General features: G+C 46.4%; 1 protein-coding gene across 1 annotated transcript; it reads right to left on the bottom strand.

The window, feature by feature from the left end:
• Positions 1–316: 316 nt before the first annotated feature.
• Positions 317–140,424, bottom strand: TOX2 (TOX high mobility group box family member 2). Its single transcript, XM_034067013.1, has 9 exons — positions 140,323–140,424; positions 82,164–82,229; positions 57,030–57,275; positions 24,837–25,076; positions 20,115–20,342; positions 11,019–11,099; positions 9,416–9,823; positions 7,244–7,374; positions 317–1,459 (listed from the first exon to the last, which is right to left on the bottom strand). Exons 1-9 carry the CDS (start codon positions 140,422–140,424, stop codon positions 1,423–1,425), a joined length of 1,539 nt encoding a protein of 512 aa, XP_033922904.1. The 3' UTR covers positions 317–1,422.
• Between the last annotated feature and the right edge of the window lie 103,369 nt (positions 140,425–243,793).

The raw sequence follows: 243,793 nt of genomic DNA, 5'->3' as shown, positions 1-243,793 counted from the left end.
GAAGGAAGAAAGCTTGTTTATCTGCCACTGCTCAGTGACAGCTTTCAATGCTGGGAGTGGTCACAGATCACAGAATCATAGAATGGTTTGGGGTGGAAAGCTCAAAGCTCACCTAGTCCAACCCTTGCAATGAGCAGGAACATTTTCAACTAGACCATGTTGCCCGGAATATTTTGTTAAGTAGTATTGGCCCAGAGCAAAGGGGGAGAAAGAGAAAGCAAGTGGGAATGTGATGGGAAAGGAGTGAGGGATGGGGAAGCTAAGGAGGGCAAGGACATGGCAGGGACATTTCCAAAATAAGGAGAGACTGGTCCAGTTCTACTTTTCATACGTTTTATTATAAAGAAAGGTGAGAGAAGCCTTGTGAACTGAATGTGTCAGCGCTGCGAAGGCAGCACCATCCAACAAAATAAAAAGTAAAAAAAAACAACCCCAAAATGCACCTGATGAGAAACTGCGATTATGCTCTAATCCTTCATAAATAGACAAAAATCATTGTCAGCAATTTTTAAATAGATGGACAGATGGCAGAAAAAAATAGAATAATGCCATACGACATGGATATAAATTGTCCATTTCTTGCTGTACAAATAATAGAAACAAGTTTGGCAGGCCTTTTTTTTGTTGGTTTTTTCTTTTATACACATCTCCCTTCTATGTATAACTAAAAAAATGTGCTACAATTAATATAAAATGCTTTTACTAGAAAGGAAACTACTAATTCTTTTCACAAAAAAATCTTAAAGATGTCTTTAGCACAGCTCTAAAACACTTAGTAAACTACTTACAACTATCCAACAAATTATATTTTCATGATCTTTTTCACATCTCTCTCTTATTTTGCCTTCTCCTCTCTGCCCCACCTACCTAGCAATAGTTTTTATTTAATTTTTGTATTTTTTATTTTGCCAGACATCCAAGGCCTTTGCATGTACAATATTCACACAAACTTCACATTTTCTTGCACAAAGTTTAGTGCTGTTAGCAAGTCAAAAGTGTGCATCCTCCTACTGAGCTGGCCTAATGCTGCAGGACACCACACCTGGGCCTATGCTGCGTCTAAAAGCAGTTCACTAGGAAAATAGTCTGTAGCTAAGCTGATGGCAAGCAGAAAAAGGGTGTCCTTAGCTTATTTTTTTTGTGTTGGTTTTATGTCTATTTATTTTATTTTTTTTAAATTATTTTTTCTTTTTTGTTCTCCATGATTTATGAGGTTCTGGGCTTCCACAGAAAGTAGAGTTTAGAGTTCAAAAGTAAGAAAGAGAAGAAAACTGCTCTTAGAGCCTGGGAATGAAGCCAGCAACGAGGTGCAGTGGGAGCTCTCTGGTCCGTACGACTTGCTCAATGCCACTCCAGGTAGTCTGTAGGATAGACCCTCTCAAGTGTCCTTCGTCTGAGCCGCCTCGAAAGGGATGTTGAGTTTTAGGTGAGGTAGAGTGCCTTGTCCCTTGGCAGCATGCTGTAAGAGAAACCAGAGGGAAAAGGTGAGATGTGCAGGGAAACAGCTGGGAAGTCACCCAGGGAAGCTGAGATTAGTGTTTCATGGCACTCCACGATACCATACACAAAGTGGTCTGCACCAAGGGACGGACCAAGCAGAAGCCACTTGAATCACAGAATCCCAGACTGGTTTGGAAGGGACCTTAAAGCTCATCCAGTCCCAAGACCATATATTAAGTTTAAAGCCTTTATTCTGCAGCCTAGCCAGAGTTCAGGTGCAGAGGCGACAGTCTGGTCAGCACTCACTGTCCCATGAGCAGCCTTCCCTTGGTGTGAAGAGATGCTCCAGGAGGGTGCTCCGTGACACCACAAGTTTCGCCTCCCAGAGCATCCTGCCTTTGGGTTGGGATTAACTTACTCTTGAAATTTCATGGAATGGTTTGTGTTGGAAGGGAGCTTAAAGCTCACCCAGCTCCAACCCCTGCCACAGGCAGGGACACCTTCCACTGGAGCAGCTTGCTCCAAGCCCCTGTGTCCAACCTGGCCTTGAACACTGCCAGGGATGGGGCAGCCACAGCTTCTCTGGGCACCCTGTGCCAGCGCCTCAGCACCCTCACAGGGAAGAGCTTCTGCCTAAGAGCTCATCTCAGTCTCCCCTGTTCTGGCAGGTTAAAGCCATTCCCTTTGGCCTGTCCCTACAGGCCCTTGTCCAAAGGCAGGAATATGAGCCTCAAGCAGTTTTAGTTCTTCCTGAATTTCAACAGTAAGGGCTAAGACATAGATTCCTTCCTGTAGTTTAATTTTTGCTCTTGCTGGGGCTGCAGGGGAGGGCCAAGCCTGGATTTCCCTACAGAGCACTCTGATGTGATGCTGATACCATCTCCACCATCATGCCGTGGAGCACTGTGCGTGGTATCAGCCCCTTGGCCACCAGCCCCCTTCTTAATGACACACTGTCCTTATTCTAAGCCATGGGGATTTTGAAAACAGACACTTGTTTTTGGATAAAAGTGTAAGGGATCTCAAAAATACAATTGAGAGCCTTATGCCTGAAAATGCTTGTGGATGTCCAGGCAGGTGAAACATGAGTTTCATGGCTGAAGAGCATGGCAATAGGAGACACCATCTGCTCGATGCCTCTCTCCTCCTCTCCCAGAATAGGAAAGTTAATAATCAGGAAGTAAGGGGAAGAAATACCTTTGAGACAGCAGGAGTAGCTGGTCTTTCCTATGGGCCTGATGAAGCCAGCAAGAGGTACAAGGGACCCAAGCAAGACTTGGTGCTGCCTTACACACAGGAAGCTACAGAGGAGGGCTGGTGAGACAGCAGCCAGGCTGTGTGCTCTGCATATCCCTGGCCATCTGATCTTGAATTGATCATGTTTTTGAAGCAATTATTTTGATGATTTGAAGAGCTCTATGTGTGTGCTGAGGGGGAAGCCAGCTTACAGCACTGAGACAACCCTTGGCTTTACAGAGAGGTATCACCTCTCCCTTCCTGCCTATAGTACCCCGTGCTTCAGCCCTCCATGGGGGCTGGCTGGTGTGTTTAACTTACCATCAGCAGGGTCTCACAGGGGAGACCAGATGCTCTTTTATTCAGGATATAGTAGGGAGAGTAGTGGCTGAAGTTCCTCCCCCCGTCTGATATCCTATAGAGGTTTTGCTCTGAAATCCAGTGATTTTAATGGGTTTTATCATCTACACAGACCTGATGGAAACACCATTGGCTCCATAAACATCTTGGTGTGGTGAAGAACATCATAAAGCTTTGGGAGATTCCTGTGTGAGTTTGTTTATGGGTGGAATAATAGGGGAATATCAGGCAGGAAGGTAACGCTGTTGTTGATAGAGCTGCCTTCTGATAGAGAGCAGAAGAGTCTGCATTTTGCTAATCTCCACATTTTATAATCTGCATTTAAAATGCAGAGTCTCCCGTACTGCACTCAGCAAAGATTTAATGCCATTGAGCAGCAGTGAGGAATTCCAGCACTAAAACTTCATTAATTTTACAAAATAGGCTATAGAACATTTCCCAGTTCATTACAAAGTCTTATCATAAATAATTGAATCCAAACGAAGTGCATTGCTGACGGTTTATCTTTGCCTTTCTACAGTGTTTGCTCATTTAGGTTCTGATTTAGAAAATGCCCCCAGTTGGAGAGGATCACTTCATTGTCAGCAGGAATTAGCGAGGCTGAAGGGGCTGTGCATGGTCTTGTTTGTCTGGACATGATGTAACTGATACTTTCCCATCTTTTAGCCCAAAGGAGAGTGGGAAGAGGGCAGAAAAGGAACGACACCTTGCAAATGAGAGGAAGGATACAGATTAATCCAGTTTAGTGTTATCACCAAAATGCTTCAATTCTAGGAGACAAATCTAAATGAAACCCTGAAGTTTGGTATGGAAAGAACCATAATCACGAAACAGGGCAGAAAAAAGTAACGAGGTGCCTTGTGGAATTAAGAAAGATTTACAAGTGACTGTAAACCAAGCTGCACCCTTGATGCAGGTGGGTTCCCATGGAGGAAGTCACTGGGATTCAGTAGGTGCCTGGGAAAGAGCAAGTGTGAGAACAAGGCTGTCAGGTGAGGGAGACAAGGAACTACAGAAGCAGTTTGTGATATGATGCAAAAAGCAATAAGACTCTATGCTGCAGCTGCTTGTGGGAAGTGGTAGTCATATACTAAGCAGGAACTGAGAAATGCTGCCCGGGTCTTTGCTAGCAATCTAGGACGGCTTGGGCTTAAGCCCAGAAAGAGCTAGGAAAATTGGATGGAAGTCAATAAGCACAAAATCATTAAAAATGGGGAGAGCATGAGCTAAAAAACATTTAAAACTCTCTCTCTAACATGGCTGATTTATGAGTTAAGGCGTGCCTGCTTGCAGGATCCTAGGATTTCAGAGGCATAATGGAAGAAGTGTCATTTAATGGCATTTTAACTAGCACTGATAGATTGGCAGAAAAATCCCTACAGCAGTTCCCTTGTTAGATGGAGAAAGACAACTCCAGCTTTTCAGGTGTTGTCTGGATGGCAAACACCAGAGAAAATGTGGGACTGGAAGGTTTTACCCCACGTAACTCAGTGCCAACACGTGTTGGAAGCTAAAGAAATATCAAGGTGAGACATGAAACAAAAATCCTAACTGAGAGAGCACGGCAGGACTGTGTGCTGGGGAGTCTGCTATCATCCTCCCGCACAGGGACTCTACAGCTGAGTCACATCACAACAGAAAATAACCCTTTTTCTTTGCAGACAGTTGCTGATTCTTCTCCTCAGAGCACTGCTTTAATTGCAATTAAGCTGAATGCAGTTTTGAGGTTGAAATGGGCAATTACATGATCCAGAGACTTCCCGATTATACCTCAAACTGCATTGATGAATCAAACCCAACAAGATCTCCCTTCCCTTTATCACTGCTTTGCCTAAGTGCTGCTGATGGCTGTGGCTGTTCAGGCACACAGCTCACCCTGCATTGCCTGGCTCATACTAAGGTGCTGCCGAGGAGCCCAACGGGAACACCGAATATCACTTGGAAATCAGTGCACAGTACATGGGAGAAAGCAGCCAGGAAGATGGTGAGAACCAGATCATCTGATGGCTTTAACCTGCCAGAGAGGAGACTGAGATGAGCTCTTAGGCAGAAGCTCTTCCCTGTGAGGGTGCTGAGGCGCTGGCACAGGGTACCCAGAGAAGCTGTGGCTGCCCCATCCCTGGCAGTGTTCAAGGCCAGGTTGGACACAGGGGCTTGGAGCAAGCTGCTCTAGTGGAAGGTGTCCCTGCCCGTGGCAGGGGTTGGGACTGGATGAGCTTTAAGGTTCCTTCCAACACAAACTAGGCTGGGATTTGATGATCTCTTTTCCTGACATGAGTCTAACCTTGAGGCACCCCAGGGCTGCAGTCCTACAGAGGTGTGTGGATGCTGTGAGCAAGCACTTGGGCAGCAAACACCAGGACACCAGGAGCAGGAGATGGTGGCACTGCTGGTGCACCAGGCTTTGCAACAGAATGAGAACAGGGCTGCTTTGGGAGCTGGCCTGGCAGCAGCTCCTGTGTCTCTCATCACAGGAGATGGCTCCTTCCTTAACAGAGACAATGACAGTTTTTGGTGCGCTAAGCACTCTGCAGTACTGATCTATATCCATCTGAGTTCATTGCTATAATCTACTTTAATAATTATCTGGAAGTCTCTACATAATCTGTCTGGGTTTAGAATGATTTTTTTTTCCAGGAAGCTGCGATAAGCCCATGAAATTCAATAGTTCTGCTGTGACAAAGGCATGAAATGCATGAGCTTTGATCATGAATTGCATGGGCCCTCGGCTCACAATGTGGTACTCCAGCCACATGGCACCCACCTTGTTTTAGCAACACAAACCTTCATCCTGGCTACTACAGGAGAGTTTCACCCATCTCTGGAGTACCCTGAGTTTACTGCATGGGGCCCAGGCAGTGGGATTTGCAGAGGGAATCAAGTTTTTTCCCAGCTGATCCCCTAAGAAGTGATGCTTATTACTGGGGAGAATAGTTTCTGTGGGAGCTGCCTCTGCTCAGCACCTCTGGAAACTGGGATCATAGAATAGAACCATGGAATAGTTTGGGTCGGAAGGAACCTTCAAAGGTCATGTAGTCCAACCCCCTGCAATGAGCAGGGACGTGTGCCATGACCTTCCAAGCATCTTTAACAACCTGCCCACAGCATCTAAAGTGACTTTTATCATCACGTCCCAAACAGGTTCCTTTTTTTGGGTTATCTACAGAAAATCCAGGCAGGCTCTGGGAGCGCAGACGTAGCTGAGCCCCCTCGGGCAGGCAGATGGCAGCGACATCCTAATGGCTCAGCAAGTTATTTATTTCCCTGAAAGAAATAAATGTCTGTACAGTCTGTGCCCAGCCCAGCGATTGTGAGTGCGCTGCTGGCACCGGTGGGAGCTGTGCTCTGAAAAGCCTGGGAGCTTGCTATTATCTCCACTGAAAGCACCGTGTTCCAGGACTTGAAGCAATCAAACAATACTCAGAAGCTACTGAGCTTCCTTCCCTACCTGCTCTCCCAGCAAACCACGTGCCTGTGTTACAGAGCACAATAGCAGTTTCCAAACCAGTACTGCTGAGACAAGAGCAGTGGATTAGGCAGAGACTGGGGATGGCTCTCACACCCTCTCCATTCCCCAGCTTTGAGTCTATCCTGATGTTTTTATTTACTGAAGAATTGAAGGAGCACTGAAGGGACCTTCATGCTGACACATTCATGCCAGAGCTTGTAGGGCATAAGGGGGAGAATCTGTGCAGATTCTGTGGCCTTTTTGTGCGAGGTGCAGGGGGCTAGAGCATCGTGTGGCTCTTGGGAGGATGAGGCTTTGTGCACTGTCATGGGGAACTGGTAAGGGTTAGACATAGCTATGGGAAGCTGTGGCTGCAGTGATAGGAGCAATCACTCTGGGAACATTACTGATAGACATGGCCACCTTCAAACCTCCAGTGATTCTGCTTGGAAGCCTGGGCCTCCCTGTCCTGCTCTAGAAGGAAATTGTCCAACTCTGTTGCTAACAGGATGGAAACACACAAAAAAGGAAACCTCTTCATGCCCAGTGAAGAATTTCTCCATGATTTTTAAGCTACCTGCTTCCATAGCATCACTTCAGTGAGCCTATAGAGAAGAGGAAACCTTAAACTTCACTGACCATGATTAGCCTACCAGCTTGCTGTACACTTTGTACATTTTAGGGCAGATTCAGTGTTGTACAGTGTTCCAGTTCACATAACAGAAAGTGCATCAGCAATGTGCCATTCTGTGTACTGGCCTGCAGTGGTTAATCCCACACTCTCTGCTGGGGTAGTCGTTGTCCCACTCAGTGCTCCCGGGAGGGTTTGATGCACCAGGTGAACGGGGTCCAACACTATTTTGAAACTCAGATGAAATATGTGAGAAGTCCTGCAGGGTGGAAAGGAAAGGGATGGTTACAGCAGCTCAGACAGCAGGAGAAGCAGCAGATCTCTTCCTATCACATGAAATCATTTACATGTGTTGCCTCCACACTGCACAGCCGCAGGGGCAGCAGCAGGGCCAAGGCCAGGACCCGACACCACCGTGGTGGGACCTTGCAGAACATGAGTTGTTGCATGCAGGTGTCAACACAGCAACATCTGGTTTGCATCCCTCTTTCCTCCTCTTGTTTCTCAGCACCTCCCTCCTCGGGGCTGGTGAATGGCTGTGGGTGACACGCAGCCCATGACAGCCTTTGCATCAGCAGCCTGGCCAGCAGAACTGGTTTCCACTTCAAGTGCAGTTCCCTTTGCAGTAATACGTCAGCCCATCATAATGTACAGTAACACGGTAAGGAACATCCACAGCAGCAGCTCTCTCCATCAGCTGTCACTGCCAACAAATGAACAAATATGCTGTGGGGCTGTTCTAGCTGAAAGCTGATCAGCTTCTCTGGTTTTGGGGGTTGGCTTAACTAGGTAACATTAGGCAATGTGTATAAACAAGAGTCATGGTAGTTACTTGATCAAGAACATGATTTTCTCCAAAATATCCAAATTTAGGCAGTGTGGGGTATTTTCTTTTTTGCTTTTTAGTTTTACTCACAAATTTACACAGAAAGAAGCTTCACAAACTGCTGCCTTGAGCCACAACACCCCAATTACAGTGATTATGTGAATCCTGGACATAGGCTATCACTGAATAAGAGAAACCACCTTTGCTTATGTACAGCTAAAGCCCAGTCGCTGTGCTGGAGGTTACTTGGAGTGCTCTGAGCAGGCTGGGATTTAAATCTGATTAAGGCTCTGACCTTCCCTCATGTGCTTTTTATTATGGTCAGATATGACTGTGCTTCCACATCTCTGCTCTCCTTTGGTTTTCTTCCACTGTCCCTAAATTGACAATGTCTCTTTTCTCAAAGTTAGCCCCAAACTGAATAGGCCACATTATAGGAAAGAAAGCTTTGCTCATTGCTAAAGAACTATATGAATTTTGTGATACATAGCTAGCAAGCATGTGAAACACAGATTGTGCAGCCAGCTGGGTGAATACTGCAGTTTAAAGTATCATCAAGTAAATGGTAGCAGCTGTGAATTCAGAGCATATGTCCTCCACTGTGAGTAGTTTGTCCAGGTCATGTTTTATGTGGAAAAACTCTGGAAGCTATTCACCTTTTCCTTTGAATACTGGCAAGTTCTCTATAAGGTATAGAGAAGGCGTTTTGCTATGGCCAGTTCTCTCTCCAGGTGCATTTTCTTAACAGCAGTTTAAAGAGAAGAGGTTGGACCCTGCAGGCTGGTCCCAGGGCTGAGCAGGGCATGGCTGAGGAGGTCTGACATGTTCACAGCATCAGTCTGTAGGATCTGCTTTGCTACTGCATGTATAAGCATACATGCAAGCACACATCACATGCTCTCAGCTCTCTGCCCCCAAAGTGAGTTTCTCCTATTGCCAGGCAGTTTCTGGAAATAATGATGTTATATTTGTTTGTGACATTCCCTCTATCCCTTTTGTCCTCCTCCTGGCAACCCCCCTGGATCCCTGCTATTATCCCATGGTCTTTCAGACATGGGATAAGAGCAGAGCTCCTCTCAGCATTATCATGAGAGGGGTTTCTCACTGACTATCCAACCCACAGCTCCAGATTACCACCAGTGAAACTCCCCAAGACAGGGCGCTGGGGGACCATGTGCACAAAGAGATTTGGTCTGGGATATTCCCAGTTCCAGCAGCTTTCCCTACAGAAGGAGCCTTCACTGATTGAATTCTATGACTCTAGTGCTCTGGTTGAGCAAATCTGCCCCATTTGTAGGGGTGCTCATCGTCCCAGCTCAGCACTCTTGAAAACATCACCCCAGTTGGTGAGATTTGCAAGCTGATGAAGCCAGAAGACTCTTTGGGGACGACATCAACACCCAACATCCCCAAACCATCCAGGAACCACCAGATCCAATGGGAAGAGGGAAATGGTGTGGTTCTGAGCACCTACCTGCTGCCCGGGAGGTGAGGCGTTCATGGGGGGCTGTACCTGTAGTGCCATGGGGGGGGACAGGAGGGGCTGCTGGGGGACCTGCTGCATGCTGAGGGGCTGGCTGAGGAGGGAGCTCTGCGGGTGGTGCAAGGAGAGCTGCTGGTGGAGCGGGGGGCTGATCTGGAAGGAGGGCGGTGGGGAGGCACTGATGCTGGGCAGCATGGGCTTGGAGGTTAGGGGCCGGGAGAGGCCGGGGTGCGGGTGGCCACGGTAGTTCTGCAGGTCCGATGGGGACAGGAATGAACCCAGGCCAGGGTAGGGTGAGGAAGCCTGCGGGGGCATCGGATACATGGGCTGCTTGGGGGGGATCATTTTGGAAGGTGGATTGCTCTGGGCACTTTTCGTCTCCCCCTGGTCAGCAGAGCTCTGTGGGAAAGCAGAACAGAGGGTGATGAGGTAGGAAGGGAGGAAACATTGTTATGTGTCATGGGCATGCATTCCTCCATCCATGCATCCATGCATCCATCCATGCATGCATGCATCCATCCATCCATCCACACATCCATCCATTCATCCTTCCAAGATTCTCAGAGATTTCCAAAGGGACAAAGAAGAGCTTTTAAACCCTCAGTCCTTTCCATTCCACTTTTGTGTCCTTGCTGCTGTTTTCTTCACAAGTGAAGACCACTAATGGTACTTGTGTCTGTACAGGGCTTTGAGCCTTCCCAGCCCACTACCACAATCACATGGATCCTGTAGGTGATGGTTGATTTGGGACATCACATTCTTTCCCATGGCAGCTAACTAGGATGATTAAATACTGAGAGTATGGTAATGGTACCAAAGAAAAGCTTTGAAAGGAAAAGCACCTGATAGACATGCTCACAACCCAAGGGCAGCATATCTGCCTGAGCCAGCAAGCCTATGAGCTCTGCAGGAGCCATCCCAAATTCACAGGCAGCAAATGCCCATGTCCACTCTCTGAAGGCACAGAGGAGGGCACAGTGTGTAGTCCCCTGGGATGATGCCCACCTTTGAAGCATTGGGATGGGCAGGCCCTTAGTCCATCATCACTGCTCCAGATGCAGCCTTGCAGCACCAGGAGTTCCTGTAGGCACCTGAACCCCCCTGAACATTCATTGTTAGGTACCAAAATAGGCTCTCTGGGTTTAACAGCAGTGTGTTAAACACACACATGCTCACATGCTCATCAACCTGCAGTTATGGGTCTTACTTCCTAAACCCCTGCACTTGACTGAGCATGTGTAGGAGAAGCAGGACCCAGGGTTCTAAAGCCTGGACCAGGGAGCAGGCAGGCTGCTGGCACCTTGATGCTGCCCAGGACTGGTGTGTCACCTTCACCTGGGCCAGTCCTTTGGTGTCACCCACTATGAGCCTCATCCTCCTGCCTTTTCATCGCTCGTTTGTTCCCTGCACTCCCATCCTGAGAGTACAGTGGGTGGTGGGGACAGGCAGCAGGGACACCCCATTGCTGGCACCTGCTGATGAAGACAACCCAAACCAGGGTCTCATTTCAGGGTGCTAAAGGCAGAAAGCAGCCTGGCACCCACCCTAGCCACACTGAGAGCATTTCTTTAGCTCCTCAGGAAGCTGGCTGTACCTTGGAGACGAGGCTGGCCCGATATGCTGCCAGTGCTTTCAGGTACTCCTTCTTGGCGGCTTCTGTTTTCCTCTTGTATGCCTGAAAGGAGCAAATGATGGGTAAGAATTAATAATGAATAAAGTAGAATAAAATGCTGCTGGATCCTGCCTGTTCAGTGGGATCCCGCTCTGCTGAGGCCATTCCTGCATGCACATGTGCATGGAAAACAACTTTCTGCTGGGGAGGAATTTGTCCCAAACCAAGCAAATAAAGCAAATAAATAGCTTTAAGGTCCCTTCCAACCCAAACCAAACCATGATTCTATGAAAACCTCTTTGCTAAAATTACTGCTTGTGAGAACCCAGCAAGGAGCTCCCAGAAGCAGATTATCTGGTGACTTGAATTTAGCAGTTTAAAAACTGTTTATAAACTGCTCCCTGAAGTTTAAAATCAATACAGATAAACCCTATTAAAAATGGGTTGAAAACCTTATTTTCATTGCAAAATCGGAGAGACTCCCACAATGAAACATTTTGATTTGACACACTGGAGGTCTCAGATGGTTATTTTCTGAAACAGAGTATTTGCCTAAGTTTGTCTTTGGCTTTTTCCTACATAGGAAGTATATTTGCTCCGTTCAGAACAAAATTACATTTCAAAATGTCAGCCTGAAGAAGAGTTTGCCTGTGAAAAGCAACTATTTCTTCACACTGTACCACTTCCCCTAATGAAAGCTGTTCCCTTTCTCTACATTCCCCACCTCACTTGTGTCCATAGCTCATCGCAGCACCTGCTGTGACACAGCAATGTGGGGTGTCCCCCAGCCCTGCTGCTAAGAGATGCTTTTAACATGGTACCTGATGCCTGCACAACTGTGAAATATGAATTCCTGTGTCTCAGGGCATAGCTGGGTGCTGATATACTGAAAACATACTTTTCCCTCTGTAACAGAAAACACCAAAAGCATTTTTGCTTTTTTGTCTAAATCTGGGGCAGTGAGAAATCAAAGCATTCACAGCTACACAGAGACAGAATCAATTGTTAGGAAGATTTGGCTGGAGAAAAACCCTGAAATTTATGGACAATGAGAGGGCAGGTAAATGAAACTTCCTTAACCTCAATGCAGATGAATGAGTAACCAATAAATTCTGTGCCTATCTGCATCCCCATCACCTGCTTTTTTCTGTTACGCCCTTTTCTTTCCCCACTCCTCATCTGTCCTTGTCTTCTCCATTCAGCAAGCGGGTACTGTGCCTCTTGTGTCTGGAACACGCTGCTGGGTGGTGTCTGATGAAGCAGGACTGGGAAGGGGCAGCTGAATCCTGTGTCCTCCTGAAGGGAGAGGGGGATTGCTCCCAGCAGGAGCCTTCTGCCCTTGGGCCAGTCCCTGCTCCAGCCCTGGCCATGATCAGGGTGACAGAGAACGTTAAGAGGGTGATACCCAGCGGTGTTTCCTGTGATGCTCTTGTGATGCTCTCTCCAGCTATGGATGGCTCCTGGTGGATTATCTGGTTTGTGAACATAGACTCAGCCTGGTTTGTATTGGAAGGTACCTTAAAGCTCATCCAGCTCCAACCCCAGCCACGGGCAGGGACACCTTCCACTGGAGCACCTTGCTCCAAGCCCCTGTGTCCAACCTGGCCTTGAACACTATCAGGGATGGGGCAACCACAGCTTCTCTGAGCACCCTGTGCCAGCGCCTCAGCACCCTCATGGTATGAAAACATCCCTAAGGTTCTCCTGCTGAGATTCCTGCAGCCCAGCCCTGCACTGGGGGCTTTCTGTACCCACACAGTGTCCATGGAGGACCCTGAGCAGCTAAACCTCAGCCTGCAGCTGGGAAAAGACTGCTCTGATGTGGGATGAGCAGATCCAACAAAACTTCTCAGGAATCCTCTGTGTAAAGGCAGCTCTAGTGCAGTATTTATAACCTTTAAAATTTTAATTTAAACATTGACAAAACCATGTTACTTTCTAATTAACTCCCATTTTCTCCCAGGGATTTTAATTTCAAAGTAATTTATCAGATTTAAGGATCCTCAAAACATTTTGCATGTTTTTCTTTCTAACCTGCCGTGCCCACTGATTTATTTTCCTTATTCATTAGCAGGAGGATTCATTAGTCATTAAGCGAGTGGGTGGGTTGGGGAAGGGGGGGAGAGAAGCAAAAATGGTTTAGTGCTTATGAAAACAAAAAATCAGAGCTGTAAGAAGCATATGTTGGGATCGTACCGCTGACACCTCTGTGTCTCAGCAAAGCAGCCAGTAATTGTACTGTAATGAAATGTTCTTGTTTGATAACCAGTTAATTAGAGAAGACAATTATTCCAAACCCTGCTGACGCCCACGAGTGGCTCCGTGTCGTGCAGGCACTGAATGGCAGCCAGAGCTGTTAGCCGTAACCTCAGAATCCGGCTTTAGCAGAAACTCTGCTTCCCAAGCCTGGGAATGATGAAACTCTCCCCCAGAAAATCAAGGCTTCCACAGAGCCCAAATGACAAGGTCCCTCCTGCAATCCTAGATGGAGTTTGGGGCGTTTTGTTTCAAAAAGGAGATAGACCATCAGGAGAGATGAAAAGTGCAGTAAAGGTCTCCAGGGGGAGTTGAAGGACTCTATTTCGATAGGAGAGGAGACCAGGAGGAGCCACAGCCTCCAAACGTGATGCAGCAAAGGAGGCACTGAACGATGCTCTACGTCTGTCTCAGGTAGGAAAAGAGGCAATGGGCTTAAATTGGAACAAGGGGAATGTTGGCTAAGCAAGAGAGAAGTGTTCCTAACAGTGAGGATAATTAAGCATGGGAAGAGATTGCCTGGGGAGATGTGTAATCTCCACCACTGAGAATTTAAGAACAGATTAGGCACACATCCACCAAGAATGGCTTAAGTAGAGATGATCCTGACTTCGGGCAGCAGTATGGTCTGGTTGACCTCTTAAGTCTCTCCTTGCCCTCCTTTCTATGATTCCATGACTAGTTTCCCCTTTTTCTCCCCCTCCCATGTGTAAATTTGGATTGCATTCTGCTTGTCAATCTGGAGGGTTTTTCTTATAACTGTTATACACTTTCCTGCAAGACAGCTCTTGGGATCACCTTAACTTAGGGCTTATTCATATGCTGACTAAAAGTACTCCCTTCCTGCACAGTGCTGTCTGCTACACCACCCTTCTCTTTGCAGACAGCCTCCACACAGCTATTGGAAGTGCACATAGCTCACACAACCATGTCATCCTTATTCCTTCCCAGCTCTTCCTCACCTCCTTGCACCCTCCTCTCTAACCTTCCTCCTCCCTTCTTGAGAAGGCTTACTCTGTTCCTCCCCCTATTAAAACCAACTAACCCAAGCTACATTTAAAACATGGCACTTCTTCAAACTAATACCTACAGTCTTGACTGGTAAGTCCTGAGGTCAACAGTCTTGGACATGGAAGGTAACTGTCAATGATGCCCATCATGAGGTGGCTGGTTAAGTGGTGTTCCAGTTCTCCCAGGCTCTCCCAGCTATGGCATGGGGGCTGTTGAGCATCTAACATCCCTGAGGACACCTACATGAAAGGCCCTGGCTATGGGAACTATCTGCAGGGTTTCAGGACAGCTCCTCCCTTACCCTGGTAGAGACACAATGTTGTGAAGCAGTCCTTTGGAGAATGAAAGGATAAACCCATGATCAAGTACCATTTGATTAAAGCATCCTGAAAGATTCCTGTGCCTTGACTTCATGGTGACACCTGGGTGTAAGTCATCCATCACTCCAGTGTGTTCCCAGGACAACTCACAGAAGACTCCAAATGAAACATAGGAGGAGGGTGACAAATCCAACCGCTAACCTCCAGTGAAAAGCACACAACCTTCATCTCCCACAGTTCCGATCTTGATCTCCAGGACCAGAAGTCACACTCTTGGAGCTGCTTTTAAGAGCAATTATGACCCTTCACATATTCCCTATCATTATCCTGATCTCCACCAGACCTGTCTTGAAACGTTGCTTGGGATTGGTGCATCTGCCATGGAGTTATTTAGCATTACTGAACTGGTCCTGCAGGGCTATCATGAGCAAGGACTCATCTCTGGTACCTTTGTGCTCTCAGTGAGTCCCCAACCTTGTCAACTTAATTGTAAATCTTGGTTTTGTAGGACTTCTCCTCACTGAGGACGGGAAGCCCTGGGTTAGATCAAGCTTCACTCATCAAGATTGCTCAGGAATTTCTTGATGCTTCTGCTCTGAGTTTCTAGAATCTAGGGAAACACCAACCAATCTATTACTGGACTTTCCTAATGAAAAGCAGGTTCCAGAGACACCTACAACTATCAGCTTGGCAGTGTTCCCTGTGCTCCACCACCACCAGGCTCCAAGCCAACATTCTCTTCCCCCAAAATACGGTGGACAACGTGAAGGTGCTCAGAGAAGGAAAGACAGAATATAGCAGAGAAAAGAAAATCCCATTGGTGACTTAATATGCTCCAGGGAGTTTACAGGCTTATCTCCCACATGAGATGCCCTTGACAGAAGACTGGGTGTCCCCTGCTCCTGAGCAGAGATGGCTGTTGGCAGGGCTGGTGACCAGGCTGGGAGCACTATGTCCATGCCAGGTAAGAAGCCTATCCAGAGAATCAGAATCACAGAAATCAGAATCAGGCAGATTGGAAAAGACCTTTAAGATCATCAGGTCCCACTGTTGCCCAGCACTGCAAGGCCACCACTAACCCATGGCATTGAGGCCCTCCTCTACATGGTGTGTGAGCACTTGCAGGGATGGTGACTCCAGCCCTGCCTTGGGCAGCCTGTTCCAATGCCTGAGCACCCTTCGGGGAAGCAATTGCTCCTCATCTCCATCTAAACCTCCCTTGGCACAGCTTGAGGCTGCAATTAGCAGAGTTTGCTCCAATCTAGTGCTCAAATGCTTCTAATTTCTATCAAATCAAGCAGCTCTCACTGGGTAACACTGTAAAGGCTGGGCTGGATCTGCTCTTGAGGAAAAACAACATCGAGGATTCTGTGAGCTTGGAGCAGAGACCTGGAACTGCAGGCAGATCACTACAACAGGTCCCCCGTTTGATGCTAACGGCTCCATTAGCATCTCACTCTCCACCAAAGCCTAAGTTATCTCTACAGGAACAGCTGCTAAACTATTTGCAAAGTTCAAAGAGTACATATTCATATTCACCCCCCTACCCCAGTCACATTCTTCAGCTTCCCATGTAAGCTTCTTAGAAAGGGCCATGCCAGCTGTTGAAGAATGAAGATTACAACGTCCTGCTAATGCAGCGCTGGGGATATATAAAGGTATTGTTATTTACTGCTGTTCTGCATGCGCGGCCACACTGGAAGGGGTTAAAATGGGGAAGAAAACGGCTCTTTGCAGAACAGGTGTCCTTGAGCAGTACCCAAGGACACGGAGATTGCTAATCCTGTATTCCACAGCATGATCAAATCACCAGGCAACAGATATAAATAAAAAAAGGCAGGAAATAAGGAAATTTAGATACAAGTGTGTCAGAGGGAAAATGAAGATTCATTGTGAAGAGGCTGAGAAGAGAAGAAGAAGAAGGAACAAAATGACAAAGGCACAAATGATAAACCAGTAAGAACAAAAGGAAGGGGGGGGGGAGAAGCCTCTCTGAAATACATGTCTGTGACAGCAGCAGCAAAATCAAAGATGCTCCTCGATTATTTGGTTTCTTGCATAATACGCATTCTGGTTCCCGCTCTCTGTTTGTCTTTGCACAGGGAAAAAACCTATCTGAAATGGGACGTGAGCAACCTTTATTTTGCTTGTTTCATCAGGAAGAGAAAGCAAATTTGCTTTGTGGGAGCAGCAGCACCTGCTCAATGGCAAATAAATAGCTACAGCTTTGATATTACAGCACATATAATCATTAGCAGCACAATGGCAGAGGATTAACCCTCCACGTGCTGGCCTGAGCTACCTCTCCTTTCTGCCTGCTGAATGCTCCGTGTAGCATCTATGGGGATGGTGATGTTTGGTGGGGGATCACAAGTCCACAGTGCCCTGCCTGAGGTTGGGTTTATTGCTCTGAACCCTCTTCCTGGTTGCTCCCTGCCTGTTCTGCCACCTTTTCTCCAAGGCTGGAATCAAAACACACCCAGGACTGGGGAAACACTGTGCCCTTTGGGAGGTGAAAAATAAAGTTTACAAAACCTCGTCTGAAGCTGGAACTACAGTGATGTAAATGACTGCTTAATAACTGCATGATGGGGCTGAGGTCTGCACATCAGCCCTCTGGAGATGTGATGCCCCAGGACCACCCTGAAGATCTTGGGGGTTTTGAGAGATTTAAGTATAGGACCACAGCACAGCCCCAAATCAGATCCTACAGCCTCAAATCCACCCACTATTCTAATGCCATGTAGAAGGGAAGCTTTCTTTAATAAACTTGGTCATAATTGATCAAGAACATCCATATTTGGCTCTTGGTTGTCTACTTTGTCATCACTGTGCTGGCTTTTCCTTGGCTTTCCTTCTGCACTGCTTTCTGCAGTGAGGATATGAAGATACTCAAAACCACTGTGTCAATAGAGCCAGGAGCAGCACAGATGGTGAAACACTTCTCTTTTCCACCTTTCCACTCCTCCCCAGAGCACAATGCTCCTGTCCAGTGATGGGCCCAATCACAGCCTGGTGCAGCCATGGGGCAGTCTGGACCCCTAAGTCCCAGCAGAATTTTAGCAGAGATGTGTCTGTCCTGCTTGGTCACTGTCCCCTCCCGAGGTGTGCCAAGAGAGCACTTGGCATGGGCTGCTTGCTTTCATTGTGAAAGCGTGCATCATGTCCTGTAGTCCTTGGGAGAAGGGATCTGCAGGACAGCCTAAGCATGAGTATTCACAGAATCCCAGACTGGTTTGTGCTGGAAGGGACCTTTTAAGCTTTAGCTCACCCAGCTCCAACCCCTGCCACGGGCAGGGACACCTTCCACTGGAGCAGCTTGCTCCAAGCCCCTGTGTCCAACCTGGCCTTGAACACTGCCAGGGATGGGGCAGCCACAGCTTCTCTGGGCACCCTGTGCCAGCACCTCAGCACCCTCCCAGGGAAGAGCTTCTACCTAAGAGCTCATCTCAGTCTCCCCTGTTCTGGCAGGTTCAAGCCATTCCCCTTGGCCTGTCCCTACAGGCCCTTGTCCCAAGCCCCTCTCCAGGTTTCCTGCAGCCCCTTTAGGCACTGGAGCTGCTCTCAGGTCTCCCCTTCAGGAGCCTTCTCTTGTCCAGGCTGCCCCAGCCCAGCTCTCTCAGCCTGGTTCTAAAGCAGAGCTGCCTTTAAGACATTTTGTTACTACTTTTTTCTCTTTCCTTTTCCTTTTCTCCTTTCCATTGCACTCCCTTATGGCTCTAAGAAAACCTGACTGGGGATGCTGGCAGAGGAAAGCAAACGAGGACTAAATAAACTCTCTTCCAGCCAAACACTTCAAGAGTGAACGTGCCACATTGCACAAAACAGCAATACAGTCCTGAAGCCCAAGATAAATAGCTGCCTGCAGCCGGAGTCCCGGGCAGGGAGGTAGCTGTCGTGGGAGAGAAGTATAGAGCTGGAGACAAAGCCAGGAAGTTAATATTTAAGCATTCAGACAAGGAACAAATGACTTAATTAAATCAATTACAGAAGGAGAAATGGAGCCACTTAGAAAGCCTGTGTAAAGAGGCTGCTGCTATCTCATAAAGGAGAAGAAGGGAGAGTTAGCAGGGAAGATAAACGGGCTGGTTTAATCCCTGCTGTTAATTAAGAGCATTTGCACTGCACGGAGTCAGGTCACACCAGCCCTTCTATTATATAAACCACATTTGCAGCCGAGCTCAGTCCCCAGTCTACAGAGGTATTTGTAACCAGATGGAGTAAGGGAGAATCAGACAGAGATGTTGGGAGGGATGAACGCAGGAGAAAGAGGTGATGTGGAAGCTTTTACATGCTCCTGAACCTCCCACACCTTACACTAATGGCCCAAACCCAGCACCAGCCCTCCAGCTCCCCAGGCAAAGGAAAGGATACTCCTTCCTTCTTCAGCCTGAGAAATTCCTGCACAACACCCCAGTGATCCATCCAAAGAGTAGAAAATGGAGGATCAGAGGAGGTTGGAACTAGATGATCGTAAGGTCCTTTCCAACCCTAACCATTCTATGATTCTATGATCATGAAAACATCAAAGTAACACTTTGCACAATATGGAGAACCCAAATGGGTCAACAAAGGGCTTCCATCCCAGAAGATGGCTTGCCTTGATTCCTATTATGGGGCTTGGAGCAACCTGCCCTAGTGGAAACTATTCCTGCCCATGGCAGGGGGTTGAAACTGGATGAGCTTTAAGGTCCTTTCCAACCCAAACAATTCCATGATTCTATTCCTGACTTGGTGCAGGGCAGAAAGCAAGGCTATTCCCTAGCATGACTTCCATTTAAATGACTTTTCCTCCCATCTGCTCCCTCCTTAAATGTGGCTGCTTCAATCACTGGCCATGGACATCCAAGAGGAGGTGGAGCCAGTGTTGGCTGCCAGGACTCAAATCTTAAGGGGGAGCATCAGTTTGGGGTCACACACACCACCTGCAGTGCCAGACATCTCTCTGCATGATGAAGACATCCTTGTGATGGAAACTGTTCCTGGGGTTTTCTCAACAGGCAACATGCAATTACAGGCTTTTGTAACTCACTCAGCACCAGCAAAACAGTGAAAGCAGGACCTAGAAGCCTCTGTGCGAGGCAGACTGAAAGTGGTTGACAGCTTTGGGGCAGGAGGGTTTCCTCTGCAGGGTCACTTCAGGCATCTCCTTCCTAAGCTTTTAAAGCCTTAACATTAGATTTGAGACCAGTGATGTAGAGAATTAGTTTTCAGCCGGTCTGCCATCACTCCTTGTAAGTAAAGAAGTAAATGCAAACCCATCTCCTACCTGGAGCTGTAGAAAGCCCATGTCAGGGCAGGGCCACTGAGAGTCTGCAAAGTGCGACCTTCTCAAGAATCATCAGTTGTCATAAAAGCTCTTCTCTATGTAAGAGCAGAGATTTTTTCTCAAAAGGGGCACTCTCCTAATGTGCTGGGGGGACTCGGAGGCTCTGCACCAGGGAAACCCACACTGCAACAGCTGAAAGGAAAACAAGAAAGATGAACTCACTTGTTTTTGTTCTTCTCCCAGACTGTCCCACATCGACGCAACGATTTTTGATACATCTCCGAAGGTGGCATTGGGGTTTTGCCCTTTGATGGCTGCTTGTGTGTCTCTGAAAAACAGGGCATAGGCTGACACAGGCTTCTGGGGCTCGTTGGGGTCCTTCTTTTTCTTCTTCTTTTGGCTTTTGGGCTTTTTGCCCAGGTCTGTTGATGGTCTTTTCTCCCCAGTAACCTGCAAAACCGAGAGATGAACCTTAGCAGTCATCTTGGAGCAGTCAGGTGTGAGTCCCTGCTACAGCTTCTTAGCAAAGGGGATGAGAAAGAGACTGGGCAGAGAAAGGCTCCCAGTGTAATGAGGAGGGCACCAGCCCTGGGTGTCTCTTTGGCTCCCAAGAGCCCATAGGATCATTACACAAACCGCTGCTGGGTCCCTGAGGCAGGTTGGGTGCCTCCTCCCAGCCCCGTTCACAGCTTGGGCTTGCCCCTTGCTGCTCCAGTGCTCCTTGCTCCAAATCTGGGGGTTTCCACATTCATCTTCAGTCACCCCCTTCACCCTCCTCCTCCCTAGCAGCACAAACTCACTCACTCCTTGATCCTCCTCAGGGTCCTCTCTAAACATCTTGCTTCCCAGCCAGATCCCTTTAGCAGTCCATGAGTTTTTCCAGAATTGGTTTCTGATTTCCAGCCCAATAATCCCCCTTTGCAAGCTGCTTCTGGCTACCCCCACCTTTGCATGTGCCACTGCCTCAGCATCCCCTCTCCCTAGGCAGGAGGGCTGTGAGAGCCAGCACCACATCAGCCATCACACTGGGGCCATCAGAAACCCATTTCACCTTGTTAACAGGTTTGTACCCCTATTTTACTCTTATGTATTAAACACTTTGCATACACTGCTCACACCTTACAACCAGCCTGCATGCAGGCTTGGTCTGACTGTATCCATGCTTGGTGCTCTGTGGGTGGTTGAACCAAGGGCAGAAGGGCAGAGGGAACTGAAGCTGGACTTTGTGGCTGCTCAGCATGAGACCAAGCTGGGAGGTAGAACAGCAATGCTGGAAACAGGGATGCTTCCGATGAAGGCAGCACTGAAAGAAGATCCTACAGCTGAGCTTTTTCTAGGATGCCCTGGGCAGTGTGTTGAATGTGTGGGACCGCAGATGCCTCTGTGTGATGGTGCACAAGGGAAAAGACCCCAGGAAAACACTTGGACATACATCAAAGCTCTCAAAGCATTGACTGCAGTCAGTGAAAGCTCACACTACAGGGAAGCACCATTATCCTTATTTTATAGCAGAGGAAAAACTCAATACACCAGAGGTTAAACACGGCTGAGAATAAAAACATTTTCTCCCAGTTGCTTCTGCCTGGATCTCTGCATCCTGGAGGGCAGACGGGGCTCCGGCACCTCTGCCTGCACACCCACCACACTCTGGTATCAAGTGCTCAGCTACCACCAGCAGTGCCTGTCCTAGCAGGGGCACAGGCTAACGGTATTACTTAAGAAGTCACCTAGTCTGTTGCTTTGAGGTCTAAACCAAATTTTAACAAATCAGTCAGCACAGATCAAACCACCAAACGAGTGTAAAACCTGGGCCTTCCAGTGAATGCCGGGAGAAAGAGGCCTATTCTCCTGATGGATTTGATTGTGTGCTTGGAAGCACTGGGATTTAAGAGGCTTCCCTTCAGCTGGTACAGGCCAGGCATGGGCAGGAAAGGGCAGCAGTACTCCTGCTCTCCACCAAGCAGCTCTTGACTGGTCATTAAGTTGAGTATCAGTGTAGTGACATTTGTCAAACAGACAGTGACCATTAGTGAATGAGCAGAGAGACCAAAAAAAATGCATTTAATTTCAAATTGCCCAATTGGGCTTGAATGGGAGGCCTGGGGTTGAAAGGGCAGCTTATTAGGATCAAAAACCTCCATGACAGGGCTTCAGCCCATTAGCAAGCGAGATGCTATTTTAACTAACTGTAGTGCTTTGATTCACTGAAGAGCCATGGGGTGACTTGCTCTCCTCGAGCCATTCACCAAGTGATGGAGTGGAAACAATCACAGTGCAACCTACTGTGCATGGAGATGGGTTTACAGTTGGTCCTGCTTAGGCAGCACCAAAGAGCAAATGTCTGTATGGAAAACATATGCTGCCTGCAAGGCTGCCTGGAGCCACCAGCTCCCAAGAGAGAGCAGAACAAATCAGGGCTTTGCCTGGTTCTCCCGGGGTTTGCTGTGTGTTGCAGCACAGGCTGAGACAACTGCCTAGCCCTAGCCTGCAGAAGGTGCTTCAAAAACCTCAGCCATGTTCATGGCTAAAGGCAAGACCTGGCAAGCCCGCATCTTGCTGCCCCAAAGCAACTGCATCCCCCAAGGGGTGAGCCACAATCAAAGCAACTGTGAAGGCTCATGCAGTGGGATAAGGTGTGTGGCACCCAGCCCCTGCATGGACCTGCTCTTGAGAGGCAGCAGAAGGGAAGTGTAACACCAGATGTGGACTGGGGCAATTCACTGGTGAGAGATGTGATCCCATAAACGGGTAGATGTTGAACCAGAGCAGGAACCCCATGGATGTTGTGATTTTAGTAATTATGGAGAGACATCGGTACTCCAGTTGGAAGATGGGCTGTAGCTACCTCTCCCTCCTATGCATGTGTACACCCCCTGAAGCAATGAAGCAGGTAAATGCATCGGTGTGGCTGTCATACCTAAAATCATAAGCTTCCTGGTTCAGAGGACCTGCTGGACCTGAGCTACCTGCTGGCATCAGACCCATTTCTTCTATGTGTGAGATTCTTGGTCATAAGATTAATTTCTGCTTATTAGGTATTGCTTTGATGACTTGTTGCAGAAAGGTTCTGAATGGCCATATGAAATATGACCATTGGGTGAATACAGCAGCTGTGTTGATAGAGAAAGCAAACAGAAACCTGTAGGCCATAATGTGCTTCTGCTTTCTTTGCACTTATGGTCTCCTTCCTCCACCAAATCCATCACTCTTGTTTCACCCTTCTTGCTGGACATAAAAATGAGGGGAGCATGCCTTTAGGATTAGGAAGAATTCTTGTCTCTGCGAGTTGTCATAATTTGGACATGTCCAAATTCTTCCTACCCCCACAGCCATCACTGGCTCAACAGGAACAGAAGATCCGACCCCAAAGCCATGTCCTCCTCAGTGACTCCTGCATCTCTGCCTGGCCGGGATGAAAGCTGGGTGATGCTGAAGAGGCAGAGAACCTCGTGTGTAACTAAGCTGAAACTCCTTTGCTGCTGACATGACAGACTCCAGCTCCCAGGTACCTGCTGGAGCTGTGTGATGTGACCCTGGGAGGTGGCAGACCATGGGGTCCCACAGCAGAACTCATTCCGCAGTGTCCCCCAGATGTGAAACCGCAGAGTCTGAGAAATTGCATCTGGTTTCAATCACCTGTATCCTTTCTTTGTGCACTTTTAGTCCACTGAAGCTGTTTTGCATCTGCGTGTGCACTCTGCTTTGTAATACCCTGATCTGAAGTGAAAGCTGCCAACGGATGAAAAGCTGCAGGAATGATGGGAATACATTTGCCTGGATTTCCATTGGAAGGGAAAGGGGTTTGCTCAGTCCTAGTGCTTTTCTAGTCTCCTCACTGCTTGCTGCTGGGGTTATACATTCAAATCCTGTCACAACCATCTATCTCTGCAGGACAAGATCCAGTTCTGATGTTGTCCTTGGATCAGCACCTTCCAGGAGAAGGTTTTCCATGGGATGCTTTAGTCAAAGTCCCCCAGGGAGTCCAGTGATTGACCTTGGTAAATAACAGACTCATGGCACACAGCAAGCGCCGTTTGTTTTGCTGGTGCATTTTGAGAAAGACGAGCAACAACCAAGATGTCCCCAAAACCACGGGAAAAACTTGAGCTTCTTGATGCCATATTCAGCAGCAGATGTGCTGGCTCTAGAGGCAGACTCTATGCCACTAAGACATTGTTGACCATCTAAACCACTGCCTGGATGAACTAAAAGGCAGAAGATTCTTCCTCTTTTAATTCCTGAGGTTTTTTCCTTAACAAGCCATGTCTGATGAGCTCAGTTTAACCCACCCTCTGTTATTTTCCATCCCTGTTCAAGCCTCCTCAACCTGCCACCAGCAATCTAATTTTGCAGCCAAGCATTTGCAGAATCTTAGCCCTGAACCTGCTTTGCTCAATAAAACCCTCACTGGAGGAAACTCTGCAGTTTGATGGACCTGGTAAGCCATGGAGAGAAAAGCTCAACTCTCATTGCCAAACTTGCTGCATGCACAAACCAGTCATGTGTTAGGTTAGATATTTGATATTAGATGAGCTCTTAGGCAGAAGCTCTTCCCTGGGAGGGTGCTGAGGTGCTGGCACAGGGTGCCCAGAGAAGCTGTGGCTGCCCCATCCCTGGCAGTGTTCAAGGTCAGGTTGGACACAAGGGCTTGGAGCAAGCTGCTCCAGTGGAAGGTGTCCCTGCCTGTGGCAGGGGTTGGAAATGGATGAGTTTTAACACAACACAAACCAGTCTGTGATTCTATGTGTGCTAGCCTGCTATGCTGTACCTCAACCGAGGCTGGAAATAATCCCCCAATCCTTGTGAAAGTCTCCCACTAGATATATATATTTAAAAAGAAAACACCAAAAGTCTGTGTTCTTATTTAGCTCAATTTATCCCTCACTGAAAAACATCATCTGCTGTTTTCTCACTGTCTGTTAAAACAGGCATGACTGCACGTACCTTATAATGTGACTCTGTCTCCTCTTCCTGAGTAGAACTGGAGGGAGATGGTGTAGCAGACTTACTTCCCGGGGGTGATGGGGACCCATGGGTTACCCCGCTCCGTATCCCCATCTGAGAAATGAGCTGGGACTGGCTGAGAGCGCTCATGGGGCCGGCCAACATCCCAGGCCGATTGATCAGGGGCACTTGACGGTTGGACTCATAGGATGTGGCATCCGAGTGGACCATCTCCTGGATCTGAGTTAGGAGAATATCACTTTGTCATCAAAAAATGTATTTATTTGTTTATTATACTGACAAATCACTTTAAGACAAACTCTTATTGACTGATTAAAAATCAATTCTACACAGCTGGTAAAGTCTTCCTTGTGCCTCCTTCCAAATAAGCCAAGAGCAAGCGCTGAGTACCATGTGCCCAGGGCTCTGCTCCTGCCATCACCCTGCCCAAAACAACTACAAGAGAGGTGATCAATTGTCTTTGTACACAGGTCTGGGTATCCAGCCCTGGTACTTCAGCAATGCAGTGTCAGAGGCCATGGAGCCAAACACGCTCTTTTTGAGCAACACTTTGGTTGACATTTAATAACTACATAAGTGGAAAAATAGATGCTTGCATGAACTTATAAAGATATCACAACCTTTCTGCATCTTTTGTACGACTATCAAGTTGCCAGTGCTGCTGCGGTTACACCCAGGAGCAGGAAGCACAGAAGCACTCAGTGGAAGCCACAGGTCCCAGCTCCCAACACAATGGCCTGCTCAAAGCCAGGACACCAACAGCAAGCCAGAGGTCCGATGTCCCTGATCCCCAACAACATGCCCTGAGATGGACCACAATGCCTGGGAGCAAGCTCTGATGGTGGCCACCACCCCATTACAGTTCCTCCTGGGGATGGCTTTTCCAATTTAAAATATTGAGATCAGTTCCAACCCTATTTGAAATGAATGGAGCAGAAATCCAGACAACGGCCAATAAAATTATGTTTGTGTGCGCACACACGTAGGTAAGAGAAAGAGGAGGCCAAGTGATAGAGTTGTCCCCAGAAATGAAGTTTCCTAATACATGTTTATTTATCCTCACAATATGAGAGTGAGGGGATGGCTGATGGGACTAATTACACACAGAGCTGCTGGAACACATGGACACAACACAGGCCACCAACACCCATGCTGCTCCCTGAGGCTGCTGATCCCAACAGTCTGGAAAAATAAAAGTAAAAATGAAATTTATATATATATCTATCTATCTAATAAGAAATCTCAAATCATAGAGTCACAGAATGGTTTGGAAGGGACCTTAAAGCTCATCCAGTTCCAACTCCCTGCCACAGACAGGGACACCTTCCACTAGAGCAGCTTGCTCCAAGCCCCATCCAATGCATCCCTGCCCAGCCAAGTTTAATGCTAACAGAATTAATGTTAACATGAGTTTAAAGACCCAGGCTTTCTTTATTAGCAATCTTCATTTCCAATCAGCCCACTGAACTGTGATCTCTCCTTACCAGGGGAGGCTTGCCAACTCCATTAGCAGCACATACAGAAAGAAAGAAAGGGAAGACCTGCAAGGGCTTGGAAGGCTTCAGAAGAAATAAGTCTAATGCGAAACCAGATTTACTGCTGCAGGTCAGGAATCATGAGCTTTACACAACAGCCAACAGCATGTTCTGCTCTCCTTCAGCTTCTCCATCATTGGAGTGTGAGTCAGGGGAACAGATTTTCCTAGATCTGCCCTTTTTCTGTATTAATTATGAACTACAGGATTTAACTTGCAGGAAGAATCCCAAACTGGTTTATGTTAGAAGGAACCTTAAAGCTCATCCAGTTCCAAACCCTGCCACAGGCAGGGACACCTTCCACTGGAGCAGCTTGCTCCAAGCCCCTGTGTCCAACCTGGCCTTGAACACTGCCAGGGATGGGGCAGCCACAGCTTCTCTGGGCACCCTGTGCCAGCGCCTCAGCACCCTCACAGGGAAGAGCTTCTTCCTTATATCTAACCTGAACTTCCCCTGTTTCAGTTTGAACCCATCACCCCTTGTATTATCACTGCAGTTCCTCATGAGGAGTCTGTCTCAAGCATCCTTGTAGCCCCTTCAGACACTGGAAGCTGCTCTAAGGTCTTGCACTTGGGGCCACGCTGAATTGTTGTCCTTGGCCTTGGTGTTTGCAAGGAAACACCAGCTCATGGAGGCATCAGGGCTGACTTTGCTCCATTGTGGCAATGAGGAAACCCGCTGCTGCATGAATTAGAACAAGTTTTATGTGCCCTGCTAACCTGCCTTATTGCAGAGGTCTGGCCTCTTCTTGCCACGTGCTGCTGCCTAGGAAACCCTGGCCAAAAAGACCTCGAGGATGTATGTGCTGCAGCCAAGCAAGATGGGGATGGATAAACAGGCTTGGGCAGCACAGGAGGCATCAGAGAGGCAATATTTGTAATAGGAATTGAATTTGCAAATATCATGGGAATGGCCAAGGGTGGGACAGGCAGAGATAGGGACCCGGGTCTGCACCCACCCACCATGCAAGCACCAGGCTCCTTCCCAAATTCCAGTGAAAAAGGTGCTTTTGTCTTGGATTTTGTCAGTTTAACCCAGATCTTTCATGTTGGAGAAGATCTGGCAGCTGCTAAGGCAAAGAATAATTTATTGCCCTTATTTTAAATTTAAATCAAGAAAAAGTTTAGAAGAATGGGTATTTTAGAGACAGGGAAGGCTATGAAATGTGCCTTAAAAATCACGGAATTTAAAGTAGCTCATTCCCATTTGCAGTCTCTTGGGTAAACACTGGATTAAGAGAATTTTTTGGGGGAAACTTTTATTATGTGGCCAATAGACCACAACGGCTCCATTTATCCATTAAATATGTAATCATACACTTTTCCCTTTACAGTGCGTGTTATTTATGCATCAGAGCAGAACAAGTCCAGGAGTAGCAATTATGGGTATGGGACACATGCTGCAAATGTTGCTGAATATTCCTGTTAGGAAAATCCAGAAACCTGAGCTCTGGCTTGGAGAATCCACACAGAAGCCTCCTGCTGATAGCAACCCAAGCACAGCCCTCTCTTGAAAAGCAGAGACCTTTCTCCTGGGACATCTTAGCCCTGAGGCCTCCTCTCAAGCAGCTGCCTATTTCTTGACACCATTTAAACATGGTGGTTTTACTTACAACCTTTGCTGAGCGTTGCTGGTTCTGAAACCCTCTCTCATTCTTCCACATCTCCACCTCTTCTCCTCATGGGCAGGAGGTTTTGCAGAAGGACATATACAATTGTAACTATGCTCCTTGCATCCAACCCTGCTAACCACTGTGTGGAGGGGCAGGACCAGGAGGTGTCCTCAGGATGAGAGAGCAGTGGTGGAAAAGCCACTTGTGTCCTCCAGTTATAAGACGTTTTGGGGTGGAAGTGAAGGCAAGCAGCTTGTGCACAGCTCCAGTGCTGCTGCCATGGGCTTTAGGATGCTGATGGCCTTTGCTCAAGCAGAGGAAAGGGTTTATCTTGATTCCTGCTGTGAGAGCCTGAAGGCACTGAGCTATATCAGGGGCCTTAGTTGTGCACTCAAAGTACATCCCCTCAAGAAAGACTCCAGGAAAGAGAGACCCAGGAGCAGGATTCAGAGATGCTTCCCTGCAGCAAATGCCCCTAATTAGGAAAGCAAATAATAGAACCATAAGATCAGAGTGGTTTGTGTTGGAGGCACATTAAAGCTCATCCAGCTTCAACCCCTGCCACGGGCAGGGACACCTTCCACTGGAGCAGCTTGCTCCAAACCCCTGTGTCCAACCCGGCCTTGAGCACTGCCAGGGATGGGGCAGCCACAGCTTCTCTGGGCACCCTGTGCCAGTGCCTCAGCATAATGAATGAAATCGTGATGAAGGCAGAGCAAAAAAAACAAGGTAAGAAAAGCAACATTCCCCATGCAAGGGGAAACAACCTCTTCAACCTGTGGGATGCATCTAGCTCACCAGGGCTGCACTTGCTCCTTTCCTCTCCACAAAGCGCCCAGCATCCCTGCAAAACCTATGGAAGCACACACAATTAAATAACCACCCTACAAATGCAATTAGCTCCATCGCCAGGAGCGCTGGCTCCAAGATCCAGGTCAGATCCTGTCTCCATCCCAGGCATTCAGCACAACAAACTCACTGTGAGCTGCTGCAAAAGGCTCGGGACGTGTTTGCAGCCTCTTCTGAAAAGATGTTTTGCATCTCAGAGGGAACATGAGTGAAATGTGATGTAGTCACAGCTAAAGTAATTAAGTGCATCTTACTTAGCAGATTCCCAAAGGCTGCGCTAGCTCAAAGACAGCTTTTTTTCCTTCTCCCCACAATATTTCAATTTTTTAATGAATATGCATATCAGGCCTATAAATGCTCAAGCTAATCCTAAGAAAGAGAGAAAAATAGGCTGACAAACAGCAGATGCTGGCCAAGACCATCAGGAGTGGGCAGATGGCACAGACCCAGACAAAGGCAGAACCTCATGTGCCGGGAGACCAGACATGTAGACTACCAGGTTTCCTGCCAGGCTTCCCTGTGAAGGACTTGGGGTGTTGGGTGAGGAGAAGCTCCCCATGACCCAGCTTCAGTAAGCGCTTGAGCCCAGAACCCCCCCGTGTGCGGGGCTGCACCCCCCGAGTGTGAGCAGCAGCTCAGGGAGGGGATCCTGCCCCTCTGCTGTGCTCTGGGGAGACCCCCCCCTGCAGTCCTGATCCAGCTCTGGGGCAGCAGCACAAGAGGGACCTGGAGCTGCTGGAGAGAGTCCAGAGGAGGCCATGGAGATGCTGAGAGGGCTGGAGCAGCTCTGCTCTGGAGCCAGGCTGAGAGAGCTGGGCTGGGGCAGCCTGGACAAGAGAAGGCTCCTGAAGGGGAGACCTGAGAGCAGCTCCAGTGCCTAAAGGGGCTGCAGGAAACCTGGAGAGGGGCTTGGGACAAGGGCCTGTAGGGACAGGCCAAGGGGAATGGCTTTAACCTGCCAGAACAGGGGAGACTGAGATGAGCTCTTAGGCAGAAGCTCTTCCCTGTGAGGGTGCTGAGGTGCTGGCACAGGGTACACAGAGAAGCTGTGGCTGCCCCATCCCTGGCAGTGTTCAAGGCCAGGTTGGACACAGGGGCTTGGAGCAAGCTGCTCCAGTGGAAGGTGTCCCTGCCTGTGGCAGGGGTTGGAGCTGGATGAGCTTTAAGGTCCCTTCCAATACAAATCATTCTATGACCCCACTTTAATCCTGCCTGGGGCAAGTTCACATGGATGGGCTGAGCAGCTATTCCAGGGGCAGGTACAAGGCACAACTTACGCCTCCTTAGGTTTGTTCCTGAGAACAAGCCATTACAATCACAATCAACCAGGGGGAGAAATGATCTGCTGAACAGCTTGGAAGAAAATTTTTCCCAGCAGGCTTTTTCCACATTGAAGTTGCAATGTAAACGCATCTCCATAGCTGAAATGCTTAGAGATGGTTTACTTTAAAGAGAGAGAGCAGGAGAGAGAGGAGCTGATAAGAAAATATATCCCCAATTACCACCCCTCCTCTTCCCGATTTGTAACTGCTCCTAATAAACTTTCATGGTCTATGTAAAATGCTTTAGTGCAGTGACAAATTTCTGCTGGAATTCGAGATGTCTTGTTCAGAGTAATAGCTATCTCACACAGGTGCCCAGCTGCTATTGTAAAATCAGTAAGCATTTAATTGAAACAAATGACTATAATAATAGTACATTATCCCTGCAGGCTCATAGCCATAACAGTTTTAATTATTGAGTTAAGAGTCAAACTAATTTATCCTTTAAAGTAACAGCCACATCTTTGGTTCCACCGATCATCCTATTATGAATACGAGGGGAACAGGAGGGAAGGGTTTAAAAAGGAATGAAGTTATTTTTGTATGGGTGAGGGACATTTATCATATGGCAGAGGCTTTCTATGTGCCCTGGGGTTTCCAGCCATGGTTGTCACTCCCTGTGCTCCTGGCCCCAGCGTGACCAAGCACCCAATACCAGCTCCTGGGGTTCCCCCCATCAGGTTGCTATGGGGGCTTTGCTGGCCTTGCAGCAGCAGCAGCACAGAGGTCCATGGGAACTGATGGTGTCAGCTTTGGTATTTGGGCATATGGGGATTTTTTGGAACTATACTGAAATTGAAGCATTTCCTCATCAAACACAAGGGGCTCTCACCATGCTGCCCTTCACCAAAGTCAGTGCAGATCTTAAGCCAATCCCTTCTGCGTTGGTCAAAGACAAGGAGCGGTCCTCTGCACTCTCTCCCAGTTTCCCACCCTGCTCATTGCTATAGATGGTTTTTGGACTTCTCCATCAGCCAGCACTCACTCTTCCCTGCATAGAATCATGGAATGGTTTGTGTTGGAAGGGACCTTAAGGCTCATCCAGCTCCAACCCCTGCCACCGGCAGGGACATCTTCCACTGGAGCATCTTGCTCCAAGCCCTTGTGTCCAACCTAGCCTTGAAAACTGCCAGGGATGGGGCAGCCACAACAGTCTTACCTCCCTTTACCAGAACCACCATCTCTAAGCAGAAGAGTCCCCATCTTGAAAGATGGGTGGTACAATATTAGTACTCCAAACACATATTCATTATTGGTGATGAATTTATCAGGCCATTCTAGAAGCTCTGCATCTCTGTCTTCTGCAGCTTGCCTACTCACTGCATCATCTATAAACTTCACTGGCAATTATTGAATGCTTTCTTTGGCAAAAATATGACAAACTCCAGGCAGGCAGAGTGACAGGCGCAGGCACCAAACCTGTGTAACACTGATCTTGTATTGTTCAACTTGCTCAATATACTTTTGTGCTTCCAAGTCAAATGTCTTGCAGATGTCTAAGGATATTATGTTAGCACTGTTACCTTTATCACCCAAACCTGTAATCTCATCAAAAAAGATATCAAGTTAGTTTGACAGGATTTGTTTTCCATCAGCCCCTGTTGATTGGCATTAATTATATTACCTTCCCTTAATTCTTTATTAATTGAGGCCTGGATCTGCCACTCCATTATTTTGCTGAGGATTGATGACAGACTGACAGGGCTGTAATTACCTGGGTTGTTCTCTTTCCCTTTTTAAATATTTGCACATTAGCTCTTTCCTAGTTCTCCAGAGCTTCCCCGATATTCCAAGAATCACTAAATACCAGCATTAGCAGCACCAAGAGCTCCTCAGTCAGTCATTTCAAGCCCCATGCAGACAAGCTAGCTCAGCCTGATGACTTAAATACTATTTGAGCAGACATGTGTGAGAGAAGAAAGTTTTACAGTCTGCTTTAAATGCTGCATAATTTGAAATCCCACTGTTTCTAACCAATACTAGCAGTTTCAAATGAAATGGTTTGGAACATGAAGCTTTGCTGTAAAGCCACACTGCTGACCCCAGAGAAGGTTCTTTGGGCTTCTCCCAGTTCAGCTGTGTTCACCTCTGTCTCCTCACCCATGTTTGTTACTTTGCTTCTGTTACTACATGCCTTGCTCCATGTCTTCTCCAGCCTTGACCACCTGTGCATGTTTCCCTCCCCTCCCAGAAGAGGAGTTCCCTGCAGCCCCCACAGCAGGCAGGACTGATGCTGTTTTTGGAAAGCACCTGCCTGACAAGCTGAATCCAGCTCTTTGATAGGCTGTGATCTGGTGCTGCAATATCCTGGGATCATCCAAACATTATCACTTCATCACCAAGACAAAGTACTGTAGCTTCTGGGTGAGAACAGTGGTATGGAACAGGATAGAGTCTGTGCTCACAAACAGGAAACATTCCCTGTTAATATTCTCCTTGCTGCTGGTGCTGGAATGGCCCAGCCAAAAGGAGCAGACAACTCAGTACAGCACGAACTGAATCTTCTTATTTTCCTATGATACAACCCTCCCCCATGGTCATCTGCCAATGAGAGCATTGTTGTGGACCCATACAGTAGAGATGACTATGAAGGTCCCAAATCCAGTAACTCCAACCCCCATTGAGTAACAACCAGGTGGGAGCCCTGCTTCAATGTGTGCTTTCCTCTCTCCTGGGCTAGCGGAGTTATACAGATTGCTGTCGGGGTGCTGAGGTGCTGGCCTAGGGTGCCCAGAGAAGCTGTGGCTGCCCCATCCCTGGCAGTGTTCAAGGCCAGGCTGGATGGGGCTTGGAGCAAGCTGCTCAAGTGGAAGGTGTCCCTTTGACTTGAAGGAAGGACAAATCCTGCTGCTTGTGTTGGAGGTGTTTGGGAATAACTCAGCGGGATGGACAGTGCAGGAGAACTGCAGAAGCAACCAAGACCGATGGCAGGACTGTTCCAGGACATGAGGAGCTCAGACTTCTGCCCTCCTGTAAGACACAGTTTCTCTGAGGTGAATCGAACTTGTCCCACTCCCTTCACGGCAGGGCTGTGAGGGGAAGTCCTGCCATGGCAACCCACAAGCACCAGGTCGAAATCATCCGTCCCTAAATGATCCCTCACATCATCTATAGCTAAATGATCCACAGCTGAACACCACAGTGGACAACATTACACGAAACACCTGAATTCCCCTCCACTGACCTTCTGACCTGTATTTTGCCTCTTCACCAGGAGCAGTGCTGAGTCTTAGAAGGCAGCACTGCACAAGGCAAAGCAACCATTGTGACTATGGCCATGGGAGCAGGGGAGGGCCAGCACACATCCCTCTCCAAACTCACTTTTTCTGAGGTCAGGGATAAGGAAAATGGTCCAGGAAAGTGCAGACAAAGTCCTGGAGCATGCGTGTGTGTGAGGAGGAATAACTGCCCCCGGCACTGTGAAGCAGCCAGGCTGTGTGTGTGCTTCGTGGTGCTCCTGCAGCTCTCAGCTGGAGCACAGCCTGTAAATAACGTATTCAATAAACTTCTCCTTTCTTTAAGTACATTATTTTATGGATAAAGAACAAGGCTGATAATTCAGTGAACATGTTTGCAAATAATCTATTCCATTAATTTCCAGCATGTTTTCTGAATACATTATTTAGTGATTTTGTAAAACCCATTTGTAGATTAAGGCAATTGCTGCCCACCCAGGCATAACAGCATCACGTCCCAAAAGCTGGGGCCAGAATTCCCTGTAACAGACAGTGGGAGGCAATTAAATAGCATCAGACACTGAGTTCCCTGCCAACACATGGGGGGTATGATACTTAATAAAATTGTCACATCCCCTTCATGTGTGTTGGCAAGAGGAGGAAAGCCAAGCCAGCGGGAACCAGCTCTGAAGGGGAAAAAGGCAAGAGAAGATGACAAATACCTGTAGGTGTGTAACTGTAGGGACCAAGGGGGCTGAGGTGGTCCTGGGAGTGGAGCAGGGTCTGCACCAGCCCTGAAGGCCACACAGAACTATTTTCTACTCCAGATATCTGTCTACATCTGAGTTCTTGTAGCTGATTGAAGCCCCTGTGCTCAGGCCGGTTCACTCTGGTTTATGTCTCTCCTGGCTCTTTTCAGGCATTTTAGATATTGCATTCACATAAAGCAATAGGCTCAAAAGTAATGACAGACCTCCCCGTTTTATTGCATGGAGCATTAAAAAAGAAGAAGAAGAAGGAAAAAAAAAGAAGTAATTTTAGAACACAACAGGAAAATGAGAAGACTCCATAGAAAAATCATCCCTGTGGGATTAAACTGTGAATGAATTTTAAAAGCTTTTAGTTTTTAGATTGCAAAGTTTAACAGCCCACTTCTCAAGTAATGCCTGCAGTATTAGAAAGAGCTAGGTTCCCCAGTGGTGATACCACATCTGCACACAAACCATGTCACTTCTCTTACACATCTGCAGCAACCTGTCCCCTTTTTGCCCCACACCTGGGTATCCCTCTGTGGCCAGGTATTGCTGGGATTGTTTGTTAGCTTGTAATAAGTGGCTCATAAGAGTCTCTTATTACCAGGAACCTATTACCTTCATCCAAGGGACAAGGGTGGTTCTGTGGTCAAATATTCATTGGGAAACTATCTAGAGTTTCTAAAGCCACCTCTGCAGAGCAATCTCAGACAGGGATCTGAATCTCCACACACCAGTTTCCCACCAGCAAAATGACAATCACAGCACTTACCCACTCTGAAGAGGGGAACCTCTGAGAGCTGCAAATGTGAAGACCTTGCTGCATCATGTGAAGTGAATGCAGAGTCTATTGTTTTCTTGTCTTTAATTATAGCAAATGCTGAAGACTTTTAAAATAGGTGCAAAAAGCCTAAATGACTCTGCATGTACAAACCTTATTGCAGGAGGGAACAGAGAAGAGAAACACCATCTCCTGCCCCAAGATCCATAACTTCTGTTCTGACTCCTAACAATGACAAACCCTTCTCACCTTTGAACTAGCTAATATAACTGCAGCTGCTATTCCAATACAAATTACAGACTTGCAAAAGCCTCCATAAGTGCCGAATTAAAGCCATACAACCTTAGGAAGTGCTTACTTAGATTTCAGCAGCAATATCAACCTGAGCTGCCGCACTGCCTGCACTGTGCAACAGTTTATTAGATTAGCTGTGGTGTATTAAGGAGGACTGGTGAAAGAATATTCAGTCCAGCAGCATCTGTGTCCTCTTTGGCTTCCTCATGATGGGTAACAGACACCTCAGAGATTCATTTGTTTCCTTCTAACATCAAGACGCTCAGTTTCAGGAGGTGAAATATGCCATGTTAAATGAGGCATGGGTCTGCCCAAGACTGGATTGCCACAATAACAAGTGTTCCCACTGCCAGTATTTATTTAATCCAGGTAACGCTGGAGATTCAGGCCATCAAAACCAATTCCTTCCCTCCCAAAACATATAACCCCAAGTGGAAACCCAAGAAATGCATAACCCCATTAAAGGCTTGATTTTTTTTTCCACTGAGATTACTTGCTGGCACTGGGGAGTTTGATCAATTGAGTCTTGAGCTTCAATCAATAAGCATCAATGACAACAGAGTGCATCACAGTGCTGCCCTCCATTTATCAACTTAAATAACTCCAGTCACCCAAACAATCGAGGCACTAACCCAGCAATCGAGGTCTTAGGGGAAGTCTGAACGCTGCCTCTCTTGCACCCAGAGACAGCCCTGGGTTTTTAGTGCTCCCCAGGAACCTGAAGGAGCTCCCACCTCAGTAGCAGGCACATTACCCTCAGTGCTGAGGTGTTGATTTGATAGATACAGCAGGACTCAAAGCCAAGGGAAAACATTTCAATGAACCTCTTGAACAAAGTGATCGCTATTTTGTCTTACACATTGTGTCACCAAAACATTTTGGACGGCGTGCCACACTCAGCGCTGCATTTGCATTTCCATCTGAGCAGACATCAAGGACACATGCCAAGTGAATGTTTACATTCCAGATCAAATCCCATATCCCAGAGATCTCATTAACCTGCTGACCTGGAATTAAACAAAACCACCTGAAAAGGAAGTGCTTTCCTCCCCAATGCACACCAAAAGACACCTTCTGAGGTTCCCAGCCAAGCTTTGGGCATGGGCGGCTTCACGTAGGTGTAAGGATTTATGTTCCTTGGAACATTTCCCAGTTTTTTCCTCTCCAGCACAAGTGTTCAGGTTCTTCAAGAGCTATGGCAGCCTCTGTACATATGGATGTGATTTATAGCTGAACATCATGGCAAAGGCAACAGAGAAAACAGGTGGAGGGAGAAGCACAAACAATATTCACCCTTTTCAAGGCCTGAGCATCTCTGCGGGGGCTCAGAAGTGATGAGGACCTCCACTGTTCCTGCTGTAGAGGACACTGCTGTCCTCTGTTACCACCAGAAGGTAAAGTCGTACCAAGAGCACATCCATCAGCCCCATGGCATAGGGCTACTGCCCTCCTCACCCTGGAGAGGGGTGGGCAGGAGGGACTGTGCAAAGGGACCTATGTCCCACAGAAAAAACACTTTATAAACATGTCTAATAGAAAAAAAAATCCTGTTCTGCTTAAAAAAGAAAAAAAGAAGCAGCAATCTCAGCTTGAACTTTGGGGTTTGGGGCTGTTATTTACACACATCCTCGTTTCCTAAACAAAACCTCAAAGCTGCTTATAGGAGATGATTGCCAAAAACTTTTATCACTTGCACAGACTTGTTTTCTAGGAACAGACAGTATTTCCCAAGTAGCCATAAGTGAATCAAAGAGGATGCACTGTAGCAGAGAGACTTGGGAGAAGCTACAGCAGGATTCTGGAATCCTGATCTGTAGGAAGGGATTTGATCTCAATTTGTATTAGCTGTCCCAGCTGGGAATGCAAAAAAGGAATCACTCCATACAGAAATGGGCAGATACAAATGCTGTGTCATAACGGATGAGATTTGCGAAGATCGGACCATTCCATGCTTGCAATTCCCTGTTCCCGAGATGCAAAAGACGAAGAGAAGACCAATATATTATCTGGGAAGAAAGGGTTACTTTTCAACTGAAAATTAATGCACTGAATTCTGAATTAACATGTGGGATAATTAAAACCATCTTTCCAATGCATTTATTATAGGATATACAAAGCTAATTATAAATTCTCTGTTGCTTAATCCCTTGCAGTTTGCTAATGCAGCGTTGAAATCTCTTTGGCCACACTTGTTTAAATTATTCATTAGACAGAGCAACAGTTGTGAACTGTAATTTAAATTGGCATTTCATGAATATTCAATTAATACAATAAACATGGGAATGTTTTCCTGCACACTGCTCGACAGTTTGTGCTCGAGCTTGTGTTGACACATTTTTATTAACTCTTTATAAAGGTGTTACCTATTTATGTCACTGATTACAATGAGAATAAAAAGTCCCACTCATAAATATTTGTGTCGTTGTCTGAAGAGAGACAATGTAATTAGGCAAAGCTTCAGAAGTCATAATTAATACTGGGCGGGTATCTTTTTCCTCCTGGTTGCCTCAGAACACGTGGACTGGCATGCTCTCAAACCCTGGCACACCTCTCCCTGGTGCAGCTTTGCCACTGTGGTTTTCCAAACTGCCCTGGCAAATTCTGGGGTGATACCAGTGGGGTGCTCCCATGGGATGCTCCACCTGGCACCCTGCAGAGCTGGCTCCCAGCCTGCCACCCGCGCTGTGCTCTGCTCCCGCCACACAGAAGATACAGAGATGAATAAAGATAGATGTAAATATTTACCCTGTGGTCTCAAGACTTTGGCTTGCCACAGTAAGGAAATAGAGTGCAGCTGGAAGTGAAGTCCCTGTGTGTGGTAGCCTGACAGCACTCTGCAGTGACTTACAGCCTTTTAATGGGGCATTTTTAGAAGCAGCACTAAAAAATAACTATCAAGTGGCTGTATAATCCACTGTGGTTTTCTATTTTAAGGCTGAACGTTTTCATTTAAAAGCAAAGTCTTGCTCTGACACGAGGCTGTAAAACTGACACCGTGGGACTCAGCATCTGTGGCTTCTCAGCAGCACCACGTAACACTGGTTTAGTTTAGAAACTCACATCTTTCCACCTCAACTGCCATCCTTGCAAACAGGGTTGGTGATGTGAGACGGAAGGCAGCAGAGATTCAGCATCGCACAGGGCTGGGAAGTGTTCTCAGCAATGTGATAAGGCCCAGGGAAACCCATTGTACTCAAACACACACACTCAGGTGCACTGGCTGTCACGAACGCAGGTTGGAGTCCTAGGTGAGATGTAACAGGTTTTGCAGCCATTGCCTTATTGACAGAAAAATAAAGACTTTGTTTTGGAGCAAACAAATGTTGGCCTGGCCAGGACATTCTCACATAGCCACGAAGCCTGCCTGCTCGCACTGAGGATACTATCGCTGTCCCTCTGTTGTATGGGGTAATCTTATTAGCAAGAGGATAAATGAAAAGACCAAAGGCCAAGCAATTTATCCCAGCAGGAGATTTTGATGATTGCTGATGGGCCCACAAGCTGCTCTGTGTCTCCTGTGTCCCGAGGTGAGCGACACAGCACAAGGAGAGCTGGGCTGAGGGTCCCCATCTGCTTGCAGGTCACGCCTGAGATGTCCCCCCTGGGAAGCACCATGACCCCTCGGGACTTTCTGGGTACCCAGAGTGATTTTTCTTGGCAAGGAAGGGTGGCAAAGCTAATGAATATTCACACAGTGCTTAAAAGCTAATTGCAAATGGATCAGCTGAGTGAACAGCTTCAAAAATGCAGGAGTTTAACCTAAAAAACATTATTGTTAGTTATTACCATATCTATGGGTTGCCCAAAGAAGCTGTGGCTGCCCCATCGCTGGCAGTGTTGAAGGCCAGGTTGGGCACAGGGGCTTGGAGCAAGCTGCTCCAGTGGAAGGTGTCCCTGCCCATGGCAGGGATTGGAGCTGGATGAGCTTTAAGTTCCTTTCCAAGCCAAACTGCTCTATGATCAACACGTTTTAGTTGGCTTGGGATCATTCACAAGATTTTAGACTCAGTTTCAAGAAAGGTGACTTCCATATGTGCTTCTCCTACAGCAACCTACTCAGATTTTCATAACCCCAAAAGACATTCACAGCACCTCCAGCAGACACATACAAGTATTTTATACATGCTTGCTTTCTTCTGTCACTTGAGAAAGTGATTACTGCAAACCTACCATTGCTTCATAGGCAACATTCACCTTGCCAAACACTCAACATGGAACAGATCCTGGTAAAAGATTTTGGACATGAAGTTAATTTTGTGTCTGCTTTTTTTTAAGGATCTGTTTCCACCACAGGACTCAATGCTTGTTGGCATCTGAATTTGATTCCTATTCCTCTATTCCCCTGTGCTCATGGCAGGAACCACAATCTCTTCTGTGAACCTTGTATTCTTTTTTCTGCCCCTCTAGGACAAAAAGCTGCTTTGTCATCTCTTAATTATGGCCTTGTCATTGGCAGTTCATCTGTTCACCTCAGCCTTTATTTCTAATGACATAAAGCATGTAACTGTTACTCTCTCCTGTTGCAAAGCATCGTGCTCCAGATCAGCCGCCTATGAGTCAGCGGAGGGCTGTGCACCCGCTGTACTTCCCCTTAAATTAGTAAGTGATACCTTGGTTTGAATTACAAGGGTCTTTCAAGAATAATCAGTGCATTTTTGTTGGTGTTTCTTCAAGCTATTTCTCATGTACTGCAGCTGGCATCTTGTTTCAACCTTGCAGCAGAACAGAGACAATCATGACACTTTGTACTGCTAATGCCTTGCTGGTTTTGATCCATGAATAATTCTCTCTGCCACTGTAGCAGCTCTCCCCGAATACTAAAAGCCACAGAGTCTCCTGTAACCACATCAATTCAGCTCTGACGTGAGTCGGAGAGCTGCAGCGCTCCTGGTGATGTCAATGCATGATTCAGACACATTTTCCTTTATGCTCCCTGATCCAGGGCCCGTTCCACTTCACTGGGAAGGGGGTAGTTGGCTGAGCTCCTACAGACTCTGTTTCAGTTCATCCAGCCTTGCAATTTGCATTCATGTAAACTGAGAGCTGCCACTTTACTCTGTTCGGGTTGAAGCCTCTTCTCCCTGAAGCCTGGAGGAGCCACAGTATCCACCATGGTATCCAGCACCCAAACTGGGATGGATTGTTACTGGTGTCCCCTGTTGCTCCTGCAGGGAGCTGTGGGCCTTGTGACACTGATGGCTCCCAGGGCTGCCTCCACCCCAGAGCAGAGGCCGTATGGACGGTACACTTATACCGTTGACTCAACACTGACACTGCCCTGCACTTGTCAGCCTTATCCTTGGCTTGTGCTGGGAAACCTGTTCTTTCCTAAACAGATTATTTTTTCCTAAGGATTCTGCAAGCTACTAGCTCTTAAAGACCTTTCATAACTCCCTTGCCAGACCCTCCAGCAAGAAGGGCATTGTACGTACTCAGTGCTTCTGGCCTGATCTCCATCAGGGCAGAGGGATTCTCCTTCTTTCCTCTGTCTCCATTTGGCTCTGAAGAAGTTACCTAAATGTCTGTTTGTACTAGGGCTGGGTGCCCCCACCTTCCCCCTTGGTGGGCTATTTGGGTATTGCAGTATCCAGGCTCGGAGCAGTCACCTCAAAGGCAATGTCCTTTTTCAACAAACCCAACTCTGCCAACCTCAAAACCACCTGCTGCTCTATGGTGTCCTGGACTTCTGATATCACGTAGTGTTTCTTTGCTGCTCAAAAGACCATCCTGCAGGGCCAGCTTCCCATTCCCACTAAAACAGGTAACTGTCCCCAAAGGACAGGGCTCATGGAGCCAAGCCTTACAATACCATAGGAGAGATGTGTGCTCAAGTCTTATCTACTTAGCAGCACTATTGAGTACACTAATTTCATGATGAATTCCAAGGAGGTGAGAAGTCCACTCTGCTCATGTTAAATAGTTGCATTTCTATTCAGTGAAAAATACAGGGAAAAAGTGATCTAAGAAAAAGTTTCTCAGAGGAAATAGCAAGCCCAACCTTCCTTGAGCTAACGCTGTTTTCCATGACTTTGGCTCTCAGCCCTTGACAAGACTGACACGTCTTTGTGTAAGGGAGACTCAAGCTCATAGTCTGGTTGCAATATGTATTGATTGTAATGATCCATGTTTTTTAAATTACAGTAGATTATGTACTACAAAGGAGCCATCTTGCTACAGCCATAATTGTAGTTATATGTCTAATTTGTCCCCAGTGAACCCTCATAGTGAGCTATAACTGAAGTCCAGTTATTATTATTCATGGTGTGTACGGTCTCAGAGTGTGCCAAGTGATTGATTGGGTGTTAAAAATGTTACTGGCTGCTTCCTCATACCTATTTATTGTAATCATATGGCCAACTTCCCACGCAACACAAAGACTGCAAGAATGTAAATACCGTGGAATAGGATTTAAAATCATTGCAAGAACCTTGCTCCTAACCGTTGCAGTGACCTCCAGATGGAGATCCAGCTCCGCTTCCATGCATGCATCCTCCATGGACAGCGGAATAACAGAGTTCAGCATCACCCAGAGGACATGAGAGCAGAAAATCCGATTGTAACAGCTAAGAACCTTTGACCATTCATGGGAAACAATAAAAGTCAACATGAAATCCATGGGCACGAGCACTTCCAGAGAAGTGCAGTGCTTCTCGGTGAATGGCTCAAATAAATCAGCATGGCTGAATTGTTGCTGACTGCACTAAATTCCTTGTACTGTATGGGACTTTTCTACTTCAGTGAGCAAGCGATGCAAAATGGAATGAAGCAAACTGTCACTCAGGAGAATTCCAACTCCGATCAACCATTATGAATCAGGAAATCCAAATTTTCAAAAGAGGCCTCAATTTAGTCCTGGATTTTTGAGGCGTAAAACCTGAAGCATAAAATCAAAAGGCAGGATTGTCACACACAGAAGTTTCCCTGTGCAGACCAGAAGTTAGTACACAACAGCAGTGTACACAGACATGTACAGACTGAAATGCAGCTCTGTGTGATCCCAGCAGATTCAGGTTTTTCCCCCTCAAATTCTTTGGAAATTCGAATCCCAGCCTGGTTTGTGTTGGAAGGGACCTTAAAGCTCATCCAGCTCCAACCCCTGCCACAGGCAGGGACACCTTCCACTGGAGCAGCTTGCTCCAAGCCCCTGTGTCCAACCTGGCCTTGAGCACTGCCAGGGATGGGGCAGCCACAGCTTCTCTGGGCACCCTGTGCCAGCGCCTCAGCACCCTCACAGGGAAGAGCTTCTGCCTAAGAGCTCATCTCAGTCTCATCTATGCTCTGTGAAAGTGAGAAGCTAGAGAAAAACACCTTTTAAAAGTTCCCCTTGGTGGACCTTTGTACTGTTCCACACAAGAGTCCCTTCCACAGCCACCTGAATGTTACAGACCTTTACTGCGAAACAAACATCTACTGGGTCAGCAGAGGAAATGTTTACAGATGCTACTGCTTAGCCACACATCGCACATGCCATGAATCAGCAGGGGTGTTGCTCTTTCACTTGGCATCAATACAACACCCTCACCTAGGCATAATACTCAGTGCTGAACTTCGGCTTCCATCCCTTCAGGATTCCTGTGTTTCAGAAACTGGATTTCTGCCATGTAAAACAGAATGACAGAACCACAGCTGCTGAATTATTAAAGAAGGATGTTCAAAATCAGCTGTAACCTGGGATCTCTAATCCACCTTACAAACTCCCCGACAGTTTGCATAGGTCTGTTGCACAAGCAGGACTCCACCAATTCAGTCTTTGCTTTTGTAGAAGGATTAAAAACCCTTTTTCTTTCTGTCTTGGCCTCTATTGTTTGGATTTAGCTCTTAGGGCAACTTTTGCTTAGCTGATCTGTAGATGCTGTAGAGTTCCACTGGCCACCATGGAGGGTCTGAAGTTCTGCCAAGAATAAGCAACCATGGAACAAGCAATGACTCCCTCCAAGAAGGACAAAACAGAGGAAGAAGTTCTTGGTCCTCTCGGTGAGGTGATGGGATGGAGGCAATAGGAGGACCTGTAAGTACAGATCTTTCTTTTGTTCAGTCTACAATGTGGATGCATTAAAGAGCTTCATCAGTTCTGGCATCTAAGACACCTCAGTGAGAGCCCTGTAGTCACTTCTAGGGCCATGAAGACAATTCTGTCTCCAGCAAGTACCTGCTCAATATGCAGAATATCCCTCAGCTTCACAGTGTTGTTCATTTCTGCACATTTCTCATGGACCTCCAGACCTACCATGTCCTGCAGAGAGACTTGATTATACCCTTAGCTCTGATATAGGAAAAATTAACTCAAATCTATGTTCTTATGGACAGTTGCAAGGGGAGCTAGGCTGTGGTACTCACAAATCCTATCATGAAATGTAAGCTTAAAAAGGAATGGATTTCCCAAAAGAGAAAACTTGGCCAACACTACCAACCAAAATAAACCCAGCTGTCAGTGGAGGCTGAGCGGTGGCCTGCCTTGTCATGCTGGGTGAGAAGGCAGGTGCTTTCCACCTCATCATGCTTGCCAAGATGTAGAAATCAAAGCAAAAACTCAACTTCAGTTGCTAGTACCAGCTTTGGATTTTGTGAGGGACAGTGGGGCAGGGAATGTGTCCAAGCTACCCCATTTTCACCTCTTCTGCCCTCTTCCCAGAACTGGATGTTCTCAGTTCAGCTCAACATGAACATGAACATTAACAGACTCTTCTTGAAAGGAAAGTTATTTCACTGCAGGTAAGCGTGCTGCCTCCTCCTTCAGATTAATGCTAACCAGATGGCCAACTGTCTGTAGACTGCTGCTAAAAAACACAGGCTGAAATAATCAAGAATCCCTAGGACAGACACAGAAAGCTGATCAGAACTGGAAACATGCCATAAAAAAACCCAGCTAGAGAGGAACTTGCAGCTGATGCAGGGTTGTCTCCAGGACTGGGCAGAAACCTTCTGCAATGAAGCAGGTTGGTTGGTGATGGCAGAGGGACATTTTGCACTAAGAAGATGAAACCTGTGCTGTGTTAACAACTGGAGTTTGGCTCTTCCAGAGACCATTTCTACATATGCAAATTAGGTACACAGGAAAAATGCACCTTCAAAGAGGTTGCTTGCAAAGGATGGTCTATCCCAATGGGTTGGCAGCAGTACACACTGGAAAAGAGCAATGGGACACACCTTCTCTTGGCACTAGAAAAAATGATGTTGATGAGATACAGCAAAAATGTTTCAAGTAGTAAGAAGTTAGTAACACTACAAGGTTCAGTTTGGGTTCAGATCTCCATCTCCACCCTGTCAAGGTAAAGAGGATCCAGGCTTTGGATGACGAGGGAAACTACACAGATCTGGCTCACGTTGCTACATAGCAAGGACAACAGATTCTGTTTGATTCATCAGTTGCATTAACAATGGTCTATAGCAAAATCAGATAGTGCAAGGTGTCACCAGGAGCAAAAGGAGACATGGACTGATTCCACTTCTGAATGAGACCTGATACAGGTGAGATGGGAGCTGGTGCTCCCCAGCTTCAGATTAATCCCAGTCAGAAATCAGCTTTGGATTTATGACATATAACAGCTACCTCCTCCTTTCCAACAACGTTCATTTTAACACCTACTGCAGCAACTCCCCAGGGTCTTGGCCTATCCATAAGCATTTAAGAAATATCATTTTGGCGTTTTTGTTCTCACCCTCACTCTCAGTGAGTCCCAGAGTGTGTCACTGCTCAAAGCAGTGAAGAAATATTTGAATACAGGTGTCTGAGCTGCCTCTAGAAATGTTAAGCAAACTTTCTATGAAGACGAGAAGACAGTAACACAGGGAGGGGGTTGGAGCTAGATAATCTATAAGGTCACTTCCAACTCAAATCATTCTGTGATTCTATGATATTGGCCTGTGTGGAAAAAAGTATTCACTGTTTTTGCTCTGAACTTCTAAATCTCAATTCCCATGAAGTTTCCCATTAAGGGACATTCCTGATCTAGATGTTCTTGCTTGTTTGTTCTATCTGTTCTATCTGTTATAATTTCAATTATTTTATTCTCCTCCTTTGTAAACTTAGCATGGGAGGATGCTAAGCATCATAGCACCTTAGAGGAGCTTTCCAGGCCCATGACAATTTCTGTTTCTATTCTTTGAGCTTCTTTTTTTCTCTTCTTTTGCCTGAGGTGGGCTGACCAACACAGTACACAGTATACAGCTTTCCAACCTCCCAAGAACTTCTCCTGTCCTCTAACACCTTGCTCCTGTGCAGGGTGTTTTGGGAAGCAGTTCATTCAGAGCACTGCAGGCTTTATGAGCAGTGAATTTTTTTTCTCCTCAACATGCATTAATTCAATATTTATCAACACTGAACAAACTGCCTTAGCAATCTTGTAGTCCTTTTACCTCCTATGCCTAAATCTCTCTGAATTCCCTTTCACCTGTCCCAAATATGTCCAATTTCTTTGTGTCACCCTCAAATTTTATTCCTTGCTGCCTACATCCAGCATCTTTAATAAAAAAGCATAAACAACAGAGCATCCAGGCAACAACAAAACCTTGAGAGACCCTCATAAATCATGGTGTGCATGGGTCTTTAATCTCTGCTTTTTCTAATGTTGGCCAAACAGCATAATACAGAGTAGGGCTGCAAATAGTGCTTCTCCTGCACAGCAAGTGTCCTGGGTCAGGACAGGCACTCCCTGATTGACCTTGGTCTTTGCTATTCCATTTTCTTGCTGCTACATCTCGAAACACCTCAAATTCATCCACCTCTGTGTCTGTCACTGCAAGTAGAAGGCCTGCTCTTCCCAGTTCTTGCCACTCACCCCATGATCTTCACTTGCCCTGCAGAAACCAGATGGGAGCTGTATCCGTCCATAGGGGGAAACCATGTACCACACAGCCCTGAGTTGCAAAGGCATGATGCCCATCATGGAGCTGCTCATGCTTGCTGCTATGTACCTGTCTTTGATCTCCAACTCCAAAGCAATAACCAACACAAAAGCAGCAGGCTTCAAGTTAAATAACATCAGTGCTGGTGACTGGAGTGGAAAGGGAGCAGATTCTGCTCCCTCTAACAGCACCATGGTGTTGAACAGCTGCCTACTGCTAGTTACAGGACATCTCGTTCCATAATGAGAAATGCCTACGACAAGAGAGCTAAGTGAGAAGTATAATGCTGGCAGTTTCTCTAGATGTTGAAGAATTGCAGCAATACACTTTTCCCCCCCTTGTGCGGCCATTTGGAGACCAAACAATTTCCATGGTGTAAACGGAAGGTTCCTAATGGGATTCTGCAGAGCTGGGAGACAAATCTAACAGCCACACAGAGCATTAAGGAATGCTTTCCAGCCAGCAGAGCTGAAGTAAAACACTCGGACATATAACATTACCAACTGGCTCGCTGCCATGCATCAGATGCAGAAACATTTTTCTCTTCCTTGTGACAAGCTGCATCTGTAGCAATCATTATAATTTCTCTTGACATTGCATCCCACACCTCTCCACAGAGGCAGGACTCAAGTAGCATTCTTCATTTAAATGGTAACTTCAACTTTTCTGGGCTATAGTGAAGCACTATAGTGAAGTATGTGAAGTACTTCATCCTGTACCACTGAGGCAGAAGGGAGAGCTGCTGGAGATGTGATTTTCAGGGTGTGCTTCATAGGTTTCACATTCTTGGTCTTTTGGTGGGGTCTGAATTTGGCACTGGACTTACTCAGAATCACACCCACCCCATTTGGACAATGCAGATAGATTGCTGAAGAGAGGGAAATCAAACTCAAGATTCATGTTTGTGTTGTCCCTTGGGCTCCACTACCCTTCACGCTTAACAGCAAACCCCACTGAGTCCACAAGCAGGAGAAAACACCTACAAAAAGGCTAGGTTTACCATTTGTATATACCAGCTGAGGAAATCTTACCTGCCAATTAGAACCCCCCCTGCCTTGAGTGGCTGCTGTAGCTCTTTGATCTTCTCATTGCATAACAAAGCCTGTTACAGCCTATTATTTTTATTGTAAGCACTTTCTGTTATTTGCCTCTAAAAAAGTCTCCCCTTTAAATCATAAGAAAAGGCTTACTCAACGGCACACACCTACAGCAGTGAACAGTCCTCATAACACACAGCTGAAACAAAAGCCATGGAAATTTCCATCCTTTTGTGCTGTCCTGCCCTGGGCATCTGCTGGTGACTCTGCTCCAACACCAGCCACTGCAGGGCTACTGGGCTATGGAACATCTGGAAAGGTTCTGCTCAGAAACAAGCCTCAAAGTTGCACAGACCGTCCCTGTCGGCAAGGAAAATCTGGGGCAATGAGTGATGCTGGTGCAGGTTAATGCGACCTGGAAACATGCAAAGAAGAGGTGAATGACAGCTAAGAGAGAAATGTGATTGATCTAAGAGATAAGGGCAATTAAAGATGGGCTGCAACATTGATCAAAACATGCAAGGTGGATGGCAAAGGGTTGTCAGATGTGCTGTTCTCCTGGAGTAATTGACAGCACACAGGTTTTCCTGCATCAAGTTAGCAAAACCTATGCTATTTACAGGTGCCTGATGCACTTCAAAGAAGACATTATGATATGGGGTGTTAAACACATGAGGGAGCACAAAGACTTGGTGGTGAGGCAGAGATTATGACACAAAAGAGGTTATGAGCATGAAGACTTGGTGGCAAGGCAGAGGTTCCATGTGGCAGAGATCCACCACATCTCCTCGCTATTGCCACAGAAACAAGCACACATAGCAGAGAGGAGTGTGCCATGAGACAGAGAGGACATCAAATGAAGTGAATGAATGGTGCAAGCATGCAGGGTGATGGACGGAGCTCCGTCTCTTTGTCAAAACCGCCTTCCCCTCCCTGCATTAGACTGTTACTGTCAGTCCAGACAGGTGGCAATGAAAGCTCAGCTTTGTTTTGCATCCCCACAGTGACAGAAGTGACAGGCAGTGAGCAGGAATGGGATGCAGGAGAAGGCACAGACATGTGCCTGAGGGATTACTCTTTCCCTGTATGTAACCCAAACATAACAGAAGTACCCAGATAACCTGCACCATTGACTCACTTACACAAACTAAGGCACAAAGGCAACATTCTGGGGAGGGTGGAAGTAGATTTTTGTTGCTTCAAAAGGGTTGAGCACATTCAGTAAGAGGGGAAGGAAGAAGTAAGATACTGCAGGTCTCACATGAACTTTTTCAGTGCTCAAGCATACATACAGCCCAGGTTCCTGGTGAAGAGCAGGTCTTGGTTAGTAGAAAGCCCCTGGAAACATATTAGTGTTAATTTTATTTACTGGTCCCAAAGGGACTGGGTCCAAAAATGACCTAGAACTGTCATGCCAAAGATGAGCAACCTGTAAGCAAAGAGGGTCAGACATGGTTTATCCCCAGAGCCACAACCCAGACTCCAATGAAACACTCTTCCAAATTTCTGCTTCGTTTTTCAAAGCCTGCTCTCATTTGCAGGGTATTTTTTGATGTGGGCAAAAATGAGCCTCATCCAGAAAAATAAGTGGGAATGTTGGTTAGGAGGGGAAAATACATCAACATACACAAGTGCAAACCTAAATCTAAAGGGTTAAACCTAGGCTAAGTGGCTTCCATCTGCATGTCTGTATACTAGAGACAAATACATTTTAAGATCAGAATGAGTTATTAAAGAAGATTCAGCCCATACCTTGAACATATTTACTCCAGCTATTTGATACTGTTCTGGAAACCTCCTTCGTGCCATATTCATCTTATCTGCTTCTGTAACCCACAGATTTTACTTCCCACTGTATTTTTAATTTATATGATGTTTTATTTATACCACTGTCTTTTATGAAACCCCAAATTTCAAAACTGACATAAGCATTACACACATAAAGTAGACTTCTTACTATCAACATGGCAGAGCAGACAAAAAATGACAGGAATAAATCTTAGGTTTTCTTCTGGTGAGACATTCTGCAAAGTAAGTGACATTTCTCAGCAATACAAATTGTACATTAAAAGATAATTTTCAGAACATGATACTAGCTACGGAGTGCAGCACCATTACGCAGAGTAATATCGGAGCCGTGCTTTAGCAAACGCTGCTTTTATGTTGTGCTAGTTTGGCATCAAGATTGCATCAGGTCCTGTGAGCAGACTTCGGAGTGATTAAGTTTACTGTGCACAAAAGCCTGTTATTTTGCAGCCTGTCAACACGCCGTAATTGATATTTTAATTACACTACTAATACATACATGCTGTTCACAACGAGCCTCCTCAGCGGTGGTACACAAACCATGTATTTATGGGGCTGATTATTGTTCCAAAGAAGTTTGCTTTAATGCAGACTTACATGCAATTGGTGATATTTTAAATTGCTTCAAGCAGGAGGGACAGGCTCACTTGACATATGTTCAAGGGATAACACATGCACCCTCCCTGCAGCTACGGCATGGTTATTTTATAGCTGATAAGGTGACTCTTTAACCACTGGGACTGCGGTGGAGGCACCAGCTTATCTGAAAGATAGTGACCAACTCAAGGAGAGGAAAGATTAGGAGGATGGATTTCTATGCAATAGTTAAAAGGTGCAGGACAACTGGATCGCCACGTGGCGCAGAGATGCTGCTTCATAGAAAGCAGCAGTTACACCACCTCTGGATAGGACACGCTTTCAGGCCAAGAATTGAGTAGGGGGAGATAAAGGCCCAGTTTGCAGCACAAAACCGAAAAAGACACAGACAAGGAGACAATTCCACAGCCAGACCTACATACCTGCATTGGCTCCTGCAGCGCAAGACCCTTCCAGCATGGTACGATGTGGTGCCGTGAGTAAGAGCACATTTTAGTCATGGAATCGTGGAATGGTTTGGGTTGGAAGCAGCCTTAAAGCTCATCCAGTTCCAAACCCTGTCAAGGTGTTGGCAAAACCTGTGGCTGCCCCATCCCTGGCAGTGTTCAAGGCCAGGTTGGACACAGGGGCTTGGAGCAAGCTGCTCTAGTGGAAGGTGTCCCTGCCTGTGGCAGGGGTTTCCAACCCAAACCATTTTAGGATTCTATGGTGACCTGAGTGTGACTCCCATCACTCCAGTTCTCTCCTGGCAGCACCTGGCAGGGATCACTCTGAAGCTATGGCATCAGCTACTGGAAAAAGGGGACTTCTGCTCTGTGGGAGCGCATTCTGATGTCCAGGATGAGCAGGAAGCACAGGTAAGACCTCTCCCACAGAAAAGGACCTGTATTCCCAGAGGGACCTGCACTTTTGCCTGCAGGGCCCAGCTCTCCATCTGCACCTCCAGTGCCTGCAGTTGCTGGGAGAGCACAGGCAGGAGCAGCAGTGTTCGTGCTCTCCCTGAACACAGAGCTCAGCCACGACAGCCGAAACTTCAGAGAGCAAACTCTCCATGCACACCCCTTCCTCTGAGAAGCTGTGTTCTTAAATACATACAAGAACAATTTACTCTTTGATTGTGAATCTTGTCTGCCAGTTTCCAACCTGGAGGGAAGTTTTATGACCGAGCGATAAAGCTTGGGGGCAGGCATGGAGGGAAGGGGCTTTCACATGAAAATGCCAACAGATCCTTAAAGCCAGAAGCATGTGTGGGTGCTGCTAAATTAAGCTCACAAGTAGGTGGGGCAAATGCCTTAAATGAGTTTGTGAAGGTAAAATAATGTTCATTAAAAATAGAAAACAACAGAAAAAATATCCTTTGTATTCAACTTCACACTCGTACATCATAATGTTCCAGTAAAAGCCCATTTTCCCTTGAGATAATAAAAGAATTGAATTTTTCCTTATCGGTCATCTATTTTTCTAGCTAAAGCTATTACTCCCTCTCTGCGGTTGCTAGGCAACAAGAAATATTAATAGCAGCTTTTATTAGCTTAGCTTTAGCAGTGGAGTACCAGAATGAGAAAATGGAAAACATAAATGTGTTACATAAATCTTTCAACCTTTCAGGGTTTGTGTTAGTCTCTGTTTTCATAATGATTTATTGAAGTGATGGTTCATTTATGAGAAAAAGGAGTGTGAAATAAGAAAACGGAACATTACCCTGAAGGACTGTTTGAAAATAAATAATTATAGGAGGTGAAGAAAAGCTGTTTAAAACCATTTTTCTGAGTTTTATAAAATTTAAAAAGACATATTTCTTTCATTTATTGCCTCTGAGAAAAACACTAGCAGGGAATTGCAAACAGGGCTCTGTTTAATACAAAGAACACTTCATGTATGGTTGTATTATTACTATTTTCCACCAAGGGCTCGTGTTCAGGAGTTTAGTTTTTAAATACTGAACCATTAATAAGCAGAAAGCCAAATTAGTCAAAACTTAAAGCACACAACACAAAATTGCCAGTGCAAACTCATCCAGGACTGACTGAAGCAGGGAAGATGTGCTAAGTTTTGTACTGATGCTGTGCTGCCAGCCTGAGACTTGATGGAGCCAACCAAGCATTGCCTGCCCACTGCTCTTGCTTTGTGCTTATTTATTAAGGCTCTTCAATGAGCATGAGCTTGCTGTAAAGGGCACTGCTGCACTGGGATATGGGTTATTTGAAATAACTTAGAATCATAGAATCCTTTGGGCCAAGATGGACCTTAAAGATCATCCAATTCCAACCCCTGCCACAGGCAGGGACACCTTCCACTGGAGCAGCTTGCTCCAAGCCCCTGTGTCCAACCTGGCCTTGAACACTGCCAGGGATGGGGCAGCCACAGCTTCTCTGGGCACCCTGTGCCAGCGCCTCAGCACCCTCACAGGGAAGAGCTTCTGCCTAAGAGCTCATCTCAGTCTCCTCTCTGGCAGGTTAAAGCCATTGCCTTGGCCTGTCCCTACAGGCCCTTATCAGAAGCCTTCTTCAACAGCTCCATGTCCCTCCTGTGCTGGGGGCCACAGACCTGCATGCAAAACTGCAAGGTGAGGTATTAAAAAACTTATTTAACAGGCAGTGATTCAAAATGATTGAAATATTTATGTATTGGCAGTATTTACCAACAACACGTACATTGTGTTGTCTACCACGGTCAGGTATTTCCAATGACAGAAGACTGGCATATCCTACTTGTATTTTTTGTGTCACCATCTTTGTCTTTTGTGTCACCAAACCTTCTCACAACCTTCCAATGCTCACTGGCTCTGTACAGCCACATCCAACTGTGTTGCCCACCACCAAGTACTTTGAGCACTCTTTTAGGGCTGCACCAAGTGAGGGCTATGCAGAGAAAACGACTGTAATTCCCACTGATTCTGGCTTAGGCTGTCAGTAAGAAATGCTGCTGTGTTTGACAGGGAGCAGCTGTCTCAGGAAGGATGGGAGCTGGGGAGAGACCCATGGAGCCAAGAGATCATGGTCCTGCAGGACAACCTTGCTTGAGGTCTTCTGGTGGGCACCACAGAGGATTCTTCTCCTTGGAGCCCCTTGGAGCCCTACACCATCCCCACAGCCTAGGCACACACAGCCCAGCTCTGGGAAGGGGCTATTTCTCCTGTCCATGTCTCATCTGGGAGAGGGGCAGGTGGGTTATTGCTGAATTGCTTTACTGTGGTTCTCTCTGTTCCACAGCAAAGTCTTGCAGCATTAGGAAACGGGTATTAAGGTTGCAAAATCAGCCAACTAATTCTTATTTCAGGGCTTCACTCATCCTTGCTACTACAATCCACCCCCATTGACCCATTACTCTCTCACCTTTACATAAACAGGTTCCACAGGTAACCGGAAATCTGACATTTTTACACCATGAACTCGCTTTTCACCAATGAAGCTTTTTAATATTCTTCAAATAATCTGTTTCCACTCAACAAACTGAAATGAAGAACTTCCAGGCTGTGGCTGCAGCCTTTTTATACTTGTCTGAGACAGCTTGCTGAGAGCAGAAAAACGTTACCCCACTGTGCTCAAGGAAATGTTAGTGCCTTTAACACAGACACAAAGATCTCTCATGATGAGAACCACCAAGAAGATGCAGACACAAGTTGCCAGTCTCCTCAATCAAACTCTATACACATGCTACAAAGAAAATATTTGCTCATAACAGCTTCATGTGTCCAAAACAATGTCCAAAAATACACCTGGCCACTGCAGGAGAGAGCAGGAAAGGAGCAGGGCACAACACGCGCCATGGGAAACCGGGCTGGGTTTTCAGCATGCCCCAACGTCCTTTGGCCAGGCTTGGAGGAGCACAACGCTTTAGGGTTTCTGAGCAGTGGTGATGGGCTCCAGGCAGTGTTGTCCCCCCCACCTCAGCAACAGGCACTGTCCCACCATCAGAGGTGGGATGGTCATCAGCAGAGATAGCCACAGCCTGCTCAGACACTATCTCATGTGTATACGTTGGCTCTGCGTTGGAGGTTCTTGGGCTCTGGCCTTGGTCGCCCTTGGTTTCTGTCAAACATGTTCTGCCAAATCCCCTCTGAAATCTCATTTATTCACAGGAGCTCCTTAACCCAGTGGGCACCCACCTCACCGCCGATTCACAGCCTTTCTCTGCACCCTCCTCTGCTTTCCCACAGTCCCTGGAGGTCTCTGGAGGGCTCAGGGGCTGCTTGTCCATGCTGTAACACTACTGGGATGTTCACAGTGGGCAAAGCCATTCTTTTTCCAAGGAAAAGAACTTTTCTCTTAAATATTCGCATTCTCAATGGCAATCACATCTCTCCTATTTTCTTTCCCTTCTGACCCAAGCCATTCTATGATGATTCTATGATTCGGATTTTATGATTCCACCCCTTTCCTCCCTCTTTTCCCATAGCAAAAGACAGGACCAAACCAGCCAGCCCTGTCTCCTCCTCAACCTCCCTGCACCCTGCTCCATCAGTCTTCCATGGTCTTTTGTCTTTTGTCCATCTCTTTGTCTAATCCTGTCCATTCATCCCTGCTTTTCCCCTCTCCAGCCCCCTGCACCCCACCTTCAGGTTTGAAACTCCCTTAACTTCTAAAAACTGATGGGAAAATAAAACCCCAAAGGAAATAAAGTGACAGGAAGAGCAACAAAGAACCATGTTATCTAAATACAGACCTAGTCTATGGGACAGAGCATAGTGTGCAGAGGCCAGTGACATGGGGGCTGCTCTGGATGATGATGCTGAAGGGATAAGGAAATGCAGAGGTGATGGTGGCTTTGTATTTTCTCCATTAGGGCACAGCTGATTTGCTCAAATGAGGGGCTCCAGCTCCTGACACCCCACAGTGGGCTGGAGCCAGGAGCAGGATCTGGCAGGCAACAAATCCACCTTCACTCTCTAGCTCTCATTTTGCCATAAGAATTTCTGCCCTGACTTAAGCTCACTCAGACTTGGTGTTCATCTGCATAATGGGAGCAGCAGCCTCCTCGCCTGCAGAGGCACCAGGAGGCTTAATTCAATCTAAGGATAACATTGGAACATCCTGGGACAAGAGACACACCAAAGAGAAGAGCAACCTGCACCTGTATTTTCCTTATTCCCTCCTGATCCTAACTCCCACTGCTCTCAGTGAAATCCAGCTCATGCCTTTTCAGCAGCATAAGCTTTCTGATGAGGATGCCTTAAAAGATTCCCAAGCTGGGAATGTTGGTGGATGTTTTGCAACACTTGCCAAGCTCTGTAAAGGGCTCAACCCACTTCTTTGGAGGAAAAAGTCTGACCAGCATCTAAACACGTTACCTTGAAATGCTAGTCATTTGTCACTGTATTCAAACCAAAAAACACAGCAGCCAAGGCAGGAAATAGCTGTGTTTGCAAAACCTGGTATGAGGTACAGCAAAGAGCAGCAGCAAGGACTGAGGTTCCTGGGTCCAGCATTTGCATGAGCAATGTTGGTCCTGGAACAAAGACAAAATCTCCGCATGCTTGCCCTGCAGTGCTCAGTCAAGGCTCTCAGACTGGCTTCCCATCACCACCCCTGCAGTAATAGAGCCTCTCTTATGAAGGTGCTTGCAAACCAGCCCCTTTCTTGGCCTGGAGGTGTCCTGCTGCAAACAGTCACCAAAGGCAGTTGATGTTTGGGTAGGGCTGTAGCACATAGAATCATAGAATCATAGAATAGTTAAGGTTGGAAAGGACCTTAAGATCATCTAGCTCCATCGGCAGGGGCACCTCACAGTAAACCATGTCCCCCAAGGCTCTGTCCAATCTGATCTTGAACACTGACAGGGATGGAGCATTCGCAGCTTCCCTGGGCAACCCATTCCAGTGCCTCACCACTCTTACAGTAAAGAACTTCTTCCTTATGTCCAATCTGAACTTCCCCTGTTTAAGTTTTAACCCATTACCCCATTGCAGCACAGTTCATTCCCTGCTCTACTTCCTTTGGTGCTGGGACCTCTGGAGATATATCACAGCTCCAAGTGTTTTCCCTCAAAACTGAACAGTTCCAATTGGAACTGTCTGTGAAATTCAGGGTTCACTGGATTTTTTATTTTCATGGTAAGGGGCAAACAAATCTTAATCTCTCCACTCTACATTTACAGCCTGCTAAGCCCCCTTCTTATCTTCTCTGGCTAAGTCCTGATTTATTGTCACCATGCTGCATTTGTAAAACAGTACCATAAAGTAAGAAAGAGAACATTTCCCAAGGACTACTCCAAAATAAATTATTTCAGACCTCCAGAAGCTGCTTAATAAATCCCACTATTCTTGTTTCTTTAGGTATTTTAGAAAGTGATTTATAAGTGCAATATCACCTCTCAAAAATGAGACAATCAACACAGGATAAAATTATCATGTTAAGAAAATAGGGGTCAGGCAAGGGGGCTGTGCTTTAAATTAAACCAAGGGAAAATATTTCATCTGAAATTGACTCTTTTTGTCTCAGAAATGAATGTTTTAATCACCTAAGAACCTAAATGCTAACACAGAGGCCTAAGTAATATTTAATCCCATTGAAATATGCTGGTATTTAATATTGATGGGCAGAACATGATATTTTTCTTAATACACTAACGATGAAACTTGGAGATGCATGAAGAGTTGAGAAAGCCTTGGGATTTTCCTAGACTAAGCTATCATATCCCATCTAAATATTTAAATGTCACTATCTTTCAGACTGTTATCTATTCAAGCAATCAACACCAAATGTTCTCCAGGTAATGCAGTGGCAGACTCCCAGCCATGCCATTGAAGTAAAATTAGCTTTTGATAGTGAAGCTGTCCAACAGCACCCATGAGAATCAAGGATCTTAGACAGAAACAATGTAGAAAACTAGTCATAAATCTGCTAAACAGGGAAGTATTCTTAATCACCAACAGTATTAACTCAATACCACTGTCAAAATCAAGTCACAACCCTTCCTTGGTGCTGCCGATACAGAAGCATCATAAGGTCTAATTAGCCCTGAAGTTCCTTCCCAGATCTGCACTTTACTTCATTATCCCTGCTTTATTTATTCCTACAGAAGTCATTTGATATTTCACAAGGTATCCCCTTGCCACAGTGAGAGCCAAGAGGCAATGTGAGTTTGCAAGTGCAGGGAAGGATCTTGTTCCCTTTGAAATCAATAGGACACCTTTCCCTTTATGGCGCATCAGTACTTCTCTTGCTGATTGCACCGAGGCCACCCTGGCAATAGGAGAAAGGTTGTAGGGGCTATGGACTAGGGACTTTGGCTGGTCACCTTCATGTGAGGTATGGAGCATGCAGACTTAGCTCAGTTCAGTGATGATGTTAGGTACATAGAGGAAAACAACCTTTCCTCTGCTCCTAAGGGATTAATAAGGCTTAGGAAGACACCAAACTGGAAACAAAATCACCACCGTGAGCACAGCCACACAAGTGACTGCAGCATCTGCCACTGCACCCTGCCCTTGGTGGGCAGCGGTGCAGCAATTCCCAACCCCAGGGCAAACATCTCATCATTAACATCCTTCTATGTTCAATCAACTGATAACCCAAAATACAGAGCGGCTTTTGTGAAATATAGCAAAAGGGCAAAGTCACTGACCGTGGGCAGCTGGCTGGAGAGAAGATGTCCATCCTGACTCAACATGTTGGAGACCATGATGGCTGGCAGGTCCATGTTCTGGTAGGGGTACGCTGGTATCAGGCTGTTCGAAGGGAGGCTGTGGCACAGGGAGTGATACCCAGTTTCATGGTCCACCAAGTGCAGGAGAGAAGGGTCAGGGAGATTGGGAGGCGTTATAGGAGGGATCTCGTAGTCTTCATTATTCTCATTCTGACTGTTATATGTCTAAAATGTGAAAAAGACATTTTGCAACATGTCACTGCCTCATTGCTTTAGCAATATGATTATTTGTGTAAGAAACACAAAACCACATTCCAGTGAAAATGGTTTGGTTTTAATAAGAAAGACATCTCTAGCCCTGGACACTAGCAGGTTGTAACCAGGTAAGAGCCAGCAGGGAGTGTGGCAGGACTGCACCTTCTATCAGGAACACCACAGGTCCTTGCAGACCTCAGATTTGCCTGGGCATCCACACCATTCCCCTCTCCCATGCTGCATTCCTCTAGCACACCTTTAGCTCAACAAAACCTCAGTAGAAACTTCCATGCAGTCAGGCAAGCTCTGCTCACAGAGCCCACAGCCATGGAAAGAGTGCGGCCATTTCCCAACCACCTGATGCATTTTGAAGTCCAGGTGTCTCTTTGGGCACCCAGCTCAGCTCTTACAGTATCTACAGTTTGTATTTTCAAGAGTGTTCATAAGAATTAGCTCCGTAGAAATAACTGGTACTTGAGAACAAAAATCCCATGGATTCCTCACAAATTCCAGCACAGAAGCTACAACCAGGGAGGGAAATATGGAAACACGGGAATCAGTTCTTAAAAATCCATTAAAGAAAGCCTGTATGACTCCACCATACATGGAGATTTTACCTTCCTTATATCCACATCCATATGGGTATATCCATACCCTCACCTCCCCAGTCCTGCTCCCTTGGGGTGACCACAGACACTCAGAGATGTTGGGACTCCTGGAGTTTCACAGAATCACAGAATCCCGAGGGTTGGAAGGGACCTCGAAAGATCATCTAGTCCAACCCCCCTGCAAGAGCAGGGTAACCTAGAGTACATCACACAGGAACTTGTCCAGGCAGGCCTTGAATATCTCCAACGTAGGAGACTCCACAACCTCCCCGGGCAACCTGTTCCAGTGCTCTGTCACTCTTACAGTAAGGAAGTTCTTCCTGATGTTAACGTGGAACCTCCTATGCTCCAGTTTACACCCATTGCCCCTCGTCCTACCACTGGATATCACTGAAAAAAGCCTAGCTCCATCATCCTGACACCCACCCTTTACTTATTTGTAAACACATGTCTGCTGGTGATTTGTTTACTTCTAAGTGTTCCAGTTGATATGGAGGAAGACTATCTTATTGGACTCGTGCAATTGTTTTCACTTCACACAAAATCATATTTGTTTCATAATGTAAGTGTAAATCTATCAAAAATTATTAATTATCAACACAGAATAGAATCAGTCTCTGCAGAGGAGAAAATATAATCAAAGAAACATCTACTTTTTCACATGTTATTATAGCATATGAAATTCTGATTAGCCATAGTATTATACACATGGATTTTAAGCTAAATTTCCCAGATCACCTAGTTTCATGGTTGGATTTTAACTTAATACATGATTGAAGAGCAAAACCCCAGATGTGTGCAAAACCAGTTAAGCACTGTAGGCTTTATTAATCCATTGCCCTAAGCTCACACACTCTTCATCACCCCAGACTGCAGAGAGAAAACCCTTAATAAAAGAAAATAAACCCCATGTTTAACCCGAATAGAGAAGAAGTCAGTGGGGAGCAAGGAAGTGTCTGTGGAAGGGCTTCCAGTGGGATGGGAGAGATGTGTCCCTGTGGGGTATCAGAGCAGGGAGTTGCTCCTGAGTCACCCCAAAACTGTGTCTGGAAGTGGCTCGTCCCCTCCTGAGCTGAGCCCCTACCTCTTGCCTCTCCTCATCCTGCTGCAAAAGAGAAATGGAAAAGAGCAGGCCCTGCACATCCCACCCAGCCCTCCACATTCACCCGAGATTCCCACTGGTTGTGGGGAAATACAAATAGGAGAGAAATATAAGACGGATCCAGGCTGTGACAGCTCTGTACCTACTGTCATTGTCCTGGGGAAATTCAAGCCAAGCTTTTTTCCAGCCAGCTTCTGTCTAGCAGAGGCATTATACAGGGAAGGCAGGGGGCTGAGAGGATATACACAGCAGCAGACAGATAGATCCCATTTAATACATCTAGTAGTTAGGTTTCCATGTGGGCTACATTCTTTGAGGTACACCAATTCTTTCACAGTTATTTAAGAGGATTTCACTCCATGATTTATGGAAAGGGACTTAAATTAATCATTGCAGAGCAAACTTGTTTCTCCAACTGGTTTATTTTGGCATCAGGTCTATAAGCAAGTGGCTTTGCTGTACTTAACTAAATTATGTAAAACCCACTCAAAGTTTCCTAAAGCTCTCTTCAAATCTACAAGGTCCTTGTGTTGCTGCAGAGCAGCTCACTGAAGGGCTTTGAGGTGGTTTTGGAAGCCCCGCTCCCCCCTGCACATTTCTGCTTCAGCTATATTCAGCCCAAGGGAAAAAAAACTACCCCAGCATAAGAATACCTGTTTAAATCACAAAGCTTTCCCAAGAGCTACAGTATTGTGCAGACATATCAAAATTACAATCAAAGTTGTACACAATCAAAATCAGATTAGACAATATCCAATCACTGTAACCAGACCCAGCGCCTGCCCATTTTCCAAAGCAAACTGTATTTATTCTATATGTGTTTTAAATAGATCACTAGGGTGATAAGGAAGGGAGATGAGACAGATAGACACTCAAGGCTGGGAAAGAGGGTCGATTTACTGTCACACACCATGCCTACTGATATGTCTGAGGTGTCGTCTCCGTCCCCACGAAGGGCTGTCTCACACTACGTGCTGTCTCAGTCCCTTTGCCAGTAACACTCCATGCTTCTTTCCACCCCCATATGGGCTACGCTGCAGATTATATTTTCTATTCTTATGTTAATTTGAATTATATTAAACAGCCAATTATATGTCATAAGGATACATTACAAATTAGATTTGTGAGCTGGTCTGAACCCATTCATCCCACTAGGACTCCAAATGTGAGTGCAGAGAAGCTTGCTTTGCTAAAAGGCTGCCCATTATGGTAACACAAAAAGGCACAGAAGATCTAGGATTTTCCACTGTCAAACTGATGACAGTTGTTGTGATTACACATTATTCCTCTTCAGATGAAAACACTGAAATCAGCTGAAACAAGTCTATTGCAAGCCCTCTCTTGGCTTGCGATCTGCCTGCAGTGGGATGGAGCGAAAGAGAGGGGACAGTGCCTCTGCTCTGACACCCTCTTTATCCCCAGGTCCCCGTGCATCTGTGATCCAGGGCTGGCACCAACATGGACCAAACTGCCCTGAGCAGAGTACAAGGGCCATGCCTGCACAGTGATGCCAGAGGATGGCACTGCAGCAGGTACAGCCAACCTCCAACAGCAGAAAAATCATATTTAAGAAATACTTTTTCTCCCTGAAATCCATGTTTGAACAGGGGTCTCTGGACTGCCTCTGTCCACCATTCAGTCTCCAGTGTCCCAGGCTTGGGAAACCTGAATTTTAATAGCAAAATTGGATCTTCTTTTATATAGCTTGGTAAATACCTGAATTATAAATACAACAAGATGTGGACATCATCTCTGCAGGCCCTTAAGCTGCATCTGTGAGTTACTGTGGGTCAAGGAGAGAAGAGAGGAGCTCTCGCTCCGAACTGTAAGCATCCAACAATGAGTAAGCCGGAAATAGTAGGGACTGGTCTGTTGATGTCTGTTAACATCTCCATTGCAAACATGGAGCACATCTGTGGTTATCAACACGCCTGGATGTCCTTCACTTCTGCACTGTGAGATGGCCAGATGGGCATGGCAACCCTGCACACCCATGGAGGTGATTCAGGAGGGAGCTACAAGTGTTGAGCATGTCTACAAACCAAGCCTTCAGCCTTCTTCTGCCTTTCCCCTCTTAGAAGTAAATCATAGAATCACGGAATGGTTTGGGTTGGAAATGACCTTAAGATCATCCAGTTCCAACCCTCTATTTTGGGCAGGGACACCACACACTAGACCGCATGGAAGTGCTGTCCATCTTTGCAACCCACAGCTGGTCAGCACCATCTCACCACTGCACATTGGTATTCATCACAGAGGATGTGACTTCACAAAGGACCTCAGAAACCGTTTTCCTCAGCAGCATGGCAAATGCCCAGTGACCCCAATTCTCCACTGAGTCATGTTCTGTGTGATTATCTGTAAGGATCCAGGAGCTGAAGCCAAGCATTGATTTGGGATATTACTCACAGTGAGAACAACAGAGATTTGCAGTATTACTGCAGGTAAATATTTGTCCTGTCAAATAACATTCAACAGTAAATATGAGCCTAAGAAAGAACATTTATTCTTGGTAAGGTACAAGGAAATACATAGGCTGGCCTGTTCCATCCCACCCTAATCATCCAGATGACACAAACCACCACAGACTCTGTACCACCCCTCATCTACTAACTAGGTTTTTCCTACAGTTAATACAAGAGCTTACTGCAGCAGGAATGTGGCCCTCTAGACTCTTCATTGATGAGATGGGTCTAAAAAGACCAAAACCAGCCTGGAAAGTCTGCAAAGTGAGAAGAACATTGTTATTTGTAAGGCTGAAAAGCATGACCAAGGACTCTGCCAGCACAGACTGGGGAAAGGGCAACAGAACAACCAGGTGGTTTGTGGGGTATCTATCTCAATGATGCACCAGATTGGATCAGAAACCAGGTAAGCACCCTGCAATGTCATACAGAGGCTTTCCCTGTTGCTCTTACACAGACATAAAAGGACCCACCATGTGTGAGTGTTCACACAAGCTGAACAGCACACCAGCTTGAGAGAAAATCTTGGGACGTATAAAGAGGAAGAGTCCAAAGACAATGAAAAAGCGAACATCGAAGCTTAATGAAGGCAAACTACCTCACATTTCCTTAGAAGCCCCCAGACTGGTCTCTCACCGCACACATTGCTTGGCACAGTCATGATCATATTTGAGGAAGGGGATTTTGATGTGTTTCTCCGGAAGCCCTGACACAAGAGGGACGTGGAGCTGTGGGAGTGAGTCCAGAGGAAGCCACAGAGATGCTGCGAGGGCTGGAGCAGCTCTGCTCTGGAGCCAGGCTGAGAGAGCTGGGCTGGGGCAGCCTGGACAAGAGAAGGCTCCTGAAGGGGAGACCTCAGAGCAGCTCCAGTGCCTAAAGGGGCTGCAGGAAAGCTGGAGAGGGGCTTGGGACAAGGGCCTGTAGGGACAGGCCAAGGGGAATGGCTTTAACCTGCCAGAACAGGGGAGACTGAGGTGAGCTCTTAGGCAGAAGCTCTTCCCTGTGAGGATGCTGAGGCGCTGGCACAGGGTGCCCAGAGAAGCTGTGGCTGCCCCATCCCTGGCAGTGTTCAAGGCCAGGTTGGACACAGGGGCTTGGAGCAAGCTGCTCCAGTGGAAGGTGTTCCTTGACACAGGGTTGGAACTGGATGAGCTTTGAGGTCCCTTCCAACACAAACCATTCGAGGATTGTATGATCCTCCAGCACATGAATCCCAGGGTTTTCTGGTTGGCACAAAGCACTATGGCTGCAGAGACAGAAACATTCATTCAGGTGGCAAGAAAAAGTGGAAGTCACTTGGATGTTGCAGACTCCAATGCTCTGGGGCCAGGAAGGGCTGATGCTTGTTGTGGGGTGACCATGGGCTGCGTGCAGGGTAAAGACCCTCTGGGCACTATTCCTTGTGAAGGGGGGATGCTGCAGGGCTGTGCTCACACCTGAGATTTGCAAAGCCCTGTGCCAAGATTTCTTGCACTGATTTTCCACATCAGCAGCTCTGGGTCTTAGGAATGGAAATTGATTTGCCTCATCTTCACACTCTGTGATCCAGCGTGTGAATAGCAGGGCCAATGAATTACTGGGGCAGAGTTGGATAAATACTGTAAAGAAGTATTTATCAACAGTCAGTCACATACAATCCACAAATTGTCTTTGAAGTGTTCCCAGCCTCTTCTACACTAATTTTCACATGCTCAGGTTTTTAACTATGAGAGCATGGTTGAAAAGGGAAAAATGAATTCTTGCAAGAACATGAATGTGCATTGGAAAGATCAGCACAATATTCAGTAACAGACAGCCCCACAAGGAGGCTGGGATCACAGCAGAGCAGCAAGCAACCTGTGGGAAAGCTGGGATCTGTCCACCTCTGTGCACCTGCGTTTCCATCTCTGTAGTAGTGGGGTTTTAAATCCCAATCAGATGTTGGTTCATCCAAAGGGTAAGCACACACCTCCACGTCCTGGTTTCTCACCTTTTCCTCCTATCATGCAGATCTTGCTCTGATGCAGACTCTGCATGCTATTACAAACTCCAGAGCTACTGAGCCTTAATCTTTGAATGGAGCTGGGTGTTCACCCTTTAATTTTATGTGGGTTAACTTTGTCCCATCTCCTACAGACACCAATCCCATGCAGAATCATGAGTCTTTCAAAAGCCAAGCCTACCAGATGGCTCCAACCAAATTTAACAGCACAAAAAAATAGTCTCTTTTCCACAGGTTTCATAAAACCCCATGTGCAGGGAAGGGAGATACCAGGGTCCTAAACATCCTTCAGGATGGGGACTGTGAAGAGAACCAGACAGTAATATTCAGAAGGAACATAAAATCTCAACTCACTCAGAAAGATACAGCTTTCTGGGGGGACATGCATCCAATTCTGCTACTCACTGGAAAAGGGTTTTGTTCTATTATTTTACATGAAAACAGAAACAACATTTTTGGGATACTCTGGCCTCCCTCAATCCATCCATTGGTACCCTGTTTATGTGGGTGAAAAATGAAGAACAGGATACCAATTACCAATAACTATCTGTATTGTCAACATATGTCATTAGGGATGGATAGTCCCTGAGGTTCAATCTGGGTAGAGACTTGCCTGTGGCTGAACAGAGGGAGCAGCAGTGACAGCCCCTACCCTGTGCCCTCAGGTACAGCCCAACTAGGCTTCTTGGGATTCGTGTTGTGAAACACGTGCATGCCATTCTTCTGCATCCCTTTCAATGTAAATAAAAGCTTTCAGTCAGTTTTTATGTTGTCCAAGCTGTGCTTGACCTGCATCACCACTTCACCAAAAAAAAGCTAAAGCTAATGGAGTTCTATCAACAATTTATAGCAAGGGAAATCAGTCCTATTGTAGGCTCTGAAAAAAGCTCTCAACTCCCTCTCTCCCTCCACTTCCATTTTTTTTAATCAGTATCTTATCCAGAACTGGAATCCTGTCAAGAATAGTGGATAGCAGAGAACTATAACTTCTTATTATGTGTATAGTGATTTTATGAATTCAGTGGGGAATGAAATGCAATTTTGCCAGACTTGTCTGTGTTCATAATGACCAAGTCAAATTAATCATTGTGGATAATACTCCTGTGTCAGCCATTCAAGAGATTTTTTAATAGAATTTTTCTGATTCATGTCTTGCAGTACATCAGATCTGCAGTAATGCAGGCACTTGTAAAAATCAGTGCAATTATGGCTTCTTGTTGGCCTGTCATTTCCCTGGAATAAAAATGTCTCTGCAAAAGTCATACACTGTACATAAACCAAAATGGAAAACAAATATATAGTTACAATTAGGCTTGATTTTTTCCTAAAGATTTAATATCTTTTGGAAGCCATTATTTTACAGGCAATATATAAAGCTGGAGTGCATGATGCTGAATATGGACTGGTTTATCATAACACATACCAATTTTGTCCTGGTTGTCATTTTTCCTTTGATTGCCCTGTGAGTTACTGGTTTTTTGCAGGCATGGAAATAGAACTTAGAATAAACACGGGATAGGTAATGGGCTTGCAGTCAAATTATTGTGTTTATTAAAAATGTATCCAGGAAAGCCCATACAGATCCCAAAGGGCTCTCGTTCAGGAAAATCTCTGGTTCAGGAAGAGGTTACAGTTACCATAAAGGCAGACATACCCTCATGGATGCATCAGCGCAGCATGCAGTGGTATATAAAGGATTTCTAATGCTGTGGTTATCCTTCTCGTGGAAGAGGGAGGGACAGACCTTTAATTTACCAGTGACACACACAAAAACGAGTCTTGGAAGAAGTTATCCCAGGAATAAAGAGGAAGAAAAACATAATCAGCCTCAGGTATCTCCGTCTTCCATCCTCTCATTGCAAGGCAGCAATTGCCTTGTGTGAGAGTGCTAGGAAATACTGTCATAGCCATAGAACGTTCCAAAGGAGAGCTCCATTTGATGCTGCTGGAACAACCAGCCCTTCAGATCCACCGTCTCATGCCACTAAGTACATCCTGGAGAGAAAAGTTCTCTAAATCACTTTTAGCAAGGAATGGAAGCCCACAACCACATATTGTCCTCACGAGAACTCAAAACACACTTAAGCAGTCAGACCAGTAGTTTGTCAACATGCTGACCTAAAAATTGGCCAATACTAACCAGAATTTTGGGGGAGATACAAAAAGCCCTAATGAACAATCATGGAAGCTTCTCAGAGAACAGAACAATTCATCCCTCCCTTTCACCTGCTCCACCTAGTTTTATTGTTCTTCCCCTTTCTTGTATCTCCATTATGCTCCTGACATCAACATCTAGCAGCAGGGAGTACCCCAGGTTCCTTACAAAACATGTCCATAACTACTGCTTTAGAGTTTTGTTGTCACTTCTCCAAAATGCCATTTTCATGGGACAGAGCATGTCCAGGCATCAACCTCCTGTGCCCCACAGTGGCCTAATCCATGCTGGGACATTCACATTGTGATATATGGGGAAGTACTACATCTGGACGTCCCACCTCCAGCTCCAGAACCTGACCTCTGGCAGCACTATGTCCCTATAACAAAGATCTTCAACTTCCAAACCAGCAGATGGGATATGAAGGTCCAAAGTTTGCTGACAGCGTTCTCAGAAGCATTCAATATTGGCTTAAGCAAACCTCAGCAATAACCAGAGCTCCTGAAAACCCTTTGTTACATCTTCATAAGCAGGGCCAGGACTGTAAGGCATGTCTGATGCAGAGCTGCTCCTGGATCACCAGGAGTAATATCTAGCTTCACCTACATCTTAGTTACCTACCCACTCCGACAGAGAACTGTTTCCTTTCACTGTGTGTTTCAGTGGCTGCTCTTCCCTAGGCTTTCAAAGCAAACATGGCAGTGCTCCAGGGAAAGCCAGGACATGGGCAAAGTGCAGCCTCTGACGTCTGTCTCACAATCAGCCTCCTTAAAATTGTTTGCAATGATCTTTTGCCTGTTTTGAAAATGTACTGAAGGGACTGTTCACCCATTGAGGTAGGAGCCAGTGGAGATCTCAAATTAGACCGACTGGGCCAGACAAATAGAAATCCTTTTCTTTCCTTTCCTAGTGTCTCGCCTGGAAGCAAATCCAAGGAATACGGTAATATTCTACTCCAGAATATCATGCATTTCTGGGAATTATTTGTGGATTTTACATAATTGCCTTTTTTGTCTCATGCCATACTGAACTTGCATAATAAGATCAGTGCACTTCACAGACATTCATTGTTGGACTGTACGGATTTGGTGTTTCACGTTGAGCCAAGGGTACATTATATAATGATGGATAATGCACTGTAAGCAGGTCAAGAGATAAGGAGGCCTGAAAACAGTAATGGAGTGTATGCAAGGAGGAATTAGTAAAAAGCACTCTAAGAAATTAATTCAACCTGGCTTCAGTGGAGTCAGAATAACCCAGAGCAGGAAGGAAACTGTATTCTGTGCCATGCTTGTTCCCTTTTGATTTTCATCTTAGAGAGTGTTTCCTTTATGCTCAAAACTGAAGCTGTGGGGTTAGAGGTTTATAAAAGCTTTTGTGCCATACTTTTTGGATGCTTTTAGGGAAGATTTTCAGTCTTGTCTCAAAGGATATGTCCTATGCTAGCGCGTGGCCAGCACAACCATACTCTGCCATACACTACTTTACCTAGAGATCTGCAGCAAGATCCTTCAGCAAAGCCATAGTGGCAACACACCCAGCTTGGATCAAGACTTTCTTCTTCCAGATATGCCCTGATTTTGTTTTTTCTCTTATCAGCAAACACAGATTTCCTAAGGAGCCCTGCATGGTCCTTGCACACCAGGACACACCTGCAGCCAACCAGGACTGGTGTTCATAAGGTATGAGAAACACACAGGTACAACTGAGAGTACACCACTGGCACACTTGCAGGAGCAAACACTGCAAACCCCTTGCTGGGACTAAAAGGGTAATCTGTAGTTTTTCCCTAGTTGGCCCTATACTCCACCTCATTTGCTCTCATCACTAGACATGTGCATCATCTTCTCACATGCAACCAAAACACCTAACTGTGCTTCTAGTACCCAAACCAAACCTCCCCACACTGGCAGTGTCAGTTCTACTCACAGTCCCCATCCAAACCTACCAAAGCAGAACAAAGCTGCTGTTCAACCATAACAGCTCTTGGCACACAAGCCTGCACAGTGATGGTATCAGCCAGATGAAATCACAAACTTGGGCAGCCCCAGTCCATTTCCTATATTTCTAGCTATTTAGTGGTATGAACCAGGCCAGCATGGCCAGTAGCAGCAGGAAGCAGGGTGCTGAGGCGCTGGCACAGGGTGCCCAGAGAAGCTGTGGCTGCCCCATCCCTGGCAGTGTTCAAGGCCAGGTTGGACACAGGGGCTTGGAGCAAGCTGCTCCAGTGGAAGGTGTCCCTGCCTGTGGCAGGGTTTGGAACTGGATGAGCTTTAAGGTCCCTTCCAACCAAAGCGCCTCTGTGATTCTATGATCCTATGTGTCAGGCCAGAACCTTCAAAGATAAGCATTGCTCACCACAAATGCAGTCAGATTTGAGCCCCGAGGCTTTCAAAACAAGACTTTGGACCCCAAAGAACAGTGACAGAAAACCGACATATATTTAATTAAGAAAAGTACTAAAACCCACAGAAGCAGTGGCACATCCTCTCTATTGCCCAGATTTGACGTGTCTGATTAGCATGAGGAAGGCAGAGATGTGGGGAGAGCTTGCATAATGTGGTGCAATCTAGCACCTCCCCCAGGGTGCCCAGCTGCTGCAGAAGCAATTTCACAGCTCATCATCCATTATGAGATTAAAATAATTTTTTTTTCCTCCCGTGAAGTATTAATAAATTGTGCAGGCAGAGCAGCGCTGGTGCCATTTACACACATGGTAGTGAATCACCCACCTAGTTATTTCTTAATGGATTGAGTATCTGTGCTCCTCTTTAGCCTGTAATTTAAAAAATAAATACAGAAAACTGTTTATTTGTCTCATCAGGCCCCAAGCCAGCTTTTGTTAAGCTTGGGGATACCATAGCAGAGCTGCTGCTTCCCACGGACCTGCCCCAGCACTTTACAAGGGAGCAATACCAAAAGATCCACACTGATCAATACAGGAAAGCTCTAGCCCATGTTAAAATCCCTCCCACAGTTCAGTTACTATCCCTTCTGGGGGCAAAACCCACTGAGGCATTGCTGGTATAATGCAGTTTCCTTGGTACATATAGTGAAGATGTAAGGCTGTATTCAGAGCACCACTAATGGCTCTTTGAACATCCCTGCTTTATTAAGGTATCAGATGAAGCAGGCATGTTTAATGTTTAAACTTCCAACAACAAATGCCTTCAGCAAATATGTTTTATGTATTTATTCAGTGCTTCTTAAGTGCCTGTCACCTTAACAGCTAAGGTGCTGCTTACCTATTTGTTAGTATTTTATTAGAATTAAGAACATGTCAATGCTCTATAAAATGCCACCTTCTGCCCTCCCCTCTCTCCTCTTTATCCCTATGTGAAGCTTGAAATCTGTTACTCACTCATCCACTATAAAACATTTCGGACTGCCAAGGAGTTGCCAAAATGGGAAAAGAAAATTAAGTGAAATCACCAGTGCAATAAATCAGTTTCCCACATTATCCCAAAGACCCTCAGCCCCAGAATCTGGCTCCGGCACATGGGAGAAGTGCTGAAGCCAGATATCTCTGAGTCAACTTTGCCAAAGTCAACTCTGAGATCATAGAATCATAGAATGAACTAGGTTGGAAAAGATCATCAAGTCCAACCATTCCCCAGCACTGCCAAGGTCACCACTAAACCATGTCGTTAAGGGCCTCGTCTACTATATGGTTTGTGATGTAGTCGAACAGTGACTCCAGCAATGTTCCAGTGCTTGAGCACCCTCTGGGGAAGGAATTGTTCCTCAGCTCCATCTAAACCTGCCCTGGTGCAGCTTGAGGCCATTTCCTCTTGTCCCATCCCTTGTTCCTTGGGAGCAGAGCCCAGCCCCTCCTGGCTCCATCCTCCTGTCAGGCACTTGTAGGGAGCCATGAAGTCCCCCCTGACCTTTCTCTTCTCCAGACTGAACTCCCCAGGTCCCTCAGCCGTTCCCCATCTCTCTTGAGCTCCAGGCCCTGCACCAGCTCCATTGCCCTTCTCTGGCCCTGCTCCAGCACCTCAAGGTCTCTCCTGTAGTGAGGAGCCCAGAGCTGAGCACAGGATTTGAGGTGCAGCTTCACCAGTGCCCAGTGCAGGGGGTCAGTCACCAGATGCTATGGTAAAGACATCTACCCAATGTCAATCTCAATACCTGGGCTTTCATGGGTGCTGCCTCCAAAGCAAAAGCAGGCAATGCCAGTCTGCAGCTAAGTGTGACCTGGATGGGGGTGGTCAAAGGAGTTATTCAGATTACCTATGGGATAGGGATGCCTCACTCCTTGCAGGTGTCAAATATGCAAAACTCATCAAGGTACTAATTCTCCCAGTCCATAAGATGTCAACATAATCACCTGGGATCTCTCTCTATCTCCTTTGCGTTTACTGAGCTTCTCAATTACAAACCTCTCTTCACAACCACAACTGCAAGGGTCTGAGTCTTTTACTCACTGAAAGCAGAAGCTGTCGTGTCACAAAAGCACAAAGGTGTTGGGCTGTTAGGGAAAGCATGAAGCACCAAGAGACTCCTGACAAATCTGTGAGAACTGTAACATGGTTTATGGCCAAGCCTCCAAAACCCCAGCATAGGTGTGAAAAACTCAGCCTTAAGCCACCAATATGTGAATTTTGGGAAACAAACAGATTTTATCTTTTACAATTTTATCACTTTTTTTTTCTTTAATAAAAACAGGCTTATGTATGGTATCTAAAAAAAGACAGGCACACACACATTGCTGTGAGTAGCTCATCTCTGTCCTAAATCACCAAGACTCATCAAATACCTTCTGAAGCATTGAGCAAGCTGGACAAAAGGAATAGGTAGAGTATGTACCATCCTTTCAAGAGGAAGAAAAGAATGAAAACTGTTAAATTAATAATAAAAATAGCGATGTTTCCCTAAAGTAATGACAGCTTTCCATCTAGAAGGAGCCTGTATCAGTGATCACCTCCAATGCTGGCAGTGAGAAAGGACCCTTGTAGGCACTGGCAGCTTTAGAGGCAATGGACAGCATTTGTTGACAGAGCAAAGAGCTTTGCAGAGGAGAGGAAGGTGCAAGGGGGCTCACATCAATAGCAAAACAACCTTCACTGCATGACCACAAGGACCCAAACTAACACACAAAGCCTGAGGGAGGGAGGCATTCCATGAGCTACTGCATCCAAAGAAAACCAACCCCAGCTATCCAGAGGTCAAACCAAGTGAAAAACTTCATTTGTTAAGCTGCAGGAGAAGTTTCACTACTATTTTTACTAGTTCACAACATTCCAGGTAGAACCTGAATTGCTCCAAGAGAAACAGGCAGAAGTGGGAGAGCTGAAATGAAAGAAAGATGCAAATGGAGAATCAGGGAATGCTTTGGGTACAGCAGGGCTGCAGGTAATGCCAAAACATCAACCCCATGATAAAAATGTACTTTTGCCCAGTGTACTCAAGGGCTTCAGCTGTCATCTTTCAAATCCAAGTCCACACAAAGCCTACATATTTCCACAAACCTGTGATGACTCAGTGCTCCTATTGTTAATGCTGGTACCACACCAGGCACCTCAAGAGTCCTACTTGGTATTACCAAAAACATCATGCAAGTCTAGCTCCAAATATGACCAAAGTGGGACAAATCTGCTTGAGAAAGAGCACTACAGAAGCTTTGCTGCAAGCTAAGCTGTGTCAGCTTTCACCATGTATCCTCCCATCCCTATTCTCAATATCAAACAACAGGAATCTCTTTCTAGGCTGGACAGGGTGAGGCAGAAGTTGACAATCAAAGATCTCACCGACAAAAGAAAAACCCAAGTAGGATTGAGTAGGTGTCTCTAACACGGACAGTGTAGCAGAAGCCTGGAAACCAGGGCAAGGAGAAGAACTACACTGCTTGTTCAAATCACAGTGCTTCAAAAACTAAACACCATGGCATGAACTGCTCAAAGAGCTTCAAAGTATTCTGTGCATCACAGAGTGCTTTCCCTTTTTGATCCTCAGCAGCTCTGTGTGAGCAGGATAATTCCTTCCTGAAGTTGCACTCAAGTGCCCAATAATTCCCATCTTTTCCCTGCAGCTCCTCTCTTGACATTTCATGACCAATTTTCTTGGGAAAAAACCCAAAGGCCCAAGCTCACTGTGTTTTGCTACGTTGCTTTTCATACATGGAAACCCACACGTGACTGCACTTGTGCAGGGGATAGATGAAACATCACATTTGCAGAAGAGCTGTGGCTGCCCCATCCCTGGCAGTGTTCAAGGCCAGGTTGAACACAGGGGCTTGGAGCAAGCTGCTCTAGTGGAAGGTGTCTCTGCCCATGGCAGGGGTTGGAACTGGATGAGCTTTAAGGTCCCTTCCAACACAAACCAGTCTGCGATTCTATGGTTTCCCAGCTTTGCTAGTTTTAATGCATATAATGACATTTCCCTTCCTGCACTTAGTGCAGGGAAACCCCCTTAGGATGAAGGGTGGGCAGACGAGAACCTCACATCCCCCTTTGCTACCAGTGCAGGCTCCCAGGCCTGTAGCATCCTGACCTGCATGCAAAAGAGCATAACCTTGTTCCTCCTCTGCTTGCAGAAGTGATGGGAATCCTCCTCCAGATGGGTACAGGGTGTAAACAAGCACCTTTTGGGTATTTGCTTCCAAAAGGCACTAGAAATTACTGAACCTTAGGGAAAAAAGCTTTTCCACAGAAAACCAGCCCCAACTTCAAGCTGGGTGTGGGGAGCACGAGCCCTCAGCACCATGTAGGTGTCTGCTTTTGTTTTTGTTTCCAGTCATCTGGAATTCTTAAAATAAATTTACTAAATTGTCTTCCAGAGACTCCTGCCTTTTGTTGTGTATTGGTTTGTTTTTTTTTCCCTTCCCTCCTTAATAAACTTTCAGGGGTATCTTTATTGTTATGTCTAATTTTAGAGAAAACGAGCATTTCCTGAGATTCAATTTCTCTCATAATTGTTGGAAGGAAACTAAATTGTCTGCTGTAAACATTCACTGTATTGTGTGAAAAGTATCTTTATTACAGCCCACCGGGAATACTAATAAAATTCCCAATCCTAGCCCTTCCTCACTTACTTAGCTTTTTTAAAGCTTGCTCTTTTCTCTTATATATCCATTAATGTCAGTTCAAACATTCTGCAGTCGAGAGATGGGAACTGAAAATATATTATTTAACAATCAAGGGTAGAATAAAGACCTGTGAGCAGTAAGATCCTTTCTTGCCTCTTCTTTCAGTGCTTTCCATTACAGAAAATGAGAATGGCTATTCCATTTGTCTGTGTGCGTGCTCAGAGTTGATGAAAAAAATCTCATTAGTTTAGTCTGACATATACTCAATACACTCTATGTACATATATTTTTTTTTCATTTTATTCTACAGCTGCAAAATGATACTAAATTTCATCAGATTGGAATGAAAACTGTGGTCTTGGAACATTTCCCTTTAAGGGTCTTCTATTTATTCAGAATTCATGAATCACTTTCCAGTAATACAACTATAATTATTCTTAAAGTGTTATGTTTGAAGGTTTAATATGAAATACTTGCAAAAAGCTCTTTTTCACTTTGATAGTTTGTAATCTTCATGGTAATCAGATCAGTTAGCTCCTTCACACAGCAGCCAGGAAAATACAATTTAATACGAATCTCATACTCTTCACTCATGTTTTAATTAAAGTAATAAAAGCCAAGTCATATTTTGCCCTTTACAGTGTACACAGATGTATAGACCTGAGCTACACAGCAGCAGCTCCGACACTTTTGATGGCAGCTGATGGATTTCCTAGTTTGAGATAAATTTAATTCAGGCTTGCTCAGAGACTGCTGATCATGAAAATGGTGTCACGGAGAAGCGAGACCCAGCACGGTCCTCAGCAGGACCACAGCGAGGGTGATGGATGCACAGGCCAAACGCAGAGCTCTGGGTCAGCCTTGCCACCTTTCACCCTGCCAACAGGAGCTAAGCCTGTGGTCCTTCAGCTGGGTCCAGTGCTAGAGCACACCTGCCTGTGACAGGCAAGTGCATCCCTAACTGTGTTTGATTTTGGTTCCCATCATAGCTCTGAGCAGCCTGGCCTGGTACATCACCTGACAGGGAAAGAGCTAAGCCTTCCCCAGAGGAACAGGATCACATAGGACTGGGGACACACATGCCATGGTACCCACACCACACACTTGCCATCTTCTCCCTGGTTACCTGCAGCCACACAGTCCCCCCTCCTGAGCATCCATGATGCATGCTCCCCACCTGGGGACCCACAACACAGGCTCCCCTGCCCAGGTTACCGAGGACGCCCATGTTACCTGCCCAGGTACATGCAAACTTCACCCACTCTGAGCTGCTCAGGCTTCCATAAGGGGGATGCCCAGGGGTCTGCTGACCAAATTCTGGAGCAGAAGCTGAAGAGCTAACACAAACCAGCCTGCTGGGGGCAGGCACCAAGCCAGCCCATTCTCATGGGTGCACTCCCGGTGAGGTCCCACCACTTTGTTAGAGCTGTGATGAGTTGGGTACCACTTCATGCTCACAGTCAAGCTGCAGAGCACTGCTGGACACCAGTGCAGGTCCACTGCTCTGCGTAACTACATGAGTAAGTAGAGGTTGGAGTAAACGCCTGACTGTGAGCTGGATGGCCACACTAGGGATGCATAACCCTCATCATCCTCCATGACCTGCAGAGCCCCATGATGCTCCACTGAGAGGATTAGGCCATTGTGAAGCTAGAGTGGAGCTCAACCCTGTATTACAAAGGGCAGCTCCAAAGCCAATAAAGAGAGAAGAGCTCATTCTGAAGCTGGCTGAAGGTATGGAGGAGTCTCTCTTTCTGCACAGGCCATCATCTGAACTCTGAAATGGAAAATAACACTTTCCTGCTGGAAGTAAGTGGCTTCCCAGTTAATCACTGTGTTGTGACAGCAGACCCAAACACTGGCTCAGGCTGGGACTGCAATGAGAAGTAATCAATCAGCTGGGAAAGGAAATCTCAAGAGCAACAGGCTGGTTTTGTTTCATATTTCTGCGGCCCAGTGCTACATTTCCACAAATAAACACCATTTTCCAGAGCCACTCCCCAGGGATCCATTACAGAAGCAAACCAACCTCTGCAGCAGCCAAAACCAAGCCCCCAACAGGACACAGTAGAAAACTGTGCTCGTCACAGCTAACCAGTAGGGATATTATTGCATTATCAGAACTCAGCATCAGTTGTTATCATGTAAAGACCTGGCTCCCAATCACACTGTGTCACAGTGGGTAATTCAGGAGACAAGCAGTGAAGAATTAGCACAGTGTGAGGAGCTGGAGGATCTGAAGGCAGAAACAGCTTGTGCATAAAAGCTCCAGGTTTGCCTTTGTCTGGTGACAACCCAGCACCCTCACAGGAGCAGTGGTAGCCAGAGCAGCACTGTCAGGAGATTTAGAGTGCACATAAAAACCATATTAATGTGATACCTATGCTTTGAAGGTGACCTACTCCCTCCAGAGCTGCCCCAGGTTCCTCCATGTCTAGGTCTCCACCTAGCCCTGGGCTGTGATGACCATCAAAGGCAACAGCCTGGCGTACACCAAGTGTGGTCCCTTTACAATGGTGTTGAGCACAGTGGGAAACCTGGGATAAAGTGACCCTTTGCTGGCTAACAGATACTTCTTACCACCTTTCTCTATGTTTTGTTGCTATTTTATAAGCCGTCGGCTTTACAAGCTCATCAGTGCTGCTGGAAGCCAGGCCATGTGTCCTCATGCCACCAGAGCCACAGTGCACACAAGCAGATCCTCTTTGGTGTTACTTAGTTGGGCTGGACTATCAGCTGTGCCCCATGGTGCTCTGAAGCAGTCCCAGTTACTCCATCTCCTTCACCCTCCAGCACACGGGGAGCATTTTTGGAATCCCAGGTCCACATTACCTTCAGCTCCACTGCTGCACATCACAGAATGTTGGTGCCAAGAAACCCCCATGGCCAACACTATCACCTCTCAGACTGAGCTGATTAATACAGATGCTTTTTACCATTGGCTCTAAAACAACCTCTGAGCTGATTCAGATCCCAGAAAACCTGTGACAGACTTGTGAAAAAGAAGGGAAAAGTGCTGCTTGGACTGCCCCAAGGGCATATAGCTGGCTGCAGTAGCCTGGAAGACCTTGGAGAAGCAGCGGACACTAGGCTGAGCCCTCGGGCTGCCAGCCATGGGGTGTGCTGTTAACCACTACTCTGATGGCCCGAGGATCTTCTCCTCCCTCCTGCCTTTGCTCCTAAACCTAAATCTATCCAGGAACTTCAGTTCCTTGATGAAATGTCTACGCATGAGATTCAACCACCATGACAACTTCATAGTTTTCTGTCCATACAAGGTGTTCTGTCTTACCTGACAGATACCTTCAACTGTATAAGATGCTATTTGTTCCCCCCTCTGCCCCAAGTAAATGCAATGGAAGCAGACTATCCATTTTGGTCTAGGAACTGCTCAGTTATATTAGCTTTTCACTCTGTGATGCTTGATGGCTGTTTCTCAAACACCCTGTTGTTAACAACTTAGGAGTCCTTTGAGACCAAGGGTTGAAAATGATGCACATTCTGCTTGTAATACCAAGGGATGTTCTTATTAGTTCATTTAATCGCTAGAGCCAGCCCTCCACTAGCAACAGCAGCTCCTCTGACTGTGACTAAGTTACAGGAATCGCTTCCCAACTGCACCTTTCACTATCACATAGGAGCTCATGCAAAATTCACAAGCCTGGATCATCAGCTGTAGTTGTGCTCACCTCCAAAGCCCCACCTGGAAGAGTTTCCATTAGCTGCTGATTATAATAAATGACATGTAACAATCTATTGTTCATTCTAAAATAGTACATGAGATTCTTCCTGAATCATCTGCCGAGAAAGGCAGTTGATATCTATCAATGTCTTCCCTCTGTTCCTTATTCTGATATGAAATCATACAGTATTACTCAAAGGAGATGCAGGGGAAGAGCAAAACCTGTATCTTAGCATAGGTGCCTGCTGCAGCGCACATTCCCAGCTTCCACTGCACTGTCAACCTCTGATTAATCCCCTCTTTCAACTCTGAGTCCGTGTAAAGCTCTGACTTCTTTTCACTCGGGGCCTTCTATATGTACATGTGTTCTGTGAGCTTCAGGGACAAACTGCAGGAAACTCCTTCAAATTCAATGTCCTAGGTCAGGGACTAACCAACATGAAGACACATTATACCCCAACAACTGCATGCTATTGCTTCACTACCAAAGGTGCTGATGGAGGGAAAACCAAAGTCCATAGTGGTCCTGGTTTACAGCTTTCTACTACAGAGGAAGGAGCAAGAACAAGGGGATGATGACCCATGTATTCATCAGCAGCACTGAATTGCCCCCACACTGCCTGGGCTCCATGGCCACTTCATGCAGTAATCACTACATTTGGCCAGGAAAGGGAAGGGGACTCCCCACACTCTCACAGCATGGATCTGCCCCAGCCCCAGCTTTATTTTATCAACCACTGCCATTCTGCTGCAATTCAGTGGAGACTGGTGGGAGGCCCAGGAGGTGGGAGCACAACACGTCTGCCAGTGTTATGACAATGTTTGATGCCATATTTTGTAGCAGAGGCTGCCAAGATGAGCTCCGTCTAGTCTGGAGTGCTAGCAGCATGCGAGGAAGGTATCCATAGCTTCCCACACTGTCATTAATTTCTAATTATGCTATTGCTTGCTTTCTACATGATTGCTTATTTACCAAACACATCTTTATTGTGCCGTCCAGTTCCTCATAACTAGCAAACCCATTGTTATGCTAAAATGAATGTTCTAAATGTTATTTATTATTTGATAAACCTTGTGTAACCCTGAATGGGGACATTAAATGGCAAGAACACTACTTCAAAATCCCATTTTAAATAAGTCACTGAGACAGCTGTGCCTTTATAAAACACATTAGAGTGGCACTCAGAGCACATATGGCTCAGGGATATATACAAATTATACAATTTCTGTCATTCGATCAAATAAGAAGGACGTTTTGACCCCAGAAATGAGTCAAATGTAAGTTGTAATTCAAGCCCCACCGGAGGCCCTGGTGGTAATGTATCCTGACGGCTGATCAAAGAGCCCTGACCATTTGACCCACCAGATCAGCGACTTACTGTATCTATTATGGCTAATACAGACCCGAGCTTGAAGATGCATGGAGATAAACAGATAAAGGGCAATAGATACAGTAGACAAATGTTGATTTATACCCATCCAAGCACACTGCTACATACGCAGATGGATTTCCTGTGTGCGGAAAGGGGCAGGCGCATATAACACGTATAGGAACACATCTGAAGACAGATGCTTTATACATGTATGCACATGACAAATACAATGTTAACTCCATTTCCACTGGTGCACTGGTATAAACCCCACACTCAGCTGAGCTCTTGCTGATTTGCACACAGCAGAGAATACCCCACCTTCTATTTTATTATGCACGTGCTGCCATGTACAAACATGTCTATGCTCACAGATCTGCTTCCTCTGTGATATAAATGTGAGCAGCTCCATCCACGAGTTACCCAGCCTTGCCCTGAGGCACACAGCCAGAACTAAAGCCCTCTTGGCTGCTCTGCAGGGTCATGGACATGGGGTGTCTCACCAGAGCTGCGTGAAATCAAGCTCTGCCAATGCTGCTGGGCAAACCTGCAGCCCCTACGCATGTCCACAGGCAGATGTGGCAGCCAAGACATGATGGCTTTGATACACAGATGAGCAGCATGAGTGTGCCAGCAAAAGAATGGTAGAACAGCAGCATTAGGAGGAGAAAATGATGTGCAAATAACTTTGTCTATTTAACTTTCATATTTCCAACACTCACAGTTAAAGCAGTGAGGTCCTATCTGTGCTCTCCTTCACAAAAGCAAAGAGCTGCATATCCCAGTGTATCTATCTCCCTGGCCTGAATAAACGATACTGATGTGTAACAGCATTTGCATGAGGAGTCACACAAATTAACTTGTTGGTACAGAAACAGGCATGTTGCTCAGCTGGAATAAACCGTGCACTGAATGCTCCTGGGATTAGGCAGAGCGTGGGATTACAAATGCCCAGCAGTAAGTAATGATCTCTTTCCCCCCTGGAAGCTGCCTGTTGCTCTGCCAGCAGCCTGGGACATACCACGGAGAGAGGAAAACATGGCAAACATTCCCCTAAGGCTTTGCTTAATGTCTCTCCATGAACCAGCAGTCACACCCCTGCTCCAAACAAGCCAAGGGACAGTCATTCCCATACGTGGCATCACATCATTCCCAGCTCCCTTGGTAAGGCATTTCCTGCATTAATTCATGCACCATGCAGGATAATGAGACCTTCTTGCAGGGTATTCCCAGATGTAGTTAATTCATGTTTATAAAGCACCTGTGGACTCTTCCTGCAAGTGCAAGTCTCGATGCCAAACAAAACCAACTCATTCCTGCCCAGCTACATGTGGAATTTCCCAACTTCTGCCTTTCCTGGGGTTATTTTCGCTATCACAAAGGCCCTAATAAATGCTTTTTCTTACTGATTTTGCAGCTGTTTTTATTTCTTTTAACAGCACCACCGCATTTTCACTCATCTTTCAGAGTCCATCATGTGGCTGCTAATCTGTCCATGCCTCAGGATTTTTGCACTACTTAATTCCTTGTCCCTGTTTGAGGAGGCAAGGAAAGATACAAAGAAAATTGACAGGGGTGAGGAATGATGCTCTGCTGACTTCATGAGACACAACAGACACCTCACTCATCTCAGGGGTCAAATGTCCACGATGGTTTGATCAGATGTCAAGTTGCATTTATACTCTGGCCCCTGTTGGGGGTTGAATTACATTTTACATTTGACTCACTTCTGGGGTCAAATGTCCTTCCTATTTGGTGGAACAAGAAGAATTATTCTCCCCAGGCAGGCTGTGCTATGTGAGGTTGGATCTGTCAGCGCTCTCTTTATGTTTTAGGCTCCTGTATTTCTGCATTTCATTCTCCGCTGAGACCAGCCCCTTTTGGGATGACAACAAGAAATGCAGGCGGTGGCACATAAGCAATCCCATCGAGTAGGATGAGGGGAAGAAGTTAGCAGCTTTACAGGGCCAGGAATGATGAAACAAACACTGGTCCTGGCTTTACCATGAGATACTGCAGAAGCTCCTTAGGATCAAAAATGGCACAAAGGGCTGAGATAAAGCTGATGTCAGGGTGCTGCAGGATCACGATGCTGCCCTAGGACTGCTCTACCCACAGAATCCCTATAGCTCCAGCTGTAAAATGAGAATAATCTTATCTCTGTGATGGGAAAGGAGACTCAAGATCTTAAGCAGTTGCAGGTGTAAAGCATTGCACTGACAGGCAGGAGCCATTTAAACTCCCTTGGGTTTAAACTAGGGGAGGAGGGAGGGAGGAGGTGATAAACTGAATTCTGCTTTCTGCCTGCCTTCTTCTAGGTATTTTAAAAGAGAAATCACAAGGCAATACAGAATTCCCTATAACAAATGTTATCAAACTTCCTCAATCTGTGGACCTCTAATATTTTCCAGCTTCAATGAAGCCACACACAGAGATTAATTTCTAGCTTTCTTGGCCCTTCCCACCGACCTTGAAGCATGGAGGGGCTGGACTGGGGATTTCATAGTGACAGGCTCACCCCAGGCCATCACAAGCATGCTGGTACCAGCAGAGTTTACCCTGTAGTGCAAAGCTGGGGTAAATACGCAAGTGTGCCCTAAACCAGGCAATGTGAAGCCAAGATTTCCCACTGTTAATGCTGGACATCCCAGCCCCTGCGCCTGAGCTGGGCTCAGTGTAAACTGCATCTGCTGCCGAGAGCTGTGAGTGCCTGACAGTGCCCAGTGCAACCAGTTTAAGACTAAAACCCCCAACTCAATAGGCCCATCTATTACAGTATTATGGCTTCAGTAATTAGTATGTACGATTTGCCTTTGTCCCCAAGGATCCCGAAGGCTGAGCCATATCCCGCGTGTGCCGGTGATTTAGCAGCCTCTTGAGCAAGATTGTGAAACCATGCTCCTGCTGTTTAATGTACTCGTTCAGGTTACAACAGGTTTAGCAAACAATAAAAAACATCTGGAACCCCCATTTAAATAGAAGAGTTGTGTTATTAGTAATAAAGTCATAACTGGTGCTATAAAATGCTCTCTGGTAAACACATGCTGATGTACAGGTAAATAAAGGGAGATTCATGAGGGTGGGGAAGGAAGGCTGCTCCGTCCTCCTCGTCCAAAGCTCATGCTGGGTGGGAACTGTGACAAATAACCTTGCAGGGCATGGCTGGGATCCTCATCCCTTTCCCTCCTCCCCTCCTGCTGCCCCATGTGAGGCTAGGGTGGGTCGCTGCAGCATTCCATGGGGCACCCACCCTGGCAGAGCCCTGGTGCCATCTGCACCCCTTGGTCACACTCCCAGCTCCTCTCTGACTGTCCCAGACATAGCTGCACAAGGAGGGTAAGTGGAGATGCAAGATGAGACAAAGCCAGAGCAGTAAAAACTCTCGAAAGCAAGAAGCCAATGCACTGACATGTTCTAAGGTGGCAAATAAGAGGTTTTCATCCTGTTTTCAGTTTAGGGTGCATATATTTTAATCACTGCTGGTATCTGAGTTGGATACATCGTGGGTGGCTCACTAGCCTTGTAATTCATAGTGATGCTTCAGTAAGTGCCAAACCCCAGCATCAGGAGCACACCAAAACCTTGCCACAGGCCACACACATCAGGTCCAGGGCAAGAGGAATCCGTCATCATTTTGGGCTAGATGGAAATACAACACATGTGTTTGTGGTCAGCAGGGCCCTACATCAAAACGGCCCAACACAGCCCAAAATCAGGATGCTGAGAAAATAGCAATGAACTTGTACTTTCCCTCACAAGACAGCTAGATGTGATGAGATGCATTGCCCCAGGGTACCTCAGAAATGCACTGAGTCCCCAGCATGTTCTAGTAGGGTTGAACTACTGGGGGATGCAGATGGGATCATCTCTTGTCAGGAGGACAGATAAGCATGTGCTTAGGTCCCATCAGGACCTAAGGATGGACTTAAGGTATTTTTAGGGCTCCAGTGAATGGACATGCCTGTTTCATGTTTATCCAAGCCCAGAGAGAGCCCTGATGCCTCAGGCACCTGCGAGACATGAGCACTTCTATTCTGGTCCTCCACGTGTGGGCTTATAGCTCCAAAACAGGAAACCTTCGATTCCTTTTTCTCCCATGCTGGCTGTCAATCTATTTAGCTACAGGAAGCAGTCTGCATGAGGGAAGGAGACACCTGAAGTACCCACAATACTTGGAAACCTCAATGCATCCAGAAACACCAATTGCATGTTCATTTTGAGTGAAGGATGCTGAAGCAAAGCTTTTCAGTCTCAACGGAGAGGCAGCACCCCGCACATGGCTCACCCCTCACTGAGGGCATCCATTGATGCTCCTTGGCAGAAGCTGGTTGGCAACCCCCAAATCCAGTGAACCTCCTGATGTTCAGGAATGCAGATTCACAGAGAGCCCCTAGAATTTGTTCCTGGGGACAGATTAAGTTCCCTATAAAATCTCTTCACCCTGCCCACCCCAGCAAACTGCACTTACCTGATTTGCCGATAGAAACTCCTGCGTGTTGTCGTTCATTCCCATGTACATGTTCTCCCCATCAAACTAGAAAGAGACAAGAAAGTGAGACTTAGTGAAATGCCATCTGCACCCCAGGGTCCTGTGAACCCTAAAAGCTTTCCTGGCTCTTCATGTAAAGAGCTAAAATTCCCAGAAGAAAATCCTGAGCTGCTCCTTTCAAGCTTTTGAGTGTTTGAGCACACGTACACCACATTATTGCAATGGGACATGGTAACATAGCACATTCATGCTAGTTTTTCAGTGAAATAATGAATTAATTGCTCCAACTCAAATAAATAAGCCAAAGATGTGCAAAACTACAGATGCACCCAGCAGCAAAGATCACCCAAATGAAGTTCTTTCTGAATCCCTACCAGGCCATTCATCAGCTTTAAAAAGCCAACTTCTATTAATGGAAATTTCCAAGACAGGCAAGTCCCATTCAATCCTCTTCCTGACAGCTACATACTCCTTAACCACCAAAGCAAACCTACAGCAGCAATGCAGAAAGCCAGTCAGGACTGGACACAAGGGGGTCTCTGTGCAAAGCCTGATTCCCAACAGTTTGATGCTGTTTGCAAACTATGGCTGCAAGGAGGCGCAATTCCCAAATCTCCTGCTCCCCTGCCTGGGTGAGAGGCAGAGCCAGCTTAGCACAGAGCATGCACCTGTCCCCCTCACCTGTTTCTGAGCTGCTAATCCATGTATTAGGCTACCAAACCCCCATGGAGCACAGCAAAACTCTTCTCATTAATTAGCTACAACAGAAGCTTTTCACTTGTTCCTGTTCCAAATGAAGGAATAAAGCCCCCCCAGGACTGGCTCCAGCTTGAAGTATGGCTGGGGCAGTTCTCAAGGCTAAGTTCACAAATTAATTATGGCAATAAAATGGGCTATGCCATAAAACACTCCCGAGACAAGGATGAAGGTACCAGCTGTGAATGACACCATGTACTTAACAAGAAGAGCCAACTCTTTTGCCCTTACAAGCTGGATGATTAATTGAGGATCATTCACCCCTTGCGTATCCTCTTGCTCTCTAATACGAGGCTGATAGCAGTTATGCCTTAAGAGAAATGGGTCATATTAAGAACAATAAAAGAGAAATCTAAATAAAACCAGGTGAAGATTTTCAGTGTAGACTATTAATTACACTTAAATTTCTCAGAGTGTTACAGGATTAGCTATTAAAGTCCACAGAGTTAGCAAAGCCAAGTGTGGGTAACAGCTCTGCTCAGCATCAGACACCTTCTAATTGCCAAACCATCCTCTGGGACAGCAGAGAAAACCAATTAAAGGTAGCAGAATTAGAGCAGATATTGTGCCACTCATTACCCCATCCTGACAGCAGCTGCAGCAGGGGGAAGGGGATTCCTGAGAAAATGCAGGATTTGGCTAAACCCATCTATGGCAGGAGCCACAGGATGCAGGGAACATCCGCAGTGCATGGATGATAACTTCTTGCTGGGACAAGCAGTTACCACAGAAGCAAAGCCAGGTTGGACAGAGCCTTGGGTGACATGGTCTGGTGTGAGGTGTCTCTGCCCGTGGTGGGGGGTTGGAAATGGATGATCTTAAGGTCCTTTCCAACCCAAACCATTCTGTGATTCTATAAGCCAGCTGAGTCCTCTACACTTTAAACTGAATTTCCCTCCACCCGTAAACCAATTGCCAGCACAGCCAGCTCCTGCTAACAGGGTTCCAATTGGAGCTGTGGTGCTTCCAGGCATGGAGACCCAGTCAGCTCCACACCCCAAATACCCTCTGCCAACCCCTCAGAGAAGGCTGAATGTGCAGAATAGAGGACACAGTTCAGTGGAGATGCTCAGCCCTCCAGCAGCAGGACCCAGGCTCTGCAGGAGGAGCCGGTCTCTGATTTGGCATGGGCAGCAGCAGAGGTTTCAGGAGCCACTCTTTTTGGAACAGGCAAAATTGTGGTTCTGAGGTCCTGTTCCCTAGATCTTTTTGGAACAACATCACCAATAACACATTAGGTGGATCCTGCAGCCTGAACAAGACACCCCAAGGACCTGCACTACATGAATGTAGGGCCCTGGCCAGTGGTCTGAAGTGGCAGTGAATCATAGAATGGTTTGGGTTGGAAGAGATCTTACAGCTCATCCAGCTCCAGCCCCTTGCCATGGGCAGGGACATCTATTAGACCAGAGCTTTGTGTCAGGTCAGCTGCACAGATGAGTTATGTGGTACTGTGGGATGCTTAAAAGCAATTGCATCTTGAGAATGCACACCAAGATGCTTCAGCAAGCAGCCCTAAAAATATTCCAGTGGGGAGATAGTTCTGTCCATCCCTGGAAGCAGTCAGGAATTTGTACTCTGGAAATATTTACTTCCACTTCAGCAAAGGAAGAGTTCTTTCCCAAGTGAAAGCTTTGCCCTTCTGAGATATTTAAATACTCAGACGATGCACATCCATCCAGCCTGCTTCCTTGCAAACATGCACTCCACTTATGTCTTCCTCCTCCTTTGCCTATGTAGCCTAAGACCAGTTTGCAACAGATCTTCTAATATCTTCATTAGATCTTAGGCAGAAGCTCTTCCTTGTAAGGGTGCTGAGGCGCTGGCACAGGGTGCCCAGAGAAGCTGTGGCTGCCCCATCCCTGGCAGTGTTCAAGGCCAGGTTGGACACAGGGGCTTGGAGCAAGCTGCTCCAGTGGAAGGTGTTCCTTGACACAGGGTTGAAACTGGATGATCTTAAAGTCCTTTCTAACAAAAACAGCCTGGAATTCTGTGATTCAAGTCATTTGGGAAAAAATACCCAAAATCCTGACCTCCAGCAGAAAGAGATTCCTGATTTTTCAGAAATTGAAAGTCACCTGCAAATCTACATTAAGGAAGGACACAGTGTCTTTCAGTGGGTTAGTCCAGGGCAGGACAAGCACTCGGCTTTCTCTGTATCACCCTGTTTGTCAGAATGTATTTTTTATGGCTTTCTACTATTCCCCTATCTCCATTCCACACTTCCTTCTGCCCTTGATGCTTCCATAATAACTGTAATGAACCCTGCCTTCAAAATTACTGTGCCTCTGATTGCCAGCCTGAGCAGCCAGCCTGAAAATCAAGACTCAAAATGCAATGGAAACTTTGGAACTTCCCCACTGCTGATTGGATTTTTCCTCCCTCTCCTCCAGGCTATGAGGGTGCAAACAAATTTATTAGAAATTCTCCCATCAGGGTATTTTTTCAATTAAATGTTTGCCACTTATACATGAGCCAGGTAGAGCAGATAAGTAATGTGCTCTCCCTCTGCTCATTACAGCTTCGCTACCGAATGCACTTCGAAACAATCAGTCCCATCATTCCAGGTAGATTTAGGGCAGAAAGAGACATTTTAATATTTCCCCTTGGTTACAAATGCTTCCTCTCTTTTCACTTTGGTCTAACTCCCAGTGCATGTCAAGCCTCCCAGGCAGTTCCAGACCTCGGTGCATCCATTCATCACCCTTTACACACCTCAAAATTGATCAAGCCTATATTGGATGATGTGCAAATGTGAGTAGCAGGTATCATTTTCATGTCCTAATTCGAAAGGAATATACTCTCATGCAATTATCTTTAGCATCCTTTTGCTCTTTGGTAATTATTCAATGTTTGTTATTCTTTGGTTAATAGAAGAGCCTATTAAGCAAATCAGTGGCTGTAGCTAATTCTCACCCTCTCCTGCATGAAATGAGCACAAAGCCAAGGTGAGACCCCTCTCAGCTTGTAGTGCTTTGCATCCACAGCATGGTGTTCGCTTGAAAATCTGGGAATGCAAACCCTGTGTAGCCAAACTGGGGAACCATGAGAGGAAGGAAGATGTGATTAAGTGCTTTTCTTCACCCCATCTTTATCTAATTTACATTAGCAATGGTTACCTACAGGTATAACCAGAATCAAAGACCTCTGCTTCAAAAAGGACCCATAAAGCCCCACTTTGCCAAGTCCCAGCTCAAACTTGCCTCAGGCAACAAGTTCAGGATGGAAACAACTCTACTGGACAGACTAAAACCAAACCAAAACACCCTCAGAAGGAACTCGCCAAACTCCCACCAGCTCTGGCAACAAAGGCATTGCTGTCAAATCATCATCATCAGATGGTTTGTGTTGGAAGGGACCTTAAAGCTCATCCAGCTCCAGCCCCTACCATGGGCAGGGACACCTTCCACTGGAGCAGCTTGCTCCAAGCCCCTGTGTCCAACCTGGCCTTGAACATTGCCAGGGATGGGGCAGCCACAGCTTCCCTGGGCACCCTGTGCCAGCACCATCTCATGCCACAGGAGGTGTCTTCACCTGACACCAGTGGATCAACACACAGATGCTGTCAATCCCATTCCAACTGAGAGTCCCAAAGAAATCAGGGTGATGGACACAGAGCCATGCCTCCACTAGAGCACATCTCTATGGCACATAGCACCATGTATATGGCAGCTAAGCAAGAGATAGAAAGAGAGTTCTATTCTGTGAGAAAACACCCTCTGAAATTTAGTTTTTCATTACTCCAAAATACAGTTTTTTACTAGGGCTCTTGCAGGGGAGCTGCAGCTGGCACCATAGCTCCAGAGGCTGCTGAGCATCTACCAGCCCATACCAGGACCTGAGCACAGGCTTCATTCAGATCATGTTCTACAAAGCACTTTTAATTATTGCTTTTCTACACTCACTTTGGTTTGTTACTTTTGCAATGTGATGTTATGTTCAAACCTGCAAATGTGCCCAGAGGTCAAACGGGTCCCATGGTGGTAAGGTGAAAACAAATGGGAAAACTAAATGCACGCTGCAAGCTGGGACAGACCTCAGAGCAAGGCAGCTGGGTGATCTCCAGCTCTGCAAACATGGAGAATAGATATTTGTGAACTGGGAAGGACCCAATGGAAAGAAACACACCTCCTGCCAACAGTCAGAGGTGTTACTTTCTCATGGATGGCACTGCCAGCTTGTACAATTCAATTATGAATCTCATCACATCCTTTTATTTCCTGAGAGTCATGAGCTGAGATGAAAACCTCCACTCTGTAAGAATTATGTTGGCAGCCTCATACCTGGAATGGCTTCAATGACACCTGCAAGACCTCAGAAATCTTCCAAATTTCCTATGGGGTCTGGATGGGGTGTGATGTGGTTTGGATTTGGGGTGTTGGTTTTTTTTGAGGGTCTGATCTAAATCTTAATAGTTGTTGTTGGCAATACAAGACCAGAGCACCTTAATTGCAAGTCCACTGAGGATCTGGAGCTTTTAAAAAGTGGCCTATTAATGCAAATCCAGCAGTAAGTAAAAGCTGTCATCATTAAGGAGCTATTAAATGCCCAGTGAAGAATGAATCGGATGCTTCCAGTGATTCCTACCGCTCAGAGCTATAAGCACTTGCTACTCTGTTCTGCCTCTTTGTACCAGGACACAGGAGATAGGCAGCAGGTCCCATCTCATGACAACCTCATTTCCAAAGTGGGTGCACTGGAGATATCACCTCTCACCAGAGATGCTTGTGAGTGAGCTGGTTTTGGTGTCCAGTACTCTACACCTCAGCCACCACTAACATCAAGACACAGAGTGACCCACAATGATGCCATGCAACAAATGCCTTTAAGTTTTTGGTGAATAAAAGTTAAGATACAAGAAAACTTGCATTACACAGTAATTGCCATATTTAACATGCCCCATTAGAAACACTTAAGAAATTACTGCAGCCCATGTGCTGCTGGGCTTTGTTTAGCTGCCTCCATTGTCACCCCATCCACCATGTGAAAATACAGCTCTTCTATAGAAAGTTTTACAGAAGTAGTTTTTCCCACTACTAATTTTTATCAGGGAAGCATTATTTTGGTGGCAGAACCCTATTCTGCTGTAACTGCACTTTAGCCATGGTGCTTGCAGCCCCTCATGCCCACTATGCTGCTCCTATCCAACGTGGGGCACCCCTGCATACCAGGCTCAGCCCTATGGGCACCAAACCCAAAGACTTTAATGCTGGCAAGGATGACCTCTGCCAGCACACATCTCTGCCACATCTCTGGGATGTGAAATACTCAGTTCAGCCCTGCCCTTGTCAGAGCTGCTGCCTGCAGAGCTGCTGCTGTGATTTCCTATAGGAGTAATTTAGCATCACGCTTCTTCAGGGAATACATCACTGAGGTTAGCTTAATCTCTTTAACTGCAGTTTCCCCATTAAGGTCTTTACACAACCTCTGGCCCAAAGTGATCTACTTAGCATTATTTATCTGTCTGCTGAAACGCTTGGATAGCCTCTCGGTTGAACCTGTCAAAGAAGGTCAGAAGTTCAGCAATAGATTTATGACTCCCTCAGTTTTCCTCAAAGGAAAGCTCTGCATCTCCATCCTGGCCACCACCCGGGCTGGCCACACGCTGCAATTTGCTTCAGGATAAATGTAATTAAAAGAGAGCATGACACCACAGCAGGTGTCAGTGGCAGCCCATCCTCTAACAGGCTGCACAGCTGAGCATCTGCAAGAGCTACTGGCGTGTTATGGGGCTGGCTTTTCTGCACGCACTCGACATTCTCATGTATTACTTTACCCTAGGGTAAAGTCAGAATCATAGAATGGTTTGTGTTGGAAGGGACCTTAAAACTCATCCAGTTCCAACCCCTGCCACGGGCAGGGACACCTTCCACTGGACCAGCTTGCTCCAAGCCCCTGTGTTCAACCTGGTCTTGAGCACTGCCAGGGATGGGGCAGCCACAGCTTCTCTGGGCACCCTGTGCCAGCACCTCAGCACCCTCATAGGGAAGAGCTTCTTCCTTATATTCAACCTAAATCTGAACCCATCACCCTTTGTCCTATCACTACAGTCCCTGATGAAGAGTCCCTCTCCACCACCCTTGTAGCACCCCTTCAGATACTGGAAGTTGCTCTGAGATCTCCATGCATCTTCTTTTCTCCAGGCTGAACAGAGTGATGCAGATGAAGTATTAAGACTTAAAACCTTATAGCAAAGAGTCCTTTACTCCAGAACGAACAGCGGTGGCACGGGAAAGGTGCCACACCAGAAGGTCTCACTTCTTAGGGTGAGACTATCCAGAGCTGCAACACACAACCAAGGCAGCAGGGAGATCTGAGACCAGGGATGTTGGGCATCACAGCCCACTTCTGTGTTTGCTGGAGGGTACCTACAAAAGGTGAGATGATCTTTTTGGCTGGAATTCTCATAAGGTTCCTCAAAAAACCCTCTAAAATCCAAACCAAACTTGTCACAGGATGAAAGAGAAGGCTGTCGTGCTCATAGTCAGTGAAAGATACTCATTGGGTTTCAGCAAGAGGAAAATCCTGGTCCAGGATCTGTCTGCACTAAAATCTGTCTAGTTCATAATAGAAGTGATCTACAAGGATTCAAATTTATTAATGAGACAAAAATTATTCATGTCAGCCAAAACTAAAAGTGACTTTGAATGGCTTTGCATTAAGACTCTTGCAGTAATAAGTGGCAGTGAGGAAATGGAAGATTAAACTTAATGTCAATAAATGCAAAGTAATGCACTGGAGAAAAGCAATCCTAACAATAAAGGCATGACAATGGGTCTTAAAATAGCTGTTACTGTCCAGAAGAGAAACTATGCCTTCATTCTGGAAGGTTTACTTCCAGCTTCTGCTCAGGCCTCAGCAGCTGCCAGAAAGGCCATTCAAGTTTTAGAAGCCATTAGGAAAAAAGCAAAGAATAAAAGATCAAACATTGTTTTACCATCTGTACAGCTAGGAGAAGGAGAGAGGGCAATCACAGGGAGGATCCAAGGTGTGGCATGGCATATACGGACAAACACAAGAGGTGACAGATGTAGAGAGACTCAATATAGATGTACAGTCATGAGGTGAGAACAGAGAATGGCTTTTCTCTGCTTCTTGTAGTCTAAAACCAAGGAGGCAGGCACTGAAATCATTAGCTAGTGGAATTCACCACCTTACAGAGAAGTTCTTCATACAGGGCCCAACAGCAAAACCTTTGGTCTGCTGGAAGCCACCTGGGTAGATGCAATGTCATTAGATTAGAATGTGAGCAGTCAAATATTAGCCCATGAGGCTGTGGTATCTCCATCCCTGGAGATACTCAGAACTCAGGTGGACCAGCTGCTGAGCTGGTTGGCCCAGCTTGGCTCCAGGGATTGGGAAGTGCAGATGTCCCTCCCAGCCAGCAGTACGTGGTGTTTGGTGCTTTTGTGCTCTGCAACCACGTAATGCCTCCCCAGGCAGCTGCAGGGACCTCCACCCCAACAGCATCTCCAGCACCATCTTTTATTCTCCTGTACTTGAGGCTGGAGAGATCTTGAATGCCACCATTATTCAAGTGACAGCATTCATTTATCTAAGAGACTGGCTGGTTTGCTGTGAATGCTGCACACAAAATTATTGTTATTACATTATCTGGGGGGAATAAGGACTTAAACTCATTTACTTGGACCTTTCAGAGCCTGTAAAGGAGTTCAAGTTCTTCGCATACACACACACAAAAATCTACCCTCTGAAAGCTACAGGGAGCAGCAGAATTTAGTCTTAAGACTGACATGGAAATAGATTAATTTTTTTTTCCATTTCATATTCTAATTACAATTCTTCTCCCCCTACTATTTTCTGTTCTCATTACAGTCTTAAAATTGCTCTGCAAATTCTGTACCTTATTCTGCTCTTCCTACCATCTTTGTCATGGAAATGAGAAACAGAATGTATAAGCATGAAAATATTGCCGAGATCAAAATTCTGCTTAACCCTTTCACATGCCACTGAAAAGAAGCAAATGCAGCACAGACCCGCTAAGCTTCCATCCAGCCTCCCCTCCTTCTCCCAACCACAGCAAGGGACAAGAACGATGCTCAGAGAAATGTGCTATTAATTTAAAGGCCAAAGTTGCTCACCCTTACACCTCCACTGGTGCAACTTAGCAGGTTTTGCCCCTGAGGGCACATCTTGAGCTAATACACTGTGAACATATTCAGATGATTGTGTTCAGTTTATAGCTGTCAGTCTGCTGAGCACCCTGATGTAAGGCTGTCTGGGAGAGTGTTTTGTGGTGCTTCAAGCAGTCCCGGTGCACCACGAGATCTCCATCCTCCTCCTCTCCTGTGGTGCCACACCAAACCTTTCCCAGTTTTCCCCAAATCTGGCCATAGATAAGGAGAACAGGCCCCCAACGCACCCCTGCTTTCACCTGGGGCCTCTCCAGCCCATCACTGACCACGCTCAACAATGATTAGTTTGTAAGATAGGATGGGGCTGATGTATCTGTGAGGCTTGGGCATGTGCATCACTTCCTTTTCAAAACCAAACAACAAGCACATCCTGCACTGTTTATCATCCTTACACAGGTGCTTGAGGAGTTTATCTGCACGAGAAATAAATACCAGCCCTTGCTAAGCTGGTTCTTCTCCCAACAGCAGCTGAACAACCAGAAGATCTGAAGGCACCAACTCACGCTGCGGAAGCCTGATGCCAAGTATGTTGCTGGGAGGGAGGTAAATGAATGCAGCACATTTCCTGGCACAGGGCTGGTGTGTAGACAGCCTGAAACAAATACAGTAAATGATAATGAGACTTAACTGCAGTGCCTGCTTCACTGGTAACACTTGTAAGTCACAGGAAACTAAGAGAGGCAGAAAACATACAAAGATCTAAAAGAAGCCGCAGAGGCTGTGTGCAAGAGCTGTGCCAGCATCGAAGGCACCTAGAAACATTGAGTTTTGAGAGATAAAACCTCAGGGTTGAGACAAAAATAGAGCTTATACCTGTCTGCCTCAGAAGCAGCTACCAGCATGGCTCTGCTCTGGAAGTGTTTTATGGAGATGCTGATTTCTGCAGCAGAACAACAGCCCTTGCTGCAAACAGAGGTACCGCTGAAGAGGGGCTACATGTGGCCACCAGCACCAAAGTAGGTGAGGAAGCAAGGGAGCAGCCTGAGAGAAAGAGCCCTAAAGTGAGAAAGTTTTGCCATCCTCTGGTTTCATCCCCCTGCCCAGGGAGCGAGCAGGGACCCAGCAGGGGCAGTGATGTCTGGACGTGCACCCAAGGCTAAAAGCAAAGCCCCAGGTTCAATAAAAGCAGTTTACTGGGAAGAAGTGCAGCAAAGGAAGGAGCTGCATCCCAGCAGCCCCCATGTGAGCAGCCGTTGTGGCTACACTGGATTTGACGTGCACACACTGTGGGAATGATGCTGGAAAGATCTATGTTATTTTTCTCCGCTGCAAAGTAAATAAATAAGCACACTACAGCAGAGAGGAGGAGAACCATCAGAGAAGCCCTGCAAGCATTGCTTAAAGTAACTTCTTAAGACCATGTATTATGCTTCCGATCCTGACACCTCATTGACAGCTGTACAGGTTAATACCCAGGCTCCCAAATACCTCCTCACTCACTCCAATAATTCACAAAATCACCGGTGCTACTCAGTTGCCATTCAAGAAGAAAAATAGTGGCTTCAATTCCCTCTCCAGTCACTGCTCCTTCAGCAAAGCCAGTCTGAAGTGCCCAGAGCACATGCACTGTTCACCCACGAGCACAGTCACTAAACACTTCAGTCATCCTTAACTTTGCCCTACTGGTGAGAGCAAAACATCTCTCCCCCCCCAGGATTAAGGACCATGGTTTAGTCTTTCTGCTGAGAAGCATGAGGGGAAGAGTAATGGATTTTCAAGAGAACTCTGGTGAGGATGGGATCATTATGCAAAACCAGCTAGTCAGGAGGGGAAAAACAAAACTCGGAGAGCTTCCGCACGAGTCATTTAGAGAACAGTTTCCAACACACAGATATTAGGCACTGGTGGAGACCTGCCTTCTGTGGTTCGGCACTCAACTCTGTATGCAAATAACCCTCGCAACAGTACAGAGCATGACTTGCAAAAAATGGGCTGACAAAGTACAAAGCAGTTCATAATCTTACCTTAGATGTTTGGACGTTCTCATTATTAAAAGAAAAAAAAACCACCGAAGTATGATCTCCTTTAAAGATTAAAAAATCCCAATCCAAACCTCAAGGATGACAGGAGTGTAGTATCTGCAATTAGATCCTGGAAGTTTGGGAGTATCTTCACTGCCCAGTTCCCATGTGGCATTTTTCCCTCTCTTACCTAATTTATTCCCCTCTCCCATCTTATTTAAATCATAGACTCCATGTGCAACTTCTGTAAGTGTTTTTGCATCCGTTCAAGGGATCCTAATCCTGCAAGAGGTCTAATGTAAACAAAATAATCACAGAACCCTATAATGGTTTGTGTTGGAAGGGACCTTAAAGCTCATCCAGTTCCAACCCCTGCCATGGGCAGGGACACCTTCCACTGGAGCAGCTTGCTCCAAGCCCCGTCCAATCTGGCCTCGAGCACTGCCAGGGAAAACACCCCAAAAGCCTCAAAATCCTGACCTCTAGCAGAAAAAGCAATTGTACTGGATGCTTGCTGCAAGGAGCAGCTGAAAGTTGCCCCTAAGCAGCTATGGGTAGCTGTAGGGCTGGAGGAGAGACCCGATATAACCCAGGCCCTGGGGCTGCCTTGCATCTGTGAGAGCAGCAAAACCCCACGAAACAGCACTTGCAGTAGGGTCATGAACGTGCAGATGTGCTCAGGACGGGCTCTCATCGCTGCTCTGAAGTCAGAGGCTGGAGTCAAAACCTGAGCTGAAAGGTCACAGAGAGACAACCCAGAGCTGTGCAGATGCTGAAGCTGCAGACACAGCCCTGGCGTTGCAGCTTCACACGCTGGGGACTCAAGCCGGGTAGAGCCACGGTTTTACAGAATGGAGCTCAGCAACATTTCACACAGGCAGTGTTACCACATCCTTCTGCGTCCTGTTTTATGAAGTGCTGAGTTAGGGTTGTCAAACAAAGCTGTTGGGCTGCATTTCCAGGGGGTTGTGCACGTCACCTCATTTCAGGCATTCAAACAGGCTGCCCAGGGCAGTGCCACCATCCCTGGAAGTGTTCACAAACTGCGTGGATGAGGCCCTCAATGACACCATTTGGTGTTAGGGTAAAGGTTGGATTTGATGATCGTAAAGGTCTTTTCCAGCCTAGTTCATTCTACGATTCTATTGTGCTGGCCTTGTTTCTGCACTGGGTTCACATGTTGTACCCAGAGCTAGTACCACTTCATTCCCTTCCTTAGCTTCTGGTTATTAAGCAAGCAACCAACCAACCAACAAACCATCCCTCCCGAGCACTTCTGATTTCAGCTTTTCTCTTTTTAGAGACATCTCTCTGTTCACCTTCTTAATCTTCCCAGCAAATTTCAGTGCTGTGTAACTTGATTTCAGTAGGGCAAGAAACTGAATCCTGCTCACTGCAGCCTCAGGTTTTACTTGTTAAACATACAGCTTAGTGCTGAAAATTCTCAATGTCTTAAAAAGATGGCAGAAAACTCATTAAAATTAATATACTAATCAGAAAGAAGCACCCCTGATTACTATTATGCCCCTGCTTCACTGTAAATAATTGAATAGAGATATGATTATTACTATTATTATTATATTATTAACCCTAACAAGAAGTTTAAAGCATGTTGATTAGAAAAGAGAAAAAAGCAGCTTTTCCTGACTAATTAATGACTTAAATAAAAATAAACAAAGGGAGGCTTCCTGATTTTAGCAAAGTCCTGCCTTCTTCCAAGCAGTTAAAAGCAAGACTGACAGCTTTATAGATAGGGAAATGGGCAGATAAGATAAACATGCACAATACAAACTTGTCCAAAGCTTTTCCAGTCTTTCTCTGCACCACTTCCAGCTCATTAAATTACAGTATTACTATAGATTTGCAGCAAAATTATCTTTTATCTCAGCTTCTTTTAAAGCTATTTGGCATTTGCTAGTATTTTCTATTATAAATCTAATTGCAGATTCCAAACAGACAAGGGCTCATTAAGCCTTAATTATGCACATGTTGTTTTCAACAAACATTTTCATTTGGACTGCTGTGAGCTGTAATTGTTCAGAAGACACTGCCGCCTCCCATTACCCGCTTTCCTGGGATGGCAAAAGCTACTTTCAAGTAGGTCATAGCTGGGCTGAACAGATGATTTGCAACCTGCGGAGTTTGTGATGTGCCGCTCCTGTAGGAACACCAGCAGGGCAGCAGCACTGGGCACTGGGGGGTGGGAGAAGGAGTCAGGATGCTCCCCATGCTGAGCCCTGTTTGTGGAGTTAATCATGGCTTGGGCAGGAAAAGGAGAGCTGCGGCACAGAATGGGAAGCAGGGCACAGCTGCCCTTCCTGGGGAGCAAAGCCAGCAGGTACAATGTGCAAATAGGACATGAAAGTGCTGCTCGCTTTCAGCTATGGTGGGGAAACGGGATTCCTGCTTGGGTACCTCAGAGGATGCTGTCAGCCCAGTACCCATGCGTGTCCTGCCTAACTACTGGTCTCTAGCCCAAACCCAGCCCAAGGTTCTCTCCCGGCTACATCACGCAGTATCACCACAGGCACCACGGAACAGAAATGTTTCAGTCACCCAAAATGATATGAGAGCAGAGGGGAGCCCTTTTCACTGCTTGGAGCCACAGTGCCATGATTTAACTGCAGCCAGTAACTAACTCACTACCCCCTCCTTCATGGGATGAGAAGGAGAACGGGAAAAGAGTAAATGCATGGGTCGAGATAAGAACAGTTTAATAATTGAAATAAAGTAAAATATAGTAAGAATAACAATAATGTAGGGAAAAGAGAGAGGGGAACAAAACGAGTTATGCACAATACAGTTGCTCACTATTCACTGACCAGTGCCCACCCTGACCCGAGCAGGGATTGGTGGCTCCTGATCAACTGCCCTCAGTTTCTACCCTGAGCATGATGTGCTATGGTATGGAATATCCCTTTGGTTAGTTGGGGTCAGGTGTCCTGTCTCTGCATCCTCCTGGCTTCTTGTGCCCCTCCTCATTGGCAGAGCATTAGACTGAAACGCTCTTGATCAGGGTAGGTGCTACTGAGCAACAACTAAAACATCGGTGTGTTACCAGCATTGATCTCAGATGAAAGCCAATGGACAGCACTGCAGCAGCTACTGAGAAAACAATTAACTCTATCCTAGCCAAACCCAGGACATTCAGGCATGTCCAGACTCTGAAATAAGAAGTAACCCACATGAACACTTGAGCTTTTATTATAAGTTCAGGCTCCTTTCTAACAGCATGAAAGCTGCATCTGCTCAGACTGCAGCAGCGTTAACAGAGCAGCATAAGCTGCATGACAACATCATCAAGGTCCTGGGTCCCTCCAGCCTTGGTCCTTCCAACTTTACCTACTGCCATAACTCCCCAGGTCAGCAGAGCGCAGCTGTGCCCCATCCCATCACCTTGGTGAGGAGAGTCATTCTATGCAGACCTCACCAGCCTCCCCTGAGCCTCTTCAGGGGACAAAAAACTCCTTCTAACAAATACTTTGCACCAACTAAGGATTAGGGCTCCAAAGGTAGGCTGGAGGTGCTGGTTGCTGCCAGCCCCAGAACTTGGCAGGGTTTAGCAGAGCTAGAAACAGCAAGGTGCTAATACAACTGGTGTTGCAACATCTAGCCTAAGATTCTGCTTGCCAAGTATCCAAAACACTAACTCAGGACAAGAGAGGTGGCTAGAAAAGTCCTCATGACATTAAGAAGTTAGTATTCCACTTCTTCACACTTTTTTCTCTCCTCACAATACAGGTGACAAATTCCCTGCCATGTCCCAAAGGTTCATGTTGCACTGGGAGAAGGAAAATGTGTCAGAGTAAGCACGAAATCTCATGGCCTTACCTTTAAAAAAGCCAACTTTTAAAGCAATAGTTTGACCTAGAAAGGCTTTCTAGGTCATTTGGCTTGGCATGTATATGTCTGACCTAAATCTAACACAATACAATTACAGAGTTGGTTTCAACCTGTCACTGTCAGATCATTCATAAGTTCAGATGCCTATTTACAAAACTGTTATTCATATATTCACCAAGAAGGTCTTGCCAGGCTCCTTCTTTGCCCTGTTCAACATTAACTCACGCTGACAAAGGGAAAATGTAAAACTCCCTTGCCAAATTGAGCTCACATTTTACCATCAAACCACACAGGATTTATGGCTTCACAAACCCTTCCACTGCTGTTGAAATTCCCCAAAACCAACATCCTGCTGCCTTTGCCATGGGTTGGGAAGCCCGAACGTCTGTACTTCCTCATGTGTATGGGTGCTAATCAGCACAGTTGCACTAATGAAGCATAGGGATATGTCAGCCACTATCAAGATACTTATGCTCCAGCACGCTGCATCCCTCCAGCTAAACCATGGGCATGGTGGTGACACCAGAGCTCCACCAGAAAGGCCTTGAAGAGTCCGAAATGGGCTTTGCTAAAGGAGGAACAGCATGTGTCCAGGCTGGGATGCACGGAGGATATGCACCTTGGTGCTATAGCTGCAGTCACCTGCTCTGGCTGGCAGTCACAATTCCTGACACTGAAGGCTTTTCTTAAATCCACTTTAATATTTATTAATCCTCATACATAATCCAGGCAATGTCTGTGAAAGAAATGATTGTGAGAAGTATTATGGAGTATCGCTCTCCATGTTCACATTGTCAGAGCAGCTGCCTGCATGGGCTTTATCCTCAGCCTCCTGCATGGAGCAAACATCATCTGAAGAACCAAAGGGACTCTGGGGCTGGGTCTTTGCAGACAGCCCTCCTTGTCATGGTGCCCTTCCTGCCAGCACACTCAAGGGATGCTGGGAACTGATCCATGGGTGGATCAGTACCTGCAGCCATCAGCTTCAAAGGGAGGCTGTAAGGTCAGGTACCATGCAAAGCCTGAGGAGCAGTTACTGTCCCATAACTGGTATGTTCACAGCACTGCACCACCCCAGCTAGGCACCAGAAAGACTTTACCAGGCACATTCTTAGCTGCTGATCAAAGCCAGGACAGCCAGGGTGACTTGGTACACTAGCACAGGGCACAAACAGCAGCATTTCCCTCTTCCTTGGCTGCAACTTCTTCCTGAGCTACAGCATCAGGAGTATATCTGCAAAGGCACATCCAGCTCAGAAAGGCTGGACCCACAGACCGAAGAGTTCACAACACAGCAGTTATCAGCACAGTGCTGCCATGGAGTATAGCCTTGGGCAAGAAGTTGTCCACAAGGTCAAGGTATGGGTAGGAGAAGCCATTTTTCCTTCCTTGCCATAACAATGTGGGAGGAGAGGGACCTCCTTACACGGGTTTTAATGAGATGATACCCAAGCTCAGCTTCAGCATCTCATGAGATCTTTTTGAACCACATGTTTCCAGAGACTGGAAACTCAATCCTCCCAGTGCCCAAGTCAGATACCTAAACAATCACATTTACCAGCTAGTAAGATTATTCTCTCCTGATTTCTCCAAAAGCAGTTAATGGGGGAAAGTTACTCTCAACAAACATTCTGCATCCCAATTCTGGAAGTCCTGCCATGATTCCAGCTCCTCCAATGGCTATGCTTCATCTATATTTCAGGTACAGGGCTCTTTTCTATGTTCAAATTTCTCATAACTGTGAAGGAGAAAGAATCCTCCTTGTTCTGAACCCACCGGGAGCAGGAGAAATTGTACCAGTGCCACATGCTACATGGTACAACAGCCACAGACTCTGCTTTGGTTAAACTCCACCACACAGTGAAGGTCTTTCTCTATTTGAATCTGTGTTATAAAGCTTTAAGCACCCTGGAGAGATAAAAACACTTAATTTTTTTACTGCCTGGCCCATAATCTCTTGTTTCCCCCGGTTGCCCTGCAACATGTCCCTCTGCAATCCTCTAACGCTACATGTGCAGCACCTTCCTCACTTGTTAATTATAGGCTCAGTTGTGCCAGATAATTCAGCTCAAGAAAGGCTGTGGGGTGGTTCTGTATCACCAAACCCTGTTTTGCTGTTCACTACAAGAACAGAACAGTTAATCACATTATCTAGTCACTAAGTGAGACTGGACACTGGTGTGCTCATTGGAAAGGGAAACAAGTTTGGCTGTCTTAAGCAAAGCACAATGAATCTGTCTAAGAGCAGAAAGCTCATAGCTTGTATTTCTGAAAAAATAGTGCATTAACATATTAAGCATATAAAAATACATACAAATCTTTGCAAGTCATGGCAGAAGCAAGAAACTGGTTGGATCTTAAGGATGCTGCAAGTGCTGACAAAAACATCCCCAAGCAAACACTTTATGTGCAAATGAAGTTAAGCTTTGCTGCCCACTGGGGCTGTAGTTTCAGTCTGGAGATAAAAATATCAGTGGAGATATTTACTGCAGGCACCACAAAAACTAGCATTCTGCTACATCCATGCCATCCATCCATCCCTTGGGTCTAAGAGCAGCCTGGCACATGCTGCTCATCAACCCTGTCAGCACCCACCAGCCCCCAAGCTCAGTACAACACCTCATTGTAATTATTGTCCTCTGAATTCAGAGATCAGGCTCACTGTCTCACCCCGGAGGAGTTTCTGGTCTCCCACTAACACTAAGCCATGGTCCGATCAGCCAGTGAAGTAGTATCAGTTGTGTCACTCTGCCCTTCTCCAAGGCTTCCCAGATGGGGTCATAGAATGAGGTAGGTTGGGAAAAACCTTTAAGGTGATCATTAGGTCCAACCATTCCCCAGCACTGCCAAGGCCACCCCTAACATATGGCACTGAGGCCTCATCTCCACGGTGTGTGAACACTTGCAGGGACGGTGACTGCAGCCCTGCCCTGGGCAGCCTGTTCCAATGCCTGAGCACCCTTTGGGGAAGGAATTGTTCCTCAGCTCCATCTAAACCTGCCCTGGTGCAGCTTGAGGCCGTTTCCTCTTGTCCTAATATAGTTCTGTGGGGAACTGACTTTAAGCTTACACTAATATAAGCCTGATCTCAATCATGTGAAGAGTTCCCATACTGAGCCGTGCTTCAGTTTAACCAAACTCAGGTTTAGATATGGGTGATGCTGTATTAAGACCTGACACTGCTGAGGGCCATGACAAGACTAAGCCTGCAGCTTGTTTGTTAAGATGGAAATAATTAACAGCACTCCAACCAAAGTATGTAACCAGGACTCCTGTTGCTTAATATCTTTACTAATGACCTGGAAACTAGGCTGCACAGTGAAACAAAGTTTACAGATGAAAAGGACATTATTTAGGTTAATTACAAATGAGGGAATTTCAGAGCCACCTAACCAAGCAGAAGGGAACATCAGAGCAGGAGAAACCCTATGCTGACAGATGCAGAACATGCAGGAAGGAGCAGCTTGAAATCCTTCTAGACTTTAGCAGGGATTAAATTAACTGAACATTAAGTGATAAGACCAAATGTCACGTCAACCACCCCTTGCAAACCTCTCTGGAAAGCACAGCAATATCAAAATGATAGAGTGCAAAAATAACAGCTCAGAAAATAATAGAGAAAACACTGCAAAGTTGTTATCCAAACTGTCAGCACACACTTGCTCCAGGTGCTGAATTCAGCTCCTCTCACTCCCTTTGCAGAGGAGAGAGATGGGAAAACAAGGGTAGAAAGATGGGAAATCAAAGACAGGGGAAAGAGAAGACATTTGAAACATGGGGATATCGGAGAAAAATGGAAAAGACCATGTTTTGTCAAAAAAAGGAGGTGGAAGAGACCTGATGACGACGCAGAAAAATCATTAATATTGGCAAATCACTTGATGCAGGGGTGAGTCCCCAGCAGAGGGGCTGTTCTTGTGTTCCCTGGGAAAGCACAGCCATAGGCACTGGCCAAGACCCCGGTTTGCAGGGAAAAACTGCCCCAAATGGGCTCATACAGAGGCTATGGGTTTCCACGCATGTAAAATACAGATAATCACACTCGTGTCCAGCACAGCAAGGAGAGGTTTCACGATGCTCCTGCAAGGAGCAAAGCACATGCACCTGCTGGAAGGAGAAACCCTCCACAAGCAAAGCCAAGCCCTGCCATTTCAGTTTCCTATCTCCATATAACAAGTTTTGTAAAGCAGATGCAGCTCCCACTTGGGACTGGGTCAGAGGCACAATTCATAGTGAAACAAATCAGGGCTTTGATCACTGAAAGCAGAATTTCATAGCATACCAGGCTAAAAAAATACCTACAGATCTCAAAGCAGAAGATAAATACTTATGGGAAAAGAAAAGGGGACAAATTCACCCCTGGCTTTAGATTTATAACTATAAGAAGTTTCATTCCTCCACCTAAACAACCAAAAAAAAACCCACAGTGTTTTCAAGATGGTTCATTTCAGGGCACTAAAATCACATTCTGAGCCAAGAAGCATGAGAAACTCATAAGCACTCTAAACCCATCCCTGCTTCGGGTTGTTTTGGGGGCTTTGTTTCCACAGCTGTTTCCTGAGCTTCAAGAAGACAAAGCTCTTCCTTTCCACCAAGCAATGGTGCACTTCAACTGCCTCAACCGGAGGAACAAACCCTGGCTGGGACTGAGCGAGGGAGAGGAGCAAATCCAGGTGCCCAGCAAGGAGACATGGAATCCCAGGAGACGAGACCCAGCCTCCTGGTGCTCCCCTGGCCCATGTGCTGTGACAGGCTATGGGGCAGCACAATGGTCCTTGAGCACCAGGGAGCTGCTGTGTATCAGCCTGGTGTTTGTAGTCAGGACAATGCAACTGTGGGAGTACCAACAATGCACAAAATCTGTGCAGAAATCTGGGTGTACTGTGTCTGCTGTCTCTTTGCCCTGTTTCTTTCCATGAAGTAATGAGCAGCAGGAATGTATTCCTTCTAAAGGAATGGCACAGGTCATACCACTGCCAAAGCTGTTTGCCAAAATATCACTTCCACTGCTGCCCTGGCCTGGTCTGGACAGACTGACGTCAAGGGACCAAGGGCTGTTAACTGCTGCTCCCATGTCTAGCATCAGCACTGAGGGCTGCAGGGCTGGGCCATGCTCACCTAGGTTCGTGCAAGCCCCCATGCTGAGGAGCAAGGGCTGAGCCACAGCAAAGAGAACACAAGGCAAAACCCCAGGGTTTGACCATTTTGCCTGGGTTTCCTTCCTCCCCTCCTCATTTCCCCAAACAGGACAGCTCTTCCAGCATCACCCCACACCTTGCACCAATCCCAGCCATCACAACAGGGCTTCATGCACATGACAACAGCAAAACCAAGGGGCAGGAGGAAATGAGCTGCACGATGCAACTCCACAGAGCTACTGGCTGCTGTTATTAATGGTTGATGCTCTGCAGGCAAACCCTCTCACTGCATACGCTGCTGCAGTCCTTGCAGACTCCTGCCAGTTTTGGGTCCCACTTTCCCTTAAGCAGGGACTTGAGTATTTCAAACAGCCTCTGGTGTTTGAAGATGCAATTTGCAGAAACAACAAAAATAAGGGCAACCACAGAAAAAACAGCACAGCACCAACAGCCCCAAGGAAGGAGCCTCAGGCTCAGGGACTGTTCTGTTCCACAACAGGAGAAAGCAAAGCTCATGTATCAGAAAAAAAAACCCCAACAAAACAAACCAACCAACAACCCAAATCCTCCTGTCATTCAAATGGTATTTGAAAGTGAATGAGCATGCCAACCAATCAACTCCCCTGCAGGATTCAAAGAACAATATATCCAAACCTCAGTGCTGTGGCCAAGAATGTGTTTGCAATGCAGGAACACTACAGCAGCAGCAACAGAAGCCGTTTGCAAGAGTAAATGAGGTTCTTTTGGCAGCAGAGCGGATGTAGCAAGCAAGCCACTTTAACTGAATATGGTAAACAGAGATGGAGTGATTATAGCAAGAATGAATGTAATAGGGTTCCGAAGTGCTTTGAATTGCCTTGACTGACCACAATATCTGATAAAACCAATGGAAAAAGTTATGGTTTCCTCTTGCATGTAATTGATTATCTTGCTGAGATCTACTGTTGTATATACACATACACACACTCACAGCCCACTGAAATTCAGTTACTTGGTGATGCTGCCAGAAATAACCCTGAGCAGGAGCACTAAGATGTATTTATTTTTGTCTGGGGTCACAGACCCAGAAGTGAGAAAGGATGTAAAGTCCTCTCCCAAAATAAGCACCTGGGAGGTTTGCTTAGAGTAGCTGAGGTGTAACTGTTCTGATCCATGCCACAACCAACACAGCTCCTTACTTGCTTTTAAGACAGAGAGGGAATAATCCCTAGTGGGGGGCAGCATGCTGCATGCCATTAATAGATTTACCTCAGGGCTCTCTTCCTTGACAAAGAAATATGGGGTTTGATTTATAAAGAGATGGAAATGTGCCACTGGAATTTCCTCAGTGCCAAGAGCTGGCAAACGAAGACAACAGTCCACAGAAGTAAATGGCCCTGGTGCAGCCCTGTGCCTGGTGATGGGCCTTGGGATGCAGTGACTGGAGAGAATTATAAAATCGTAGAATCCCAGACTGGTTTGGGTTGGAAGGGACCTTAAAGCTCATCCAGTTCCAACCCCTGCCATGGGCAGAGACACCTTCCACTGGAGCAGCTTGGGCTTGGAGCCACTGGGCTCCAACCTGGTCTTGAGCACTGCCAGGACATCGGGCAGCCACAGCTGCTCTGGGCAGCTTGTACAGCGACGATTTAGGAATGAAAGGATGAAGACAGGGTGCAGGAGTAATGGGTCCATGCTCTCTTGCTGTTGGATTCCTCTCACAGATCTGCACAGGGGCCAGAAATGTTTTGCACAGGCCAGTTTGGATCTGCGCAGCATCCCATGGCTGCCAGCACCTCAGCCACAAATGGCAGCTCTTGGGCTTTTTTTGTCAGAAGTTATTAAAGAGCAAAAAGAAAACAAGAACAAGCAAAAGAAAACCCAATGGGACCTGCAAACTCTGCTCACTGCGGTGACAGCGAATGCTTCAACCGAGATGTGCCAAAAAGCCCATGGGGGGGATGGCCAGGGGCTCTGTGAAGTGCCGGGAACCACGGGGAGCTCGCCTGCCGACAGCAGGAACCAGCCAAACATCCACACAACAAGTTTCCTGACTGAAATTCATTTACTTACTGAAACAGCACTCAGCAAACCCTGTGATTAATATTTTCCTCCCCAGGCTCCCAAGATGACAAAACAATAATTAATGAAATCGGAATCTGAGTTACAGTAAGTGTAAAAATATTATTGTTTCTTTCATCTTCCTTTCTCTTTATCCCTTCCAGTGGTGGGAAACACGGAGCGCCATCCATGCAGCATGCGGTGCGCTCACTCCCTGTCCTGCTCCTTCTGCAGGCTCTGCACCACGAGCCTGGTCCTTTGGCACCGGCCCCTGGTTGCCTGTCACCCTGCTTGACAGAGGAAAACCAGCATGGGGTTGAGGAGCAGGGTGATGGTGGGGAATTGGTGCTGTAGACAGTGGGGATCAAGCCTGTGCTTTTTGGTAGTGTCCACCACTGTGGCATAGCAATTAAACGTGATAAACTGCAAGGCAGCTGGAAGATTCAGTTCTAAATCCCATGTGTTGTGTTATTTTGCCCAATGCTTTCATTACCCACCTTCCTTTTATCCATTTGCCTCTACAGCTCATCACTCCCTGGCCCGTGCTCAGGTCTCCCGCTGCCTTCATCCCAAAAGCACTCACAAGCAAATAGCACACCGGATTTCTAAGGGACTGCTCACAGCTGGAATAAACCAGCAGAAGAGGGTTTTAAATAACAGCTTTAGAAGCACATAAACTCCCTCTGGAAAGCTGAGAGAGGACATGCTGGGAGAGGGTGCCAGCCCCAGGAGGGGGTGTGGGAGAACCTGGCCTAGTAGAAGGTAATGCTGCCCATGGCAGGGGATTGAACTGGATGAGCTTTAAGGTCCCTTCCAACACAAATCTCTAAAGCACAAATTTCTTGTGTCTCTACAGTAAGCTAGGTTGACCAGAGCTGAAGTATTGCAGAAGTTATACATGCATACACATACACACATACTTAGTATTAAGTACCTATACATTTATGGCCACATATATGTAAAAACCACCACACTCCCTGTACACACCTATGTATGGGAGTCAGCTGCAAAAAACTAAGGGATAGTTTTCTATCAGGGGAAACAAACAAAATTCATAAGTCTTCCAGCTCCTCTCTTTTTTTCTTTTCCTTACAGTTAACATGGTCTGGGAACAAGCACAATTCATTTGACTCACGTGAATAGAAGCATCCGCTGATGCATGTTCTCCTCTGTGAGGATTGTGTGAGGCAGGGGGGCATGTCACCAACAGCTTGTACTTTCACTAATGACTCCAAGATCAATGGCACAGAAGATGAAGAAGTGATTTAATTCTCAGATCAACAGATTACACAAGTACACAAAGTATTCCCTGTCAAATAAGCATGTTACCTTGATTCCTTCCATCCTTCAGCTGAGGTAGTAGCAAAATGCTATCACATTGCCCATTTTTTATTCCTTCATCCCCCCTGAGAGCCTGACTACATGAGAGGCCCCACAACATTTTTATTCCTATGTAGAAAATATACAGAGCTGATGGAATATCTCCCTTGCTAGTTGGGAACTTTGGTTGCCCTGATAATTGCCCAGAATAATAAAACACATGGGGGAGGAGCACAAGAAAAGAGGAAGACTAAAATCTTTAACACAATCCTCCTTCCCCACAAAAAAAAAACAAACCACAACCACCCCAAAAATCTCCATAGTAGCTAGATATTGACATACGGGTCCTGGGGAGCATGAGGATATAACCTAATAATCACATAGAATCATAGAATAGTTAGGGTTAGAAAGGACCCCAAGATTATCCAGTTCCAACCTCCCTGTCATGAGCAGGGACACCTCACACAAAATCATGTCATCCACGGCTTCATCCAACCTGGCCTTAAACACTGCCAGGGATGGAACAGTCACAACCTCCTTGAGCAACCCATTCCAGTACCTCACTACCCTAACAGGAAAGAATTTCTTCCTTAGATCCAATCTAAACTTCCCTGTTTAAGTTTAAACCCGTTACCCCTTGTCCTGTCACTACAGACCCTAATGAAGAGTCCCTCACCAGCATCCCTATAGGCCCCCTTCAGATACTGGAAGCTGCTCTGAGGTCTCCACGCAGCTTTCTCTTCTCCAGGCTGAACAGCCCCAACTTTCTCAGCCTGTCTCCATATGGGAGGTGCTCCAGTCCCCTGATCATCCTCGTGGCCTCCTCTGGACTTGTTCTAACAGTTCCATGTCCTTTTTATGCTGAGGACACCAGAACTGCACACAATACTCTAGGTGAGCTCTCACAAGAGCAGAGTAGAGGGGCAGGATCACCCCCTTTGACCTCCTGGTCACACTCCTTTTGATGCAGCCCAGGATACAGTTGGCTTTCTGGGCTGCGAGGGCACACTGAAGCTGGCTCATGTTCATTTTCTCATCAATCAACACCCCCAAGTCCTTCTCTGCAGGGCTGCTCTGAATCTCTTCTCTGCTCAACCTGTAGCTGTGCCTGGGATTGCTCTGATCCAGGTGCAGAACCTTGCACTTGGCATCGTTAGACTTCATAAGGTGGGCATCAGCCCACCTCACAAGTGTGTCAAGTCCCTCTGGATGTCATGCCCCATCCGTGGCAGTGTTCAAGGCCAGGATGGATGGAGCTTCAAACAACCTGCGCTAGTGGAAGGTGTCCTTGACCATGGCAGGGGCTGGAACTGGAGGAGCTTTAAGGTCCCTTCCAACACAAACCAGTCTGGGATTCTGTGATTTTGTGCACATATAAAAAAGTAGAACTATCAGGGCTAGACTGCACCAGAGAGCCCAGTAGAAAGCAGGGCAATGAGTCAGATGAGGGTGTCGCTCCCTGCCTTTCATGGGACCTTTTGTTGTTGCTCTAACTCACCTGCAGTCCAGGATGGGGAGCAGTGAGGTTAAGAACAGTTTCCCACCACTCTGAGCTTCTGCTTACCACCTGACAGCTTTCTGGAGGCCTCATCCAGGAACCAGTTCAGCTGAAATCATCAGCTTCAGCACCCAACCCTTCCAGTCAGCACCGATTTCTACTCAGCATTGGGTTAGGAGACTTCTCGAGCTTGGTAATTAAAGCCCACTTAAAAGAGTTTCCTCCATCCTCAGGAGTCTCATGATTTACTGTATCTCTCACTTGAACTCATATATGTCTTCTATTTCCAGACATTATGTAATGAGGTTTTTGCGGTCCAAGAGCTTTCTTACTTGTTGAGGCAGCCAACAGCAGCAACTCCATGCACAAACAGTTATAGAAAAGTTTTCAATACTTCACACCAGATACTCCAGAACCCATCATATCACATGTAAAAAAAACCCAACCAAGACACACCCCAATCTATCTTAGCATTTAATGGCAAGCCAAGGTTAAAATGATCCACACACAACAGGTTTAAGTTCTGGTGGACCCAAACTGTATGAACTGCGTCGGCATCATTTCTCATACCCCTTGAACTGCACTAAGACTGATGAAGAACATGTGGCAGATGACACCAAACCCAGGAAGGTGATGGGTTACCCAAAGAGTCCTGTGACTGCTTAAGGTCACAAGGAGGTAGGAAGAAGCGTTTTACAGCCAGCTCACTCCAGCAGCACAGTCCCCATGCCTGGCAGGACCATTGTTTCCACGTGCACTCACAAGGAAGAGCAGAAACTCGTCTACCCCACCTTTAGCAACAGCAGCTTTTCCTCAGAGAGCATCTAAGACATGAGAAAATCATGTCAAACTCAAAACTTCCCTCAAGCCCACAAGGTCACAGAAAGAGGAGAATACAGATACAAAAATAGAGGGTGACAATTGCAAGTATCTATTGATACCAAAGGATGGGATTCAGTTTGGCCAATCCTTCCGTGTACAACGGACACATGTCTCCCACAGATTTTCACATGGTCCCCTGGAAACTAGCATCTGACGTATACAGATAACTGAGCTGATTTGGTGATGCTTTAATGGCACTGGACCTTCTGCATCAAACCCAATGACACTGGTAGCCAGCAAGGAATGAGCCAGTTTCATCTACACCGCAATGCACAGTTTGTGTGAGGATCCTCACCTTTTTGTTAGCAAGAAGGATCTGGTTTTCAGTAGTAATGAAAGCTTAAGCTCCACTGAGGCCAACAAGCAAAGCTCCTCAGATCTAAGAATGAGCTTGTAATTATAGGGGTTTCCTAAAATGTGGTCTCAGCAAACCCTCTTAAACCTCCAGGCACCCAGGAGTTACATCAACTGCGCATCGATGACCATCTGCAGATCTGATTAGCTGTCACTGAGCCCTATTAAGGCCTCAACACTACTGCAAATCAGACACTCAGGCAAAGACCATGAACTGTAAACATGGAAAGGGTGGCCAGTGTGGCCTTTGTGGCCAACATCAGCAGTGGAGCCCTGTAGCAAAACGGGAAGGGCTCTCACCCACCAACACACTTGAGGATCCACCAGGCTCATCATACCTTGTGCTCGCCAAACTGGCTGCTCCAGACCTCCCTTTCCACTGAGGAAACGCAGCTCCTCCTATCACTTTGTTTCAACAAATATATAAATAAAGGAAAGTCCTTCACACATCTCTCTGCTGGAGGAATAACCAAGCAAATAGCTATTTGGTGGAAACAAGACACAGCGTCTCTGCTGTCCCAGCCGTGAAGGCTCTAACCAGTATGGCTGGTGTCAGGTGATAAATCAGATGCCCTTTAACTCCACAGCTGAGCTATGCGCACACTACAGTACTGAAAGCATAAGCTATAACCAACATTTTTACTGACAGGTGATAAATCACATGCCCTTTAAGTTGCATGCACCAGTTGCAGATTTAGTTAATTAGAAATTCATGTTCACTTCTTCTCATGTATTATTTCCTGCTTGATTTACATGAGCTGTTGTTGTTTGAATGCTTGCTGGGATTAAGCTCTTGGATGCTGAGTGAGCACGAAGCACAGAACTTCACTGCAGAGCACCACGACCTCTAGTGCTTGGCAGCCTGGAGAAATTATTGGCAAAGAGTAGCAGCAATGAAGAGCGACCAAAATGTTTTAGGGACATACAATGGGAAAGTGGTTCCCTGCCAGCAAACCCAGGAGATATGGCCTGCACATGTACAGTCAGTGCTACCACTGGGAGCCTTCTCTGAAAATACAGAGAAGAACAGAAAACTTGTCCTCCAGCCTGGAGAAACACAGCTTTTGCATTTCCACATTGTAAATAGCTTCCAAAAGCTCCTTTCTAGTGGCTTCTGGAGGTCTTTTGATAAGCCATGGGCAACCTCAGACTCTGGGAGCATCACTGCCATGTCCCCTGCAAGCCCAAATCCCTCTACTATGGGATGGGTGAAGAAGAACACATCAGTGCCCTTCTGCAGTCTCCAGCATCCACCATGCTGGGTGCTGGTCATCCCATCCAGTCACCCTGTTGTACAAAGTCCACACCAGAACCTGTTATTCTCATGCTGGCAAATGATAACATCTCCCATTTCCAACTATTCTGTGCGTATTTTTCTATGGACACTTTTGTGCTACCAATAGTATTTTCAGCTACAAAAGGGTATTTGTTAATATATTGCACAACTGCAGAAGATTCATAGATTCAGAAACCCAGTGATAACTGTCATAATTTTTAGCACTTGTCTGCCAGACAGAATTACCAGCAAAAGCAGGGCCCTGTTATCTGCAGGAAGGGTATATGATATGTTCATTTCCCCCCCCCCCCCTCTATAAACTTCAATTATTAATGATGGAATTTTTCCCTGCCTATTCTTCCCTTGGTGGGAAAAACAGCCATTACTGACATGTGCCGATTTAAATCTAATCCTTCTCATCTGCATGTAGATGAGGCTCTCTTTGACTGTACCCATTGATCCAGCCAGGAAAAGGGACTCTATAACTTAATCTGATGTCAAACTGTGATGTGTCCTGTAGGAAATCGGTGCTGTAGATCTCCCAAGCTATAAATATGTCACCAGAATTAACTGAAAGCACTAATAGGTCCTCAATGAGCTCTGTGGTGCACAAAGGGCACCGTGAGGCTTCTGTCTTGCTACTTGTGATTGATGACACTAAAAATTAGTGAGAACAGAGGGTTATCAGACAGCCTGACGACAAGAGACTCACTGACATGCATTGTTCTTTGCATGTGCTATGTCCCATCCCAGCCCTGGTAATTCTAAAACATTTAACATGCTTTACATTTAAATATATATATACATACCTATTCCTGCTACTAGCATAAAATAACAGAAAAGAGGTAGGATCTCTTCCAACTCTCTCTTCCTGCAGGTTTGTCCTGTTGCGCTTTTGGCGAGAAACTAGAGCCAAGACAGAAAGCTGCAGGCAAAAACCCCCATGGAGGGTGGCATGCATGCTCTGCCTGCACAGGGGTGGTCAGGCCCTGAAAACACAGCCTACACTGCACCAGGGATCAAAGTGACCACCCCTTGCTCACTCTGAACCAGTCTGTGCCCACCATGTTCCAGCTAAAATACCCCTATCTGTCATAGCATAGCATGGTTGAGCTCCATGACCATTGCTCATCATGGCCAAAATGGCCAGGCTGGACTGCCCCAGAGCTCTCCAAGGGATCCTACAGTGTGTCACCATGCCAGGGATGTTGGGCTCACTCACGGCCATAGGGATACCCCGACCCCTGCAGAAATGGCAAATATTTTGTGGAGAACAGTTGCTGTTTTCAGGGTGCTGGTCAGAGCAGGACCAGCCAAGCTGTCACTCAGAAGATGCTCCAGCAAGCAGAGGCAAAGGGATGGCTGCATTTGGGTGTTTGACTCGTGCACTGTGCTTCCAGTACAAGGCTGTTTTCCTTTACACATGAATGGAGCTTACACATGAATAAAGCTCTGGAAAAGCACCCAATTCAGCCCTGAATAACTGTCCAACCTGTGCACACAGATCAGCCTGTAACATTCTCTCTGCCCAGTTATAGCCATGCACTCACTTTGTTCTCTGGCTGAGAGGTAACTCGGACCACATTGTCATCATTTTCCTGTACTCAAGCAGCCAAGACAGTGCCACTTGGTGTATCACCAGGGATGCAAGAGGCAAGGCTGTAAGCTTGTCCTCCAAAGGCATGCAAGCTCACACATGTCGCTGGAGGAGTCTGATCCTCCTCCAGTTATCTTCACAAAAGTCAAAGCCAACCAGAAGACCTCACAAAGTCAAGAGGACTGTCTGAAGCCAGCCTAACCATCCCAGCTCACCTGGATGACCATGGCTCCTTCTCAGGTTTAATTCTGGGGCTCTAAATTGTTTGTGCTGGATGCCTATAAAATGAAGATGTTGAACCAGTGCCTCTAGTCAACTGTGTGAAATCAAAGCCATCTTCAGATAGAGCCTTTGAGGTCTTTTTCAGCTCACAAGCTTGGCCTCCTCCTCAAAGCCAAACAAACCCAAAACAGTTTCAAGAAATATCAGAGAACTGAGAATTGACTGGGTTTAAACCCAACCAGAAACAGACGGATGGAGCAGTGAGAAAATTAGAACAGAATCCAGACTTGAATTTACTGGAATCTCGCCCATTTCAGAGGGCTCATAAACACCACAACTCTTCAGCAATCTATCATCCTTAAAGCCAAGAATGTGGGTTATCCTCAGAGCTGCTGTTGCGGGAGCAGTTGTGGTGCCACACTGCAGTTAATGCCGGGAGCCAGGTGTTCCATAATCCCTGACCACAGAGAATATGGTAATTGTTAGTACTGTAATGATAGCGAGCTGTTTTAACAGGCAGCTTGTATTAACAGGCTCACCTCAAGCAGAAGGAGCAGGCAGCATTTTCAAACAGCAACTGGATTCACCCTCATTATTTACCTGAACAGATGTTCGCTGTGATACTTCCCGAATCCTGGGGCTGGATATTTGTCAGTATTAATGGGATTTCCAGGAGTTTGTTTGCTTTAGGAACTCGATTCTTATTCAAATTGTAACCATCACCATTTTCTGGTGTGTGTTGCCTCTTTCACTCATGATTATCTTCCCGGGTTTTCCCTTTTCCCTGGGTCACTGAGTGCAGATCCGTTCTAATTACTGTCATTTTAGCTTTTGTGCTGCGCTTTGTCACACCAGGATCTGGGAGCATAAATAAGTAATACATCTGCTCTTTGTATTCTTTGCTAACTAAGACAGAGCCCTGCTCATCTCATTTCATCTCATCCAATGCTGCCTTCCCGCTGGCCGGCTGTGCCAGGATCTCACCTGAAACGCAGCCCTGGGATGAGCCTGCTGAACTCACCATCATTTCATTTGTCTCTGGGTGCCCTAATTCCACTAAAACTCCCTGGTGTGGATGTTGGTCTGTCTGCCGGAGAGTATGAAGTTGTACTAATACAGATCACAGGGCAGTAGCCACTCCAAAGGTTTTCTAAATTAACAGTATCATTGCAAACACATCATCCGTTAGGAAAGGCTTAAATCAACACCAAAACTCTGCCCAGCTAGGTTTGGGGCTGCCCTCAAAGTCCTGTGCTGATCCAGAGACATGAGCCACAGACAGAAGCATAAGAGCTAATTGTTTTTAAACCCTCAAATCCACTCTATTTGGGAATTCATAGCCCTCCACCTATCAGATCTTTCGAGGTCCCTTCCAACCCTTGGGATTCTGTGATTTTATTCGTTCTCTTGCAGTTGCTATTAGAAGAGGAAGGTGGTGGTTATGGGATGCGATAGAAGTGCAGGATAATGATCTCTGAATGATGACTTAAAGTGTTTTGTGTGCGTGATAGCCAAAATAATGAGGGTGCTGCTGCCCTGGTCCCCCTAACACAGTGCATCCTTCCAGCTTTGAGAGACAGTGCACAAGAAAATGACTGCAATGTAAAGACATGCTTCTGCAACACAAGCTGGAGGGGCACAGAGCTCATATTGGAGTTAATATCTTAACACCAATACCAGCACTACACTAAATACATACACTATATTATATATTTGGTACTAAATACTTAACACTATATCAGCAGGGTATAGGTAATTGAGATGAGCTCTTAGGCAGAAGCTCTTCCCTGTGAGGGTGCTGAGGCTGTGGCACAGGGTGCCCAGAGAAGCTGTGGCTGCCCCATCCCTGGCAGTGTTCAAGGGCAGGTTGGACACAGGGGCTTGGAGCAAGCTGCTCCAGTGGAAGGTGTCCCTGCCTGTGGCAGTGGTTGGAGCTGGATGAGCTTTAATGTCCCTTCCAACCCAAAGCATTCATGACCAGCTTCTCTGGGCAATCTGTTTCAGTGTCTCTCCACCCACTCCATCTCTTTGCTATTAGTAAGGAATTTCTTCCTCATGTCTAATTTAAATTTATCCTCTCCCTTTAAAGCCATTCCCTGTTGCTCTGTCACTACCTGCCCTTGTACAAAGTCCCTCTCCAGATTCCTTATAGACCCTATAGGTATAAAAACCCCCATAACATTGCCAACAAGACTCATTAACAGCACAATTGTTTTCTTCCTCACTGCTTTCCAGGAAGTGACTTTGCTTTCACCTCTCATGCAGCTCAGGACAGCTGTTGGGATGCAGAGCAGTGCTTGAGGCTGCACATTCAAGCTGGCTCCAAGCTGCTTCTTGCAAACACTCCTAGTAAGGAGCATTCGTTTATTCAGCTGCACACCGGCCACATGAAAATCAATAAATACCACACCAAACTGCTTGCAAACACCCAACAGGTTGGAATTCAGTCACACAAAGCTACTCCTTAAACAATCCCTCCAGGCAAATGCATTCAGTAAAATACAACGGGCGTCAACACCCAACCTGTGAACAGAGAGAAGAACCCCAGTCTCACAGGAACCTCATTCATAGTGACAAACTTGGCCCTTCCTCCTGGCACCCAGACTGACTGTAATTCAGCTGTCCTTTACTTGACATCTGCTACTGGTCTGACGCACAAGGACTCTCTCTTGCAGTACACAAGGGGTGGTTGAGAACCTATCAGAATAAGCAGTTTTCAGAGGGGCCTCACACTTCAAGAGAATCTTATCTACGGACTTTGTAGCTTTATCAGAAACATTCTCCCGTTTATCTGATAACACATAGATACCTTTCTTAACAAGATGCCAATGACAGCAAGCCTTGGGTGAGAACAAACCAACAAGCAGCTTCCCTCTGAGCCTGCTTTAATGCCAGCCATGAGCAATGATTAACAATAACCATGTCAGTATCAGGTCAGTGTAAAAAACCACAACCATGCATTAGAAGTATTAAGCTAAGAAGTTGCTGGCAATACCAGAGTCAAAGGTTTAGACAGGACTTGGGTATTTTTAATCCATGTTTTATTATACTGGTAGTTTGGCACTGCACTGTGCAAGGCTGCAGAGAGTGGTTATCTCTGTAAGGACAACCCCAGCTAGAATATAACTTCCCTGAAGCATCAAAAGCTGCTGAACCCCTTTCTCAACAAGATCTTCACAAAGGCCAGGCTGGACAGGGCTTGGAGCAGCCTGCGCTAGTGGAAGTTGTCCTTGCCTGTGGTAGGGGGTTGGAAATGGATGAGCTTTAAGGACCCTTCCAATACAAACCATACTATGATTCTATGATCTTGTAACAAGGTAAATGCTTGTTGCACTTCATTTTCTTCTAGTGAAGGGTATCATCTTTTACCACTGTTTAACAGCCAAGTATAGAAGAGACAATGTATCTCCCATTTTCCAGCTACAGCAGATCTTGAACTTCACCTTCCTTTCTGCTCTAGGATTTACTCTCAATGCCAAAGTGCCAACTTAGTGAAGCAGTCACCTCATTCTAGTTTCAAGCAATCCTGCACTGTGGGATTTGCTACAGACCAATTAGTTCAATGTCTCTTCTTTGGAAATAGACATTGAGTAGTGAAGCTGCAAGAAAAAGCTCAGAACACCCTGCAGAGAAACAGGGATGTCTGGATAATGACACAAATTAAATCACACACTGCCTGCTACTGCAAATGTGGGGATTAGCTCTGACAGTGGCTCTTGCTGGGTGTTAGAAGTCCCTGGGCAGGACAGCACATGAGCAATGGTGAACAGGAACAGCAAGTCCAAAGGTCCACAGTAATGAGCTAAAAAAGTACAAAGCAAAAGTGTTCATCATAATAACACCCAAACCCATGTGTCACTTACTGGTTTGTTCCTTTGGGTTGAGCACAGGTACCTCTCCCTTCAGTATTATGTGTAACTGAATGTTTAACTTTTAATGGATATTTAGCTCTTAGCAGTAGATTGGACAGTTCCTTAAGTCCATACAGGAGGTACCTGAATCCCACTGGCACTTGGAAGTCCCAACTGAGCTCACCAGCCACCTGCAATCCTCATCCTGCAGCGTCAGTCAATACTAATGCCAAACCCATGGTGTGTTACACATGTACTACTGCAGAGAGGCTTTTAAAGTCATTTAATATCCTCTCTGGAGGTCACATTCAGGCCTGGCATGTGGATGGGGGTTTGGAGCACACTCTCTTACACCAAGTATGAACACGCTGCTAATGGCTAGAGCTGGGAACAGCAGTTACCAACCAGCCAGGAAAAGTTTCTGGCTTCCTTCATGCAGGTAAAACAGAAAAAAAGTTAAAAATAGAATAGAAGATAAATAGACAAGAAAAACCCAACAGAAACAGTTCGTCAGACAGTTATAGCTAGACAGAAACAAAAACCACAGCCACACAGAGCTTCTGCACAGTGCAGTTTCTGGGGCAATCACCTCCTGGTTTTGTTTCTATTAAGTGGGGCTTTTTTCAGTTTGTGTATTAGAAAAAGAATTCTAGATTACCAAAGGGCCCTGAGCCCTGCACAGGGTGGGCAGCCTGCAGCACACAGCTTACCTGAAGGCACAGCCTCCCAGACAGCTTTGCTGGTCCCACTGGAGGTCACCTGGACTTGTGCAACCCAGTGATCCCCTTCCACAGCTCTCCTCAAACCCACTCAGTCTCACATCTGGTGCAGTTCCTCCTTCATTCCTCCTCCTTCCTCCTTCATTCCCTGCCAGGGAAGAGACTCCACACTGCACTTGTCCTACATGATTTTCCCCTCTTTATCCCTGATTTCCCCATGGGCATATGGATGTTGCTGAACACCCCACAGTAGGTCCAGGTGAGTTTATTATTCTCCAGGAAGGGGAAAGAAGCATCCTACATACTTCTCTGCAGAAAGAATAGGGGAGTAATGTGATTAAGCAAGATCCTGGCTTCCCAACCTGCCACCTGCAATGTTAGGGAAGAAGATCTCTTGCAGGATACAGGTTGGTATTAAATGTTCAGCATCTCTGTTAAATACAAAATCACCTTATACTCCATTTATCACAGGAGCATAAAACAAAATCACCTTCTCCTCACTATGCTCCATCTTTAGTTACACCTGGGACAGCCTCAGCCTGCCGGGCAGAAAGTCAGAACTGGGAGGAAGACCAGGCAGGAAGAAAAGGCAAGAGACGGCTGGGTAAAAGCACCACAGTAGCAATGCAGAGTCTAAAACACAAATAAGTGCAGCTCATTGTCCCTGCCCCCCTCAGGTCTCCTTTCACCATCCTCCCTCCTCAAGGCTCCTCTCACCTCCAATCCTGCTGTGCAATAGCCTTTCAGGGAGCATGTGCTGCAGGGCTGCAAACCAGCTCAAGCACCAAACGGGGCTCTGACCCCCACAGAGCCACCAGCCCTTCCCTCACATGCCAGGCGAAGGCTCGGGGCTCAGCCTGTGCCACTGCACACTAGGGGCAGGGAGCGTGCTGAGCTCTCATCCTGTGCTGGAAGGATCCAGGCAGTCAGTGGGCAGCTCTGCCCATCAAGGAGTCCAGCGGTTTGTGTCCATAGGTTATGAGGCCTTTCCAGTTTTCCTTCCAGTTTGGTGACATCAACAAAGACACCATGAGCAGGAACGTGCTGTGTTTGGGGTGTTGGAAAACCAGCAATGCTGGCAGGGCAGCACAAGACGGCAGCACAGACAGGCACACAGTGCTGAATGCCCAACGTGCATCCTGGGACACCTCACTGCCCACCACACCTTCTGCCCTGCTCCTCTATCCATAGAATCACAGAATGGTTAGGGTTGGAAATGACCTTAAGATCATCCTGTTCCAACCCCTCTGCCCAGCCTGGCCTTGAACACTGCTGGGGATGGAGCACTTGCCCAAACAGCATCCAGCTCCAACTTGTAGCAAAGGCAGGGATTTAACAGAGTTATTCCAATCTGCTCCAAATCCCAGATATATCAAAATTCTACAAATTCTCCAGATATCTTGACCTTGGTTTTAAAATCAACCAAGGTTTTAAAATCAACCACTTCTGTACCTCCCACCTGAAAAACAACAAGAGATAGGGACAGCCAGAGAACAAAACCTTCCTTCCTCCTCCTCCCCATCAATATTTTATCACAGCAAACACCTGCCATGCAAACAACCCTGGGAGAAACAGGAGGTTTGTGGAACTGCCTCAACAGCAACACAGACACCACAGGAAACAAAACAACCTGCACCAAGAGAAGAGCTGCTGCAGCGCAGCCCACAGAGCAAATGTTTGTGTGCACCCCAGACGAGACAGATTCTGCTTTGCCTACAAAGGGGCCGACTGCTCTGTCCCCACCAGTTTCAGCTACAGCTTCTGCCAAGGGCCCTGCAAGCAGTGTAAAGCCTTTCCCAAATATGCTCAGCTTTGGGACTTTAAGTCAAAGGCACAAAAGTCACTCCCTGCACTGAGTCACTGGTGTGTAGGTTTGGCTCTAGCAGTGTTCAAGGCCAGGTTGGACTCAGGGGCTTGGATCAAGCTGCTCCAGTGGAAGGTGTCCCTGCCTGTAGCAGGGGTTGGAGCTGGATGAGCTTTACGGTCCCTTCCAGCACAAACCATTTGATCATTCTGTGCAGAGTGGCAAGGGACATCAAAGAACAAGAAACATGGTTTCCCCTGAAGGATTCAGATTTGGCTTCCATGAGCTGATCAGTGCCTCCTGCCCAGGTACACAGTATTCATCACATTTTCATTTTTAATATTCTACTCCTCAGAAAACTGAGCCAAGAGCAAAATAAAACAAAACTCCCAAACCAACAAAACCAACTTTTACAGAGTCATTAGAGGTGTGAGAAACATCCCAATTCCTGCATCTCATCCGTGAGACAAACATTTCTTGGTGCCAGAGCTCCTGGGAAGCAGTTGTGCTGCTGCTGGGATGACACCTTTGGGGAAGTCACCATTTCTTTATTATAGAGCAGGCAGGGACTGCAGAGATTGGAGGTTATTATTTCTATTTGAGATGTGATTTCAGGCTGTGAGACAATTTTACACTGTACAAGCCTGAAATAACTCCTTAGGCCAAATGTATAACTTGCAGCAGTCAGAACTATCATACCCATTTGTCATGTTATTACAGACCCAAAAGACCCTCTGACTTACATATGCACTGGAGGTGTCAGCTTGGGAACTGAAGGCATCAGTGTCAGAGAGGCCAGGCCCCCTTCTCACAACATTGCTTTTGCCTTGGTATGGTTTTTAAGTCATTAACTGCCATGGGATGGCTCTTCCCCATGGCCACATTCCCCTGGCTGCCTGGTGGAGCAGTGCTGGGTCATGCCAGGAACAGGACATCACCACAAAATCCAAAGCACTTCCAGATAGTGGTGGGCAGGAGGGGAGGCAGCATTCCCTCTGGGGCACATTCAGGATGCTCCAAGACCTGAATCTCCAACTGCAGAGGGCATGATGCAATGCACATCGCCTAACCTTATCATGGGTGGGATGCTGCTCAGTGCCTCATTTACTAGTAACTATCTGTTACCCATCTCTTTGGCTTCCCCATTGCAACTCCCCACCCTGATGGTTTCCCCCCGCCTACTGCTGTATCTGGTGTATGCCATAAAAAACCCTAAAATACCCACTTTAAATGAAGTTTATATAGACAGGCTTGACAAATACCAGATCATGTTCTGCTGATACACTACACACTCAGCAGTGCTGATAGGAGGCTGTAAAACCATAGTGTGTTTTGGGCAGAAACGTGCCTGTCCCTGGAAACTGGGATTTTACATCTCCCAGCACACAGACCTGGTTCTGTGCAGGCTGCAAGCAAGGACCAACACACATGGATACCCATGGCACTGGTTCCCATTGAAGGATCTTTTGGGTCCACCATGGATATATAAAAACTATTTATTTTACCTTCTCTATAAAATTAAACTGCAGTTGTGGTCATCGACTGCATTAAGCTCATCTGCAGCAGGAACTGACACCGTATCTGTGACACAATCCCCCTCCTTGCTTGTGAGGACAGACCCTTCACTGTGAGAATGTCTCTCTCCAGGCCATGCAGTGTGGGGACAAGACTGAATTCTACTCTACAGGAAATATTGAGAAATACAGTCTCCTTGGTGAAGTGATCCTCGCTAAGCATGGAAACCACACACCCATGATTGATGGAGTGGCGACGCTTTCAAACAGTTAGTGCATGCAGACAATCCCAAAAGCCAGAAGCAGAGCCCATAAATGAGCACATACAACTGTCTGCAGAGCCAAGGGTTAACAATCTTATCTAGGGTCACCAGAAGGAATTCCAAGTAAAACCCACAGCACGCAGATTTCCTGCTTTCTAACCCAATGCCCTATTTATACCTCTCTTTCTTCACAATGCCAGTGACAGCTTTTTCCTCGCTTACAGGCATGTTTCCTGCTTTCTGAGTTGTGACTTTCATTTGTAGCTCATTTCCATAACCTCAGAAATAGAGTTCCAATGGAAGTGTTAAATGTACTGATAAATTCTGAATCTTAAAGTTACTGGCAGAGAGAATGGTGGCAATTTACCCTGTATCAGCCAATTGAGAACTATGTATTTCAAAAGCCTTTAACAAAATGCAGCAAGTTTTATCTGTGACTGATAAGGTAACGTCTTCCTGACTCCTGCCGGTGAGACAAATAACAGAGCCTATTTCCAAAATATAAAGCCCCCAACATGATGGCAAATAGGCTCATGTGTGCATAGTGACCTTCACAGTCTTCAGTCTTTATCACAGAGAGACTTAACTCTGTTATCACGTGTGGGTGCTGCCCTGGATCAGCACCCAAACAGCCTCGGTGTTAACTTTTCCATCTCTCCACCTGATCAGGCTGCACTGTGATTAACAAAGCATTTTTCTGTGTGCTGCTTGCCAGGATAGCAGAGTCCTCCTCTTATTTCTCTATTTTTAAAAGCAAGAGAGAGAAAGAAAGGGGAAAAAAGGAGAAAGAGAGAAAAGACAGTCTAATCTGATCTTTCTCCCTGCCAGAGAATGAGCATCTTCAAAAACTCTGGCTGAATGAGTTGCACTAAATAATTAGGACACATGGGGGGACTAAAAGTAAAGAAAGACTAAAGCACAGATTTGCTGAAACGTTTCCACTTCACTGGAGTTAGAAACAAGACACAAGTTGCCTATTCTGGAACCAGACGTGGCTGTAACTGAACAAAGCTGTATGGACAACAGGCAACTGTGGGAAAAGAAAGTCCACAAAAGTCATAATGACTTATGTTAGAATCTGAAGGTCAGACAGAAAGAGAGAAAAGAGGGATAGGGACTGCCAGCAGGAGCACACGGGATGTTGCCTGCATGCGGCAGGACCAGCTTGAACTATGGATGAAGTTAAGGAAATCTGGGTTTGGATTCACCAGCAGGAAAAGCATCCATCTGGGAAACTTCACCAGAGGAGTGCCTGCCTTCCCTGGACGGGGTGCAGGGAGGGAGAAACCAAGGACTGAGGCATTCAAAATGGGATTAAGTACCAGAAGCATCCTCCAGCAGCTGCTTGCAGCAGCCCAGGCCAGACTGAGGGATCCCAGAGGACTTGTGCTATCTCCTCCTCCTCCATCCCTCTAACACTGGATGCAACTCTTTCAGAATTGCATCACCATGTATCCTCCTGATGCAGCAAGTCCTGAGCGAGGGGCACAAGCCCTGTAGCAAGGCAGTCACCTACCCTCACCCTGCTTCAGCCACATCTCCCCAAGACCCAGATAGTGTCACTTCAAAAATCAAGCTGACAATGTTACCATGAACCAAAGGAGTGAGGGGACAGCACTGGACAAAAAGCAGCCATCTGATCCAGCAGAGCTGCTCCCAGCTCCGGTCTCCTACAGCAACATACAGCTCTGTGTCCCACCTAAAATATTTGTGCACCCTTCCTAATTTAGAATCTTATTAAATAACCTGACTCCCCTATTTTTCCATAGCAGCAAATTCCATGAATTTTGCTTTGAATAAGAATTCAGCAATCATAGCAGTTGCTAATTTCTGTGCTGTGTTCAGAGCAGCCTTTCACTTCTCCATAATGATTTTAAAACATTATCCTGCTGTTTCCTTTTTTCTGTGCCTGGCATTGAAGAGCTCTGCAGCCTATTTGAATAGCACTGCTCGGGAAAAAAAAAACCTGGAAGGGAGAAAAAATTAACTTCAATCATCACTCTCCCCTCTGTGAACTGTGAAAGTCTTTGGGAACATGAAAAGGTGCTTTCTGAAGGATGTTAAGCATTCAAAAGATTACACTGCAATGTGCAATTAAATATGTTCCACAAACCTTTCTCAGAGTACCCAAAACCTTACTTCTGCATGAACTTAAAATCCTCCCACTGGGAGCTTGTTCAAGTGGTTTACTTTAAACCTGTACTTTAGATATTCCATACCTTTCACTTTTGTAATTCTTGAACATATGCTAACACTGGCAGAGTTAATAGTAACTGACTAATTTTAAACCCTGTGATTACTGGAGCTGATTTATATAGTAGCTTCACTTCACAATACTGCGAATCATGCACGCAGTAATTGCCAAGTTCAATTTTAGCTCTGTCATACTGAAGCATTAGTTTTTATGCCTCAGCTGTTGCCTCCTCCATGCTATAGAGGTAAGTTGATAATGCAGTAGGTTTTGCTGTTAAATATCATAATATTATGATAGCCCGTGTCAGATTCTTGCAAGCTTTGTGAGCTATGCATCATCTATTAACTAAATACTTTATTAAAAGGAACGGTTGGAAAAGGTTTCTATTCTAATTTAGCTCAGAACACTGAACACTGGAGGCGAAAAAATGCAGTGATTTAACTCACCACTCAAAGTGACTTGGTGGAGAGAAGCATTCACCATCATCAAGGCTCTGTGGTAGGAGCTGCAAAGGGATCAAACTAAAGTCTGTAAACAAATACTTCCCAGGTGAGGCCCCTCATCCTGGCCTCAGGCCGCAGCCCCATGACACTTGTAGGAGCAGCACTAGGAGCTGTTGTACCTCAAACACCAGGAGTTTTGGGGCTGTAGGGCTCTGATCAGTCCAACAGCTTCACCAAAGCATGGATATCTCAGGGCAACTTTCCCTCTTGTCTGCATGGTTGCAGCTGGCAGGCCTCATGAAGCAAAGGTGGGACAAGCAAAGAGGAAAGGGTAGAGGAGATGGAAGAAACCAGATACCACTCATTACAAAGACACAGGGCTTCTCAGACTGCGGAACTGAATCAATAGACACAGCCAATAACCCCTTAATAGCACTTAAATTTACCCATCTCTTGGGCTTCATGTTTTAAGGTTTTCTTTCTTTTTTGTCTTTTCAAATGAAGTCAGCTCATACCAAATTTAACAAGTGTTAAATATAGGTGATGCCCAAGATCAGTGAAGATACTAATGCGAGCTAAAGTCCCAAAGTATCGGAGAAGGCTTCAGACATCAAGGAATGCCAGGACACAACCCCTTGGATGGAGACTGAGCACCTCTCTCATGGCAGGGAGGAACTCCCCATCGTGTGTGGACAGGGAAGAGAAGTGAGGATCCTGCAATCTTTTGTACAAAAGCAGCACAATGCAACAGAGAAGACAGTCTTCATACATGTATGCTTATGCCCATTGAACAGTCTGCATTCATTTTAACCCCTCCCTCTCCTCCACAGCTCCCCCTTCAGTGGGCAGAGGCAGAGACCCCAACCCAAGTCAACATCTGTGTGTTGGCCCCTGTCGGGGACCATCTCCTGATGGCACTGCTCAGCAGGGCCTTGGCCATTCACTGGATTGGGGAATTTGCCTCTGTCAGCACTATCCTTCCCACATAGACCATAGCTTGTATGTACTCAGTACAGACATGCAATTCATGATCTTCACCAACATGGACCTTCCTCCTTCTGAAGTTCATTGCTTAGGAGCTCAGCAAAAGCCATGCAATCAGTGGTTACCAGTTCAGTGGTTAGCTTTCCTATCAACCCTCTCATAGAACCACAGACTGGTTTGTGTTGGAAGGGACCTCAAAGCTCACCCAGCCCCAACCCCTGCCACGGGCAGGGACATCTTCCACTGGATCAGCTTGCTCCAAGCCCTTGTGTCCAAACTGGCCTTGAACACTGCCAGGGATGGGGCAGCCACAGCTTCTCTGGGCACCCTGTGCCAGCGCCTCAGCACCCTCACAGGGAAGAGCTTCTGCCTAAGAGCTCATCTCAGTCTCCCCTGTTCTGGCAGGTTCAAGCCATTCCCCTTGTCCTGTCCCTACAGGCCCTTGTCCCAAGCCCCTCTCCAGGTTTCCTGCACCCCCTTTAGCACTGGAGCTGCTCTGAGGTCTCCCCTGAAGAAGCCTTCTGTTCTCAGTGCTGAACAAGCCCAGCACTCGCAGCCTGTCCTCTCATCATTGTAGCAAGGTGATGAGCACAAAAGTAGATGAGCTCCTCCTTTAAAAAGCTTTTCCCCAGTTTTCCAAAAGGAAAAGGAACAAGATGATGTGCTAAACAGGGAACATTCTGCAAACCTGAAAAGCTGCCGCTCCACCTCCCAGAGCAGCACCAGGGGCTCCCATACCACAGGCAACCACATGCTCCCTGCAGTGCTCCATACAAGAAGGTGGGACATTTCACACAGAGAGAAAGAGGAAGGAAGAATGTGAACATTTCACCAAGTGTGTGGTCACTGGGAGGAAGGAATAGGATTGATGAAATCTGTCAGCTTTGATGATTCTGGTAAAACCATAAACCATGTGTCTTCAGGAGACTGCATCACAAGGTAATTGACCATAGTGCTCAGGGAATTCAGAGGTGGGATTGATTCTTTGATGTCTAAAGTCCAAGTTTTGCAACCCACCAGGGATGTCTGACCAATTCTATGTATTTTACAGCCCCTTCTGAAGTCAGTGCTGCTGAAACACAACAGCCTGATGCAAAACACTGGTGTCTGCATCAAACCCTGCATAGCATAGTTCTAGGATACTGATGGCATCTATGTCTCCAGAGGTCTTCTGGAACTAAAGATGAGATTAAACCAGAGTTTCTCACTTGCACAGTAACTGTACTTTCTTATGATCATAGAATCTCAGACTGGTTTGGGTTGGAAGGGACCTTAAAGCTCATCCAGTTCCAACTTCTGCCATGGGCAGGGACACCCTCTACTAAACCAGGTTGCTCAAGACTCCATCCAGCTGCAGTGAACTGCTCAAGGCCCTCGCAGTTTGGGAGGTTTGCATCCTATGGGCACACCATGACACACAGCAGGGCTGGAGCTTGCACAGCACTTTTACCATGTCTGCTCTCATGGCTTCACACCAGCTATGAGTGCTTTCAGACAGAGGAGAGGCACTGCCACTTCCACCCCTGGAAACCACCATCCTGGGGCGAGGGGCTGCAGAACAGGAGCTCCAGAGCCCAGATCTGCATGAGCAACCCTTTACAAGAAACACCTCCTCTCCACAGCCAGGAACTGACCCCTCCAGCAGGACAGCCGAGTCCTCCTTGCCTGTGTCTTACAATGTGGAGGTAATGAACTAACTGCAACATTAAGCTTAAAATGTTGACACCTCTGCAATAAGAGATCCTGACTTCTCTTCCTCATGCATTTAGCTGCTTTTAAAGTGTCACTTATTGCACTGGAAACAAAACAGAACACGAAACACCATCCTCATTATTTTATGTGAAAGAAAAAGAGGCAAGCAGGTGGCCTGGACCGCGTGAGCCTCTTCCCACACAGTTATGTGACTAAGCTGAACGTTTACACAGGTCTGAAGAATTGTTTGCAGTGGGCATGTAGACAGCAGAGCTACCAGATGTTGTTCTCCTAATGCTTGCCATATGACATCATTGGATGCTGCCTGAAAACCAACCTGTGCCAAGCTTTCAGAAGCCTCAGCTCACATTCTGTGTGTGCATCTGCAGCTCTGCTGAGCTAGCTTCTGGATGAGGCTCAGACATGGATGTGCAAGCACCTTTAGGTGCCTTAGGACAAGAGGAAACAGCTTCAAGCTGCATCAAGGGAGGTTTAGATGGAGCTGAGGAACAATTCCTTCCCCAGAGGGTGCTCAGGCATTGGAACAGGCTGCCCAGGGCAGGGCTGCAGTCACTGTCCCTGCAAGTGTTCACACACCGTGGAGACGAGGCCTCAGTGCCATAGGTTAGTGGTGGCTTTGGCAGTGCTGGGGAATGGTTGGACTGGATGAGCTGAAAGGGCTTTTCCAACCAAGCTGGTTCTATGATTCTTTTACACTCAGGATGAGGATCCAGGTACCCCCCCTCATGCCACACAGTGCCTCCCAGTTTGATGTCAGTGCCGTAACCCATGTGCTGGGGTGAGATGCTGCTTCACTGAGGTGAGTGAAGGAGGAGGGAAGAGAAGGAGCGTGATGAATTCCATCTAGAACCAGCCCCTGGAGACCTGCCTGTGAGCACATCCCCACATCAAGCTGTCAGCTCCCAGTATTCAGCCCCACTGGGGTTTATTTACTCCAGAGCAGGAATTCATTTTGCACTCGACTAATGTAACCCCAAAGTGCCTTAAAACAATATTCCTCTAATAGAGACATTACAACTGCCATGATTTTCCTGGTTAAACTAAGCAAATACAATTTTAAACAAACTACCGTCATCACACAAAAAATGGATACCAAACATCCTCCTCCACCATATGGTGAATTTAACTTCATATTTTGCCCCTCTTGAAGGAGACACACTCCTTGGCAAACACCTGGTTGTGCAGCAACATGATAAAGAAACTGGAAAACACTTCCCTCAAAACCCTCTTGCTTAATGACAGAGCTTAAGAAAGCTCAGTTTAATAATATATTTAGTTTCAAGCTCTCTTTCTCCCTCCTTTTAGAAAAATCATATTCCAGTGGCACACTGAAAAACAAAAGAAGGTTACTTTCTAAAGTATTCCCAAGTATTACGTTCCTCAAAGTATTCAGAATTGCCTGTGACTTACCATTGAGCTTCATTTTGCCTACCCATCCCACCAACATCTATAGGGATCAGCAGGGGTCTGTATGTGCTGCTATAACTGTATAAATCCAAATCAACTCAGAGAAAGCAAAGAGACCATCAGATGTTCAGATCATCTCAGACTTTAGTCCTATTGTAGAGAGCCTGGAACTTCAGATCACAGTGGGGATAAGTGCTCCTCCTGGCCCGCAGTACATTGACAGTGCTCTCTTTCATGAGAGATACAAGTCACCAAATTACAGACAGCAAAGAGCTCCATGGCAGCAGCCAGACTTCACTGGGCTCCCTTTGCAACTGCAGCCCAAGGGGCTTTGAAGCGAGCAGACACACAGGGACTGGTACCTCCAGAGGCACCACAGCTTCACTGAGTGGTTGCTGTGAATTTGTGTTCACAGGACATTCATGGGAAGCTGCTCATGGAAAAGGACCTGGGGGTGCTCATTGGTGGAGCTGAACATGAACAGGCAAGAAGCCATCAGCATCCTGGCCTGTACCAACACCAGTGTGGCAGCAGGACCAGGGCAGTGATTGTGCCCCTTCACTGGGCACTCATGAAGCCGCACCTCAAATCCTGTGCTCAGCTCTGGCCCCTCACTACAAGAGAGACCTTGAGATGCTGGAGCAGGGCCAGAGAAGAGCAATGGAGCTGGAGAAGAGCCTGGAGCACAAGAGAGATGGGGAACGTTTGAGGGACCTGGGGGGTTCAGGCTGGAGAAGAGAAGGCTCAGGGGGGACCTGATGGCTCCCTACAAGAGCCTGACAGGAGGATGAAGCCAGGAGGGGCTGGGCTCTGCTCCCAAGGAACAAGTGGTAAGAGAAGAGGAAACAGCCTCAAGCTGTGAAAGAGGAGGTTTAGCCTGGAGATTAGGAACAATTCCTTCACTGTAAGAGTGGTCAGGCATCACTGTAGGTCTCAGCACTCCTCTGAAAACCTTTTTGATGCTGGAGCACAGTGTAGCAGCACACTGTGGAGTCCTACCACACCTGTGCTGCTGCTGTAGGATGCATGCAGAGATACTGAAGGGTCCAGTAGTTGCTGGAGGCTGCCAAGAACATCCTCTTTAACCTCTAGTCCCACTGCAATGCCACCGCAGAGGAGAAACAGCAGCCGAGATACCAACACAGCTGTGGCTGGATCTAGTCCCTGAACACATTCCACTTTATCCCTAGTTTGAGAGATGGCATGTTTTGGCTGAAACTGAAGTGACATGTGAACAGGCCATCCTGCACACACAGGTCGGTTGTTGCAGAGCATCTCACAGCCATACTGCAGTGCAGCAGGAGTATCAGGCCAGGTTCCTCCAGCCAAGGAGCCAGCCCAGGCACCCTTTCATTCTGTGGCAGCATGTGTTAATTGTACACTACAACAGGAATAGATGTACAGTGGTCTTAAACATTCATGAACCTTATAAAGGTTAATTCATTGGCCTTTCTGCTCCAGAAACTAGTTCTGCCTTCATTTACACCCCTGCAGATTCACTGCCTTGGAGCAGGTTTCAGAGATGTAACCTGAGCAAATTTTATCAATTAATTCAAATCTTGAGCTAAATCAGAAGGGGGAATGGATTTACCCTAATCCCCTCCAAACATTCATCAGCATCACCTGCCAGCTCAGCAGGATTTAATCTCTTTTTAATCTCTCAGAAAGAGTGGCATGTGTGGGGAAGAGGCTGGGCACAAAGCAATGGTGGAGCTCTCTCTTTTCTTTTAAATAATTCTGGCTGCTAAGTCGTATTAAGCATTGCTCGGAAAATCATTAAGATTTTTGTTAATATCACTTTCCAGGTAAAAACTGGTTTCCACCAGGAGAGTGTGCACACTTCAGAAGAGGGGCCATGCTATTTGGCATAGGAGAAGAGATGCCCATCCAGCAGCCTCTGCAGGAACACAGTATCCCCATGAAGATGCTCCAGGAGCTCAAATCCATCAGCCGGAGCATGGGGACCACACAAGCAAGCTTTGTCCTGGACCAGGGACCGTGACAGGGCAAGCTGCTGTTTGGTGCTCGCACAGAACCACACACGCAGCATCCGCCACACTGCTACAAACCCAACAGCAAAAACACAAGCACCCCGCTGCCAAAACCAAGCTTTATTGCACAGGTACCAGGCTCTGCAAACAGCTTAAATCCCAGTCCTGAGTGACTTATAGGGTCATGCTCCCACTAAAGCCACCAGTGACCACAGTGATGCTGGCTGTGGATGTTGTGGCTGGTGGCATCCCGCCACCAGTGACTGCTGAGCTGAGGGGACTCCAGTGCAATGTGCCTGATGGGGTGAATCCCATCCAGCGCATTTTGGAGCACCAGGATTAGAGTGTTAGTGTGTGATTCTAGGTTTACATAACACCACCAAATGATTTTGGCAGGAACAATTGGTATTAGCAAGGAAAACGAAGCATCAGGAACAGCCGGCAGAGCAAAGAGACACCTCTCACAGCAGCCCCCAGGCTAGAAAGCAAATAAATAGCAAACACAACAGGAACAACACTTGGACAGCAGGGAGGAAGAGGGGAAACCTCCACATGGGAAACGAAACCTGAGTCATGGCTCAGATGAGCAGGGAATTAAGCTTTCCTTTTTCACCTCCTTCCCACACCCGTCAGACTGAGCTCTCTGCTTTATCAAGGCTCTCCAGTCAAGCCTCTGCCACTTAAACACAGTGAGGGAAAGCTGTCACGCACAGGGCTCTGAGCTGGGAGGGCTGAGCAGCTCCTGCTGAGCCACCCCTGGCCTCACAGACACTCATTGTGGAGCTCAGCAATGCCCAGGCATGGACCAAGGTGCTGATCCCGCTGGATAACGAGCTCTGCAGAGCCTCAGCACCCTCACAGGGAAGAGCTTCTGCCTAAGAGCTCATCTCAGTCTCCCCTGTTCTGGCAGGTTCAAGCCATTCCCACTTGTCCTGTCCCTACAGGCCCTTGCCCAAAGCCCCTCTCCAGGTTTCCTGCACCCCTTTTAGGGTCCGGAGCTGCTCTAAGGTCTCCCTCTCAGCATCAAAACACAGGTTAAAAAACACAGGGAAAAATAAAAGCAGGACATCAACCACCAGCCCCGTTTCACAGCACCTGAGGATGCTGTACCCCTGGCACTCTGGCCCGGTGACCTAGTACTGGGAAGAGGCACAGAGCTCTTCAGAAACCTCTGGGTCCTGCAGCCTTCCTGCTAATTTGCTAAGGAAGTAGCCTGCTCTCCAGACCTGTTTTTTGCCAAGCAGAGGAACCCTTCCCAGCTGGCACCATCCTTGTGCTCATGGCACGATGACAACGACACAAGCTAAAGCCCCATATCCAGCAGCGTACTCTTCCTGCCTCCAAGCTACCCAAGGCTTCCAACACAGGGGGCAAATGAGAAGCCTCACTTGAGCTTCAGAACAGAAGACAATTCCACAAGAGAAGAGGATGTTGATATCCCCACTTCCCAGACAATTAACTGCAAATGGGAAAGGAATCTATGGCTTCACATGCAGCTCCTGGAGAGCAGCTCTGGATAACAGGACTTAATCAGACTCAAATCAGAAAAGATTCCATTATAATGCTGGATTTGCCTGTGATACAAGGATCCTGTTTTGCTAACGACTGCCTCATCTTTACATTTACATTCTGCCTCTATCCCCCGAAATTCAATACCCAGCCTCTGCTCTGGGAGTTTACAGAAGTTATACCTGAATTGGGGTATGTTCTTCTCTATCACACAGGTTTATTGTGGAACACCTCTCATTTGGGAAGTAAGCCCTTAGATATCACCAACACCAGAACGAAAATAGGTTTTCAGTGCAGATGGACATGGCAGGAATATTACAAAGGGACTTTGTGTGACTCCAGCCCAGTCCACAGCCTGGGAGCAGGGAAGATGCATGTATGTGACATCCCAGTGCAGGAGTGGGAGAAGTGGCTGATGATTTTGGATGACGCTGCCCTTGTTCCCAGCTCTTCACTGTTTTCATCTCCAGTTTCACACTGTGACCCTTCCAGGCAAAAAATGAAATAAATGAAACCCTGCACTCTAACAGGAATAGTAACACATGCAGGGAAAGGATGCCAGAGCCAGCAATCTGGATCCTTGCTCCTACAGGATGTGTTTCTAAATCTCAGTCAATACTGCATGTTTTCCAAGGAAGGAGGCATTTCACATCTTACTAATTCTAACTAAAACCCTTTTTATTACAACTTCCTATTTAGCATCTGATTGCAGCCGTCACCACTGAGACTCTCACTGGACCAGAGCAGAAAATCTATGGCCCACAGTTGGTGCAGAGTGGATATTGGCATTCTTCTCTCCTGCCATCTCAGTCCCAGAAGGTACAATTGGAATTACCTTAAATACACTTCCAGAGGACCCTTCCAGCCTCAGCTATGATTTTAAACACGTATTTGTTTCTTTTGTGCTCTCATGCAAATGTGGTCCCCAGCTTCCACTGATGCCTCAAGTTACATGTTGTTATTCTGACCAGAGTTTGGCCTCCCTCAGATGAAGGCCACTACATGCCAACCACCTTGTTTTAAAGGGCTGGTAGTTTATGAAACTAAAAAGACCATTTCAGTCATATTTACCCCCTTTCCAAGCCCAGCCCGTAGTGGAAAACATGATTCAACATTGTTTTCAAAACACTTATGCTTTGGTCTGATTTAAATCAAAGAGTTGAATATTCCACATATACCGTTTGGTAAAGCCAGGACAGAACAACATAGTTTGCAAGCAGAAGGTCACCCACAATTGACACAGTGATACAGGTTGTCAGTTAGTTAAAGAACACATGCCACTGGTCTTCAGTTCACTTTATGACCCACAGCCTTTCCAGCCTTTCCTCCTGGGCAAGCTTTTTATCTAAAGGAGGGGGAAAAAGCCCCCAACAAAACTACAACCTAATAATGAAAACATGACTCTGGTTTTCTTGGCATCTCATAAGTGTTGTTCTCAGCTCTAACAGATTTATCAGGTTTAAACCCACTGTGTCACCAACAGCTGCCTGCAGTGGGGGAGCCCAAACTGTAATTCCAACACAGGTTCTTAAATATACCCAGATTGAATCCTGCCTGACCTCACTGTCTGGCTGCAGGGTTAGCTCCATGGCGCTTGCTGGAAGGTTTTTCCTTCAAGGGCTGTTTGATCTTCAGTCAACAATGCTTATCAGCAGTCAAGCCTGGCAGCCGTTCCCCAAAGTTTGATATTTCTAAAAGCACATTCTTCTCCTTTGAATGCTATTGCGAGACAAGATAACACATCAGGGGAAAAGTTGCCTCCCTGGCTTTAACACGGACAAACAGAGCAGGATCCTATCGGGGAAACACAGATTTCCCAATGCTACAGCAAGCCCCAGTTTCTGCGGTTTGTGTTTCCCCCTCCAGTATTTCTGCTTTTTCCTCTTCCAGACGCAGTCTATGCCCATTGCATCAGCTGGGACAAACCAAGATCATTCAGTTAAGTGTTTCCATAGGAAACTTCCTCTAAAGTTTTCCTAAATTGAATTTCTACCCTGTCCAAGTTTCTTTCCTTTTCACTAAGGGCTCTGGGGCACACTGCCCCTCTTCTGACACTAGAAACTCAATTCCCTACAAATACATCATTCTTCCACAGTGAACAAAACCCACTCTTCAAAGAAGCACCCGTGGAAAATAAGAGATATGGAATGGATCTAAACTGTTATTTTTTTGACAGAGAAAAACAATTACCTTTATTTTAGGGTTCAGTAACTGTAAGTGATCAAATAAATAAACTTTTAATTCAGAGCTAGAAAGCAGCATCAGCCAAGGAGACCTGCAGCTCCCAAACACCCCTGCCCTGAAGGCCCGTGGCAGCATCTTCCCCATGGGGTAGAGGCAAGGTGATGGTGGACATGGAGCAAAACAGCTCACCACTGGCCAGCTTTTGGGGGAGAAAGATGCTCAGCCTGCACGCTGCTAGGAGCAGGACTGGGGTGCACCAGCTCCACACAGGGACAAGCTGCAGTGAAATCAAGCTCTCTGTCTCACCGCCTGCCCCATCTCCTCTCCTGCACAGGGTCCTTCTTCACACTGAAACCATTGCACTTCAGGGTTTCCAATCAGCTTAATAAGTACTGATGAGCTGCACACCTCTACCACCTTCCCAGGGAGAGAAGGGAGATGCTCAGGGAAGAAACTACTCCATAAATCAGGCTGGAAAGGTGAAACTTTCATAGATATAAATGTGGATGTCCACGTCTTTGGAAGAGAGAAGCCTTCCAGGGTGCACCTTTCCAAGGACCCAGGTCTTCTGCAATGGTTGCTCAGCACTCAGGATGGCTCAAATTATTCCTAAAAATAGCTCCCAAATGCCTGGGTATCCTGACATGACCTACTGGAGACAGAGACCTAGCCCAGTTTACACAGAGAATAAATAGCAGAGACACAAGACAATCCTTATCTCCCAACCCCTGAGCACAGGCAAGCACAGGCTATTCCCTGGAAGCAAAAAGAGATAAAGAGGAAGATGATGGCTTTCTCTAAAACCAAGAAGAGGAGTATAGTGTGCAGGCAGGCAGATAGGAGAAAGGGGATGGAGTCTCCCTTAGTCCAGATGGGAATGGAAACTCTGAGTCATTGGTAGGTTTTGCAGGAAGAAAAACCTGCTGATGGGATCCAGTTAATCCCATAGGAAAAAAAAAAAACCCACCCCTTGCCACTGCTGAGGTGGAACAGGATCCACAGGGCATGCACAGCACAATCCTGGGGAAACACAACTTGGATGAAAGGGAGGACAGCGGCTGGAGGCTTCAGTTGTGTGCAAATGAATTTGGGCATCAGGAGGAGGGAGGAGAGACTCAGGGCAGAGCTGCAGCACATTTTACCATCCACCCCTCCTTTTCTCGCTCCTGCTAAATTATGAGATCCTTATCATAGAACGGTTTGTGTTGAAAGGGACCTTAAAGCTCACCCAGCCCCAACCCCTGCCACAGGCAGGGACACCTTCCACTGGAGCAGCTTGCTCCAAGCCCCCGTGTCCAACCTGGCCTTGAACACTGCCAGGGATGGGGCAGCCACAGCTTCTCTGGGCACCCTGTGCCAGTGCCTCAGCATCCTCACAGGGAAGAGCTTCTGCCTAAGAGCCCATCTCAGTCTCCCCTGTTCTGGCAGGTTAAAGCCATTCCCCTTGGCCTGTCCCTACAGGCCCTTGTCCCAAGCCCCTCTCCAGGTTTCCTGCAGCCTCTTTAGGCACTGGAGCTGCTCTCAGGTCTCCCCTTCAGGAGCCTTCTCTTGTCCAGGCTGCCCCAGCCCAGCTCTCTCAGCCTGGCTCCAGAGCAGAGCTGCTCCAGCCCTCACAGCATCAAAACACAGGTTAAAGGGAACAGGGAAACAATAAAAACACCATGAGAGCAAGAGGCTGGTCCTTAAACCAACAGAAAACACAAAATAATGTCCCCATTTTCAACACCTGTGTGAACCAGCCTCCTGTGTAAAGGTTGTAATTAGAGGTCAAGAAACTGCCTCAGACCAAGACCACCCCATTTCTGCAGGGAAGGCTCCTCAGAAGCCACGCACAGCTCCAACCAGCATAAACCAGTGCTCAAATGATCTTTCCGTAATAACAGTGACTGGTCCAGGGCCCTAACTTAACACTTCTCTACCAGTTACTTTGGCCTCAGAGCTGAACTGAAATCACACAGTCCTCCAGAAGAGATTTAATTATATCTGCAGAGGTCACCCAATCAACACAAGAGATTACAGCAGAGGAGAGAGATTCTGTGGCATAATGCAAAGATTTTTGCCTGCAGGCAATGCAGCAGCCAATGCCATTTTTCAAAGAAGAAACGGCATCCATCAGAACAAAACCACCAGAAGGAAACAATAGAAAGAGGAGGGGGGGATGCAGATTATTAAAATATTGAAATCTGGTCATACAAGTGAAAACCCAGGCAATTTAGCACCATTTTCAAGCACTTTGGGCCTTTTTGAGTGGCTTGATCAGATGTTTCAGTAAGTTTTGTTGCACATTTTGTCCCCCTTGCAGCTGAACCGTGCATCCCCCAGTCTAGGTTTAGTTACATGAAAACGTGTGTGTAAAATCACAAAGGTGGAACATTAGAGCTCAAACCTCCAATTAGGAATTAATGGGATCAAAGCTGGAATCACGCTAACACTTTACCCTGACTTGAGAGACGTAGAGTAACATAGAAAGAAAAGGCAGAGAAGGTGGTGCACAACAGCTTCAGACAGAAGCCTTGCACTCACTGGATGGAAAACTGTCAAGGAAAACACATTAGCAGCACAATAACTTATTTTAAATGTAGAGCTGTTAGGAAAACACAATTATATGCTTCATTTGTACTGAAAGATATAACCCAACTTATGGTAAAAGCATTTAGAGTTCATTTTGTTAAAAAAAACCCAACAGATGAGCACAAAGGTAATAGGGAACAATTGTGCACCTACAGGAATAACTTCCCCAGCACAGCATGCTCCAGCTCAGGCAGGAGCAGTCCTCACCTCCTGCTACTGGTATCCAGCAGCAGAGAGATGCAGAGGGAAGGCAGAAGGAACATAGGAGGTTTTCTGCAATTGCTGCAGAAATCTGATGACAACGAGGTGACAACAACCAGCAGGAAAGGAGCCAGCAGCACCCATTCTTACAGCTAGCAAAAGCAGGGCCCTGGAGGAGCTCTGCCAGGGTTAGAAATGCTCTCTCCACCACCCTGAGCAAGCAGCAGCCACACACCATACAAGCTATAGGATGCTCTGATCTGTTTTAAGCAAAATACAATTTATCAGCAGAATGTTTTCTCCATTATGGATGTACAGCCTGATCCTGGTGCATGTTGCAAGCTCAGAGGGTAAGTCCAAAGATGTACGTGGATTTGCCCCACGGTAATAATGCAATAGGCTTTGGACCACTGATTTAGGAGATAATGTTTATAACAGATTCAAAGCATCATAAATGAGTCAGAGAAACCTGCAAGCTTGTGATCCTGAGTGTTTGGTCTCGTGATGACTCCTCTGCTACGAGGACTTCTAGGATCAGGCCCTCGACAAGGTTATTTGGAACTGGCCTCAACAAACATGTTCTTACACGAGTCAGATCGGCCTTCAAAATATCTCCCGTTGTTCCAAAAACATCCAGATGAAAGCCTTCTCTCTGCCTACACAGAGAGAGCAACAATTTCTATGAATGGATGGGCATTCATTATTTAGCTCCCAATCTCTGATTTAAAGCCTAAGGCAAAATGGAGCTTCAAACGCTTTCTGCTGTGCAACCCACCAAAGATAGTTCTGGAGAAAGCAGGGTTGCCCCAGTGAGTGGCTCAAACACCTGTCAGAGGAAGCCCTTGCCCATATTCAGGGCCTAAAAAGTTAAAAATCCACATTTGCAAATCCACAGGAGCTGCCAAATGAGAATAAAATAGGGCCCAAAATTAGAAGTTTGCTGGACTTTGTTCCCCATCCAAAATCCTCCATCTCCAAAGAAGGATTTATGCTCCCTCAGAATCAAGCTGGCTTAGAAAGTAGAAAGGAAAAGAATATATTTTATCTTCCAGAATAGCAAAGCAGCTCTGGAGCAGTGAAAAAGGGAGCCTGTTTGCCCCTGCGATGTACAATTGATGGTAAAAGTCAAAACAAAACAGAATGCTCCACAGAAATACATTCACTACAGCAAGCCCGGCTCATTCCAGCAGCTCAGATCCTGTTTCTGAAGTGTTCTTAAGAGAGCAGTGGTTGCAGATTAATACTCATCTCATGACCAGCAGATTTTAATTATCCACGATTTATGACAGTGCATTGGCAAAACAGGGTTTTTTATCAATTTATCAGCCTAAAAGGCAAGCCACAGGGGGTGTACAGAGATGTAAAGCCACAGAGCCCTATTAGAAAGATCTGGGACAAGTTTTGATGGTGCTGACGAATCCTACAGGAAGGTACAGGGTTAACAGCCCTCCCCAGCACATCTCTCCCATTAGCTGCTGGAGGTGCCTGTGGGTACTCCCAGTGTCACAACAGTGCACTTGCTCCACAAGGATTAGGTATTCCCAGGCTGGGTCCTTCTCCTCCCATCAATCATTGTCCTAAGTGGATATCAAGTACTGTGCTAACCAAGCCTGAGCATCGAAACACCAGAAGCAACTAAGAAGAATGTATATTGAAATTTGTCTCTGCAGAAGGAACACAGAGACATTAATTCACTCCCCCAGAGATTCCCCTGGGGAGCAGGATCACTCCTCTTGCATCGCAGCACACACTGTGTGAAAGAGGACGCGGTGCTGTGCTCAGGCAGCATTGCTGCCATATGCATCCCTTGCAAAAGTGAAAGCTGAAAAGGGAAAATTCCCTCTCTTACTTCCTGGACCTAAACAATTTAAGATCTAGAAAATCCTCGGTAGTGTATCAGCTGCACACCAGATCTGCCACTAAAGCTCTGCTGAGAGCAGAACAAACCCTGTGTTCTAAAACTGTGTGCATTTTTCCATGGTTCACTTATTGTGAAATAAAGATGTAAATAGTCTCCTTTGAGTTGAAGTGGGGAAAAAAAAGTCCAGATTTTCACAAAGCAACTGGAGGGATATGAAAATACCACAGGCCAGAGCAACAACCCCATTATGGGGTGCAGGGCTGCGCTGCTTCTGCTGTAACACCATCACAGCACCCAGCAGCAACGAGACACTGAAAGCTCCACATCACCAGCAATGGAGCAGGTGGGGGGTCTGCAGCAGGTGCCAACACCCCAGGAGAAAAGCCAGAGCACAAAGGGGCTTTAGGCCCATATTTAAGAGGAATCCTAAAGGGAGTTATGCGCTTTCTTCAGTGGGGCTTGGGTGGTCAGTGGCAGACATGGGTGTCACAGTGTAGACAAGGGCTCCCTGCAGAGATGGTACCACTTTCAGCTGAACCTCCCCAGTCCCCTGTGGCTGACAACACATGCAAGGTGTTTCTTCTGTGCAGTCCCAGTGGTGGAGCAGGTCCTGGATTTAGCTCATGGGGAGGAGGTGAGAGGCATGGGAATGCTGGTTGCATCATGTCCTAGGGAGGATTTTGGGTGGCTCTGGGAAGGTGCTCCATGTCACCCCTGTACCTTGGGCTGAGCCCAGTGCAACCATACAACCCAGTTGCACCAGTCACAGGAGCACCAGTCCTGCAGGCTGTGAGCAGCAGCTCACCAGGTACAGGGAAGTTTGGGGTCAGCCCCACTTCCCAGCTTCCATGGCAAGCTGCTCCACATGGGATCACGTGCACTGGGGACCTATTTGTCCCTGCTTTGATGCCACCAGCATGCCCAATGCATAACCCTCCCCCCCCCCAACACCACCACTACCAAACACACTCAGCAGAGGGGAAGGCTCCTTCTTGCCCTGCCTGGGGCATTAGGGACCATCATGTCCACCCATGGGTGGCCAGCCCCTTTCTCCCCCATTCCATTCCCTCCCAGTGGCCAACCCTTCTAGAAAGCTCAAGAAAGCAGTTAAAGAAAGGGTGCAAATACCCTCCTTGTAAGGACGCCTTGGCTGAACGCATGCTCCCATTTCATTATCCCTCTAAACATCCCTTGTCCTTTTAAAAATGGAAATGCTGATACGCAATAGGCACCTCTGTAGCTGCAAAGAGAAACTGTGGCTTGCTCCAGCATGCAGGCAAGCTCACAGACCTCACGGTAACAGTATAATGTTCAGCAAGTGCACAAAACAATCGCATTAACATTTCAGGATGCTTTGAGCTAAAGCACATCTACCCGGTGAGCTCGCTGGTGAGGGGTGTGCAGGCAGAGCTTTGCCCTGCTCTCAGACAGTTATTTATACCCAGTGACACCGCGCAGCCTCTCCCAGCCTCTCTGCCTCCACCCCCAATAAATAAAGACATAAACAAAGCAGCTCTTAGGAAAAAATCAAGCTGAACCTGCACAAAATAAGCCCTTTAAACCGAAGGGCTTTAAAGCACCTTTGGTGAAGTGGGAGGACAGTGAAGAGCCTGTAAGTGCTTCTTGGCCAGGTCTTTCATAAAGATGGATTTCATCCGGGTTACCTGCATGCAGTAGCAGGAGAGCCGATTTTTCCAGCCCACCCTCCCCTCCTCTGTAGCTTTTTAAAGTGGAAACATGTTGAGGTGGACACTGGCTGAACCCAGCTCTGGGATGAGCCACCAGCACTGGATGGGAGTCATGGGGTTGGGACCAGCATGAGTTTCTGGAGTTTCCCACAGGGTCCTATGCAGCTCCGAGAAGCATGAGGCAGCACTCTCCATAGTGAGCACAAGGTAATGATGTGCTGATGGTGATCCTCAGCCATACAGCACCCTGCACTGGATGGAGAAGCTCCCTGAAGTGAAAGCAGCAAGCGATAGGTTTAGACTACGCTGTGATGCAGAAGGTACAACTGCATTCGGCCAGGAAAACAAAGTCGACCCATTTAGTCTCTGGCTTCTTTCCAGCAGCCTCATCCCACAGAGAAACGTGCACAAGCAAATGACATTTGATAACTCAGAAAAGAAAAGAAGAGTCCTGCACATCAGAAAAGGGTAAGTCACTTCCTTCCTCCCGCTGCCTCAAGATCCTCTGTAGCAGTGGCAACAGCAGCATCTGGTGGCAGTGGTCAGTACCGGGGTGCTCCTCTCGAGTGTCCCGTCCACCCTGGAGAAACGCACTCCTCATTCTCCAGGGCTGTGCTCGCTGCAGACCCCGAAGATGCCATCTCCCGCTGCAGCACCGCGCAACAGCAAGGACCCACCGATCCACTGAGACCGCCTAATCCGGGACTAATCTCAGGGATTCAGGCCACGGATGAGCCGCCGATGTGGGGCCCGTCTGTGCGCCCCAAGGCTCGGGTGGGAGCTGCTTGAGGGTGCAGGGACCACGGCAGAGCCCGCGCTACTGCGTGCAAGACCCAGCTCCCACACGGAAAACTGGGAAATAAACTAAACCAATGTTCACATCTAACAACTTCTTGATAAACCCGAGTTCCTAAAGCTAGCAGGATTTGGGGGTGCTGCAGTTCCCAGCGGCTCACACTCACACGATCCCGGACTTCCAGCTTTCACACTCTGCGGGCTGACGTTTCAGCGGCGGGGCCGACTTGCTCCCAGGTGACTCGGCTCTCGTTAGTATTTTAAGAGCATATTTAACATTTTAAGAGCAACGGCAATGATAATAAACCAGTTTGAAACGAGCAGTACGAGGGTGCAGGAGAAACCAGTTTAAGTTATTTCCTTTCAGCTTAATCAGGCATCTCAAACGCAAACTCTGAGGTCTGCTACTGCTTAATAAAAAAAGATAGCCCAAATGATGGAGAACACTTAAATACCTATATTGGCACATAAAGATTAATGTGCTGAATCTGAAAAGCCTCACAGGTTTCCTCCTTCTTGTTTCTAAAGAGTTTGATCCCTAAGTACCACAACAGCGAGCCGAGCCGAGGGCACCTCGAGCTGCGGTCCCCACGCAGGAGAGCATTTTCCTCCCTTTATTAACTTTTATCAGTGCAATTCCCCGAGGCTGGACCGGGAGGATGCAGCCGGGGGCATGTCTCGGTCCTCCAAACGACTCTGACTCCTAAAGCTTCGCTGACGAACCCTCAGCGCGGTTCACCAACACAGGCGGCACTTGGAGAACTCCTCATCCGCGGAGCAGAGCATCCGTCCCCTCCGCTCGTCTCCTCCGGGATGAAGGAAATTTCCTGGAGCACCTCCCCTGCTCTCAAATGTCCCCTGCGGGTCCCTCTCTCGTTACAAGAGCCGGGTGCTTTGCCCTGCGGCTCCAGTGAGCGGGGAAAACGCAGGTCCGGGACCTCTCCCCGCCGGGCTGCTGCTCCGGGAGCCCGCACCCCAAACCGGACCCGGAGGTACCGGTAACCTCAGAGCGGCGGCTCCGCAGCCCAGCGAACAAGGTGCGAAACACCTCAGCAAACAACAACAACCGGCAAAGTGCCCGACAACAACCGCAACAACCGAACCCGCACGGACCCCGCTCCGGGCCGAGCGCTCCCGGCGGGAAAACACGAAACAAACCCACGATGGCAGAAATAAAACAGCCCCGAAGAGCCGCGACCGCTCCCAGCCCGCCCCGAGCAGCGCCGCGGGCTCGGGCTCCCCCGCCCCGCCAGGGCCGGGACCCGACGGCTCCTCCGGCTCCGTTTCCAGACCACTTTCAAAATTCCCTCCCGCAGATCCGGCCGCCGCCGGCACTTTTCTTCCCCCCGCTCCGCTCCGCTCCCATCCCCGGCGGGACGCGCCGGGCTCCGCCGCGCCGGTACCTTGTTGCAGTGATAATAATCCAGCGGCCCGAGGCAAGTGGGGTCTGCGCCAGGCAGGGAGCCCACGGCGGTGGGTGCGGAGGGGTAAAACCGAACGTCCATGCCGGGGGTGCGGGCGGCGGCAGCCGGGGGCTCCAGCGGGCATGGACCCGGCTGCGGTGGCGGCGGCGGTGCCTCTGGCGCGGGGGGCGGGGACGGGGCGGGCGGGGGGGCGGGCGGTGGCCCCCGGCCCGCCCCGCTCCGCACCGCCCCGCGCAGGGGCCGTTATTGTTCGCGGCGGGGCCGGGCGGTTCCCCCCAGAGGCAGCGGCACCGGAGGGGCTGGAGCCCTTCAGTGGCGCCTGCGAGGGGGCAGCAGGGGCGGGCAGCCCCCGGCCCCAGCCCACCCGCTCAGGGCAAGGCTGCGGCAGCCGCCGGGGCAGCGGCAGACCGCGGGGGATACCGGCTCCCGCTGGCTGGTGCGGACCTTGTCGCGTCTCCTGTGCCCCGCACCGTGCCCGGGTTTGGCCTCCTCGCAACACAGGTCGGTGCTAAGCAGCTTCCTGTGCCCCCTGCACAGCTCCTGGTGCCCACCCCTGGAGAGGGATGCTTCCCATCGTGCTGATCCACGCTGGAACGGAGGCCTCGCTCCTTCAGAGCCTGCATCTCCCTACACACTCTCATTCAGCAGAGAAAAGACGGTCTCAGCCTCCAGCACCAGGGCTGGCTTCAAGGCGTGCAGACCTGAAGCCTCCCACCACCCCAGGCCACCTCCCCATGTGACCCCACTGTTGAGGAGCAGCCAGCAGCCCTCCCAGTCCTCACACTGGCATGGAAAGCCCAAATCCCATGGGGAAGAAAGATGCTCTGAGGTGGGCAGGGTGGCCCTAGGATATGTGGGGCTCCCCCATCCCTGCTGCACACTGCAGGCTCTGAGCAATATCCCCTCCTTCCTTCTCACAATAGGCCCCTTAGAAAACCAGCCCAGTGGAGCATACTATCATATACGGAGCATTTTTGCAGTATGTTATTCCACTCCCAGATACAGCGAGTTACTGCAACCGATCCATATGCTCGCAGAGGGCTAGGAGAGGGCTGACAGAGCCAGTCTGCTGGCAAATCTCCAATGGAAATGGGCCTTTTTTGTCTTCGTAAACATCATGACACTTGCAACATGCACCCTGCAGGACTCTCTGTAGCTGGAAAACTGAGCTAAAGTAATGCCAAGTTCTTCCATGAGCATCTTCCATTGCAAGAGTGTGGCCAGCACTGGGAGAGGGAAGGTGGGCTGGGGATTAGAGGGAATGCCAGCTCTGGGAATCAAGTGATTATGTAGAAATCATAGCTCACATTTAAACTAAACCCAAACTTTTAGCCCTTGTGATAGTGGAAAAATACTGGTTTGATATTAAAAATTGATTTGGGCACAAAAACTATTTCACATTTATGGTTAGTTCTCAAACCATTTGAATTTTCAGGAGAATCAGCATCAGGCCTCCAGTGTTCAAGCAGGGAAGCAGCTTGGCTTCTGGGAATTCTCCATGAGGATCCAGGGGTTCCTGGTCAAAGGCATTATAGAGACATAATACTTTGGATGACAACTTTGTGCTCAACTAATGTGCACACATCCTGGTTTCCTCCTTCCCTGTTCCAGCAAATACTGACATATCAAATTATTAGAGCTTCATTCTTTTTGCACGACCCTCCCAAGCAGAGTGACTGGTATATTATGGAGTATAAATAATTAAAACTAAACGAGAGTTGTCAAAATAATGGAACAAAGTGTATTTTGTGAGGCATTATTCTGGCTTGTTTATCCACAAAATGCAGTAATTAGTAAGCAGCCTCTGAGCCATTAGCAAGGCTTTAGTGTATTATTATCTTTATTAATTATCATAATTATTATATTCCATATATTTGTGGAGTCATTGCTAGCAGCTTTACGATTAAGGATGAATTGGCTTTTTCACTTACAGGAGGATTTAAGTCTGTTGTTTCCTATGAAAATCAACACATTTCAGCACCAAACCTGCAGCCACTCCTCAGCAGATATAAACCAGTTTCTTCCCAGTGCCCAAGACACCACAACGGTCCAATTCAAACCATTTTAAGAGCTCATCTTCCCCACACAAAGCACTGTTTCCTTCCTGCCTTCTCACATCCCCAGAGCATGAGATTTACAACGAGCCCTGTCAAACTTTGCACGTTCCTCTGCCTTCGTTAGACCTCAAACAGAGAATGAGCTCAAACACCCATCACCACAAAGCGTTACTGCTATTAATATCATAATGCTTTTTTTTTTTTACATCTATGTAAGCCAAGGAAAGCTGGCAGAGGAAACGCTCCTCATCAAACAAATGTTCTTACAGCTCACCTCGTGTCTTCAGTGTTTCTGCTTGTTAGACTGTCAGAAGAACAGAACCTGGTGAAGCTGAGCATTGCTTGGCTTCCTGGCACAACCCTTGACCAGGGCCTGAAGAATAACATGCCCGTGCATCAGCATCTCCTATTGCACCAGAGGAACCTGCCCAGACTTGCCATATGTTCAGGAAGCCCCCAACTTGTACCTGCTGTTAAATCCTTCTTCAGCCTGTTTTTATCCATATTTCAATGTGTTTTGTCCCTTGATGCAATTTAGTGTCTGCCCCATAGAGCAAGTGGGGATCTACCAGGAGATGCAGATTTGTTTGAACTCCCACTTTCCTCCAGCACTTTGGTGTCCTTCTCTTTGTAGGAACAGCATTATACAACCCCTCGCTTCCAAGGCAGAGGTACACATAGAATCACAGAGCCTTCTCTTGTCCAGGCTGCCCCAGCCCAGCTCTCTCAGTCTGGCTCCAGAGCAGAGCTGCTCCAGCCCTCGCAGCATCTCCGTGGCCTCCTCTGGACTCCCTTCAACAGCTCCACATCCCTGTTGTGCTGCTGCCCCAGAGCTGGATCAGGGCTGCAGGGGGGATCTCCTCAGAGCACAGTAAATGGGGAGAATCCTTTCCCTCGACTGCTGCTCATGCTCTGGGGGTGCAGCCCAGCATTACTGGTGCAGAGCTCCTTCCTGGCAGATGAAGAACACACTTCATGTCCTACCTGAGCAGCATGGCCTTGCCTGGCTGCCCTGAGGGGACTGTAAACATACAACCAGTGCTGGCCAAGTTTCTGATGAGGATGGCTGAACCTCCTGAGCTCCATGCCAGATAGTGTATGCACAAAGCAGACGCGCTCTTGCTGTGTCACCCATGTCTGGATTGCTGCAGAGCTCAGGAAGGAGTAACATGCCCTCATTCCACTATAAGGTTTCTCACTGTTGTCCAGACTGAGAGAGCTGAATGAATTCAGGAACCTGCAAGGTTTTTCCCAGGGTGAGGAATTTCTAGTGCATGTTTTTGAATGCAGATATTTCACCCAAAACCCACTTCTTGGTATCTATCCTGTCTCTGAGTCTTTCCCAGCAGGTCATGTAGAAAGCAGCCTCTCCTTTTTTGAAGCTGGTGTTAACAGGAAGGTAGCTGAGCATTCCTGGAAAGCCCAGCTCCACAGGAGCCATTGGAGCAGGGGGATGCTCAGCCCCATGATGACAACACGTTGGCTCTCTCCTGGTGATGTCCACATTGGACAGCTCTTACCCGCCAGCCGCAGAGACTCAGGTAGCTTTGCATTAGATATCAACAGTCAAGTAAGGAACATCCCAACAGCACAAAGAATTGCAGGGATCAACCACAGCCTGTGCACCCATCACTGGCACCAGCATAACCTGTAGGAATATTTCAGGCCAGTTAGACCTCAAAGGAACACCCTTTGGGGGGGTTCTCACTGCAAGGGTGACCTAGGGCAGATGGGAAATAAAGACTAAACCTCCAGGGAGGTGGAGTGTCCTCAGTCACTGATACAACATTTCCCCACTGCAGCACAGATCTGCCTGTGGGGCTGGAGCAGAGGCTTTTCCTCACTATGGCATGCCCTGGTGGTGTCTTTCATACAGAGCCAAGTGCCAAAAGGGAGAGGGAGAGGTGGTGCAGAGCCTCAGCAGAGGAGCAGTTTTCAAGTGGCTCAACTGCCTCAGCCATCAATCAGCAAGACACCTCCTTGGAACCACAAACAGGGGACCAAGGGAAAAAAATGAGTCAAGACCTTGTGTTTTGGCCAAGTGTCAGAAGGTGGTTGATAGGAGAGGTCCAGGGTGGTTGAAAGCACAAAAAAAACAGTGTTACTACCACCTGAGCTGCTGCCTTCACAGCAGAGCTTAGCCACGGAGCTGAGCACAGAAGGAAAGAGATGCTATTCTTGTTGCTCTCTTCACAACTGACTCCTCACAAACCCCACAATGTTTGTAGCTGGGTCGTTGGAAGAGGAGCTCCAAACATGACAACTCACATTTCATGCCTAACATTAGCCCTGGGACAGGAACAGCAGAGCATGATTATCTCAGCAATCCTGTTTAAGCCACACAGACTCCTCACAAAGAAAACACTCCAGTGAGTATTTCTAAATATGAGACTAAACCTGAACAATCATAATTTCAAAGGCACCTTTTAGAAGCAGGAAAATGTGTCTGGATCTATCAGCTTCATTATTTGTTTCCAAGTAGTCCTCCTCCTCTCAACACACCATCTAAAACGCCTGCTGAGATGATTTGAAAATAATTTAGCACATTGCAGTTTATTACTTTAGAATATAGATATCACTTTTCCACTGTATTATGCAGCTATATTTTGACATTTTAGTCTTATCCCCAGTTTATGTCTGAGAACTATTTAATGCAGAGCTACATTCCTCATTCCTGCTAGGAAGTATGTAGCTCTCTAAATATTCAGGAGTTTCATTGGTCATAAAGATGCTGAACAAATGGATAAAACCAATTGCCAATAAACACAATGCAAATGTGTACATTAAAATGCAATGAAACCAGATTAATTAAATCCACATTGCATCTGGATTTACATGGGATGCAAAACAAAATTAAATGCAGCTCAAGAGCTTTCTATTACTTTCAAATGGGGCTGATTGAAAGCATGTTCATTTACCTGCGTGGGCTCTGGGTCAGGAACTATGCTGGTAAATAAAACCATCCATGATCTAGATAAGCTAGATTCGACCCACAAATCAAGGTTATGAGTTTGGTATTTCATGTCATTTAAAATTTAATGTAAAATTGCATCTCTGCTAACAAAACAGATGGTATTAGGCCTTCTTTCTGGCATTGGGTTTTGGTACCTGTCCAAAAAATCTTCTTGACATCCTTTAAATGCAGCTATTTAACCACCTGTCACTTTGCTTCAGATGCCCATTGAATTTCTGACAGGAAAAACATTATTTTGTCTACACACTATTCCCTGACACAAGAAGCGGAGCACATATACAGCAAAGTTTACACGTTGTGTGAAAACCTACTTAAAAAAAGAGAAGAGTTGTTACATGCTACTAAGGCAATTACTCCATAATTAATGTCATTGATAGGATAAAACATTCCAGAAACCCAAATATAGCAAAACAAAACAAGCTCAAACGTGACAGAGAAGCATTAAGGATTTTTCACATCAACTCACATTGTTCTTCTGCCCGTGTGAAAATATCTGCTGTCCTCTGGTTGAATCCGCTTCTCTTTGGTCAAATACCAAACCGGCTGATGCTTATAAGTAAATCATTTCTCCTCCAAAATCTCCATGAACATGCTGAAAACAAAAGTTGCCAACACTGCAAAATATATCAGAAAGTTCCTTTTTGTGCTCAAGGTGATACAAGTGCTTGGATACCTTGATACATCAAATCCAGGTTCTGTGCTTCCTCCTGACCTTTAGGGTATTACACAAATGGAGTTGCAGGTAGGTGGAATCTGTAAGATCCTCACCTGGCTTTCTTTTTATGTAAGGGAAACATAAGAAAGCTTGAGTTTAGCACATTTTACGGAGGTTAAATGTAACAAACACAGCTGCTCTGATTACCCACTTGTTCAAGTCTTTGAAGAGATTTGGCAGCAAACATCAAAAACCTCAGAGGAGCAGCTAGGTTTGTGAGGTGAGGATGACGTGTCAGCATCATGGGGAGATGGCATCATTGCTTAAAGGCAGAAGCTTTTGCATGAGGCCTCCTCTTTTCGAGTTCTCCCCTAAACCTGTTCTTTGGGGTGACAACAAGTGGGTCTGAGAATGATGGCTGATGGTTTGCAGAGCCAGCTCAGGATTGTGTCAATAGTCCCCGTTTCAGAGTGCCACGGCAAGCTAGTGTGTTTGATAGCTTGCAGCAGACCTGTCCTCTCAAAGATCAGGTGTATCGGTGCTGCTGGCCAGAAGTTTCAACACAGCAGGTGAAATCCTTTCACTAATAAAGGCAGAGAGAATCTTGTCCTTAACCTCACCGCCCCAAACCCATACCGAAACATACTCCTGATATCTCAAGGTGTCAAGTGAGCAGCAGATCCCCTCCCCCAAGATGTGGGTAGTGCATTAGGAGATGAATTCACTTGCCACATGCAGACTGGGGAGGCCAGCTGCAGGTGGCTTGAACAGCCCTAACCATGGGCTCTGTATTCACATCTGTCTTGAGTTCAAATCTGACTTTGTTTGGCTGTTTGGCTGCCTGGTATCCTTATTTTCCAGGGAAGTTAACAGCTTGCCCTCCTTCCTAGTGCTGCTACATGGGAGGAGAAGACTGTCTGAATAATTTGTGCTTGCTTAAACCCGACCTGGCCAGTGATGCTCTTGTAAATTAGGGCAACAAGGTAAGGATGGCTACAGAAGAGAGAGGGGCCTGCACTCCGTGAAGCAGTGTGTTCAGAGATGAGGACCAGACCCATATGGGGGGTGTTAAGCCAGTGCTGCCCCAGCTCTCACCTCGGCACGCTGGCACAGTGAGCACCAGCACACCACACAGACGTTTATAATTCCTCCAGGAAAATGTAAGCTTTCCATGGGCAAACTGTAAGCAAAGAAGTGGGTTATGTCCAGGAACATAAATACAGGCACAGACTGAGTTTACACGAGTAACCCCAAGGCAAAGGAGAAGGCTTGCAGGAATAGAGAGAGGTGAGCTTGCTCTGCTGTAGCCTGAAGAAGGTGTCACAGACCCTAGAGTTTGAGGAGGTGATGCTCAACTCTGCCTGCAACACGCTGATCAAGGTCATCGAGCCTATAACCCAGCCCACAAATCCAGTCAAAGACCTGCCCCTACACCAAGGTGGACATGACAAGGCCCATGTTCCCTTCTTGATCGATGATATCCTGATGGAAGTGTTTTTCTGCTTAAGAAATCAGTAAATTCTAGTGGTTCCCTACCTTTTTCCCCACATGAACAGGGTGGGAATCACTGTATCCCATCCTTGGCAAGGCAGAGCTTGGAGCCTCTCCATTTTGCACACTTGGGACACTTAGTGAATAAGGTTTCTGTAACTCCATGTTACAAAAAGATGTTCAAAACAATTTCTCAGGGTCTTGTGTCACTTGTATAATAGAGGGAATTAATCCCAGGTGCCTCCCCAGCCACTGGCAGGAGTATTACACCAGAGATGAATTTGGCTCCGTATCTTTAATTTTACTGTGCAGTCGCCAAGAAGAAGTATTGCTTTTGATTTCAAGGATGTCACATACTGTGACCAAGTTTAGCAGTTTCTTCAGTATTCTTGCTCCTAAAGTAAAGGAGGCATTCCTTATAACTCCCCTTTGAATGACTGTCTTGCTCAAGCTCTGAATGTGATGCAATTGAATCATCGTGCCGGTTCTTTTTGAGGGGTGAAGCTGATGCTCTCCTCTTCTCCCAGAAAATAAGTCTTTCTGAGAGCATCTCTCCAGCTCTTCAATGCAGCAGAGAGTGATTTTGGGATTATAAATGATCTCCTGAGCTTGCAATAGTTGGTTTCTCTCACGAAACTTACTCAATGTCTGGGCAGTGTGAGGGAGCTGCTGTGCCCACCTCAGCCCAGGGAGAAGATTGGTGGCTGGACTCAAATTAATTCTCCTTTTCTTTTTAAACCGGTTTCCTGGGGCTCTGTGGTGCCAGGGAGAAAAAAAAATAATAATGTCTGTTGTGGGATTTGCCAATGGATCCAGGATTAAATGTCAAAATCCATTTTCTAACGTTTCCAAGCCTCTGCTTTTGCTTTCACCCAATGTATCATTGCCAGGCACTCTGTGGCACAGTGGGAATTTCCCAGGGTAGCCTCTGATCTGAAATTAGGTACACGTGCTACACTTTAAAAGTGATTTTTGGTTGTATTCCTGCACATGCAGTCACGCTGCACCCCTACTTGTCAACCCCAAATATTACACCTTAAGAATCAAGGCTAAAATTATACCCCAGCTTTCACTTTTATATATATATTATATTTTCCTTTCATAGTGACAGAAAGTACCTTTTTAAAGACAAAAATTAAAACAAACCTGGAGATTAACAGTGGTTTCCAGCTATTTCAGCCTGACCTGGGATGACTCCTGCTTCTACCATCATTCTTGTGGGGCTAATGGAGTGAGGGAAAAGAGAGGTTTGACACAAGTCTAACATTAGGCATTTGTAATGGCATGGCTAAGGCATTTGAGAGTCCGAAGCTTTGAACTGACTCCCCTGCTTTTGGCAGCCTTCTTCCAGGGTTTCTGCTGCCCATGGAAATGATGGTTGGAGTTATCAGCTGAGCCGTACAAACAATGGATTTTCCTTTCAATGGCAGAACCAAAGGCTTCAGCAATGCCAGGGAAGGTGCAGGGAATTGTCACGGGTTAAATCCCAAACTGTCTTCTGTCTGAAACAAAACTGTCAGGCAAGTGTCAGGTTATTTCCTGCCCTCTACATCTTAGGATAATTACATTAGTCAGGAAACAGAGCCCTGCTTTCCAAGTGGAAACTGAAAATGTCCCAGGTTTTAAAGTGTTGAAATGAGGTATTCTGAACAGTTTCAATCTCTCCCCCCTCCTCTCTTTGTCTTGCAGAAAGAAGTTTCAAAATTAATGCAAATCACAAACTGGTTAACCCTGATAAATTCAGTCTTCACCAAAAAGATATCACCTCCATCTAATGGCCAAGGATGAGCGCTGTCTGCTTCAGGCCCAGCTGCAGAGACCTTGGTTCTCTGCTCTGGACACCCCAGTAAAATACCCCAAACCACGACTCACACTCTTCCTCCTCTTAGTATCTGCCCCTCTTCTTCCCTCCCCACCCACTGTTGCTGCCTCAATGCCCCTTCTGCCCTGACAGTCGCTCAGTGCCCTTTGCTCCATCCTGCATTTTACTTCTGCCTCCTCTCCTTGGTCTTCTGGACTTGTGTTTCACCTTGGACACCTTCTCTCTTTGTCTGTGCAATAGCTGCCCCCTACACAAAAGCAGCAGCTATCACTAAACATGCTCAAGTTTCCTTTTTTAGTTTCCTAAGTTCTGCAGGCTTATTAGTAAACTTGTACAGGGCTGTTGTAGAGCTTCTTCCATAGGTTTTTTGCTTTGATTCTTAGTAAACCACATCCCAGATTCTGCCATATTACTGCTGCTTTCCTCCACACACTTAAAGCCAGAAAGCCAGTCCCTAAGCAAGGCAAACACCATGAACTCAGCATGGGCTGTGCAGGCTGAGATGCTCATCACATGCTATGGATCAAGTGAAAATACAACCTACCAAAAGCCAAACTGCAGCCAAACTGCACCTCTCCACAGCTCACATCCTGACCACTGCACCTTCCGCATGAGCTTGCTCTGAGACACAGCATGGGAAGTGCCTGGAGAAATGTCTTCTAGGGGAGGCCAGGCTGTGGGTAATGAAAATCAGACTTAGAGGGAAACCATGTTAAATTTAAACGAGCAGTGGCTCCCATTCGGCAGCACACTTGTGCTCATGAGAATACCTGCACTCACGCAAACTCCATCTGTACTAAGGACCTGGAACATCCAGTCACTCTTGCCCCATGGCTGCTGGAGGGCACACATGAATGCAGGAGTGGGAAGAAGGATTTACCTCATCCTGACATTCCAGGGGGAATTTCAGGAGATCCCATGTTACACTGACACAAACACCATTCGCTACTCTAACGGGCAGGGACAAGGCTCCGGGGATTTGCTACCAGGAGAGGTTCCTGTGAACATCAGAACCTCATGGCTCACTTTGTGCATCCAGGGAGTCTTTGGAGGAAGCTAGATTTTTGTCACATAGGATAACCTCAATAAAATGCCAGTAAACCACAATACTTCCTTATGATCTCGAGCTGGGGAGAGATCTCCACAAAAAGAGTTTTAATTGTTAATTATTCCTTTTTAAAGCAGATAAAATGATCTCTGCAAGTTAAATACGAAGTAAAATGAAAATAAAAGGACAAAATTAGCATCTCTTCCTGTGGATGCACTGCAGCTCTCACTGACAGGTCCTGGCTGAGCCCCTCAGCTGCCTGGGCTGTCATATCCTGTCCCGGGCCACAGCAGGCTCAGCACTGTGATGCAGAGCAGAGCCTGCATCTCCCGGAAATCCATGTTTCCCCCTGAAAGGGGAGTCTCGAGATTTCAACCAGGCCTTTGCCAGCTGACTGTGCAACTAAAGAAAACACTGATGTAATTCAATGAACAATGAGGAGCTCAAACTTAGCACAATGATCATTCTGGCTTTGTTTTCTCTTTCTGTAGCTCTGCACAACATTGATTACATTCACAGGGGCCACGTCTGCAGAAACCAAGGTCTGTGAGGGAGCTCATTCTTTGCTTGTGTTAAGAACACATCCTGCTCCACGTGAATGGAGCCACGAGCAGACTAACATGGTGAAACCCACTTGCACAGCACAACTAAATCACATCTGAGTGTCTGTGATAGCGCTGCTTATTCCCCTTGCTCCCTTATTCACAAATGAAACCCCAGATGATGTCCAAGGGTTCTTGGTTTGGGGGCAGAGCTGCAATACCTGAGGTATGTGGGACCTGGAAGGCAAGAAACCTTTTCCATCCTCTGCTGGAGTACTGAAATCATTCCTGGCCTGGTTTTCCAGAGCACCCACTTCACCCAGCTCTGGGTTTCATCACTCTGATTAACACGAGTTTCATTGTTTTATATATTCGGTTTGGATGGGGCTTGCAGCAATCTGCTCTAGTGGAAGGTGTCCCTGCCCATGGCAGGGGGTTGGGACTGGATAAGCTTTAAGGTCATTTCCAACCCAAATCATCCCACAGTTCCATGATTTCTTTAAGCAACAGCAAAGTTCCTTGCATTTCTCAAAGGCAGGGAGCAAGTAGCTCCATGCAAGAGCAAGTGCATCACTGTGGCATTCATAGGTGTAAAAGGCTTTGTTTCAATGCTACTGAGCATTGAGTGGCTGCAAACACCAGCCACTAAACCAAGACTAACAGCAAGCAAAGATAACCCAGCAAATTCAGTCTTCTCTGAATCTTTGACTTTAGTATGCATATGGTTTGGTGGTTGTTTTCTGCAGTGAAATATGTATCCCTCTCAGGTTTTAAAGGGGGGCTAAAATGAGCTGATAGCATATCATGAAACAACAATGCAATCCCTGTGTGAGTTCTTTTCCTGGCTGGTAAGACAGGGCTCTCAGTCTGGCCAGTGTGCTTTTTCAGGTACTTGTATCAGTACCAGCCACTCAACATATTGAGGACATGGCAAAAGAGAATACGAGAGTGGTGGCCAAAACATCTATAAATTATTCTTTAATATATAATTCCAGTGAGGTTTCTTTCCCCCTTTAACCTTTCCATGTCTGTCTGAATGCAAGTTTCTGAGATCACTGGGAAAGACAAACAGACACTTGTGCTGGGGGCTCCTAGTCAGTGTCATGGGCTAAAAGAGGGTCACCTTGAAGAGCCAGATAATAAGTTTTGAGATGGGAAACAAAGGACAGGAACAAAGCAGAGGATGCTCTCACCTGAGCAGGGAGGATGTCAGTGAGACCCAAGGGGATGTGGGCAGGGGTCTGTGCAGTTCAGTGTGCTCACCAGCAGTCTGGGAAGGAGAGCAAATGACACAATGAAGATGTTTGCAGATAAAATGCAAAGTATTCCTGTATTTCCTTAGGCCAGCTTTGGTGCTGGAGGAAAGGTGTTGTGGAGCAGCCACCCAGATTACCGAGATGCTGCAATGGCAGGAGGAATTCAGTGGCAATAAATAAATAAGTTCCTGCTGTTCCATCTTATTAAATATTGCAAGCAGTCCTGATGTTCCCTTTCAGAAAGGATATTGGAGAACTGGAAAATTTATAAATACAGGCTTCAAGCATGACTTGTGAGCTGCCTCCATTGGAGCAGCTAATAATAGAATAGGTAAATATGTAAGATTTTCAGCTTGGAGAAGAGACCATTGAAGGAGTTCTGATACAGGCTCCTAAAATTATGAGTATCATGGAGAAAGATGCTCAGGAAAACCATTTACTATCTCTTGTAAAGGAAAAAACAGTGGGACTTGTAGAAAATTACCCCAAAGTAAGTATTTGTTCACCCCATAGTAAGTTAAATTGTGGAACTCATTGCCACAGACAGGTGAGTTTAAAAGGGACAAGTTCTTGGAAGAAATTATTTGTGATGACCTGGATAAAGAACATCAGGAGCTCTCTACATTTGTATTTTCCTGAATCTGAGTTAATTCCCTGGGGAGCTATCATTCAATACAAGCTCTGCGTCTTTTACACTTTCCTGAAGCAGTCATTGTTGGAGGTAGGATATTAGGCTGTATGGGTATTTAGGAAATGGACTTAAAATTATGCAACCAAGAGGGAGAACACTGCTGATATGGGCCCTGACCTCAGAAAATGAACATGAGGTGATCAGCTTCAACAAGTTCTGACTTCAATCTGACAAGGAAAAAGGGAGGTGGGAAGTACTATAAAAGCTACAAATGTTATTAATGAATGTGGTAGCTGTTTGTTAATAACTTATTTGAGGGATATCTGCATTATCCTGATGACAGCTGAGCCAATTGCATATAAAGAAAATATTTATGCTCTGATTTGTTCACTAAATAGCAGCAAGATCATGAAGGAACATTCCAGTCACATGGATCAGGCAGAGCCCCAAGAACAGTGTTTTTCCTACACAAACCACTTCATTTGCAAATAAGGGGCCAAAGGTCTCCCCTGTGCAGAGGTTTGTGTGCATCCATGTAGCAAGAAGCAGAGTTTGCATCACTTTGTAAAGTCACGTCTTTACCTCCCTCCTTTTGCTGAGTGTCCCAGGCCAGGGACAAAGGCTGTCAGATCTCACCACAGTTCAGGTTATGTCTTGAACTGAGCACTGTGCTCTCCACATAGATCCCCAGCCTGGTTTGTGTGGGAAGGGACCTGAAAGCTCATCCAGTTCCAGCACCTGCCACGGGCAGGGACACCTCCCACTGGAGCAGCTTGCTCCAAGCCCCTGTGTCCAACCTGGCCTTGAACACTGCCAGGGATGGGGCAGCCACAGCTTCCATGGGCTCCATGTGCCAGTGTAATCCACACATTTGGTACATTTGTTTTAATACATCAATAATACCTTAATTAAAAACCTGCAAACAAGATCATTCCCGCTTATCTGAGTGACAACTTAAATGAATGAAGTGTTAGCTTAAGGTGCAAACTCTGTTCAGAGCTGTGCAATGTTATTCTGTGTTAATCTTGATACACTTATCCTGGGTGATAACTCTCTGTATGGAATTAACTGGAAAGCTCAGACAAGCCCTCAGAAAGTTAAACCATTAATAAATAATTTCCTGACTGTGAGAGTTCAATATCATAAGAAAATAAAAAATAAAGACATCTAAATTATACCTCCGATACTAAGAGCAGTTCAGTGTTTACAGTCCTTGAGTCACAGAGTAAACAGGGAGGCAGCCAGAAACTGCGTGAACCTCTCTGGTTTTGCATTTCCAGAGCTGTGGATCTGCGACGAGTCTTAAGCTGGGCATGTGGAGAGATGCAGAAAGCTTTAGATTTGCATATACAATATTGGGATCATGAGAATGTCACATTTAAATGCAAACCTCACGTGTCTCATGAATAAATCATGAATGGTGCCAAGACTGATTTATTCTTTTTTTTCCCTCCCTCCAATTGTCATCTCACCCCCCTCCTGTCCCCACCCGCTGTAGAGACACTGATCTGCAAAGCAGACAATTCCTCCTTCCCTTCCCGAGGAAATGCACTGATAGATAAGGCTCGATAAGAAGCTGAAAGCGCTTCCAAAACAAAAACATGTGCGTGTGTTTCTTGTTTATACTTGGCTAGGAAGTAAAGCGGCATCATTTCCTCTCTGTCTTTTCCCCCCCGACTTCTTTCTCAAGAGATACCTTAATACCATGGCAACAGCCTTCAACCCTTTTCTTGTATGACACAACCAGATTTGGAAAAGGTTAGCTGTGTGTTGTAATCAAATCCAGGCAGGTCAATCATGTAAAGAGATGACTTCCCATGTACCGGCGAATAATGAATGAATACACTGCATAGGTCTTCCTTCCTTCCTTCCTTCTCCCCTCACCATCTGAAGTGCCAGGGGATTAGCATTTTGTCTCTGAGGGATAAACCTGAAGTGAACAGTTTCCAAAGGTTACTGGAAAATAATGTGTTGCAGAAAAGGAGAAGAACTGGTGATTGCAATGCCCAAGAACAAAAAAGTCTCCAGTGTGGACCTGCACCTCATTGTGCCATTAATGAGAGGTTTTACATGCAAACCAACAGAATAAGACCCTATAATGCTGTGAAACTTGCCCTCTCTCACCAGCTAAACAGGGCCTGCTTCCTCTTGCTGCATTTTTAGGCTTATATCACTGCCAATTTCATGATTCAAAAACAGCCATTCAGCAAACCAACAGATTTGGTACATTACAGATCTCTGTAACATCAGGTTGGGATCAGGGGTATTTTTTGAGAACACTTCCTAGAAATCAGACATTTAGAATGCACCCAAATGTTGGGAATGTATTGATTATGACCAGATTTCCTTGAGAAAAGGTGCCTCTGGACAGTAATGAAATTTCTGATAAAAACTGGAAACAGCACAGGCTATCCTAGATGAAGACAGACTCTTGAATAAGGGACATAGGAGCTCCTGATGTGTAGTTCTCCCCATTGAAGCATCTCCACATGGTAAATATAAAGCAGTCATTGGTTGGCGATTTTTAGCTTTGTTTTCCACTCCAAAGGCTGAAAGTCCCAACTACTGCCATTCCACCTCTAGTGATGCACCTCTACTGAATACTGTTTTATGGGGAAAGCATCACCCAGAGACCCTGCACTAGGAGAGGCAGCCAGCAGCCCCACAGTCAATCACACACCACTGCTCTGTGCCTCACTTGAGCCCGAGCTCCTGGCCAGAAACACACTTGACAAAGGTCTCACATAGCCTATAAGTGAATATGTGCATTTTCTGGGGTCTGAGAGTTAGTCTCTGCCTTCCTCAGTGTTACTAAAACCACAAATCCTAATAGAGGCCTCTTACTTAACATTGTGGGAAAGGTTCTGTGCACCAGGGATGCTCCTCACTGAGTTATACAATATTCTTACTGCACAGTATTTATCAGAGCAACTTTTAGCAACACAGGACTTTGCTTTCTACATACGTGGTATTTGCCACAGCTGTGCTTTGATTTAAAAGCAAGAGCTTTCAGTCTGGGTGTTAGTATCCAAGACTACTCACTGCTTGTATCTGCACCATGGTGTTGTTAATGCTGCAGTTTGTGGCTGGAGGCTGGTTGATGGAAATGTTTTCATGGTTATAGCCATTGCTGCAGCAGATTGGCAGGATCCCATAGCAAAGATCCCAGTGGTATCAATGGGCAGGTAGTGCTTTGATGTAGTCCTGCTGCAATTTGAATAGGGCCATGGAGGACTCCAGCTGCTGCTGTGGTTGTTTCTCTATTGAGCAAGAAACAAGCAGCCCAAAGAATGGGTTTGCTCCCTGGCTATTTGCAGACACAGACTAGTGTCCAGCAAGGAATTGAGATAGAGGGTGAGGGAAAGGTGAAGCCCCAGAACACCCCAGAACCACCACTTTCCTTGGGTTAATACTCCCCTGGTGATATAAAAGATGCAGTGAACTCTATTTTGTATTAATCAGTATATCCTGCTCTGTACACACAGCTTATGGGTAGAGGAGGTGGGGTGTGTACATATTATCATAGATGATTTCTTTCACCCCAGAAGTGAACTAAAACAGTCAGAGCATAAACAGAGCAGACATTACTCCATCTGGTTCCCTTCAAAACACAAGTATTTAACTGAATCTGTGTTTTAGACATACAGTTTCCTAGGATTTTGATTCAGGAATCTCCAGCTGGTGATGCTGATGCAGCTATTGACTTTAATGAACCTATTCCAGTTCATACCCACCAAAAAATTACACTAAGCCTCTTCATTCAAGACAAGACATTTTCTTCCAGATCCTTGGGACAGACCTTTTCAGATCATAACTGTAAACTTACACATCCATCCCTCTAATGCAAATTGCACTGAAAGACTGTTGAATTTGCAAAGACAAGTGTTCAAGCCCACTCATGCCTCCTCATTCAGTCTTCCTGTGAGTATTTCTGACAAAGTCTGAATGCTAGTGTTTTAAGATAGGGAAACTTTAAGCACCTTAAGCTACAGTAAAACCAGCTAGCAATCTTCAACCTAAGCTCACCTACAGCTTTCTCACCTACTGGAAGCTTCGAAGACCTTGTTGTGGTTGAATTTTAATTATAAAGATGCTTTTGATCTCTGGATGTTAGCTCCTATAGAAAGACAATACTTAGAAGTGGAAACTTAGAACGAAGAAGGAACCTTAGGAAAGTATGAGCTCCTATTTCAGGCAAAGGCCTTTTAACTTACATGCTTTGTTCAATCTGCAGTAGCAAATATCTAGAAAAATGGCAATATTAACCAATGCTTGGATTTGAAATTCGTCATTTTATTCTGAAACAGCTTATCTTTCAGCACTGGATTCGAGTTATGTGTCAGAAAAATCTTTATCATTTTCTCTCAGCAAAGGATAAGAATGGAGACTGTAAGAGGGATTAGGATGAAACCATGGCAGGCTTGATAATGGCAGAGAGGTTTTTAAAGATTGACTTTGAAGTGAAAAATTAGGCAAACCTTTAGAGAAAGATTTCTTCTTAATCAGAAATAGTGTATTTATAAAAGGCATCAAATGTAAACAACAGGAATAGCTAAATGCCAGACTGAATGAATGTCATCTATCTCCAGTAACCTGGAAGCTGAGTTCATTTGTCTTGATTTACATCCTGAGATTAATGGAGGCAAAGTAGAATTGCTCTGTACTGAGCAAAGCTGCATACTAAGTGATCTAGTCCCCATCCCATCCCTGTACCACCTCTAGCAGCTTTTCAAAGAGGTTACTGTAGGAGTTACCTGATTTTAACCCACTTGTCACAGGATGCCTTGTGTGTCAGCCAAAGCCAACACAGAATGAAGAGCTATCAACCTCAGAGTGATTCTTTACACCCAGTTGTTATCAGGTGGGCACTGTGCTAAAATAGGACTAAAGTCACATCTAATGACATGGTATAGATAAAAGCCAGAAGCCATCTGGACAGCCAGACTGACAGGTCCATGAACAAACCTGTAGGGCTTGGCTTTACAGACAAACACCCTCAGTAGGTGCTGGTTTTCTGAATGTTTTTAAGAGGTTTATGACTCCACAGCTCAATCACATTGAACTTGTATTCGTCTCTAATTAGATGCCCCAAGTTTCTTAATCAGGAGAACTTTTTCCACTCCTAAATTACCTGAAAACAGTCCAAGTTGTTCACTATTAGTCTGTAGTGTGACTAAGGGTAGTGGCAGAGAGACCTTTGTTACTAGCTGGGGGAATTTCTCCCAGTATCCAAAAGAAAAGATCACACATCCCTGACAAAGCTGGAGAATTAGCCCCCATAACACTATATATCACACTCACCCCCCCTTCCTTTTAGATGATGGACCCTTTCAAAACACTATTCAATAAACCACCTTACCCCACTGTATGGGCTCTTCAGTGCAATCCTCACTTACAGGATCTCAGTGCACTCAACTTCACCCAGGGCAGGTTGCCCATGGCTGTTAAATAGCACCCAGTGCTCTCAGCAGCAGGTGAGCCAGGGCTCCCAGGTGAAAGTTTTGAGAAACAGAGTGATAAAAACTACTAAAAAAGCCCTTTCTTGCTATTTGCTTCCTATTCTTTCCTGTGCTTCATCATCCCCTGCCTTTTTGCTTCAGTTTGCTGTTTTTAGGATCTACTCTATGCAGTGGACAGTTGAGTCCCTTGTGCCTAATGAAAAGGCTTTGTCATTTCAGCTGCATTGCTTTCTCCTTTTTATATCCACTAAGCATCAACAGTTGCTCCCTTTGGTTAGAGGGAGCAGGACTGGGCACCATCAAAGTTAGTAGGCATAGGAAAACACACAATTTTAAGGTGGTGTTTAAATCATGCTGATTTCAAGAAAATATAATGAAAATTAGGTTCTATATAGGACTGTTATCCTGAATATGAGATCTAACAGGCATGATGCAGGAGAGCTGACCCTTTGTTTCTAACAATATTCTGAGAATAAACATCACCCCTATTTAAATATCAGATACCTCTTGAATTGATCCAGCCATGGTCTCAAGCACAGTGTAAGAGTCCTTTCCCATTGCAGTTTGGCCTTTTCCATAGCTGAAGCTAGTTTTAATTTATTTTCCTGAATTTTAACACACCAAATCCCTATTCAGCTTTAGAAGTAATTAATATGTCAAACCAGAAGGTATTTTGAGACCTACTAACAGATGCTATTTCATATCCACCTACAGCACTGAAGCCTCTTAGGCATTAATGAGCATCGTCTCTGAAGGGGACTTACAAGCAGCCATGTGGGAAGGAAACAATTTCCTAAGCTTGATCTCTCAATAAAGGCAAAAATCATGCCTGATATCTACTCCTCCCTTTGGGTTGGCTTCATTTCCCTCTCATTTCCAAAGGATCACTACATCAGAGATGAAAGAGAAGATCCAAACAAGAAGCACTCATTTCAAATTCAAGTCTAGGACAAATGAGCAGGGTTTCCAGCAAAGTTAATGATGGCAGTAACCACATACACAAAAGATGCTGCTGTGCCTCATGTTCTCATGCTCCAGTGTCTTTCTGTACCCACTGCAGTGGGGTGGATGGAGCTATTTCTGTGGCAGTCTACTCTTCTTCAGTTCTTTGGTTTGTTTAGCAAACTTTGTCTTTGCCATGGTTCCTCGAACCAAAGACACCCACTGATTTCAAGATGCCCTTTTGGGACTAGCACTGATGTCACGACTTGTGGGCACTGTAGGGTTAGTCTATCTTTACTAGGAGCTGAGATCATCAAGTGGTGTAATTTGCTCCTTTGGTTACTTCAGTGCAAGTCTCTGTGCAGTCACTGGTGGAGAATCTAGTTCTCTTCTCAGGATACAACAACTGCATTTTAATTGAATTAAGCTATGTCAAAGTAACCCAGCCATCATATAATCACACTCCAGTCCTGCTATGAGCCAGCTCATGGAGTGATTTACAACTCATGCTCCCAAGTAGAAAGGACACAAATTCATTTCTCCCTCATTTATAGGCTGGAAAGTTTTGATACTTGAGGTTTTCAGCAGTGACTTTCTGCATTCAGAAGCTGCTGACAGTGAAGAGTCGGGTGAAGAACATGGAAATTCAAACTGATCTCAGACCCTCTGAACCTCCCTCAACACTTTTTGCTTCCTAATGCTCTGAGAAGCTTGAGGGTTTTTTTTTTCTTTCATTTGCACCTTTTATATTGATCTCCCGAATTTTCCTTGTGTCTGCAATCACAGAGTGATGCTTTCCTTGTGTCTGTGATCATAGAGTGATGGTTTCCTTGTGTTTGTGATCACAGAGTGATGCTTTGCTGTTCTCCAAATGCAGATCACTTCACCTAAAGACCGGTGTTAATTTACATGGAGTGGAGGGGAAGATGAAGGCAGATGAAATGTCCTTGTTTGCTCATGTCTCTCTTGATTGCTGTCAAAGCATCTGCTGGATCCTCTGTGATGTGGCACATTTCCCTTCACTGAGGAAAGATGCAGATTTCTGCCCTTTAAAACTAACTCTTCTGACTCCAACTTCCCACCTACCTATGGTGGTCTCTGAAACTTGCTCCTTCAGAGCATAGAACTTGTGATTTCATCTGCCCAATCTGTAATGTAGCACCATGGATGCTTCTGACCTGACATATCAGTGTGTCCCCTTTCCCTTATGCTATCTGAACACTGAACTTGGTGTTCCCTGTGCTCACACAGCAAAAGGCTGAGAGGTCTGAGAAGGAGCTGCAGTAAATCTTGGAGGAACATGGGGCCAGCTCCCCTAGTTTCTGAGCAGTTGCATGATGGGCATCAGGAAGGCCTGAGAGCTGTTAAATTTATGTGCAAATCCAGTTTCCTGTCACTTGAAAACTGCACCTCTGAATTTCATTTCCATGTGTGCATTTACAAGAGAAGCTTGTTCTGGGTGTAACTAAATCCTTGTGCATCAAACACTGCCCAGTGGATGGGGCTGGCCTAAAATCACACCCAAAGTGAACCAGGGTCACTCTGCTCATCTCCCTTCAGTGTCTCCTTATGGGTGAATCGTTGTCACTTCAAAGGGTTCACAAACATGGTGGTGGAGGCACCAGAAGGTTTTTTGGATGACCTCAGCATGAAAACAACTCACCCACCTCTTACAAGGAGGTGTTACAACACCATGAGACCATCTCCTCAGGGTCTCCTGAGATGTCACTGCTTTGAGGCTCCTTAGCACCAGTGCTGGGTCCCCCTCTTCAATCTCTAAAGCCAAAGTAGCTCTGTCAAATGTTTCATTCAATGGGGTTGAGAAGGTAAGTATCATTAGGAGAGATTTTTCTTCCAGCTGGAGAAAGTGCCCGAATTCTCCTCTCTCCTGCTTGCCTGTTTGACTACAGAAATCAGGCAATTGGGATTTATCTTGTTTTTCATGTACTTTCTGCTGAGGATTTCAATCTGATTATCCCAGAGCTTTGGCCAACCACTTGTAGCCTAGATCCTTGGCCTTCTTCTCTCATGAGAGGCTGCTTTTAGCTCTTTGGCCTACTTTTAACCCTCAAAGATAATCTCTCCACAGCACTCGGCAAGTTGCCAGCAGGATTAAAATCTGCTGGGGTTATCCACTCTCTTATTGAAATGCAATATACCCAAGTAGATCAGCTCTAATTAACACCCTATCCGCAGCATCTCTCCTCAGGTCTGATAAGTATGGAAAAAGAGAACTCCACACCCTGGCCCTTGGAGAGGAAACAAATTTCAGCAGTATCTCAGTTGTATTACTGCAAATAGAGCTCTTCCCAAACTTCCGCTGGCTCATTCCTCCTTCTCTGAGCTGAATTGTTGCCAGGAGTTGTCTGACACTTCTTAATTTTATTTAGGTTTGGCCGAAATGGGATGTGGATGAGGACTGGAAACTTAGCACAATCCTGGGCCACATGCCGCAGTGGGGCAGTGGGGCCAATCCTGCTGGAGGGTGCTCTAAGGGAACTGTTCCTGGAGGGCTGCTGTAATTTGGGAAGAAGGAAGCAGGGCTGTGCCCAGGTTTGATCCTGTCTGTTGTGGCATTTCCCTGGTGGAGCTCTCAAAGAAACTTCGTTTTAGAGCTGTATTTTTGGTAGGTGTTGGGAAGGAGCTGAGCTTGTGCCCTGTTATCTCCTGTGCAAGGCTGCATCCATCCCTCAGTGAGCTCTGGTGGGAGCACAGCAGGCACTTCTCAGCTTCTACAGGGACACAAGCTGGGCCACCCCTCTCCAAGTGTGCTCTGAGCACATACATCCAATAATCTGCATTGAATGGGACTGAGCCCGTCTCACTCAGCCTACAGATCCTTCCTCCGAAGGAATACATCCAGCAAAGAAGCAGTGATACCATGATGGGGCACTGAAGCCATAGGAAAGGAAAGCCTTGTTATCTGAAAAAGCAAGCAGGTTTGAGGAGGTCTGGCTCAGCAGGGCTGAGTTTTGTTTCCAGCGCATCTCAGCAGTCCTTGCTGCAGGGTCGTCGTGGGCGAAACAAGTCTGACACTGGGATTCCTGGAAAAGAACTCTGAGGATGATGTGACGGAGTCTGGAAAGCCTGTCTTAACTTCTAACTGCCACAGATGCTGATGGAACGCTAATCTATTTGTAATTTGGAAGAGAATGACTCCAAATAAGCACTGCAGCCTCTCAGTTCTCATCTGTGCTAGATTACGTCAAGGGCTCTTGAATTAAACAAATCTGAAGTTTCTAGGCCAAGCCATTTTTGAGATATGACATGAAAAAGCATTAGGAGATGCTTCAAGCACTCTGAATTACACTTATTTTCCCTAAGACCTATGTCTCAGAAATGGATTGTCTCATATGCCTCAGGTTTTGCCAAAACCAGTCCTCCCCTGGCTACACATCACATCCAAATATGTGCCCAGTCATTTTATGTGGCTCCAGCAGAAAGGCCAAACCCAGCCACTGGAAAGCTCATCACAAGCTTCATCACAGGGAAAAGGGAGAACTGGGAGAGTCAGTGTCTATCAAAACCCTGGCTCTTTGCAGCCCTGCCTGTTGCAGGTAACAGAGTAATTTGTATACACACATGGGCAGCTCATCCTCCACTTTGCAATTGCTGAAGCCAGGGATGGATATAGATTTGAACCAGGGCTGCAGGCAGGTGGGTGAAGAGCAGAATTCAATATGTGTCTCTAGGATCTCTCCTCCTCCTCCAGATACAGGCAGACCCTGGGGGTGCACAACTTGTTTGATAACACTCAGCCCTCTTGTTGAAAAGAAAATACAGGTAAAGTGATGATGTGCATCTGACTTCATACAGAGCCCTATCCTAGGCAGCAGAAGTAACTCTCTATCCTGCCTCATCACAGCAGAAATTGAGGCTTCTTGGCATTTGGCAAGAGCAGACACCTCTGTTGTTAGTAGAAGAAGGTAAATTTTCTGCTAAAAAGCCTGAAGAAGAAGCTACACCTCCCATTTCTGATGACCTCCCTCCCAGCAGGGGTTTAGGGAGGTAGGTGAAAGCAGAGATGTTAGTTATGTACCTGTGTTCCCTGGCACTTGTTTCTTCACCACTAGTAAACTGAGGACAGAGCCCCTAAATCTGCTGCCATAAAGGAACACAGTGGCATGCAGAGAAAAAGAACTGTGAGCGATCTGGGAAGCTCTCCCAAAGCCAGGTTGGACACAGGGGCTTGGAGCAACCTGCTCCAGTGGAAGCTGTCCCTGATCATGGCAGGGGGTTAGAACTGGATGAGCTTTAAGGTCCCTTCCAACACAAACCAGGCTGGGATTCTGTGACGCTATAATTCCATGACCTCCTGGAGCAAGTGCATGCCCAGGCTAACCCTGTGCAAAGTACACGGTGAGGAAGAGGTGCTGGGTGAACAAGGTGGCCAGAGACACCTAGGGAAAGCTGTAGATACCCCAGAAAAACCATGCTCCACGTGTCCCAGGGTGACAAGCACATGCCCAGCTCCTGGCAGGGGACACATGGTTGGATGCCATGATTATTTAACTGAACTTCAGCCTGGCTATTTATGGGCAGAAATCATATCCAGAATCCAGGCTACCAAAGCATTGAAGTGCTCTTTGGGAATCTTCCAGGAGATGTCAGAAAATTCTGATTAGACAAAATCAAGGTTTTTCATGGAAGTGTATCAGACTGCTCAGCAGCGGCACCAGAGGAATTCCTGATCCAAAGCAGAGACAGGCAGTGGCAGGGCAGGCAGCTTCCTGCAAGGGAGAAGCAACTCCAGACTCCAGGAGCTTTGGAGCAGAGGTCTTTTTTGCTCCCTGGGGTCAGCCTACACTGTTTTTTGTAATGAAGAAACCAGTGATGCCGTTGGAGATTATTAGCAACCACATAACTAATGTAGGATTTGAGATAGAGCCTCCAAACGTATTCCAAGTCAAGTGTATAAAGAAGGTGTCTGTGAAACACTCTGTGAAGGGGAAGGATTGAATTTCTCCTTTGCCTGTTAAATACTTCCCTCAAATTCATCTTTCCTGACATCTGGCAGTTGGGTGGTAGGACCTTGGCTGGGCAGGGACCTCAGCCCAGGCCAGGTGGGGTACCTGCACCATCTCAGCAGTCAGCAGAGGGGAGGGGAGCCATCTCTGGGAACAAATAATTCCCACCATTAGGGAATCTGATGCACCTATTTTTAATTAGGATCTAATCTATTGATTAAAGTTTTACATAGGATGATCAAAGCCTTAGATCTTTGCATTGCAGCTTCAGCTGGGTCTGGTGAAGGAAAACAGGCCAACAAGGAGCCCTGTCTTCAGCCATCATTACATGGGTGCCAAATTTTGCAGAAACACTGAGCCTCAAACATAAAATGCAGCATTCAGGCAGGAAAATATGAAGCCATTTAAACAACTGGCATATGCTTACTTGACTGTATGTTCGCTTAATCCTGCTGAAATCACTGGGGATGCCCCTCTGCAAATTAGACCTTAAAAGAGTATTTTACAGTGAAGTGTTTCAGTGGCCATGCCATATACTTTATAGCAGAGGTATGGGTATAACCCCCCTCTCAGGCTGCCAGTGCCCTTTACTCTATCTGTATGTATCTGAACTACCCACCTCCCTGCTCCTCAGGTCGGGATAACTACCCTACCCTAATTGCCATCTCCTGGTCATTAGTTATGTGAGATGTTTACCCCAAAACAGAAGGCAGGGTAGGGAGTACTTCATCCTAGGAGAGGGTTAATCTCCCGCTGGATGCAGGATGCCCTCATGGGAATGGAATGTGTAGTGTTGGTAAGTGGTTGTGCCCCAGAAGCCTTTGAGAACCCACTGACTACTGCATGCTAACGATTGGTATTATTAAAGAACAATTGATGGCCTGTAACCAAACAACAGAAACTAATTACTGGAAAACTTTTATTGTCCTTTAATTACTGGGCCTCTTTGTCAATTAGCAGCAGAGAGAAGGAGAGGGAGGAGAGGGAGGGAGATAGAGACTCGGTTTATAGCAACAATAAATTTTCCAAAACTGCACTCATCAGTAGCTGCAAAAGCGTCTCTATTAACACACGATATTAAGGCAGGATATTTACTCTGGCTGCTAAATGTAGGTGTTTTTCTCCTGAACAAGTGCAGAGCTCCAGGAATATTAATCAGGGTTCTGTGCCTGCAGCTCTGATGCTGCCAGGCACCACCACTTCCCTTTCCCAAGTAATTCTACCCCTTGACCAAGGGCTTCTTTCTGCAAGGAAACTGGCCCCGTGCCCATCCCCTAGCATGAAAGCTCCGGGGGGCTGCAAGGGACACAGGGGGATACAGGTGGGATCCTCAGTGCCAGGCACATGCGGCTGGGCTGGGAAGCTGCCAGGGGCCAGCTCATGGCTTGTTCTCTGGAGTGCTTTGAGTGCAGGTGCATGTTGAGCAGGCTTGGCCGCATGGCCCCGCGTGTCGATGGTTCTGCTCCCAGCTCCTGGCTCGCTCCCATGAACCAAAAATAGTTTATCCAAGGGTTTTTTTCTTCTTTTTTTCCTTTTCTCATCCACTGCCAAATGAATTATTTCTGGGCACACTGTCACGAGCAGTGAGCCTCCTCTGAGGACGTTTGAACTGCCCCCCAAAATGAATCACAGGGTTTTTTCTGTCACTTGGCAGATAGTGTTCACCAATGTCATTTTCTCCTATTTGACTTTCTCAGATTAACCAGTTAGTGCCTCCTCTGAAGGAAGTGCTGTGGGCAGAATTGCTCCTTGAGGAGGATGTGAAGCACCAAGGAACCAAACCCACTGGGAGATGCGGTCACTTCTGTGTGTGGGACTGGGTTTTATATCCAGGATGGTCCTTCCAGGTCCCTTCTCCCACTGAGGAGTTGTGGCTACAGAGAGGGCCCCCAGACCTGAAGGAACTTCTGCAGGGATGAGATTCTTTGCATTACACAGTAATTGTCAGTCTCCTACTGGAGATCAATAACTTTCATTTCATTAGTAACTTTCATTTGGGATGGATCTTTTCTTCCTCAGTTAGGGCTTCTGGATACCTTTGAGTTTCAGGAAAGGGGCTTGGGACAAGGGCCTGTAGGGACAGGCCAAGGGGAATGGCTTGAACCTGCCAGAACAGGGGAGACTGAGATGAGCTCTTAGGCAGAAGCTCTTCCCTGGGAGGGTGCTGAGGCGCTGGCACAGGGTGCCCAGAGAAGCTGTGGCTGCCCCATCCCTGGCAGTGTTCAAGGCCAGGTTGGACACGGGCTTGGAGCAAGCTGCTCCAGTGGAAGTTGTCCCTGCCCATGGCAGGGGTTGGAACTGGATGAGCTTTAAGGTCCCATCCAACCATAACCAGTCTGGGGATTCATGAAGTTTTATGTCAACTCCTACACACGTGTTGGCAGAGGCAGGGACAGAGGTTATTCAAAGGAGTTAAATGAATCCCCAGAGTAACTGCTCTTAAAAGTAGCTTGCAAAAGAGCAAAGTACCAACTTTTTATCAGAAAACAAACATAATTTCAATTCTTGATGGCAAATACTGGAGACACCTTTTCCTGTAAGCTGCCTTGACCAGCCCTTGCCTCTGCTCCCGGTGCTCCACACACCAATGACGGGAATACGTGGCTGTGGCAAGATAAGCAGCGGGGAAGTAGGCTGGGGATTTTGTTGTTGCCTGTCTTATTTTATGCTACTTGAATTTACTTGGATTTGTGCTATAGAGAGAACCCAGAGTAGTTCCTCTAGATGACCTCAATAGTGACAGTAATCTATTGTTGTTTGGCACATCTACCCCTATGAGAAGTTGCAAAGGAATAGCTCATCCTGTAAGAAGCAAGCCAAACTACACAGGATTTCTGGAGCTTACCCTGGAGCATTTTCCTTTAAGCATTAAGGGTGGGCACTGAAGTCCTTTCCCAAATTTTCCTCCCGTCTTCAAGGGGGCTGTGGCAGAACTTAGTTACAGACAGAGCAGGGAAGCCAGCCCTATGAGAGGATTACAACATACAGCATCTCTCCTCACAGGTGGTTTGAAAGTAGCATGTACCTGGGCCTGCACACCAAAGGTCCTCCAGGGACAGGAAGAAACGATAAACCCGAGGGGATGTGGCCAGTTTCCCTGGCAAAGGTCGCATGGGCAGTTACCTGCAGATGCAGGATCAGCAGCTGCGCAGCCGTTGAGTAGCAGAGCACACATCATCAACCACGGTGCCAGGTGGATTTACCTTCCCCCATTCCTTTATCCCTTCTTTTTTCCCTCTCCTTGAACAGATGTTGTTGAACTCCTCCCACATTTTCTTTATTCTTTCCAGTTATTATTTTCCCTTTTTATTTTTCTTTCCAGTTCCTCTCTTTCTCTTCCTGTTTTGCAACACTCCTCTTGCTCTGAAAAAACAGAAGGTGTAGCATCTCCCTTTGTCCTGATTTCCTGGTAGGACTGATTTTAGAGCTCCTGTTTCTGAGAATTCCTCTCTGTGTAACATGTGCACCTGGTACTGATAGAAATGATCAGCCTCTGCAGGGTGAGTGACCTTATACCAGTAGGAACGTCCTTGCAGCAGTGTATTTTCTTAGGAAATTGTACAGATAATGGTATCCAAAATGAGCTTTCTGCCAGGATAGGTGTCCCAGTGGAAAACTGTTGTGACAGGTACTTGAAAGCTGGGAGGAGGAGTAAGGAGAAGCACATACAGACACAGCCAGGGATACACAGACACTGAAATGGTGTTTTGCCTTCCACAGCCTCGTAGCCTTTTGCTCCCCATCTCTTCCATTGAGGTCTGTGTCTTGCTCAGTGCTAAGAGAAGGGGTCTCTGGGGAAAAGGGCCTCTTTGCTCCAAGCAGGTGCTGAAGCAGCCTCACAAGGAAGATCTGTAATGGTAAAGCAGGTCCTAGGGCTGACAGGCATCCCATTCCTGGGGCCATCCCTGGCCACATCTGAGAGCTGTCTGCAGATCCTGGCACTGCCAGGAGGGTTATTGAGCAACTTCAGGCTTGCTCTGCCCCTCTCTGGTGTGCTACCCCTGCCTTTCACCCAGCCTCTAGCAGGAGTGTGTGCCAAAGCACGCAGCCTACAGATGCAGCACCCTGTGCCCATTTCAGAGATGGGGAAACTGAGGCACGGAGATGCAATTCCTTTTACAGCCCCTGGGGTTCCCATTCCATCAGCTCCATCACTGTGCATGTGGCACTACCCCTCTCAGCCTCTGAAGGTTTCATTTCCAGCTCATGCCTCCAGCAGGTACTCCGTGTCCTGGACTTGTGGCCATGCCTCATGAAGGAGTTATTCCTAGAGCCAAGGATCTGGGAGACCTGGACCTTTTTCCCATTCTTTCCTGAGAAAAGGGGCATGAGTCAGGGCTTATTTCCCTGTAGGGCACTGTGACACTTATGGGTCTGTGGAAGTGCACAAACCTATGCCCCTGCTGTGGTGCCTCCAGAAGCTCAGCTGAGAGTGTGAGACCTGTGGGTTGGGTGCTCTGCATCAGCACAGGAAGAGACTCAGGCTCAAACCCTGGTCTTTAAACGCAGTAGTTGGATGGTGTTTGCTTTTAGGACCCCTAAAAAACACAGTGTGGTCACTGCCAGGAGTGGGGTGGACATGTGAGAGACCATCACTCCTGGGTAGCAAAAGCCTGCTTGTCTTCCTGTGGGACTCTTCCTGGTGATCCTTGTGGTGAGCACCAACAGCAATCACATACCCTATCCTGGCTACTGTTGCCCTGGTACCCCCTCTGCCAGCAATGCTCAGCACCCAAGGTGACACCGCACCCTCCCTTTGGCACGTCCCTGCTCTCACCACAGGGATGTGTGAACTTCACAGCTTACTGTGACCCATTTAAATGCAGGTGGCTTTCTCATCGAGCAGGAGGAGTGATTTCCTCCCACAGAGCTCACTGCCCCGGCTCTCCCTGGGAAAGGACACGTTGTATTTGGGGGTGCACTCCCCTATGGGAGCACATGAAGGTGGTGGGGCAGATGTGCGAGGAGACACTGATGGCACACACCACTGCAGGCAGATGAAAGGGAAAAGGCACCTGCTTCAACTGGTGCCGTTGTCAGGATGCTCCCCCCTCTTTGACATTTAACAGAAGCCCCATCTCCCAGACACACATGATTGTGAGAGAGGCTCACGTTTCACTTGAAAACCAGGCAGTTTGCGCTGTGTCATGACTTTTCTCTGCACATAAGAACATGACCCAGTGGCTTAAACCCAGAACTAACATGAGAGGGAACTCCAGTTAAAACTGAAAACCTCGTGATGGTCTGGCTGGTTCTGTGGCTTGGGAGCCTTGGCATTTTTTAGCATTTGGGGTTGGTGTGCTCTCAAATTACAGGGAATAACTCGCCTTTTTATAGAGGCTTTCACTGGGAGGATCCCAGTCTGCTTCACCAACCAAACCCAGAAATATCGCCAGCTCATCACAGCAACCCATCTGGCCCCTCCACTTGAAAGCACAAGGTGAGACAAGGCTGGCAGAGCACCCTGCTCACTGCTGCAGCGGCCAGAGGCTCACAAACCACTCTCTCCAAAGTGTGATGGGATCTTCACTGACCACACCTGACCTTGACTTGTTTCAGAATGATCACAGAGTCACAGCCTGGTTTGTGTTGGAAGGGACCTTAAAGCTCATCCAGCTCCAACCCCTGCCACAGGCAGGGACACCTTCCACTGGAGCAGTTTGCTCCAAGCCCCTGTGTCCAACCTGGCCTTGAACACTGCCAGGGATGGGGCAGCCACAGCTTGTCTGGGCACCCTGTGCCAGCGCCTCAGCACCCTCACAGGGAAGAAAATTGTTGAGAGGCTGGAATATGCAGCACAGACTTCAGGACAGTCGGGTGATGCGCAGGGACTTTGCAGCCTGGGTCCCTCTCCCTTCCCTGCTCCCTGCATTCTCCCTGAAGTAGCTGTTTCCAGACAAGCCCACTGCTGTTCTGTCTGGACTACGAGGGTATTTCGTGTGTTCTCAGGAAGGCAGCAGACTTGATTTTTAGATAAGTCTTCCTCATGCTTTCCCAGTCCCTGAATTTGAATGTGAAAGCCGGGGGATGGTCCACACACATGGTCACGGATGGTGCATGTTACGAAGCTCATCTCAAACACAGGCTTTGTACAATAATGAACATGATTTACTGGACTTATTTATGTAAAATTAGATCACTAACTAATTAGACTACAACTTGATCTTCATTATCACTGGAGTTTGTAACTACAGGAAATTGCTGGAAACACACAGAATTCAGCCTTCCACAGTGTAAAATGGTTCAGAGCCTGGATGGCTGCCCCCATGCCAATTTGAGAGCAGTAGTTTTGTGACACATGCTTTTTACCACATCCAAGGACATGACAAATCTCTCCAGAAAGCAGGAAAGCAGCGATGCTAACCACTTCACACAAGAAATTGGTTTCAGGTCAGCCACCAAAGGAGTCTTTAAAGAAATATGTCAAATGTGGGCAAGGAAGAGCTACCCAGTGCCAAATCCCAGCACTCCATACTGAAGAGACCCAGACCAGGGTCTGGAGCATTTTGGGGTGCTGATGATGGCAATCCAGCAGCATGGTTCTTCATTTAACCAGGCTGTTTGCTCCATATTTTATAACGGTTGCAGTAGATGCTGGAGCAGGAATCCCATGTGAGGTACAATAGCACAATAGACCTGCAGTGTATAATTATCATGCTGTATCTGCTTTCATATCATAGGTATTTTTAGATGTGTCAGTTTGAAATCTAGGATTTAGTGCACAGAGCCTAATGGATTGTTCTTTCTTTCTCTTTCTTTTAATGTCAACCTCCAATATGCATGAAGCATACATAAAAGCACTTTTGTGCAGGGGCTGCATTTTTAGCACAGATGACAAGGGGAGGTGGTTTTCTAGATTCACTGAGCTTCAGAGGAGACAGGACTCGATGATCCAGCCTGAGTTCCTGCAGAGCAGCAGCTCAGGTTTCACTCACAGCAGCTCAGCACACCCCCATAAAGGCATGAAGGATGTGCCTTCTGCAGAGGTGGCTTATTCGTCCCACATGGGACCACACTTTTGGCTTGCACAGGCTGGGAAGGAGAAGAGGGGAAGTCACTCCAGTTCTGTGCAGACCTTCAAGGCCGCCTGAATCCTGCCTGGCTTGAATATGGCAGCATCACCACAGGAGCCTCAGCAGCCACCTTCTGATCAGAGGCCCTTGGCCATGCAGAGAGAAGCCCTGTGCAGGGGGGAGAACTTAAAATCCTCTCACTTGCCTGAGGTCAGATTTGGCCTCAGAAGCTGGAGCTGAAAGGCTGATCTGCTCCAGCCTATGGCACTTAATCCAGTCCAGAAGGCAAAATATTAACTTGGGCTTGATACCAGGATTGCAGCAACCTGCTTGGCCCAGTGTGTTCCATACCTGCTCCCACCAAAGGCATTGTGCATTTTGTAGCATCCTCCCCCCAGGAAACACCCACAGGGCTCAAGCATTCACAGGCTCCATGGTGAGATGCAGTGGGGGGACAGGATGGGTACCAGCTCTCCCTATAGCTGTGGCCCATCATGGTGAGATGCATGAAAGAGAAGGAGCAAGAGGGAGTTGCCAGGGGTAGGCTGCTGCTCCACAGCTGCCTGAGTGCCTGTGTACTTTAGTGACACAAGGGAAAAAAGGCAAGATAGAATAATTGGCATCAGATATCCTCCAGTCTTTGGTTTACCAAACTGGCTGTTCCTACAGCATAGTTCTGGGTATGCTCTATCCCACTAAGTACTGTTCTCTGAGGTTTTCTGGCAGACACACATGAAATCCCTTCCTCTGGCAATTAACCTTCTAACAGTCCAGTTGCCTGAATTATGCAGAGGTCACAGCCTGTCCTTTGCCCTGCTGACTTCCTACTGCATCTGGCTGGTGGACACAGGCTTCAGAGAGCCCTACACAGCTACATAAGCACAGACGTGTTCACTTGGCTCACAGGAGGGTCCAAACCCACTAACCTGTCATGTAGTTTAAGTGAACAGACCTTGTCCAGCAAACACAGCCCCAGAGCAGGCTCATCCTGGAGGCCCAGGGCAGTTTTGCACTGCACACTCCAGGGACAGGCACTAGAACCCAAACAGGCTTACCCTGAAATGCTCCTCATCAGCCCAAAGCCTGCCACCAGGTAAACTCCTTGTTTTGCTCCTGGTTTACTACATTTCTCAGTTTAGACTCAAGTAGGAACCAGACACACTTTCTATTTAAACCAACTCAATATCAACATGACATCTGAGTAAATAAAGGGGCAGCTTGAACTGGCAATTGTAGTACCTGCCACACCGGCAATTTCTGATTGTGTGAATGATGCTCTGGGACTGTAGTAAAGGCACAACTGAGACAACAAGAAAATCCTTCCAAGAAATTTCAGCTTATTTAAGCTGTCACTGCCATGCAGCAGAAGCCTTTGTGCAAAGCAGTAATTCACAGGAGCAGCTTTTCAAAGCCCCCCTCTTCATGCGCTGCAGCCCAAGGTAAACAGCGCTGCTCTGATAGTTAACCCCACCCTGTTTGAGGTTGAACTGAAGCAGGTTTTTTTTCCAGTGTGTGGTATTTACTTAATAGCTGTTATCAAGCTCTTCTGAGATGCCCCTTCCACCTCCCAGAGCTGTGCGTTGCATGTGTCTGCACCGGTCCCCCAGCAGCATGAGCAACCCGCCCTGCAGAGAGGAGTCACTGAGCAAACAAGAACAGGGCACTCAGTGATAAGGTGAAGAAGGGAGGGCAAAATTTCATGTTTTCATGAAGACAGCAAATGGGGGGGAAATAAATTAATCTGGGGTAAGCTGTGTGTGCACAGGTACCTGCACTGAAGTGCTGCTGGAGCTGCCACTTTCTAGCTTTGACCTGGGGAGCACTCAGTGAATCTCTGCTCCAGCACACAAGGTAGAAGCTTATCTGTGAGGTCCTGGAGCTTAGTGTAGTGAAGACAGTCCCATGAGGTTCTCCTCAGCTGCCCTTCATGGTGGCAGGCTGGGAACATCCCTACAGGAGCACAGAGCCCAGGGCAACAGATTTGACAGGACTAAGCTAAGGTTGTTCAGATGCAACAGGGAAGAGGAGATAGGTTCCAAACCCACCACCTCATACCTGAGATCTGGATTCAGCTCTTCACTTCACCACTTACAGCCATTCCAGACTAGTGCTCATCCTCCAGAGATTCGGAGATGTACCACCAGATGTACCATGTAATGCGTGATGCCAAGTGCATTCTTTTGGGGAGATAACAATACCATTTGGTCTATTTTTAATTCAGTTCCTTGACAGAACATTTTAGCTGCTCCTCTTAGAGAAGAATTTTGTAATGAGTTCCTATCATGTCAATTTGGAAAGTGTTCCAGCCTCCCACTACTGAGAAGTGTAAAACTATTGGCAACATATGGCATCCCCATGGAGCTATTTAATTGTACAAAGGGCTGCCAAAAGATAAAAAGGGACTCAGAAAAAAAGAAATATAAAATTACTACAGCTCTGTTCTTCCCCTTTCAGCATCTAACAGTAAAACAGCTTGCTAGATTTCCTAAATCCTCCTTCAAACAACGCTGGGCTGCTGCTTCGCTGGTTTATAAGCTGGGGACTCTCATGTTGCAGCCAGGGATTTGGCTCGAACCCAAGTTGTTGGTGGCTGAATTTGCTGCTACTTGGTGGTGGCCACTGCCCTGTGTGGGACCTGGGTTCCTCCTGGCCGTATGGCCCAAGGCCATGCCTTGGGGCTCAGCCCTGAGGATGGGGAGTTTATAGGGTAAGATGAACTGTGGGACAGGCAGGAGGGGACATGGAAGCCCAAGGCAGTTGCCCAGGGTTGGGAGAGCTCTTGATATGTCTACATCTCAAACTAGATCCCAAGGGAAGCTTGCAAAGGCTGATTCTCAGGGCCTTTGGATATGTTGTTATTTAACAACTCTGTCATACAAACAGGAGACACACCTCAGCGATCCCAAGAAGCTGTATCAAAGGTACGTCGGTTTTTATGACAGTTTGAAGGGCTTTCTTCAAAAAACCTACCTTTGTAGGAGGAAAACCAGCTTCTGAATGTTTGAATGATCTCCAGGCACTGCCTCACTAGGTGTGAGCATGGCCCCACTTCACGCCCTGCACCTCATGAACCCCACTGGCCCTCACCGTGTATGTGCTGGATCTCTCCTGCCTTAGTCTGTGGGATCCAGCCTGCTACCTTGGCCCCCAAGGCATGATGAGGGGCTCAGGTACTGCCCATGCAGAGCAGAGCACCATAGTGATCATGGTTTGAGGACCTTTGCCCAAGCAAGCCCACCAACACCATCCCTGGATGCCTCTCCTGCCCCATGGAAATTTCATGCATAGAGGGAACAAACTGCCCTTGTGAAGGATGTAGGGGTTGGAAATGCATAAAAATGTGGGGAGGCCATGTTCAGCAGGGCTTTAAGCAAGCTGCTCTAGTGGAAGGTGTCCCTGCCCGGCAGGGGGACAGAACTGGGTGAGCTTTAAGGTCCCTTCTAATCCAAACCAGTCTATGAAAAGCCATGTATTGGGTGAAGAGTTTATGGACACCATGGATAGTGTCCCTCTAACACAGCCCTTTTCACAGAGGTGCAGCCTCCCCAGGATGGGTTGTCCTTCCCCAGAGCTCCTAAAGCCTTCCAGTGTGGTAAGGACTGTGCCAGGAGCCAAACACCATGAACACCAAGGGAGAGCTGCTGCTCCAGGCTGACCACATGCTGCTGGGGCCACACACTGTGCATGGCACAGGGCTGAGAGGTCTGTGGTACAGGGCACAGCATCTCAGGGTGGACATCACCCACTCTGCTGTGTGCGCACTAAACTATTGGCCAAACCAGATACCCACAGAAAAACAGGCAGCAAAAGCTCTTATTGTATCAGACACTGGAAGTCTGCAAGAAAATTTGCAGCACCATTGAAATGAAGTAAAGGGAAGGGAAGACAACTACAGGGAAGCTACATTATTCATCACGAGCAGTATGAGCTTCATGCAGCCGTGGCCTGTTTGTGGGTAGAAAGGCCAAAGCTTCATCAGGGTTTTGTAAAGGGACACAAGAGGGAGTTAAGTGAAGAAATAAGGAAGCAAAAATCCCCAGACTAAAACACACAAGGCAGGGAAGTTGTCAGCTGAGAGCTTTGAAACCTCTTCAGAAAGAAGAGGTGGAACAGGAACCAAAAATATCCAGTCTGTCACTAAAACCGCCCCCCGTACTGAAAACCTAGAGAGTCACAGACTGCACAGCTCTGCAGGAGAAGCTCTAGGTTTCACCCAACCACGCAGGCAGTGCAATAGTGGGAAGACTGGATGACCTGGATACTGCTCTTGGACAGGGGAGAATAGGCTCAAATGGATTTCCAGAAAATCTTTTGATCACCTTTCTCACAATCAATTTTGACAAATCATTTTCTCATCTTCTGGGGCTCAGATGCAGGTCAGGATGAGTCTTCTTCCCCATCCCTGCCAGGAGTCATCCCTGCCGGGGGCATCCTGATGATGATTCCGGGGGTCTCTCAGACCTCCCTCTCCAGCAGCACTAGGGACAGTGCAACAGAGATGGGTCTTGTCCCCTTCCCTGCTGGTCCTTACTGGAGTGACTGGAAAACCCTGCAGGGAATCCATCTCATCCTCATGGAAAGCCCCAATAGATCTTTGGCCTCCTTCCTGCTTTTCAGCCAATGTTTCCTGCCAGTCAAGGAAGAAATAGCCTGGCAGGGATATAAAAACACCTTGACTGAGATAAAAGATACGTAAATCCCAGTGACTTTCCTATAATGATCTTAAGTCACTGAGGTGGTTTTGAAAGTTCTCCTACAGTACCAGCACAGACGTGAGGTTTGGCCTCTGCGGGAGGAAGAAAGCCTGAGTGCATTACTCCACTAAGGGCCATTTCAGCTCCCCATTGGCATGCATTATTTATAGCAGGACTAGCAGCAAATTAGTATCTGATGAGCTCTCATATTGAGCCTTTGTGTTGGCTCAGTCCCACTAATGCAGCCTATGAAAAATCCTGCTGCACAGAAGCAATGTCACAGGCTCTAGCAGCAACACTCACCAAAACCTCCCTGTGCTATTAAAATGATTCTCTGGTACTGTTTGCAATGAATTGGAGTAAAAGGTGTCATTGTCAATACCAAGCTGGTCTTTGTTACTGCACATTGGGTTTCATTAGAGAGTTTTTTACATGGCAAATTATTAGATCTGAGAGATCAAACAGAAAAAACAGTCTAGACATCATGTCTTTGGTTCATCAGAGGAGTAGCAGACACATTTGTTGAATGAACTCACTTTCCTAAGTTGGGCTGGATCTCATTAGTGAATGGATTTTGAACAAAACCTAGAACTCTTGACCAAATGCATGTAAAAATGGTCCCTCTCCTTTCCTTTTGCATCAAAGCCGACTTGTCATTCTGAAGACAAAGATTTATGTTGTTATTCTAATAGCATCTTGTTGTATGTCATGGGTTGGATTCAGCATTTGGTAACACCATAAAGGAGATCTCCAGCACATACGCTCTATGGAACAGGAGGGATCCTCCCTCCACAGCCATGACTTACAACGCTACTGCTGTGATTGGACTGGGCCCCTCCACAAGGGTTCATCAGTAAGGATCCCCCGCATGCACAGTCAAGAGCTGGAAAACCTCTGGGAGCCAGGGATTGCCAGTGCCTGTGTTCCCATACTTTTATTATGCTCCTCTGCATGTCAGCAATCCCTTTCTGGGAACCATCACTGCCCTGATTGTCTCCCTTCTCCCTGAGGTCTGCTCCCATCCATCCCAGTCCCATGTTCACTGCTGTTCACTGTTCCCTTTGCTTCCCCCCACTCCTCGCTCCCCCTGTCTCTGTGCAAGACAAGGAAACTCACGTCCCTTCTCAACACATGTATAAACTTTGGGGGCAGCAGTGCGTGAGCGAGTCCTGCACTTCCCGAGTGAACGCAGGGTAAGGCTGGACACGAGCTGCTGGTTTAGCTCAAGCAAAAGCCAGAGCTAGGTCCAGGCTTATTGTCTCACAGGAGTGCCCCTAAACACAAGGGAATTCTGCTTTGTTCTTTTTAGTGAGAACATCTTGGTTTCATCTCAGTATAAACTGGGAAAGTCTCAACATTCTTCAGTGGCATGGGAAATGCTTCCCACTGGACTCTAACACTGGAGCTCAATGTCTCTCCCTAAGCCTAAGATTTCAGTGAAATAATAAACTTCATTAAAAAAACCCTTAATAATACAAAACTACATGAAAAATGCAATGTTTCCACTCTGTCATGTCCCCTTCTACAGGGGATGAGGATGGCTGACGCAGGATGCCCTATTCTGATGCAGAATACCTCAGCTGGAACAAGACTCTCCAGGGTCTCTTCTCTAAAACTGCCTTAAACATGGGTTTTGTTTGGTTGGTTTCAGGCACTTGAAAACCATCCAGAGCCACTGCAGTTTCAGATGCAGGAGAAAACTTGGAGCAGAAGTAGAAATGTTCAAGCAGAAGAAATGCAGATGAGAAACCTCAGCTTTCTACTGAGGAGTCTTTTATAATGGGGTCTGAATTACAGTATCAGTAACAGGAGCTCTTTTAAACATTAACCAAACCACAGGAACAGTGTGTGCAGGAGAAAGGTTGAGAATTTCTTAGAAAAGTGCCGTTTCCTTTTTTATTTTATTGTTGCCACAAGACTTTGCTGCAGGGTGAGAGCAGGAAGGAGCTTGTCCTTATTCTGACAAAATAAGAAAAGAAGAGACTCTGCTTACTTTTTCTTCAGCTATGCAGTGATGGCAAAAGAAACAATGCTCAGAGTATTCCCAGAGGGTGACCTGCAGACACTATGGATAGTGCTTTCTGGAGCTTGGATTCCTATCTCCTGTTCTGGCCATGCAGGTGGAACTGTGAACTCACAATCAATTGTCCCAGCAGTGTTATGGCAGATGTCCCTGATGCTGGCCAAGCTGCCTCCTCCAGCCTGCTAAGCCCCCTGATTCTTTGGCTGGATCTACAGCTCCATAGCCTGCACTCGAGTTCTGGGAGGTCAACTTCAGTAGACCATGGAAGACATTATAGAAGAGCTGGATATAAACTGGGATGGGGTGTCCCTGCCCATGGCAGGTGGAGTGGAATTGGATGATCTTACAATCCTTTCCAAGCCAAACCATTCTATGATTCTGTGATCAGAGATTGGTTCAATTTAAACAGAAGGATGAATTAAACCTTATGCATATTTGGGAAGGGCAGACTAAGAAACAGAGCAAACATGCAGCCAGCTCCACTCGTTCTCTCTACAGGAGAGCAGAAGGCCCTGAGAGCAGGAGAGACCTTGGGAAGTCAAAAGTGCATAACTGATCAGGAAGGCACATTCCAGGCACAGGGAATAAATATACAGCTGGAAGAGAGATTGCAGGAAAGCTGAGAGCCTGAGAGGATGGAAGAAGAGATTGAACAACAGACTCCCTCACAGTGCATAAACTGCAAGCCTAAGATGAGACTTGCCAAATCTCAAGCTGAGGTACAACTTGCAAACGCTGTGGGTTTTGTATTTTAAGTAAAAAACATAGGCCACAGAGGCAAAAAAAAATAAATAAATAAAAGGAAGATGGATGAACTACAGAATAAATGTAGTTACAGCAGGAACCTGAAATGAGTACTTTACTTCAGTTTGCAATAAAGATGCTGCTTCAGGACACAAGGGCACAGGAATGATCACTAATGGACATGAGATTCATAAAAATGGAAATTTTGGTGTCCAAGGTGAAAGCAAAACTGAAAGAGCTTTAATGCACTGAAGCCAGGGGGGACAAATAACCCAACCCAGCCTCCTGAAAGAACTGGTACGTGAAATCACGAGTCCACTCTTAAGGCTTTTTAGTACATGAGTCAAGCATGAGAAAATGGCAAGCCCAGTTTTCCTGTTTCAAAACAGAAAGAAAGGATCCAGGCAACTGGAGGCGCTGATTGTATATGCAGGGCTTAGAATGAATTTGTGAGGAAAGAATAATTAAAGACCTGAAGGTAAAGGGAAAATTGGATCAAATACCAAAAATAAAACACTTGAATGATCCTGATGAGGAAAGTAAAAGAAATAGAATGAAGTCTGCTAGTACAAAGTGCAGAGCTGGGCATGCTGGGACTAATAACATGAATTTCTGTTTGGAGCTTGGGCCTCATCACTTGGAAATGACAAAACAGGAGAGAAACTTGTTCCTACTCATCTGTCACGAGGAGATGGTGAGCTGACAGCATGGTGCAGCTCTGAGAAAGGCAAATGTGTTTATCCCAGACAACATTTTCCCACTAGGAATGGGTGAATCTGGCTATTACATCCCTCCGCGGTGTGACGGGACCCAGGACCACTGCATCTCTTGACATCCCTATAGAAGGATGGTGAATGCAAAGCAGGAGAGAAAGGCTGCCGAAAGGGTCACATGTGCTGGGAGCTCCTCTGCCTGAGGAAGGGCTTGGCTGGTGTAATTGGAAAAAGCAATGGCCAAGGGAGACTATGTCATGTGATGAGAGAAGAGGGATAAACAGACAGGAGGAAGAAAGCTATTTAGGCTAAAGACTGTCTTGGAACAAGAACAAATGCAACATGATGGCCACGAAAGCATTTAGGAAGTTATCAGAAGATTTTTAATAGAAGAGTTATCATGATCTGGAACAGTCTCCTGAAGATTAGGGGTATCCTGGGAAACTAAACCTAGGCTTGAAGAAGAGATGGAGACATACCCGGTAACTTTTTAATTCCTTCGCTACTGGAGTCATGTTTTGGGTGTTAACATTGATGCTCCTGCAAACAAAATCAAGCTGAAATAAGAAAGTGAGGAAAAGTAGAACTGCCAGTAGATTCTCACCTGGGAGAGACAGGATTGGGCAAGGCCTTTCTAACCTCCATAAGCACTTGCTTTCATCCAAAGTACTGGTGCTAGAGTCTGGTGTGTTTCCAGGAGAGAGCTGATGCTGCAGCAGAAATGATTTCTCCTCATGTCTAGGAAAAAAGATGTCAGTCCTTTGCAGAAGTGCTGTGCTTTGAGGCTGGACACAAAATCATCATCACCTTTCTCTTGTATGCCAGTATTACCTTGGCTTTCTCTCTCTCCCACTGCTTCATGGACAAAGAGCTTCAAACCCACACAGTGTTGAGCATCACAGGCTGGGTATTACCTCTCTGCTTGGCCCTTGGCAGATCATGGTGCTGAGAGAGTTACTGGTACAGGAAGGAGTTGAGAGGCCGATCCAGCTCTCACTTGCACTAACCTTACACCTTCTGGTTTTCACAGTTTTACCCTATTCAAAACACAAAAGCGAGCCATGACCAGGATTAGCTGATCCTCTTGGTGAAGTAAGAGGCAGAGCAGTTTAAGTAGCAGCTGTGTCATTGATCAGCTGAGGTGGGGACACCACAGCTGGACATGCAGGATGGACTCCCTGGTCTATCCCTATAGACTGGCAGGGCATCGACATTTCATCTGTTAGGAGTAGGTCTGTGAAATAAGAAAGTGCTGTTTTCCATCATCATTGGAGCCACTATTAAAATTCACTTGGATCAGAGTAATTTTTCCACTCTGTTAGAGGTTTCTTTCGCAAGTGCCACTCCATGTCTCTTGATTTGATTTCCTTGTACCTTTTTTAATCCATTTTTAATAGGCTTCCAGATTTTTAATAGCTTTAGAGATTTCTTTTCTTCTTCATGTCTATGTTGTTGATTGTAAGCCTAGCTTTTGGATGTCTCCTTTCTTTGATACCCTGCTTGCCTGGGTCGTCTTTGCACTTATCCTTCAAACATATTCTCAATGTACTTGGTTTACTTCATTGAGCATTTTTGAAAGCATTGCCTTTGCTTTTCCTCTCAACTCTGTTATCTGAATACATCTTAGGTAATTAATCAGCTCCCATTGATCTGAACATAAATTTCCAGATTTTTCAGACATTCATTACATGTGCTGAATAGAAGTGAGAGTGGCTGGATGAGAGAATTCATACCTGACAAACAGCCCATCCAGATCTGAGCTGTTCCTTCTCCTCATTGAGTAGCTGGCTGAGGGGGGTGATGTTTTTCAGACAGCTGTGAGTACGAAGTAAAAGCTCAGAATATAAATTCACTCTCTTAAACGCTCTTCTTCCCAGTTTGTCTGGATCAGCAGCCATTCCTGAATTTAAAACAACCAGGATTACCTGGTCCTATGAGTTGCTGTTTCATTCCTAAACCCACCTTCAGTCATAATATGTTTACATCTCAAAACACAGAGCATGGAGATACACACAGCTGGACCGGCTGATCTCACGTGCCTATAGCCCTGCACAGACACATGTCCTGGTGTGAGCACCACTTACCTTCTTTCACCCTGAAATCTGTTCTATACTCTTTATCTGTGCCTTGAGAAGAACTGAGGACAAGTAGTAAAAGACGGCAGAGGGCTGGGACTAGGTGACCTGAAGTCCTTTTCAACCCTTACTATTCTATGATAACATTAGGTCAACATTAGAGGACATACATGGCCTCTAATCATGCAGGAAATCATACTGTAGCTGTCTCTACATGTGCACTGTCATGGAGGAGCAGGCTGCAAATGAAGAAAAAACCTGATATGATTTACTGGTGTGCAGCCCCATGTCAAAGCCCATATCACAGAGCATTTACATAAAGGGCTGAATGTGTAATCTCAAAGGACCCCGATGTAGGTTTTTCATTTAGTTATAGCTTACACCAAGCTGCATAGTATTATCCTCCTTTCCACTATCTTCACTACTCCTGGAGGTACAGGATTTCCTGTGAACTGGGTTTAAAAGCAGCTCCAGATTTCACACACCTTGACCAGCCACTGCCACTTTTGCCCTCAGCACGGTCACCCACCCCAATTACACTGTGAAGCCACTCCTGTGTCACTGGCACTGCACAGAGCAGCTCCAAAAGGGAAGGCTATTCCTTAGGGGAACATTTCCTGCATATTTAAGTCCCATATGCATGTACCTCATTGTGCTTCATTGCCAAAATGAAATTAATGGGTTTTCTGCTGCAGCACAGGGCAGAAATAGCACTGCCTCACTTTTGATGCTTTATGTACTCTCATGCTGCAAACAATGAAGAAAGATTTGTTCAAGTGGAATGAAAAAAGCATATGAATTGCACATCTTACTGAATGGACACAAATGACAATGGCCGTAGGGAGGGTATGGAACAGAAACACTGTGTAACATCTCACCCTCATCTCCCTGTCAAATCACAATGGAAAGTGTTTCTAAGGCAAAGAGCTCAATTTAATCAACTCTTTCCCTCTCTCTATGCATGTATTTATATGATCACTAGTTTATCCCTCCACTTTGGTTTCAGCAGGGCTATGTTCAGAGTAAGCTACAAACCAGCATGAAACAGGGTTCTTAAAACTGATGCTGAATAAAAAGTTAAATACTTCTGTTAGGAAAATGGAAGTTAGTAGCAAAGGGAACAATGTCACAGCAGACCAGGATCCATCCGGGATGGCCAGAACCATGTTCCAGAAGGAACATGTTTTCTAGCACTTAGTATGTCTTCTTCCTGCCTCTTGATCTTTTTCCCCAAGCACTGAGTTTGCTCGTGCAGTACAACTATCAGAAATCACTGTTGCAAATAGATTTACAGTTGTCAGGTCCAAAGATATTCTTATTTTAGCCAAATATTCTGTTCCACTAATTCAGTTGGTTCACACACAAAGTTCAGCAGCAACTCCAAAGCATCTGCATATGAATACGATTTGCCAGTATTCTTGCAGCTCTATGCACTGCTTTTTGCAATGGGCTGGTGTCTGCATGAGAATGATTTAATGTATAAAGGGAGTGAAGAGGATTTGAAGAATCCTTATAGCTGAGGAAGTTTGTGAAAAATCTCTTTTCTGACTTTAAATGGATCAGAAATATGGATCCTGTTTATTGCGTGGTCTCATTTTTCCTGGTGGTCAGACTTGGAGACCACCTAGGAAAGTCTCATTGCATTATGCATTGTGGATCTGAATCTGCAAGGTCTTTAACAGCCAGAAAAAAAGCTGTTGCAAATAGGGGGATAGCTCATGAGCATGGCAGTGAGCATGGTTTAATGCAGTAGGGGCAGAGAACAGACTGCAAAATCAAACCATAGGTACAAGCTGGGAGAAAATGGTTTTCAGGATGTAAAGACAAGTTTTGGGTGCTCTTGCTTCATTCCCATCTCCAGCTGACTTTGATCCAAAGGAGCCCTTCCTGCCTTCTGCAGACAGTGGTTCTGAGGGTGAAGGAGTGGAGCATCCCTCTCTGCCATGCTGGGGATGCCCATCCCTCAGGAACTCACTTCTGGCTCTGCAGAGAAGCAGTCTTATTCCCTGGTCAACATGCCCTCTAATCAGCTTAGCAAAACCCCTCTGCTGCATATGGTCAGATTGCAATTTTTTAATACATGTAGCATGGGCAAATCAAACCCAATTTCCTGCAATACAAAGCCCTGCACTGCTCCCCAATGAGGGCTATTTTCCTGCCAAATTGCATCTTTCAAACCACAGCCAATTCAGCTGTAGAGCTGCCAAGAGAAAAAGGTCAGAAAGATTAAAAAAGAATATATTTTCTCCTCTTGACCATATTCCAAACCAGCTCTCCTAATTCTGCTCCAACTTTCAAAACTATGTGGGATAGATTAGAGGCAATTTCAGCCCAAAGGACAACTATCTGCAAGCCTATTAAGAGTACCTGAAAATAAAAAATGGAAACACTTTCCATCTACCCCAGTTTGTATGAAGAATTGCTCCAGTGAAATCAGTGGAGTTATGCAAAGAAGTGGGACCTTCCTTACTGCAGTAATCATTGCTACCTGTACAGTGTTTTACATGTATCAGCTTTATTTGAAAGGCTCAACTGTGAGTATCTGCTTAGCAACATACTTTATGAGGTAAGTAGGCAGTAAACGGGAAGATGGGAAAAGCATCTCTGCTTTTCTATGTGGGAGGAAAGGACTGGACTGGAAGGTGGTTCGAATAAACAATAAAACACATAGAAAAGAGCAGAGTAATGGAAGATTTTAAGTGCCCAAGCAAAGATTAGAGGACATTAGGGAGAGAATGCTAGCTGGAAGCTTGTTTATGGAATTGGCATAAGATTGCATTTTAACTTACAATGTGTATCAGCTGAAAAGGAGGAGAGCTACAAGGCTTGTATTAAGTGCTGCACTACATGGAAGGTGATTGAAGACAAACTGTACTCCAAGGGAAAATAGTCTGCCAAACATCCACGTCCGCAGAGGTAGGTTTAGAAGGGAAGGATCTGGAACAGGAAAACTGGAGACACTGCAAGGGTCTGCTGACAGGTGCTCAGGGAGCCAGCACCAAAGCTCAGGGTCTGATGAAATCATAGGTTTTATAACCTAAATCACCCAACCAGCTGCAAACACCCCGTTCAAACAGATCGTACTGGTGTGAAGGCAAGTGTAGGGCAGGCAGGGCTCAGGGCAGGTGAGGTAGGAGCCTCTTCTCATAGAGAAAACATGAAGTGTATTGTCAGCTGAGGTGGGGGAAAAGACTTGTGCAAACCACTGAAGGCCCAGCCCAGACAGCTCTGCAGGGATGACAGAAGCAGAAAGGGTGGTGAACGGATCTGTATGGAAAGGGATTAGATGCTAGATTGGTGCTGCTGCCTGGGATTCCCTGCTGCACAGTGAGAGAGTTTTTTCATGTAAGAATTGGAAACTCACCCCCAGGTATTAATTTTCCACAGGAAGGAACTTGAGGAAGTGGAGACTGAAATATTAAGAGGTTTCACCACAGTGCTTTGGACAGTTAGATGATTACTGCTATTAAAGGAAGACAAAGCACCTGGTTTCCTGAAGGACCTCAATAGCAAGGGTGAGGGAGGAGCTGTCAACTCTGAGAGGGGTTTTTAAGTTGTTCCCTATAAGTTGGCTCCTATTCTGGTGTTAACAGAACTGATGCTTGTCATCCTGAGATGATCTGATGGAGGAGCAAGGTGAGGTACATGCACTTGTGTCAAGACTGGAAAACAAGGACTTAATCTCAGCCATTGGTGAGGTGAGGTTTGGGAATCCTTCTCTTGGGGCTGATCTGTTCTTCAGGCTCCTGCTGCCATGAGTTAGGGGAGGTGACTGTTGTGCACCACAGTAATGTGAGGGCTGGGGATGTGCCTCAAGCACAGAGGTCTCTGGCAGAGTGATCCTCCAAGACTGTTTGATTTCATTTTTTTCTTAGCTCACACATTTAGTTTACTGTTTGTCACCTCCTGCACACCAAGCAGATGTTCTCATTGCATTTTCACAGTGATGATGAGATTTGTTGAGCAGTTACAGTCGGTTTAGAACCCATTAATGGACATAAATAGTTCAGATTGTCCCTTCCAATTAGTATTTCCTTTTTATGCACCAAATTTGTTCAGCCACTGCACTGCCCCATCATGGAAGTTATGGAATTTCCTAAGCTTTCAAGACTTGACCATTACATGTCATTTCATCTTTCTCCACTGATTTTCTTTTCGCTGATCGTGCATTGAAATGAATGCTCAGGCATCCGGTTATTAATAAATACACTTGATAACAATGCTTCTCATATGAACCATTAGGACACTGCTGTATTAATAGCCTTTCCTTTTGGAGAAGGACTATTTATTCTTACCCTTTTCCTTTCTTCTGGCTGGATCTGAGCGAATTGTTCATTGTGAGTAATCTCCTTTGTGAATACAGTTCTTATTTCTCTATGAAAATCATTCATTAATTCATCCTGTTATCTTTATGGTAAGACATTCAGCCTTTTGCTTTCACTGTTTGCTCCTTATTACTCACTATTTAGTCTTGGTTCACCTCTACGCTATAGCACATCTCCTCCTCCATAGGCAGCCAACAGCCAATATTTTGTTTCTTCTGTGATTGAATTGGCCTTTAGCAAAGATATAACACTTGAGAGGCCTCTGAGTTCTTTTTTGAGTGACCAATAGCCGTCTGCTTGAAAAGCCAATATGGGAACTAATTTTGCCCTTTTTGCCCCCACTTCTTTGTACTTTCCTTACTTTCCATGGCCTGGGTTGAACCAGGAGCACCTTGACACTCCTGAGCACTCAAACCCTGTGGTCAAATGCAGCAGTTACCATTCAAAAATCATCATTTGTTTCTATACTGTATTTGTTTCTGTGTACTACACCCACCCTTCTCAAAAGATAATCAGTCTCACTGTGATTTGCTCACTGGTAAAGCCCCTACACTACTTCTAACATTATCTCTGCTGGTTATTGAGGATGCTTTATGAGAAGGGTCAGGATAAAACAACCTACCCCCAGCATATGAGGGGATATGAGAGCTCTATATCTACTACAGTTTGTTTCTTTACGCCTTGTACCTTAGAGCACCACTTGGTAGGGAATTTATTTACAATCAATAAGCTATAATTTCCCAACCTGCCAAGAAAAGAAAGGTTAACTTCCGAACATCTTCTATTCACTTGGATTGTTGCTGTCTGACACCTCACAAGGGAAAAGACAAATAAAGAGATCACCTTAATTAACTGCAGAGTAAGTGCTAGGCTCACAGGCTCCAATTCCTGCAGCTTTCCAGCTCAGCTTTGTACAAATTATTGTACGTCTTTGCACATAGATGGTGGTTTAGGATGATCAGCATCTTTTGTTAAAGTGCCTTTAGGCTCACAAGCCTGACTGTTCTGACCATCGTTCTCACAAAAGCCAATAGACACGTCAGTGTTGATTCAGCAGTAACAGGGCTCAAAGCTTGTGTCCCTAAATTACATTACAAGACACGCCAACACCTGTGAAAAACAAAGGAAAATCTCCTCGTGATTCCAGTGGGAAGTAATCTAAACACTTATTAGCCAGCATCATCCTGCATAGATTCAATCTGTCACAACTAATTGGAAATATGCATCATCAACACCATTGTTATTATTATTATTATGTTGATTGCACCTAGGAATTGGATAAGAAGACAGCACCTCTGAAACTTCCATAAAACAAGGGAAAATAAAACAGGGACTACAGACAGAAGAGAGAGTACAAGCAAACAGCCTGACTTGATTGGTTAATGTGATAGATGGTGGGTTTAATGCACTTAGGACCTGTGAGTCACTGCCAGGGGAAGGAAAAGATTTTAGGGTGGATTTGCAGAGTGATATTGAGGTGGTTTTGAGGATGTTTATGAAGACAACTACCTAAGGCAGGCAGGTCAGGTTAACCGTGTTCAATAAGGGCTTCCTTTCTCTCACCAGCCAAGGATGCTCATAGTGGAGAGCTGTGCACGTTCAAGCTGTGCATCTCCCCCCAGAATGACATGAATAGCAGGCAAGAGCATTTGGGGTAGAGAGGTGGACATGGAGAGTGTGCATAGAAGGAAAGGCTGCACTGCTTTTTGTGTGCAAGAAATGGTCAAAAAAGGACATGCTCATAGGAATCCTGGGGGAGGAGGCCATTATTCTGACCAGCATAATTTAAGAATGGTTGTGGGGCCAAGAGAAAATTCAGGAGAACAAGGGAATGGAAGGACACAAGATTTCAGGAAGAACTTGTTCCACTGTGTCAACAGGGGGGTTTGGTTCATCCAGAAGCAAAAAGATGGTGTCCTGCATCAGGAGGAGGAGGTTTTCTAGGTCAGTGGTAGGGGGTTTACTGATCAGAAAGGTTTTCATTGAGGTCCTCATCATTCCTAACCTAGAGCTGCTCCTTCTCTTCAAACCCTAGCATTCAGCATAGCCACCTATAACTCTCAATCCAAGCCCACCTTGGACATCTCTACAGAACAGGTTCTCATTCAGGCCTTAGAGTCATGTGAAAGAGTAATTTTTTGAGAGATTAAAAATACAGAATCCACTTTTCTCTGGGTTTGACAATCCCCCTCTTTGTGATGAAAAGGCTTTTTATAGTCCTTCTAACCTTGCTCTTTCAGGGACACCAAGAGCAGCTGAATCATTTTAGAACAAAACAAAGCAAGACAACAGTGAACATGAGCTGACTTTTTATTTAGAGAATTTAACTTTAATTCTGAGGTCAGTGCAAGTCTGAATTTGCTGTTATGCAACAAACTGCATTTAAAAGCAATTGCTTTTGAAAATACACTATTGAACTTTGAAATGACTGCTGTAATGCAGCTCTAGTCTGTGAATGCTCCAGTCTGGGAGGAAGCACAACAGCAGCCTTTGATGAGGACATGAATTTGTTATGACAGGCTAATTTCACAAATCCATGGCTGCCTGATAGCGGAATTATAAAGATATATATTAAAAACCCAAGAAAGCCCAAGAACCAATAAATGTGTTATGTTACTACTGAGAAAATGTTCTCACAGAGTCAACTCCCACAGGTCAATTCAAGGTAGTATCCAGCAGCCTTTGATAGCTCAGGGAGCAAAACACTCTGTACACCAGGCGTGTTTAGACTGACTGGTGCCTTCAGTTGTCTGCTACACATGTATGTGCCTGTGTGTGCTGTGATATGAGCTGCTTCACATGAATAGCCAAAGATGGGTCTTTGGGGAAAGCAATGAGGAAACAATGAATCAATTTACTAACCCCTCCCCAAATAAAACCTTAAATAACAGAAATCATGCCTGGAACCTTCCTGCAGCCTGGCTGGGCTTGAGCGGAGCTGACGCTGTGAGTTAGCATCAGGACAGCACAAGTGGTCTCCTAGAGACAATCTCACTGCAGATATCCTCAGCAATCCTTTAGTGGGAAGGAGCAGGAAGGCTTTTCTGGGTGGGGCTGGGGGAAATGTCTGCTGTGGAGCCTGCAGATGAAGTAAATAAGGAGGTGGGGGAGAGTGTTTTGAACTGCAGCTTGGAGATGCAGGGAGAAGATTGGCTGCCTGGAGAAACAATCAAAAACCTGCATTGAACCATCTATATAGGAATGGAAGAGACAACCTTATGGCACACCTGGGGAAACAGGCAAACCAGGACCCTTGCAGTGACCACTTTGACAGAGTCACTAGGAAATAGGGACAAGGAGCACCCAGGAGAGAGGAAAAGTCATGTGGCAGTGACCTTATCAAATGCTTTTTGCTCCCACAAAACTCTTGTGACCAATGGCTCATCAAAACACCTCCTACAGTGTCTGACAAACAGGTGAGCAGAGCTTTGGGATTGAAGGAAATCTGCTACAGATGGATGCCAAGGTGCACTCAACTCTTTGCCTCTGATTTTTTTGTAGTGTCATATCATACAGTGGCCAAAGCAGCCCCGCTTGTGTTTCTGATGAACACTGAAAGGCTGAAATGCTCTGCCGGTGACTGAGGGAGCTATTACAACAAGCTCACACTGTTACTGTGTAAATCTCTCCAGCCTGTCACTGATGGAAGGGTCTATGTGACAGGTGTCACCCATAAATTCCATTTAAATACATCCATTACCACACACTGTATCACCCACAATCACCCATGAAATGTCTCTTTGGAGTCAAGAATAGGACAGGGAAGATTTAGGGCTCTTTTGCTTGTGCAATGGGATTAGCTGGATCTCACAGCTATTAGGATGCCAGGCCCAGCAGTGGCCCCAGAAGGGATGAGGGACAGCAGGCAGTGAAGAGCTCCATTAGCTGGTTTCCAGCAGCCTTTTTACACACATGGCTGGAGCTGCTTCAAAATGAGACTTTAAAACTGACCCCAGAGACTTCAAAACCCAGTTCCCACAGGAATATGCAGGTGCCTGAAGTCTGAGACCCAATGAGACCTGCCTCACTTTCTATCATTATTTTCACCTTGGCAAGTGGAGTGCAAACAGCTTCCCACACACACACAATCTCCTCCCAAGGTGCACATGCACACAGGCTTTTACATGGGTGTGAAAGACAAGACATGGACAGAATGAGGCTTTTTGCCACTCAGCAAGTGGTTTTTCTAGTTTCTCCTCCAAAAGGAGCCAGCAATTTGAGACATAGACCTGCTCCAAATGGAAAATCGGAACTGGTGTCTCATTTAATTCAGAATAACATGAGAACCTTTGCCAGCTAAACTGCAATTGAGACAGGCAAATAGTCACTGGGAGACATCAATGATAACTGTTATTTTAACCTGTGCTAGACAGGAACCATGCTGATATAAGAGGCTGGGAGACATCCCAGATGAGAAGCTTTTTCAGATACTGCTGAGTAAAAGCACAAGAGAAGAGATGACCACATATCCTGTCTGTGAGCAGTGTCTGGCAGGAGCTGGCTCAAAAGAAGAGCTGAGAGCAGTCCCAGTGCAATTGAGACAGTCAGTGTCTTTTTGATCCTGGTAAGAAGCTTCTGCTCTGAGCACTCCACTGATGCTCCAGCCCCAACACAAAGAGAACTTCATTCCCCTGTAGAGACTTTTCTCATTACCCACAGAAGCATCCAGTCCTTTTTGTCATGGTGACACTGTTAACATCTCTGGCACTGAGATAGAGTGAGGAACATTTGTATATGGGACAGTGGTTGGATCTGAATAGGACCATGGGTTTAAGCAGCAGCAAGAGGCAGCCAGCATTGGTCTGAGGTTCAGGGGTTCAGCTCTGCCTTAGTTTGCCAGAAAGGGCACACAGAAGGAAGAGCCATCACGATGATGAGCTGCTGAAAAAGGGATCAGATCACGTAGCCAAAAGTAGGAGGAGATGAGAGAGAATGTCAAGGAAGTGCAGGAGGAGACAGTGTGGGTGACAGTAGGAGCAGGAGCATTGTCACTTTTAATGAGGAGGGTGATTATGTACCGGCAGCTGTTTGCAGATTAGAGATTGAGGACTTGGTCAATCAGGAGTAATTATCTCCCTCTGGAATGGGATTTTCTCTTTTCTGGCAAGGAAAGAAGAGCTGGACAGCTCTGTGCCCACTGTCCAGGTCTGCTGCACCCTCCCCCCACCCCAGCAGAGGAGGAATCCTGTCCTCAAATCAACCCAGAAGGACTGGGTTACAATCCATGGATTAAGACAGTGTCCAAGGTCATCCTTAGCTCCTTAGCCTAGCACAGAGCCATTCTGACTTCCAGGCAGCTCCCTGTAGGGATCCATGTTGGGTATTTTCCAGCCTAATAAAATGCTCTGAAGAAGGTCTATCGGGATGATCTGTTTTGTAGGTCACCCATCTACAGGAACTGGTAAGGATGAGGGTGAATATTGAGCATTTCTGAAGCTACACCCAAAAGCTCTGGGTTCGTCTCCCTTGATATGTTAAATATGAAAAAATAAGGTGTCTCCAGCTAACACAAACCCTAATATCAGCAACAGCAGCTCTGTCAAATTATTTACTTTTGGAAAGAAAATATTTAGCTGCCAAAAAAAAATGTTTCTCTAAAGAAGTACCATTGCCTTTGGTCTCAGCAGCAATGCAAACTAACACAGCAATCATAGCACATTGAGGGCATTTCAGCTCCCTTTTATTAAAACCCTAACCTGGCTCTGTAAGTAGCATGTAACTGTAGAATATGATCTTCCCAGCTTAAAAGCTGTAAGTGCATCGGCTCATCTAGTGCCAACAAGGTGATTAGAAGAGATCTTCTAAATATGCCTTCCCAAGCATGAATGCTGGGTGATCCATCCTCTGCTTTAATTAAAGGAGGTTACACCTGGGGTGTGCAATTGGTTTCCAGCGCTGAGCTGGATTCAGTCCCACCATCTGCAGAGTGAAAGTGGCAGTGGTATTGGTGGGAATGTTGCCCGCAAGTTACCTCTTTCACTCATCTCCTTGTGGTATGAATACATAGATCACACAAAGGTTATACTGGTGATCTCACCTGCAAAGAGAACAACAGACTAGGCCCAATATTAAGGTCTTCAAAGAAGAAAAATCCTATCAAATGTATTGCCCCAGGAAATATGAAATCTTCCTCAGGTTGGCTTGAAAAGGCTTGTGGTAAGTCCACGCTTTCCCTAAGTGGCCTTGTTTATGGTATGGGATGAACACAGGTATCACAGAGCAAGACAGGACCTGTTGGAACATCATTATGGAAATGCTCCACTTCCATTGCACTGGAAGACAAAGTCCTCAGAGGCTTTAAGCAAGAACCAGGCAGGGTGGTCAGAAAGCCCAGTACTACCAGAGACCTCTGTTGTCTCCACCACAGATGTGGAGAATAGATGGTTATGTTCCTCTTTACAGCTCTTTGAGAACATGTCCCCTATTTTTTCTCCCCTTAGATAGCTTTACTCAGCTGTGTGTCTGTGGCTCACCAACACTCCAGAGAACTGTGGAAAATGGTCTAAGAAACAAGAGAAAAAGCATTCGCAGAGTCCCTTTCCCTCTTTGGGATACATTCCCATGCAGATGACAAGTTGTTAGCACTGACTTGTAGGCGTAATTGGCAATGCCTAATTAAAATGCTTTTAATTGCAACACTCAAATGATGATTTTATAAAACAATAACATTTTGCTTATCTGAAAGCTCAGTATTTATTATTCTCCAACTGCCAAATATTAGCCAAGTATAAGCACAGCCCTTGGATTTGTCTCAAAAGGCTTGGGTGATCCTCTGCTAGCAACAGGCAGAGATACAGCAGCAGAGTAAATCATCTCGGTTGTTAGGTCTTTCCCGGAGCTTTTTTCCCTCCTTTGCCCATTTCAGGCTCTGTCATCTGGGCTCTCTCACAGGTCCCTTCTTTCCTGGGCTTCCCTGGACACAAAGGACACCTGGGGATCCAGCAGTGCTGAGTAAAGCTGAGGAATTACATCTGCTTTCTGCATCTGCTTTCTTCGCACCAGCACCAAACCTCATCCCCCTTGCCATCCACTCTTACTTCAGGCCCGTCCCTTTGCTTCTCATTTGGTATAAACATGTGGCTAACAGGCACTGGAAAAACAAAACCATGCATTCTGCAATCTGCCACATGGAATTTTTTGCCTATTCTACCCTAAAAGGTCAGGATGTCAGCTGCTATTATCACTGGTCCTTTAGAGCTGATTGATTGGAAAGAAGAACAGCCCCAAAACATTGACAAGTAGAAGAATGGAAGTGCTGAGCCTGTGTTACCATGAACAGAGAGGGCCAGAGCTAATGCTGCAGCCTTATGTTGTTTAAATCCTGGGATTTTTCCTTTTCTGGCGCAAACACTCCCACCTGCAGACCTCAAAGGGGCCTTTGCATGCAGGTCAGGAGATCTGGGGGTTGATATGAAGCAACCACCCTGCTTGTATATGGAACATGTTTGCTGCATATCCAACCATACTGGGAAGCTCAGGACAATGGCTGGGACAGCCCAGAATGCCAAGAAGTGCAATTCCAGTCCATAAGTGGAGAAGTTGACTTATTTTCTTCATTTAGGGCACAAGCCAGATCCTTGATGACCCAGAAACATAGCAACAGACAGTAAGATCACTGCCGCTTAGAAGAGGACAAATATACAGCTCCTGCTGGAAAATACTTTCAGAGGAGAAAAATTAGCACAGTGTTATGTATGACAGTGTCTGATTTCAGAGAGGGAAGAGGTTGGGAGCAGGAGGAGTTTACATTTGTGAAGCTGCTGTGTGTGGGGGTAAAAACACATGCTTTGCAAATTCCTCTTATTCTATTCAGCTAAATAAGCTCTCAGCCTCTTCAGTGTCTGACAAGAAATGGTCTGTCAGGAAACCAGGGATACGTTTTCTGTCTCTGTAACACACACATGTAACATGGACTCTGCTCTCGTGAGACCCCACTTGCAGCACTGCGTGCAGTGCTGGTGTCCTCAACGTAAAAAGGACATGGAGCTGTTGGAGCAAGTTCAGAGAAGGCCACAGGGATGCTCAGGGGCTGGAGCACCTTCCATATGGAGAGAGGCTGAGAACACTGGGGCTGTTCAGCCTGGAGAAGAGAAGCTGCGTGGAGACCTCAGAGCAGCTTCCAGTGTCTGAAGGGGGATACAAGGATGCTGGAGAGGGACTCTTCATCCAGGACTGTAGAGATACGACAAGGGGTGATGGGTTTAAACTTAAACAGGGGAACTTCAGGTTGGATCTAAGACAGAAGCTGTTCCTTGTGAGGGTGCTGAGGCGCTGGCACAGGGTGCCCAGAGAAGCTGTGGCTGCCCCATCCCTGGCAGTGTTCAAGGCCAGGTTGGACACAGGGGCTTGGGGCAAGCTGCTCCAGTGGAAGGTGTCCCTGCCCGTGGCAGGGGACTGGAAGTTGATGAGCTTTAAGGTCCCTTCCAAATGAAACCAGTCTGGGGTTCTATGATTCTGTGACTGCTGGGCCTCAGCCTTTCTTTCATCTGGCTTGATGAGGCTCTGGATTCAATGGGCACCTATTTGGATAGTTAATTTTGCAAGATTTCTCAGAAGCCAGCAGAGATGGAAACTGTTCACATGCAGAGGGCATTGCTCAGAACAGTGATAGTTTCCGTAGATTCTACCTGGCCTCCTTTGCACAGATGCCAGCATCTCAGAGATATCTGAACCCTGGGATCAAGCTTGCTTCAGTGGTTAAGAGTCCTGGAGAAATCTGTGGCAATGCTGGAAATCACTAAGGATTCATGTAGCTTTATATTTATATCTCTGACATGACCAGGGCTTGCTTATGAGTCCCAATCCTTGGCAGAAAACTGGTTTATTCCATTGAGCAGAGGTGGGTGAGCAGAACCAGCATCCCAGAGAGATGCATCTGCAGGCAGGGAAATGTTCATGAAGACATTTTGTTTTCCTTTCACAAACCGGTCCTGATGCAGGTATTTAGGGAACAAACAGTCCTTTTGTAGACCAAATATAAGCAGTTTGTCATTATCTTGAGAACAAACTGTATGTTTCTACAGCTGTAAACACACTGAGGACAGCTATTTAGCCCTGCCACTACAATTAGTAGCAATTTAGGTCACTTTCGCAAGAGGTTCGTGTCTTCTCAATAGATACTGACTGTAGATGTAATCTCCCAGAGCTGGTTGCTGTCCTGGTAGCTAAAGAATAGAAGAAAGATGATGTACCACTTCTTCTCTAAACCACACAAGTTACACAACAAAATGAAGAGAAAATAGTGCACCCAAGCAGTACCTTCATAGGATCACAGAATGGTTTGGGTTGGAAAGGACCTTAAGATAACCCAGTTCCAGCCCTCACGCCATGGGCAGGGACACCTCACACCAGACCTTGCTGCCTAAAGCTCTGTCCAACCCGGCCTTGAGCATTGCCAGGGATGGGGCAGCCACAGCTTCTCTGGGCACCCTGTGCCAGCGCCTCAGCACCCTCACAGGGAAGAACTTCCTTATATCCAACCTGAACTTCCCCTGTTTCAGTTTGAATCCATTGCCTCCAAGCAGCTTCTCTTCTCCAGGTTGAACAGCCACAACTTTCTCTGCCTGTCTTCATATGGGAGGTGCTCCAGCCCCTGATCACCTTTGCGGCCTCCTCTGGACTTGTTCCAACAGCTCCACGTCCTTCTTATGTTGAGGACACCAGAACTGCACACAGTGCTCCAAATTGGGTCTCGAGAGCAGAGTAGGGGGGCAGGATCACCTCCTTCAACCCTCTGGTCACAATCTAACCTTAAAGCTCATCTTATCTGGAAACTCTACCCTGTAATCAGGATGTGAATAAAGTTAAATATCTGGTTATTTTAAACTATTTCTGAAGATGCCTCTTTCTGGTTTTGAAGGCAGTTTGTGGCTCAAACACTGATGCATCCTGCCCTTGACAAAAACCCCAGTGTGTGTCCATGTCTCACCTTTCCTGGATTTTTATTGAACAGAAGAAAACCAGTTTACAGAAAGAATGATTTTCTGGACTGGAGTCCCTTAGGCCTGTAATTCTTAACACAGACTCAATGAATTCCCTGTCAGACATCTATGTGCATCTCTCAGACAAGTACCAGAGACTGGGCAATTTATTGCTGCAGCAAAAATACATCTGCTCTGATTAGATAGAATAAAATAATGCCACTGAGATGGAAGCAAGTACTAAAAATCTTTAGCAATGTGATTTTCAATCTCCTGCTCCCCTGGATGAATACACATGTGGTATGAACTCCACTGCACTGTGCATGCAGATGAATCCACTTCCATCTCTCCCAACCTGTGAGATCCCACACAGGGTCATGTTTTGAATTCTTGCGTATGTGTGGGGCCATTTGACAGGAAAGCATCTACAACTCAGGGCTGCCAACCTCCAAATATCCTGCCAATCCTTATTCCTATACTGAATGGCTTTGTCATGCTTAGTTGGCCAGTTCCTTGTTGGCAGACCTCCAGGTCTATGTTGCATGGAGTCTACAAAGAGCTGGAAGCTGTTCCTCCAGGCTTGGAACCTGGCATTCAGCTGAACTGCCACCTCTGGGATGATGGGGAAGCCACAGGGCATGACACTCGGCAAGTGCTAAGATGCACATGGTATGATGGTAGCTGCTTCTTGGGTAGCTGCTGGTCTCCAGCGTTCCCGCAATCCAGAGAACTGGTACATGAACATGCACAGGCTTTGGACACATAACAAGCTGGGACATGGGAGAACAGGGCCCTGGCATGCACCAACACAAGGTATGTGAGATAAATGGCTCCTTTTCCTTGAATTTCACCACTTCCAGCAAGACTCTGTATGCCTCCTGTTAAACCCAGGAGCAGGACTAGATTCTTCACAGGGCTTCACACATGAGATGCTACATGAAGATGAACACTGGCAATATTATCTATCACCAGGCAAAGCTGCTGAACTCTATAAATAAACAGTTTCCTCACAGCTTACCTCACCAGGCTTCTGGAGGTTATTTCTGGCAAGGGACTTCAGTGCTTCCTTAACATCAATTCTCTTTTGAGAGTGATTCACCTTGAACAGGGAATATTTTCTCCAGTATCTTGTTCTGATCAGAGTGTTCCCTCTGACCTTACAATCTGCAGGTCTGCTAATACTTTAATGGTACCTGGTTATCCCAACACAGCAGGACAGTGCTGGAACAACCTGCCATCCAGGATTATGAGCTTTTCTGGGCTTTCTGGGAAACCCTTGCTACTCTTTGTAAAACAGTGTGATTTCTTTCTTCCTTACGGCAAAATACAGGCTTACAGACCCCTCACTATTGCCTGTAAAAAAATAAATCACTGTTTCATCCAGATCCAGCTATTTACACCTTCTATTTTGTTTCTTTTTCTGTTTTATTTTGTTTCACCCCCCCTCCTTCCCCCCCCCCCCCCCCCCCCAGTTACCTCTTTTGTAGAAGAGAGCTCTTCTTTGCTCCATTCTTCTGGGCTGCCTTATCAATACTTTATGAGGGTATTCAGGTGCATTCCTTCAAAAGCATCAAAAATTTAGTACCAATAACCACCTTTTGCATCCCTGCTGACACCTCTTCCTGTGTGTTCCCAGCCAGGAAAGGCTGAACCTATTCTCGGAGCTTGTTCTGCTGGGGCTGTCTTTCCAAAGCAGACTGCAATAGTCCAGATCACTGCAGTTTTACTGCAGAATTCAGGTCTCGAGCACATAATCCTCTAATGAGCAGTAAATATGTGTTTAGGACCCCTCCTTTCACTTCTTGGCTTCTACAAGAGTTTTGAGGTCTTTGAAGTCCCTAGCTCTTACTGGGAAGAAGCACAGTGCCATGAATAGGACTAGTTGACTTTATCACTTCTCTGAGTTCATAATATGTTTCCTCAGCCTTATTTCCACTGTGGTCAAAGGAAGCCATTGAACTGGTTTGTAACAGCAGAGATCTGCAGACCTTGCAGACTCATATTGCCCTCCAGAGCCTGCCCAGTTTTGCTCTCTGTGAGGGCAGCCCTTAACTTTCCTGGGAGTGTGAGCCAGGAGCATTTTGTGTGTAACATGGAATGCAAGCAGGAAAGAACTGAAGGCATCACTCCTGGGATCCTGTGTGGTGGTATGCTGGTGATGGATGGCTCTCCAGGGCTGGGTTAGATGCATTGCACAAATCCCTGGGATGCTGCATTTGTGTGTGTTCAACAAACCGTTGTGGAACTCCTCAGGATTTTATAACATTTCCATGCTGCAACATCTACACATACAGTGTAACTGTGAGTATCTGTGATGCTCAGCTGCAGACATGCTGATGGAAAAGTGCAACTGTGCATTGTAAGGAGAATTGTAAGACTAGATATGTTGTAAGGGGAGGGAAGCAGTAGGTGGGCAAAGATACCGATTAGATGCTATTACTACCACTGAAAACATAGAGGATTTCTGTGCATTTTCCAGGGTACATAAAGCAAACATGCATGGCTCCACCTAGTCCTCTCTACTCAAGCAATGATTTCATAGAATCATAAAATGGTTTGTGTTGGAAGGGACCTTAAAGCTCATCCGGTTCTATGATGCTTCACCGTAAGAAACCAGCTGAAATTTATAGTCAAATAATGAAATCGGATGCTCCGATGCTTGTGGAGGAGAGAGCACAGGCCATCCTGCCCTCACTGCCTCCCAGGTGTCTTCAGCTTGATATTTCCAGCAGCTGCCGCATCCTGTGCAGGCCAGACATAAGTTCAGCTAACATAATATGGCACAGTGCATCGTCTACTGGTCAGGAGTGGGAGGAATTGATTTCTGACTAATAAAGAAAATTCATTACCCAGACTGAATGAGTCACAAGGAAACGAAGGCTGCTGCAAAGAGGGAGGATGGACCCATGCACCCTGTTATTTTGGGCTTGCTTGGTTGCAGAAAAGGTCTGTCTATGCAGTATCACAATCTGCTCAGCCTTGGCCCATGTCCTACAGCATGCTTGCAGCTCAAGAACTGCAACTGCTCTTCAGGAGGCAGAGGGCTTTGGTGTAGTTAGGACTTCAGCACAATCTGTTCTCTCTTCAGCAAACTAGCACTCTTTATACATCCTCATCCCTCCACAAGGTCTGAAAGAAGGGTATTACTGCTGCCAAGCAGAGCCAACAGGAACATGGAGGGCAGGTGAAAGGAGATGAATCCTCAAGGACAGAGATGCTAGAGAAAAAATGCCTACTGCTCCTCTGTTCCAGAGTGAACTAGACTTTTAGCAAGCAGACCTCACATATGCACCCAGATAAGTGAGATCAGATCTTGCATCAGGCCTGGATTTAGCCCCTGGTGAGGTTTTACTTCCCCAGCATCCTTGCTTGGCTCAGGTCCTGGGCTTGAGAACAAGAGCAGACTGCCAAGCTAGAGACAATACAGACAAGTATAGTGCAAGGTTGGGGGTGTCCAAGAACAAGAGCAACACTGGGATTTGGCCTGATGAGCACTTCATGCTCAGAGCAAAGGGCTCTGCCCCTCTGAGGCAACCCTGGGGGGAGGCACGATGAGCACAGAAACGTGGGAGGGGAGAAGATGCTGCATTGTGTGCCATGGGCTTGGCTGCAGCATGTATGGGGATTTCTGCAGTACCCAGGATAACCTGCAGGTCTGTGGGGCTGGAGCAGGTCAGGGTGCTCTGCCATATCTACAGCTCTGCAGGTGTCCCAGGACCTCCCCATGGGAGAGGACAGTCAGCAAGGTGATGGGTCACACTGGAGAACATGTGCTCCAGCCTGCTTGGGCCAGTGGAGTTTGGCTGCTCGAGGCAGGAGAAAGTGGTGTGCTGATAGGACATGTGCATTGTCACGTCTCACGCAGGCAGGACAAGCTAAGAGGTGTCAAGAGGTTGTGGGATTCCTCACCAGAAGCCTCCTTTTCCTCATACTGAAGTCTCTCCCCTCACAGGCATGTTCCCTGTCCCTCACTGCTATTTGTGCCAGGACTGACAGCATCTTCTGTGGCAGGGAATGGTATCTTCTTAGTTAGAAACCTCCTTGTTTAGTCTTACAGCTGTCAGTTAATCCCACATTTTTGCTATTCAGACTAGCTGGTGGGTAGCAACATTTCCTGCTGCAACGAAGATTTGTTGTGAATAAGAGCTGGAAGGGGAACAGCATTAATATTTGACAGCAGTTAGTGCTGAGGGAGTCTTTGCACTTCACAACCTGAGACACACATGGGGTTTCTCAAACTAGCAGGAGTTTAACAGCATTTAAAGAGGCTTTTGCTACACGCAGCCCAGTGGGGACTGCTCCTGGGCCAGCTTGTGCCACCCACAGCTCAGCGGCCCCTCCCGGCTCAGAGGTGTCCTTTAGATCAGACAGTTTGGGACAAAGGCAGAGTAAAAGCAGTGTGAAAGCAGCAGGCTCCTTTTTAACCCCTGGACTACAATTCTGTGACATTTCTCCAGTTTGGAGGAGAAATCTGCCCCTTCCCACCCTGGACTTTTGCATTTGTGGAGCTCAAAACTGAAGTAAAGGCAGTTGTGCTGCCAGCAGAGAGATACTGTGTTTCACTCCTAAAGGGGTTGTGAAGGGGCAGGAACATGTTTGGTCTCTTTGCAAATTAAATTTTTCAGATAGCTTCAAATTTCTATGTCATTTTCTTCAGTTTTCTATATTTTAAATACTCAATGTCTGAATCTCGGTTGTGTCTGAAAGTTTCCCTCTTCAGCCTGATCATTCTTCAGTAGCGGGGACAGTTTTCAACTCCTTGTGAATCTCTGCAGGATTCTCTAGCAAGACCTGTCCGGGTGGGTTTTGCAGAAACCTGAAGTGTGAATGTTCATATTATCAGCTTTCGCACCATTTGGGGTTGTTATTTGTTAGGAGTGGAAGTTTATGTGGTAACTGTTGGAGAGGCAAACACTTTGCAGACTTCATGCACTTTAAAAAAATCTAGATGATCTTTAAGGTCCTTTCCATCCCAAACCATTCTGTGATTCTCTAAGTTATGGATTCCCCATCCCTGGCAGTGTTGAGGCCAGGTTGGACACAGGGGCTTGGAGCAAGCTGCTCCAGTGGAAGGTGTCCCTGCCCATGGCAGGGGTTGGAGCTGGATGAGCTTTAAGGTCTCTTCTAACCCAAACCATTCTGTGGCTCTATGATTCTATATGCTGCCATGAAGAAACTGTACAGCACAGAGAAGGATCTTATGCACAGCTATTGACATATGGTAGGCAATGCCCAGCTCTGGGTACTGGTGCCCTAGCACAGACACCTGCAGTTATGGGTACAGAGACTTTGTCCTCCTGCAGCTGCATTAGTACCCATCACGCAGGTCCCTCCCCAGTGACATCCTGAACAGCCAGGAAGTCCACGTGCCAACAGACCTTGCTACACAGCAGCTAGGATCCATGATCTATCAGTAAATATAAGAAGAATGATAGAATCATAGAATAGTTAGGATTGGAAAGGACCTCAAGATCATCCAGTTCCAACCCCCCTGCCATGGGCAGGGACACCCCACACTAAACCATATCACCCAAGGCTTCATCCAACCTGGTCTTGAACACTGCCAGGGATGGAGCATTCACAACCTCCCTGGGCAACCCATTCCAGTGCCTCACCACCCTAACAGTAAAGAATTTCTTCCTTATATCCAGTCTAAACCTCTGCTGCTTAAGTTTCAACCTGTTACCCCTTGTCCTATCACTACAGTCCCTAATGAAGAGTCCCTCCCCAGCATCCCTGTAGGCCCCGTTCAGAACTCTGGGGAAAATGGAATGCTTTGCTTGACCAAAAATAGAGTTGACAGTTTTCAATTTCAAATTTTCTTTAATTTTTACAATGTTATCAATAAAACTTCATTAACTTCCAATCATGAAGTGGATGTTTCATACTTTTCAGAATTTGAAAGAACTTACATAACCATAATGAGGCTGGATGCATTTCATGGCTTTAGATGCCTGCAACACTCTCACCCAAAAAAGGCTTCCTCTGAAACTGTTCCCAGTGGTACTGCTGACACAGCGGTATTAACATTGAAAGAAAATGCACAAAATGCCCCTGCCAGCTCTACACACAGGGTAGTTACATCCAGAATACCCAGGAGAATGCAGCAAAACCAGTCCTGAACCTACACCTAGCATGTCCACAAGGCAGCAAAGGTGATGCTTGTGCCCTGTCCCTCCACCCCAGCCATCTCTACAACCAAATAATACTCCTTTTCACTTCTCTTTTGCTAACATGGAAAACTCCCAGGGTGGCCGTTACGATGAAGCAGAGCCTTGTGGTGTCTCCTCAGCCCTCACCGAGTGTTTGGACCATCTTCACACTCACAGGATAGGTGGCACAGGAAGTTCAGACAGTGCTACAAGGCAACAGCGTGTATATGAACCCATTACCCTCCTACATCTCTGCTCCTCTTGGCAGAGATACCAGTGCCAGAGGAAAGACCTTGGGAGACAAGCCACAGATTTGTTTGGTCTTTGAGCTGCAATAGGCTGTCGGCTGCTGTGTGATCTCTGATAAACCCAAGGATGCAGAAAGCCACAAGTTGGCAGAGGTCCCTGCCGGCAGCTGACACAGATGCTCTCTGGTGACACCAGGGAGCTGTGACACTCATTTGATCATATGTTTACCCACATGTCCCTCACTACTGATAGTCACAGCGATAGCCTCTGGGTCTGCCCTCACAAATGATGAGCAGTTGAATTTCTGTGCCTGCTCTCAGGGTTTATGAATGATGGCACATGGTTTTTCAGAGGCCTCTCTAGATGATGTAGGAACCTTCCAAATGTTGCTGTGGCTCAAGACATAGAGAATATAGGTCAGAGTTTGTCTTTGCTATAGAAGTCATGTCAAGGCTGCACTTTGCGACTGTCAAGTCCAGATCTTCCCCACAGCATTTCTCCCTACATGGCCAGATGTTGTTTTCCCCAGGCACTGTCTCTGTGGTTGCTTTTGGTGTCACAGTCCCTGTTTTCCAAGCTCTCATGTCTGAACCCTCTCACTGCCAAGCAGCCCCACCATGGTACTCCTTCAGTACCATGGCATGAAAACAAGACAGCAGTGGCCTTCTGGGTTCAGAAGAATTTCTCCCATCACCCCAAGAGCAGTTGCATCTGCCATAGTCAGTCCTCTGCACTTTGTGGGGGTCATCTGTACATCCTGGGCCTGGAGGGTTTAGGGTGGCAGTTTGTGGCTGCGCTTTCCTTACCGCTGGCATCATGTTCTCCTGGAATAAAAGCATGCTCTGTCTTTGTATCAGTTGCATAGCCTGCTTCATTTTGCACCACTTATAAATTATTGCTAGCCTCTGTGGCTCTTGTCAGAGCTTCTCCTTGTCTCACAGAGACATTGATTCATGGACACAGTGTTTCCAGGCTTAATTAGACTTATAGTCCCTTCCTTACGTTCTTTTTCTTCCTGTGCACAAAGGCATCTGTCCAGCTGTTGGTGAGCTACGAATGTGCTCATCCCACTTCCTCTGCTTCAAGCCTCATTTGCTGGCTCTATGCTCAGGCTCCATTGACTTTCAGAAGTCTCCATCCCACCCTGAAATGGATCCATCATCTCTCTTTCTCTGCAGTCCTGTGTTCCCTTTGGCTCTCCTGCCCACCTAACACCAGGGCCTTTGGATGGCCCCATTGTCCAGGTTCAGACCACACCAGCCTTCCATCTCTGGGCAGGATTATTCTCCAGCTCGCTTCCACCAGCCACAAAAAGCAGTATATCACCAGCAAACCTGAGATCAAAACTGACAAGCCAGCTTTTTAGATGAGCCCGTTCTGCTGTATGTAATTAACGTGTCTTGTTTTCTTCATTTATATTTTATTTCTATGCTTTTATGTATTGTGAGATTCTCCAAGAGGGTTTTCTTTTTATGAATTACGCTTTGTAAAACACAAGAACTGATGTTGATGAAATAGTTATTATCAGCTAAAGACTGCACTCCCAGGCTGTGCCTGCCTTCCAACTGGCAATCTGTCACTCTTCTAAATGCAGTGTGCCATTGACCGACAGACAGAGAAGCAGCTCCTGAGGAGCCTCCAAGCCAGGAGGAAAAGGGTAAAGCAGAGACAATGACGAAGGTGATTCAATATAGAGAAAGATTCCTTCACTATGAATCACAGGGAGAAGTTTCAGGGAAGAAAATAGCAAATAAAGATGTTGCTGGGGGGGGGTGGGGATGGGGGGTGGGTGGTGTTTACTGGCTGCAGACTGTGTTGCTCAACTCAGTTTGCTTAGTGAGTGGCTGTACCAAGATTTTAGGATGGATGAAATAATTGCCAGGATAGGGGTTGGAGGCAGGAGGTTTCCTTTTTCATTTGGTTTCCCTGAAAATTCTTCTTTTAAATCTTGGGAGTAGGAGGGTATCCAAGGGACAAGATGTTTGAAAATGGATCACTTAAAACTTAGTCCCCTTCTTTGTGTTGATTAAGTGCTTGCTGAGCTACTGCCTCGAAGGGAATTTTGTCATTCTTTATAATAAACCCCTGAAAAACATGGGTTTCACTGGAACCATGGAGATGGCAACCAAAGCTGGAGCACTGGCAGCAGGGAGTAGGAGTAGTGCTTTTTGATGTAATTCACTCAAAGAAAATGGGAAACAACTCTCCCAGTTCAGTGTCCTCCTTCCAGCTGAATACCTGGATTAACTGGAACAATGCCTGGCTGTGCCAGGGTGGTGTCTGGAGTCTTTGGGGTGGAAGCACAGCCAAAAGGGTGGTTTGTATCCACCCTCCACAGGCGCTCATTGGGTGCAACATGAGCAGCCCAAAGTGGCTGGAGCTGTAGCCAAGCTGCCCCAAAGCACTGCAGCAGCTCAGGGCAGGGAAACGGCGAGAGGGCTCTGGAAACACCCCAGGGAAGATGTGTGCTGTGAGTCAGGCTGAAACACACTCAGATATGGGCATAGCTTTGCTTATCTGGTGCTCTTTACCGCACGTCTTCCGATGAGGCTCCTCAAAGTGATTCGGATCCTCTGACAAGCTCCTCCAAGTCCCCGCTGTCAAGAATAATGACTAAATGTCACTGCTCGGGCAGGAAACCAGCCATTTTGATACTCTTGCTTCTGTCCTGATGATTCACGTTGACATTTACATGACAAAACGGACAGGGGGGAAGCAGCTGAAAGCATCACAGTGCATGTGGAGAGCTTCACAGTAACATGATTCAAACCAGCAGAGCCCCCAAAACTTTCAGAAAATACCCTTAAAAAGCCAGAAGAGCTTGAGCAGACTGTAGGAAGCTGCATCCCCTCCCAGCTCCTTGAAGGATGAGTTTCCTGCTCTTCCTGGACTCCACTTAGTGAAGGATGCTGAGTGCAGGTACCCAATCTCCTGGATGGTGAACATGCCTGTGGCCAAGCAGTAAATGAGGAGTGAAAGATCATTAGCATGTGAGGCATAATTTCCCCTTTCAGAATGTTTTTCACTGGAGATTTTAGGAGTGTACATGAAGGCAGGTCCCAATGCTAGTGGACAGGAGTATCTTCAACAGAGAGAGGAAAGAGGCTTAACTCATCAGTTGGAAACTTGGAGGTTGCTAGGAAATAGCTGATTCTTTGCTATTCTCATTACATGAAGTTTCCATTGTAGAAGAAATTACTTTCCACCTCCACCATTGCTTATGTGCCTCAATGGAAAGATATGCAGGCCATGTTGTAGCCTTCGAAGGGCAGTGAAGCAGAGGCACAAACTCTGTATTTCCAGGTTCTGGTAGAGTGTGGGAGAAAGAAGGCAAAGCATATTCCTGCCATGAAAACCATGGTCTGACTTTACCAGGTGGGTCCTTGTCCATGGTGACGGTGCTGGCTATGCCTCTGTTTTGTGGATGCTGCTAGTTGAACTTTACTGTTCTTACATGTTGGGAAGGAGCAGCCTTTGTGATGCTTGTTTTGGTATTTTATGAGAGAAGAGTTGTTCCCACAGCCTTTGCAACATCAGCACAGCCTCTAACTAGGCCAGCTTACTAAATTCTGGGTGAAGTTCTATACTGTGCAGGTCAGGAAATGTAAATGCACACGGGGGCATTTCACATCACGTGTTGTGTGTAAGCTGGGAGGCAAACACCAAGAATCTCCATCCTTGGAAATGTTTCAGAACTGGTCTGCACAACCTCACGTAGTTTTGAGGTAGGCCCTGCTCTGCATTAGAAGGGGGACAGGAGACTTTCAGGGAGCCTCTCCAAACTACATGAGTTTCTAGGATCTATTGAGGTAACCTACAAATGAGTTCTAAGTAGAGGGATTCAGGTTGATCCTAAATATCTTTTAGGGAACATTGTTGAGAACTGGTGGACTTTATACCTATGTTTCTGTGAGATAGAGCTCTTGTGACCATTTGATAACACATCCTATTGTGCAATCTATGTTCATTGTCTTTCCAATTAAATACTGGTAATGTTCCTAGGTGAAAAATACCAATCTGAGCATGTGGGTCAAGGCATGGCTTGAACCAGATGACCTCAGTGTCCATGAGCCAGGAATTCCTCATGTCTGCAGGCTGGATAGATCCTGAAATCAGCAAACATAGCAGCAGAAAGTGAAGGAATGGTGGGGAAACCAGTCCCAACAGGAAGCAGAGGAGAAGAGGCTCTGCAACTGGTACCAGCAACCAGGAAACCATCCATCCACTGGTACCTCCTGATTATTTCTCAGCTGATTTTGTGACATGAATGAAGCTGTCCCCATAGCTGCCTTTGTGACTTGAGGGCTAGGAATTAAAGGAGGGTGTTGTGATACTGCTTTTCCATCCACACATCTGTCACACATCCTTTTGTGCATGATTCATAATTACACATATAATTGGACATATAGTCCTGGGCTTTTGCTATTCAGAAAATGAAACTTAAAAATCCTCAGGGAGAGGGAAGTGTGAGCTTGTCCAACCCTCAGAAGAGCCTGATCAAAGAGTTTAAGGAACTGGATTCACAGGAGGGATGTAAGCAACTGCAGTAGCCCTTGGGGGTATAACCCCAAAATGTAGCTCCTCAAAATCCAAAAATTCCCTGCAGTTCCCTCCCCATCCTCACTTAGCCTGAGGCTGAGGGTGCAGTGGAAACTCGCTGCCTAGCTGCAAGCATTGGTGCTGCCTCCTCTCAGCATGGATGCAGCCTCATGGCTTACATGCTCTCCTTGTATGACAGATGTGGACGCTCAGTGTGTCTGGATTGGACAAGCCTCCACCATCCTGGAGTCATGTAAATACTTCTTCATGGGACAGAGTTAACCCTGCAGACCTCTTCCCAGCACCATCTTCCACTTCAGCAGCTCCTGGTTTGCTCTTTTATAATCACTTCTATTAAGTAGCATCTCAACCCATGTACACTTTGAGGCTAGCAGGCAAAAAGGTCTCCTCATGCCACACATAAGATGTCCAGCTCCTGTGTTACATACAGGTAGCAGCACTAAAATGTAATCCCTGCATCACTGAGCCCTTCTTCTTCATTTAGGCCCCCATCTAACTCCCAGCTCTATATTTAGCATGTTGAGCAATCACAAACACATGAGTTCCTGTGCCATCTGCATCATTTGCTCAAAACTAATGCAAGTGAACTGCAAACCACGCTGTACTCGAGGAATAGGGATGCTTTTAGCACATTGTTAAGAGTCTTCCTTCGTCTGCTCACTTATTTACTTCTTTTGCTCCAAAAGAAGGATCCAAAGCTATAGAAAGCTTTGGTTCAGGCAGCAGCCCCAGGAATTGTATTTGTCAATATATGGAGAGTGCCTAAAAGTGATGCATTTGCAACATATATGGTCCATTGCCTGATTAACTCAGAATGAAACCCACCCAAGCTTCGCACTGGAATCAGTTAGCAATACAATATCTCCAAAGCTTGTGCAATTACTTTCTTTTTTTCTTCTGAATGGTTGCCAATAACTGCAACTTTCACAGAAGATAAAGATCTTTTCTGCTTCATTACTTCTGAGATGGCACATTAGGATCAAATGTACCGTCCCATTAAATAAAACTCTAGGAACACTATATATAGCACCATACCAAATGTGATCTGCAAAGCAGCATTGATCAGATCAGCCCAGAATGCTGTTTACGTGTTGAACAGTTGATATATTCCTGCTATTAAAATTTATCCTCTTCTTGGTAAACCTGTATGTGCGAGTTGCACATTGTACTCATACAACTCCTACTCACCCTCTTTGTGTGAAGCAGCCTGATCTAACCTCTGTAATTAGCCTGGTGAGGGTCTAACCTCATCTAACCTACTCTTGATATGCACTGGCAAATATCATAGGCCTGCATGTATTGCCAGTCCAAATTCCTCATCTGGTGAAGGCAGAGATGAGTGAAGAGGTTGTATTCTTCTTGCAGCTGGAGAGACTGAGGTCCTCTTGTCCTTGGGTGCATGACAAAGGCACAAAGGAGTATTACCATGTAATTTTCTCCTAATGAGATACTGAGGGTCACCAAAGGACAGTGGGTGAGAGCCAAGGCTTGAATTCTGAGTAACAACTTTGTCTTTCTCAGAACAAGGATGGCCTCTGACCCACTTCTCTCTGCACACGCTCCCAGCTTTATCACCCAAACTTCCTTCTAGAAGACTAGAGCCCAAATCTGATCCAGGTTTTGGCTCATGGGGGATCACACTTCACTCAGACAGGTTATAGCCACATCACTGGGGTTCCTGCAACAACCCTGGATTCACGCATGGCACTGATGGCCAGGTGCAGTTGGCACACACTGGGTTTAGGAGTAGTGGAAAGATCCCTGAGCACCTTTCCTGTGCAGGGGCGGAGGGAGCAGGCATTTGGATAGCTGGTAGAGTCTGGGCATGACATTGAACCCTGCTCACCACTGGCAGAGACCCAGGGGAGAAGTGCTGCGCCCTATGGTACCCAGGGACAAACTCCTTGTCCTGGCTCCTGCACCTGCCTTATCTGAGCACTGCAAGCTGGTGATTAAACCATGACTTGCATTGTGTGAACACTTGTGTTCAATTATTAAGGGGCAGATTCTGGAAATGCAGAAAACCCCTTCTGAAGTGATATTCCAGCACATACACAAATTAAGTAAAGGCACATTTGACTGGATGGGCATTTACATATAAATTGATGTCTAATTGCACTAATTGCACAGGTTCACAGATGTGCTATTGCACAAACAGGTTTTGCACATGGATATCAGGTGTCTGCTTTGTTTTGTAGCAAAGATGGCTTTAAATCAGTATGATTTACTGGTTCTTGTCTTGCCAGACCATGGCTGAGTTCAACAACTGTCCAAGACACAGCTCAGAAGACCTTTTGAAGTAATTTTCCAGCTTCTGTTCTGAGTCACCCTGATTTTATACCCTCAGGCTTTGCAAGCCTTCCCTTCCTTTCCTGGTCATAAATACTCGTCTTGTCTCAGGAAAACATTTGGTGTTGTTAGGTTCTAAGGACACAGTGTAAAAATCTAATCTCTTGGCATTTTGTTTTTATATTGGAAACCAATCAAATAATAGTAAAAATGAATCTTGGATCAAGAAAAGTTTAAAACACAGTAAGCAGGACTTCTCGTACCTCAATAACATCTTTTTTGTAGACTCGTTAGCTCTTTATTTACCCTTCAAGATATTTGCTTCTGATTTATAAGACAATATGTATTGAGGACAGACATAAACTGGGCAGGGAAATGCCAATGAAATGAGAAAATAGAAAGCTAATGGTGAAACTAGAGTAGGCTAAATTAATTTACTGATTATATGACCATATCCCATCAGTAAGACATGAATTATTTTGTTTACAGTCTTCAGGTTGTTGCCTGGCTCTGCTACCCTTCACTGTTTTCAATTTAAACTGCAGTGATTATAAAGAGAAGAGAAAATAAACCAAATGTTCCCATTCCACTTATAAATTTTATGTTTATAATCTTGTAGCCATCCATGGAAACCATGCCTGTTATTCAAGTGCCTCGCCTCCCCAAGCTGAGCATAATTATTACTGATACATCTGGATGTTTAACTACCTACTACAGACTCTTGAATTCCTTCCAGATTTAAAATATCCATTAATACAGGAGTGGAGAAGAGAGGAGTCACAGGGGGAAGAAGAGAAGGGAGGGCTTATGTCTGTTACTTCAGTTCTCTAAGGATTTATGCCTTGCTTAGCATCACAGGGAGTAAAATACTGTTACCTAAGCTAGTGTCATTCAGTTAAAGGAATGTAACATGCTTCTTTCCACATTGTTTTAAAAAGAGCTATTCGTGCACAGCAGGACAGATCCCCTCTAGCCTGGTGTCCAGAGAAGACTGAGATAGATACCCTACCGTGGTGCAACTCTACCCCAGGCCAGGGGTATCACTGGAGACATGTCCCATGCATGCATGTTCAACAGACAGGTTTTTAAAGCCCTTTGAGTTGGGCCTTCACTCAAACCCCATATTTGTTTTGGAAGCTAATAGGTCAGCCTGTAAAACCACAACTTGGTACTTTCATCTCATGCAATGCATCCTTCTTGCTTGGGTGTTAGCCCCTGAGCACACCGGACCGGGTAGGTCACAGACTGACTGTGAGGATCCCAGCAAGCTTGGAAACAGCCAGTGTGAAGAAAGGGATTCACTGTTGATGTCGGAAAGGTGAGTACCTCACATGAGGGAAGACCCAGTTTTTCAGGAACATCTGTAAATCTCTGCTCCAGGGGCTGTGTTCTCAGAGGTCCAACCATTGTCCTCATCCCCTCTTGAAGACAACCTGGAAACCCCTTTCGGGAATTTTGGCTGATTTACAAAGATGCTACCCAGTATTTCCCCACCATATCAGCTCTGTTAAGGCCATGGTCCAGACTTATTGATTACTTTCTAATCTGTGCCCTATTAAATTCACACATCAGTCTAACAATTACACACATGGTATCATTTGCTCCTCAGCAATGCCCCATTAGTTCCTATTATGGAAATCACAATGGTAGTTGTGTTGTCACTGCCTCATTAACCACAGTATGTACCTGATCCATGGTACATTGTGCTGGCCCAGGTCCAGGCAGGAGATTCACCACAAAAGCCAAAGCTGACTCTTTGCCTGACACCCAGCATTTGAATCATGATTTTCAAATGTTCTGTATGTGAGAAACACTTAGGTACAGAGAGTGTCAGATCCCTTTCTGTGAAACTATTATTTGCCTCCAGATAGAATAGGAAACAACTTGTCTCTGATCATAGCAGTTACTTATAAGCTGCCAGACTGGAGAGATAAGTGAGATAAATTAAACTGTGAGAGCTTGCTTTCCAAGAAACAGTTCACTATATTTGCTCACGCATTTAAGTACCCATGCAGCTTTTAGCCTGTAATCAAAGCCTGGTAGCTGAACCAAAAGGATCATATTTAGTACACCAGATCAAAGAGTAGCTTACTGAGAGTCATGTCACCAGTACAGCCCATCCAGGTTTTTCAGCACTCATCCACTACCTCTACAACTTCTGCCTGCTGCCAGAGACAGGAGCCTGCTCTTTCTCTGCCCATTAGATCTTCTTGCAAGCAGAGCAGGACATAGGCTCAGTAAAAGCACAAGAAACCAAACCCTTACGCTTTCACCACCTCCATCTCTTACAGTCCCATAAAATCCCCATTTACCAACCACGGGTGAAGATGCAACTGGTATTATCTCAAAGGCGAGGCTTTTCTGTACCCGTGTCCTGCAGTCTTTGATGGCACTGTGTATGGAGCTTCTGAAATGCCTCCTACAGCTATGTAATTTGTCTCCACATAAATGTGTTTTGAATGCACATGGTTACCAGATGGAATTTCACATTTGACGTATTAAGGGGAGCAGATGAGCATGGAGAGGCTGTACAGGCCGCGCATTGTGCTTCCGATATTAGTGGATTCCTTCTTGCAGAGGAAGTGGCCTGTAATGGGAAGTCCCATCTGTCACTGAGATACTTGTTGAAATTGAATGTTCTGATTGAGATTTTTTTCAAGATTGGAAATATTTTGATCCCATCATCTATCCATTTAGCTCCAATCTCACAGTGGAGGTACAAAAACCCCATAAGAACATTTGGTTTACTGCATTTACCAAAGAGGAGGATATTTTGTTAGCAATAGTTAGAATTATCAGAGGTGCAGTACAATCACCTTGGCATGAACAGGAAAAGTTTCTTAAAGGAGAGATTGATACTGGAGCTCCCATAGGTTTAGTTTTTAACTGAGATTCACAGGTCCATCTGTGAAACCCAAAGAAAGCTAAGTTGGCATGATCTTTGGCAAGAAAAAAGAGGGGAAATATGAAGCTGAGTATTTAGAACCAAAAGGGATTGAATGTGCACAAAGAGGACTGGAATACAAGAATACTTGCTTAGTAAACAAAAAAGCTAATGAGAATATTTAAAAAAACATTGTCTAGTTTAGATCAAAACTGCTCACATAGATTCTATACAATCCAAGTGAAGCTTCTGAAGATGCTCTGGGAGCCAGAACTCCAGTGTCTGAGGTCATCCTGAATTCATTTTTTCCTTATCTTTGGTTTGCGTTTTGAATTTCCTGTCATTTCCTTTTCTGCAAGGACTCACAGATCCTAGGCACCTTCTGTTCTCTCAAGGATACTGGTGTAGAGCTGCTGTCAGGCTGAGCTGTCCTTCTTTTCTCCTGATGCTGTGCCCTCTTCCTCCTATCTCAGCTGGTAAGATAGTTCCCAAAGCACAGCCTCTGGTTCTGCCAACATAGTGATCAGGGCTCACACTCCAGATGAGGGAATTTAAAATATCACAGGATTTAGACATATTCTAAAATGGCATTTCCCTCTTGGTATCAGGCCAATGATCAAGTTCTCAGAATCTGCCTGGTGATTGGAACTACCGAAAGAATGATGAGATGATCTAATAACACCTGAACAACACTATTGGGAACAAAAATAACCCTCCCAGCCCTGAGAGTCTTCTCTCTGCTCCTTTCATCTCTCCCTCCTGTAGCCCTTAGCTTGGAAAGGAGCTTTCCTCTCCCAGGTGAAGCAGGAGTTTTATGTCCACACATCCTCTACAGTCTGGAACTCACAAGACAAGAATGACCTTGGACTGAATGGTGCTTCTTGACACATATCATGAGTATCTAGATAGCTGTTGAGGCTGCTCCTAATCCCAAGCGTGCCCTTCATGTTTTACACGGTTATGAGCCACAGGATACCCCACCCAGACAAACCTCCAGTGTCCTTTCCCAGCTACCTACAGGCCTGTTTCACTAACCCATACAGAAAGAAACCCCAGGCTGGGCTCAAGCCTGAGGAACCCCTGGTTTCCCATGGGGGTCTGACAAACACATCGGCTCTGGAAACTGCTGCTTACAGACACTTGTGACTTTCCATTAAGTCAAGATTTCTGTGGCTAAAAGTGTGCCTTCTGAAGGTGCCTGTTTCTTATCCTCAGTGCACCCAGCTCTATTTCTGATGACTACTTTCAACCCAGTACTGAAAACCCCTATTAATTGGTGCTGTCTGTGTGCACCGCTCTGGGCTGGTGCTAGCCAGGGTGTAACTTCTTATCAGTTTCTAGTCAAGTGAATATCACTGCGTGGGAAGTGAGCACTGCATTACCAAATGACCTTTTGACTTTGTGCCTGTGCTGCTTGGCTCAGCTCAATGTCTCAGCACTTCTGAGCAGTGCTTCAAAACCCATTGCAGAGAAGGGGGAGAATGGGTTTTCCTGCATGGGCTGGATACGGTTTTGGTCATTGCTTTCCCTAGCTCAGCCAGCTGAACCATGAGGATCTGTCTTACTTGTGGCAATTCACTTGCCTCTTCTGATGGTGAGTCCAACAACAGCAGTGAAGATCCTGTGGGGAGTCTTTGGGCAAGCACTTCCCCATGGGAAGCAGAAGCTGAGAGTTGCTGTTCTTACCTAGCAGCAGAAAGCACTCAGTCCAAACTGAAATATGGCCAATGGAAGAAAAAGCATTTCTTCTTTGAACCTTGAATCCAAGCTTGCAAAGGTCAGTGAAAGGTAATCTGGACTAGAGTGAGCTTAGGGGTTCAGCTCCGGTGCTGAACAGAAAAGGTTTCCTACCACATCCCCAGTAGGGAATTCAACATGTGCATCCAGCTCTCTCCAACACCTCCTCTTAGCTGTAGCTTCTGAAAGCTTCTCTATAGCTTTGAGCTCACTCTCTCTGCAGTTGTGTTAGACTTCAGCTTCCTTTAACACAGGATTTCCAAGTTATCCTAACTCAGACACCACAAATTTGCATGCTTCAATGTTCATCTAAAGAAACTTCTTCCATAAGCACTCTGGAAAGCTGCACAGACACTTCAGAAGATCCCAGGGCATTGATGCTCACAAACAGCTTGAGATCAGCCATCCTACAGATCACATCTCAGTGCAACTGAGTCCTGTGCAAGTCGTGCAATTCCTAGATGGTAACAGCAGGACTCTCTGGAGTACATCCATTCTCATGGTTTGGGCAGTGTTTTTCCCTTTGGCAACTTGCTAATTTACAGTTTTCAGGGAGAGACATGCAGGGATAATGAGCTTAAGTGAGAAAGGAGATGGAAAGAGTGCACCAGTTTTATGGGCTGTCTTCTGTGTGCATTTTCCACCCAGAAGCTGAAGCACAAGCAGTTCATCTTTACAGTTTGTGGCACAGCTTCTAGACAACACTCCTGTCTGTGCCTGAGACGGGTTTGCTGAGGATGGGCCTGCAGCAACAGAGACAGGGTGGCCACATGAGTAGCACACAAGGAGCACAGGGATGGGGAAACTTTGTCTTTCTGAAAGGAGCAATGGCAAACTCAGATGGAAACAGAGAGTTTTAGCTCCATGGTGGGATCTGCAAGCAGTTTGTTAGTGACTTCTTTGTTTGCAGCAGTCACCAGTGATACTTTCTCAAGTCTGTGTGGGTTACTAGCCTGTGCTATTATTTTCCACTGTCTTTGCTCACTCACATTTTAAGTTTTTACTCCCTTTTATGTCTTGAGAACAGAATACCACACAAATGTCTCTGCCTTGGGAAAAACCCCCAAATACTCAAACCCCTATTGTCTTTGGAGGTGCCTTTTGGGGCTTTTTATCTTGTGATTTCCCAGTAGTCTGGGGAAAAAATGCCTCCAATCTATGAACATTTTATAGAGGCAAGTTGTGGTGATTGGAGTTAATCCAAGACATCTCACCATGTTTCCTGAGCACCTTGTTGAGCCGCAGGGAAACGCAGGAAACTTTTCGTTCCATTTCTTCCATTGTATGTTCAAACAGGCACAGCACAATCCACAGGGAGACACTTCACCCCTTCCACTGATTTGGTTCTGGCTTGATGGAGTTTTTAACTCTATTATGAGTCTTCAAAACACTCTGCTTCTCAACATGCGCATCTGGCCCTTGTTCTTCCCTTCTCTGACCTCCTTATCTACTTCTTTCCAAGGTTCTGGAGATTCTCCTTTTCACAGGTCCTGGAGGGAAGCTGGGGATGGAGTATTCTAGAGCAGCTTACCTTTGAGCTTTCAGATTCCTGCCCCATGTCAGAACTCCCTGATGTGGACTTCTCGGCAAGCAGATTACAGAACTGACTGAAAAGTCAAAATGTCACCTATGAATCTGAAAAGTTCCTGTTGGATTAGCTATAACTTTGTAAGTGTTTTGTGACTCTTTTGGAATTCTTAATAAAAGAATTCTCATCAGAGACTGTAGTGATAGGACAAGGAATAATGGGTTTAAACTTCTATAGGGGAAGTGCAGATTAGATATAAGGCAGGGTGCCCAGAAAAGCTGTGGCTGCCCCATCCCTGGCAGTGTTCAAGGCCAGGTTGGACACAGGGGCTTGGAGCAAGCTGCTCCAGTGGAAGGTGTCCCTGCCTGTGGCAGAGGTTGGAACTGGATGAGCTTTAAGATTCCTTCTAACCCAAACCATTCTATGAAAAGCTTTCTGATTACTTCTAAAATCTGAAACCAAACCTTCTGTTTGAAGACTATCTTCTATTTGATCCAAAAGGAGATTTTATAGATGAGATACATCAAACCTGATCCTTAGTCTCCTTGTCTCTCTAGACAATTTTTCACCTTGAAAGATTTTTTTTGTTTGAACAGTTTTTTCCCCTTCAAGGGGTTCAGTGGAATCAGGCAGAAAACACTGGTTCATCCAGATTCAAGTCAGAAGACAAAATGGAGCAGTGTGACTTACTTTTCTTGGAAGTCACACAGCACATTTATTGCAGCAAAGGAAAGGATACCATCACCATCCAAGACTGCTCCTGGTGTTGTAATAACTGCAGTCAGTATGCTAAGATGTACAACTTATTCTGAAATTTAATTAGATATGAGTTCTTAATCCAGTCTATGACTTCCTTTCTGTGGCCCAAATCAGATTCTTTCAGAGACTTACTTGTTTATAAAAGTGGTTTTATTATAATGGAATAACTACGCTTTCTTGCATAGTTTCAGTTGGCTGTATCATTCCTTTAGGGAAATAACACAGAATTATGTATGTAATTACCAACTCTGATGTGCATCAGCCTACATGTATGCGAGTCTCCCCTAAGACTGTAGTAGAAGGTCTTTCTTCCACACACTTATAATGACTTTTCAGTGCTTTCATCATTTGGGGTTCAGTGACAAATTGACAGCATGTATACTTGTTGCTTGTTTGCCTTCCATCCGCCCACCCGCAGGATATCAGAGTCCTCTTTGGAGAGCTTCCATCTCATTGCTATGTCCTCAGGGTACAAGGATGCCAATATAATGAGCAAGGATGCATCGTATTCTTCTTTTCTGACCTTCACTGCAAGGTTTTATTGCTGAGTTTAATATTTTCTGCCCTCTCTAGTAGGTTTGAGTTCTGCCCAGATGCTGATTTAATTAACGAAGCATGGTAGAATCATAGAATCATAGAATAGTTAGGGTTGGAAAGGACCTTAAGATCATCTAGTTCCAACCCCCCACACCTCACACTAAACCATATCACCCAAGGCTTCATCCAACCTGGTCTTGAACACTGCCAGGGATGAAGCATTCACAACCTCCCTGGGCAACCCATTCCAGTACCTCACTACCCTCACAGTAAAGAATTTCTTCCTTATATCCAATCTAAACCTCTGCTGTTTAAGTTTCAACCCGTTACCCCTTGTCCTATCACTACAGTCCCTAATGAAGAGTCCCTCACCATCATCCCTGTAGGCCCCCTTCAGATACTGGAAGGCTGCTCTGAGGTCTCCAAGCAGCCTTCTCTTCTCCAGGCTGAACAGCCCCAACTTTCTCAGCCTGTCTTCATACAGGAGGGGCTTCAGACCCTGGTCATCCTCGTGGCCTCCTCTGGACTTGTTCTAACAGTTCCATGTACTTTTTATGTTGAGGACACCAGAACTGCACATAATACTCCAAGTGAGGTCTCAGGAGAGCAGAGTAGAGGGGCAGGATCACCTCCTTTGACCTGCTGGTCCTTTTGATGCAGCCCAGGATACGGTTGGCTTTCTGGGCTGTAAGCACACACTGAAGCTGGCTCATGTTCATTTTCTCATTGACCGACACCCCAAGTCCTTCTCCACAGGGCTGCACTGAATTTCCTTTTTGCCCAACCTGTAGCTGTGCCTGGGATTGCTCCCACCCAGGTGTAGAACCTTGCAGTTGGCATGGTTAAACTTCATGAGGTTGGCATCAGTCCACCTCACAAGCGTGTCAGGGTCCCTCTGGATGGAATTCCTTCCCTCTAGCGTATCAACCGAACCACACAGCTTGGTGTCATCGGCAAATTTGCTGAGGGCGCACTCAATCCCACTGTCCAGGTCACCGATAAAGATGTTAAACAAGACCATCTATAACCAGTATATTTTCATTAAATGGTGAAGGTGGACAGCAATCCAGATAGGTCTTCAGTGTCTAAAAGTCACTCCAGGAGAAAGGTAGAGATGAACAGAGAGCTCTATAAGAACATGAAGAAGACATCCATTTCATAGAGTGCTTCAGGAGTGGAGAAGAAGGAAGATGAAGTGCATAATCAGGATTTTACTCTCCTAGACTAAACCAATAAATACAAAGCTCAGTATCAGTTGTAGCACTGTGATGTGTTTATCCAAAATACAATTATTCTTCTACAAAATACAACCATTCTAATAAAAACATCCATGATTCCATGACTGATCCCTTGTTTTTCCACAATCCAGATGTTTTTCATTAGTTTCTGTATCACAGTTTTACCACAGTTTACAAGACAACAAAAAATACATCCAAGAATAATCAAGGTTATAATAAGTTGTCATGAGCTATATAACACAGGTTTTAGCCAAGCGCTAAAGCCTAATTGTGATAACCAATCATCTAATCCAGTTTCCACCCATATCTTCTGCACATTCTGTTGTAACTCATGTAACTTCTGATATACAGATTGTGAATGATCAGACAAATTAAAACAACACATGCCCTCAAATTCATTACATCCATGACCATGTGCTAATTACAAAAACTCAATTGCTGCATGATTCTGTAAGATCGACTTCCTGTTGCTATCAATATCCTTCATTAGGTCAGTTAAAATGACAGAAGTGAGTTTAGCTTGTTCAGCTGCCCAACAGGCTAATTTCTGCAAATTTGCATTAGCTATAGCTTCAGCACACATATTTGTTAGCATCTTTAGTCCCTTTACTGATCTCAACCCACAGAGCCTGTTCTATCTTTTCCCATTCTGGGACTTCAAAGGCTGATTGCACTGTGGGGATAAAGCCACGATCACGGGACCATTTTAACAGCCTTTGTAAGGCGGCACCCTTGTATTGCAGTCCTCTCTTGGAGACAATATTATGGAGGAGCTTCACCACTGCTTGTTCCTTTTTGGCTAGCGTGGAGCCCATCTCCTCCCCAGCCTCTCACCTGATCAGGGCGAGATTCCCAGTTACTGTGTCTGCAGACATCTTTTTCCTAGTGCTGGGGCAGCGCTCGCTATGGCTGGCTCACCGGCCCCTCTTTCCCAACAGCATTCCTTTTTCTCAGAAAATATGTAATCTGAGGGTCCCTGTTCAGGCACCACTTGTCGCGATGCTGGAATTATGGACAATGCTGAAACGATCAATATGATCCAACGAATGCCCTTTTATAACAAAGCATCCATCCTCAGGTCCCCAGGAACATCTGTTCCCAAAACCTCTTCCCACCCTGCAGGGTTGTAATGAAGGGTGAGAGCCAAGAGAGATGAGGGAGGTAAAAGGCTTGGTTTGGGCAGCAACATCCAAGAGGATGCTGGGTGCAGGCTGCTCCCTACAGTGACCTGAGCCTGGGCAGGCTGTTATCCTGTGATTCCATGAGTGATCCCTTGTACGTGGCCGTGTTTCCCTCAGCTTGAGGAGCAGCCCGAGAAGCTTTGGTCAGCTCTGGCACAGGCTGTGCCCTATGGCAGCACCAGGCCTGGGGCCCTGCAGCCACCTAGGAGTTGGTGTGAGCACCCTCACCTTAGGTCCCTTGCCCGTGCCCAGCCCTGCCCACAGCTGCAGAGAGCCTGAAAGAGCCGCTCTGCCAGGGCAGGGAGCCCACATGAGGACAGTTGGCCTGCCCCAGCAGCCAGCACCAGCTCCCATGCCCACTCCAGCTCTGGCAACCCAGAGCAAGTGCAAACCACTTGTCTGCCCAAGCCACGTGGGATCGCAGGAAATACAAAGAGAGACTGGGTCAGGAAAACTGGCTCAAGAAATATATTTTCAAAGCAGCAATCAATAAGCAGAATAAACAACACAGCAAAAAAGAACTCTTGTTCTTATAAATACAACTCTTCTACCTAAAACTACAGCTATTCTACCTAAAAGTACAACAGTTCTTCTTAAAACTACAATCTTCTTCTTCAAAATACAACTCTTCTTCTTAAACCTATACCTATCCTACCTACAACTGTAATTATTCTTAAACTTACACCTATGCTACCTACAACTGTAACTCTTCTTCTTAAACCTACACCTATCCTACCTGCAACTGTAATTATTCATCTTAAACCTACACCTATCCTATATAAAACTGTAATTATTCTTCTTAAACCTACACCTATCCTATATAAAACTGTAATTATTCTTCTTAAACCTACACCTATCCTACCTACACCTACAACTCTTATGGAAATAACAACAATCTTGTGAAACAACAACAATCTTCTACGGAAAACAACTCTCCTTAAGAAAACTCCTTCAACTGCCGCAAACCTTCCATCTTCCATCTCCACCATCCCTGGAAAGAAGCAGCACAAGGTCATTTCAGTGAGGCTGCTGATGGTCATTGTGTTTGCCACACACACGCTGTTGAGAGAGGGACTTTGGCGTGGGGCTCAGGCCTGGCTGGGGCTGGGAGCCAGGCTCTGCGCCATCAGAGTGGGCTCCCGTGCCCCAAAGGCAGCGCAGGGCAGCGCGGTGGTGGTGCTTGTGCTGCCAGGATGAGGCCAGTGGGCAGTGTGTCCCTGCAGCGGGGCTGTCGCACACAGCCCCAGCCCCAGCGCAGCAGCAGCCAACTCAGCCTGAGTGCCAGCAGTGGATGGGGGGCACGTGCTGCCTTACCACTGCTCAGTTGGTATCCATTGCCTCATCCTCCTCCACATCCACCTCCATCTCCTCCTCCTCCTCCTCCTTCTCATCCACCTCCATTGGTTGCACATGCAGCCCCAGTTGGGTCCCGCTGGTGGCCTGATCCTCCGGCTCTCGCAGGTGTTGGAATAGCCTGAGGCAAAAGGCAAGCAGAAGAGTGCATTGGTGCTGCCCTGAGCAGTGGAACGCAGGTGTGGGACAGGGCTCTGGGTACCCCGGTCCCCTCTCAGTGCCCGGGCAGAGCCAGGGGTCACTGGGGCCCCCGCGGGCACATCCCCAGCAGGAGCTGGTGGGAGGCCAGGGGCTCCTTGTCCAGCAGCACCCACCAGCTCTGACATCCTGGCGCCTTCAGCCGGAGGATCATTTGGCGCCTGCGCTTCAGCACCTTGCAAGGAGGCAAGGGCTTGAGGACCTGGGAGAGCAGAGAGGGCAGGGGTGAGCGGCCGTGCTCCCAGCCTGCGGGGCCAGGGCACAGAGCCGGCCCCGCGCCTGCCTCGGCCCCCACCGGCTCCTTACTCTGGAAAGGCAGCCCTCTGCGTCCTCGCCTCCGCAAGGGCTGAGCTGGGCCACCAGCAGGACACGGGTGGTTTTCTTCTGGGGCTGCATGTGCTGGAGCAAATTGAGGTGCGAGGGGCAGGGAGCAAGGTAATAGGGATGGGAACGAGCGGAAAGGGCTGGGAGCAGGGTAGAAGGGCAGAACGGGAGCAGGGCAGAAGGGCAGAAAGGGAGCAGGGTAGAAGGGCAGAACGGGAGCAGGGCAGGAGGGCAGAATGGGAGCAGGGCAGAAGGGCAGAACTGGAGCAGGGCAGAAGGCACTGGCGGACAGAGGTGGGAGCAGGCGAAAAGTGTGGGTTCAGGGCTGAAGGGCTGTGTTGGTGTCTGGGCACAGGCGGTTGCCCCCGTAACACTGGCCATGACAACACCCCAGAGTTCCAGAACTGCTGCGAGCAGGGGATGGGGACGAGCCCCAAAGGGGCTGCACCTCCGTGGGGGACATTGGGCAATCGTTACATGACCCCCTGAGATGACAGAGACACTCTTGGGTGCTTAAATACTCAATACAATGGGTGAAGGCTGCGCTGGCCAAGCACGCGCGGCCAGGAGCATCTCCTTTGCTCCTTCCGTGCCCCACAAGCAGTCAGTGAGCGAGCTGAGCAGTGCTCATGTGCTGCAGTTGCCATGTGTCCTTGGGCTTGGAATTCAGCCGTGCCCAGCCATGTCCTCCAGATGGGCTCATCAAGGCTGGGCCTGTGCGAGAACCTGCGCCCCACGCGCAGCAAAGGCTGCGAGGGCAGCACAAGATGTGGTGCCAGCAGCGTGTGTCCAGGGCTGCCTGCTTCAGCAGGGATCCGCAGCAGCTGCGCACCTTGAACTCGCGTGTCCCCGTCTGCATTTGCTCCACACCTCATGCACGCAGCAGCTCCCCCTGCACCCTGCTGCCATTCTCCCGCTGCCAGCTCCCCCTCCCTCCCCGCTTGCAGGCTCCCACATGACAGCAGCGGCAGGTGACCCTGGCTCCAGCTGCAGCCGCCAACATCTGGTATCCCAAAGCAACTGCGGCCCCAGACCCTCCTCCCACCCTGTGGGATGGGGACCAAGGGACTCACTGGCAGGAAGGGGTGCAAGGAGGTAAAAAGCTTGGTTTGGGCAGCAGCATCCAAGAGGATGCCGGGTGCAGGCTGCTCCCTGCAGCGACCTGAGCCTGGGCAGGCTGTGATCCTGTGATTCCATGAGTGATCCCTTGTACGTGGCCGTGTTTCCCTCAGCTTGAGGAGCAGCCCGAGAAGCTTTGGTCAGCTCTGGCACAGGCTGTTCCCTATGGCAGCACCAGGCCTGGGGCCCTGCAGCTGTCAAGGATTGGTGTGAGCTGCTGGGTCTGTAAATCACTGTTTCAAGTTTTCATTTCCTCATAGACATGTGCTGGCCCTACTCAGAAACGAAACTTAAAAAGAGGCTCTCCAGTGCTGCCTGCGGTTCTCGTAGACATAATGCCAACTCATATGGTGCAGGGACTGGGAGTTTGCTGACCTGGGTAGCACAAAATGAACACAGTTATGGGGAACACGGGAAGATGGCTGAGCTCCCACTCAGCTCTGAAGGAAAGCGTAAATGTAGGGAAGATGTTTTCAAGTGCAGAGGAGGCGTCTAGGAAGGGTGGGGAGGTGATGCTGGAAGTGAAAGAGCTTCCCCTCCACCTGCTTTTGCAGAAAGCAGTGCTGGAGGGGGTGAGTCTGTTTTCACTTTGGAGCTGTTATGGGTGTGGAGCAGCTTTTACACACCCTGGAGCATCCCATCTGTGCTTATGTCTTCAGGCTACTGCCTTGGGCAGCAGCCTGCTCTGCCTGTGTTAGAGCAAGGCTGACACATCATCTACCATTCTTCATACCAGGAGATGTAGCATCTCTCTCTGCTTTGTTCCAAAGCAATATTGTTTGATCTTAGACTTGATAAAATTTGCATTACTATGCTCCTTTCCCATAAGCAACTCTTGTGCATTGCCTTCCTCACATGATCAGAGCTAAGTGAGGAGACCATATGTGAGCCAGAGCCAAGCTGGGTAGGAGTTCAGCAAGCCCAGGCTGCCCTTACATGAGGCTACCTCATTTCCACAATTGGATCACTGGGAAAATGAAGAAAAGGAAAGCAGGGACTTCCAACTTCAAACTTCTACCTAAGGACAGGGAGAAGACAGTCAGGTTTGGCTGGGTAACTCACTGCCCATTGTGAAGATTTGGATGGAGCTGTTTCCTGATGGGGTGGTGAAGAGCAAAGTCTTTCTCACTAAACTCCCAAAGTGTTTCTCATCATGAAGAATAATTTCTTTTGTAAGACAAAGACAACATCTGTATTGTATCTTTGTGCAGTCTTCCAACAATAAAACACAAAATCAAATGAGCACTGCACCAACACACAGAAACTTTGCAACTTCAGACACCCTCATAGGAGTCTTGTGTCCCATTCACTAGCATAATGTCTTTGTTTTCTTGTTCATGGTGCTGCTACTTACCCACAGAGCTGAGATAACTTGCTTACAGAAGCAATAGATTTCCTCATGAGAAGCAAGGGGACAAATCTGGAACGTATCAATGATAAACAAGTGGAAATACCTATCTCTTCCCAAACACATGCCAAATACTGGAGATATTTGCTGCCCCTTAAGAGTCAGACAAATGTCCATAGTCATTGCTGTGCACCAACTTTGAACTGGTTTCAATTTCCCATGTACCCATGTTCATTCAGAAATGAATGAAGGCTAAAATATTTGTCCAAATGACTTCAAGGGTTTTTTAGCAGATTAAACACATCTCATGTTCAAAAATGAGCATGTGAATTGTAGAGCCACAAGGCAGGCAAAGGTATGGTATTCAATGATGCTTCGGAAATCTTGCCAATTTGTACAGTTAGCTTAAAGTGAAAGCTGTAATTAAAAGCAAAGGAACAGCTAGTCCTATTACAGACTAAACGGTTAGATTAAATATTATGCTCTATCTGATTATTAATGTGCAGAATAACTGTTTAGTAACTCAATATTTCTTCAGCAGGTTTTATTAATAGCACCGCAGCAAATATTTCCCGTTAATGCAGGATCCTTGCCCTAAAGTCAGAGGTGAAATTTGCACTTTTCTTCCAGTGCTTTCATTCTGCCCTGTAATTTCCACAGATTTTCTGCATGTTTTGCTCTCAGGTTTAGTCAGTGTGACACCAGGCCATGGCATGGGTGGGATTTTTGGTGGGGAAGATGCCGTCCCATTCCCGTAACTGCCGAGCTGCAAACAAGACTGATTTCATTTTCCCCTTACGTCAATGGAAGGTCCCGCTCCCTGTGATGCAGGATCCTTGATTTCAAGAAGTAACTCCAAGGTGACTGAGCCCATCCCAGCATGCCCCAGCCACCCACCACCATGATGAGCTGCTAACACAAAGGTGTGAAACCCCTACTGAGGAGCACCGCAAAAGCACCAAGCAACGAGGAAGAGCGAGAAGGGGAGAGGGCTGTTTGCCTTCACGCAGTACAAGAGTGGCTGGTTGTGTTAGTTTAGTTTCAGTAACCTCAGAGTCAGCATTTCAGATGTCAGTAGTTTCCACTGACAGCAACTGAGCCCAGGCCAAGCTAGTGAGGGACACAAATAAATAGGGGTAAAAGTTAATGCTCAGTTGATGGAAAAGTCACATTAAAAAGGAAAGTGACTTAGGTGAATGATTGCTCTACCCAGCCACCTTCCTTACATAGACTGCTAGAATGGGTCTTGCCCAAGAAAAGGCAAACAATTGAGTTGGGTTTGGCTGTTGCAATAGCTGACAAGACTTTAAAACCACACTAACCCACCAGGATGCCTGGGGGGCATCCAGCTGTGTCTGCTGTGAGAGCACACAGTGGCAGCAGAGGAGCACCTTGCTCCTGCATCATCACAAATTACTTCTTCAGCCCTGTCCCAAGAGAGGCAGGTATGGGTAGAATTCCAAATCAAAAAGTGCCAGAGTATGGGCAGCTCCAGTGGTAGGGAACAGCCATGGAAGAGCAAAGGGGAAAGTGGCAACCTGGCAGTTTGAGCTCAGGTGCCTAAACTTTGGCAAAATGCCTTGTTCCTTGGGCAAGTCCTGTGTCTGGGTCTGATTTCTCGTGCTTTCTGGTTATCAGCCTCCTTCTGGGCACTGCTCTGATCAGGAAGCTCAAGGCATTTTACCAGGAAAGATCTGCCTTTCTGATGATGAGTTCTGACAAACTGACTCAGTTTGATGGCTATGGTGAAAGTATTAGAGGAAGGCTCATGCCTCCCTCCTTCCCCTTCTTTCTTCCATGCAAAAGAAACTTGCACAACACTAGAGTGACTGCATTTGACCAGTAAGAGGGTTTTAAAATAATAAATCCTTAAGCTACAAGACTGAAAATTAATTGATCCTTGAGTTATGGAGGAAATGCTGTGGGAAGGGTTCCTTACTCAAACCCCTGTTACATGGACCACCGTGAGCCACGGTGAGATCATCATCAGGGCCCTAGTAAGAGGACTTCTGCTTGGGGCTGATCATCTCCGTTTCCTTATTTGCTATTAAAATCTGGATTTATTTTAAATGATTGCTCATAAAGAACCCAACAGGTCTGATAGACTAGGAGGGAGATGCCATCAACACAGTGGTTGAACAGGCACTTCGAATGTGTGATATGTTATCATCTTGGTTCCAGGAGGAAGCACATCTTTTAGAGTCTCAGGTATCTATTCTACCAGATGTTGGGCAGTTAGGAGTGATGGATGCTCAATGAAAGCATGCCCAGCCACCATCACAAACCTGTGAAGTACCATGAGCTGAAGGAGGGGGAGAGAAAGAAGAGTAGTATTATGGTGAAAGGGGAAACAGAAACATGAAAACAGTGAATATCCAAGGGTTTCTATAGTGAAGGATCCTGAATAAAAGTTTCTGCACCATCCCTGCCGTGCCTACAGCTTTCTCTCCTAGCTGAAGGCCCAGCCATCTCCCCAACAGCCACAGGGAACAGATCGCCCTCTATACATTTTCACATAAGTAGTATTTTCTCAGCATCAAACTTCAACAGAAATGTCCCAAATCATTTTAGAGCAAAGATGCAGAAAAGGCCTGGACAATGCACTTTGCATTCTCCAGCAGATGTGACAGATGACTCACTTGCAAAGGGGCCATCTGGAGACTGTAGGATGTTCAAGACCTCTCTCTTCCTTGCTCCAAAAGAGGGGCCAGAGGTGAGATCTCTGCTCCTGTAAGGCTTAAAGCCACTTGTCATGGGTATATTGTCATATTGTCATGGGTACCACTATATTCACATAAGAAATAAAACTAAAGGTGAAGAAAATTACAAATATTTTAATTTGTTCCCTGTTATTCCCTGCTTCACACTGATAAAACCCAACATAATGTGAGAACATGGAAGTCTCCCTCTCTTCTTCATACTTTCTGAACTGTATTGCTTAATCACTTTTTGGGAGGCCTTTCCCAATTCCCTTTGTGATTGTGGCAGCCTTTTGGCTAGCTGTGATCATTCCTTTTATATAGCCCATTTCTCTGAAATAACTTATTTTTCTTTCTGTCCCACTACATGTTCTCAAACTATTTATTTCCCTCTTCTCTCTTCCTCCTGTCTTCTGCAGAGATTTCTTTTTCCTTCTTTACTTCTTCTAAGCCCACAGGGAGAGGAGCTGGAATCCATCTTCCAATACATGTCTGTTCTTTTCCTGAGTCCTGATCAAGTGAAACCTCTGAAAAACAAGTGTAGCAGTACAGGTACCCAGCAGTGAGTTTTACTAACAATGTCAGAAGACGTAAGAAGGAAACAGCCCGACCTGAGTGTTCCAGAACGAGCCTGCAAGATGTGCAGTGGTTGGATCCCCCCTGCCTACCCCTTCTTTTATTTTTTTAAGTAAAAAGTAGCTCTTTACCAGGTTTTCCTTGTTATCAGTTGATGGGATTTATCCAGAACCCACCTCTTGCCCCCAGCCCTGTGGGGATCCAGGTTGCCTGCAATGTCAAGCAAGCCTAATAAATAATTTGGATGGAGTCAGTGCATTTAGTCAAACAAATAACTTCATTCAAAGGGCAGAATGGATTTTGTGAAAAGTCTTTTTTCATTATGTCAAAATGAAGAAAAAATTGTGCAGCCCTTTCATTCTGTCACCACAAAGGCATTTGTTCGAGCTTCTGGCTTTGCCTGACGTAAAAAATGTAGTTGTCAAGCCCACACAGTGAATTGTTCTTCCCCACCCTGTTAGCATGAGCATACAACCCCTCACTTCTGCACAGTGATGAAGGGCCATGAGCCTTGTCATTCCACAGAGACATGGATGTGGCTCTGGAGTGGAGAACAAACAGCAGGTGGTCCATGGGGAAGAGGAAGAAGCATACTTAGGCTGATTGTATCCAGCACCAAGGCCCATTCCAGCCCTCCTGGGTTTGTGCATGTCCCTTCCCTGTGTCCCAAGTCACCTCCAACAGTATCCTGAGACGTGTTCTCCACCCACCTGTACTATCTTGATGTGTGCTGCAATTCACCACTGAAGTCTTCATGTTCAATGCAGTCCATAGCCAAACTTCGAACCTGCCATTCAAAGCCAGCAGCCCCCCCACAAGGTCTCTCAGGGCCATGATAACATTTTCACTGTTGCAGGACCTTCAGCTTCCCAGCTAAGCACTGCAAGGCACAGGAATGGGACAGGCACTGTACAGTTCCCTCCGTCAGAGAACTATGCATTGAGAGGGTCATCACACCCATGAGTACATATAAAACCTGCCTACCATAATGCAATAAACTCCTCTGATATAAAAGGTGCTCCACATATGGCAGTAGCCTAGTCAGGCAGATGACTCACAGCTGCTGGATAAAGGAGAGAAGACATCAATACAGCATGCTATTTTCATTTTTTGAGTGGTGTTTCATTGCCTTTAGGGACATGAAGAACTCGGGGAGCACGTTCCTTTGTTGGTTCAGCACAAGTTCATGGTGCTGTATTCTTCCATCTCCCCTGAAGGAGCTCTGACACCTTCAGCCTCCTTCACCCTCTCACTCCCCACACCACAGGGCAGCCTCAGACATCTTGAGTGGTGCAGCACTGGCATAAGGTGCCCAGAGAAGCTGTGGCTGCCCCATCCCTGGCAGTGTTCAAGGCCAGGTTGGACACAGGGGCTTGGAGCAAGCTGCTCCAGTGGAAGGTGTCCCTACCTGTGGCAGGGATTGGGATTGGGTGAGATTTCAGGTCACTTCCAACCCAAACCAGTCTGGGATTGTGTGGTGATTCTGGCCCTTTCCTCTTAGCACAAGCTTGTGCCTCTCAATCCCTTCACCACAGCTCCTGCCTACCAGCCTGTGTACAGGTCCTAAAAGTTGGGTCAATGCTGAGCCTGACACACTGGAGGTGGTTAGGGTGGTGGCAGTGCAGATGGGGAACCACAATGACTCCTGCACATCCCTAGCTTGGGATAGGAGGCATAAAGGGCCCAACATCCATGCAGAGATGCATCTAAATACAACTACCAGGAGGACAGCAAAGCAGCCTTTCGTTCAGACATAGCAAAAGAATAATGAGTTCATTAGATACCAATTGATTGATAAAGAGGGATTTATTGAAAGGTCTAATGTGTGTATCTAAAATTAGTTTGCCATGTAATTAACTAAAAATGACTTAAGCAATGCATTCTTAATTATTATCTTACTACAGCCAACTTGTAAGGAATTTAAGCATTTAATTGGCATTTGATAGAATAGCTATAGCAAGCTAATTAGGTACCAAATTATGGAATGTGCTAATTGATATTTAATAAGTATGTCAATTGGTAGCTAACTAACCAATATGTTATAGCTATCTTGGAATATGTCAATTAAGTGCCTAAAGATCTCTTTCAAGTAGATTATAAATGTAATCTATTAAGGATGTAATTTGCAACATTTTTTGATTATGGATTGTAACTTAGTTGCTTCCTGAATATGTGATTGCTACTTGCAGGCTCATTCAGACAATATAACATACATCATTTTGCCTTCATGAGCATCTTTGACAACTGGTATGTTCCTGGGCTCTACTCCCCTCTCAGTTATGCTGGTGTAAAGATTCACACTCCTTTCACAAAACCAGAGAGAGACTTTGAAATACGCACCAGAACAACATCTGCAGTCCAACTTGATGGAGCTTCAATTGATTTAGCTGGAATTGGTGTCTAAGCACAGCATTCTGTTTACTATCAAGGGCTGGTGAGCTGAAGAGAGGCCAAGATGACTGGCATCACCACTTCAGCTGGAGGATGGTGGCACTGGCTCGGACCCAAGGCCTTTGGTGTGTGGTCTTATTCATCATCAGGAAAAAATCAGGGGGATGCTATGAAAGCCAGTGGCATTGCACAGGTCTGAACCAGGCGAGAGTTTTTCTCTACAGGTTTGTTTCTTCAAGGATCATAAAAATGATCATCGGGACAGAAGCAAGATGGGGTAGTGCATGAGAAGTAGCTGAATTTAAAGGTTAAGATGTCCCCAGTGCCTGTCAGGAAGCAGGCATTACATCTCAGGATGGCAGGCTAGCTCGCTTAGCTCCTAACAGGATTTACCTGTTACTTTAACACTCCAGTCAGCCAGAATCCCGAGGGAATTTCACTAAAGAGTTAATTTAAAGCACAGTGATGACCATGGTTATTTTCTTTTGATTTCTTTGATACAAGTTGCCATTTACGCCTTATGAGGCTTTCCCCCTAAAGCAATCCACACATCTCTTTGTATAATGTGTAAGGTTCGTATTAGGAGAGGCGCAGCACATAACATTAGTGTTGCAGCGATCTGAGCACTTTATCTTCATGAGTAAAGTACCCAGCTGCTCTTGAATTCAACTGAAAAAAATATGCTGCCACTCGTAACAGCAATACATTTTCAGTTACTAATAACAACTGTTGCCATGGAAACAGCCAGTCCACCATGAATGTAAGGATTTGCTTTCAGGTCAGTGCTGTATTAGTCAGCAGCCTTTCAAAACCTCATCTCCCCAGCACACAAGTCTCCTGTCCAATTTACTCTCCACAGCACTTTTTCTCCACTGTGAATTACTCCACGTTAATTACATTTGATGACAATTGTACGCAGCTCCTTTTCAACTCCACTCTTTGTATAATTACTTGGAAATGTTTTATGGAAGCCAAAAGAAAATTTTATAACTAGTTCCAATTTGGGAGTTGTTTGGTTTGGTTTTTTTTTTCACAGGAATAGTAACAATAGTAATAGGCTGAATTATCATTATGATCATTAATAATAATAGAGCATTTGGTGTAGAGATGGGTAAGCATTTGTGATGTGTCTGGGTTCTCTATCCCTTTTGAGGTCTGTGATGCAGGGGCTGCTGTTGCTGGGGCAAAGCGTGTGGGTGTCCTCTGCTGCTTCCCCTGCTCTAAGGCTCATTTTGAGCTCCTGCCTGGAGAAGCTGTGGCTGCCCCATCCCTGGCAGTGTTCAAGGCCAGGTTGGACACAGGGGCTTGGAGCAAGCTGCTCCAGTGGAAGGTGTCCCTGCCCATGGCAGGGGTTGGAACTGGATGAGCTTTAAGGTCCCTTCCAACCCAAAGCACTGTGTGACTCTCAGTCTGAGTCAAAAGCTGCAAAGGGAAGAAAGGCTCTTTCAGGGTCAAGATGCTGCCAACAGAGAAGGGGACAAAAAGGCCTTGAAGAAAGCTGATCTCTGAGCAAAGGGAGCTTGGTGTACACATGTGTGCCTCCACCTCATGGAAGTCTGTCTCCAGGCCTGCCTCCTTCATACCTAACCCAGCAAGGTTGCACGGTGGAGACAGTTTGCTTAACCTTGAATACTATGTAAAAAATCAATACCAATAATGATAACAGAAAGGGAAGGAGCCTGGCAGAGACTGCTGAAGAAATGTTTGATTTCTCATTTCACTCCACGTCCTGCTCACCCAGGTGGAACACACTCTCTCACCGTTTGTCTATTAACCTGACCCTCATTGATTTATTCATGGCTTCGAGGGGTTGAGGGTTGCCGGGGGAACTGCTCTTACATCCCAGGCCATAGCTAGTGCATTGTCCACACCAATCCAGGTTGTGTACTTGGTGGATTAGAGCAGCTATGTCGCGTTTGCTTTGATATTGTTCATGTTACCTGACCCACAGAAAGACATTCTGGTTCAAGAGCCCTCCTCTGCTCTCATTAATCATTCCTCCCACAGAGAAAACCCCACTCTGAATGTATCACCTCCTCCCAGGGCAATGTGGGTGGCTGGAGTTGCCCAGAGAAGGTTTCAATGGGGACATTGCAAGCAATATTTAGCAGATGCTGAAGTGACTGTGATCTGAAGGTCTCTCTATTCCCCATGGGTTAAGAGGAACTGAGCTGAATCAGCACGTGCTTGAGAGATGCTCAGACACACCTACATGATGGTGAAGGGCTTAGACTTGTAGTCCTTCACCCTCAGATGTCAGCCTGGGCAGGGATTAAGGTGCCAACCCAAACTTTGGGCTCTTTGCAGTGATGTTGGATTCTGCCAAGGGGGACATTGTGTCCAGCTCCACCTCCAGAGGCCACCCTGAGCCTCCACCATGTGAAAGCCATCAGGAAACCAGCCAACTTAAACTTCTACAGGCATTGGACCACCCTGCAGCAGTGATTGTGTTGATATTTGATACAGCTGCCAAGGAAGGCTTAAAGATGCTTTGGGAAGCTTTGGGAATCACAGAATCATAGAATGGTCTGGGTTGGAAAGGACCTTAAGACCATCTAGTTCCAAGCTCCCTGCTATGGGCAAGGGAGATCCACCCTATGGGCAGGGAATAATAACAGATATTATCCTGCACTGGAACTAGAGAGGCCAGATCCAGAAGGCCATCAAGATCAAGGGCTTTGACATCCCCATGCTCTAGATGGAATCCCAAAAGTGCTACACTACCCCTGAAACTGAAAAGAACCATGTGCTCATGTGGACCAGTGGTCCTCATAGGCAGCAGGACAGGTCCTTGGCTGCTCTTACCCACCCCATGGGATGACCTTCCCTGTTCACTGCCTGTTTGGGACCTCCATCATATCCCAGAGTAAGTGAAACACTTTCAGCATCCTGAAACTTACAGCAGCTTTGAAACCTCTATGCCAGGCCATGAAGTCATGGGTAGAGTCTGGTCTCAGGAGCTATTTAATAACTGAAATTCAGAGACTTAGAAATCCCTGCTCATCCCTGTATTATTTATTGTTTATTTGGGAACACTCAGGCCTTAATCAACCATACATGAAGTCATCTGATATAAAATGTTGGTAACTGAAGCCTCAAAGTCCTCTTCTAGATTATATAAGATATGTCTCTTGTTGTCGAAAATCTTTTCACAGACTAGTCAAAAGCAGAGTGAAAAACTAGCTTAGAAAATACCATCCCCATGCCTTCACCTCAGCCAGAAGACCCATATCTTGCAAGCTAACTACATTAAGAACCTAATAAAATAGTAGGAACATGACATGTGTCCTGAGAGCCATCTCAAAAGGGCCGGGATACCCAAAAGCCCAGACTGTCTCAGCCAGATGTGTCTGTGTCACCTCTCAGCACTTGCCCAGCTGTGCCTTGCACTTCACTGCAGCATCAGTGACTTTACTGCTGAGGCATCCCTTGTGCTGAAGAAGATACGGATTTTATTCACAGCTCACTGCTCCGTACCTTCTTATTATTCTGTTATATGCTCTGAAAAGCTTGCAAATAAAAGTGTCCTGGCCAGGGTGCAGCTGAAGTTTTGTTCTTACCAATGTCTGGTGCATTGAAAAACAAGATGCTACAGATTGAGAGCTAAAAGAAGTCTGGCTTTTATGTAACGTACAGAGTGTGCTGAAATAAATAAGTCTTCAAAATGTTAATGTCCTTATCCCTGAGGCTTGCTCTGTCAGAAGATGGACTTCAGGAGCAGGAGGTACATTTGCAGCTCATTATGTGGGCTGGAGTTTTCCCCTTCTCCTTTCTTGAATTTGTTTGCACACTGTAATGGGACCCTTTCTGGTTCTTCCTCATATCCTCTGAAGTGTCTTATAGGAGTGAAATGGAGGATTTTGTTACACTGAATATATTTAATATTTAAATGCTGAGAATTTGCAGGACAGAGCACAGACTGCCTCTTGTGATAAGAGACGTTATTATTGTTGTGAAGAATTCCTTTAAGATTCCATCTTAATCATTCTGCTATTGAAATGGAAGAATAAAGTAATAAATGGTTTGAATAGACTTGATTAAAAAGAATAATTATATTCCATGGGTGCATTAAATATATAAACTCTTTGAGGTTTTGTATTCTTCTAGCATTTGCCTGCTGGAAAAAGCTTTTCTTTTCAACAAGCACATGCCTTGCATGTGGGAAGGAGAGACTTCTCTTGGCAATAAGGTTTGGGTCCTCAGCGGCCTCTGCCATGCTTTGCTTTGGGCAGAGGTTTGGCTTGTAGCAAACAGCAGCTCCGCACCTGAAGCCAGACACTGCTGATATTTTGCTGCCCTGCTTTGGGCCAGACTTCTCCTAAAAGTCCACTCTGCCCTCTGGGAGATGCACCCTAATCTCTTTTGGGATCTTCCCTCTTTCACCGTATCTTTGGAGCTACCAGTGCGTCCAGATGCCTGCGGTGGATTGTGCTGCAAGGAGGAAAATCCTATGGTGCTCCCACCTCCCTCTGGGGGAAGCTCCCCCAGAAACTGGGACAAAAGGACAGGTTTCCCATTGGCAACACCTCCCTTGCCAATGTTAGCAAGTTGTAGAGTCTGCAGAGAGATAGCTGAGTATGTCTAGAGGTGCTCATAAGCTGTGCAGCGGCAGAGACATGGCTCAGCCTTGTCACTGGAAGGGACTGGGGAATGGTGTTTCCTTTCTGCTGGGAATCCTGAGATTGCAACGTTTTATTGCCCCCCTGAGTTAGGAGGAAATTCAGGCTACTTTGTAAAATCAACTGTTCCAAGGAGTTTCTTACTGGAATATATGGAGAATGATGCTTCATGTAAAACATTCTTACCTAACTACACTAAAGTAGTCACCTTGCTGAGTGTACACCATTTTGCCTAGTCTACTTTCCTTCTCTACCTTAATTCCCCATCAGCAGCATTCCAGAGATGAATACACAAAGAGCAAAAATCCAGATTTCACTGATTCCCCATTTCCTGAAGGAAGCTGCTGTTCTGGAATTCCTCCTCACCTTCTAAGTCTTCTTTTAACCCTTTTGGTGCTGGGTCTCATAGGCCTGTCCTTCTCTGCTTTAGTGCTTGAAAATTTGTGTTAGCAAAGAAATTTGCCTCCAACCTACATTTTACTTTCAGCTCATGTCAGGCTGCCTATCTCCCCCTTCCCCTGCAGATCTGATCTGAGATGCTATACTACTAAGGCTTCATTATTTTTACAAAAATCTACTCCAGTACAGTATGAAGTGTTATAAATAATTAAAGAAACACTAGAGTTGTCAAAAGGAATGAACAAAGTACACTTTGAGATGCATGCTCTTGGCTTATCTGGGGTTTGTTCAGTTGGCAGTTGAATCTCAGAATTCAGTCCCTGGAAATACCCACCAGAAATGCAACCAGTGAGGTTCAGCCATCTACCAACAAGGAACCTTTGTCTTTTCCTCAGAGTCATCTAGGAACAGGGCTGGGCATCAACTAGCGTGTATAAAACATCAAGTGCCAGACTCCTCTTGGCCTTTCCAGGGAAAGCAAGGACCAAAAATGCATCCAACCATGCATCCAGAAGTTAGCAAGACCTCTTGTATGGTCTGCTTTGTGTGATTCTACTGTTCCAAGTGAATGCCTCATTGCTCTGCACAATAAACCTTCTTCTCTTCATTCAATGCTCTTTTCCAGAAGGTCTTCTTTGTCACCATGACGACAAATAAATTGCTTCTTGTTCACTGAAATCTGCTAAAAAGCTCGTTATTAAGCTAATGTGCCCTGGGTGGCAACACAGAAGAGGAAGAGAGTCCTGCTTCAGTAAAGGATGCTTTCTTCTTGGTTTCCCATGTGGACACCACTTCTCTGGGGTCTTTCAGTAGGGCAGCTCTGGGCATTGCTCTCATTTGCTTTCAGAGGTGTTTCAAAGAATTAAAGACATTTCAGAGAGAGGAGGAAAAACTCTTGAATGTGAGCCAAGCACACTGGTAACTGTCTGCTCACCCTCTCCATCTGTCTCCCTGTCTACTGCTGTACTCTCTCCAAGCACACTGAAACTTCCATAGCAGGGCTCATACTGGCCTTCAACACATGGAAACACAGTGTCCCAAGTGCTGGCACCAGTGCCACCACTGTCCTGCTCACTATCACCCCCAGCTTTGCCACAGCCTCCCCATATGGTGCTGCAAAGGTGAAATACCAACACGGGAAGATGATATAAAGCCAAATGCACAATGGGGAGCTGTCTCTCGTCTTGGCAGGGACCACTGGTTGGGGTGGATATGAACAAGCTGTGGCATGGGCTTCTGAGGTCTCTGGTGCACTGCCTTGGAGAAGAGACTTAAGAGCCACTGCACAGTTCAACATGGTATGGGCAAAACTCATGAAAATCCCCAGCAGCTGATGATGTCTTCTCATGGACTGCCAATACCATTTAACATTTCAGGGTTAGCTTGTTCTTTTGCCAACCAGTGTTTTTTACCGGCTTTCTTGCTCTCCCCACAATCCAAAGTGCTAAAAGGTCCCGTGAGAGTAAATGGTGAGAGCTTTCATGTGGTTACTGTCACTAGGGAAACCACTTCCTTGTGATTCACATGTTCTGTGAGTCTCTCTTCATTTCTCTCTGCATTTAGCCAGGTAATATTGTGTTGGTATATGTCAGGGGATGGGGCAGGGAACAGGCAGAGGCAGCAGGAAATTGATTGCAGGGCTTTGGGAAAAACCTGAGCATTGTGTCAGGGTGACGTAGAGCTAATCGTCAGGAAAAGGTAGGTATGCAAAACTGGCAAGAAATTGTACAGATCATGTGGGCCCCAACGCAACAGTCCCACAGAAAAGGGGGGGAAAAAGCATTTTCTTCCCTTCTGGCATTACTTTTCTTTTCAAACTGATCACAAGTTTAAAATTAAACAAGATAGACAAATTGCCACAATTTCTCTTCTTTCTCTTCTCCTCTTCTTTTCTCTTCTCCTCTCCTCTCCTCTATTCTCTTCCCCTCTCTTCATCTCTCTTCCTCTTCCTCTTCTCTCTTATTTCTTTTCTTTCCAAGTTTTTTTCAAGTTTTGACAGTCTTTCCAGATTTCAGCCAGAAGTTGGCCCAGATGGTTTCTTTGAGCACAAGTGAAACACACTTATTCTTGAAGAAAAAAATGATTATTGTTTGTGTTAAGAGAAAACTTTTCATGGAGATTATTTTTTCTCTAAAAACAGTTTCCCATTTATATTAGGGGCTTTTTTTTTTTGCCAAACATGTCCTCTTTCCAAGGAAAAGTGATTTATGGGAGGTAAAAGAATTTAACATCTGAAAACAGAGAGGCTGCAGTCAGCCCTCAGCTCAATCGATCTCAGTGTGCATCTAGCACAAGGGAAGCCACCAGCTCTCTTGAAGGGTTCCAATGTAGAGCCTTGCCATGGGGATGTCTGTCCTGGATGTTCATTTCATCCATGTGTCTGCTCTACCCCTCACGTCCCTTTGCATCACCTTGCTGAAATCACATCCATGCTAGCTCCATTTGCCTTCCCAGAAATTGAGTTAACATTCCAATCCCTTTTATAGCCATGGAAGGTGGGTGCTTAAATCGAATGAAGATTTATATATTTGCTGACATATAATTGTTTTCTTTAGTAATTGCTCTCATGTCTCTTTACATCTGATCGTTAATGCTGGCCGACGACTGTTTGTGAAACATCTTATTGTTTCTGATGAATCCTATGAAAAGTGACATTTCTGATTATTTTGCCGTGCAGTGGATTACACTGGGCTTTCCTGCTAAGCAGAATTGATAGACCTTGTGCTGCTTTTTACCATTTAGCTGCTACTAATAAATCAGCACTTGGGATTCTTCTCCATGTGCTGAAACTTTTATTGCACACAAATAGGAGAAAAAAAGAGCTTTGGATGTTGCAGCTTGATGGGAGTGTTTTGCTCGTGGTGGTTTACCTCAGGGAGTCAGGTGGAGGACTGGAGACATTGGTGCTGCTCCAGCATGGTCTTGAGCCCCTTCCTGGTGGTGGAAAGTGTGACCATGAGAGCAGGGGGAGCTGGGCAGCCACACTCAGCATTCCCAAGGCTCCTTGTTCACTCCTGGGATTTCAAGCTTTTCCACTGGTATTTTACACACTTCTGAGTGAGAGGCAAAGGGCTTGGTAGAGGCATAGTCTGATCCCAAAGGGAAATCTCAACAGCTCTTCACCTGATGAGGCTGGAGTTATACCTCCCTGACCTGCAAAGCTTTGAAAGGGAGGCAACAGAAAGGCTTCAGAAGTGGCTGAGATGTTTCTCATATCTGGAACACAATGTGCTCCGAGATGCTGCTTTCCTGTGGCTAACCCACAGCCAAAGGGAAGCCAGAGGCAGGGAAATTTGAGAGGATAGGAGGGCATGATGTGCTCCATCACAGCAGACAGGGATGTGCTCCCTCTGGCCCTGGTGATGAGATGCTTGGTGCCAAGATGCCAGCAGCATCACTCAGGGCATTGGACCCCATGGGCATCCAGGGGACCATGACCCTGGTGCTAAATCTTCCCGCTGCCAAAAAGTTCAACCTGCAGCCCAAAGCTGAGCTGAGAGCAGGAAGGTGGTTTGTGGCCAGGAGGCTAAAGCTTGGGCTTGAAGGTGATCGGTGCTGCAGACTCCAGAAACACAGCAGTGCTGGGGAAACCCCCATGTGCCTAGAGCGTGGTCAGCTCAAGGGGATGAGGATGAGCTGGTGTCTGCTGTTCATAGACCTAACGGCCTCCAGAGCAGGTAAGTGATCACAGCAGGGAAGCGAGCAGCAGCACACATGCACGCCTCTCCATCCCTCCCAGCCTAATTGAGCTAATTAATTTAGCTAAGATACAGTGCACTGTAATTTGCCTAATTCAGTAAGGAGATATGCAGCAGCAGCACCAGCTAGTCCTGCTAGCAAAGATCATCTTCCAGCAGGGTTGGTCCTGAGCATCCTCCAGCAGCTGCAGAATCCTTTCAGATCCCATCAGATGCATTAGTGCCTGTCATAAGCTCAGCACCACAACGTGTCCAACCCCTAAGGAGCTCCAGATAAAAAGAGAAATAGACATTCCTCATGGTTGCAATTTCTAACCCGAATAAAGTCACTTGAAGCTGAGCTTCTGATTGTCAAGAGCAGTTAAACCCTCATCTGCTCTCACTTGTTTATTCCCCCAGTGTTAGGGTCCCTTTCCTGTTGTGATTAGAAAGCTCCCAGCATAAGGTGGTTTGCACAGATTCCCCTCTTCCAGAAGCTGCTTTCCTGCCTTCCTTGCTTTTTTTCTCTCTCTCTTAATGAAAATGTTGTGCTCTCGTCAAAGAAGTGTTTCTGGATATAGATAAAGACGTGGAAACTGCCGTGATAGGAGACGAGCTAACAGGCAACTGCAAGCTGGTTAGAAACCATTAAAACCCCTTCTGCAACTGGCACCAGTGCAGCAAAATGAGAGGGACTTCTATGCTGAAAGGGAATGCAAAATAAAAATTACAACTAGCTGAGGTCATTCCTTGCATGCTGGATTTGGGAAAAGAGGTACTTCTCTGCTTTCCCTGCCATATTCCGAAATCCAACAGAAAAGCTTTTTATTTAGGTGGGCATCAAGGCAGAGCAGCGCAGGCAGGATCGAGAGCAGTGTTAATTTTGCCTTGATTTTTGCCCTCCCTTTCTGGAAATCTTTGGGAGAAAAAAAAATCTCTTGACATTTTTGCTTCCTTATTTGCTTGTCTTCTCAATATGTCAAGAAAGAGACAAGATTATAACAGCATCCCTGCTTGCAGCAACACACATATATTTGCCATCCAAACAAGCTGGTTTCCCCCTTTTAGTGCAAGCTATCACATTTGCCCGAGTTATTACTATAGCTGTAGCAAGCCACGTCTTTTAACCAGCTTGTTTATGAGTATCCTTCCATTTCCAAATTGCAGAGGAACTCTCCTCCTAAATACCCCTTTCTTTTCCAGGTAAGCTAATTTCTAGGACAAAATGTCAGAAAGCTCAACACATCCCTTCAATTACAGCTGTACAGATTTTCTCTGAGCTACTGGACAATAAGTAGCTTTCAGGGAAGCATTAAGATTTGCCCTCAAGGGTTTGCGTTTCAGTAGAGTGACAGCTATTTTTGTAAATACAAAATAAATAAAGAAGGGAAGAAAAGGAGGGGAAAACCATACATAACGCCTTCCCCCAGCCCCAATAAAATAGACAGATATGGGCTAGACAACTGCTTATTATCTGAGAACCTTGAATCAGATAGGAAAACCAGAGTTTGTAATGCCTTCAAATGTCACAGCATTATGATTTATACCAGTACACAGTGTACCGTGCTTCGTTATAGAGGGGAAAAATAAGGAAGATTGAATTACAGAGCTAATGTCTCCCCCCCTCTTTTTTCAGCTGGCTTCAATCCGAGGCTGAGGATATAAAATACATCATTAGTTGTTTTTAAGCTTGTCTCTAATGATGAAAAAAATAATGGGGCATGAAACCCAGACTTAACAAAACAAAACTACAAACCACAGCATTTTACAGTCTTTACGTAAACATAATGTGACAATGCACTTCCTTTCATTCTCTGCTATGACAGTTAATTCCAGACCAGGAAAACTGTCAAAAATGTTTAGTTCTGCTTGGGTTGAGTTAATTACAGACCCTGGGGCTGTGTTGACTTTCTCCTGCTAATGGCACTGTGCTACAGGTAAAAATCCATTTGCAAGAATGTTTTCAGAGCTACAGATCTAATTTACTGAATATCAAATATTTATGCCATTGCAATTAAAGTGACAATGTTCCACCCCTCCTCACTGTGCAATCCTGGGCTTTTTAATAGAATTTATTATACAGCAAACATTTGGTAAAAAGTTTTGTTCGAGTTTATAATGTGGAAGCTTTGAATATTTTATTGATTTGATTTCTTCTGCAGTCTATCCCTATCAATGCTGGAACGTTATGAACTTCTGCAGCACATAAGAGACCATTTTTTACTGTCAGAGCCTTGTAAGCTCGCATGTGAAGGCTGGGGACGAAGGATGGAGGCTTCATTCTCACTGCAGCTTTCCCTGTCACACAGGGATGAAGCACCAGGACAAATGTGCCACAGCAGGAGCTGAAGCGCAAGGGAACTCATTTTTCCTCATTAGCTAAATAGGTGAGTGGGAAACTCCTGCTCCCCGTCCATGTGTGTGATCAGTTGGACCTTCCCTGGTGCTGTGGGATGCCCGCAGCCACCCGTGTCATAGCACAGGGGAGCGGTGCAGGTTTTAATGAGCACCCTGGCAGCCTGTGAGGCTGACGAGGTTCTCAGTGACGTAGGTGACAGCAGAGGGTGTCCAGGGGAGGGGTTTGCTTTTCCTTTGCTGTTTGGTTTTGGTGTTTGACAGCAGAAATCAGAGCCCTCTGTGCAGTTCCATGCAGCTGCCCGCATTCCTACAGGGAGAAAGAATTTGCCCATTTGCCCATTATTTGGCACTGTTTACCATGAACATGGGAGTAAGTATTGTTATTTTGTCACATGAAGGACTTGACAAACCTCCTCAGCCTTATTTGCTTTCACTGAAGATATCTTCAAGTTTCAGAGAGAGAAAATCAACAGCAAAACCAAGTTGGTTCTGAGCTCGTTTTAAAAAGCTGGGTTTGGCTAAAAACCCTAAAGACTTTCTGCAAAGAAAAGGGCTGTACGAAAAGCAAGGAAAGAGGGTGATGGGCCACCAAAAGTTGCCTGCTCTTCTTTAGGAGGAGATGATGGCATTCATATTAGACCTGGTGGGTGGCCCAGAGCTGTTGTATTAGGGATGTTATCAGGATGTTGTGACATCCCCCTGTCTTCTTCATCCATTCAGTGACTTGTTGTCCATAAATTTGTGCCAGTCCTTTCTGACTCTGTTGATACCACCTCCCTCACCTCCTCCTTGGGGCAGTCAGCTCTGAAAGCCTGCTGTTAAAGGCAGTGTTTCCTTTGATTTGTTTTTGATCTCCCACCAGGATATTCAACCTGAAAAGCCAGGATTTAGACCAGGATTTCTAACCATGAGAGAAGAAGAGAAACCCAGTTAGGATATACCCCAGCATGGGACAATTTATACCCTACCTGCCTCCAGTGTGTCTCTGTACTGCAGCAGCGAATGGGATGGAGGGGGCACAGCACATGGGACATACTGATACCTGCTGCTGGGGCAGCAAGAAAATAGCAGTGCTGCAGACACTGCAGGCCAAATGAGTACTCACAGAACAAATGACAATCTCTGCTCACATCTACAGCTTCAGTTTGCCTGGCCATGGGCAAGCTCCCCTCTGGGTGAAGGATGCTCAGAAAGCACTTGGGTCTGGCCAGGCTCTGTGGCCACACTCCTGACAGCACGGCGCTCTCAAGTGCCCACCACAATGATTATTGTGCTCTGCAAGTGCTTTGATTCACTTGACCTTCAGCCTCCTGCCTCTCCGCACGCCTGAAACAGGCACTAATCACTTCAAACCCCAACCGCTGTCATTTCTTATTGCTTAAACACCAGCCCTGCCAGCTGCACACTTACATCCTCAGCATTGACTCAGCTAATGTAGCTGTCATTTAAGCACTAGTGATCTGCCAGGATTAATATTTGATATGGCAGCTATCGAGGGGCAGAAACTCATGGCTTTTCCTGGTCCTGAGCAGGGCTTGTGGCAGCTCCCAACCATGGACCTTTGCAGGACACAGGCAAGCAGCACATCCTTGTGCTCTGGGGTGTGAAATGGTCCAGAGCCCTCCTAGGGAAGGGCAAAAAAGTGAACCCAAGAAGTAACACTGAAGGAATACAGAAGATTGATGGTGCTTGAAGACAGGCACTAAATCTCACTCCCTCCTCTCCTCCAGCTCCATTCCTACTCAGCTCCCAGGACACAGCATGGCCACAGTAGGAAGTGAAGGATGAGAACAGATAGGAAGAGCCCCACTCACTACTCGTGCTGGCCAAGGCCTACAGGAGTTGATGCAGGGAGGATTCACATGAGTCCTCCAACGGAGAGAGCACCAGCATCCTGAACTGTGAGTTCCTGCAGTGAAACTAAGGAGTCTAGACCTAAACTTGCCCTGGAGCTGAGGTCCCATCCTTCCAAGCTTCCTTGTCTCTGGACTGCCTCAATATATCCTGATAGTCAAAATCACATGGTGATGGGACAAAGGCAGGTTTCAGAGAGCAGATGTGGAGGTGCCATTGACACATGGACATCCTCTGAGGCAATGATCAGAGCCTTTTTAAGAGTCTGCCCTACCCTACATCAGTGCCTGGTCCCAGTGCTCCAATGCTTGGAGAACCCTCCTGAGCTGCCGTGGTGGGAAGAGCTCATGTTCTGCCTTTGTCACTGACTTGTTTTCATGCAAGTTTAATGGATCTCCTCTCTCTTCCTGGAAGTGAGCTGCCTCCTGTGTCCCTGCACAGCACAAAGCAAGGCTCCACGACCAGCAAGGATTAAACCAGCCCTGCCTCCTGCAGCCCTGCATCTCCTGCCTGGAACAGAGCAGCACAGTGGAGATCAGAGAGTAGATCTTTGGTTAAATCCTCCCCACAGGTGAGGCATGTGTGTAACAAGGAGGCGCAGCACTGCTGCTTAAATCTCTGGGGCCAGGGCTCAGGGGAGCTTGTCCAAGCTCTTATTGCACTGTAGGAGGCAGGCGGACCTAATGAAATCTTTCATTTGTCAGTAAATGCCACTGTATGAAGTGTAATTAATGGATTTATTAGAGCTGGATGTGGCCCAAACTGAAATATAAGCACTCAGGGAGCTGGCTGGGAGCAGTGTCCTCCACCCCACTTAATTATAAGGTCAGCAGCTGAGCAGTGAGAGCTTTGCTGAGTCTCCACTCAGGAGAAATCTTGCCAGCTTGAAAGCTCCTCTGGTGAAGCAGTGGCTTTGCATGGCAAGAGAGCAGAGTGTGAGCAGTGCAGGCAGAGAGGCAGAGCTCACTCAGGGAAGGCTGTGGGTCAGCAAGGCCCTGGGATGGGGTTGCATGGCTGTCAGTGACAGGCAGGGCTGCTGGAGCCAGCAGCATGTCATAGAACCATAGAATCACAGAATCACAGAATGCTTTGGTTGGAAAGGACCTTAAGATCATCCAGTTCCAACCCCCTGCCATGGGCAGGGATGCCTCACACTAGCCCAGGCCAACAAAGGCTTTGTCCAGCCTGGCCTTAGACACTGCCACTGCAGTATGGTGAGAATACTGGGGTGACTCCATTTGGCTTGGCTAACATGATGCTGGTTGCATAGACACACATGGATGTTGCTGAATCTTCTTTTCATTGCATTGCTGTCATGTGAAGGGGGCTTCCACCTTACCCCACTACCTTGCTACCAGAGCCTCCAGTCAGTTAAAGGGTAGTACAGCCAAAGGTAGTACAGCCAACCCCTCCAGTTGAAGAACTTATTCAGGCAGGACATCTGGAACTTCCATTTGGCTGCAGCAGAGTCAGATTTCCAGTTATTCTACTATGAAAACAATAAATAATGGCCAGAAAATGTCTAGCAATGGGCAAGAGACAAAGATAGACACAGGCATAAGTCTCCTGTAACCTGCTACATCCCCAAATGAGGATGTGTATTCTCTACAGCGTATTTCAAAGAACTCAAAGCCCATTATGAAGAACAATCAGCAGCAGATTTTAATAGATGCATTTTGCACTCAGCTGTCACCATCTGTGTTTCCCCATTAGAAATGCAGAATGAAGGAGCTGCACAATTACAGCTGGGAGGGTCTGTGAGGCCCAGCACAGCTCTGTGTGCAGCCACCCCTCCTGTACTCCTCAGGGGAGTCTGTCCTCCAGCATGGCCAGTGGCTGCTGGGGCCAGTCCTTGGGCAGACCCAGTTCCCATCCCATGCACCAGGAGCGGGACATCCTCCTGCATCCCCTGGCTGTCTCAGTTGGAGCTTTGGAGAGGTGGGACCTCCTGCAGGCTGTGGGGAGCCTGGTGATGGGGTGTTGGCACTGCACAAAGAAATGATGCACGTTGGGTTTGAAGAACTTCCTAAGGAGATGTGGGGGTACCCCCTGTGTGCCCCAGATCTCAGA

The sequence above is a fragment of the Melopsittacus undulatus genome, chromosome 10 (genome assembly GCF_012275295.1).
Source record: "Melopsittacus undulatus isolate bMelUnd1 chromosome 10, bMelUnd1.mat.Z, whole genome shotgun sequence".
NCBI lineage: Eukaryota > Metazoa > Chordata > Aves > Psittaciformes > Psittaculidae > Melopsittacus > Melopsittacus undulatus.
The sequence above is the reverse complement of the archived record's forward strand: the minus strand, read 5'-3'. Positions and strand labels throughout refer to the sequence as shown.

Excerpts from the sequence above, each read along its gene's own strand:
- TOX2 (XM_034067013.1), bottom strand. The coding sequence starts at position 140,424 with ATGGACGTTCGGTTTTACCCCTCCGCACCCACCGCCGTGGGCTCCCTG. Across the intron at positions 82,230-140,322 it reads ATTATTATCACTGCAACAAG|TTTGATGGGGAGAACATGTA; the intron begins GTACCGGCGCGG and ends GTCTCTTTCTAG. Across the intron at positions 1,460-7,243 it reads TGTGGGATTAACCACTGCAG|CATGCTGCCAAGGGACAAGG; the intron begins GCCAGTACACAG and ends TTTCTCTTACAG.